Source organism: Macrosteles quadrilineatus, unplaced genomic scaffold, assembly GCF_028750875.1.
Source record: "Macrosteles quadrilineatus isolate MER2022 unplaced genomic scaffold, UCM_ALF_1.0 Scaffold_4__1_contigs__length_99947679, whole genome shotgun sequence".
Classification (NCBI taxonomy): domain Eukaryota; kingdom Metazoa; phylum Arthropoda; class Insecta; order Hemiptera; family Cicadellidae; genus Macrosteles; species Macrosteles quadrilineatus.
This window is the reverse complement of record NW_026542597.1, coordinates 41542406-41758091: the sequence shown is the minus strand read 5'-3', so window position 1 is coordinate 41758091 and position 215686 is coordinate 41542406. Positions and strand designations below refer to the sequence as shown.

General features: G+C 34.9%; 8 protein-coding genes across 16 annotated transcripts; 4 read left to right on the top strand and 4 right to left on the bottom strand.

Annotated features, from left to right (window-relative positions):
* The first annotated feature begins 4372 nt into the window (after positions 1-4372).
* Positions 4373-13593, top strand: LOC128992120 (Golgi SNAP receptor complex member 2). 4 transcript variants are annotated; one of them, XM_054415541.1, is made up of 5 exons: positions 4373-4439; positions 6490-6631; positions 9075-9180; positions 12052-12201; positions 12793-13593. In XM_054415541.1, the coding sequence occupies exons 2-5, from the start codon at positions 6507-6509 to the stop codon at positions 13036-13038; spliced, it is 627 nt and encodes a 208-aa protein (XP_054271516.1). In that variant the 5' UTR covers positions 4373-4439; positions 6490-6506; the 3' UTR covers positions 13039-13593. The 4 variants fall into 4 exon arrangements, with proteins under 4 accessions (XP_054271516.1, XP_054271518.1, XP_054271517.1 ...); XM_054415543.1 differs by having other exon boundaries at positions 4374-4394; XM_054415542.1 differs by lacking the exon at positions 4373-4439 and adding an exon at positions 4566-4589.
* A 2335-nt stretch (positions 13594-15928) lies between these two features.
* LOC128992871 (uncharacterized protein K02A2.6-like) lies at positions 15929-20276 on the top strand. The gene is made up of 5 exons (XM_054416614.1): positions 15929-15946; positions 16673-16862; positions 17328-19638; positions 19733-19995; positions 20236-20276. The coding sequence occupies exons 1-5, from the start codon at positions 15929-15931 to the stop codon at positions 20274-20276; spliced, it is 2823 nt and encodes a 940-aa protein (XP_054272589.1).
* Positions 20277-25509: 5233 nt separating this feature from the next.
* LOC128993460 (transcriptional regulator ATRX-like) lies at positions 25510-116067 on the bottom strand. 5 transcript variants are annotated; one of them, XM_054417367.1, is made up of 38 exons: positions 115852-116067; positions 104402-104508; positions 103973-104094; positions 102256-102384; positions 98986-99128; positions 97701-97809; positions 93523-96330; positions 92634-92818; positions 87683-87900; positions 86087-86266; positions 84798-84857; positions 83641-84038; positions 83128-83279; positions 82459-82497; positions 76652-76891; positions 76248-76338; positions 75344-75487; positions 74644-74772; positions 72388-72504; positions 71314-71477; positions 70431-70594; positions 69473-69610; positions 69094-69269; positions 64427-64507; positions 58383-58544; positions 54404-54508; positions 52278-52500; positions 51869-51997; positions 49554-49863; positions 47911-48126; positions 47042-47219; positions 44614-44838; positions 44111-44240; positions 43514-43581; positions 33207-33302; positions 31155-32172; positions 27892-27985; positions 25510-26515 (listed from the first exon to the last, which is right to left on the bottom strand). In XM_054417367.1, the coding sequence occupies exons 2-37, from the start codon at positions 104505-104507 to the stop codon at positions 27897-27899; spliced, it is 9042 nt and encodes a 3013-aa protein (XP_054273342.1). In that variant the 5' UTR covers position 104508; positions 115852-116067; the 3' UTR covers positions 25510-26515; positions 27892-27896. The 5 variants fall into 5 exon arrangements, with proteins under 5 accessions (XP_054273342.1, XP_054273344.1, XP_054273343.1 ...); XM_054417369.1 differs by lacking the exon at positions 54404-54508; XM_054417368.1 differs by lacking the exon at positions 82459-82497.
* LOC128992870 (uncharacterized) lies at positions 108830-109468 on the top strand. The gene has a single exon (XM_054416613.1). It carries the CDS (start codon positions 108830-108832, stop codon positions 109466-109468), a length of 639 nt encoding a protein of 212 aa, XP_054272588.1.
* A 4768-nt stretch (positions 116068-120835) lies between the features above and the next one.
* LOC128993589 (IQ and ubiquitin-like domain-containing protein) lies at positions 120836-123534 on the top strand. The gene has a single exon (XM_054417577.1). It carries the CDS (start codon positions 121239-121241, stop codon positions 123483-123485), a length of 2247 nt encoding a protein of 748 aa, XP_054273552.1. The 5' UTR covers positions 120836-121238; the 3' UTR covers positions 123486-123534.
* Positions 123535-124963: 1429 nt separating this feature from the next.
* LOC128992031 (activator of 90 kDa heat shock protein ATPase homolog 2) lies at positions 124964-165689 on the bottom strand. Its single transcript, XM_054415379.1, has 9 exons — positions 165441-165689; positions 163433-163579; positions 153533-153812; positions 152584-152704; positions 150837-150928; positions 148950-149078; positions 143798-143899; positions 127268-127404; positions 124964-125840 (listed from the first exon to the last, which is right to left on the bottom strand). Exons 2-9 carry the CDS (start codon positions 163510-163512, stop codon positions 125756-125758), a joined length of 1026 nt encoding a protein of 341 aa, XP_054271354.1. The 5' UTR covers positions 163513-163579; positions 165441-165689; the 3' UTR covers positions 124964-125755.
* A 5353-nt stretch (positions 165690-171042) lies between these two features.
* Positions 171043-172762, bottom strand: LOC128992373 (dynein regulatory complex subunit 3-like). Its single transcript, XM_054415924.1, has one exon. It carries the CDS (start codon positions 172729-172731, stop codon positions 171085-171087), a length of 1647 nt encoding a protein of 548 aa, XP_054271899.1. The 5' UTR covers positions 172732-172762; the 3' UTR covers positions 171043-171084.
* Positions 172763-173216: 454 nt separating this feature from the next.
* LOC128992472 (monocarboxylate transporter 13) lies at positions 173217-214297 on the bottom strand. 2 transcript variants are annotated; one of them, XM_054416059.1, is made up of 11 exons: positions 214182-214283; positions 202841-202896; positions 182239-182515; positions 181313-181456; positions 180586-180771; positions 179481-180129; positions 179018-179174; positions 178278-178500; positions 177043-177282; positions 175302-175427; positions 173217-174443 (listed from the first exon to the last, which is right to left on the bottom strand). In XM_054416059.1, the coding sequence occupies exons 2-11, from the start codon at positions 202877-202879 to the stop codon at positions 174271-174273; spliced, it is 2214 nt and encodes a 737-aa protein (XP_054272034.1). In that variant the 5' UTR covers positions 202880-202896; positions 214182-214283; the 3' UTR covers positions 173217-174270. The 2 variants fall into 2 exon arrangements, with proteins under 2 accessions (XP_054272034.1, XP_054272035.1); XM_054416060.1 differs by lacking the exon at positions 202841-202896 and having other exon boundaries at positions 214182-214297.
* Positions 214298-215686: the final 1389 nt, after the last annotated feature.

The window sequence follows — 215686 nt, the reverse complement described above, 5'->3', positions numbered from 1 at the left end:
GTAGGAAGACATGACAGCGATTACTGAACCGACGGATTCTTGGAACAGAATTGACGCGACTCGATCGTTTTTCACCTTATAAGACTTAAATATTCATTTTGCGATATTTAATCTCGAACGTGGAATCATCCTGAAATATCGTAGTCTTATTTGAATAAATCGGAATTGTTGAAAACTGTGATATTGCGAAGGGGAATTGTTTTAGTGTCCGAGCAAAAGCTATACTTTATTACGTTTTAAATACAGTACAAATTAAAAACCGCTTAGGTGAAAACATCGATTAAAGAATACACAGAAAGTATTACAGGACATTTGGAAACTATCATACACAGTATCATTTTTATTTCACTTAAATTACAGCTAAAACAATTATTTTAAACAGGGTTTTTAACTTAATGGCAAACTGTCAAAACGTTTATCTAAAGCAACGATGAGGCTCGTTTTTCCCGTTAGCTGACAATTCTATGTTTGAAGTTCATTGCTATTGATGGTGAGTTAATGTTGTTCAAAGGTTTATTGCGGACATTTTCCATCACAATGGTAAAAAATAATACACAATAATAAAATAATAAAAAATAATTTCGGGATATGGAATCTAATCCAAGGCCCCAATGTTTTTCTATATAGTGGGGCCTTGTCTGACCCCGTCCTCAAGTGAAAAAGACTTAACTACCTACTTAACACATAACAACTAACAATACACAAAAACCCAACCTAAGTTGGAATACAATACAGAGAGTAGCAGTCAAATATATGCACTGTATAGCAGTCAAGTCATGATACAATAATATGAAGAAAAAAATACCCCCGCTGCAGCAAACCTGGAGACTAAGCGAATTTCCACTTGTCTGATTACAATTTTACTAAAATATTTCTATAAATAAGAAATATTTATTCCTAATTTAAATAGCATTAGATTTAACGAGTGCTTAGGTTTGCTGCTACGGGGAAAGTAAAAAAGTGTTTTTTGACCAAACGTCAATAGTATAGTATGAAATAAATAAATTTGCCAAATTTTATCAACATATATCCATAAACAAGTAAACTACAAAAAGTTTCATATTCTCCATAAAAATAACATACGAATTTTAAATTTACACTTTTTTGAACTTTTCCCGTGACCGTTACGCATACAAAAGCGCTTCAATATACTAAATTATTTCTTTTTTTAAGCTCTACAAGATGGTTTAGAAATAAATTGTGAAATTTTGTGTTTTTAGGGTCAAAAATGGGAAAACCCTATTTTTACCCCATAAGACCCCCCCCCCCCATAAACCCCTGTTCCCGTGGTCCGATCATGCTGGTTCGCGAGCTCGTTCGAATGAATGTAGGTTTACACGTTTATACCAAATTTCATCAAAATCGGATCATTTTTGTTCGAGTTATCGTGCTAACGGACATATAGATATATGCATTTGAACGGATGTTGTTTTTAGCCTCTAGGATAGGGACCTCAAAATGAAAAAGTAAATAAGTCCCGGGTCCAGGTCTTACTATGAGACCTTCGGTAATAGCTTATTCCCTATATGGGAAATTCGCTAAAAAGACTGCGCTGATTTCCACAATATCATTGCTATTATGAAATTATCGAAGTGGTGTCTGCCTGTCTGTCTGGGCAGCTGTCACGACTAAATACTGATACAGTACAGCCAAAATTAAGCACAAAGATGGTCCACATATCTAAACTTATTCACTTACCTGAGTTCCTCTTGGGCTACGCCCCTAGGATGTCCAAAGTTTTGAAGTGAGGTTTTAAACAGTAAATATTAATTAGTTTTCTTGGAAGCATGAGAAAATTCATAATGTTTACCTTTGCGTTGACATTTCAATGTAAACCTCAGAAATAGAAACACCAAATGCTTATTTCACAATTTCACACAGCTGATCCAAACAAATTAAATATAATATTTTACACAAAACTTTGTCATGGATTATTTATTCTATAACTATGTCATTTGATTATGGAAATGAAAAAAAAAATATAACCAACCGTTTATGTGTCAACCCAGGCACTGCTTTCGTTTTTTAAAGTGTCTAAGTTATGAAAATAATGTTGTTGATATAGTTTCATGTAAACAGTAAATTACAATGTAGGTTATACTTTGTGTATAAATTCGGTGGCTTTTTTTATAAATTTGAACTACTTAAAAAGTGTTTGGATTAGGCGGTATAATAGACATTTTCCCGTTGCGAAGCACCTATATAGCAAATAACAAATAAATAAAATATTGATCTGTGTGAATGGGAAATAACAAATTACACGTAATCTGACACATACTTTCAAAAGTAAATCAACCTTTATCATTAAGGTGGGAGTAAGCTTTATAGGGCAAATCACAAAAGTTTCAATAACTGGAGAAACGTACTTGTTACAGTAACGGGGGCTGTACCATTAGGATTAGGCCCCGTTTATGCACCAAGAGCGGGAGCGGGGCGATGGCGGGCCCGCTCCCGCTGTAAAAGTTTTGTCAAAATTGTGCAAGCGATAGCGATAGCGGTTGGTCAACGGAGAATGGAAGGGGGACACAGTCTTGCCAGCTCAAACTCTGCCAAATAATCAACACAACTATTTATCCTAAGTGCACGTGCGCGTGGGTCAGGTTGGCGACCCTGGCTGCAGCCGCTCCCGCTCCCGCCGTGCATAAACAGTCCCATTTGACTCAATGTAGTTGAAAACCGCTCTATTCCAAGCAACCGCTGCGATTTCTAACTACACAGCGGGCGAATTAGAAATCGCAGCGGGAGGTCAACCGCTACCGCTATCGCTCTTCGTGCATAAACCGCCCCATTTAACTGAATGATGTTAGAAATCGCTCCCGCTGTCGCTACCGCTCCCGCTCTTGGTGCATAAACGGGGCCTTATGTTTAGAATCATAAGGACCAAAACATTTTAAATATAAATATAAATTTATTGTTTGAAGAATCGTTTGTTCTAAAATCTGAGTTTTCCGTTATTTTATGTTTTTTAAATGGCGAAATCACAAAAATTACAATAACTTTTGAACGTCAATTTTTTAAAGCAATGGGGTTACCTATACCATGTTAATTGTTTCGAGTTAAAAGGACGATAACTTTCTACATTTTAATCCAAACTGTTCGAGCCATTCCTTTTTTCCGTTATTCTATGGAAAAAATCACCATAAAAAATAAAAATTGTAAAAACATTAAAAAAACTCCTATAAATAGCAATTAATTATAAACACGCGGTTTTATTATTGACTTTAAACAGTGCAATTAACTTCTTATCCTGTTGTGAATGTATCGTGTTGGCAACATCTGAGTGCGCTGGTGTTTTATAGTTTAGTGTACTAGTTTGAGAGTTAGTCTGTGCAGGTGTTACTTGCACCTGTTAGTATAGTTTTGAGTTTCTCAGAAGTTTGTGGCAATAATTTATGAACCTTAAGCTAAGTTTTAAAAAAAATAATTGATTGTTTCGGTGATGTAGAGGGATGGTAGGATGAGGATTTCATTGGCTTTGGCTATGAAGAAAGGTTTGCAATGTTCGGTATTGAATCTGTTCTATTGTTCACGACCCTCTTCTGGATTGTGTGTACTGTACTGTAGTTTTTGTATGAGATGGTCTGTAACCGAGTCCATGCTATGATGACGAATCTGGATTTCAATTAAAGCGAAATATGTTATTTTTGTGGCTTTCATTGTCTGTAATAAACATTTTGTGTTTATAGAGATAAAACCCCTACAAATAAAACAGAAATATTGTAGTGTTACTCAAGTGCAACAATTTAAATTACGAGGTTGTAAAAATTGTGTACTTTATAAATTTCACCATATCACTTTTACTGAGTTCACGAACTCTTTAAAAGGTTGTCTTGCAAACTCCAAGTAATCATCATCATGGCACAAGTCACAATGCAGCAGGATTGATGTTGCTACATAAAGTAGTACCAAAAAAGTTTGATGTTGGTCTTTAAAAAAAAAACCCCTTTTAAAACAACCGGGCCTAGGTACATGAGAAAGGTTCTTAGTTCAATGGCCTTCCATTGTTTGACTAACTGTATTTTTCTGTGCTTTCTGAGAAAGTCTTTAGTCATAAATGGTTTCTTAAATAATAAATTGTTACAAGTTAGTTATCTGCAAATTTAATACTTTATTGATTAATACTTCTGTCTTATTGACAAAAGCAAGTGCATAAAAATACTTATTGTTTTGAGTATTTTCTCTCTTGTTACATGTATACAATATTAACAGTATTGAAATTAGTTGTGTTGTGTTGGTATACTTATGACGCGTGGTTAAAGGTGGTTCTGGTTCAGCTGTTTTTGACACGTCTTGGCTAGTGGCTTTCTTTGGAGGGGAAGGGGAAGGGGAGGTGCTAGCTAACACTTAGCTAAGCATAAGGAAGCCAATTATTTTATTTTGTTTTGGTGTTTGAGGTTAGCACAGTTTGTAGGTTAAGATTTTGCTATTTATTTATATTAGTAAGTAATTAAATAAACCATGCCGGCCAGTTTATTAAGCATATTGTTGAAAAAATTGTATTTCGTCTATAGGCGTTTTTTATAATTTATCGACTATTAATAATTTCGTTGCAGAAAATTGCCAAACTTACATTCCATATTCTCTTACAGGTTAAACTTAATACTTAACTAGGCCTAAGGAAGTAGATTATGTCTAGAACTTTATGATAAAAAGGAGTCCATGTGTAAATATGATGAAACAATTGTAAATATTTAAGCTCATGCTGTATTACAAGTGATAATACATGAACATATGCTGGTACTACATAACTTAGCCTAACCCAACTGATTGGCACCTCTTTATCTTTGAAACATGAAAATAGGCTAAAAGGCTATTAATACGGTCCATTTAAAGTATACTATAAGAGATCAAAATCATTCAACCATTCGCTAGTCATTAGGTTGTACAGTAGTAAGTTAAGCTTCCAACATTGACTCTCAAACGTAATACCTATTTACTTACACAATTATAATTTGTCTACGTTTGTTTGAGACAGCTAAATATAGGCTACAGTACAGATAATTTTTTATACATACCAATGGCTTAGCCAATACATAGATAAAAAAAGCCGAACAATAAAATTTAATTTGATACGGTACTTAATGGAATCATAGATTAAGGACACTCCCTTAGGGTATGCTAAATCTATGATAGGGGCCTAACTTAGAATACAGTAAGTAATAAAACAATGAATTAAGTTTACAAAGAATATAAATATAACAATGAACTAATATAACAATAAATAAATTTAACAAAGAATAATATAACAATAACTTAGATAGTTTACTAGGCTAGTCGAACATCTCCACCAAGGTTGCTTCTTCGGTTGTCCTCCTTATGGAGGGGTAAACTTAGCTGTCGGCAAAGAAGTCAAGATCACAGGTAACTCTGTTGCCCAGCCAGAGAATTCTTGCCAGAGCACTGTGAAAGTCACGCGGTGCCTCTGAAACGACGGCCGAAAAGGTCCCTGGATCTTGTTATGGAAGGGATTCTAATGTTTAGGCCTACTTCTGATAGAGCAGCTCTGGACAGCATATATAACCCCTTAGCAGATTTTATAAGAAACCAAAATCGGCCATGCTACGCCTCATGCACAATGGTTGGATTTTCAGCTCCCCAGCCAGAATATCTGTTGGCATCTCTTGATTGCGGAACATCTGAATAAGGCTGTTTCGAAGTATTGAGTTTCTATGTACCATTACCGGTAGCTTGGGGCGTTAAAACTATTGCCTAGGATTTCTTGAATTGGAAATGTAGAAATATTATTACGATTGCTAAAATGTATCACTATGTTTATGTTGCTGCGCGATGTTTACGTAAAAAGTTAACTTATAGGCTAAAACTCAATTTTGTTAGTTCTGGGATTTTTTTACAGTAAAGTAGGCCCAAATAATTGAGCTCAAGTTCAAAATCTAAATTTTGTTCACAGTAGATTAACTTTATTATAGCCTAGGTATTCAATTTTGTAAGAAATAGATTCTTTACTCAAAACTTGACTTTTTATGACAATCCTATATATAAAATAATAGATTTGTCTATCCTTTCTTCTTCTCATTTAAACAACTCTTTTTGATGCCCGCTTGCACACACTGGCTTTCCAACGCACTAGGCCCTTTTCTTGTCTTAAAAATTTTCTTTTGAACATTATGAACCATAAACCATTTTGAATATGTTATATGAAACTACACTTCAACTCAACTCTTCTCTGGGCTGTGAGTCCTAATACCTTACTGGTAGGTAGGATGAAACTATTTTAAATGATCCAATTTTATACTTGGCTCTCATGCAAATATTAGTGGAATAAATTACGATAAATTTTGCTCTTTGCTGTATATTTCTTCTTTCAAAAACTACAATATTATATTATATAGGCTAAGTTATCTGACATCATAATTGCATTATAAGTACTATGGGTACAAGTGGTTTAATGCTCACAGATAAATTAAGTATTATTCCTTTCGATGTCACTTTATGAAACTAGAACTTATGATGTAAATGTTTTCCTTGCAGATCATCAATTATTTAAGATGGAAGCTCTATATCATCAAACAAACAGATTGTTACAAGAAACACAACAATGCTTCCAGGATTTATCGTTTAATAGGCCTGAAGTTGAAAAAGAAATACAAGCAAGAATAGATCAAATAACAAGGTAATTAAATCAATGATCAAGGAATATAGAACCCCAACAAAACACAAATAGCCTAATCATGGACAGAAAACCCTCTATTAGCGTTACTATTGAGATCTCAAGTCTCTGACATTTAACTAGATTTGACGGATAGCTGAAATTCCTTTAGATGATCATGGTTTGGAAAATCAAAATGATTTTTGAAAGAGATAACACAGAATAACTTACTAACTGTGATTTATATATAATTATTTAATTTACAGTATGCTATTAATACATACTGTACTGTATATATATTTTAATCCAGTCTTCAAAAACATACATTAACTATAGTAGAATACAAATTTTTGAGATGACGGGTAATAGAAAATTACAATAGAAAGAGTGGCAGTTAATCGAGATTCTACTGCACCAGAAATTTGGAATGTATTATGCCTACCATTGTCATGCCTAACTATGTCATCTTTTCAACATAGTAAAATCAATCATAACTTAGTGGTGACTACTACGAATTGGATATAGGACTGGATTTGGTATGTAATGTAGGTACTCTCAATTTCATACTCAATCAACAATATTATAACATTTGACAAAAAAATGAGATTGATTTGAATAACCTTACCAACTGTGGCCTGCTTTTTTACATTCTAATACCTTGAGGTTTTAAAAGATTCTGAATTCTAAAGCCCCCCATACACGGGCAAGCATGTTCGCAAGCATGTTGGCGAATATGCTCGCGAACATGCTCGGCGTTGTCAACAGACAGACGAGCATGCTTGCGAACATGCTTGGTGTTTCCAACAGACGGACGAGCATGCTCGCAAACATGCTCGTCGCTCGGTAGCGGTTCCTAGGCCTATTCTTGCTTCTCTTGTGCGCTGTGACTGTCAAGCTGTGTGTATTTATTTATTCAATATTTAATTACTTTCGATCGCCTGTGTGCGCGCTTCCATTCTAATATAGCCTATACTTTAAAATGTAGGCTACTATGTATGATAATGCTCATATAAATATTATGCTAGGGGGCCATTGTTATGCTAGAAACACCATAACAATATAAACAATATAAAAACCTGTTATTGATAGTTGATATATGATGCACAGATCGGCCGATGAAATAATCACCTCAAAATAATCGCTCTTGTTCGCCTAGCCTAAAGCTGTCAACAAACATTCTATATTAATTAAAGAACCTTTTACTGACATCACGTAATCAAGTGTACAGTTTCAAAAACAGTCCATTTAAAAGTCTCTGACTTACTATCAGATGGACCCAATATATACAATGTTTTTTTATATAAATAGAAGAGCACAAACACAGGTTAATTCAACAAAGTACATTTTAAGATAGCTCCATAGCGCACACAGAAAAAATATTTTTGACTAAAAAATCGCCACGTGTGCGCCTGCTTTTTTGCTGCAATTTAGTTTTTTTTGCAACATACGCATTATTTCTTTAATCATAAATCAGGGGCGATTTATTTTTGTCCGATTTTGTAATCGGCCGATCTAAAAATCGACCGTGTGTGCCAGGCCTTAAGATTAAACCAGATTAAATTCATCCGCTATGGTTTGAAAATAATGTTGGTTAAAATTCCATCGTTGTGCAAAAACATATCTCGTAGTTTTGCTTATTCTAGCATTTCTTAGAATTATTATTTAACTGTGACAAATTACTACAGAATTGATTGTACACTTCTGTGTAATAATATACAAATTTTAATTGATGAACCCTCTATTTTGGAAACTAATTTAAATTTGTATTTATTGTGTTACAAACACAAATAAATATTTATTTAGCTTCTGTAAACATTGAATCTAAATCTATTACTGTAATTGGAATACATCAGAGTATCAACACCATGATGATTGCAAGTGCAATCTGTCTATTGCGGCTACTTTGTAAATATCGTATAATCATCGTGTATAATATAGTGTATAATGACGTAATCGTTTGGAATCGGAACGGTTACTGGTAATGAGTCCACGAGTGTAACTGGAATCATAGTAGCAGCTACATCGATGGAATCATTTAGCCTATCTCTACCCACTGTGGGTGAGTTGCTTCGGCGAACATGCTCTCGAACATATTGGTCGTCCCCACAGACGGGCGAGCATGTTCGTGTTCGGGCTCGCCAGGTCCGACGAGCCGAGCGCCGAGCCCAACATGCTCGCCGCAACGGATACCACACACGGGCGACCAACATCGTCACGAGCATGCTCGGGAACATGCTCGCCCGTGTATGGGGGCTTAATAATGTCCCACAAAGTCTTTATCACTAACCTAGTTTTATAAAGTACCAGTGGTATCCACGAGAAAGAATAATAACCATCATCAAACTTGATGACTAGTAAAGTTAAGTATTTTCCCATTTTTTAAATTGGTAACCACATATTCTTTTCATTAGGCTAGTTGGTATGGCGTCTAATTTTTAAACAAAAGCTAACATAATCTTTGTTCTAGCAACTGTGAAAAATTAGACATAATGGTGCATAAAGAGCCAATATCAAGAAGGCAGAATGCTAAAATAAGAGTTGACCAATTGAAGTATGATAACCAGCATCTTCAGGTTGGTACCTTGATGCATGACTCAAGTATCAAAAGTGCTATGAAAAAAAAGCATTAAGTAGAGATTTCTAGAAAGATAAATATTTAAATTTCATGATGGGTTAGCCTCTGGATCAAGATAATGCAAATATAAAAGGTTTAATTTACCTGTTGCGTCGATTGATCCTTAAGTTATGAAATAACTATGGCCGTTTCATGCTGCTAAGCGAGCACATCCTCAGGTTGTATGAACGTTAAAATACGGTCTTCTCATCCGTGGATGGAGTCGTTGGCACATTTAGGACACATAACACAAAACACATACGAAACATTTAAATATTTACAATAAAAAACTTGACCAATTAGTCCGAACACGGGTTGTGTAACCGGTAGCGGTAGATGATGAGTCATGAGTCATTATGTGTCCTAAATATGCCGATGACTTCATCCACGGATGAGAAGACTGTATTTTAACGTTCATGCAACCTGAGGTTGTGCTCGCTTAGCAGATCGAAACATATAACTTATGGATCAATCGACGCAACGGGTAAATTAAACCTTTCATATTTAGATATTAAAGATAGCCATTAACCCTCCGAGTGTCCATAGTTTAGGCCTTAATGTCCGCCTATTTTTGGCGCATTTGCAAGGTTTTATTAAAACGGATCTGAGAAGCTTAAAACAATGTTAATTCTACTGTTCTATATACCATTTTTTTGGAAAATCACGGGCTTCAATATTATACATAAAACATAAGAAACATTTGTTTAAAAAAAATTTTTTAGGTAAAAAAAAATATTTTGAAAAATTTTCAAAAAAAAAAATAAGTTCGCGCTCAATGAAATTGTATAAATTATAGGCCTATAAATATTTGAAAATAGCCACTTTGTGCTAAATTTTATGAGGATTACAAATATATAATAATATAAGGAAGTAGATTTGCAAATAAATAAGTTATGGGCAAAAAACAGATTTCAGTACATAGCGTTTAGCTAAGAATGCATAGCCTAACCATAGCTAGGAATCTGGCTGATAATTTACATCAATATCACTACCTACTTCTTCAGGATCATCAACCAGCCCTTCAAAATCACTTAAATCTTCTTATAATGCACCACGTATATCACTACTTTTGATTTTTAACACTAAAACAATGATAAACGTAATAAAACACATCAGTCATCGGTCCGAGGTTAAGCAAGCTGTTTACAAATACGCACGTCAGCTGTCTGCTACAATATTTTCGGAACTAAAATGAATAGCGCTTAGAGACAGACCTCCGGAGAAAGCTCTGAATCTAACAAAAAGAACGATACCTAACTCGATCCAGTTCAATCCGATTTCGTCAGTCATAGAGCCTTCGCCGTAAACGATGTTCGTGTGTCGAAAAATCGACAAGTGACACTACACAAAGTGTGTCGTGAGTCGATTTTTTGACAAGTGAAGCTTGGAGGGTTAATAATAGCCTCCTCTAATACAAGGCCACGGCGACATAAAAGTGGCAACAACGCTGTCTAGGCAAACCGAAACAGCTGTTGCAATAATTTATAATGGATCGTGTTGGCAATGTTTATGTTTACACTTTTGTTATTATTTCTTATTGTTTTTGTTATAACCATGGCAATAAGAATGTCGTTGCGACGTTGACACACCAATGCCTCAGCCTTGTATTAGAGGAGGCTATGCATCAATAGATAATTAGGGAAGATTGGGACTGTTAATATATATGAGGATTAGGACAGGTAATATCTATCCTACCACTCGTGGTGATTAAAAAAATTATATGCGTTTAAGTGACAAAACAAGTTTGTAAATTAAATTACATGGTTGTAGCTAATTATGAAAACAATCTATAAAATTTAAGCCTAATCATATGCTATCAATAAAAACCAAATTGCTTGTGTACGGTATCTCAGTGGTTGGTTATAGTGCTTGGCTATATGCAAAGAACTACAAAGAAACTACAACAAATTTATTATATTTATATTTAAAAAATATATATAACAAATGGGACAGAGTTAAGAGTGTGGTACTGTACCACTAACACATAGCTGTTTTGAGAATGGAAAGATCCCTTTGAAATCAAATCCGAATGAAATTACCTTTACAATCGGTGTTTACCTCCGGCGTCTAAAACGACGCGAGAAAATGAAGAAGCGCAGAAAACAAGGAGACAGCAATGAAGGCATTCTGCAAGAATCGTTTGTAATTGGCAAGCCATCGCCGTAACGTGCCTGTTAAGAGTCCTTGGAGCCTAGACGTTCTAACTCGTAAAACAATTAAAAGACTACAAAGAAAATGTATAATCTCACAGTTTACTAGATATTTAAATTACAACCACTATGGTGTTTGAAAAAATATTTTGAGAGGGTAAATAACTCTTTAGCGGCTGTTTAAAATTAACAAAATTAACATTGCACTTAAGGCGGGCAAATTGAAGATGGCCGTTATCTTTCATGGACTCCATTGGAGAACAATTCAAAACTACAAAGTACATTTCTAATCCCACAGTTTAGTAGATATTTAAGTTCTAATCACAGTGGTGTATGACAAAATATTTTTGGATGATAAATAACTCTTAATACCTATGGTTGCTGTCAATTTGATCCAGTCGTATCAAATCAATTCTGGACCCAAATACCATTTGTTGGGTTAACTTATCAATTACTGATGGTGCTAACATAGGTACAAAACCAGGTTTCTACCGCTTCATTACGTATATGAAAAAATGCCAACGACAATGCAACATAAAAAAATCAATTTTTATACTTAATTTTGAAATTTACCAGCATCATTCAATTGCTTCAAAAACTCCTTTTTTTACTCTTAGAAGGGGTTATTAGTTATATCTGAAGTAAATGTTACACTAGTATCTTATTATTTCCATCCATAGGCAGCTCTAAGGTCACATCAACATGAGGTCTACCGTCGACAACAAGAGGAGAGAGAGAGGGAAGAGCTGTTGAGTCGACGATTCACACACACTGATCACGACACTTCCATCATCATCGACCACTCGCTACAACATAACACAGCTTTACAGGTCAGTAACACTATGATTGATTGTATTGACAAGTGGAACCTCACCTCCATAAAACATTGCAATCAAGTCTGGAACCAAGACTGATGACGTTTTACTGAGTTTTCATATTTTAAGTTGCCCACTTTTACACTTGAAGATGGAAATCAACATTAAAAATGTAGATAGGTATATATTAATCATCTTAAAAGTGTTTTCATTTATCAGTAAAAGTTGATGAAAATTCCATAATTGGTATGAATTATACTAGCAAAAACTCAATAAAATTGATCAAAGTTTTTGGTTTGGTTTTCTCATAAATTGAACCGAAAGCGATTTTCTGGCAGTTTGCTCCATTATTCCTGTTTTCCGCTTTGCTTCACTTCAAACATGAAACTCACTCTCATATTCGCCTTGCATGTGAAATTTGGTGTTCGGCTTTGCCTCCATAATTAAACATATGTTTTTGGCAAATAAACTTTTCAGTATACATTTCTTCAGCAAAACTCAAACAACACACTGAGGATCTTTAACAACATCCATATAGGAGAATGTCAAAATATTAAAACCTATTGCCTGTTGATTTTGGTTAAAATATTCCTTATGTTGTTGCAGAACTCCAACCGAGGAGTAGACGACATGTTACGGACAGGCAGTGGAATCCTCGAGAGTCTCAGGGACCAGAGGAACACTTTGAAAGGTGCACAGCGTCGGATCATGGATATTGCCAACACTCTAGGACTGTCAAACACAACCATGCGACTCATCGAGCGTAGAGCGCACGAAGACAAATATATCCTGTTTGGAGGAATGGTCATCACATTGTTAATCATAGTTCTGGTCATCATATACCTGACGTGATAGGTTTATTGGTTATTGCTGTGTGAAAACTGTTTTGGTTTGCCAACTTGAAAACAAAACTTCCTAGGAGAGGGTGCCAGAAAATGAAGGTCTGCATTTTACCCTCAGTCCAGTTGTATGTTGAAACAAAAAAATCTGCTACCTACATTGAAGTTGTGAAAAGTGTTCCTTGGATACAGAATAGTATTTAAAAAAAAATTACAATCTTGGGATTTCTTTGATGAGATTTTATTAGAAGTTACTTGAGAAGTTATCTTACTAATATAAAAAATGCTTAGTGAAAGGATAAAGACTTACATTTAATTGAACGTGTTAAGACAAAATAAAATAAACAACATACTGCACAAAGACCATTCCAAGATGTTCACCTCAGTCAAGGCCACCCTCAGTTCAGAATTTATATTGGCATAAACACCATTGGTCTATATTCTGGACTTAAGATAATTCATCAGAAGTTGTTAAAGTTGTTAGCCGGTTTGTACATTCCTAATGTATAAATGTTTGTTGTCTGAATATAAATTATTATTCTGATTTTATTAAATACTTTATTATAAACATGTTATTTTCTTCTCCAGTCCCATTTTTTAAAGACTAGCTGCTATACCTGTGCTTCGCAGAGGGGAGAAAAATCAGTTTCATAATCATTGAAATAGATTTAGAATAAATAATCTAAACTATTATAAAATATTGAAATAGATTGACATTGACAATAAATAATATATCATAAAGTTTTAGAATAAAGAATCCATGAAGCCTATGGATTACACATAGTTGTCTAATAGCTATTTACCTTACAAGAGTAGTAAGAGCGTTTTTACATCACGCAGCTGAATGTTGTGCAACAAGCGGAAGCGAGTTGCATAATTCACCTAAGTGATGTAAACACGCTCTTGCGTAATGTGTAACGTACAAGATTTTACCTGACCCGACAATATACGGGGCGTTACGTACAATATTTTGCATTTTCCATTTCACTCATCTTCTAACAGTAACATTCTTATACAAACAAAAGCTAGGTTAGGAAAATTCTTTAAAGCATAACAATAAAATTCAAGAGCACAGCTGATTTCTAGCACTGAACGTCCTTGGCTCCATAGAGGTAATTTTTTTTAAGTTGAACACTCAATGTTATTTAAATGGGTTTCATTACTTCACTAGTGAGTTTTTGAAACTTTACTTCACTCGTGAAGTAAAGAAGTTGTTTACATCAAAGGAAAATCCAAAAATGTTAATTTTTATACCCATGATTATGTAAACTGAACAGGTGACTCAAGCAGTTTAAAAATAATGATTGTTCTGTGGCACTTTTGATTGTTTCAAGCAGTTTTGCTTATCAAAAAACTTCAAGTAATTAATATATAACAAATTATACAGTCACTAAAAATCATGAAATAATTTATTTTTGTAAAAAAATACGACCGACTTCAAAATGCTCTAAAAAGAATGAAATAATTTCAATAAAGTAAACTTTTGTATTAGGCAAGCTCACGTATTTTAAGTCGGCGCGGCTCTATGATGATTTTTGATACAAAATTGAAAGAGTGTGTCCATATTGCAGGTGACTATCTATAACTAAAGGTGTTAATCTGCATGTCTTTTTCATAGTTATGCGTTAAGTGTTATTTTATTACCCTCATCAGAGATCGGCATTATAGTGGTATTAACGAGTATCTTTAAAAAGATTATAACGCATTTAAATGTTTCTAACTTGGAAAAGTAACGTTTTAATACTAAACTAGCTTCTTTTCCCTATAATAATATCAAACTAAATTATTTTTCTATTCATATAGAACATTTGTGTGTGTTATTTTCATAATGCATTTATTCTGAAGTAAACATAAAATACAAGAAAATATTTCCTTTAAAATATAAACAAAACAGTTCAGTATGTTTTTTATATGTTATCCAGCTACAATTTATTGATTTTCAAAATACACACACAATATTTAATTTCAATCATATTTGCAGTTTGAGCCGCGCCGACTTGAAATACGTGAGCTTGCCTAATACAAAAGTTTACTTTATTGAAATTATTTCATTCTTTTTAGAGCATTTTGAAGTCGGTCGTATTTTTTTACAAAAATAAATTATGTAAGACTTTTTGTTTGCCTTTTAATTCCATTACCTGTTGTTGAACTGTAACTGTATTGTTTTCACTAATCAGGCTAATTTGGAATAATAAGACAATAACAAATATATAACAAAGTAAAGTCTTGGTATTTGCAGTATACATAAAAAAAACTGTCTTTTCGTTATACATTTCCAAGTTTTCTTATATAAATTGTAATGTATTTTTTAACATTATTTGAAACAAAAATCTCATAAAATCGAAAGACGTAATATGTTGAGGTTAAATTCAATATTACGTTGTAAACTTTACAACGTAATATTGAAATTAACCTTGATTTAGATTTCAAGGTTATTATAATATAACCTTTTTAGGAGAAAACCCTGTTTGTAAGTTAAGCCACAGTAACACCATTTATGCTCACTGTTGTGGTTCAGCTTAAAATATCCTCTAAATAGTCCGAGACTAACTAGGGCTGCTACCTAGTAACGCATTGAACAACTAGGTTGTAGCGCCGTCAGGTGCGCTATCTGTTAGCAATTGTTGATGTCAGCTTAAATACCAGTTTTTACTCCATAATCTCCAAGCACAGATAGCCGAAAAGGCTGGGGCATGAGTCACTTGGCCGGTGGCATTCGTTTGCTTGGGTTCTGTTAACATATGTTTTATTTACATTTTATTTCTAACATGTGTTCAAATTATTCTTTTGTTTACTTGTTGAATTGTTTATGTTTACTTACAGATTGTGATTTAATAAAAACTTACTTTATATTTTCTTATACAAAATGTTAACTTTTAGTAGTAAAATTAGTGGAATCAACAATGGCGACGAGTAAAATGGTAAGTAGAAAAGAATTGGATTTGTATCTCAAGAAAAGGAAATTGCTTGAACTACGCTTGAACAAACTCAAGGATGATTTACATACATGTGAACATTCTCAAGATACATGCACTTACTATACCGATAAGCTTTCAGCAATATGGACTGACCTCGAAGCTACACAGTCAAATATTGAACTTCACACGAATTCAGTAGAAAGTGAATTAGAAATTCGATGGCAGTTAGAAGAAATACATAGAGAGATACGAACATTCCTTGAAGCAGAAAAGAAAAAGTACAGTACACAAACTGCTATGTCTGCATCTACAATATCTCAACATGTATCTAATATTCCTTTCCAGCCATATACACAAGAGGAAAGTTTTCAAAACTTCACTCGGCGCTTTGAAAACTACACAAAATTACGGGGAAACTTAAGTCCAAAGGTCAAAGTGGATTTATTTTTACAATCAATCACCCCACAAATACACGAACAGCTCTACGATCTTTGCATACCAGATGATCCACATAACAAGCCATATGAGGAATTGATTCATCTGTTAATGGCACAACTAGAACCAAAACCCAGTATTTGGGCACGTCAGCACAAATTCACAACACGTACTCAACTCTGTAATGAATCTGTACAAGCTTACGCAAATGCTCTTCGAAAGCTCAGTGTTGAATGCCAGTTTACTTGTACACATTGTAATGAATCCGTATCTGAAATTCTACTTCGAATGCAGTTTGTCAGGGGACTAAGAGACTCTGATATACGTCTTCATCTTCTTCAAGATAAACTATTGCAACCGTTTAAAGAAGTAGTCGAGAAGGCAGCTACATTGGAACTAGCGAAAAGTGAGAGCAGAATAGTTAAGACAAATGAAAATCGAGAGGAAGTACACCAAGTATCGAGCAAGAACAAACACCTGGATAGTAAGTCAAGTAAATCTAATCATATACAACTCTCTGATTATCAATCTCGTTTTGAGAAACTGAAGAACAAGTGCTATAGATGTGGTGATGATTCACATAGAGCTCATCAATGTAAGTTCAAAAATGCTGAATGCAACTCGTGTAAACGTTTTGGTCACTTAGCAAGAGTGTGCTTAAGGAAACCAAACAAGGAAGTAAAACAATCAGATGAAACCGTAGAAAATACAAGTGATGACACTCATGAAATTTACCAACTTCATTCAAAATCAAATGACAAGTTTATGCTCGAGGTAAAAGTGGAAGGACGACTCATGACAATGGAATTAGATACAGGAGCGGCTCTCAGCATTGTATCATATGATACATTTAAACTTTTAAATTCTCCAAAAAGGATTTTCAAAACAAATGTTCAACTCAGGACATACATTGGAGAAATAATCAATCCAAGAGGAGTTGTTTTTGTAGATGTTCAGTACAAAGATCAAAATTTTGTTGGAAAACTGTACATTGTAAACAAGTGTGTAGACTCTATATTCGGAAGAGAATGGATAAGAGAGATTCAGCTTGATGCAGCTGACATACATTCATTAGATTCAAGTGAAACAAATGAAAACATTCAAGAACTAGATAAACTGATGATTCAATACGAAGACATTTTCAAAGAAGGCATTGGGAAAATACCAAACGAAAAGGGCCATTTTAATGTAAAAGACGAAACCCAGCCAATTTACATCAAACCAAGACACATGCCATATGCATTACAAGAAAAAGTAGAGAAAGAACTTGAACGACTGGAAACTTTGGGTATAATCACACAAGTCGAATCATCTGATTGGGGCACACCAATTGTTCCGGTCGTCAAACCAAATGGTTCAGTCAGAATATGCGCTGATTATAAGGTGACATTGAACAAAGTCATCAAAGACGAACACTACCCTATACCTCGGATCGATGATATCATGTCAAAGATGCATTGTGGAAAGATATTTTGTACTCTTGATATCAGTAATGCATACTTGCACCTGGAGATGGACGAAAACAGTGCCATAATGCAAACAATCAGTACTCATAAAGGGCTGTTTAAGGTGAACCGATTAATGTTTGGAGTAAAAGTGGCACCCTTGTTATGGCAGAGATTCATGGACAAAACATTACATGGCTTAGAAGGTGTACAATGTTTCTTCGATGATGTCATTATCCAAGGATCTAACCGGGAACAGCTTCTTCGCCGACTGAAACAGGTGTTCGAACGACTGAAGACAAACGATTTGAGGCTAAATAGAGACAAATGCAAGTTTTTCCAGACGAAAATTGAGTATTTAGGTCATGTGATCGATAGCAAAGGGCTACATAAGTCAGATACCAAGATACAGAGCATTCTGAAATGTAAAAGGCCAGAAAACGTTTCTGAACTCCGAACTTTCCTGGGCCTAGCAAATTATTACAACAAATTCATAAAGAATTTGGCAACACTACTACATCCGATGAACTTACTGCTACGAAAAGGAAATCCTTTCAATTGGAATTCATCTTGTGAAAAGAGTTTTCAGAAGATTAAGGAAATTATCACAAGTGACGACGTTTTGGTTCACTTTGATCCTAGCTTACCTCTGGTCTTAGCTACTGATGCTTCACCGGTAGGTGTGGGAGCTGTTCTGTCTCACCGCTATAGCAATGGAACGGACAGACCAATTGCCTTCGCCTCTCGATCTTTAACAAAATCAGAGCAAAAATACTCTCAAATCGACAAGGAAGCCTTGGGAATATATTGGGGCCTGAAAAAGTTTTTCCCATTTTGTTATGGCCGCAAGTTTACTTTGATTACAGACCACAAACCGCTAGTCTCAATTTTTAATCCAGCAAAGACCTTACCAACAATCTCGGCAACACGGATATTCAACTATGCTCACTTTCTCTCCGGGTTCAACTATGACATAGAGTACAGGCAAACTGCTCATCATAGCAATGCAGATTATCTCTCACGTTTCCCTACCGAAGTTGTACAAGAAAATGCTATAGATGACCTCTCTAAGTACCACATAAACCAACTAGAAACACTTAATGTCAACAGTACCGTGGTGGCTAAGGAAACTATCAACGATTCTGTGTTGGGTCCAGTCCTACAGGCCTTAAAATCAGGACAATCTGTCGAACAATATGGATTTCACGATAACGAACTGTCCATTCAAGATGATTGTGTACTGAAGGGCTGGAGAGTCATGATACCTCAATCCCTCAAACCTCACGTGCTTCGAGAATTACACGTAGCTCATTTAGGAGAAATAAAAATGAAGGCTTTAGCTCGCAGTTTTTGCTGGTGGAAAAGTATAGACAAGGATATTGAACAGATGGTAGCTGAATGTCGACAATGCATTGAACAATGCAACAACCCGAGAAAAACTATCCATCCATGGGAACAACCTACTAATCCATGGGAGAGAGTGCACATTGATTTCTTAGGACCAACAGATGGCCAACAGTACCTCATATTAGTGGATGCTTTTAGTAAGTGGGTGGAGGTGATACAGACAAGAACAACTACAAGTACATGGACAGTCCAAGAATTACGGAAAATCTTTTCAACTTTTGGGTTTCCTCAAATCTTAGTTTCAGATAATGGAAGACAGTTTGTTTCCCAAGAGTTCAAAAACTTCATGAATGAATGTGGGATTGTTCACAGAACAACGGCACCATATCACCCAAACTCAAACGGCCAGGCTGAAAGATACGTGCAGACTGTCAAGAAGGCGTTAAAAAACCATGGAGGGAGAAAAGGGTACACTGCCAAATAAAATCCAAAGGCTTGTAATGCAACTCAGGCAATCCCCGAATTCAACTGGTACATCAGCATACCACTTAATGTTTGGAAGGAGTGTACGAACAAACCTCGCAATAATTGTTCCAACATTAGAACCGAACAAATTTCAGAACAAGGGACTCCAAGTCGGTATAAAAAGGAATTTCAAAGTTGGAGATAAGGTTCAAGCGCGGGTATATGTCAATGGATCATCCAAGTGGTACTCGGGCTATATAACTGAAAAGCAAGGACATATGTACGTAGTTCAGCTGGAAGATGGGCGAATAACTAGAAGACATGTTGATCAGCTGATTCTTCGCAGAGTGCCTCAGCACAGTAAATAGAGGAGGAGGTGTTAACATATGTTTTATTTACATTTTATTTCTAACATGTGTTCAAATTATTCTTTTGTTTACTTGTTGAATTGTTTATGTTTACTTACAGATTGTGATTTAATAAAAACTTACTTTATATTTTCTTATACAAAATATGAACTTTTAGTAGTAAAATTAGTGGAATCAACAGGTTCGATTCCCGTCCTGTGTGGCAAATAATTGGTGACCTGTGTGTTTTTAGGGACATACTACAACAACTGGGGCATAGTGAGGTGTTCATAATCCTTGGTTTAGACATACATCTCGAATCATCGGATTGGGCGAATATTTTAGCGAAGTGGTTGTTAGTGTATCCTTTGAACATGCAGATGGTCACCAATGGCCGTTTTGCTACTTTTAGTTAAAAGAGACGTAGGAATTGGCTAACTCAGGAACTCGCTAACTCTGTCATGTGTCGGAGCTGGCTAACTCTGGAACTGGCTAACCATCTCAGACAGGAATTGGCTAACTCCGGAACCCGCTAACTCGATATTGTCCCGCGGTGGAATTCGCTAACTCTGGAAGTCGCTAACCCGGTCATGCCCACTGCACGGAGCGTTGCCAACCTTGTACGACAAAATGATTGTACACTGCCGTATTTCAAAATGTCAGTGTCAGATACAGTAAATGTTATTGTTATTTGTTATCAATTTCACTTTTAACAGCTACCTAGCCCAAAGTAATTAAAAAATCATTAAAAGTGATTTTTTATTTAACTGTACAACGGCCAATTAAATGTTTATGATTTCGATCTTAAATACAAATGCCAGTATGAAATAATTGTTCATCCAGTAGTACCAATTAAACCTCTATGAAACTAAGCTAAAATACACGCAAGCTCAAACACGGAAAACAAATTTCATAGTGATGTCGTAATAAATAAAACCACTTTCATAAATAATACATAGATTTACAATTAAAGGTTTGTCGTTGAATCGTCTAACTTACGTGTAAAAATATGACATAGGCTACGTTTCATTACAATTTATAGAATAGCTGTAATCTCAAAATAGTTTTAGCACAGGGTATGATGAAGTTCCTGGACCAATAATTAAAAAAGCAAAAGAAGTATTGATTAAACCCATTACATTTTTGATCAATTCATCATTGATAACTGGAATTTTTCCACAAATATTAAAAATGACAAAAATTAAACCACTTTAAAAAAAAGGGAAGTCATCAGAAGTGGATAATTTTAGACCAATTGCCCTAATTACTATATTTTAAAAAACACAGAGGATACGCGTCCGGTAACCAGACGTGGATTAGGCGTCCGGTAACCAGACGTGGATTAGGCGTCCGGTAGGGGGTCCCGGAACGCCATTACCACAATGATACTATGTTCAACCATCAGTGTTCGTGGTGTAGTGGATAGAGTGCTCGACTGATATGCGAGTGGTCCCCGGTTCGAAACCCATCGGTGACTTTAACTTTTTGTCACAGATTTTGCTTTGAATGTAATTTCTTCTTAACTGTACATCTTTTGTTAGAATTTTTGGCATTTATAATTTTATGTTATGAAGAGAATTGAACCTTCATTTGATTTTTTTCACTATCAGCAAGTTTGGTTGGTTAGGTTAGGTTATGACAGTAACTGCCGGACGCCTAATCCACGTCCGGTTACCGGACGCGTATCCTCTGCGTTTAAAAAAATTTTGAAAGAGTTGTTGCGAACCAGCTGATTGAGTACCTTGAAACTAACAAGTTGTTTGATTGTTGCCAGGATGGTTATCGTAAAGGAAGGTCAGTGGTAACTGCAGCAACAGAGTTTATTGAATCTGTGATCGACTCAGTTGATAAAGGCAAGAAAGTTGTAGGCATATTTATGGACTTGAGTAAAGCCTTTGATAGCATTAACCCATTGGGGAAGGAATTAATGCGCTACCTGCAGCACCCTCTGGCGGCAATTAATTTTACCGAATTTGTAGACTTTTACTCTAACTGTTATAGAAAAAAAACCTTAGGTAATAAATTAATTATTCTTTCACCATTTTGTTCACAGTAAAATTGTCTACAGAAAAGTGGTAATTGGATAGTCAAAGTTCTAAACTAAAAAATATATATATATATATAGATTATAAAAATAAAAATTTTAAAAACAATATTTTGAAAGTAAACTTGTTATACAAATTCTAAGATTAATCCAGACACCAAATAACACTACTATTATAAAGATCAATCGATTCCCTACGTAGAAAAATCAAAAGTTGTGTACTTTTATAAGTAATAACATTTTTTTTTAATGTTTGTTTACCTTACCGCAGCTGATTTTTGGTGATATGTGGTTTCCATGGCAACACAAAATTGTTTGTTATTCGCTAAAATAAATGAGTAAAAACGCAAATCAAGAAGCAAGATATGTATCAACATTATATTAGTAAGAAGAAACAAAAAGGGCGAAAAATAATAATAACTAAATAACTAATGGCGCTGCCTAGCGGTGACACGAGCGGCACTCGTAAGACGGCCGCCGGGCCTGCAGCGGCCGTACGAGTAACGCTCGTAAGTCGGCGCCAATGGGTTAATCATGGGACTTTATTACATAAATTGAAATTGTTTGGGATTGAATATTTGAGAAAGAATATAATTGGCTTAGTAGCCTACATATTTATGTAACCGACAACAGTTTGTAGAAATTTTAAATTTAAAAAACAATAGATTGCTCAAATACAAATCCACTCTTAAACAGGTAATATGAGGTGTTCCTCAAGGGTCCATATTGGGACCTTTGTTATTCACATGCTACATAAAAGACATGCCAAAATTACATAATAATTATAGCTTATGTCTTTATGCTGATGACGCTAATCTTCAAATAAATGGACACTCTATTGAGGAGGTTGAGTTGTCATCATTTTCAAACCTGGCTCTTTTAGATCAGTTTTTTTCCAAAATAATAGTTTAGTACTTAACTCTGCTAAAACAAATTTCATTGGATTCAAAACTTATCAAAATAATAAAAATATGCTGTCACCTACCATCATTCTAAATGAAACTGAATTGAGAAGGTGTATGATTAAGGATGATTTTAGGATTAACTATAGACAGCAACTTGTCTTGGAACAGCCATGTCAATAATCTAGTTTCTAAATTAAACTCTGTGGTATTTGCACTAATGAGGCTCTCAAAGATTTGTTCAACAGAGACTCTGAAAATAGTGTATTTCGCCTATATTCATTCAAATATCGCCTTTGGTCTTTCATTATTTGGGGCAACTTCCATTCAAAATTTGAACAAAATGCTAAAAATTCAGGAACAATCTATTCAGGTTATATTAAAATTAAATTATAATGAATCGGTAAAACTCTTTTTTTCTAAAATTGGTATCATGACTGTATATGCAATGTACATTTATGAAACTACTACTGTAGCCCGCGGGCTTTGCCCCGTTTAACTTCTTAATTTTCAATATTATCTCGTTCGCATGGCTCAATCACGTCCTGGTTGAAGTTTGTTCGCTACGCTCACTCACCTTTAGGTTGGAGCTCGTTCGCTGCGCTCACTTGCCTTCAGGTTAGCTCGTTCGCTACACTAACTCGCCTCCAGGTTGAAGTTCGTTCGCTACGCTCACTCACCCTTTGGTTGCAAATTAGCTGTTGTCATAAATGTAAAAGAAATAATAGTGCTGCACCCTGTTGGTAATCCTTGTAACTTTAATGCTATTGAAAATCATAGAACAGAACCAACTTGTTTAATTGAAACAGCTGTTAAGATTCAATAATTCCATTTCTCATAAGTTTAACATGGGAAACTCCAGAGCCACTGGGGCGGAGCCTGAAAGGATTTTTGAAATAAGAATATGCCTATATGTTAATCGGGAATGTGAGCTATCATCATGCCAAATTTCAGCCCAATCCGACCAGTATTTTTCGCGTTCACTTGTCACAAACATCCAAACTTTCTCATTTATAATATTAGTAGGATAATTTCTGTGAAAAACCATCAGGACCAACTTCATTTTGTTGGAGATACTCATAATTATAATACAAGATTCAGGAATAGAATTGGCATTGACAAACATATACTTGGATTTTATGAAAAAAGCCAATGTATATGGGGTCAAAATTTTATAATATGTTTTCAAAAGCCATAAAATCTGAGAAAAATATTAATAAATTCAAAAATCAACTAAAAAAATATCTTATTGATTTAACATTATATTCTTTCTCCGAATTCCCATTAAAAATGATGTGTAAAGAAAGTTTTTAGTTTCTGTTTTCTTTTAATGCATATAACTATATCTTTTGTTTTGACAGCCTTAGTATTAATCAATCTTAGTTATAATGTATCTTAGTATTAATTAATATTGACACCATTCTATGTACAGAGTACTAATATTGAATAACTAATATTGAATAAATTATTAAGGAAATTGACAGGAAAGCAGGCTTACCTTTAAATAAGTCCATAGAGACACATAAAACATCACAAAATTAAAAGTAGAAATTTTCGTGGTCACTGACCACTTTTTCAACCACTGGAGATTGGAGAAAGAAACACTAGATGTTTTCTCCAATCTCCAGTGGTTGAAAAAGTGGTCAGTGACCACGAAAATTTCTACTTTTAATTTTGTGATGTTTTATGTGTCTCTATGGACTTATTTAAAGGTAAGCCTGCTTTCCTGTCAATTTCCTTAATAATTCCTGGCAAATGCCCTATCTTTTTATAAGATAATATTGAACAAAGATTTTTTTGATTGATTGACACGATCAGTGTCACCGGACGTGAACGAGACACGAAAAACCAGCTTCAAAATTTACAATGGGATGTAATGTTTACTTGTGTTGGTTAGTCTATGGTAAGACTATAATGCATTTTCCACCCTAATAGTAGTCATAAGAATAATATTAAACATACTTCTGAATATATATGTATTTTATCGACTAAAATGCTCTTACTCCTAATTATTTGTAATCGTAGGATACAATATTATGGTACCAATACCGATGGTAGGTACTACACTTTCGGCAACACTGGCCAACAATCTTCGTGCTTAGCTCCTATTGGATGGCGCGCGGGGCTTTTGATTGGGAGTTAGCGAGTTCCGCCGAGGGTCCGAGTTAGCGACTTCCGTACGAGGACAGGTTCCGGAGTTAGCCAATTCCAAAACTGAACAAGTTAGCGAGTAACTCTCATCGACCAAATTTGAATTAACATGGGGTTAGCGAGTTCCAGAGTTAGCCAATTCCGCGGACCCGTTAATATTAATATTTACTTTTGAAAACCTCATCTCAAGACTTTGGACATCCTAGGAGCGTAGCCCAAGAGGAACTCACAGAAGAGAATAGACCTAGGACATTTCTAGATATGTGGACCATCTTTGTGCTCAATTTTGGCTGTACCGGTTTAGTATTATAGTCGTGACAGCTGCCCAGACAGACAGACACCACCTCAATTTTATAATAGAATATATAGATATTACTTTGAGAGGTGCGTACGGACTGGCATAGTTAGTTAGTAGTCAATAAATAACGAGTCAAAATAATGGTTTTTATTAATTCACAGAAATTTTGAATAACAATCATTGAACCAGCAAATAGCATTTAACAATTATTCTTGTATGTTCAAAAGTTGTTCACAGAAATGCACATGTAACTAAGTAACTAAGTCCATTTACAGATAATGGCTACTTATTCTGAAGACAACATTGAAAATGAATAACTTAAAATCAATTTCTTAAAGCCCAATTTTTCATATAAAATAATAACAAAACTTAACATGCAAGTTTTAGTCAAGTGTTTACCATGGAGTAACTAAAAGAAATGCAAGAACTTTCAACCTGTAGCAATACAAACAAATATTAATAAAAAATATTGCAATTAAACCTCAAAATATATAAACAATTTACAATTGGCATAGACAAATTTATAGCATTATACAAACATATTTACACGGATAGAATACATACATGCTTTACTTCCAAGAACAATGTAGGAATGAAAATATCTATTTATCTTAGCTAGATGCAAAAGAAAAACTACTATCAACAGGCTATAAAACATATATACACATACAGTTCCAACTTAAACTTTAAGGGTTTGTGCCAAATTTTTATCCAAGATAACATAATCTTGAGCAGTTTAATAATAATTATTTTGTGAACTTAAAGCTTAAAGAATATAACTGAACAGATTTGTTTGGTTATTAAAATGTAACTGTAAAAGAGTGTTAGGTTAAATGGTTAACAGTAAAAAAAAATAATTGACCGAACCAAATAACAAGTTGTCATTGGGGTTTTTTTACCTACAACAGTGGATTGATGTAGGTTATATTTAAGAAATAAAGTAGTAAAGCCTCAAATACTTATCTACTAAATCTAGTATTTTTTACTTAAGAGCAAATTAGGAGGACGGGTTTAGTCTAAACATTGGTCAAAATTAAACTAGAAACAGTCTTAGAATATAATACAGCTGTACACAGATCAGATGGTGGCAACTCTTCATCTTCAGCCAACTCAAGGGAAACTCACGTTAAGATGTCCTCTAAAAATAAACAAAATTAATTAAAGATCATTAAAGTATTTTGATGTAATGGTTAGTAGTACACATAAGCATAATGAAAACCAAAAATAATAAAACAATAAAAAAATACATGCAATTACAAATTAAAACATTTATCTCTCAGCTGCCCTACCAGCTCACAGCAATTTCTTAGACTTATCAAAAAATATATACCAAATAAAAAAACAAAATTAAGTTCAACCATGCTTTTGAAACTTCTGCTCCCGGAGGATGCAAGCCATTAACCTAGATTCCACACGGTGCCTCAGCCAAAGGGCGAGCTCGGAATATAAAAAACTACAACAGTGTGAACCCCCCACAAAAACAACAAGAACAATTTTAATTTCTCCAAAAACTGCCAGACCAGAACTACTTGAGAACACAATCCATCCACGGTCCTTCCAAAACAATTTAGAATGTGTCCAGTGATCGGATCTCTAAGTCTCGTAGTCGTGAAACTGTAAAGTCCACAACCAAGAGCTATGACCACAATGAACAACCACGCTCTGCTACCATATTAACCACGCCCTTGCACCTGCACCAAGCGAACGAATTGGAAGCAAGTTCCCATGGGCAGAGGCGAGGGGCGACTCAGAGCCCTACCTAACAGCAAGACAAAGAACAACACAGCCATTTGAGATTAACAAGCTGCAAACATTGAATATTTCAAAACAAATCAACCATCAACAATGATACATGTGATACTAAATTAAGTTATTAATCTCAGCTGTTGTACCAGCTCTCAGTCATTTCTTTTACCAAAGGTTCAGTTTAAAAGAAATATTTAAATTGAAATTAATTTTGTTATTTTTGTTAATTATTTTTTATAATGCATTTGCAAGCTCAATTTAAATTAATTGTTCTGTCCCTGGCATCATATCGGTTATGTTGCTTGCAGCATTTTAGTCACTTAGCTAGGATGGGGCCTTAAAATATTAGTTGGTACCACTAGTATAGATAGTTTTAAGTTTAGATTGATTATAGTCTTAACACTTTTGTTTGGATTGAAACCATACACAAACATTTACTTTTAAAAGTAGGAATCAAAAGTTGCACTACTGCATTGGCAGATCCAGTAGACAAGTTATTGTCTACCAACGGCTAATTTACAGAAGGAATATCGAGTTGATTATCACGTATGATCGAATGGACTATACTGTAGTTATCAAGTCATATTACCTCGTGTTCTCCCTTAATCACAAAAAAAAAAATGCTGTGTAATAATTTTATGATCCGGGTTCAGTGCCTACCATACAAGAAAACGTTCTTTGAAATATCCACTGAAGCATATAACTTAATCCTGCTATATCCAGCATTATATTATCAACACCTTGCACAAGAAAGCCGAGATAATTTACCTTAATTACGTGCCAGGCTCATCATCAATCTCCACAATACTGATTGGTTCTCTAGCAGCTCCACTCATTTGCTTCATTCTAGATGCAGTGTAACCTGCGGCAAAAAGGTAATTCATTAGTAGTCTTATCTAAAATTTTATAACAGCCTACTATAATTGGGTATTGACGATTCCAAACATAGAAAATAAACCTCTATTGCCATTGACTTTGGATATTTAGAGGTATGAGATATCCCATCAATATGAGCCAGCTGTAGCCAGGTTTTTTCTCAAATTTAGTGATGGAAATGAAGGCTACTTTTTGGTAACGTTACAAGTCGTTCCGTGACAGGCCGGTAATAGGTGACTTTTGTTCGTTTTTGGATACGGGTGAAATGAATAGCCAACAGTGACAGTGACAACTGCACCCGCACCCGCGTCACTCCAACAAATCTAGTCACTTCATTTATGTGACTACACGGTCGTCGGTCACCTTTTCAAAACGCTAGACGGCAGGAAACGCAGGCGAACAGCTAAACATCGACAGTGATAAGAGCTCCTGCGTCACTCTAATACATATTGTCACTCCATTTAAGTGAGCAGTTACACAGTTTTTCGTTCCGTGTGGGCACATGATTTGGTCTGCCAGTGAATGTGAGTAAAGAAACATTGGTGACTTAGTTACAAAAAAGTTACAGAAATAATAGGATATTTCAGGGTGCCTATTACCCAAAAAATGGTAACGTTTCAGTAATATGGTGACTTATCCTATTTATTACGTTAAATAACAACTATCACTATAACTTGTTGAGTCTTTCAGAGAGTGTGCTGCTATTGAGTTTATATTTTCTCTATCAGTTTTTCATACTCTGATAGTTAAAAAGGCCATCGGCATAGAAACACACAAAAACAACAAAGGCTATAGTTTCCGTTTAAAAATATGCATCTCTTTGTGATGAAAACACTGGTGCTCAAAGAAAGAAACAACATTTTGCAGAATCAAAGGTACCTAACTTGATTAAACTAAATTCCTTTTTATTAATAAAACTGGCTAAGATTTTATGCTGAGTGTCTCCTTTACGATTAAGTTTATCCATGGTAAAAGATGTCGGCAATAAATAGATTAACTGCTATTGTGAAAATAGTACAGCTTACTTTCGTTTGTGTATCCGCCTAATAGTTTTTAATTTTCAGTCCGGAACAACAATAACACCATAAACTAACTAACACAAGTTGACTTCTCATCCCATTGTAAAATTTAAAGCTCAATTTTGGTGTGTAGTTAATGTTGTTGACACTGATTGCTAGTGTGGAAAAAATTTTGTTTCTATTATTTTAGGGTTAATTTCATGGTTTGTTCTTTACTGTTTGGTTATACAACCAGAGGACGAGTTATTGTTTATGATTAGATTGTTTTATTTTAGGTTTTAAATGACTGAAATACCAAGAAACACCCCTACAGTGCACCGGACTAAACAAACAAAAAATTGTCTTCAGCTGATCCATAAGGATGAGAAATCTCCTGTATGTTTTATCTATGTTAACACTTCTTATTATGTTGATAGATAATTTACCTACGACCGTTTTTTAAAGTAGCCATTTCAGTACAGTTCTTAGAATTGAAAAGTTTCACTTAACAGCATAGTTTCATTTCATAACAGCATAGTTTTTCTCATAACAACACGGGTAACGGACCAATGAGGTTCAAGGATTGAGAGTAATGAAGTAAAATTGTAATACTTCGAATCAGCTGATTAGTTGACAATTTTAATTGTTGATCCGATTTGTTCCTGTTGATACTCACGTATTCTTAACCTAAGTGGGTGGAAGTTAAATAAAGGTAGATTAAACTGATTTAAAAATGTCAGTTAGTGAAAGTAAAGTTGACGAGATGGAAATGAGAGCACAAACTGTTTGTGCTAATATTTTGCCACCAAAATTGAAACCAAAAGGTATGCAATTACATACCAGCAATTCATTAAATGGACGAAACAAAATAAGGTTAAATTGATACATGAAAATGCTCTTAGGGTTTTTTTTTGAAAACCTCTTTACCACTTTTTCACCCAACCCGTTGTGGACCACATATTTCATGCTGAGATCTTACTGTAAATAAACTGTTTTACTATATTATTCAGTTTTCCAAAAAAATATGCAACGTTTCCCTAATTGTAATTGATACAGTATTTATGGTTAGAATGCTGTCAGTAGAGCCTATTTCCTGAAAAAAGTAACGTATTATTTAACAAAGTTTTACAAACTCGTAATTACATGAAATCAGCTGATTATATTATACAATAAAGTCGTTGTATCACTTTCAGTGGCAATGACAATAAACGAAAACATAACCTCTCTTAGAAGTTATGAGTAGTAATTGTTAGTAATAAAGAACCAGATTGTTAGTAATTAAAAAACGGTCGTAGGTAAAGTAGTGTACGCAACTCGCGTTAATAGTCTTTACGACACTCGTAGAAGTTATTACTACTAATTTTCTACTCGTGTTGTAAAGACTAACTTAACGCAATCGTTGCGTAAACTACTATTACTTACACCACACCATAAGCCTATATTATAGACAATAGACATACAATACTGTTAAAAGAAAAGATTCAGATATATTTGAGGAATAATCCATTCAATCAAGATCAGCAGCATAGTATGTTTTGCAAATTGAACATCATGAAATAATTTAGAAACAGTGAATGGAAAAATCAAAACACCTTGTATCAACTTTATCAGAGGAAACTTATGTATTGTATTGTGTACAGTGTAGATGTCTACTATCTTGATGGCATTCTATTCTACCTAATATTACAGCATGATATGCATTTTGTCCAGATTATACATGTAGAGTTTCTCGATTAATCCAGCTAATCCAAACAATCCATCAAATAGGTCTAGTCCCACTCAATTCAGTTCAGCAGGGCACTACTGCATTCTGAAGATCTTCATAATATACAGAGTCAACATTTTGGATGATATTGAGAACTACTAAGACTTTAATAAATTTAGTATTGTGGATATGAAGGTGAAAATTGTATACATCTAGATAGTAATTCAATTCAAGAATTCAAAGTACATCAACTGAATCTACTAGGAGCTAACCTCTCCTCTCCATCCTCCAAAATTACTTTAGTTCCCTCTCCCCCTCCATAACAAATTGGGTTTAGGTCAACAAAAATCAGTAACATGATATAAAGCATTAGTATGTGTTTTGAAATTTGTTTTAGTTAAATAACTAAAATATTCATTGTAAATAAAATCTCAAATTACGATTTTACTTACGTTTCTTCATCTCCTCTAGTTGCCTTTGCTGTACTGGGTCAAGCGAACCAGTTTTTTGCTTCGACTGTGTATCCTGCTGCTGAGTTCGCTGCTTCTGCTGCTGCATTTGCTTAACCCGTTGCTGCATCGCCTGCATCTGATAATTAATTTTCTGCTGCGGAGTTTTCAATTGAGTTTGTTGTGCATTTCTATTACCAGGTTGAGTAACACGACTAACTTGTGGCTGTTGTCGGCTACTGACTACTTTGATAGCATTGTCTTTTCGGTTTTGCATCTGCTGCAATCGGTTTGAGATCACCATTGGTGGGTTAACTCGGCTGGTTGCTGGCGCTCTCAACGACCAAGGGTTTTGTGTCTGCTGCCCTGGATTTAATTGTGGTTGTTGTCTGCTGTATGTCCTTTGCATTCCCCTGTTTTCTGGTTTTCTCATGACGTTTCTTTGCTGTATTGGTTGTGGGACTGGTGGCATTGCTAGTTTAATCCTTTGATTTGGCCCTTGCTGCATCCTTTGCTGTGACAGTTGCTGCGTCCTTTGCTGTGACAATTGACGCATCCTTTGCTGAGATAATTGCTGCACCCTTTGCTGTGACAATTGCTGCGCCCTTTGCTGTGACGATTGCTGCGTCCTTTGTTGTGACAATGGCTGCATTCTTAGCTGGGTTCCTTGCTGCATCCTTTGCTGCGTCCCTTGCTGCATTGCTTGCTGCTGAAACTTCCTCTGACTCTGGATCCGAGCCAAATTAGCCTCTTGTTGCCTCCTCATTTGATCCATGTATGTTTCCTGACTTGTCTTGTTAGTTTTTCTTATCTGACCGTTCCCGATCATTGCTTGATTCACTGGCCGGTTGACAATATTCTGCTGATTCATTTGGCTGGGATTTACTCTCGGTTGGTTTGCTGTTCTCGACTGGAACTGGGTCACGTTTTGAAGCATTTGGGAAAGTTGATCTGTATTAGAGTTGAGCATTGTTCTCAAGTTCGGGTTTTGATTGGAAGGTCCGGCCACAGGTTGTTGTACCTAAAACATATCAGAATCTCTGATTAGATTTTTAGTAGAGTTTGTATTCCTACATGAAATGTGTCATAGTATGAACTTGAAAATCTGTTTAGACCTACTGACTCTCAGCAAGAGCAAAATAATATAAATAAAAATACTTTTTAAAAAATTTCACGATTGTCTACTTTTTAGTGCGTTTAAAAACGTGGCAAATAAAAAAAATATTTTTATTTATAAATCTTACTAATATTATAAATGTGAAAGTTTGAGTGTTTGTTTGTTTGTTTGAAGTTCAATCACACATTAACTACTGGGCGGATTGGGCTGAAATTTGGCATGATGATAGCTCACATTCCCGATTAACATATAGGCATATTCTTATCTCAAAAATATTTTTATTTTAAGGATTTGCCATAACTCTGAAATAATACCATTTCAGAGTTCTGCTAGTTTTTGCCTAACTCTGTTCTGTAGAGTTTAAAGTAGCCTACACCTTATTGTCTACAAATTGGCTAAATAACTTAGGTACGGTACATTATAAAAGCTGACAGCCTTTTTACATTGACTTAAATTGCAAGCTTACCTTTTCCCGTCCGTGGGCAGTTTGATAGTTAAAAATTAACCCTTTAAAATAGAATAGGACTGTTATGTAAATTGTGAGTATTTCCATTAGTTAATTATCTTTTAGCCAACTCTTTTAAAATCATAGGAAATTATGGCTGTTATTAGTTTTTAAACAAGTTATTTGTTTATAAATAACTCCAGTACTTCTTTGCATGTACACTAGTTATTCTTAGTAGTCAAACTTCCAGCTGGTCTTCTTGGCAAGTTTAGTGTTGAGTGAAGCGTGGCGTGTAGGCCACATTCCAGTGCGCTTAATGCTGTCTTTTTGTATGTATTTATTAATGATCTTTTAGGTTATGATTCCGTGAGGGTTGGATAGAACATGAAATCTAAGAAGAGTATATTGTCGAAGAGTAGATCGAAAAACATTATTTTGGTCTTGAACATTCATAACATGTGTTTAGAACTAATATCTAAACCATAAAAATCACCTGTTGTTGTTGAGTCTGTTGTCGTGGAAAGCCGTTCACTTGGTATAACAGAGTTTTCAGCATGTTGTTTATCTCACTTTCAGAGGAGTTGGGGAACTGTGGAAGAGAGAAACACATTAGTTTTGCTAAAGCTTTTTCCTAATTTTCTTGCTTATACCTTGTGCTGAGACAAAGAGAACACAATAATATATTAAACTGAAAGATACTTGCAAGATGTATAAAAATGTTGTAAAAAAGGGCATTAAAACTATTGGCTAATCAGAGGTAAAAATAAATGATTAAGTGACAATTTTAATAAATCAATCACTAAACTTACTAACCATAATATTCCAGTATATTTCATCTTTGATTTATTTGATTGGTATGATTTGTTTGAATCCTGAATCTTTAAAATCCCAAAATTATCCTTTCCCCCCATTCCCGTTCTATGACTTGTGTTAAATAGTATGTTTAGGGCCTTCCTCTGGAAAATGTTTAAAAAATTATACCTGTAAACTTGTGTTTTTAGGCTATTTAGAGACATAACAATGGATTTTTTCATTGTAAAAATCACGTTTCCAGGTCAAGGGGGGTTAAAACCTCTAACCCCCTGGATACGCGCCACTTGTGTTGTCAGGTTAATTTTTTTTTTTTTTGATTTTGCTCCTGTAAATTTCTGCACATAATTTTCTTGATCATTACATTCAATAAATATAAATAGTTATGAAGAAACCTAGCTTGCTGGTCTTAGTTAATTAACAAAGCTTTATAATGAATCATACAGCTGTCTTTCTTCATCTCAGCGAATTTCCCATATAGGGAATAAGCTATTACCGTAGGCCTCATGGTAAGACCTGAACCCCGGAACGGTTTACTGTTTCGTTTTGAGGTCTCCAGAGGCCAAAAACACCATCCGTTCAGATTCAAATACATATATATATTTATATATATATTTTATTGCATGTTTAGGGCTACTAATTTAGTAAAAATTAAAAAGTAATACGTAATAATAGTAATAAGTAATAAAAAACTAATAGATTCTTTGTTAACTATGTTGTTAATTTTTAATATATAGATATAAAATATATCCATGTATAAATCCCAAAGTACCCATGAACTTTTGAGAAACTACAAGTCACACCCCCAAAAACCATATATAACTACCGTACCTAAAATGTTTGTCATGACGAGAAACCTTGCGCAAAACTATCCATTATTTCATAAATTCCCCTTTAAGGTCGTAATTCCTTTCTAAAGGGAACTTTCCATATACCTAATGTTAAAAATACCTCAGCTGTACAGTACTTATTTGTATGTCTTTCTTTTAATTTATTACCTTATTAAAATCAGGTCTGATTATTTGTTTGTATTACTGTATTCTGCTTTGTTTATTTCAGCTTAACTTAACCAATCAATAGTTTTATTGATACTTATGAAGTCAAACGGGGTGAAGCCCGTGGGTAACAGCTAGTATATATATTTGTGTCCGTTAGCACGATAACTCCGCAACAAAAATGATGCGATTTTGATGAAATTTAGTATAAACGTATAATCTTACATTTATTCTAACGAGTTAGCGAGCCAGTGGGATCTGACCATGGGAGTCTATGGGGGGGGGGGGGGGGGGTTTATGGGGTAAAAATGGGGTTTTCCCATTTTTGACAAAAAAAAACTGCACTAACAAAAAAATTGCAGTTTCTTTCTAAGCCATTTTGTAGAGCTTAAAAAAAGAAATCTTAAGTAGGCCTACCAGGGTAGGGTAGGGGGGTAGGGTAATGCCTACCAGTTACAGAGAAAATAAAAAAATGTTAATTTAAAATTTCCATGTTATTCTTTTGGAGAAAATGAAAACTGTTGTAGTTTACTTGATTATGGATATATGTTGATAACATTTTGCAAATATATTTATTTCATCCTATACTATCGACGTATGGTCAAAAAACACTTTTTACCTTCCCCGTAGCAGCAAACGTAAGCACTCGTTAAATCTAATGTAACTTAAATTGGGAATAAATATGTCTTATTTATGGAAATATTTTAGTAAAAATATAATCAGACAAGTTGAAATTCGCTTAGTCTGCAGGTTTGCTGCGGCGGGGGTATTTTTTACCTTTGTCTTGCCTCATTATGTGTGTTTTAGATAATGACTGGTGATTGAATATATTGTAAAAAATCCTTCAACCATTTGAGCTGCAGGATTATTTATTGAGTTGATTATACCTATGTTTATTATGCCCACTAGCTTCTAGGGGACATAAACGGTAAGGGTAGGTAGAGTAACAAAATGCCCATTATGTGGTGAAACTCACTAAGAACCTACCTAAGCTGTCCGCCTTTTAGCCAGGCCTCTTCCAGCACTGCCACAGTCAGTTGAACTAACAAGTTGTACATAATACCTGACCATGACAATATTCAATATCTCAGAGCGGTAACTTGGCCAGAAAGAAAATACTTTAGACTTGGCCACTTAGATTTGTCTACAGTACTGAAACTAGTAGCTCCCCCTTTAGTTTTAAGCTACTAAGTTGTGTTTTGGGTTATAAGTGAAGGTTTTGTTAATCATAACATCTAATAGAGCTTTTGGGGCTGTAAGGGACTAACTAACGTCTGAAGATTTCACTGCAGGTAAAATCAGAATCAGTTAAGACCAGTTATGGAATAAATTCTGTCTATTAACTGATCCACACCCTTCTTTAGTTGAGATCTCAGGGTGTCTACTACATTCTGGATAAAAAATGCATGGACAATTCCCGTACATTTAAGGACACTTTGCCGTAACCTTTGTCGGTGTCATTAGGCCTACCGAATAATTTTCCTGATTTGTCAAACTGTATTAATCTTGTTATTAACTGTAGTTGTACCAGAGAAAAAAGTAAATAATAATAGATAAGAGTAAAAAATTTCAAAATAGAAATTTATTGAAAGTAAACAAGCATAGGCTTGACTATACTTTAGGTAAAGCTTTTATAGTGTAACAGAGAAACACAATCATTGTCTCCTGCGATAGCGACAAATATCTCCATCGGTCACGTAAACTTCATAACATAGCTTATCCGATCCAGGCGGATTAATTTGGCATGATTCGCCCTGGCACAACGTTAGGCTCTCGACTACTTTTTGAAAAAAAAAATCTTTAATACACATTATTACTCAGTTCTTAGTACAAAATCAAGGTATGGTAAGCGGCTACCAATGAGCAATAAGCACAGAGTAAGATTATTGTATTTTCATTTGCAAAGTTAATATCGACACATAGCAATCATTAGTTGTTTATCTAGGCTCAATTACATTTTCTTAATATATTTTACAACTCTTCCAAGAATCAAAATACACAGGCCTAGACCTAATTATTTAGGAGGGCCTATACCTATAAACTGAGTAACAAACAATGAGGTTATAATAGCAGCAAAGTCACTATCATCATTCTAGTTCATAAGATTTAGATTGCTTAAAGCATACATCCTTTTACAACTCAATAAATAAATACGGGAAACAAAATACATTGAAACCTGAACAGCCAACAATATAAGACAAAGATACAGAAAATGCAATGACATAATTTCAAACCAAGCAGGCCTAAATAGTGATAAAACATTAATGCAAACAACAATGCTTGTGGTTTTGTCAATTGAAAGATAAAATATCCATAAAAAGGGGTTAACTTACAAAATAAGACTGTAGATTATTTACACATTTAATATGAAACCATAAACAGTTTTATGGCACTAGGCAATGGCCACGGCAAATTAAATTTTCTAGCCGAAAGTACAAGTAAGAAGTGAAATTTAACAGCCATTATAAAGCTATTATTTTTACGATAAAATAGGTTTGGGATCTCATAATAATTCCTCATAATATTATCTCATAATAAGCCCTAGTAATAAAAAAATAAGTTGTAAAGGAATAAAAGTGATACAACTTTTATGAGCTAGCTAGAATTGAGTCAACAGTTCTTGGAAGTACTTGACTTGACACTTGATTGTCGTGATAAAATATTAATGGGTTTGAGATTGCTAATGGGATTTTTATTGCATAATTAATCTAGTAATAAATTATGAAAATGTAAACAAACATCTGATAAACCTTTTATGTGCTCCTAACCAACTAGCGATCAATAAAATTATGGCCCATTAAAAATTTAAGGACATAGTCTGGCATTTAAGGACAATTCCCGTACATTTCATGGCCAGTAAAAAATTAAGTACAATTCCCGGTTTTCCCGGATTTCCCGGTTGGTAGACACCCTGGATCTACATAAAGATATTTGATAATTGATTTCCAAAATATTTAAAGTTCTTAACGCAGTAAATTGTTTATGTTTGTTTTGTTTCTAGAATATACTAATTATTTTGCTATACTACTAATGCATATTCATGGTATGTGGCAATTCCTTTATTTCATCACGTGCATTTTCAATGTCCCCCTCCCCAAAAAAACAAATGTACTAGTATGTTGCTTATAGCAGCATCTCTGTTGTTTAAAATAATGTTGTGTATACAAGTAAGTGTAAATTCCTGGATAGGCTTCCACAGTAACTTATTCTAGAATCGTGGTCTTCTGGTAAAGACCGTGTCAAAATCGACGAATCACTACTTTCACTCTCCCAACGTTTCGGGCTCAATGTAGAGCGACTTGACTCAGATGACTTGCACAGATGACAAATAAACTTGATGACAGATCAACAAATCAACAGATAACTTGATTTGTCATATGTGCGGTGTCAAGTCCTCCTTTAGGATGGCACCTACATCGAGGCGGAAACGTTGGATAGTGAGAGTAGTGATTTTGTGTTTTGTTGATTTTGACACGGTCGTTACCTGAAGACCACGGTTCTAGAATAAGTGTAAATTCGTTGTTTTGGACATTCTTGGATGGAAATTCAATACAGCAATAAATAAACTTTCTAAGAACAAAAGGCAAAAAACTAGTGAAACTGCTAGTTTTAGGATTGCTGTGACTTATAAATATTACCTCTAAATTCGTTTCAACTTAAAAGGTGGGTTCTTCCACACTATTGGAGACAAGGAAGAGTTGAAAGGATCAGAGGAGGAAGAGGAATCTGTTTCTTCAATTGTCTGTTGACAAATACTTAACAGTTAAAAACATACCCATAATGAGGAAAGTTGTTCAAATTTAAGATCATATAATGGCTTTATGCTGAAGGAGCTTGCCTCAAAGAACTATATTTTTGTTTCTTAGGTTGGTGAGGTTAGGTGAAGGTCAGGTGAAGTTAGGGGGACACAGAACCAACGGGTCACAATATTAACATAGCTAAAACTCATTGTTGGATGATGGCATCTGAACCGAGGCGTCCAGGAGAGAAGTTTCAAGCTCAAACAATCAAATCCAGCCACTTACGCTCAAAACGTAGTAGCAATGTTTGTGATTTTCTCCACAAATACCACACACTGTCACCTCCTCCAGTTACAAGCATAATTGTTTCAATTTTTTTGCTTATGAAAGTAGTAAGAAGTTCAAATTTAATGTCTAACATTAAATACAATAACATACAATACAATTGGCTAAAGTATATCTCGTTGTGCCGATACTGTTTATTTTAACCCATTGGAGACTTATCACGGATGTTTTATGTTTTTATTGTAATGTTTCTAAAGAGTTTTAGTTTAAATAACATATGATTATTTAAGAATAAACTAAAAGTAATAAGCAGAAAACAAGTAACAAAAAGTTTTCAAATTGAAAGTCATTGAAAGTTGTTACCACATTTATATGGAAGGTATTATGTAACAGTTGTTGTATTTTATTTGTTATAAGTCTACAATTTAACAATGGAATCGTTTTCTTATTCCCTCTGTAATATCAGACATTGACAAGGGATATTGTTATATGGTTGTTTACGTTCTTGATGTTCAGACGTTTGTGTTCGTACTTTCAGTGGTAATAAGTCATTACAACTGGTAATAAGTCATTACAACTAAGTAACAGATTTATTATTATGTTTTATAAATTGGAGGAGTACAAACTAATTTGATTGCATATTCTCGAGTGAGAATGACAGACTTCTGTGGGAAAATGACAGTGAAAGTGACGGCGAATCGGACAGTGCTGGCGTAGGCCTAGGCCTATAGGACAACGGCAGTGGTGATAATACAGTGTTTTACATAAATAGCTGTAAAACATACACTATTGCAGATATAATTATAAATTAACAATTTTTTATATAGGGAATTGAATAAAGTAAGGGAATACAAAAAGAAATAGTAAAAAAAAATATTAATACTACATTTTTTGACATTACTTAAAAAAAAGTATTAAAAATTTCTTTTGCAAGATTTTTTGAAAATTATTAGTATTTTTTTTTTACTTTAAACATGTTTATTACAATACGAAATTGAATTTAGATTAATTAACACACAACTTTTAAGTATCTATAATATTAAAACGTAACAGGGTTTTTTTATTTCACGATTCTGAATCAACCACTCGACCGATTTTCATGATTTTTGTGTTGAAAGAAAGATAATTTTGAGAACTATGGAATGCCGAAGCCATAATTTTAGTTTAGGGTCACAGTTATTTAGAAATTAACTTTTAATTTTTGAAAAGTCTAGCAGCCGACGCCAAGATTCTAAACTAGCGTTTGGCATAGTATAATTTGCTTCATAACAGCTGTAAACATTCAGCGTTTGTAACACAAATTCAGCATTTGGATAAGTTTAAAAGACATACTAAGGGTTGACTTATTTGTACTATGTGTAATGCTAATCATTGATACGTTCAATCCTTCAATAAGAGGATGACAAATTATTTAAATATACATAGTAAAATACTAGGATGTTCAAATAGTTTTTTAAAGTAATCTTTGTAATCTTCGGTTTGTTTTGGTGCAATATAATTTGTTTTAACTAACAGCTGGTTAAATATAAAAATGCTCTATAGAACTAATCAGGTTATTTTATTTACTCTGATTTTGTCATTGATTATAGGAAATAGGCTAAGTAAGATTACTAGACCACCGAGATAAGTAACACCATCGATGTATACTAGTCGAGGCTCTGTACACGAGTCTTAAAAAAAGGATATGCAAATTATTTTACTGCTCAACATTTTTAAGGAACGGGTAGGAAAATCCATTTTTAACATGTTTTAATTCATCTTGGTAGCTTTTTGTTTACAATCAATGTTTTGAATGTTTAAGGCTTTGTTTGGATTAGGCCCGGAAATATTGATGTCATAAAGAAGGAGATCAAGAATCCTCAAGAATACGATTTTAAATTACCACCGCAACCTCAGACGTGTTTTATCCAAAGATATACAGATGAATGACATAGATTGAACACAACCTTATCATTGACCTAGGATACTGCAATTAGACTAACCATCCTTTTATGAAATCTAAAAAGTTGTTTGGCGTGTGTTTAGTTGTGGTTACGTTTGGAGGCGCTGAATATTTTATAGTTTAAAAAATATTAACTCAGCTGTTTACAAAACAAACTATATGTTGTTGTTTTTACTTTTCTTTGTTTTCATTTATTTATCAATTGATGCAGTGAAATTGATATAAAGGATATGTGTGTATGATTCGTTTAATGTCAGGACCCCAACGTTATAATTATGTGTACTGTGAATTTTATTGGATGTTTTCATTTTATTTTAGGGAGTTTGTATTCAGACCTACTGGAAATTGTGTATAGTGTGAGTAATTGTATTATGGTGATATTGATTATGAAAGAGGCAGGTATGCGATGGAATTGGAAGGTGATATCATTGACTAGGCCTATACACTTCTCAATTGCTCAATTATCAATTACTCTTTCTACTGTAGGCTGCCATAAAATTTGTCTTTATACGTGTAAGCTAGCTGTTCTGAATTATACACAGTCTTAACTGACTACTCCCGTACGTGGGACAGGCTAACACCTCTTTTAAGTTAAAAGCCAAATTTTTACTGAAACAATTCAAATTAGCAATTTTGTATTATATTCTAAAGGCTATGCTATTGAACTAAATACCAAAGTCTCCAATGGGTTAGATAGTGTTAGGTGTAGCAATTATATGAAAAGAAAAACTACTATTAATTCATTAAGTAACAGTGGTTGATGAAATCCTATCTCAAACTTCAAATCTTATCATCCAAGCTTTAACTTTGGTTTAAAATTATTACAAAATTTTATTGTAATATATAGACATTTATCTAATAGCCTATAAAAAATTATCTTATGTAAATGTTTTATAATAAGATAGGGCTATTAAAAGTAACATAGTCAATAGTCATAGTCATAGTCAAATTAAGACTAATCATTAAAACAAGAACATTAAGACTAAAATATATATGGTAAATAATAACACTACCAATAAAAAAAAATTGTATTTACAGTATTAAAAAACAGTCAAACAATATAAAGAGTCATTAACAACATTATCACAGCAAAGTTGTTGCATTAAAAATTTCAAACAAAATCATTCTTGTCAAATGAAATAATTCATTATTGTTTTACATTTCATCTACCAATAAAAATAATACTGTTCAGTCAGTGAAGCAATTAAATGCTTCAGTTGAGAAATCAAAATACTTGCCTTTTAAACAACACACTTTTAAGGTTAAAATAAAATAATAAAAAACCCTGCACGAATTAATTAAAAAAACATGTTACATACGTTGTTTGCATTTAAATGATGGACACACTGATTGTTTTCACTTCTTAACATTCTAATAGGAACACATTGCACAGAGTTGAATGCTATTGTATAAAGTTCCCTCCTATTCACAATCTGTTCAGATCTTCTGTTGAATTAATCACCACCTTTGATTCACCGATACCTTTTCTTACCATTATTTTATTATTGTGTACCCATATAAATTTGTAATTCAACGCTTTGACTACTTCTAATGTCTCCAAATATAATAGTTTGTCTTCCTCCGCTAAACTTTCAAAGGTATTGATATTTCTATTTCTGTTTAAGATTTGTTGTTTTTCAGTTTTCTTGTTAGAGGCAGCAGGTTCACTGGTCATATTTTCAAACTCAGTTTGAGAGATTGAGGGGCTAGATTTTGAATTTTCAGGAGAATTTACTTCAAGAACATTAGGTGGTGTTACGAAAAGATATTCAAGTTCTTCTAACGGAAATTCTATATTTCCACTGTTGGATAGTTTGTTCTGATGCTCAACGAGAATTTGATGCTTCATAAAGTTTAGCCTATTTTCACCTAATTTCTCAGAAATACACTGCCTTTCAGAAAATATGTTTTTAAGTTGATTGTAAAATGCCTTTGGTGACAAATTAGCTAGGGAGGGTGAAACACTATTATAAAGCCTATTTTCAGTATCTTGCTGGGTTTTAAGCCTTTCCTCACGTTCACAATTTTCTTTTGATGACTTGCGCTTGCTGAACCGGGAATGCCTCTTCTGGAAGAGAAGAGGACAAATGAGAGGTTGCTAGGATCACTAGGTCAGGAAAGATTTCAAGCACTAACTTACAAGGACAACTCATTGATGTTAAAAGTTGTGAAGCCACTTGTTGTGTCCAAAGATAATTTGTATCAAAGCAAATTCTCATTAGCAGTGGTCTAATAAATATCTTGGAATTGATCAATGGGTTATTGGCATTCAGTTTACGCTTCAATTATACTAACTCAACTTAGCATTTTGCCAAAAAATCCTAGTTTTGTTTTAATGCTTGCTTCATGGTGATAACAACGTTTATACATTTAAAGATTCACACTTCTCATAGTAAAATAAGAAGGGTGTATTTTTTAACAAAATAAATAGAAAAATGTTGTTTGTATCTCCTTCAAGTATGTTGTACCTCCTTCAAGCAAGATTCTCTTATTTCAAGCCAACGTATCCAATACAAATGTTTGGGTAGTAAGAATATTTTTACTCGTCCCTTTGTGTTCTATCTATCACGTATATAAACAATCCATCTCTATAAACCTAAACCTAATACTATTTAAATTGTAGAAAAACGAGGATAGCAGCTGATTACTTTGAAGAAGTTTAGGTATGCCAAATAGAACATACATTGTCTCTTCTCTATGTTCTATTTGGCCTACCTAATACTTCTTCAGGGTTAGCTGGTATCCTTTCTTTCTACTTGTAATTCAAAATCCTGGCCTAGAGCCTTTCCTTGCGCTAAACTAATACAGGTATTATACAGGTAGTTTTAAAAGTCATACAATTCTTGATTACATCCTAATAGTTAAAAATAGAACTGAGTACAGAACTTTTTTGTTCTTCGTGATGGAGAACACACTGGCTAAGTTAATATTTTTTTCACTACATTGAATAAAAGGTATAAGAACACAAACTAAAAGGTCAAATTAAAAAAATAAGGCTTGTTTTTATACACAAAAAATTCAAATTTACCTTGAGTTTCAGTGACCTGCGGAATTGCTCGATTTGCATCATATTCATTGATGAGAAGTTGACAGAACCTGAAATGAAAAACACATGTATGTTTGTATCTGTCATAGAAAGTACATACTCAATTGGAAAGAATGTGATTTGGTGAGGGACCATAACTATTATTTTTGAGACTTCTAAGAAGAAAATTAAATTTTTGTCCAATTTATACATTAATTTAAGTGGGTTCTTTCCTTTAGTCTGATAACTCAAGTGACAATTATTTTATCTTGATGGTATTTGGTATGTGTGGAAACTACATTTTATTCCAATGAGTTTGCAAACCAGCCTGACCATACCAGTTTTTATTTTTTTTGGTCCAGATTTTAAGGAAACTCCAAAACCTTTTCAGTGTACATGTCGGAATTGACAAATAAATTAGTAAATTTAACATGTGTTGTTCCCTTATTGGATACTGTCATATTAAAAATGCTGAACACAATAATTTGAACAATGAAAAATAACCAACGATAAATTGTTTTTGTTGCCAAAATTAAAATTTTAAACCAGTATAATCTTGGGAGTGTGAAATATTACCTGTAAAAATAGCATTAGACTCACCAGCGCCTGGAGTTTGAGGCATAAATTCTCTCTTCTTCTCATTCTCATAATCCTCCCAGGCCAACTTGCGTTCTTCCTCATTCAGCTCCTCCTCAGCAATGTTCTCCAGGAGAGAGTCGTGCTCGTGGTACTGCAAACACAACAATCGCTACAAATCTGAACAGCAGACCACTTCTGATTTTGTCCAGGGAAGTTATAGAAGAGAACTCTAAAAGGAGCATTCCAACGTTCAAAATCTTACCCCTCTCCACCTACATTGTGGGGGAATTTCTCTCTTCCTTGCGCTCCCAAAAACCTCCAGCGTCTCTGGGCCCGGGCGCATTTATAAGAACATATGTGCAATGGTTGTTTGTTATTTGTCATGATAACCAAACCTTACAGCAGCCCGTTTAGATCAGATAATCGAGAATACTGAACATCATTGTACTTTTATCCAAAACTTCCCATTATTTCATCCAGTGGCACAGAGGTAAGACAGATAGACACCTCAGTTAGTATATTACCTTCTCAATCCAGTCGCTGTACTGTGTGAGCAGTTCAGCCATAAGTCTATCCTTAGGCAGCACAGGTGTGGGTTTGTCAGCCTTGTCTTGCGGAGGTGTGAATGTGTACAGCTCATTGAGATCGCTCATGGAAAAGTGACGTTGCACTTGTTGCTCGTCCACCACTCGGCTGGACAAAAGCTGCTTGGCCACTTGCCGTTCATACACCTTCTCTTCCATTGTGCCCTAGAGTGACATGTATATTGTAATAGCTTGCCAGCAATATATTCCCATTTCTTATACAAAATAACTAAAATGTATCATAGATATAACATAGTTGAACAGGGACACTTAAAATAGTACAAATGTTATGTTGACTACTATAGTTGTTGATGGCTGTTGCTAACTTCTCTTGTCCTCCAGTCTTCCCCCAACCACATAACTTGGAAACAGGTGTCATTACTGCCTTGGGCAAGACAACACTTGTCTTGGATAGTTAATAAAACACCTCATATAAAAGTTTATTGTTTCTTTAAGTTTACACCTAAACAGCCTTGAGTATGTAGTAAGTCTAGCAAGAGAGATGGTATGCATCCTTAGCATATCCCCAAACTTTATGGGTCTCGACTCACTAAAAAAAGTTTGAAATTAACTTATACTGAATGCCACTGGCGTGTACTATTATTTATAGTAACGGTACTAGACTCATAAGGATCGTTAAGGCTCAAAATAATAAATTTATAAATGCGTGCGACATTCTAAGGTGAATAATAATAACTTAAATTAATTACTGCGCTGAACCACATCCATATCACAGCCATTTTGATGACCTAATATTTCTAATACATCTCATTAAATATAATAAAGCTAAGAACAAGTAAAACTTCCACTTGCACCTTAAGGGTAAGAGTGTGCTGAAAAGTATAATTTACATACTAAGCAAATATAGTTCCCCAAACCCCTAAATCCCCCTTTCTGTCAAAAATAAGAACATAATTTTAAATAATTAAATTTAACGATAAATTATCTAATTCGAAGACGACGTCCAGCGTGGAACCTCACGGGTAGACTCCAGCACACAACTCCTAGTCTCACGGCCTTTCCTATCCCCTCCCCAAGTTCTCCAGCTATCAGCTGATGTACGGTATGATGCTGTGACGCAAGTGTCACAACACTAACATGAAAAAAATAGTGATGGGCGGATCCAAGAAAATGTCAATACTGGATCCGTATCTTGAAAAAATCGGATTCGGATCCAAATACAGATACGTTTTTTTCTTTTTTTCAAGGGTGGGGTTTTTAAGTAAAATAATTCATATGGCTAGGCAATGTCAAAGACTAACTGTGTCCATATAAAAACACTTAATATGTGTCGTTATTGAAAACAAAGTTATCACAATTCTACGTTGCGCAATGATTATCTGATTATCGATCGTAATTTTGAGGAGATACGAAGACAAACTACCACCTATCGCCCTATCGCGTTGTCTTTCTAACACAGCTATTCGTATCGTAATCTACAACGCAGTGCGAGTGCGTGATTGGCTAGTCGCTATGACGACACACGGTTGCCGTGACAACCTACAGTGCGCACTGAGTACTGCGCCTTGTGTGGGAGGGAAGATTATACCAACAAACTATTTCAGGAATTCCATTTTGGGATGGATGAAAGATAAGTAAGTAAGAAGAAGTGTATAACTGAACTTTGTTACTCATCTTTCTCTAATTATATTTTTGATTATTCAAATCTCCTACTACCCTTCCCTTCCCCCCCCCCCCCCCAACCCCCTACTCAATGTTGCTATTCCGCTCATTTCGGGGTCATTGCTCAACTCCTCCCTCCCTTCTATTGTTTTGTCTTTATAGTGTTTCTATTCTGACTTTTATAAACATAAATTTATTGCTTACAACAGATCAGTAGTGGAATTTTCTATTGTGAAACAGTAGGCGTACTTTAAAACAAAATCACTACCGATCATGTCATTCTATTCTGTGTCAAGTCAGTATACCATTGCCAGTCAGTCGCCGGCGACTGCTTTGAGTTGACCTATTCTGTCGTGACAGCTATAAAAATAGGTTAGGACAACTACCTCTTGCTTATTTCTATATTTGTATTACTGTAGAATCTACAGTAATACAAATTATTCATCATTTTATCCAAACACAAGTTACATTACAACAAATATTGATTATTTACAATTTCAAACCAAACTGGCGAGTTCAAAGATAAGCTCGAATTTCAAGGCCGTACTCTACTCGAACTCGAAATCTCAAATACTCGCCCGTTTTGTGTTAATAGTATAAAAAAAATCGGATCCATTAAAACCGGATCCAGCCCAAGATCCGATTTTTTGTGAATCCGATCGGGCGTCGGTTCTAGATCAGATCCGGTGGATCCGGTAGTCCGATATCCGGATCCGACCAAAATCAAACTAGAATGGAAACATACGTGGGCCACGAATCTGTAGACATAGCAAGGTTTCTTTTGTCCAAACCGGTAGATCCTGAAGATACTCTGTATGTCGTGGGAAGGGTTCCAGGATGCGTCGAAGATAACAACCCTGTTTGCTCCGGTCAAGTTGATGCCGAGACCTCCAGCTCTCGTGGAGATAAGAAACAATCGAGCCCTGAAACACAGCAACATAAATTACAGTCAGGAGTGGAAGGTTAGTATAACTATCAGAATCACATGATTTGTATTGGGTATTGGTGTTAGTAACACCATTGACTTTTTAGATACTCAAGTCGACATCCCGTCTATATGGGCCAGCTGTAGCCTAATTTTAATTTATAAAGAACATAGTTGAACAGAGTGTGCTACAGTCTATAATTATATTAAGATTTTATTACTGAGAGAGTTTAAGTGACATAAAGTATGCTACAATTAACAAAACGTCCTCTCAGTTAAAAGGTCTGCATATTTAACAAAAAATCAGTAGGTTACATGAGCTAGTGGTGGCACGAATTTCATCATAAAGCAGGCTACAACTATACCATGGGAATGGAGTGTCTAGTTCTCTCCCTTGTCAAAGGTTCCATAAAGAAATCTAGGTAGAAAAAATAGTCAATAGTGTTTTAAGGTAAAATTGCTAGGCCTAATAGTTAGGCCTACACCCAAAGCTAGTATCAAGTGTTTAAAACCAATAACTTTCATCTTTTTAGATTGAAAAAGTGCAATTTCTATGTCTAATGTGTAAACGATAATTGCAATGTAAGATTCTGCAATGACAACCCAGTGATTAAACATTCATGTTGGTATCAAAAAAATTCTTAAATATTGCAACAAAAGCATTCCCAAAGCATCAATGTGACACTTACCTAGGATTGTCCTCCCTGTTGAAGCTCTTGCACCAAGCACTGCGGTTCTCCGAGGATGATGACCCGTCCAGTCGGAAGTAGTCAAGACCTTTCTGCCAGCAGCCTGCGTGGTTACCTAGACTCTCGTCTAGTCTGTTCTCCTCAGTTGCTTGGTCCACTTTCTCTAGGAAGTACTCAATCAGATCCAGAGAGAACAGCGACTGACTAAACACCAGCCTGAACAGAAACATTTAAGGTTAGTGGTCCACTCATAAGTTATACGTCAGATGGAGGATTGGAGACTTGTTAAAAGTTTGTACAGCCAGTAACAAAGCGTTCATAGAAATGAGATGAGTAAAAGCAGAGTCTGCTTCACCCTTGCAGAAAATCTGTTTCATTCCAAACTAATTCAGCAATAACTTAAAAAAACTTATACAACGGTTATTGAAGATTAACAAAACCTTTTAAGAGTTAATACTGGAAATCCAACTTTAGAGAGCCACAGGCTCCAAACAAGGAAAACCAAGGTACAAGTAAATCTTTTACTCTAGACAGCCATTAGCTCACTATCCTGAGAAACTGTTCACCACATTACTTTGAGCCTGGTCAAGAATTATAATTACGCTCTATTTATTATTTACTCCAAGCTCTGTTTTTATCCATCAGGAATACAAAGATGAAAATTTTATAACCTGAAGAGGGATTAATGCATTTTTATCTAAAACATTTTATTTTTACAAAACAGAATTTAGAGACTCAATTAAACTAAAAAAACAAATATTCTTAGATAATTAAGTTTCATTCTGTTTTAGCGAATTTCCCTACAGGAAAGTAGCTATTACCTTAGGTCTCATGGTAAGACCTAGGCCCGGGACTGATTTACTTTTTCATTTTGATGTCCCCAGAGGCCAAAAACAACATTCGTTCAAATTTTTATATATCTATATATAGAGAGATATATATACTTGAGTAATTTTTGTCCAATTTTGATAAAATTTGGTTTGAAGGTGTAAGGCGGGATAAACTTGAATGAGTTCGGGAACCAGCATGATCGGACTATGGGAACGGGTGTTTATGGGGTAAAAATAGGTTTTTCTCATTTTTGACCCTAAAAACACAAAATTTCACAATTTATTTCTAAACCATTTTGTAGAGCTTAAAAGAACAAATAATTTAGTATATTGAAGCGTTATTATGCGCCTAATTGTTACGGATAAAATTCAAAAAGATTTTAATTTTAAAATTCCCATGTTATTCTTATGGAGAATAAGTCAACTGTTGTAGTTTGCTTGTTTATGAACATATTTTGATAACATTTGGAAAATACATCAATTTCTTACTAAACTGCAGTACCTTTTAACATTTTACATTTAAACAACTTTTTTACCCTCCCTGTTGCAGCAAGCCTAAGTACTCCTTAAATTAATTCTGTTTAAATATGGAACAAATGTGATATTTTTAAGGAGACATTTGAGTGTAAATCCAATCAGGCAAATGGAAATTCGCTAAGTTTGGAGGTTTGCTGCAGCGTGGGTATTTTTTATTCACAAAATTTGAAAAACTGCTTCAATCAACCAATTGTTGAATGTGTTTTATCCCGTAAAGTAAGATAAAAGGGTAAGGTGATAATTTAATGATTTTAAATAAGACAAGAGAATACTTACACTTTGTCTTCAATCATCTCACACTCTCGTAAAATTGCAAACAGCAGAATAAGCTTAGAACTCGCATTTATATCCTCAAGATGTTGAGGTTCAATGATATCTTTCCACCAGCGTCCTCGTCTATCCAGCTGTGGCCCTTCAAACTTTTTCTCCTTTTCACTTTTCTCCTCCTCATTTTCTCCCCTTTTCTCCTCTTCATTTTCCACCTCTTTAGTTTCCTCCTCTCCGTCTTTGCTCTCTTTATTGGCTTCTGTGTCACTTTCAGTGGGTTTTTCCTCGGCATTTGGATCGTCATTTTTCCCATCTTGATCTAGGGAAGAACAACCACTTTAGTGGTTATCAAGGATCCATAGATAGTTATACTTACAACAAACAAGTCACAACAATATTTCATTACTAGGAAGATGACGGGAATAATGGAGCAAGTGCCAGAAAATAACTTGTACGAGTTATGAACGATACTTTTCATCACGACACAAAAATACACATACACGGAATACCTCAGTAACTTTAAAATAGTTTTGGACCACTCTTTATCATTGAAAATCTACTTAACAACATATATAGTTTCATGATTATAGATCTATTTTAATAAATATATTAATGAATACTTTGTCACATACTTTATTTGGTTTAACAAAGTGTAATTTGTATCAGTTCGTAAACTTACTGTATTCCTCTTCATATCTTTCCCGTAATTTCTCTGGTGGTTTAGTTATCTTTCAAGCTTTTTACATCAAATAATCAGGAATGTTAGACATATTTTAGTTTTTTAAATTGTATTTATACGTTCATTTCAAAAATAATTTGTAAAACTTTTTTATTGTAACATTTTTCTGTATAAAATAAAAATTATCTTGAAGTAAAATCTGGAAATCTTATTTTGAGCAATTTCAAGGGCCTGCTATGTTAGAGACACAGCAATACAAACTAATGCCTGTTTCTGTATACCTTTAGATTGTGCATTAATGAACCAAGGCCCGACTAGAAAAAACAGGCCATGTTGCAGGATCCATGACGTCACACTAGTGGATGGATTTCATTGATAAATTCATTGCCATCACCATTCACATATGTTTTAGGTAAATAAACAAGTTGGCTGTTTGTAAGATTTTAATGGTAAGAGTTTAGTACAACTATCCACCACTGTGACGTAGTGTTGCGCTACCCGTGCTGCAGCATGGCCTGTTTTTTCTAGTGGGGCCTTGAATGAACACAGCTGATTTTAATCATTAAAATAAAGTGCAACAAAACACTAGCGTGCGTAGTGGTAGAGAGGGAAAGTAGATTTTTTAGAGAGGGTAAATCAGCTGATCGTTTTTTTCTAGCTCTAAATTGGAGAAACAACTACTTTCTCTGATATCAGCTCTTATTGAAAATACAGTAGACCCCCTCTTAACCGACCCTAATGGGACCGGACCTAGGTCGGATAACTCAAAAGGTCGGATAAAACGGGCAATCCCTAAAATCGTAACATAATGAAGTGCTATTTGGAATTATATAATCATTATTTTGAAGTCATACTTGCATTATTTATAAAATAAACTACTCTTATCTCCTTTTTCATATTGATAGAAAAGTCACAAATAAACACAAAACACAGTTAAGTCAAATAGGCCTACTTTCAGTGGAATATATTATTATAGTACTAGGCAAGAGTCAATAAAATTCCTATTTTAATAACTTTAATACTGTAATGTATTAATTGATGCTTTCCAAATACATCGTAATACAGTACAGAACCTTTTGTCGAAATTAAAGATACAAGCGACCATTTTGTTTTTAAACAGGACGTTTATTTATAGCCTCTCACTGGAGGGTCGAGGCACAAAAACTATCTTGACCTTGGAGTTGTTAACCCCCTTTCCCTGCCTTCCTTACAAGTTGTGTTGTTTGTTTACTCCGGCGATAAGATAATCAGTTCTCAAAATCGTAACGCACTTTATGATGTTATAAATTTGCCGCACAGATAACAAATCAGATCAGATGTGCTCGAGCTACGAACGATGATGACAAACTGACAATAGGCTATGCTATATTTTTTGTGCTCAACACAAAATAGCTTATTGTTAGTCATATCCTGTGGAGATAAGCGTATGGTTCAGTTCTCATCGCCCAGCGTGGGAGCGGAAATGCCGAGATTCCTAGAAAGCGGCGGTTAAACCGAGCTGCTCTCAAATCAAGGTCGGTTAAAACAAACTGTATTATTTTACGATCGAAGGCGGATAATCTGATTATCGGTTAATACAAGGTCGGTTAAGAGGGGGTCTACTGTAGCTACTTTTGCTACGAGTGATGAAAAAAAGTTTACTAACCATCAATCCCACTATCATCTTTGTTTTCATCCTCATTGTTTTCTTCAATATTAATATTTGCTTCCACTTCCGTGATATTTTCCTTTTCATTACCAACATCTTCTTCTTCCGATGAAATCAAGTTGATCTCTGAAAACATTAGTAGACAGAACTAATTACCAGGTAAATCTTGAAATCTAGAATTCAAATGTTAAGGGTATTCAATGTTTAACTATTCAACAATTTAACAATTTGCATATATATGGCACATATAAAATTTCATATGAAAACAGGACCAAGACTTTTAATGTCTAATATGTGGTGCAAAACGTAAAAACCAGAAAGTAAAGTACAATTTATTAGTAAGAAAATCATTTCTGACTGATATTAAAGAAAAGTTTAATAAAACTCAAACAATTAATTTGATTACCATCCACAGGTTGAATAGCCAGGGGATCTTTTACAGGAACTTCTTCTTTCTTCTCTGTTTCTTTTTTGTCTTTTTTACTTTTCTTGTCTTTTTTAGACGTTTTGTCCTTTGTCCTCCCATTTTCATCATCTGATGATAATGATGAAGACAAGCTCAAAGAAGAAGATGACGATTTGTCATTGATAAAATTCTTTACGGATCCTTCATCTTCGGATTCTTGTTTCTGAAAACAAACAGATTATTTTTTAGGAAAGTAGTTGGTAATTTTTATTCTAAATACTTTTTACTGAATCATCTTCTTTTGCAGCCATGGCTGATATAAATAAATTCTATAATTTCTTTGTAAAGACCCTTGACTGGCCATCACTATGGATCTGCTGTCAATGTCCATGCTGTGGTCTAAGAGTGATGAACACGGTGACAAGACATTGCAGACCAACTGGTCTCAAACCAGCAATGTTAGGGTTATCTAAAATTGGGGATGGACAAGTCCCGAAATTTCGGAAAATTTTCAGGACGGAATTTGATCCAATTCGCAGCGATTTTGCCGATTCGCAAGTAAAGATGACACCGCTATTGCGTGAGATGTTCAGGATAGTTTCGCGAACGCAGGAGACGGAGTCACTTCGACGATCGCGCCATGACCGCGGAGTGTCATAATGACAATCGCACCGTGACTGCGAGTCATTTCAAACGCAAGTCTCTATACCAGTAAAGTTTTACCCATTTTTTGGTTTTTATAGATAAGCGTCACAAATGGTAAAAATTGATTTTGTTTGTCTTTTTTGGTAACTGCAATGCTCAAGACTTTCTTTTTATGCACAGGAAAAAATCCTGTCCCGAAAATCGGGAAGGTTGGCGCGATTTGAACACGGGACCTCAGGGATCGAAGTCCTTCACTCATATCAGTATACAGTATGCATATTCAAAACCATTCTCAACTGTCAGACGTTAATATAGGTTGGGTTCTCAAAAGATATAGTTATACACCATATTTGTTTTTATTCTAGTAAATTAATCTCTTGAAAGATGTCTGTTTCCACAAGTTTGATAACATTGTGGGGAATTATTAAAGGCTGTATAAGGACAGTTGTAAAGACGTCAATACTCATACCTGTTATTATTACATGCATGAAACATTACTGTCAAAAATCTGCCTGTTTGACCCTCAAGAGATATGAATGAGACTCCATAAGCTATGGATCAATTACATAAATTATTGATTTTTAAAATCAATTCTCAATTCCATTATGTAAAAAACATTTCCCACGGTCGAGTAGACATCATCATTGTCACCCGCAGTCACCGCAAAACCCTAAATATTCCCAGCGGTAATTGAAAAATCATTCTCTTCCACGATCAAGGCAAAATTTCAACCATTTCCTGCGGTCATGTAGACATTGTCTTTGTCTCCCACGGCCACGGCGAAACCCTGAATACCCCCGCGGTAACAGAAACACCGTCTTCCACAATCGCAGCAAAATTTTGTTCATTTCCCACGGACGTGTGGACGTAGACATCGTCATTGTCTCCCACGGTTACGGCAAAACCCTGAATATCCCCCCCGGTAACATAAACATCATCATCGTCTTCTACGATCAGGGCAAAATCCTATGAACATCTCCCACAGTTGTGTAGACATTATTGTCCTCTTCTGCGGTCACGGAAAAGTTCTCGATCGCCTTGTGCAATCGTGGCTTTAGCGGTAATTTTCTGATCGCGCAGATCTTAGCGGACGAGGCAGGTATCAGTATCTGAATCATCTTTGAGCGGTTGATTCTTGATTCTGATTCCTAAGACGAGAATCGGTGGAATCGAAAATCAAATTTTGGAATCGACCCATCCTTAGATGAGAGATAGAAGGATAAAATGTGTTTACTGTTTAAGAAGCAGCTTCGGTTTTAGGGCCCTATCCATCATCAGAAACTGTCAATGTAAACAAATATGTAAACAGGACAGTGTGTTTAGGGAATTATAGGCTATAATATTTAAAAGCCAATTGCTACAGAGCTATGAAACGTCTACACGTTATGCTTATCGCACGTTAAGTCAATTTTAACTACCTACGTCTACTTACTTATCCCCAACACCAAATGTCCTACAAAATAAAAAATAATCAAACGTACTGATAACTCTGAAGATGAAGAACCTTGTGTTTTCTTAAAAAAATCTGTGATTGGTTTTTGAGACCGCAACTTCTTCTTCTGTTCGTCCTCACTTTCTGGCAATTCCTTGTGTATAACAACAGAAAAATTGTAAATAAGAATAAAAGTAAATTAATAAAATCAAATTATAAATAACAACAGTGGAATTTTGCACAGACAAATTTTGCTTGTCAGATTGGACTTATGTTAATAACCGAAGTGAATTTTTTTGCATATTGGTATATTTTTTGCCCTTCTATCAAAATTATTGTTTGTGTATTATCCTACTATTCTTCTATTTTAGTGTTAGTTAAGCGGTTTTTATTTTTTGCCATAATAAACTGAAATGAGCTTAAATAAAGAATAACATTATTTTGTTTTGAGGTTAAGAGTGTAACATAGAACACTAAAGGGCCTAGGTTTTTAGGATTTTTTTGAGAGGATAGCGGGTTTACCTGAATGGGAAAGAGCCCAAACTGGCACAGGAAACACAAAAGTTTACACTATACAAAAAAAAGAATATTTCACTATCACTGACAGCATTTTCAACTAAGAGAGAGTTTTCTACATGTACAAAATGGTGGCCAGTGAGTTGTTGAGTCAGTGTTGCCAATAGTATGAATTTAAAAGATACAGTTTCAGTTTATCTTATCGACACTCTATATACTGTATATATAAATACACAGGGTGAGTTTTAATTGTCCCCCCCCCAACTTTTTCTGCACTTTTTCAAATATCAATCCCAGACCACTTTCAAACATTGTTGGGTAGTAAGTACTTCATTTTGACAAGGTGGTTATTTCCGGCCGCCATCTTGGATTAGCCATATTGAATGCAAAATATTTTTTTCAAATGTAAAGGTGGGGTTGTGACATATTATTTCGAACTAGATTTTTACCCTGATTGCAATGCCATAAACTGTTTAAAAAAATTTTGATCCATTCCAAAGTTATGAGAGCTTTTTATAACTTTATTTTTAGCCCATTTTAACACTGTGCATTTACAAACTAAGGCCATAATCTCAAAATAGCGCTAGATAAAGATAAGTATACCTACACTATCAGTCATTATAGACCTATTTACATTTGGTTATGTTGGCTAAATACACCTATTGGCTCAATGTTAAAACGGGCTTAAAATCTAATATATAAAATTCTCGTGTCACAGTGTTTGTCTGCAAACTCCTCCGGAACGACTTCACCGATCGTTATGAAATTTGGTGTGTAAATTCTGTAGGTATGCGAATCGGACGTAAACTATTTCCCGTTTCGAAATTCTTAAAAGGGCTCCGCCCCAGTGGCTCTGGAGTTTCCCATGTTAACCTTATGAGAAATGGAATTAATGAATCTTAACAGCTGTTTCAATTAAACAAGTTGGTTCTGTTCTATGATGTTCAATAGCATTAAAGTTACAAGGATTACCAACAGGGTGCAGCACTATTATTTCTTTTACATTTATGACAACAGCTAATTTGCAACCAAAAGGTGAGTGAGCGTAGCGAACGAACTTCAACCTGGAGGCGAGTGAGCGTAGCGAACGAGCTAACCTGAAGGCAAGTGAGCGCAGCGAACGAGCTCCAACCTAAAGGTGAGTGAGAGTAGCGAACGAGCTCCAACCCAAAGGTGAGTGAGCGTAGCGAACGAACTTCAACCAGGACGTGATTGAGCGATGCGAACGAGATCATCTTGAAAATTAAACGTAACGGTACTTTCTTTCCATCGGTCTGTCTTAGGGGAAACCTATAACTTAGGCGATACGAAGTTCGCCGGGTCAGCTAGTAAAGTTATAAAAAGCCCTCATATTTTTTTAATGGATCAAGATTTTTTAAACGGTTTGTGGCAATCAGGGTGAAAATATGGTTCGTCACAACTCCACCTTTACATTTGGACAAAATATTTTGCATCCAATATGGCGAATCCAAGATGGCGACCGGAAATGACTACATTGTCAACATGACGTACTTACTACCCAACAATGTTTAGAAGTGGTCTGGGATTGATATTTGAAAAAAATGTAGAAAAAAGTTGGGGGGGGGGGCAATTTAAACTCACCCTGTATAAATGAGTATGTAAGCCTGCTTGTTGAGTTGGATGTTAAAGTGGAGTGGGTTTGGTGAAAGGTGTTATCTTAGGTTCAGATTTGGGGGTTGCCTAGACTTTGTAAAGATTATTTTGTTTTGTTTGGGTATCGGGGTTGGTAACATTCACAGGAAGAATGATTGGAAAACTGATCACACCGACTACCATATCTACATTCATCTGACAAACAAATCTATGCTTTGTTTGTGTTGGAAATATCGTCTAAAATAACAAGTCGTCTTGTGGATCAAAAATTAAGTTAATTTAATAGTAAAACTGATAGAATGAAAAACTTAGATTTGTGTATATATCTTACTTCATCAAAATATAACAAACAACTAAACTCTGTTGCCAAGGAAACATCATATGTTCTTTTCTAACATAACTATTATGGACATTATAATATGAATATATTATATCTTCAACACACCCCCGTAATGTCCATAAAACATTTTAGAAAAGTAAGTTTTTGGTTAAGAGGTCACCATCCCAATGAAAGTTTTCATTTTAACATGTTTCAATGATGATAGGCCCTTTGTTAAAATATCAGCGGTTTGTTCTTCTGTTGGAATGTATCTGACAGTGATCTGTTTCCCAGAGACCAACTGTCGAACATAATGGTATCTCGTCTCAATATGTTTAGAGCGATCGTGGAACATTGGATTGTTCATAAGTTTGATTACACTTTGATTGTCCACATGTAGTATAGGAATAGACTTTTCTTCAATTGCGCCAATCTCTTTCACAAGACGAAGGGATTTACAGGTCTCGCTAGCGGCAACATATTCTGCTTCCATTGAAGATTGGGAAACACACCGTTGAAGCTTACTCTTCAAAATAGTCTCATCAAGATTGCCATTCAAAAATGCTGTTTTAACATCAAACTGTTTGATAGCAAGATTGTACTGAACTGAATAGCCTAACATAGTTCGCATCGTCTTAAACCGAGCTACAGGGCTGAAAGTGTCACCATAATCAATACCAGGACGCTGAGTAAATCCTTTTGCGACCAAACGCGCCTTGTAACGAATGATCTCGTTCTCAGAATTTGTTTTCAGTGCAAATACCCAGCGATTATCGATGACTTTTCTTCCTTTTGGTTGATCAACCAAATCATAAGTTTTATTTTTTATTAATGAATTTATTTCTTCATCCATAGCGGATTTCCAATCGACGACATGCTCAGATCTAATTGCTTCATCATAATTTTCCGGTACTTCGTTTGTAAGTATTGCAGAAACTAAAAGCTCATTTTTATCTCTGTCACTGACACACATGACAGAATAATCTCTATATCTCATAGGTATTTTTATTCCATCACGTTTTCTCAGGTTATAAGTCTCCTCTCGTAATATATCACCTGGAATAGCGTTATCATCACTAGGACACAATATGTCTTGCTCATCAGTATCATTGGTTCCTGGATACACAATATCTTGCTCTTCTTCATGGAATATATTGTCCTGATTACTGTCAACAAGCTGATTTGTTATTTTAGTCCCACCAGAGGTCCGTGGATCGAAACCACGCTCTGCTACCATGTTGGAAATATCGTCTAAAATAACAAGTCGTCTTGTGGATCAAAAATTAAGTTAATTTAATAGTAAAACTGATAGAATGAAAAACTTAGATTTGTGTATATATCTTACTTCATCAAAATATAACAAACAACTAAACTCTGTTGCCAAGGAAACATCATATGTTCTTTTCTAACATAACTATTATGGACATTATAATATGAATATATTATATCTTCAACAGTTTGCTTTTAGGCTGAATTTGGCTTTCTTTCACGCGACTTGTAATTATAATGAAAACAAGAGAGATTTGTTTAAAGAAAAATGCCAAGTTGGTTGGGTGACAGCACTGCACACTGCACACACCTGTCTCTCCTTCTCAGCTTTCTCTGTGCTGCTCTTGACCACGCGAGGATGTGTCCAGATACGACCCAGCACTTGCCAGTCCTGGAACAGCTGAGCGGACGTGCGCTTGTCACCGCTGTTCTTGTGACAGAAGTAGTCTATGTAGAACTGATACAGCTTCACCTGTAAACCAGAACAGACTTTTAACTAATCCAAAAGGTAGGGGTGTGCAATGCATCGAATCGCGATTCGATTCAGTGGTGGTCAAAAAACGATTCGATTCATGAGGGAGTCAGTATCCATATATGAAAAACGCCTGCAGAAAGTCAACGCAATACCCGCAATACAGGACGCGTTGCTGTTGCGTTTCCTTTACGAAGGCGTTCTTATTTAATAAATTCTTTGCATGTAAGTATTGCTTTAATTGTTTTATAATTTTTTGTTTTGACATTGCAAATGATGAGAGGTTTTGTTTTTTGTCTTGATGTAAGCAGTGTGGGACATGTTTTACTACTGTAAACCTAGCCAAAACAAGATAGGCTACTCCAAAATCATTCTTACAACAGTACAAAGAAAACAAAGTAAAAAAAGACTATTTATCGAGAGGTACCAGTTTAATTATTTAGTGTTTATTTCATACCTAGTTAAAAACATATTTTAGTATTTTACATAAGAAATTATAAACAAAAGAAATATCTGATCTAGTGTATGGATCTGTATCTTGTTCTTTTATTTTATTATTGTCCTTTTTGTCATTCAGTAACAACACTAGTGATCGTCTGGTTCGGCATCAGCAAATAAGTCAACAAAGAGGTTAGGCCTAAATGTTTTATAATTTTATGAAAGTTATCATCAGTAAAATGATTTTTTTCTTAAGTTAGATGGGGTTTCAAAAAAGATATTTCTAAGATCCAGTACAATATTTACAACACACAAATTACAATGAATTAATTTCTTTGAAAATGATCTGTAACAGTTATCAGTTTTGTGTTTTTGAATAAAGAAATATATTTTTTGTCTCTACTTTCTTGTTTTGTCACTTGCATTTTGTCAGCAATTGTATTGAAGCAACCGGGTGGTGTAAGTGAGGATGGGGGGAGGGGAGGGTCATTCATTGTTTTTTTGTTAAGATACTACTACCCTTCCTTCCGAGAAAAAGACCCTGCTGTTCCAAAAACATTGAGAGTACTTTGTTTGAAGTTCATTGTTGGTGATGGTGAGTTAATGTTGTTCAAAGGTTTATTGCGGACATTTTCCATCACGAATGTCCATTACATTCGTGATGGAAAATGTCCGCAATAAACCTTTGAACAACATTGAGACTGAGAGTAGTTTAAAAACATTGACCTGTGTTGCTAAGGGTACTAGAAGTTAGCATTTAACTTTCTTATCTTTTGATTTAATATTATTTTTATCTTCTATATATTATTTAACACGTTCGCTGCGGGCCATCAAACAGCAGGCGTAGCCCCAGTGCGGCGCAGCCCGCAGCGTCGAACAAACCCGATTGCCGGGTGATTGGCTCTCATATTTCGGTATGACGAATAGCAAATAACGTGCGGTGATGTCCTGTTTTATAACAAGAGTCGACGTAGTTCGCTAAACACTCACATATAGCAGCACTGCTTGGAACGTAGCCGGTCCCATCGTATTAACAATTGGAGGGAGAAAGACGGGACAAAAAGTTGATTTTTAAGTTTGCCAGACGGGGATTTTATGGGGAAATTTTACTACCAACCTACAACACAACAAAAAGCAAGTCACCCACTACACGCTAACGTGGAAACATTCTGCAAAGGGTCGTAAACAAACGCACGTGGCGCGCTCGCCCACCCCCATCCCGCCCCCCCTACTGATAACGCGACAAAAATAGAAACCAAGGTCACCACGGTCATTCAACTGTGTCAACGCAGGTGGCTACAAAGTATTAGTTCGAAATATCAAACGGCTGAGCCACAGGAAAATATTGAAGTTCAGGAGGACCCAAGTATCCATATGGATACCGCCGCCTCTACGTGATGGACTCCAGGTATCCATATGGATACCGCCGCACCCAATGTGTTAAGAGTTTCTTTTTGGGTATCTTATTAATTGTGATATTGTTTGACTTTATTTTATGGATTTGTAATTCTTTTCATTCATTAGCTATCAAAATCAAATCAGTTGTTTTATGATTTTAATCTCTTGCAGTAGGTCTATACTTACTTACTACCACAGAAAACATACTACAGTAGTATGTTTTCTGTGTGATACTACTGTATGACATGATTTTTTTGAGCGAAGCTCTTATACTACACTCCTGCTTTTGTTTTACAAATACTCCTCCTGAACGGCTGAAGCGATCTGCACGAAATTTAACACAGTCATAGTACCCAACCATGGGAAGGTATAAATCTGAAATGGTAATAATCGGACAACACTTTTCCCTACGTGAATTTAAACTTTAGAAATTTAACATAGGCCTTATAGGTTAGTTGGTTGCCATGGCATTATTTTCGAGATAACAATAAAAAATTAAAAAGGTAAACAAGAGTCGAAACTTATGTTAGTCAACGAATCGTCTGAAATAGCTGACTACAAACCGTACAAAGGAAAAGGGAAGAACAATCGGATTAATAGCATTGAGCATAATTTACTAAAAAATGAATAACCAATAATAAGGGTTGCCGGAATTAGGCTGATGCACCATATTGCGTTTGAATACTGTAAATAACTTTTACAGTATTTTATGTGAGCAAGACGTGCCATTAATGTAGACTTTGAATATGTACTGCAATTCCTATTTGCAGTCTACAAATAGAAATTCCATTAATGTGAACCAAATATAACACTCATAGTTTTGATACTGCAATTAGACAATCCGTCTACGTGAACCAGACAAACCATTGACTTTAGAATCTGTAAATAGGCATTCCATTTATGCGAACCAAATATATTATTGACATTGAATTAATATGCTGGCTCCGCTCAATATTGCAAGTAGATAACTGCATTGTACACCTAGTACAGTCCTTACTAATTAATTAGGCCTATACCATAAACATTGTGTGTGTGTTATTTACTGTTTTTGAGTTTTATAGTAAATTAGTTTACACAATATTTTTTCTTCAATGAGTTCTCCACTTGACATGTTGCTTAGCCTATTACTATTTTAGGCCCTATAAAAAATAATGCCTATGTAAAGCTGTAGGCCTACTGATGCCAATAAAAGATAGTTCTTTATTTATGATGATGTAACAAATAATGTAAGTGTGAGGTTATTATAGGAAGGGGGTTATGAGGCAGGGAATGAATGATACATATTGCATGGTGGAAACATATTATTTTTATTTTCTTCTTGCTTGCAGTCCTGAAGCCGGTCCACAGGCCCTAAACTTGTGATATATTAATTGATTTGTTTATGGTCTTTTTATATTAAGTTCCATTCAAATTTGTTGTAATTTAGCTACCTATTTAGTTATTTCAACAGTTATTAAAATGAGAATAAATGTCTTGATAAAAAAAATTATTTTCTTTTTTCTTGCAGTTGAGCCAATTTCAAGTAAAAATCATGAAATAGGCAAGTAAAGCAGCTCACTAACATTTCCAGCAATACAGGTTATTTTAATAATTGATTGAAAATAAATATTTTTCACCTAAAATTCATATGTTAAGTATGAATAGGCCTAATACCACATCAACAAAAAATTGCATTACACTAATGTGGTAAAATTTAATTATTGTTAATCCGCTAAATTGACAATTATGAATAGAAAAATACTGTATTGCTTCGAATCGAGTTGCATCGAATATAATCGAAAATCTTTTGAATCAAATCGTTGCTTCGAATCGAAAAATTTTTGCTGCTTCGCACACCCCTACCAAAAGGCTTTGTTTTAAATTACAAAATCTAACATGACAGACAGAAGTTGATTTTGAACCACCATTTCATTGAACTTATACAATGTGAAAGGGGCATAGCTTTATATGATATTTTGACTTACAGATAAAATTGTCTGCCATTGGCCATGGCTCCTTGTAGAGGATGAGCTCGGTTTCAGCTTCTCTTAAACCACTATCATATCCGGCAGCGGGCTTAAAAAGTCCATATTGCATGGTTCTCAAATGATTCTTGCAAGAAAAGCGCATAATACAACACAATCCACAAAAAAAACAACAAAAAAACTAGGGCTGGATTTCAAACTTGAAATTTTAAAGTAAAAAGCCTCAAAACATAATTGGAGATTAACTATTTCCTTTGGCTAACAAACTTGTTCTAGGCTATTTCATTGTCCCAACAGATTTTAATCAACCAGATAAAAATAGTATTGCTATTGTAAAAAATCTTCATCGATGCTCTCAAAATGTTCCAAAACCAAATTTTGGAATCCTGGTGTGATTTTTAAAAAATTACCGGAACCTCGTTCTTATTTGGTAAAATTATAAAGTAATCTATATAATTAATACGCTACATGAAACTTTGTCGGTTGAACTCCTCCGCCATTTCTAAACCGATTTTATCCATTGAAGTCTCATTGGAAAGAGCGAGTCGCGTAGATTTGCAAACTGGCCTTACATTTTTTTAAAAGTCCGTTGGGCTCTGCCCCAGTGGCTTTGAAAGTTCCCATGTTATCCTTATGAAGAACATAATTGTTTACATTTTGATCAGCTGTATAATTTTATTGCTGTTATTTATTTTTCAATTCAATGAAACGCATTGAGTACATTTATTTACTATTTGAGTTTGTGTAAACATAACCCCAAAGACGGATCGTGTTAGTATGGTTGTATCTTAAATTTGTGTATTTATCGCTGTTTTGTGTCGCTATGAAGGATCGTGTTAGCATGATTGTAACTTAAATTTGTGCATTTATCGTTGTTTTGTGTAGCTATAATTTGTTTATTTGTTGTTTTTTCTTTTAAATGCCTCCGACGCTACTACAACGAAATATGTACAGGAGGCGTAATCGTGATAACGACCGCAGCTACAGAACAGTGACACATAATAGGCTCAACTATTAGGTTAAAAATGCGCCCTAACACTACCCCAAAACAAAACAACTTTTCGTTCTCAATTGGCCCTCTATCAATGACCTGTGTTGCCTGTACAGCGAGGCATTTTGAGAAGGAGACGAAAACAGGCCGGAATGCCTGGTTTATGGTGCTAGGTTTATCAATAACGAAGATAAACATGGTCTGAGTTACACACCGGTAATCTTTGAGTTGACTCTTTTAAATTCATTGTAAATATGGCTGTTATTCGTTTTGAAATAACTCCTGTAATACTTTGCAATTGCTCGAATTCGAGCAACATGTACACTAGTATTGTTTTAAGAAGAAACACACACCATATAAGAAAAATTAAATCTATGTTAAAAAAGAAGGACAGTCAAGATTGCTTAAAAAGGGGGGGATGCGGAATACTATCCCCCGGAAAACTACCCCCCCCCAGGTGAAACGTGACGTCACAAAATCTGCTAACTAACCAATATGGAAGCCGTGTCCGCGACTGGAATACTACCCCCCCTAGACAAATCATGCTATGTAATTTTAATTTTAATTCGAGTAATTCCGTTGGATAATAGAAAATGCGTATGGTGAATATAAAACAGATTTTTGAAATGTTACAGCAAGTTTGGTTGGTTAGGTTAGGTTAGATTAGAACTGTTTGACAACTAAATTTGAGTGTCCGTGGCTGGAAAACTACCCCCCCCGGTCTCTGACGTCAATATGACGTAGGAACCTGCTTGGGGGGGTAGTTTTCCGGGGGGCAGTCTTCCGGCGACCCAAAAAGGGAGATGTTTGTATATTACTTACTTACATATTAACTTACAAGTCTTTGTTTAAAATAATTTGTTTAACAGATGTTGTCAATAATAATTAAGCAATGATATTGAATTGTAAACAGTAATGGAATAAAGAGAAACAACTTGAATGTAAAAAAAAATACTTTTTACTTTTTATAAAATTAAACATATGCACTTCTATGATAGTTTCTGCTTTAAGAACCGCTGTGCGAGTTAAACCAACTGCTCATCCTTGCATAAAAATAGGTTAATACAAAAGGGACGAAAAGTAAAAATTACCTGTATATCGGAGAGCTTTACGGAGATGACATACTCCTGTTTTGGAGGCAAAAAAGGAGTCAGTACACTGTAGTCACACCTCTGTAAAGAAAATAAGGTCCATTTAACAAAATATTTCAATAGTTAATTATAAAACAAATAAGATCAAACACAAAGTTACAAAGGTGAGTGACAAATGTTGCAGATGATGAAGGAAATAGTTATTTGTGCTAGTCAGCAAAGTGAGCAATTGACTCACTTGAGAGAAATACTTACTCACGAGCCGTAGGCAAGTTAATATGACATTTAATGATACAACAGTAAAACAGCTGACCAGCTGATTTACAGCCAGTGCTGCCAACGTATTTTGCGTGCATACGACCTTGTCTGCATGTTACGCGCTCACTATTTTGTGCCTTCACGTTGCAAATCTGGAGTGAGACAAAGTAATTAGAGTGAGACAATGTTAACATTGTCTCATTGATGAGCGAATTGGCCACTTTACTTTCTCAAACCAGTGAGAGAACATGTACATTGTTAGGTAACTGTATCAAGAAATATCAAGAATATAAAATTTTGTTCACCTCTCTCACAAAACGTACACTTTTGAAGTGAACTACAGTGGAGTCCCGATAATCCAAACTTGGGTAATCCGAAAATCCGCTTAATCCGAAACCAAAAATATATTTTTTACATTTTCTTATAAAAAAAATTAAAATTTTTAGAAATGTTTTTTATTACACTTTTAACACAGTTAGCTGTACCTCGTCAAAGTATTCTGTAGCAGCCGGGCGAGATAGACTTTTTTGTAGAGTATTTTAGTAAATATTTCACCATTTTTGTTACTAACATTTTTCATTTTCGTCCGCCAAATCACAAATGGATTTTACTAAGTGATAATGCTGCAGCCACTAGGTCTAGCCTTAACCCTTCCCGGACGGGTGACGGATATATCCGCATAAGTCATTAGCGATTAAGGACGGGTGACGGATATATCAGCCTATGGTTTTTTATGTTCCGGACGGGAAGCGGTTATATCCGCCTTCTTTTCAGACAGACTGGCAGGTACTTAAACAGTAACCAGATGTTTCGCGGTACCAAGGCGCCACTTTCCTGCTCTATCCATGGCTGCGCTCTCTCTCGCACTCCCCCTCTCTCAGGCGCTGCCCCTCTCTCCCGCGCTGCCCCTCTCTCCCGCGCCGCCCCTTTCTCCCTCACACCAACCACCTCTCCTACACCACCCACGACGTTTCGCGCTCAACACCACGTTGTCTGTGTGTTGGCGCCAAACGTTACAGTTGTCTGTCTAGCAGAATGAGATAGTGATGCACGATGGCTTATAACGTAAATAGTACTAGTTTTTCTGGTGATATTATTGAGTTATTGAACAAGAGTTTTTCGGAGGGTGATGTTGCTGTTGATGGAATGGAATTGGACGAAGATGACAACATATCTGTGCGTAGTTGTGATGTAAATAATGCAAATATCGATGGAAATGATATTGATATAGTAAATGGTTTTGTATCCGAAAATGACAAAGACGCTGATGTTCCTCAAGATGAATGTAATGTGGTTCAAGTGGAAAGTATTAGTGATGAACAAGTTAGTGAGGACGACATTGGGAATGCCTCATGTTTTATTGACTCGGAAAAAGAAAGCCTTCATAGTTCAACCAATGAATCTACAATGGCGTCCAAAAAGTCATTTGCAAAGAACTCTAAAAAGCCATCTAAAAAGAGGTCTACAGAGGCACAACAACCAAATCTAACTAAAGCTAAACTCCTTCGTATGAAGTGGGATAAGGAGTATGCTTTTGTGACCGACAGTGACAGTGGACCTGTAAGTACTATTCCTATTTATAACTGCAATAACGGCCGTAATCTGCCTACAGAATTTGATCTCACTTCAAAACCAATTGATTTCTTTTCACTTTACTTTCATAGTAATCTAATACAATTGATTTGTGATGAAACCAACCTATATGCTCAAAGTTTGCCTATTCAAAACCAAAGGAAACAAAAGGTTTGGGCCGATACAACAACCACAGAGATCCGAGCTCTTCTCGGGGTTGTACTGAATATGGGACTTCACCCGTTGCCTGATATAAAGGACTACTTTTCATTGTCCTGGGTAAACAAGATGCCCTTTTTTTCCGATGTTTTTACTCGAGATGGGTTTTTGATGCTGTTTTGGAGATTACACTTTAGTCATGAACAGGGAAGCGCACGTGACCTCAAAATAAGAAATATTGTGAACACAATTCAAGAGCAATGTAAACTATTCTATACGCCAAGCTCGTATGTGTCAGTGGATGAGAGCACTATTTCATTCAAGGGCAAGATTTTATTCAGAGTTTACAACCCCGACAAGCCTGTAAAATTTGGGCTAAAAGTGTTTGTTCTTTCTGATGCTCTGAATATTTACAGTTTTAGCCCATATTACGGTAAAAGTGATGGTAACGAGGATGAGCTTTTGAAAACAACAAATACTGTTCTACAACTCTGCGATTCTTTAGTAAAAGATCCCCTGGACCCTCCATCTGGTCACCATGTATACGTCGACCGTTACTACAATAGCCCTGAACTGGCTAAAGAGTTGCTGAAGAAAAATATGTTTGTTACGGGAACGGTTATGAATAATAGAAAGGAAATGCCAACACTAAGCAAACCGCTCAATTGTGGTGATGTAGAAGCACGAAGAAACAAAGACTTGGGTGTTATTTATTGGAAGGACAAAAGAGTGGTAACTATGCTTACAACCAAACACAAAATAAGCCGGAATGAGATGACAGAGAAGCCCAGCAAGTGGCCAAATAAACCTCCTGTTCTAAAGCCTGATGTTGTCTTAGATTACACTAAACACATGGGTGGAGTTGATCGTGCTGACCACGTGATATCTAGTTATCAGTTTATGAGGCGTACTAAAAAATGGTATTGCAAACTTTTCTTTTGGCTCCTTGAAGTGTCTACTATAAACTCTTATATTCTATATCAATCCTTGCAAGAAGACAACAACAGAGTAGCAATGTCTCACAAACAGTTTAGACTTAGCCTTGTGGAAGATTTAGTAAGAGACTATGTTCAGGAGACCTGCAATTTTGCAAGAAGACGACCAGGACGACCGAAAAATGATATTCAACGGCTGAACGGAAAACTCCATGTTATGGGCAAATCACCGAAGGGGTCCTTCAGATGTCATGTTTGTGCAAAGAAAAAAGTTCGTAAGGAAACTGTGTACTTTTGTAAAACATGTGACGAAAAACCGTACTTACATCCAGACACATGTTTTGAGGTGTACCACACCCAAAAAGACTATTTTTAGGGTCTGACTTAGGGGAGGTACAAATGAGGCATTTAGTTCAAAATTCCTCCGTGAACAGCGCTGTAGTAGAGAGCACTTTGGCAATGAAGGTTTACTAATCGCAAAAATAGTTCTGTTCATAAAATAAAATTATAAATGCCTAAAATTCAATTTTATTAATTTTTAATTACAAAATTAAACTATCATAACCTAACCGAACTAACCAAACTTGCTGATAAAGAAATAATATAACAAAAGTTTATAGTACAGTAATCGGAAAAATAATTCTGTTTATAAAATAAAACTAGAAATTGCTCAATTAAAATTTTATAATGACTTAATAATGAAATTAAACTGTAATAACCAAACCAAACCAACCAAACTTGCTGAAAATAAAAAAATCTTGGACAAAAAGTTAATGCCACCGGCGGGATTCGAACCCGGGACCTGCAGTATATCAACCCAGCACGCTAACCATTAAACCACCGAAGCAGATGGCTATCGACTGTTTTGTTACGGTAATGGCGTTCCCTCAGCTAATAAGAAGCACTCAGCTGTCATCGTAGCCTCTTCTATACCTCCCCTGAGTAAATACCCTATTTTTAGAAGAATGGACTATTTACAGGCACCTTGTAAACTCCGTAAAATGATTTTGTAACCTTTTGAAAACTGAAATTATTGTTATTTTTTCTTGTTTTAAAAGAATGGACTATTTACAGGCACCTTGTAAACCCCGTAAAATGATTTTGTAACTTTTTGAAAACTGAAATTGTAGTTCAACTTTTTCTTGAAGTGTTATTTTCTTGAAACAGTTTTATATAATAAACAACGCAACAACATATTGTTTTTTATTTATTACCTAACGTTGTCATAGTCATATCTTCAAAGACGGGTGGCGGATATATCCGCAGCTTTTCTACTCATCTGCGGACGGGGAGCGGATATATCCGCATAATTTTTTTTCAAATAAAAACGAGTAAAAAATTATTTGGACAGTATGAAGTGTTCCATTGTGTTTATTTTATGTATATTCGTATAATAAAACACAAAAAAGGAAAATTAATTTTTATTTTTTCCTATGATTTTTGCCCGTCCTATGTCACGATTTCGCCCGTCCGGGAAGGGTTAAGTAATGTGAAAAACAATCCCGGGCTTGTGCCTGCGTCCTAAGACAAAAATTTTTTTTTTAGTAAAAAAAAAAATTAAAAAAACAAAAAAAGTTTAATCCGAAATATTTAGTAATCTGAAATGGGCCCGGTCCCAACCATTTCGGACTAACGGGACTCTACTGTAGTTTTAAGGTCAATCTAGTTTTTTTCTCATTAACTTATTTCACAAAACTCTTTGACCCCTTTATTTGATTATTGACAAAAGTGCTTGTGATTTACCTGAACTAATCCCTCCAACATCTTATGTAGCACGTGTGACCTGCGTTTCATCACCTTCACATCAGCCTCCGTTGAGTCTACAAACTGTCCGTTGGTGATCGGGTTGACAAACTGGTTGAGGAACTCTTTCCTTGTACCAAGAAGGTTAGGCTTCACAAACTGCACCATACAGTGATCTGTCCAGACATGAAGAAATCATAATATGTCTGACCACCGAAACAGTTTTCAGAAGTCTAATTGTAAGAAACAATGTGTGGTCTGGAATATCATTTTCATTCCATCATCTTTTAGGAGAATTTCAATATTTCCATTTTTAAGATCACTTGTTTTTTTATATGTGTATTTATAGCCTATACTCTAGTCTATGCACAATACTTACATTCTTTGAGATTGTTCTGCATTGGTGTGCCAGTGAGAACAATTCTCCGCAATGTTCGGATGCGGCTCATTGCTTTGGATAGCAATGTGGACTCATTCTTCAACATATGTCCTTCGTCACACACCACCAAGTCCGCACCTTGCAACAGATCCGTGAAAATTTGGTATGTGAAAAATACTTGGGTTATTAAATATTGGCAATATTCATCCCCTATATTCCCACAACTAAGGGATGAACAAGTTCCAAAGTTTCAGGAAAAATATATTCCTCATCATTGGGACAGGATTAAATTTATTCAAAGGGAAAGGATTTGTTCCAACCAATAGCGATTTTGCTGTGTCCTGATTTATGATGATGATGTCTCCACGATGGTGGGAGATGTTCACAATGGTTTTGCGCACCCAGGAGACAATGGTAATTTCTCCATAATCAGGGAAGATTTTTATGTTGGGGCTAAGATCTCAGGACATATAAATGATTGCACCGTGTTTGCAATGGATGTTCACAATGGTGTGGAGATCGTGGGAGATGTTTACAGTTGTACCGTGAACGCAGGAAATGGTAATCATATCAGGCCTTAAAAGTGTACAATGTTTTAAAAATGCAGTTATAGTTGGTTTAAGTGTATCTTTTTGTTTAGTTAGTGGTCATTTTTTCAACAGATAAATAGCACCAAATATGTAATTTTTTTGTTGTTGTTGTTGTTGTAAACAGTTTTTGTTACTTATGGCACTTTTACTCATTATTGTTGTTTATAGATCAGTGCCATAAAGACTGCAAATTTATGTTGTTCATTAACCCCATCTGCAAGAGTGTTCACTTGAGATTTTTTACACAAACCCTTCTAGCTCGGGGACAAAAATCCATGCCAAGATTTATAAGGGAAATAAAAATCCCGTATTTCATTTCAAATTTAAACATTTAAATTGAGCACACAAGAAAACACCACTGACATTACCTGGGTCGATCAGAGTACTCTGGAACACCTCTGTATGCATCAGTCGAAACTTTTTGCTATTTGGATTGGCTAGTATCCTGAACATCTCATATCCTAGGATCATCACTCCACCATTCCGATGCCATATGGATAGCTGCTTGGATCTTTCATAGGCCTTCTTGAACCTGACACAATCAAATATTTACTTCAAGATACTGATGCAGAGGTAATTAAGGAGTCAACTCTCGATTAATAATTATTTATTTTTAGTCAACGTTTACAGACACTGTCACCGTAGAAGTTTATTTAATTACAAGTTATCATACTTCAAAATTCTCACAGGAACTACTTCTAGTCAATTGAACGTTCACCATGCATTACACACTTCATGGTAGATAATTGTGATATCAACATTAGTAAAAACATCATGACAATTGCCCTGGTTTGTATCAATTTCCTCAGGACACTCGTGATTGCACTTAGGCGTTTGACTTATTTCTATACCCTTAGAGATGCTTTTTTTATTAAAATAGATTGGTAGAAGTAATTGCAATGTATTTTGACTAGTAGTAAAAAGAATAAGAAAATGTAATAAGTAAAAGAGAGTTTCGAATGTTCTGATGTTTTAAGGACGGCTAGTACTACAGAAACAACCATTTTAAATACACCGCATGGTGAACTTTAGTCAGTGAATTGTTCAATTGTTTTCGTAAAAACAGATTTATTTGTTTCAAGTCTTAGATTTAACCACTGACAAATGTCCTGTTATCATGATGAACTGACAGTAAATAAAATGAATGTAAAATGTAGTAGGCCTAGGTAAACAAACGTAACATCTGACAGTTAGTACCTGTAATAAAAAAATACTGATGGAACTAATATGAAAAAAATCCTTAATACTTACTTAGTAAGGTGATATATCTTGATGTTACGTCCGCCCGCAACATCTTCCAGCCACTTGTCAAACTCATTGTACCAGTTAAGCACCGTGGACAGCGGACAGACTACCAGCACAGTGCGGACATTGGTGTCTTTGTGAGTCAAGATAGTATGCACCAAGGAGACCACCTGATATATCAGAAAGCCATATCAGTCTGCTGGCATTGCCTGATGATTTAACCCTATTTACCAGGTATATTTGGTTAGTTAAATTGTGCACGTTATGTTTTATTTATTCAAAACAATAACATTATTAGATAGTAAGATAATTCGTATAGTGAAAATAATTTTACTCAAAAAATAATAATTTTTATTTAACTTAAAAATTTAATCTTTTAATCAAAATGATAACACAACATACAATTTATATGGTTGAAACGATTTTCATACACAAAAGTTTCTCCACGATTATATCATGAAGTCAGACAACAGTATACAATGTGACCCAGCAGCAAAGTTAAGAGAAGTCCTGAAATTAATTTCAGTGACACACTCTTGCACGCTCATATCTTGATCAGGTCCACTTTACTTAATGGGCCCGGGCCCAGAAGCACAAGAAGTTAAAAGGTTAGTTCGGGACGCATAGAAGAGAAAAACCCCCTGAAATGAAGAGTGGAGGATGGCATATAATCCAATGAAGAGGACAAGTATATTTCTTTTTAAGAGGTTGGCGGCTTCTTGTAACCTTGCATTTGGCACATAGACTACAGATCTGTGCGTGGAACATATCGAACAGAGCAAGGGGTGAGCCGGTACAGTACGAAGGTGAACTGTACTGATAGAATGTTTACGGCAGTGACCAGGATCCGAACCCACGACATCGCTGCCCTGGGCCCGAAGTCTGTGACGCTACCAACTGAGCCACCGACTCACCTAAAGATTTCGGGGCCATATAGCATTTACATTCAAACTGCGGGCCTGAGCTTGATGATGATATACCTACTTGGTATTAAAGCTGAAAAATAAGTTTCAGTTTCATTCTGGAAAACCAAGAGACAGTGTATGATTGCGAATTACTGATATATTGGTGGCATTGTACCTGGAAGGTTTTCCCAAGACCCATACAATGGGCCAAGATGCATCCAGAACCTTTCTTGCTCTTCATCTGGTTGAGTGACTCAAAACACGAATCCCACATGAACTTGACTCCTTTAGCCTGTAAATGCAAAAACAAAGGTTGTAGGAAATAATTTTGTAATGTCTATTTGTAAAACTTTCTAGCTAAGACTTGAAATTCAAAGATAAAAATCGTTAAATAATTATTTGAAAACACAAAAAATATGTCAAATACACTTATAACTTATAACACTTGTAACAATATATTTACACTTATACTGTTTACTCACAAGACGCTAAATACATATAAAAGATGGTAAGCAATCATCATCACGCCACGCCTATTGGGTCTGATAATAATTGGAGTGTCCAATCGAAATCGATCACTACTTCCCATCTTTTATATGTATTTACCGTCTTGTTATTAAACAGTATAAGTGTAAATATATTATTACAAGTGTTATTTGACATTTTTTTTGTGCTCTCAGGTAATTTAATAACACGTACGATGCTGACAAAGAAGTTATTTAGAAATAATTATTTAAAAAAAAAATAGACGAAACCAGTATAGTGATATAATAAGTAAAAAGATTCAAAACAGTGAATACTTCTATTACATTGTAGTTAGCTATGTATCTGAATTACTATGATTGTTAAAGCTAATTAAGTAGTGATGTGGGCCGGGTAAATACCCAGTGGGTAGGTAAATATAAATCCGGGTAAATACCCAAAAACTGGGTATTTATAATTTTTATTAAAGTTAGCGAAGATTTAGATGTTTTTTTGCAATTATTACCTTGTAAGGATAGTAAAATGATGATAAAATGTGTTAAACAAAATTTCATATGGTCACTACTGGCATTTTACTTCTGGGTATAATCGCCATAAATATCCAGGTCTGCGCATAAAGCATAATCGGCATAAATACCCTGGTCGCATGGTTGCACTGGTCCTGACTACTTATGATTTTTTAATTTCTATGATAGATAGATGAATTTATTTTATTGAAAGTAAAAAAAAAAAATTTGCAAAGTAATAATTATTATTTGGAAAGACAGGACAATTTAACCTAGTAGTGACCTATGTGTAAACAACTTAAGAAAATAATTTTAAAATTCAATCTGTAGGATGGCAGGATTTAATAATATTTTTGTTCTAGATCTTTTGTTGGTATCAATGGTATAAAAAAAAAAAAAAAAACTAATTTCATAATCTTGTGATACAAAACATTTGAATCTATAGCACAATAAATCTTTCAAAATTATATTAAGTTATACCAAAAAACAGGAGATACATTTTTTTAGTAAGTTTATCCAAATATATTATTGTTTCCAACTAAGCGGTAACACAGAAAAGTTTAATTACTTTAAAGTATTCTATCATTCTGCCTATGTCAATCAGGCCTTAGATCTGTCAAGCCTTCCAAACCATTTATACAATAAAAATTTTGCATCATAAATACCCAATAATTCCTGGATATATATAAATTAAAATATTTTGTTTATGTTATTTAATTGGTTATAAATTTATAAAATTATAAAAATTGAAATCACCACAGCCTTTTTTAATAGAAAATTTTTTAGTGACTTAAATCATTGACTATTGAGTCAAAGGTTAAATTTAACTAATGTTACTCGATTTAAGACACGAAACCCCATGCTCATTTAGAAACTTTATGTATTATTAAAAAAAGTGCTAAATCATTAAACGAGCAAAGTTTCAAGTTACTGTAAAAGGTGTTATAGACTATCCTAATTTATCATGTAATGATAACAATAACATATTTAGGGGTAAATATAAATGAATTTCAATTGATTTCATAAATACCCAAAATACCCGGGTATTTATGGATTTTGGGTATTTACCCGGGTAAATACCCAGGGTATTTACCTCGAGTTTTAAATACCTGGGTATTTTACATCACTATAATTAAGTAATATAACCTTGTGTACTTTTTAGTCGCCAATGATTCGCGATAATGTTAAGTTCCATTAATTTATTTTGAAGAGCATATCCTGAATTTACAAACCAGAGGTTTAGTTTTTAGACAACCTCTTAGTTAACAATTTGAAATTTGTAACATCTTTTAAAAGGAAATAGACTTGCATGCGTAAGTTATGAATATATCAGAGAAGCTTGTAAATATTTGTTGAGGAAAATTAGTCTTGGCAGTACATAATATTTAAAAGTTATTAATTTGTTAATGGTTGAAAATTGCAATAAAATGCATGAAAAATACCTGGTGAGGTTTCATTTTGGTGACTAGATCCTTGTCTACGGATATCAGTTCAGTCTTAGTGTCAGGATCAAAGTCCAGAACGAGTTTCTCCAAAATTTCAGCTTCCTTGATCTCAAACATTTCATTAAACTGTGAAGAAAAGACAGTATGAACAAATTAAATAAGCATATTATGAAAGAAATAAATAAAAATTGTTATTCAGTACTTACTTAAGTATTTCAAATTAAGATTACAACACTAAACTCCAATCATCCACATTGAAATGAGAAATTAATTCTGTTTGATTCAAGAAATATCTCTCTGTCCAGTTGAATATATTTTTTTTTGTTTTTTTTTCATTGGACATCAAATGGAACACTGTTTCAACTTAATTTTCACAATTAAATATTTTTCTGTTCACCAATCCTAACACTCGGTGCTCGATTTGCGGTTGCGGTACCTCTCTTTCAGAAAGATAATTTAATAGATTAATTGAAAATCAATCCAGGCAAATGGGTATTTGCTTAGTCGCCAGGTTAGCTGCAGCGGGGGTATTTATCATTTCCAATGAACATATATCTTCTATGTACAAACACTAACTATTCAAAATGTTCTAGTACCATAAATATCAAATGTACAATTCAAATTCACAGACTTTATCGAGTCATCAAAATTACACATAACTCCCAGTTATTCCAATCAGCTGATAGAAGTATCATACCAGTTTCTGGCGAGCCGCAATCCTTTTCTTACGCTCCTCCTCCTCCTTGGCCGCAGCCTTGGTGGCCGCAGCCAGCTCGTGTTTGGTCAACACCTTGCGGATGTTCTTGCGCCCACCCTTGCCTGGGGACTCGCCTTGCGAGCTCTGTAACAAGCATCTCTCATTGGATATCTGGGCATTTGTGGACTAATGACTAAAATATATGTGCTGGAAAATAAGGTATCATATGTTTGTAGAAAGAGAGAGAGAAATATAAAAATAACCTATAATAGTAAGGAATGCTAAAGCCATATCAATTTTTCAAAGATAGTGTATGTCATTCTATGTTTTAAGTGTGTCAGTCACAATCAATTCTGTTTAATAGAAGCCACCACCTTGAGCTCTGGGGAAGCGAGCTGGTCTAGTGGTTAGAGAGTGGGACTTCGGTCCCTGAGGTCCCGGGTTAAAATCCCGCCAAATTACCAATGAATTTTAAATCTAAGTGATAATGCCACAACCCCTAGGTCTAGCCTGAAGTAATGTGAAAAATAATCCCGGGCTTGTGCCTAGTGTCCTAGGACAAAAAAAAACCCACATTGCACAGTCAGCTATGATAGATCCTTCCACTTTTGTTAATTTAACTTTAGTTATAACATATTTAGTAGTCATTTTTTGCATTTGTAACCAGGTTCTACTACAAACTTCTCACTATACGGTTTGTTTTTTCATCCACAGTAGAGTTTGGGGGTTTTAATTTGTTATGTTCTAAATAGTGTTTCATCAGAGAAAGATAAGATTCTAGATACTTAATCATTATAATTTTAATTCCAATCATCGAAATGATAAATCTCCAGTGATTTTTTGAATGACAAATAGGTTATTGAGTATGACAGGAAAAAAATCATATACAATGTTCATAACATACCTTTTGAGTGATGTCGATAACATCATTATCACTGTCTCCTGACTCATCTGAAGAATCTCCGCTAAGATTACCTTTCTTTTTCTTCTTTTTTCTGAAAAAATTACGATTACAGATTTAAATTTGAAACATTCAGTAATGGCCACAGACGCTTTGACTTTACAAGAGAGCGTAACAATTCTATTCCTAACAAAACAACACATTTCTTCAAGACAGACCACACAATGTAATGTTGGCCACTGAAGTCCAATGTTGAAAACTAGGAAATTGTGATTAAATATACAGTTTTTCAGTGTTTTGACAGAGCTTTTAATAACGTAATAAAAACATGAGTACCAAAATATGTGAGAAAGAGTAAGGAGAACCTTTCTTAAGCTTGTTCCAGTAGGCTACAATTGAAAACTTACTTCTTTTTCTCTGAGTCAGAAAGAATCATTACATCACTGTCACTAGATTCATTCTTCTTCTTCTTTTTCTTCTTAAATATATCTGAACCTGAAGAATCGGTTGAGCTTATTTCCAAAGTTGAAGAACCACTGGCTCCGTCGTCTGTTTCTTTCTCTCTACGCTTATCCCTTTTCGACTTCTTGTTTTCCTTATCGGAACCATTTTCTTTCTTTTCCTTTTTCTCTCTAGATTTATTTTTGCTGAAAGAAAAAATTAAATTCTATTAGTAAATGATTTTTTTAAATCATATATTTACTATGACGAGGCATTTCTCATGACAAGCGACAGGGCATGCATATAAAGAGATGATAATTCTGAAGAAACTAATCTTTGTTGAGCGGAGCAAAGAGAAGCTCTTTGGGATCGGCTTCAAAGCAAACTTTACCTACATTATCACTCAATAACGGCTGAACTAGCCAAGTTTACCAAGGTTGTTTCGACAAATGATGGGAAAGCTTGAGAAGTTTAAGAGTTTAAACAATTTAAATCAGCTATTTTTTACTAATAAGCAAGCGTATAGTGAAATTCAGGTTTAGCTAAATTGGCTATTACAGTCAAACCTGGTTAGTACAAATCTTGGTAAAACAAATTCCTAGATAAGACGATTTTTTAAATTCCCCTTGAACCTTCCATAAAGGTTAATGCTAAAAACACCTCTATACAATGTAGTAATTAGGTTAAAACCCTCCAAAAGACGAATTTGTTTGTGGCATGGGCTGGGACTGATTAATCTCTATACAACAAATATTCTTAGCACAAAACCTATACAAGACAAATGCGACCTCTTTAAGACAAATTTTTCACGTGCCTCTTATAAGAGAGAAACCTATATAAGACGAATAATGGCAGTATTAAACCTTGATAATACAAATTTTTCCCCTAACTCTTGGAATTTGTCTTAAAGAGGTTTGACTGCAACAAAAAAACACAATTTACCACTTGAGTTTAAACAACATGTTCTATACTTCCCATCATATTGAAAATTGGAATTCTATTTTATGAGAGTATCGTCGGCAATACACTTGTCAGTTAAATATCCGTTGAGTAAAACTGCCCAAGTAAGTAAATGTTTTCTCAAAAGCTTCTTGATATTTTTAGAAAACGAAGACAAACAATAAACCCACGAACAAGTACTTTTGGCATTAGACAATTTAAATGTAGAACACACGCAATGCTTTTCATATGTTAGATGTACGAAATGTAAGAAAACAGAACTTAAAAGGTGTAAAGACAAATATTTTTGCAGTTCTTTCAAAGCTAAAACCAAAGGAATAAGGAACAATAAAGTCTTTAAAAATATTATATCTGCTTATTATATGGATCCAGACAGGCTTAGTTCTGCCTTAATTGCCAAATCTGGCCAAAATTAAGACAATATTTATATGGTCGCGTTCAACCTGAACTGTGGGTTCACCAGCTAACATTAGCAAGGAAACATAGAAAAATACCGATACAAATATGTACGAAATGTCCACATCTTTACTTATACCACTTGTAAGTACAGTGGAGTCCTGATAATCCGAACTTTTGTAATCTGAAAGTCCGCTTAATCCGAAACCAAAAAGTAATTATTTTTAAAATTATTTAAACAAATTTTTAATTTAATTTTTTTTTACCAGTATGTGCTGTTGTTACTTAGCGGGGAAAGTCGAAACTACTAGCACCGTAGCGTGACGACATTATTGCAGTTTATTTTAGATACAAATAAACGGTATCAGCATTCTGACACATACTTTCTCCCATAAGTTTGTCAACAACCTTTATCATGTGTAAGCGGTGAGAGTAAATATACGGAAATGGGATTTATACAATTTTCTTCAGAATTTAAAGGACTATAACATACTAAATTTTTATCAAAATCGTTCGAGCCAATTTTGGGAAAATCTGATTTTCTGTTATTTTATGGGGTTTTTATGGGAAAATAACATAATTTACAATAACTTTTGAACCGTAATTTTCACAGAGATGGGATTTGTACCATTTTGATCAGAATATAAAGGACTATAACATACTAAATTTTTATCAAAATCGTTCGGGCCATTTTTGGGAAAATCCTATTTTTCCGTTATTTTATGGGGTTTTATTGGAAAATCCCCATTAGAAATAGAAATTTCTAAAAAATGAAAAAAACTATAAAAATTGTAAGGACCATAACATACTATGTTAAATCAAAACCATATTTTTGTCTAAAATCCTATTTTTTGTTATTTTATGGGGTTTTTATGGGAAAATAACATAATTTACCATAACTTTTGAACCGTAATTTTTACAGAAATGGGATTTGCACCATTTTGTTCACAATTTAAAGGGCTACAACATATTAAATTTTTATCAAAATCGTTTGGGCCATTTTTGAGAAAATCCGATTTTTCCGGTTTTTTATGGGTTTTTATGGGAAAATCCCCATTAAAAATCAAAATTTCAAAAAAATGAAAAAACGCCTGGAGATACCATGGATTACTATGGTATAGGGGGAGAAAGTAAAAGTGATGACCCAGTACTTGCTGTCACCCATTGGGAAAATCTGAAACTGCGTGTAACGACAGTTAGCTGTACCTCGTCGAAGTATTCTGTAGCGGCCGGGCGAGATAGACTTGTTGTATAGAGTATTTCAGTAAATATTTCACAATTTTTTTAGTTAACGTTAACATTTTTAATTTTCGTCCCAGATTCCAATCCTGCCAAATCACCAATGGATTTTATTTAAATGGTAATGCCACAAACCCGAGGTCTAGCCTATAGTAATGTGAACAGTCCCGGGCTCGTGCCTAGCGTCCTAGGACAAAAAAATTAAAATATTTTTACAAATAAAAAAATACAAAATACAAACAAAATTTTAATCTGAAATATTTGGTAATCCAAAATGGGTCCAGTCCGGTCCCAACCATTTCGGACTATCGGGACTCTACTGTATAAATGTTAATAGTTCTTAGATAAACTAAAAATTTAAATTCATGAATTAGTTTGATTTCATCTATAAATGTTGTTTTAATTGATTACTTAATAAAAAACAATTAAAAGTGTTCCTCTCAACTGGCATTCATTGCTCTGTTGAGTTGTTCATTCTATTTTATCGGTTACAAATTGGTTTCTCAGTTTCTTTACATTTGATGGATCAGAAAACTTAAGAAGGCTTGGGATGGGCACTTGTAACTAAGGATGGGTCCATTCAGATTCAATGATTTCTACCTTCATGAACCTTCATTACAAACAATTTCAATTTCAAATAATCTTTATATGTAAGTAGCATATAACATACATAAATATAAACACCATCTTGGGTGTCGATGTCGAAGAATATTCGATTCACAATACTCTGGATTCAAAACCAATTCCAGAGTCTCCTTGCAACCGTGAAAAAACTGTGATTGTCTACCATGATTGCATTAATTTTTTATTGTGCTAACTTTGGTTTCAAATCAGAATGCCATCTAGAATAATTTTTGTATCGAAATACAGAAATTTTGAATCAGCCTATCACTTCTTATAAAAAATAGTTCCACAATATATTTTGAGTAAAAACAATAAAATATGTATACAGTAATATAAAATTTTACCTAGCCTAAAATGTCTCTTGTTATTTATTAATTCAATAAGTAATATGATGATGATTATATGAGATTAGGGATGGACAGGTCCCGAAATTTCAGGAATTTTCGGGGATTAAATAATATTCCCAATTTTCGGGACGGGATTTGATCCGATCGTCGGCGATTTCACCGATTAGCGAGTACCGATAACGCCGCTATCGCGAGAGATGTTCACGATAGTTCCGCGAACGCAGGAGGCGAAGACATTTCGACGATCGCGCCGTGACCTCAGAGTCATCCCGACGATCCTGCCGAAACTGCGACTCATACCGATGATCACGCCGTGACCGCGGAGCCATACCGACGATCGGGAAGTAACCGCAAGTAATACTGACGATCATTCCTTGACTGCCAAGTCATACCGACGTTGGTGAAGTAACCGCAGAGTTATACCGACGATCCTGCCGTGACCGCGAGTCATACCGATGATCACACCGTGACCGCAGAGTCATACCGACGATCACTAAGTAACCGCGAGTCATACCGACAATCACGCCGTGACGGCGGAGTCATACCGACGATCACCCCGTGACCGCGGAGTCATACCGATGATCGCGGAATTTACTGTGGAGTCATACCGACGATCACGCCGTGACCGCGAGTAATACCGATGATCACGCTGTGACCGCAGAGTCATACCGACGATCGCTAAGTAACCGCGAGTCATACCGACAATCACGCCATGACCGCAGAGTCATACCAACAACCACCCCGTGACCGCGGAGTCATACCGATGATCGCGAAGTTACCGTGGAGTTATACGGACGATCCCGCCGTGACCGCAAGTCATACCGATGATCACGCCGTGACTGCGGAGTCATACCGACAATCCTGTCGTGACCGTGAGTCATTTTGACGATCGCACCGTGACTGCAAGTCATTTCGCCCGCGAGTCACAAGTTTCTATACCTGTAAATTTTTACCCATTTTTTTGTAGTTATAGATTAGTGCCACAAATGGTGAAAATTGATTTTGTTTGTCTTCATTGGTAACTGAAATACTCAATACTTTCTTTTTATGCACAGGAAAAAATCCCGTCCCGTCCCGTCCCGAAAATTGGGAAGGAAATAAAAATCCCTTCCTGTCCCGAACAAAAAATTCAATCCCGTCCATCCCTATATGAGATCCTTAACTACATGATGATTCAAAAGAGATGCAATTTCTAATATTTTTGAAATAACTGGTATGATATATGTTATGTAGTAATGAATTGATAATACTTTATTGAGTTCTCACAATGGCTATTTAAACAAAACATTGTGCAACCAAATTTTTATTCATTCAGATCACAAGATGCTAATGAAATATATAATGATTCTCAAAAAGAATATAATCAAACAAACACAAAAATAACTTCATTAATTAAAAAAATCTTTAACAGATGAGCCCAAAAAGCATGATGCATGCAATTATTGAAATAGTGGGGCTGAGCGGACACAATTGTAGTTTCTGTAAGACTAGTAATGTTTTGTTTTCATTCCTAGGCTCAAGCGGCCGGTGTGATCACTAAATTCTCGGTTTCCCGGTGAGAGCCCCGACAAATTGGTATTTAATAGGTATACAGTAGAGAGTCAAAATCCCGAACCGCTTCTGAGGATTTTTAAAATATTGTATTACAATAGCATCGAGAGAACTGATGTTTTACAGTGCAATGACGAAGATCCAGCAGACGCTGGATTCTGGTCAGTGTTTTGTTCGTTTCCAATGTATGAACTTTACGTCATATTTTTTTAAGAAACCAACTAAAGTAATGTACTGAATTTACGTAAGTACAAAACAAAACCATTGTTTTTATTTCATTTACTGTATCCGAGAACTGTATTTTTAATATTGTAGACCTAATTATATGTCTATTAGGCATTTATAGGTTATGTTTAAAACCCAAACAAATCAGTAATCTGAACTAGCTACGGTCCCAATTGGTTTGGATTTATGACACTCTACTGTGTTTAGAGAATCAGCCGTTTTGCAAAACCATGATGTGGCAAAGCTGAGATAGTCTTCGACCGGATTTTTTAATGACATTGCCTGATTTTTTATGAAGAAGTAATTATTTTAAATATGTATTTAAAAAAAAAATAGGTATCATTGTAAAAGAAGAAGTATTCAATGACAAAGTCAAGTGTTAAAGTCAGCTCAACCCAACTGCCAACATTTGCTCATTCAGTTGGCTTTACCTGAGTGTGTGGGTGAACTCATCGAATTCACTGCTTTCACTGCAAGCAATAAACCTTAGTTACACACTTCAAGGTTACAAATAGTTACAAATAGTTAACTTAAAACTTCCCTTTTCACAGATACACTATAGTAAACTCTGGATGTTACAGATCGTCCTAATGCTATGTAAATCACAGATCGTCTACAAACCATCACTCTTAGATAAAAGATAAAAAAGTGTTAACAACATTTTGAACTGGGTACTGAACTAGTGTTCTGAACTAGTACTGATCCTTATTCACGTGCAAAAATAAATGTTCTTTTTCAGCCCAAAATAAAAACCACAATAAAAAATGATGGTAATAAAAATATGTATTTAATATCCTGCATTTATAGAACTGAAACAAGTAGCCTATGTAAATAAAACATTTAAAAACAGGTTTTTTACTTTTTTTCTGAATTATTTTTTTATTGACCTACTTAAAACAATGTAACACTTTATTAACCTTGCACTTATTTTAAAGAAAAGTATATTTTTGCATAACATTTCTGTTTTTTTCACTTAAGTAGGTTATAGAAAGAGTCCCTGATCAACACCGTTTACACATTTTTAAAATCAAAGTGATAAGTAGTGTCCCATGGTAAAAAACACTTTTTCAAAACTTGGTCCATTAAAATCATCATCTCACCTGTCACCCTCCTCTTTCTTCTTCTTCTTTCTTTCAATCCGCCGCTTCCACCAGCGCTCCTCATCGCTTGTGTCTGTGCCAGAAAGTTTCATCCGAAGCAGCTTATGTTGTCGCCAAATCTTTTTTTTATCTGACTTTTTTTTTGTTAAGTCCTGTGAACAAATTGGTATTTGTCTTGCAAGTTCATGACACTGATACAAAATTACTGTACAGATATAAAATTGTTTGTTATCTGGGCACATATATGCTAATGGTAAAATTTTTAATCACTATCTTGCCTCTATCACTGAATGTTCATTTAAGTGGATTTTGTTAGCCTACCATCGCAACAGAGTGCTTAGTTCACCTCAAAATATTCAATAGCTACATGATTTGTAGACTAAAAATTGTAATTTATGCATGTCATTCTTGAAAGTAGGTTTTTACTTAATAGATTATTAGCTATGATATATAATCATTTACTTAATCATACCCTAAAGGATGAATACCAAATAATAATTACTTTCAACTTACCAAAAATAAATCTGCTGAAGAATCACTCTTTGATGAACCATCGTCATCACTGTCTTTCGGCTCATTCTTCACTTCAGTGTCCATTTCACTTAGCAGTTCCTCCTTAATATCAATCTCTTCTTTGTCTCTGTCTTCGTCTGAGGATGATCCAAGCCCGACAAATGTTGTTTTTGTTTTAGTCAAGCCCTCCAGAAACTGTTCATAATTTGGGTCAAGCTCTGATCCTTCTTCCTTAACTTTAATTTCATCTTTGTCGTTGTCACCATTCTCCTTTTCATCTTCGTCCTTATTGTCGTTATCGTTGTCATCTTTCTCTACATCGTCTTTCTCCAAGTCTTCTTTTTCTTCTTTTGCCTCATCTACAGCTTTATTTATTTTATCTTCTTTGGCTTTCTTACCTGAAATTATAATTTTTTTAATTTGATAATGGTAAACCGGTATTTGTTTTTACAGTTTCTAAACCGTAATTGTTACAGCAATGTTGCACTATTTTGTTTAGAATTATAAGGACCATAACACATTAATTTTAATCAAAACCTGTTTTTTTTTTTAAATCAGATTTTTGGTTATTTATGGGATTTTTATGGGGAAAACCCATAATACAATAACTTTTGAACCGTAATTTTTACTGAAATGGGAGTTATACCATTTTGTTCAGAATTTAAAGGACTACAACATACTAAATTTTTATCAAAATCGGTCAGGCCATTTTTGAAAAAATTCGATTTTTCCATTATTTTATGAGTTTTTATAGGAAAATCGCCATTAAAATCAAACTAAAATTTTTTTTTTAAATCACCTGGAGATAGGCTACCATGGATTAGTACCTACATGCCAAATTTCATCAAAATCGGACCACAGGTGTAGTCGGTAGCTCTGTACACATCCACACATACATTCAAACACACGCATAACACACACACACATAACTTCGAAAATTGCAAAGGGCTTCAAGGACGAAATTCGCTAAAAAATGAACAGTAAATAGCTTAATTTGTCTACTTAAGCAGCTGTGCACCTAGTTTTGTAGTATAAATATGACAAAAAGGATTTTTTTCTGTAGAAATATGACAATAAGGTTTTATAATTACAATATTTTGCTGGGAATTTTTTTTTATAAAATAGTTTTGGATAAGGGTATTAAGGCAGACGTTTACCTTTTTTCTTCTTCTCGTCTTCATCTGACTCCAAAACTAAATCATCTCCATCAACAGAACCTAAAAAATTAGCACATGTTAAAGAAATTGTAAAAAAATATAGGTATAAAAAAGTTAAAACTGAGCGGATATTTGGTAGCTTTTATATTTCTGGACATCGCATGAAGTAAAACCCCCTTTAAAAAAAAAACTTGTGTTAACCATAATGTCCAAAATCCTCATTAAACAATTCAAATCAACTAGAAAATGAGCAAGACAACAAGACTACACATCGTGGTGTGAGTAATTGGTTTGGCTAGACCAACGGAATGAAATAAGTCACCAAAATGAACTCATACAGATCATATATAAATGAAGTTTTAAAAACAACCATAAAACCAACGGGATGAAATAAGGCATACAACAAAATGAGCTCATGCAGATCATATAACTAAAGTTTAAAAACAACTTTCAATTATTTTAGAAATAGATTTTGTGCATTAAGTTGTAGGATTTAAAATGACAGCAATTCAAATAACAAAAAAAAACTACTGTTGTAGATCTCCCTTTTAAAAGACATAGCATATAAATTCCTACCACAGATTAACTGGAAAAAATGCCAAAGTATAACCAAAATGTAAAGATTATCCAAAGCAGCTTTGTCTGCTTTCTTACGGTTGGTCGGGGTTTTACTGTATCATGTTTAGTGATGGGCAGATTCAAGAAAATGTCGGTACTGGATCTGGATCTTGAAAAATTCTGATTCGGATCCGAATAGATACATATTGCCTATTGTCATAAGAACGGGTTAAAAAAAAAAACTTATTATTTAAAGAAATCCAATTTAAATCATACTGTTAAAAATTTTAAGGATGATGTAAAAAGATATGAATATTATAGCTTATGTGGGTAGGCAATGTCACAGAATATGTCAACGTCTATAAATTTTATGGCTAGGCAATGACACAGCTATGTCAACGTCATAACTCATATGCTAGGCGATGTCACAGTAAGTCGACGTCAATAACATATATGGATACGGATAATCATGGATACAGAATTCCAACTTCCTGCTAAGTTTGCACAACCACCAAAAGGGTACCTATCTCTATATGTTTACTTTTGGTAGTCCGATATCCGGATCCAACCATCACTAATCATGTTTTTAAAATATGGAACATCCCCAAATCCTATCAGGATTGGAGGACAATATTCACAGAAATGTTGAACAGTTTCTAGAATTTCTTTTTTCGGAATTAGAGGAATCTATTCTTGAAATTAAGAACTGTTCCCATGATTTCCTTGATTACCTTGGTCACTCTCCGAGGCCAGCAGCAACTGCAAGTTCAGCTGATCTTGCTGTTTCTCCAGTTCTCGCCACCTCTCATTCATCTTACGACTGAATGTCTCCATACTCATGGACTCGCTGCTACCAGAAGCATACTGGTCTTCTATTTGGTCCAAGTCATTCTTGGTTATGTCAACTTCATCTATAACAGAAATGAAATATTAAAAGGTTCTCAGAGATTTCTATTTCACAAATGAGCATTTTACTGAGGGGGTTCAAGACCATATGGTTACTAAAGAGCACAACAAGTTGATGGTATATAAAAAAATGCTAAGCTTTTAAGTATAAATCTTCAACTAAACTCAGTAATCGTAACAAGTGAACTGTCCCGGGACATAAATTATATTTACTGTCAAGAAAGATTCCATCCAAAAAAACTGATTAACAGATGAAATGAATGAGTGATGAGAGGACACTGAACAGTAAAAAAATATCTCTTGTAGTGATAAAAATATCCCTGACATGCAAGTATACCTATAAACAATCTTTTTAACGAGCCAAGGGTAAAAAAAAAAAAAAAACACATTTTGAGTAAAGCTTGTGACATCTAAGCTGGCACTTGGCCGATCGCTACTAGTACCTAGCTCAAAAACATTATGTCCCGTCATGCGGGTTGCATCAGCTGTCCTCGCGACCCATGAGAAGGCGCTCAAGTCCATTATACAAGGGGAGTCAACCCCGTGAGGCAGCGGAAATGTTTGCAATCCGGTCTTTTACCTACCTACACCCTCCTCACGCCTACACTGCCCGTGCTTGGCCACGTGCCAGCTTAGATGTCACGAGCTGTACCAACCAAGATATTAAAAATATATATATATTGGTTCAATAACTATTAAGAACAGTATATTTCATTACTAGGGCATAAACTGGCCATTTTCGACCCAAGTTCAAATTTAACAATCGAGGCGAATCCGAGGTTGGAAAATGTGCGAGGTTGAAAAGAAACTTTTTGCCTGTGTGATGAAAGATGTTTATCGTCATATTTATTTAAAGATAATCTCTCAAAACTACTTCTTACTTGTTTTCAATTTAACACGTTAACTGCCACGACAATTTATACCTATGGCACCAAATTTTTACTAACCTGGTTCTTGCGATTACAATGAACTATTGATTATAAATGTGTTAATTTGCTATTAGTAAGCATTCACGATGCATATAGTATCACTAAAGTGGAGGAAAAAACGTCAGAGCAGTAGGCCCGACAGCTATATTTTTTCCTTGATGCTAAAGTGATCTATCAGGCCGATCGGTTATCAGTACTATGCGTCATAAGGGTAGGTTACAGTTACAGTTATAGCACGTCAATTCATAATTATCAAGCACTATGTTAAGCTTACTTTATTGAATAGATTTTATAATGTTTGCCAGTTTTAAGCAGAATGAACTTAAACAATGGAGTTAAGTAGGCATGAAACCTATGAATAACATATTTTAGGCCTACCTATTAATCATATTCAGTCCGATACACTACAACAATGAAGTCAAAATATAAAAGAACAATTTTACACTTTGCAAATTCTTTATACAGTACCGGTAATAGACTTTTAAGATTTACCTTCTGCACTGGAGTCTCCTTCTAAAAATCCGAATAGCTCATTCCTCTCCTGCTCCCTCTTTTTCTTTACCTCAGTATTGTATTTCTTACGCTTTTTTCTTTCTTCACCGTGACTCCCGTTGCTTCCTGAAGCTTCAGATGAACTCTCATCACCATTCACTTCTTCCTCTACTCTCCTTACTACTGTCCTCTTCTTTAACTTTGATAGGTCAGTCAGCCTGTTTGGAGAAAATGGTGAATTGAGAATAATGATGAGACATTTCATACATTAAGGGAGAACAAATTAATCACAATGGTAATATGTCATCTACATGTGTTGATCAACACATCACTTGACCTTGAACGGGACACTACAATATCAGTCACTACCAAGCCAACCAAACAACACACACTGCGACGTTGCTCTTATTAATGTAAAGTCTTTTGTTAAATGTGTCCTATCAACGTGTGTTTTGTGTTCCAATTTTAAAGTATGACAAACTGTAGAATGAACCTGATGGTGTGGCAGTCGCCACGAAACATGTAGTTTTCGCCAACACCCACGGATATTGTAAGGTAATAGAATACTTTTATTAATATAATCAATACCGGTATCCAAAAGAACAAATTTATTACAATAAATTCTGAAAGAAGTAACACAATGTTTAAATATTTAATTGTTATTGACTACTTTGACAGTCACATGTTTGGTAGGAAGCAGTGGCGTAAACAAATATGACATGCAACTTTGCAAAAATTCAGGCCTAAAATGTAAAATCATAAAAAAATATGAAAATAAATTTGATTGAACTGAAATGAAGGAAACATTTTAAGTAACCCAAGATCCAAAAACCCCCAGGATCCAATTTGAAAGGGATTTAACAGGTTTTAGGTCCTTTGGATGACTGGGCCCGGTCGTCAGTGATAATAGTCACTCTTTGACACAGCATAGAAAGATAAACATCCTGCAACACTTTATCACTTTATTTTTTATAATATAATTATGCATGTAACTCTCAATGGAATGTTAGGACACTCATAGAACTGTGTTGATTGCTGATTGAACTCAACTTTATATATTAATTAACTAAAAATGTTTTTCATAATATGTTGGTGCAGACAAGCCTTGTATGGTTTTTGCACCTATTGTATAATATGCATGTATTCATTATAGTTCAATAAATAAATTGATTGATTGATTGATCACAGTTGTTTTTACACCCAACAACTGCTTGTTACAAACTTTATACAGTAAATTTTACTGAAGGTAAAGGACAGAGCTACAACAGGTACAAATTGTGACAGTTTTTTATATTTTTTATTGTTCATAAAAGTTACTACCAAACGTTATTACTTTTCTCAACTAATATAGTTAACACCAAATATTTCAATGTTGCACAATTTTCCTTTTTTCATCTTCTGTGTATAGAGAAAACCTAATCCTGAACGAGATGAGGTTATTTTCCCGTTAAAATAAATTAAAGTCATTTACCACAGCACATATTTTATAAAATGTACTAGCTGTATGCCCGTTCTACGCACAGGGGATCTTATCGTAGTCAGTTGAAACCTAGTTGGTTTGCATATTTTCAGATATGCTAGCAAAAATATTATATATAAACATTCGCAAATACAGTATCTGACAGTTTCAAGCCAAAACAAATGCTTCGCAATTAAATGTTACCCGGATCGTGTTGGTCCATATGTTAAATCCAATGATTAAACTAAAAAATGCTTTATAGATCTATGAGGCATAGCCCTAAGTTAGGCCTGCAATTGAAAGTTACTTTCCACAATGGTTTAAAGTATTTAAGGTACTACCTCAACCTCACAATGTAACACTTTATTTGGTTTGACATTTTCATTATCAAGGTGCTCTTGTCCTTTCCGTGAAATACTGAGAAATAAGGACATTAATGCTTTACCAACAGGCATACACACATAAATACGTAACTTAATAAGGGAATTTGCTACGCTTTAAGCATAACAAAGTACATATAAAATTAGTACCTATTTTAAATCTTTGTTATTGTCATCAAATTTTATCATAAGAATTTATATTTGCTTGGACCGAAAATTACCCAAAATGCTATCAAAATGACGGCTTACTAAATTAAATGAAGTACTATAGACGATTAAGATTGGTAATTTATAATAAAAAATACCAAAATAGGCCATGAACTATTGATACATAAACAACGTAAAGCTTTTAAACAATTCATGATGGTTTGCTGAATAAATGTTTTAGGCCTACTAAAATGCGTTATCGTTTTCTTAGCATAAACTAACATTTTGGAATCCAGACAGAAAGAGCAAAACTTATACAGTTAAATTGAATACGCCTGTAATAAATAAGGCGCAACACCAACGATAACTAATAATTTGTAAATTACAGTGATGTGTTGGTACGTAAAAATGATTCTTGCTGCTACCAACGGTTCTAAGGAAAAGAACCAGAACCAAAAACCAACGTTTACAGTAAAGAACTATAGTACATCCGACCATTATATGCGTTAATCAAGGTATTGATCTCTTAGTTTTGGATTTTCTCGTTATCGCAATCAAAGTTATTTCCCATTAATTGGGAAAAGTACCGGTATCAAGGATCGTCGTCGAAAAGGTTGTTATGAATAATTGGGTAGGCGTACGTACCCAAGAGATGGGCTATGCAGGGCCGGATCTAGGAACCGCGAAACCCCGCAAGCCCTTAGGGGGCCCAAAGAGCTTTATAATTTAAAATTACTGTAATGCATATAAACATAATTGAATAGGACGGTAAGTTCAGTTTTGACAGACAAATATTGTATATATCAAAGCTAAAGTTACAATTATTGAGTAAATTTGGACCTATTGATTTCACTCGTCAACAACTCAGGACCTCGCCGTAGACAGTTTAATCTGTGGTTTACTGTCACTTTCAGTCAGTCCAGTCTGTATGCTCAGCTCAGTCCAGTCAGCTCGTCAGCTGCAGTGCACGCTTCACAGATCCACTACAGTCCGATCGACGTGGACGTAGTGTCAACTTAGTCAACTATCAGTTGAGCTGAGCAATAAGTCTGTATACAGGCGGGACTTATAAATAACCTCTGTAGCGTTATCTAACGACCTCAGGGCCGGCGAGAGCCGTCACGGGCCTCTGAGCTAAGCGATCCCCGGCCCCCTATTTTCCCGATTTAGTGTCTAGCCGCCTCCATGCCGTTTTGTTAAACATTTATCTAAAACGCATGATAGTTTGATTAATTCTCTTGCTCATAGTTGCAACAACTATATTCCACTCAAAAATTAATATGTGAACTAAAAAACCATGCTAAAATCTTTGATTTTAGCAGATTACATGTGCAGAAGATTTCACATTTGACCAGGCCGGCCCGGGGCACCGGGGCTTTGGCCCCTCTGTCCCTCTCGCGGTTCCTAGATCCGGCCCTGCATAGCCCATCTCTTGGGTACGTACGCCTACCCTATTATTCATAACAACCTTTTCGACGACAATACTTGATACCGGTACTTTTCCCAATTAATGGGAAATAACTTTGATTGTGATAACGAGAAAATCCAAAACTAAGAGATCACCCTCTGGAACCATGATTTGTATGTAGGCCTATCTATCTTGAAAGTATAGTAAAAAAGAAACTAAGTTTAAATTGAGTCGTTTTTTTATTATTTTACATTATTATTTATGCTTGAAATTCTTTATGTAAAACCTTTTACTTTTTTTGTACAATATGCATTTTTTAATTTGTAAACTTATTTGAAAGACTAAGAAATCCTATTGACATAAGAATAAAAAAGCTTTATTTGAAGTTTGCTGTTTTTTTTAGTTCATAAATATACAAAATTACGCATTTTAACGAAAATGTTTTTTTACAAACTGGATCAATATTTTATTTTTAAAATAGCGTTAAAATTTATTTTCAACTACTTATATTTTAAACATTTCACCCCCTTCCGCAAATAAGGCCTCCCTGCTATTGATGCGCTCAAGGGGCCCTTGGAGGATTTTTGCAGGGGGCCCATATTTTGTAGATCCGGCCCTGGGGCTATGGGCCTATTGGCTGTATGGTCCAGTGATTGCATCACACGGTGAGTAGGAACTATCGACTATATAGGCTACATAGTCAATGGTAGGAACAGAAAGTGACACATTGGAAAAGCAAGTTCAGCATCATCCGTAAACCTCTGTTACAATCACCCACTGCAGTTGTGATTTTTTACTTTACACTTTACACAACCGCCATTGAAGTGCCGTAAATGAGTGGAAACCTTGTTTCTAAGCTATTGGCGACGATCATTAATAAATTTAAGTTTCCTAGCCGAATACATCACTGATTTAAGGTCTTCTTTCTGGTTATCAAAACTCAAGAACAATTTTATACACAAAGAATCTCTGGTTCATGACCTGGATGATGCCTAGTTATTTAATTTAATTTACGGTTACACTATATTAAATCCGCTATGTAAGAAAAACGTTTTTAATCTCACTTGGTTGGGATTTGCTTTCAAAACGTGATCGAAAATGGTTGCGGTATTTGTAAACAGCATTTGTAAACATATCAGTGACAGCTAGAAAAAATAATCTTGATCCGAACAGCGGTTCGTTATTTCATAGATGATTATGTGATAAAAATTGGACGAAAACTTGACAAAAAACGCACAAAACTGCATTTTTGAACGTCCGTAATTTTATTTACTAAGTAGTGAGGCCATATTTTAATGGCTAAAGACACTCTCGCCAATCCAGTGAATACATTAAAATGACCTGGATCTTGATAGGTACTCTCGTTTTCCTGGAGAAGATAGCGTAAAATGCCATCTTGAGTGTTACAGACAGACAGATAGAAATAGAGATAAGACTCGTTTCTGCTTCTTTAATGTATAAAACGTAAAAATATGTAATTCTGAGCAATGTACGGACAAAACTCTAATTTTATTTATATAGATTTCAGCCTATTATTTTGTTAAGAAAATATCTCACATGTCAATTTCTGCTTCACTGTCTATAGGTTCTTCCACTTTTTTTTCTTGAGGATTTTCTTCAACATTTTCTTTTTCTTTTTCAATTTCTTCACCATCTTCACTTTCTAATTTTTCATGTAATTTGGCTTTTGTTCCTTTGGATCCTTTCTTTTTAGAGGATTTTTTTGTGATGACTTTCCTTGGCTATTGGGACAAAAATGCAAAATACATAGCAATACCAATTCTGAACAAACAAAGTCAACAGTTAGGCTATATCATTTCAATATTTTGTCAAAGAATGACATCCAACAAGTGCTTTTACATTTACCAAACTACTATTAACTAACTAAAATCACTAGGCCTATGTCTTGGTCTCAGTGTGAGCTTGTAGCTTATCACCAAATTTGTCTTGTGGTAGAATGATTTATTTTTCTACAGGAAAAAATGTTCTCCCAAATTGATTATGAAGTCTTGAGTAGGTCTACAAGTAGACAGAAACTAGACTTAAACATAAAAAAGTTTTAAAAATCCTATACACTTTTTTATGTAGAAAACAAATATTAACACTAATGTACAGGTTTTGTTTAAACCCTGCACTTGGCTTAATGCAATTTAATTGTTTGAATATCGATAACAATATTTAATTTAAATACGAGTAGGGCCTAAGATGTAAATATGAATACTCATAAATTCATTGAAATCATTTGTTATTTTAGTATGCAATATTTGAGTGTAAATATAAAATAGATTACTGTAACCGCATACATTCAAACAGTTATAAACTTCCATCAAAAACAGTGGTACTACATTATTAATGTGGAAGGTTGCTGGTTAAGAGTAACAAATAAATTAGCAATTCCCAATATAGACACAGAGTTTTAAAAGGCTGAATAGCTCTAGAATATTACCTTAAGAATGTTTTCCAGGTCAGAGTCATCTAGTTGTATGTCTGACGAATCGTCTGAATCATTCTCAGAACTACCAATATCTGGATCTGTGCTGGAGTACAATAGTTCTTGTAGAGCTTCAAAATTTGCAGCTTCTTTTTCATCAACTGGCTCTTTTTCAATATTACCAGACTGTACTTTATCTAAGTGCAACTCTTGCGATTCTTGCACCTCTTGCGATTCTTCAACAGTTGATTTTTCAACATCACTTTGATTATGAGAAATTTCATCATTTAAATATGATTCTTCGTCAGATGACAATAAACCTTTCCAAATCAGATTTGAGCAGCTTCTCCGGAACTTTGATTTTAAATTATTTGATATGTTTTCTTCCTTTTCTGATTTGTGACTGAGTAAAGATTGGTTTGATTCTTCTAATTTTTCGCTGTTAATTAATGGTTCAAGCTCTCCTTCCGTTAGAATGAGTGAAGATTGATTCACTTCAACAGCCTCTTCTAATGTTTCACCTTTTCCTAATGGTTCACACCCTCCTTCTTCCGTAAGATTTCCCTTTTCTACAATATCCAAAACTTCTTCTTTAATTGAACAATTGTGTATGACATTATTTTCTTCAACGTCATTTGACAAGGGCTTACCAGTATGGTCTTTATTCAATGCAAGCAAGGCTGTTTCAACTACAAGACCTACTTCACTTTCAATTTCAGAGCATATTTCAGTTTTGATTTCAGAGCTCATTTCAGTTTCAATTTCAGAACACATATCAGTTTTAACCTCGGAAAACATTCCAGTTTCAACTTTGATTTCTGCGATATGATGGTCTTTATCTGGTAGTTTTACCTCATCCACTTCATTGTTAATGCCAGGTTCTGTTTCACAACTATTATTTGTTTCTGTAACTGGTTGCACTTTACCATCGTCAAAGTCTTGATCATCTATTTTGTTTATGCCAGGTTCGGTTTCACAACCATTACTTTTTTCTGTAACTGGTTGCATTTTACCATCATCAGGGTCTTGATCATCTAGTGTGTTTATGCCAGGTTCGGTTTCACAACCATTACTTTTTTCTGTAACTGGTTGCACTTTACCATCATCAGGGTCTTGATCATCCACTGTGTTTATGCCAGGTTCGGTTTCACAACCATTATTTGTTTCTGTAACTGGTTGCATTTGACCATCATCAAAGTCTTGATCATCAACTTCACTGTTTATGCCAGGTTCGGTTTCTTCACAACCATTATTTGTTTCCGTAGCTGCTTGCACTTCACCATCATCAAAGTCTTGATCATATAAATCAGATGTTTCTAAGCCAGCCAATATCTTCCAAGATTTAAATTTGTCTTCTAAACCGTCTTCAACTTGTTTATAATTACAATGAATATTTAGAAAAAGTTGCTTAAGTTTTTCTGAAGTTGATAGCACATCTTCATATGAATGTATTTTTTCTAAATTTACTTTGGTTTTACCAAATGTTTGTGAACGACTGGCAATTAAACTCCCAAGTTCTGCTATGTCACTTGATACACCAACAAGCCATTCGATTGCCAGGTCAATTTTCACCTTTATTTCTTCTTCTTGACTCAGAGGCATTTGATTATCAGAATGTGAACTTGACCCGTGATATGATAACGTATATTCGTCTTCATTATGTAATGAATTTTCTTGAGCTAATGATTTGATATTTGGTTCAGTTGTGTTTTGGCAAGTAGTCAGTTTTTCATTCCCTTGGATATTGATTTCACTGTTCTGTTTTTCAACAGTTATTGAATTGTTACAAACTTCCGCATCCAATTTTTTCAGGGATGAATATTCCCTATCTTCCAAAGGCGTATTTCCTGTAATACTCATTTTTAACTGTTGATCTATTGTTTCCACAGTTTTTGAGGAGAGACTGGCCGTGGAGTCCAGTTTTGTCTCATCAGCCTCCATTTTATCATAATCTTTTCTCATAGAATCAGCTTGTGGACTGTTATTTACTAACTTTTTGATATTGTCTTTTAATACAGTTTCTTGATGTTTATTTACATTAATATCATCTTCAGATGATGAATCATTTGATGAATTTTGTTTGTGAGATCTCTTTCTCTTTTTTAATAACTTTTCTTTCGCCTCATTGCTAGACAAATCCGATGAACTTTTTTCTTTCTTTCTTTTTGTCAGTTTATTTTTCATTTTAGTTTTATAATATTTCATATGTTTCTTTTTTGTAGACCTAGATTTGTTTGCAACTGCATCACTATCAGATGATTCATCTGAACATGTTTTAGTTACTTTTCTTGATTTCTTCTTATACAGTTTTTTTGTTAAAGAGCTTGGTTCGCTATCTTCTTCAGAGCTGGATGATTCGGGTTTCTTTTTCTTTTTTGAATTTCTTTTTGTGACTTTTGAACTACCTAAATCATCAGTTTCTGAGCTGGACAAATCACTATTTTTAGTATTTTTGTGACTTTTGGTTCTCCTTTTTCCTTTTGTTGAGCTGTGAGTATGATCGGATTCAGAGGAAGAAGATTTAGGTTTATGTTTTCTTTTTGCTATTCTTTTACTTACTTTAGAGCTATAGGTAACATCACTTTCAGATCTAGAAGACTCACGTCCATTTTGCCTTTTTGTATAACTTTTTCCCACTTTTAAGCCAAAGTTATTATCAGATGATTCACTCTCTGAAGACATAGCTTTCCTTCTATGTTTTTTAACACTCCCATTTAAGCTTTTGGCAGTTTTCGTATCTTTTTTCATTTTTTTAGAAGGAATGAAAACTGTAGATCCATCGCTGTCTTCACTGTCAAGTGCACGCTTTTTGGTTTTGCGATCCTAAAAAGTACAAAGAAATATAAGAGCATGATTTTCGGATTTTAGCAAATACCCTATGAAAACTTTGTTGCACCTAAGCTATCGTCGAGTGTTAGTTTTCATAAACTCGTAATCTGAAAACTTGTAATATGGATTAGAATTACAGTCTGTGGGTTATAGTGATAAAAGATGGAAATGGAATCCTTCTATATACAGATAACACTTACTTTCAATAACCAAAAGACACATGGCATGCAAGATCTAAAACCTAAAGCAACATGAAACCGGCAATAAGAATAAACAGTAGGAGAACTTAAATTAGTGAGAATGGTTAATTATCTTCATTCAGTTTTAATTTAACTGTACATTTTATTATTAAGTAGCCTAGCTTAATTTATTTGTAACATCAAATAATCGAACAGGTTTTTAATTTTAATTTCGAGATTCGAGTATCAGGATTCGATCTTTGAAGCTAACTGTTGGTTATTTCATTTCATTTCATTTCATATAACTTTATTCATTAAAGTACAATACATAGATACAGGAATGGCGTCAAGAGTAATTTAATAAAACTAACTAACTAAAATACTCATCATTATCATGCATGGCATAACAACATACCATCAATATTAATAGCTTTTCAGGTCAAATAAATTAAAACAAGCAGTGCAATATAAAAGTTTATACATGAAAATATCAAAATTAAAAATATAGATAAAATATAGGTTAATATGACGTATAAAAACAAACATCAGAATGGTAAATGATTCGAGGATTTCTTTAACGGTTTATTATACAACCGTGGTAAACAATGTTTTTTGTTTGTATTGTAACAATAACAAAATAAGCCTTATTGTTTCTTTACAAAGAAATGTTCACTCAATTATCATTCAAATAAGCTATTTACTTTATTTTACAAACTTATTAACCAACAGTTGGCACCAAACGCAAATCCCGAACATCAAAATTAAACAGCGAATTCTGTTTACTAAGAAGAGATTACAAAATAAATAAATAAAGATCTTACAAATAAATTAAGATAGGCTACCAGTACTTAATAATAAAATTTTTACAATAAAAAAAAACAGAAATAGGAATATCAATCATTCTTAATAATTTAAATATCCGGCCAGGGGGTAAAATTCCAGGGGGATAAAATTCCAGGGGGATAAAATTCCGGTGACCCATATATTAAAGACAGACAAACAGACATAGCTTGTATTGTAGTATAGGATATCAAACTACTTTCTCAGTATAGGTTACTTCCATGGACAATCTTCATAGCCTATATGAAAAACACATCCTTTACTAATATATTAGATACAATTTCTACAGAATAGAAAATAGATAATATCAAGTATTTATAATCTTTAAATGAAAGAAAAACTCACTCCCTCCAAGGCTGTGCTTTTGAAGTCTTGTTCAATTTCGTGCATTTTCTTTTCAGCATTCTGTTTTAATTTCTCTTCCTCAAGTCTATGTTTCAACCGTTCATTTTTTCTGAAAACAAAGAAAACACTTTTCAAATACTATAAAACATGCAGACAAACAGTTTTGAAACCGGTGAATCGATTACATCAATAACTAGTTGTCAATGTATGTGTCTACTGGAATAAACCTTGATTCTGATTCTGTTGCATTGCAACTTTTATATCATGGAACTACTTGCTATTTGCGTATTAAGAGCGCAAAGTATGTCATTGCTGCTTGAGAACTGTAGATGGCCGCGGCAATATATTTTGAGAGCAGCAATAATTGTTTGTGCTCGTAGTACTGATAAGATTTTTCCTACCACCACGATTAACTTATCATAACACAAAGATAAACGTTTTAGTTGTATATATCATTTAGATTATGTTTGCTTTTTTTAGGTTTTGTTATTTGCTTACAGGTTGTTAGTGTTTTATAGAAACACCAACTGTGAAATCAGCTGATTTAACGAGCGGCAATTGTTATTCCCGCACTAGAGTGAACATGAGCTATTTTGCTATTTTTATTTTGTTGTTATTTTATGAACAGGTGTGGCAGTGTGATCATTTTCATGCAGTGGTGGGAAAACAATTGATTGCAGTATAACCTATTTAAATCAGCCAAGCCAGGACTGTGCCCGAGCAACATAACAAAAGTCCATGATACCCAAAGAAAGAGCAGAAAAAAGAAAATATTCTTTAAAACATTTGCAAGTTAAAGTCATTATTAAATTATTTTAGATAGGCCTACCAAAAGGATCTCGGATAAAGCTAAAAAAAACTATTTTGTCAGAATTCATTCACGTTCCTTGTGGCAAATGGAATCCTGTAAAATTAAGAGCTTAGTAATGCTTGGTAATGATTGGCAAAAAATCAAAAACATTAGTGAGTTACAAATATAGACTGATATTTCCTGCTGATATCGATCAGTAGCCTGAAGGACAGCTATGCCGCACCTGTTATTGCCTTGAACAGGTGGCAAGGGGGGGGGGCACTACAATTGAGAATAGCTTTTTCAGCTACGGTATCGGTATCAAGAATGGATCAATTTTAGAATCAACACATCTCTAACAAAAAACTTGATAAACTTAAACTTGGTGGTTTGGCGTTACTTCTAGCAGGATGGAGTATGAGAAACGTCAGTAACGTCACATAATTTAAGTGCTGCTTACAACAACTACATACAGGATAACAGCTGGAATCCTACCTGACATCACTATTCAGCTCTTGCGAGGCCCAACAAACAGCTCTAGAACCAAATATAGGTCTAGGAACACAGATTAAACAATTCCAGTCATCCTTTTCTATCTCTGCCAAAGCAGAGTTTTTCATGTTCTTCTGCATACATTTCTGAAAACAATTTTATTTATATAAAACTCAATAAATTAGTCTGGGTTCATGAACTGGGGTGTTTTACTAGCCAAGTGGTTAGCCTATCGTACTTCGGTGTGAGAGGGACCGATTCAATTCACAGCACACAAAACTTAATGGGTTTGGACCGCTTTCCCAAAAAAACTTATGTACACCTCTGATTTCTACCCCTTTGAAAATACCACTAGCCCAGACAGTTGGCTAAGAAAAATAAATAGGTAGAGTTTAATGTGCTTACGATTTCAACGTTTGAATATAATATTCAACACTTTTACAAACGTCTTCATACTTCCCATGTTATCCAAATCAGAACTTGACGCGGTTGGTTTAGTTTGCATAATTTAGACTCTACTCATTATATTTAAACTTTGATTTATTGTGAGACTTATGTAGATGTTAATTAAAAGGGGCCGGAAAAATTTTTTTGAAATGATTGATTAATGCCTTAACTAAGGACAATACCCCCGCCGCAGCAAACCTGCCGACTAAGCGAATTTCCATTTGTCTGAATTGATTTTCAGTTAAATATATTTTAATAACATTAGGTTTAACGAGTACCTAGGTTTGCTGCTACAAGGAAACTAATAAAGTGTGTTTTTGAGTAAAATATTGATAGCTTAGTACAAAATAAATAAATTTGCCAAGTTTGATCAAAATATATCCATAAACAAGCAAACTACAACATTTGACAATATTCTCCATAAGAATAACATGGGAATTTTAAATTTACAATTTTTTAAATTTTCTCCGTTACTAATAATCGAACAAAAATTCTTTTATATACTAAAATGTTTGTTTTTTTAGGCTCTTTAAAAAGGTCTAAAGAGAAAACGGGAAATTTTGTGTTTTGAGGGTCAAAAGTGAGAAAAACCATATTTTACCCCATAAAACCCCCCGTAAAGCCCCGTTCCCATGGTCCGATCGCGCTGGTTCGCAAACTCATTCAAGTTTATCCCGCTTTACACCTTTAAGCCAAATTTCATCAAAATCGGACAAAAGTTACTCAAGTTATCGCGTTCACGGACGTATATATATCTATATTCTATTCTATTCTATATTCTATACTATTATAAAGAAGAGGTGGTGTCTGTGTGTGTGTTTGTATGAGCTAATCTCAAAATCTACTGGTCGGATCGGGCTGAAATTTGGCATGATGATAGCTCACATTCCCGATTAACATATAGGCATATTTTTATCCCAAAAATCCTTCGGGGCTCCGCCCCAGTGGCTCTGGAGTTTCCCATGTTAACCTTATGAGAAATGGAATTAATGAATCTTAACAGCTGTTTCAATTAAACAAGTTGGTTCTGTTCTATGATGTTCAATAGCATTAAAAGTTACAAGGATTACCAACAGGGTGCAGCACTAGCACTATTATTTCTTTTACATTTATGACAACAGCAAAAGGTGAGTGAGCGTAGCGAACGAACTTCAACCTGGAGGCGAGTGAGCGTAGCGAACGAGCTAACCTGAAGGCAAGTGAGCGTAGCGAACGAGCTAACCTGAAGGAAAGTGAGCGCAGCGAACGAGCTCCAACCTAAAGGTGAGTGAGCGTAGCGAACGAACTTCAAAAAGAACCGAAATTTCTTAAACCATGTCCTCACTCATAACTGCTATAAGCATTTGATACTTATATGCCAACCCCGTACGAAGGACGGGTACTCTGCTAGTATATATATATATATATATAAGTCTATATATATATACATATATAAAAATTTGAACGAATGGTGTTTTTGGCCTCTGGGGACATCAAAATGAAAAAGTAAATCGGTCCCGGGTCTAGGTCTTACCGTGCCACCTACGGTAATAGCTACTTCCCTATAGGGAAATTCGCTAAAAATGTTAACACAGTACAGTAGACCTCCAACTTTCCAAAATCTAATCATACTAATCATTGGCCAGAAAAATTAGATCCACTCGTTTACATAATGGTTTGTACGTCCATACACTTGTTTCTTTTGCAATAGGCATGCTTCAATGACACTTAACAAGATTGTTTTCAGGTTTATTTAGGCTAAACAGTCCTACACGAACAACTCTTTTTGGAGTTGTGTGATTTTAACACTAGGCCTACCTATTTTACATCAAAGGAGAAAAATATAAAAATTGGACTGATGTGACGTAAAGAAAATTGCACACAACATGAGATGGACATTCCAGATGCAGGCCTGACTGACTAACTACCAGAGAAACCAATTGATGTTTAGTAATGTCTGTAAAAGATCGTTTTGGGACAGATAAATAGTTATTTGTGTAACTAGGGTGCGAAGTGGCACTTTGCTGCACATGAGAGAAAGGTTTACGCACGAGCCGCAGCGAGTGTGGAAAGTTTCTCAAGAGCAGCAAAGGCACTTTGCACTCACGTTACACATTATATTTTTCCTACAGTTACTATAAAGCAACAAACATTAATGCTATAATTAATTATATATTAATAATTAGTCTTTCAATTACTATACAACACGTTTTTAGGTTAGATTAAATCCAAGGTTGAACGAAATGGGAAACGCTGCACCAGCTGATCGTAGTCGTAGGATCTTGAAGTGTTGTCAACTTATTTTCAAGCGTACACATATTAAGTGCCTAATAAAAGCACACTGTTTTGTGTTGTTTGGTTGGAATACTGGAGTGCGGCAAAAAAAAAGAGTGAGGCAAAAGAAAAATGAGTGCAGAAAAATTAGTAAGTTAAACAATTAGTTACTTGGTGTACTATAATCGGTGCAAGGAAGACCACTTTGTCAGGTCTGAACTTAACTGAAGGAAAAAAATTTGTTGTCTACTTACACAAAAGGTAGAATTTGCATACGGTAGTAAATTAATGCATTTTCTCATATGAATTCATTCATTGAATGCATTTAATCTGAATCATTCCAAACAGAACATTTCAAAAATGAAATTCATTGAGAACAAAAATTTGAAAATTGGAACATCTCACAATTGTTCAGTGGATTTTATCTGTCGGCTAAATTATCTTTAGGCTAAATTACTTTTTCTTGAAAATCCAAACATTCAGATTCTTTACCATACTGTCCCAATTCATACGGATAATTGGGAGTTCTACTGTAATTGTTACAATAAAATTGAATGTAAAATTATAATGTACCTTGCAGAAACCACAGTTGCACTTTGAGCAGAGGTAGAGCGTACCACCCTGTCCACACCAACGGCAGTACTTGTCTTCCCCATCCTCGTCTGTGGAGAAAATGCCGTCTCCGTAGAAATTATGGCATTTCTGTGAAAGTTAAACTAGTTTACTATCACAGTTATAAATTCTAAACATTACAATAGTATTTCAGAATTTGGTAGTGGACATAGTTTGATAGGCCACAAATCAAGTTAAAAATGTTGGGAGAAACTATAGCTTTAACACTGGTTATACATATAATAATTTTTGGAAGTTGTAGGCCTACCTAATATATGTAATAATTAAGAATTGAATTAAAAAATATATGATTACAATTAGTTAAAAATAAAATGATACGAGGACAAATGAGAACAAACCACGTTATTAAAAAATAAGGTTTCCTCATAAATGTTTTTAAAACAAATATATTAATTTTATTACCCCCGCCGCAGCAAACCTGCCGACTAAGTGAATTTCCATTTAACTTATCTGAATTGATTTTAAATTAAATCTATTCAAATAACATTAGGTTTAACGAGTACCTAGGTTTTGCTACTGCAAGCAAACTAATAAAGTGTGTTTTTTAGTAAAATATTAATAGCTTAGTACCAATACAATAACTAAATTTGCCAAGTTATATCAAAATATATCCATAAACAAGCAAACTAAAACATTTTAAAATATTCTCCATAAGAATAACTTGGGAATTTTAAATTTACTGTTTTTTTTAATTTTGCTTTATTACCAATAACTGTACAAAAACACTTTGATATACTAAGACATTTGTTTTTTTAAGCTCTTTAAAAAATTCTATAGAGAAATTGGGAAATTTTGTGTTTTGAGGGGCAAAAATGAGAAAAACCATTTTTCACCCTAAAACCCCCGATGATAATGCTGGTTCGCGAACTCATTCAAGTTCATCAGGCCTTACGCCTTTAAAACAAATTTTATCAAAATCAGACAAAAATTACTTAATTAAGTTATCACGTTCACCGACGTATATAGTACATATATATGCTAGCTGTTATCCATGGGCTTCACCCCGTTTGACTTCAAAGTATTAATAAAACTATTGATTGGTTAAGTTAAGCAGAAATAAACAAAACAGAATACAGTAATACAAACAAATAAAAACACATCTGATTTTAATAAGGTAATAAATTGAAAGCATAACATACAAATACACAGTACTGCTGAGGTACTTTTAACATTAGGTATATGGAACAATCCCTTTAGAATAGAATTAGGCAATTTATGAAATAATGGATAGTTTTGTGCAAGGTTTCTCGTCATGACCAACATTTTGAGTATATGGTTTATTGGGGTGTGACTTGTAGTTTTCTCATAAGTGCATGGGTACTATGGGATTTATATATGGATATATAGGCCTACATATATATAAATTTGAAAGAATTGTGTTTTTTGCCTCTGGGGACATCAAAATACAAAGTAAATCGGTCCCGGGCCTATGTCTTCAGTGCCACCTACGGTAATAGCTACTTCCCTATAGGGAAATAAGCTAAAATGATTTTTTTTTAATATGTTAAATTCTTTTTATTCCTACAGGAAGTATCTTTGAAAGGTAAAAGATATTGCATTATTAGTTTTGCCTTGGAAACAAATTTTGAATCTTAATTAAATGTGCAATTTGCGCACAACCCCCTCGTAATCTATATTTGTTATAAAATTATCGTACCTTGCATAAAAGAACACCCAGTATTGAATGGATGTAGATCTCCTTCCCCTTGCGAACTCTAGGCGCTAGATTGGTGGAACACACGGTGCAGACGATCTTGTCATTTGATAACCGTTTGGGATCTGAAATGTGAATTGGTTAGTGATCCAAATGGTAATGGAATGGGTACTTTCGTGTTAAAGGGAACATTCATTATTATCGATGTTATTTTAGGCCTATCAATATTTTATTTTTCATTTCAATATATCCATATTAACGAATTGAAAAATTGCTGACAAGTACGATAAATAAATAAATATTGTTCAGTATCAATAAACAACTTAATAATTTCACTAGACTAACAAAATGTTAGAATTGACCGTCAAACCAAAATAGTGCAATTGAATTTTTTAGACGTTCTTTGAACTTTAAATTAACTGCTTTACTCACCAGGCAGATACTTATTCCTGTATTTGAGTTCATCATTTGAGACAAATATCACAAGTGATTCCAGGGAGGTTCGACAAATCTTGCTCTTTTCTTCACTGTTTTCCATTCTAAAACAACGAATAGCCCAAGAGTAAACCTTTGCATGAAAAAAAAACTATCATACAATAATTGTAACAATATGTTTGGCAGGCCAGATTTAAGAATTTATTAATTAGGAGAGGACATAGATAAGTCATATCGAGTGTTGCAGGCATATTGACCCGTAATATCGCCCTCAATAGATTTTAGCTCGAGCGCTCCGTCACTTTTCTTGCCCTATTAAGACGCTCGTCCGTTCCTGAGATACTACTTTGATAAGTTACTGTGCTATGCGTGAACATGTCCTCTATCACGTGAATAACCAGTTGTTAGACGATGTAGGCTTGTTCATGATGGTTGGCCACTGGATCGTTAAAATTAGCACTAATAAGGTTTATGTTACCTGGCTTTTGCTTGTCAGGAGCAAAGGTGGATGAGAGGCCATAAAGCCTGTACTTATTGCCAAGTACAATGCTCACATGGGAGGGGTTGATACCAAGGATAAGACCATGTATCACTACTCTTGGGACAGGCCAACTAGACGCTACTGGAAAAGTGTTCACAAATTTTCTAGATATGGCGCTTCACAATGCGTACATTTCATACAAAGCCAACACCGACCGAGAACACATGAAAAATCACAGGGACTTTCTAATGAACATCATAGAGGATTTGTCCACTGACCAAGCCCAGCCTGAAAATGTACCAGGTCCAGGTGGTGATGTCCTTGGACCTCGACATGAGTTGACCAAACTACCTGGAGAGGACAATCGCCTGTGTGTAGAGTGTCTGGACAAAAATATGAAAAGGAAAACCACCTTTGGTGTCCTGGCTGTAATGGGAGAATTCACCAGAATTGTTATCACCTTCTACACCACTATTACAGGCCTACAAAAAATGGCAGGAAGAGAAGGCAATCTAGTGATTCGGAGTGAAGAGAGTCATGAGTGAAGTAACCGATACGTGTACATATGTAAATAAACTCATGCAAATAGTGTATATACGAAATTAAAAAAAAAACAGTGGCTGTTCTACAGGCAACCATTCCTGGGATTATCTAGGTAGGCTATGTAATATAACTTGAGAACTTGAGTATTTTATAAATTATTTCTTGTGTGAAGTTGGACCTGAATGTTTTGCTTCAAGTATTTGTGTAGGTTGTACAACAAATATGTATATATAGTAATAAAAACCATTATGTATTTTTTTTAGGAACAAGGTACATGTATTATATATCAATCATTTCCTCATGAAATTGTGAACAATTTGTATAGGTATTTTGAACAATTATTTTTGGTTTGAGTTAAAGTAGGCTACGCAATATACAGGGTGATTGGTACTCAGTGTGACAAAAATTTGTTGGTGTAAGTACAAGGTAAATGCAGTGTGAGGATGCATATAAAAGGTTCCAAGTCTAAAAATTAGCTCCCCAAAGAATTATTTTATGTTTTTCAAAAAAACTTAATACAGCTTTTTCTCAATTACCTGTAAATGGATTTGAGTAGGTTATGTCATTTTTGTGTTCTACATTAAATTTTCAGTAAAAATAATAGAAAATGACGGAGGATCAGTTGTAAAAACTCCATAGTAAATAGATTCTCAAAGAAAAAAATTAAGATGTTTGATAACAATTTCAAAAACATTGGTCTATTGCATTTGTTCACACCCTGTATACAAGAATGTCTGAACATATGTCTGCATATGTACGGTACGCTTTAGTGGTTTGAAGACTACAAAACATGGTGTCTTTAGCATTTGAAACATAGAAAGTCGGCAAAATTGAGCAAAATTTGTATTTTTGTTTCAGCTTGAACAGTAAAAACAGTACAAAAGTTCCCTGTTTTCTGGTATTCAAACCACTAAAACAAACAAAAGAATGTCTAAACCTCAATAGTGTAGCATATGGTTGGAAAGCTTATGAAATGGTGCAGTTTTTAACATATTCGGACACTTTCTTGTATACAGGGTGTGAACAAATGCAATAGACCAATGTTTTTGAAATTTTTATCAAACATCTTAATTTTTAACTTTGAATCTATTTACAATGGAGTTTTTACTACTCATCCTCCGTTATTTTCTATTATTCTTATTCAAAATTTAACGTAGAACACGAAAACGACATGATCTACTCAAATCCATATAGGCCTAACAGGTAAATGAGAAATTGCTGTATTAAGTTTAAAAACATACCGTAGTTATTTTTGAAAAACATAAAATAATTTATTGGGAAGCTAATAAAGGCCTTGGACGGGTCGCAGCGCACAATAGGTGTGCTGTGTGACCTGTCCAAGGCTTTTGACTGTGTTGATCATGATATATTGCTAGAAAAATTAAGCAGACATGGAATAAAAAATGTGGAATTAAAATGGTTCATTTCATATTTAAAAAGTCGTAAACAAAGAATTATTTTACAGAAATGCCAAACTAAATATAAGTCAGAATGGGGTTATACACCCTACGGAGTTCCTCAAGGTTCCATTCTTGGACCTTGTTTATTTTTAATCTATGTAAATGATTTGTGTAATGTTACAAATATGCATACTTTTCAATATGCAGATGATACTGCTTTAATATGCACTGAACAAAAAACATTGGATTTTAAACAAGACTTAATTACTAATGAGTTTCAACTCCTCGGGGACTGGTTCACAGCAAATGGTCTATCTATGAATGTGTCAAAGACACAACTAATTCACTTTTCAGTTGCTAATGAGAATCGAGACATTGCTGTAAATTTGAACCAAACATCAATTTATTCTCAAAACTCGGTCAATTACCTGAGAATTGATATAGATTGGCAACTTAATTGGCAAACAAACATTAAGAATCTATCAAAGAGACTCAGATCAGCTATACTTGTTCTTCGGGTAATTCGACATACTACAAATTTAGACACACAATTACCAATATATCACGCTTATTTTTCTTCCATCATGAATTACGGTTTAACAGTATGGGGTTCTTCTAGTCATGCCGAACAAATTTTTATCCTCCAGAAAAGAGCAGTTAGAGTCTTAGCCAAAGTGTCTTGAATTACTCACAGTAAAGAGTTTTTCATTCAGTTTAAAATTCTTATTTTATATAGTTCTTATATCTTTAAACTGGCTTTGATGGTTAAAAGTGATTTTGACACATTCATGGAAGATCAACATGAACATCCTCATAACACTAGATTTAAAAACAATATAAAACCAGTTCAACACAGACTTAAAGTACCTATTCCATTTATCTCCTCAGTACATGGGTCCAAAAATATATAACAAATTACCTTCTTCAATTAGGGACACTGATTCATTCCCTAAATTCAAAAAGAAGTTAAAAGACTTTCTTTTGGAGAAGGCCTTCTTCTCATTGGAGGAATATATGGAAGCTGTGTACAGACAGTGTCATTAGTCTGTGCGCGCGGATCTGATGCTACTAGCCATTCTATAAAACTTGGGCTCACTCACTCCATTATGGTCTCACTCACACCAATAGTCGTCTATAAGATTTCTAGCTGGAATAATCGAATTTCTAATTGAATCACTTGATTGAAAAAAGTAAATATTTATATTCTTTTCTAAATATTATTATAGCAGAGTGTGTTTAACGGAAAGATTCGTTTAGTTTAACTGTGTTTTTTGTTTAATACTGTGTTTTAACGTATTCGGCATACATAGAATTATGTGTGACAGAGTGAAAAGTAAGTTGAAGGGTAGGACGCTGAACGGACAGAGTCGGGAAATAGTAAGCAATGTTTACCAGTTTATGAAAAAAGAGGCTGACGATAAAGCTGTAAGCATTCCCTTGGCAAAAGCTCGCGCCCAAACAGCAGTGGCAACAGGGGTCTCGGAGCGAGTCATAACGAAGATTAATGGCGAACTTAAAGCACTACTAATACATGATGACGATGATAGCGACAAAAGTTTTTGTACTCCTAATAAGTTGAAAGAAAGCAGAAAAAGGCCCGTCACTGGAGTGGATGATTTTGATAAGTCTTTGATAAGACGCTTGGTGTATGAGTTCCACATTCAACATAAAATACTACCAACAGTTTCTTTACTACACGAGGAACTAAAAAAACAGATAGATTTCAAAGGATCAAAATCAAGCCTTAGGAGAATTCTGAAGGAGCTTGGTTTCAGATGGAGGAAAACGCAGAACAACCGCAAAATGTTGATTGAGACAAACGAAATCCGGGAAAAGAGAATTTCTTATTTGAGAGCAGTCAAACGTTTCAGAAATGAGGGTCGTACTATTATTTTCATGGACGAATCATAAATTTTAACAAGCCATGTTTCAAGTCCATCGTAGTCTGACAACTCAACCAAGGGAATGTGTGTACCCATTTCTAAAGGACAACGCCTAATAATGATTCATGCAGGAAGTGAAGCTGGATTTGTCCCTAACGCATTGACGATGTGGAAGGCTTCGAGCACCACGGGTGATTATCACGACAATGTCAGGAAGGAAACCATGATCAAGTGGATGAAAGAGAAACTTCTGCCGAACATACCACCGAAGTCCGTGATAGTTGTAGATAACGCACCTTATCACAATGCGCAATTAGACAAAGCACCCACATCAAATAGTAGGAAACAAGAAATGAAGGACTGGCTAACCAAACATGGAATACAATATTCAAACGAAATGCTGGTTCCCGAGTTGTATAAGCTTGTACTGCTGAACAAACCAAGATTCATTCGATATGAAATTGATGAACTACTCACTGGTACTGACCATGTTATTCTTCGTCTCCCCCCCTCCTACCCAGATCTAAACCCAATAGAACTTATTTGGGCTGAAGTAAAAGGTTACGTAGCTAGCAGAAACGTAAATTGTAGCTTCGAGATCATCCGTTCATTGGCACAGGAAAAATTTGATATCATTGGTGCAACAGAGTGGAAAAACAAGTGCGACCATGTAAAAACTATTGAAAATAATTACGCTTCAGCTGAGCCACCTCGTGGAATCAATGGTCATATCAGATGGAAACAGCAACAGCAGTGACAAAGAAGACGGCGATATGAGTGACATTGAAGACCTCGTTTAAAATATATACAGGCCTAACCTTGTAAATAGTTAATAAATTAAAATTTCTTAATCAACTTTTATCATTCAACTATTTAGGCCTACATTTGCTTTTACTGGTGTTTTATATTTATTTTCAGTTTGCTATTATATGCTTATGATAATACAGCAACGGTTAGATAAAAATCAGTCATAAGCTTAAAGAAGTCTTTTAGTAGTCGTCAATTTTACAAGATCTGTCAAAGTGGTTTATATTTTTGAAATCTGAATAAAAAATAATCCTTCAGTTACATTTGGATATAGGTAAATGAATTAATAAAGCATCCAGTTAATAAGATGATTATAGACTTTAATTAAGTATACAAACATATTTATACTAAGACCTTGTGAAAATAACCAAACAACAAAGGTTATAAATTTAGCAACAATCAGTAAATTAGGAAAGTCCACTCATTTTACAACCGTCCTCGTCAATGAGTAACCCATAAGCGATAGAACTCCACATTTCAACGAGACAGTAGGCCTATGAATGGTTGTGGTTAATAAATAAATCATTCTCGTGTTCTTATTTTCTCCTCTAATCCAAGATCCCGATCTTCTTATCACTTTACTTCAGCAAATGAGCGATGAGCATGAAGTGATCCAACTCACATATTCTCATTCTTTCACATTTCTCATATTTCAGTATTTTAACGTCAAATACTAATTTAGGCCCTTTAGTCATACCTTTTTGTGGTGTAGTTTAGAATTGAAGTGAAATCTTTGTCTTTTTCAACAATTTTATGGGTATTTTGTTTGTTTTCACACGTTTTCCCTCGGTGGGAGCAGTCACATTCTTCTAATCCCTAAGAAGGATAGTCACCTTGATTAACTTGGCCTTCCAATTGCGACATGAGGTTTTGATTTTTTGTTTAAATTGTGTTGTTGTTATGCTATGTTATTATGTTCATCTTGTAACATAATTAGAAAGATTCTCAAATTGTACACCTAATAATGATAATGAAAGGCACAAAATTAGAAAAATGTGTGTGTATATTAAATTAAGAAAAAAACGAAACGTGAAAAAAGGTTAAGAATATCACAAACAAAACATTGAACTGTTTACAAGTAAAAAGGTAAACAAACAAATAAACACTGACAGCGATTTTATGTGACAGCAAAACTGACTAATGTTTTTAGAAAAGAGCCCCCTCACCTCCCCGCATCCACACGACAGCTGTTACAACCACGAGCACAGACTAATGGTACCATCAGTAGATGTTAAGGTTCAGCATATGAAATTTATTTTAGTAATAGTTTTATTATAGAGACTATAAATTATTACAACAATGACGAATCACCTGTCTGAATATGATGTTATGTGATTATTGGAAAATAAATAAATTGTTAGATTTGGAACCTTTTATATACCATCATCACACTTCATTTACTTTGTACTTACACCAAAAAACTGTTGTCACACTAAGTACCAATCACCCTGTACACGCATATAAATATAAAAAAATCCGCTAAGTAAATATTTTTTGTTTTTTTTTTTTTAACAAGTATTTATTTACAATCTATTCTTACTAGAATAATAAATATAAAAAAATTTTAATTAAAATTTCATAAACTTATCTAAAATTTATATATACAGTAATATTATTCCTTTTTTTATGCTGAAAAAAATATATATATTATGATATATTTACAAACTTATTTTCTGTTTAAAAATGTGTTATACAAAATGTTGCGCGAACCATAAAAAAACCCTTGCAACCACAGCATAAAAAGACCACCAGCTCGAGGGTTAAGCTGAAACTTCTCTTATCAGTTGATTGATAAGCTGTGGTTACACTTGCCCCCTGGTTCCACCATCGATGTATAACTCCCTGGATTGCGCGCTCAGGTTGGAGTAGGGCTCTGAAAACGGTCCGTCGCTATCTCGCTCTGTCCGCTAGGAGTGGGGATAAAGGCATGACTCACCCTAGTGCCGAGCGTCGCGCCCGCTCTCGCCGCGTATTGCTATGTTAGTTTTGTGGAAATATTACGAGTAAAATTGATTATAACGAACTTAAGGAGGTTTATAAGCAGATATAATTAATCTAAGTACTTGCTCACACTTTTAAGACAATGCATCTAAAGTAAATCTCGGAAGAAATTTAGTGATGTTATGAAAGAGTTAGATATAGGCCTATTTATATTTGAACATTAGCCAGAAAAAAATATCACAATAATTATTTGATCACATAAGCAAGTCATCATTTGCTGCTGTGAGCCCCAATTATTATTGAGAGTTAGCAACCTGTAAGAATACATTTTGTTTATACTACAGTATGTTCCTTTGTCATAGCCTACACGTTTGTAAAATCTATTATGTGTTGTTAAATAAAAGGAGTGTACCCTATAATATTTAATTCCAATATCTCCGATTCATTAATTATTCTCAGTGAAGTAAAATAATTAAAAAATATTTTCTCATGTTATTAATTATATTATTAATACTGTAACATAGCCTATTATACGGTAACATGTTATAATCTATATATATAATTCTGTAAGACCAAATTTTTACCAGAAAATTGTGGACGTCTGGTGAGTCGCAGAAAAGTGGGAGAGGTCTTAAATTAAAGGTCTTTACCCCAGGGACTCGGGAAAAATAGCAGATTTCCCATAAAGTTGCCAGTAAATGCGATAAAACGTAAAATATCCACCATAAGAAATGCATGGGGACTGAAAACGGCTGCATTCTATCAGCTGTTACTTATTTATTTGCAATGTTTACATTTATTCCGAAAGTCAATGTTGGTAAATAATGTTTCGAAATGAATTGTGTTTAATTTTTTTGTTTTCCGTTTTTGTAATGACTAATGAGTGAAGTAGACAGGGTAGGGGAAGACTTGCAAGACGTGGAAGAGTGTCCAGGAATTCAACAGAGAAATGCCAAAGAGAACGTAATGTAGGGCCTAACTGTGAAAGAAATCCAGAAGCTGTTTTACAACCTGTCTTTAGAAGAACGCTGGAAAATGAGTTGAGTGTTGTTTCTCACAATCTATGTCCTCTTAAAGCACATGCATGCATTGTGGCGCATTTGACTTCGCAGAGGAGGCCACAATGGACCTTTCAACGCATTTTGCCACGATGGACATGCCACAACCACAAGTAAATGACGAACTAAAATAACTGTTTTTACATGATTCGAAATTCATAAAAAAACATAAGGCAATACAACAGACAGTACAATGGCTTTTGAGTCGCTTTGCGCTACACAAAAAGAGATTCCGGGAAATGAGCCTTACTGTCTTAAAATTCAGGGACAAATTCATAGATATATTTCTGACTTACTACCGCGAAATGGGGAGTTGCCTTCATAATAATTGATAATAATTTTAACCTTTACATTTCGTTCTCAAAATGGAAACTATAACAGAATTCGTAAGATTACAAAACAAATCTTCAATTTCAAACTAAAAAAGATGTGCAATGTTCGGCTGTATGATTTCAGCTCTGATTCGTTGTTCTCCGGGCTCAGGCCAAACCGTGTGCACGTTTCCATTTGTTAATACAGTATGTTGTGTTATTGATTTAATCATTATTTTACAATTGTATTTCATTCACACATCAGTAGCAACTAATATACGACTCCAACGAAAGGAAAATCAAGATATAGAACAAGAAACACTGTTAATTTTAAGTAACATAAAATTGATAATTTTAAAAACATAGGCCTATTTCGAATATTTGTCATTTTATATATGGTTTTTTTTATTGTAGTCTAAATTAGGGGCTATGGCCCCTATAGGCCACTAGTAATAACATATATTATTACAGTAGAGTCCCGCAAACTCGGCGTAATGAGGACTGAAAGGGTGCCGAGTTTGTGAAATGCCGGGTTATCGGGAACTAGGCTTAACAATACAGTTTTGAAGCTTTTCAACCGCTTTTTTTATTTATATTTATATTACAAGTCAGTATTAAGTCATTAGATATAGTGAAACAAGTCCTTGGTGCCTGAGGAAATAAAAAAATGTATACTGTAACTTACATACATATTTAACTAAAAAATCACAAATTTTCTGAGCCAGGTGATGGCCGAGTTATCCAGACTGCCGGGTTATCGAGTGCCGAGTTTGCGGGACTCTACTGTATAATATATTATTAATTATATATATTATATAAAATTCTACTGTGAATCCAAAATTTATTCTTTGATTCAACGAATTTTTTTAAACTATAGTGACTACAGTAAGCAATAAAATGCATAGCCTAAATATTCGCTTGTAAATTTAGTTACCCATCCTTCGTAATGTAATGACATAATTTAATGTGTATAATGATAATTAAATGCCAGAAACTCAGTATCTAAATCCCGTAAACTGATGCCTAGCCGGCCGAGCTCCTAGCACCAATGCCGCACCAAGCGATTTTATGCCTATTTTTAATCGCTTAAAAATGATACAAGCCAACTCCGTATCAAAAAAAGCTTCTACTAAAAAATAAAATTCATACTTTAATTTAAAACTTTGCCACAGGATGTTTTTTCCTGATCAAAAAATAAAAAAGTTCCTCGCTTACTACATTTTTCATGTTTTTAGTGGTGTTAAAAAACGATCATCAGTTTTAATTTGCCTAAATAAATTATAAAAATGTGTTAAGGTTAAAATTAACTACATAGTAGGCCTAATAAGCACTGGTTTTTCCAGAAAAATGACATAGCATATCAATTTGAAATTTGTATGATAGGCTAACAAATAAGTGGAGCAGAGCAGGTTGAGTGAATGTATATTTGTGCAAAACAGAGAGGTACATTCGGCCCGTCCGCCTCAGTATCCCACCAATTCGACTGGTGGGCACGGACCGTTTTTCCACCACAAAGCGCGCTATCCAGTTGAGTATTATACATCAATGGGTTCCACTTACCTTACTTCACCCTAGCTTATTTGGTCTGGGAATTTGTTTCTTTGTAGGCTGATTCCACTGGTCTACACCAAAAGCTTCACATATTTTACAACCGGTCTGCTATGGACACCATTGTGTAACACATACGTGACAGTTGGTAGCGAACGTGTTAAATTTGGCTAACCAAGTTAGCTTAGTATCAACTAAGTTATTCGAAGCTCATTAAATAAGAGACAGGAATTTAACATCATTCATGTCACAATGTAAGTTAGTAACCTCTGGATCACTACATTTTGGTTTAGGTCTATGTTTTAACTTATCTTACCTTGCCTAGTTGGTAATACAAATTTGCACAAAACATAAGCATAGGCATAATAGGCCTAAACCATAGCATAATATGGGTAGGTAGCCTATTAGGGAGCAAGGTAACATAAACCATTTAAGTAAATTAATCATGTGGGTATTAAGGCAGTGAGTAGCCCAACAATTCATTCCACTTTAGGCCCTTAACACACCTAGTATAGGCTACCTATAGGATGAGCTAGGCATATCCTTGTTGGGATAGGATTCTTTCCAATGAAAAATGCTTTAAGAACAGTCCAACTGTTTTTTTCGTGTTCTAACTTACGGTAATGTAACTTAGAGAGAACAACTCAAGAAATTAGGGATGGGTCGATACACTAGGAACTAGTCCAAAGTAACTAGTTCCGAAATGTACCGATGTTCCTGGATCGGTACATTTCAGTACCGATCGGTACTAGGTCCAACTGGTCTAAGGAAATGTAACGGTAAGAGGTCTCGCACGCAGCACCTAATACGGACGCTCTCTCTCTCTTTCCTTTGTTATACTTGCTGGTATTCCGTCAATCCGTCCCATCCCTTAACCCTTGAACCCTTACCCTTTGTCTTTGTTATCAGTCAGTGTCTAGGTGTCCACTTCAGTTCCATGTCCATGTACCTGTACCTATATCGGTCGTCGGTTCATCGGTACTTGACCGTGTGTACTACGTAGGCCTACCGTACGTGTTGGACATTATGGACAATGGGAAAAAGTCTACCTAGCCTATTTGATTACCGGTATAAATTATTTGTCTTAAATTAAAACTAGCCTATGAACGAGACCGTTTTTAAATGCAGCGCTCTTGTTTCAAAATAGATTTAAAAGAATAGTAATTTTTCTATTGTGTACCGATTCAGCGTTGCAAAAATGTCGTGTCCGGGCGCTGGCAGTCACTGCCTCAGGTCCTGTACCGATAAGTACAAGTAACTAGTCAATGTAGGCTACCTAGTTACTCTCATGGACCTGGACCGACTGGAACTAGTTTGTCAAAGTAGGCCTATTACCTATGAAGCCCATCCCTACCAAGAAATTAATAATTAGTGTTTTGATTTCAGGCCTTTTGGGTACGAGCGAGGGGCTTAGGATATGATTCCATAGGCTACTAATTATGAATGTAATGAATAACAATTTGAAGCATACTTACATTATTTAAGTTATGTTGTTAAAAGCTGGCACACCACTACAACACAGTGCACTGCACATGAATACAGCGGTACACAAAACAAAAGACACATAACCTGCAATTACAGTGTAAAATAAATATCTAGCCTATATTGTTTATACCTATAATAATAAACTTTCTTTCCATGAAAAAATTAGTCGAATTGAGTAATGAGGAAACCGCGATCCATTCATTCCATATCCCACAATAACAAGAAAGAAGAAATTTTCCGCTAAGTTAGAAGAAGAAGAAGAAGCATACTGTATGATTTTTTTCCCCTGACATAAGAAAACTGCTGCTGCCAAAGTGCCAACTACTTGCTACAAAGCTGCTTTATTCTCTGTGAAGTGGTGAAGTGCAGCATTTTTTTTTTATTGTTTCCTTCCTAAAGTACTGTAGCACGGCCGTCTTTGCTTTAACTCCAGGCCGCGGCCTTCGAAGTGGCAAAGTCACAAGTAGGGTTGTAACAGCTGTTTTGTTTGGAAGCAGCTAATGGTATTTGTGTTTTTACGAAAGATTGGTTACTGAACTATAAAAATACTAGCAGAGTACCCGTCCTTCGTATGAAGTTGGCGTTGGCATATACGTATAAAATGCTTATTACAGTTATGGGATAGGACACGGTTTAAGAAAATTTGTTACAGTATTTTAATTTACAAGGTATCCTATAGTGTAGCACACATCTACCAACCATAGCCCTAATGTTCTACCACTGCACTTAAACCTTGGAAAAAATAATGTTCTCATTGTGTACCTACCACAAATTTTTGGCCCGACAAACGTCGTCCTGTCCTAATGTGGTTTTATGTCAAATGCTCGTTCATTTTCAAGATGTGCTCGTTCGCATCGCTCAATCACGTCCTGGTTGAAGTTCGTTTGCTACGCTTTACCATGCTTTAAATTAAGGTTGGAGCTCGTTCGCTGCGCTCACTTGCCTTTTGGTTGCAAATTAGCTGTTGTCATAAATTAAAAGAAAAATAATAGTGCTGCACCCTGTTGGTAAACCTATACTCACAAACTTTCAGATTTATATTAGTAAGATTGACTCCCACCACTTTTAAATGTACAGATTTAAATTTTCAATTCATATTGTGTTGTTTTTCAATTCTGTATGTTTTATTTTCAATATTTTCATAAATTTATGTTCATAAATTTAAATCAACAAAGTGCAAATTAATAAGCTTATATTATTATATTATATTATATTATATTATTATGTCATCTGTCTGCCATGTTATCTTACGGACGTCTGTCACTCAACAACACCACTTGCGACGTTGCCAATTCTACCAGGCCGCGGCCTGAAGTTAAAGGTAGCCGTGACTGTAGTGATATCTTAGACTAACCAACACAAAGCCAACACGCATGTTTTATCTATGGCAGTGACAATTAATTGATCATCTTTCCTTTGTTTCCGACAAAACATTACTATATGAACCGTCTCACAGTTTGTAATAGCTATTTACCTTACAAGTGTAGTAAGAGCGTTTTTACATCACGCAGGTGAATGTTGTGCAACGAGCGGAAGCGAGTTGCATAATTTACCGAAGTGATGTAAACACGCTCTTGCGTAACGTGTAACGTACAAGATTTTACCTGACCCGACAATATACAGGAGGTTACGAACAATATTTTTCATTACCCATTTCACTCATATAATGTTAGAGAATCCTGTCTAACAGTAACGTTCATTTACAAACAAAAGCTAGGTTAGGAAAATTCTTCAAAACATAACAATAAAATTCAAGCGCACAGCTGATTTCTAGCGTTGAACGTCGTTGGCTCCATAGAGGTATATTTTTTAAGTTAAGCACTCAATGTTATTTAAATGGGTTTCATTACATCACCGAGTGAGTTTTTTTAAACTTTACATCACTCGAGAAGTAACGAAGTTATATAAATCACGCTTGGGATAGGGAAGTTTAACATGGCGGGTTAGGTAAAAAATATTACGGGTGTCGAGCAGATAATACATTCAGTACATTTAGGGGAGTAGGTATGTTTAATCCAATGAGATTGGTTATCGCTAAGGGTAACACTGAACCTAAAAGGAAGAGGTTCATGATTCCTAAATTCATCCTAAAGCAGATCTAAAATTCAATATTAAAACGTGAATAGTCCTATTGTGAACCTATGCAATAATATATAATTATTTTTTATACTTTTAGCCTAACTGAAATGGTGACCATGGACCATACGAAAGTACCTAGGTATTTTAAGCCAAGTATGTATGGAGATGAGGGTAATATAGATAACCAGGAGGTCTACCTACAAATTAATGTAAATTAATTACGTTACTACAGTAGTCTGGAAGATGCACATTTATTAAGTTTCGTCTTACCTTAACGCCTTAACTAACCATAGATAAAACGTTGGTTAGTCTATGCCACTAAAAACAGAGTTTTTTAGATCCATTTGCACTTTTTATTGTAATAAAATAATTCCTTAGTACCAGTGTAGGAAGAATAATGTATTCGTCATTCGTTTGAATCTATTGTAATGCGACATGTTTAAACCTCTCAGCTGTTACTTTTAATATTGGACTCAGTCATAAGTATGCCTTTATTTAACCAGTACCGTGTCTAGCGAGCTATTTATTGATTATATTTAATTTATGTACTGTATGAAATTTTAGAACACCGAGAGACGGATCTCTAAGGGAGTTCAAGACAAGAGTGGGAGTATACAAAAACCTTCCCTGTCGGTGTATACAGGGTGAGTTTTAATTGTCCCCCCCCCAACTTTTTTCTACATTTTTTCAAATATCAATCCCAGACCACTTCCAAACATTGTTGGGTAGTAAGTACTTCATTTTGACAAGGTGGTCATTTCCGGCCGCCATCTTGGATCCGCCATATTGGATGTAAATTTTTTTTTTCTAATGTAAAGGTGGGGTTGTGACCCATTATTTCGAACTACATTTTTACCGTAATTACAATGCCGCAAACCGTTTTTAAAAATCTTGATCCATTTTAAAGTTATGAGGGATTTTAAAAACTTTATTTTTAGCCCATTTTAACATTGTGCATTTACAAACTAAGTCCATAACCTCAAAATAGTGCTAGATAAAGATAAGTATACACTACCAGTAATTGTCGACCTATTTTCACTTGGTTATGACTGATGTATTTTTTCGACCGCCATCTTGGATCCGCCATTTTGAAATGTGATAAATTATTTTAAATATGAAGGGGGTATTGTGACCCATCATTTCGAATTACTTTTTTAAGCTGAACTTAATTCCATGATCCGTTTTTCATTTTAATTTTTAGATTTTGAAATATTGACATTTTTAACAAAAAAATTGCAATATTACATAAATAAAACTTGATAACAAAAAATGGATTGCGGCATTGCGTTTAACTTAAAAAATTAGTTCAAAATGATGGGTCACAACACCCCCTTCATGTTTAAAATAATTTATCACATTTCAAAATGGCGGATCCAAGATGGCGGTCGAAAAAAATACATCAGTCATAACCAAGTGAAAATAGGTCGACAATTACTGGTAGTGTATACTTATCTTTATCTAGCACTATTTTGAGGTTATGGACTTAGTTTGTAAATGCACAATGTTAAAATGGGCTAAAAATAAAGTTTTAAAAAGCCCTCATAACTTTAAGATGAATCAAGATTTTTAAAAACGGTTTGCGGCGTTGTAATCAGGGTAAAAATTTAGTTCGAAATAATGGGTCACAACCCCAACTTTATATTTGAAAAAAAAATTTTACATCCAATATGGCGGATCCAAGATGGCGGCCGGAAATGACCACCTTGTCAAAATGAAGTACTTACTACCCTACAATGTTTGGAAGTGGTCTGGGATTGATATTTGAAAAAAATGTAGAAAAAAGTTGGGGGGGGGGACAATTAAAACTCACCCTGTATAGAACAACCTAACATAACCTACCAAAGTTTTGTGGAAATGGGATGGACACAGGACAGTTTTAGTATAGTAACATTGTTGCATAAAGGCACAGGCCTACTATAGACCATAATTGGTTCCAGATAGTCTGTGATAAAGAGCAAACCAATGGGGTACAATTTCGGGTTGTACATCTTCTCCTATAGTTCCAATTCCGAGGGGGTACAATTCTGGTCCTAAAAGGAAGACTAAACCTTCAGGGGGTACAATTTCAGGATGTACGCTGACCAAAGCATTAGTACCTTTGAGTATCCAATAGTCAATGGTAGCTGAGTTAGTGGGAAGAAACAAAGTTTTAAGAAGAGGTTAAAATTACCGTCCACTTTTACTTTCATCCCCTATATTATAGTATATAATACTACTTCTATATTACTACATTTACTATTACTATTATTACTATATTACTACTAGTATTAGCCTACTATATTTTAGTATACTATAATATAGGGGATGAAAGTGAAAGTTTTACTTTTACTTTATAGGGGATGATGGAGAAAGTATTGTTATCGTCAGCATTTTCGAGTTTGAGCGGGTATATCTTTTTTGGGTCCCCTGGTACCCAAAAAGGTGGTTTTCGAAGTGATGTCTGTATGTGTGGATGTGTACAGAGCTACAGACCACACCTAGCTGTGGTCTGGTTTTGATGAAATTTGGTAATTAGGTACTAATAATCCATGGTATCTCCAGGCGTTTGTTTCCTTTTTTGAAATTTTTTTTTTAAATCGCGGCGGGATTCCCCTTAAAAATCCATAAAATAATGGTAAAACCGGATTTTTTTTAAAACTGGCTTTGTAGTACTGTGAGTACTGTAGTACCTGATGGTGAGGGAGGAGAGCAGAGGAAGGGGACAAAGAATTGAATTTGCTTCCACCACTTACCATAGAATGTTTCCTCTGTTTCATACTTCTCTGTGTTTGGGATGGTTTGGGCAACCAAAAGTTGTTAAACTTTTAGATCAGCTGTTTAGATATTTTAGAAAATTATTCAAACTTTATGTTTAACTACTTATGGTAGTGTGTTGTTTTAAGGTTATGATAAAAATATTGTATGGATATTATGAATCTTTAACATTTAAATTTATTAATAATAACATAATTTAAATTTAGTGGGTGTGTATGAAAAAGCAATGAGCAAACAAATAGTGAAAACGTCAATAAAACTATTGTACTGAAGATGAGTCATGATTAAGAAGTATTTCACTGTTGCACTAATACAATCCTATGAGATCTTGATACAAAAGAGCTTTATACTTTGTATTCTTCAATATTAATGATCTTAGATTGCAGCATCATGCGAGAAAAGATGTTATTTTTAACCATACTTTACATCATATAATGACAGGGTAATTTAGATGGAATTCATTAACTACGTATTTCAAATTGAGGAAGTGAAATAATAGTACTGCACCAAGAAAATGTTTTAGATTAGACACAATTTGTTTGGCATGGATAATGAACAAATAATTTCAACTAACTCCAGTTCCAACAAAATGATTTATTCTCAACCTCATTCCATAGATATAAATTTTGTTAAAAACATTCCAAAACAAACTAGTTTATCAACAGCTAGTACTGCACAAAACATTGAAGACACAATGTTGACACATTGCGAACAAATTGCTAAAAGTGTTCCATCATCAGTCAATGTCAATCCAAAATTAGTTACTGTTAAGTTTGAATGTGGTGGTATTAGTATTGCAACAGCTTATGATTTAGAAATGACGGTTGGGGAAGTTAAGAGGAGGTTATCCCATGTTTTAGATTTAAATGAGGAATTTGTTATATTCTACAACAATGATATTGAAGTACAAGATTCTCAGGCTTTAGCTGAATTTAGTGACAAACCCTATGGCAAAGTCTTACTCGAATTGGTTTACACAAAAGGAGAAGCAATAGTGAAAACAAAAATCAAGGAAAATATTCCAACAGTTGATGTAGTTACATCACATGTAAATGAAGGACTCTTTTATAAGGACGTGGTAGTGGGAATAGAAAATGAAAGTGTTCAAAAACAATGGTTGGGAGGTTATTCTAATAAACTGTCAGGCGCTGAGTATCACAATGCTGAAACACAAACTATGCCCAAGAAAAAAGTATATGAAATTAATGAATCTAAAAGCTATGATGTTCCAAAATATTTTGAAAGAGATGTACAAACTCCTTTCCCCCTTGTTCACAAAAAAGTCAACACAGTTGTCGATAAAGCAACACAAATGTGTAGATCTGATCATTTTATGTCTTCAAAAAATGACAAAATAATAACTTGTGGTACTTACATGAACAACTCCATGTCACTCCCCACAGATCAAAGCCATGTTAACTCCGCTACAATCATTCAGAGATCAGTAAGAAAGTGGATAATGCGAAGGAAATTTAGAGCCTTAATCACAGTGCAATTAGAGCATTTACGAAAATTTAAAGAAGATCGCCAAAGGATTGTTCAAGATCAAGAAGATAAAGACCGTGCAGTTATTACTGGTGCTGTATATCCAGTGAAACGTGATGACTTTTATGCTCTATTTTTGAGAGTTGAGAAATGGTGGAAAAATGAATGGAAGACAATTTGTGAATCTAAGAAATCAGAAGCAAAGAATGCTGCATCTGTGTTGCTGGTGGTAAAAGAAAAAGAGTTACTGGAAGCTATTGAAAAACATAAAACTGCCAGCAAAGCAGAATCTTTGAAAAAGGAAGAAATGCGTTTTCTGGAGCAAACATCAAGACCAGTGTTGTTTCGAACTTCCAAAGGACATTTGGCAACTATTGATTACTTAGAGACTCAAAAGGCAAGGGAATTTAAAGAAATATATAGTGCCTTAGCTCGAAAAGATGTATCGCCGAAAGAAAGAGTAGAACTGGTGATAAATTTAAAACGCTTGTTTGAATCACAATATATGAATTATGAATATGCTCGAGACATAATTTCCCTCATTAACAGAGAAATAGAAATGATAAATAGTGGGTTTAAATTTACTGACTTAAAAGGATTGCAAAAACGAATCGAGCAGCTTTATCTGGATTTCTTGCGCCAACCAGAGTTTAATCCGGCAGCAAAGAAATATAAAAAGCCTAACTTGCCAAAAACATTGCATCAAACATTCAGGTGTTCTCGATGTTTGAAACTTTTACCCGCTTCGAAATACCCAGTGCATGTGAGAATGAGAGCGCTTGATCAGTGCAAGTCCTGCACATGGATGCAAAACATTGCTCACAAGCGAGCTGACATGAGCCCCTATCTGAAACTGTTGCATCAAGTCCAGAATTCAGAGATGCAAAAGTGCTGTTATTCGGCAATATGTTTTATCTTACAGCCAATCGGGATGGGACATCTGACCAATATTATTTGGCACGGTCGTTCTGCTGTAAGTGAATGTTCAGACATATCAAAGTTACAGCATGTAAGATGGCTTCGAGAAGTTGAATGGGCTCCGTGGAACACCATATTACTGACTGAACAGGAGGCGAGGCTTCATGAGAATGTACCTGACATCTTCACTTTTTACGATGAACAATTTGTCGAGAAAGTTCGGCAAAAACATATTCTTGCACGGAAAAGATTCATACCTCTATTGATGATGGACCATGACATTCGCTCTTCAGGACAGTGGTCCAACATTACAGACTCAGGAGTATTCCTACATCCGAGTCATGCTGAGAGAATGGCCAGTGAGAACTCTGAGTATGATCTATTGTAATTTTTAAGATTGGTTTGGATATTTAAAAAAATAAATTATTTTTGATTATTAAGAACTTTTTAGCAAATTTCCCATATAGAAAATAATACCTCCGCAGCAGCAAACCTACAGACTAAGCAAATTTCTATTTGCCTACATAAATTTGAAATAGCCTAAAATTTAAAATTCTGAAAATATTGGTGAAGTTTTTATTTTAAATTTATATTCATTCCCCAATATTACCAGTTCTTCTTGCAGATCCTTTTTCCTGATTTGATTTTCACTTACTATTCAAATAATATTACGTTAAGCGAGTACCTAGGTTTGCTGCTACAGCGAGTAAAGTATTAATAGGCTAGCTTGTTATAAAATAAATAAAATTTTTGTCATAGGTACTGAAAAAAAAACAGCCGTTCTTAATAGACGCGTTGCAGGGCTAAAGTAACATTTTTACTCCCTAGGGAGTAATGATAATCGTAAAATGACAAAATGTTTGAATCACTTACTTTACAGCTGGTTAATATTAGCAGAATTGAAAACAAGCTAGATTCGTTTTGAGAGGTTATCATTACATGAAACATATTTTCTTTCGTTTTCTAGCTTTGTTAATTCATGATGAAACATGACAAAAAAATAATTCATCACACTTAAATCTTGCCATCCAGAAAGTGGTGGATATAGAATTTTTTTTTGGGGGGGGGGGAGGCGAGACTATTTTTTTAAGGTTAGGTTAAGTAATTTCAAGTAGACACGCCGTGATAGGTACTTTATCTCAGTTTTGCTGCGGTAATTTGCGCTAAATGTTACCTTAACTTTACAAAGATCACACTGTATCATTATATTATTCCATTAAATCAAATAATGTATCTATTCAAGCCAAATTAAGAAAATATATCAATTACTATATCAAAAAACATTGGTCAAGATTTAACAGTGTGTCATCCCATCTGTAAACACTTATCCAAACCACTATTGTGATTATCATATTCAGAGGGATTCTAACTACTGTTTTGTATAAGTATTCTTTCGTCCGAAATGCAAATCTTTAATATTTCAGTACAACATAGTCTAACAGATGTAAATAACAAACAATAACAATGGCTACACTACCACTGAACTGACTGAACTCTTCATTACTCCCCTCCCCTGACGATGATAGATATGCTGGTTTCTAGCAATGCAAGCTGGTTTCTAGCAACTGATGCAAGCGCAGATAGCCGGACAGCGAGCGGGAGCTCGATTCAGACTAAATCAACCTGAACTCGCACAAACTATCACTGTCTGCAACGGTGATAACTTTGCGCATGATTCATGATAAAAAATTCATATTATGGTACCTATTTTCCTTCATATCCATTATTTCGGGCCCCTCCCTTATATTTGCCCCTGCATCCAGAAATAAACATAAAAGAGAAAATTTAAATCCAGTTTTATAAAGTAATAAACAATTTTTATTTGAAATACAATAATTTTTCAGTGAAAATAGTTAACAAATAAAATTTCAACTTTCTCCACTTTAAGTAGACAGCACAGCATAAGGTAAAAGCTAAAACATTTATTTCTTTTTAATTTGAAAACATCAAGCTTTGAATTTTAAAATTTAAAAACTCACAATATTACTTAAAATTTTTTTCTGATTGATTGGTATTAAAATATTAAGTGCGAGAAAATAGGTAATTGTTTTTATGAACTAAATCAAACTTTTCAGATCCTTGTTTAAACTGTTTAAAAAAATTGGTTGTCTACAACATAAGATAAAGATCACAAAATAGTCAAAAATCTTATAAAAGATTTATAAGATTTTGCACAGCGGTTAAAAAAACAGGGAGGCCTGTTAAAACTTGATTGATATATGACATATTTTTCATACATGCTTTAATCGAATTTCCCTTATTTGTAAGAAGCCCTAAAAAGATCCAAGTTTCACAATAATGATATACCGATAAAATAATCCTTTCTAAAAGACAAATTCGTTGACACAAAAAATCATTTTAGAATATTTTGTTCTAAGGAATACGTTTGTTTCATGATGTTTAACTTTCAAACAATCAACATAAGAACGGGTATAAATAATTAAAAAGTTAATAATAGACAAAAATTGAACGTAATGTATACAGAATCAATCTGTATAAAAAATGAAAACAATCTAAAATAGTTAAAAATAAATAATTAATCTTTGATGCCTTACAATATATTACAATAAAATTGTATTATGTTTGATGAACGTGTCACACTTTGCCGATTGTAAACCATACATCTAGTAGTCACATCTAGTTTTGATGGTCAGGCTGTCACAGAAAAGAGCCGAAGCTGAACGTTCGCTTTATTGGGTCCCAATAGTAGCGGCTCCAGTTCTCCTTGGTGGCTTCAGCGTCACTGTTAAAAAATATGTTAGGTTATTTGCTATTGCAACCTATCCAAGCTTCACTGTCAACAAAAATTAAAAAAATAACCTTTATCATTGTACAGACCACAGGTATTTATGTAATTTTGTTATTAAAAGTACACCCATGGTGGGTTGGCACCATTGAAAAATAAAATAGTGATCATCGTGGACTGCTTATCCAAAGTAACTTCATGCGGCCAAAACCGATTTCACTTTTAGGTGTTGTAAAATTTAGCTAATTTAAAACTTTAAACTCTTTTCTTTCTTTTAATTTATTATTATATTCTGGCTTGAAATAGTCTTTTAGGAAAGGTTTCAATGGTAAAATTCACTTATTGAGCGTATTTAACCCGCTCACCAAAGGAAAAAAGCCAGTTTTTAAAGACATTGACAGCCTACATCTAGAATCATTAAGATCAGTGATAGGGATATAGTTAAATAAGTATTTACAGGACTTTACATTTTGATACGGAACGTTGCAGTTAGATTGGCAAGCAGGATGCATATGCCGGCTAGAATCCTTCACCTGTGTAATTTTGAAAAGTCATCTCATAAATTAATTACCGTTTGATTAATTCAATACCACCAGCGTCTCAGTGTTGTAGGGAGCCTTTCTCTCAGCCCCTCTTACAAGCCATCTTAATTTACACATCTTCAATCATGAACATTTGGCACTGATACAGTTTTAAGGTCCATTTGCACATATTAGTTCCGGCACAGTTCCATCACAGTTCAGTCTCAGTTGCATCCGCAATTTCTCAGTCAAACTTCTGTCACTTTATTTACAGTGATGTTGCAGAAAAAAACACAACATTCTATCAAATTTCCATAGTCCATCTAGTTGATTGTTACAAACAGTTCTTTAAAATATAAACACGATCATTTAAATCAAAAGAACACTATTGTCACAACTATTGTCTAACCTCAAAAACGTATGTCAGGCGTCAGAACAATCCAAAAATATCGGTGAGGAGAAATCTGAAATTGACTGATGGACGCTGGCAGAGTGACTAACAGACCTGCGCCGGATGGGTGTAGATAGTGCAATAGAAAATCCATCAAAGAATATTTTTGGTTGACTGTGACGTGACTGATGTGTCTGACCTGTGACGTGCCGTAATATGTGTGAATCGACCTTTACATGTAAAAGTTGATGCAAGGTAGAATCTGGAATTCTTGAAAGAAATTGCTTGTGTCATCCACCTTTGAACTAGCTTCTTAAGCTGTTGTAATTGGAGTTGATTGGATACTTCAATTAGACAACCAATCAGTAAAAAAAATTTCAATAAATCTCTCGTGTTGAAAACATACATTTTCAGCAATACCTATCAATATAAAGTTTACTAAAACCATAGGAAGTGAATGTTCATTTATCGAGTATACAAAGATAAGGCTCCAAAAGGATAACTGCCTCTACCTTTTAGGCACAGACGTCTGAGTGAGTGTGAGCTCCGTGTGATCTTGCTTCTGGCTGATATCCATCGTGACAGTGGAGTAATGCTCGTCTGGCCACCGCTTGGACCTCCATCTCTGTACAATCTTCTTGTCCTCTTCCTGTAAAAAAACAACAACAAACACACCGATAGTCATGATGTACAAATTATTGATACTATTGATGATAGAAAATGTCTCCGAGATTTCCTTGCATTTAATCATTATACGTTGTATCGTAAGTTTTTAAAGATACGTAGGCTACACTCATTAATGTTTTGAAAACACAATAGACAATAGACAATAGACAAATTCTTTATTCCTTCAACAATATACACATATTGTAATAGACATCGTCAAACTTAACAAGCAATAACAAAATATCAAGGCAACAAATATTTGTTCTGTCAAAAGATACATATAATACATAAATAAATGTCACAAAAATACAATATCTAATCTGTCTACAATAAGGTCATCTTAACTATGCAACAAAAACTCATATTTCATAAATTCATCTATGTCATAAAAAGGATTTTCTACTAGCCAGGAATACAATACTTTTGCAAATTTTCTTTCTGATAAATTCAGCCAGGCTTTTGGTAACTTGTTAAAGAACTTAAGACCTAAATAACTATGGTAACTCTTTGTTTTGGTTAATCTACATTTTGGTAACTGTAGGAGATGTCTATCTCTTGTTTCATAGTCATGGAATATGGCTCTTTTAGGCAACGATGGATAGTTTTTCTTTACCAACATCAGAACATCATATATATAAAGATTAACAAAGGTTAAAACATTAGCTTCTACAAATAATGGTCGACAATGTTCTGACGGTTTAGCATTCATTATTATTCTAATTGCTTTTTTTTGTAAGATTAAAATTCTCTCCATGCCTATACCATTTCCCCAAACTGTCAGACCATATCTTAAAATACTTTCAAAAAAGGAAAAATAAGACATCCTTAAACACACCTTAGTTACTTGTCTTTTTAAATTAATCAGTAAATATATTGTTGGGGGCGTAATGGGTGAAAATGAAAATAATTAATAACTCGAAGGACCAGAACTAATTAATAGTTCAAGAGAAAAATAATTAAATTAGAGAAAATGGCGAATCTGCAATTTGAAGGGCACTGAGGTCCCGAGATGGAATAAAATGTCTTGTGAGGGGCAAATGAGATTAGTTTTAGAGTCTAATTAAAACACACACAAAACTTTAAGGTTGTACCTTGAGTCCAATTGTCCAAAGGTGGAGAGTATGGCAGCGGCGTCGTCTATGGTGGAGCGATGGCGGATGGCGGAGTCCTTAGACCGAATGCTTCTGTTTTGTAGAATTTTGGAGTACGCAACGCACCCAAGTTCATAATCACAAAGAGCTCACTAATACGCGGAAGTCACGGTGAAAACGTACGGAAAGTCTAGAAGTAATACACGGACGCGCACACACTGTCTTGAGGTTTGAAGAGTCTGAAAGCACTAGATCACAATTTAAGTAATTTAATCACAAACAAAAGGGGGAAATTAAAATGTATATATAGTTAAATGTACTATAGAGGAGAGGGAGGCCAGATATAATTAATCTATAGCCTAAAAATACGTTTAAGAGAGGTAAAATGGGCAATTAATGTCCCGAGATACGAGAAACGGAATACACCGTGAGTTATGGACGCCGACCGTGGACAGACAGACGCCGATCACCGATTTCACTTTTAAAAATGCAATTGCGGTTTAGAGGGGTCTAGGAATTCGATGGCCAATAGGAAATGCGATTGAAGCAAACCCGGCGTCAGGTGATTCATGGGTATGTAGTACAGGAAAATAGGCCTTACTGTGGCGGGAAATTCGAGCAGGCTTAGCAATCTCATTTGAATATTGAAAGCGGGAGTCTATTTACAATAAATTGTTACTGAGACTAAATAATATTACAATAAATGTGGTGATTTATATACACATTAGCATGATTAATTAACCAGTGACTTAATTAACATAATGATTAATTTCTAAATACTCTAAAAATATGAATACCGAACATTCCGGCCCCCTTGAAGCATTACAGCTTCAACAGACAATTAATTAAAAAACACAAGAGCAAACGTAAACCACACTTAAATCTAATATGTACATAGAGTAGGTTTCTTGGACTTAGTCTTCATTGCATGGCAGAGGGAAGACCTTGTGAACAGGCCGTGTGAAAGTCCCAGAAGCTGTCTTCACTGTGACGACTCGAACTGTTCCATCAGCGCCAGGGTGAGTGGAGACGATGCGTCCAAGAGGCCAGGTGAGTGGAGGTGAATTGGAGTGAATGAGCACCAAGTCTCCGGTCTTCAAATTCTCATGAGGGGTGGTCCACTTGGATCGCTGCTGGAGGGAGTGGAGATATTCAAGCTGCCAACGCCTCCAGATACGCTGGTGAAAAGCCTGGACAAGCTGCCACTGACGAAGACGATTGAAGGGCACTTCAGACAGTTGAGGTTCCGGCAGGGCAACTAATGGAGCTCCGATGAGGAAATGTCCAGGGGTCAGCACAGAAATTTCGGAAGGGTCTGAACTAAGAGCTGTAAGAGGGCGCGAGTTTAGCATTGCCTCTACTTGAATGGACAAAGTTTGAAATTGGGTTAAAGTTAAAATGGTTTCACCAATTACCCGTTTCAGATGGTATTTTGCACTTTTAACGGCACTTTCCCATAAGCCACCTTGATGAGGTGCAGAGGGGGGGTTGAAATGGAAGTTAATTCCTTTGGGGGTGGTGAAATGAACAATTTTGTCCTGCGAATCAGGTGTAAGGATGGTTTCACGGATTACCTTGCGTAATTCCGAGTTTGCACCAACAAAGTTGGTTCCGCAGTCAGAATACAGATCGGAACAGAGTCCGCGTCGGGACACAAAACGTGTGAGAGCGGCAATGAAGCCTGAGGTGGTAAGATCGGTGACTACCTCTATATGAATAGCTTTGGTAGCCATGCAGATAAAAATACACAAATAGACCTTAATCTGTCTAAGAGCTTTGAGACTGCAAACGCGAACACTAAATGGTCCGGCGTAATCTACGCCTGTAGATGAGAATGGACGAGTAGGATTGACCCGATGAGCAGGTAAATCACCCATTAGAGGGATTTTGTTTCGTGGTTTATTTTTAAAGCACACAAGACACTTAAATATGCGCGAGCGGATAACGCTCCTGGCCGATAGAATCCACACTTTTCGGGCGAGTAGTGATTGAGTTAGTTGCGGACCTGAGTGCAAGTGTACCTGGTGGTAAAAGTCTATAAGCAAATTCACTACAGTATGAGACTTGGGTAGAACAATAGGGTGACGTATGTCATGAGCAAGCGAACAATGTGACAATCGGCCACCGACGCGTATGAGACCATTAGGGTCGAGGAAGGGGGTGAGTTTCTGTAATTGTGCAGAACATATTGAGCCTTTGTTCAATAATTTAATATCCGCACTGAAATGGAGTTTTTGCACTAGTTTAAAAATTGTCACTTCCGCTAGATTTAATTCACTGAGTTTTAAGTGTCCAGAGAGTTTGTTTTTAGACCTGGAATAGTTTATGAATCGTAGTACATAAGCTAGCACACGGGTTAGTTTCAACCAAGATGAATATTTAGACAATAAGTCCCATTCCGAAGGGGCGACTGTTGCACTAAGTACACTAAGAGGAGTTTCTTTAATTTCGTCCGTGGGAGTGAGTTCAGACGGCGAAAAACATGAGGGGGGCCAGTTGGCCGCAGGGAGCTGTAACCATGGTGGGCCAGTCCACCATAAGGGATGGTCAATGAGAGATGAGGCTAGAATTCCTCGTGAGGCACAATCAGCGGGGTTTTCCGTCCCTTTTATGTGCCGCCACTGATAACTGGGAATGATTTCTTGCACTTGGGCTACACGATTAGCCACAAAGGTCTTTAGTCTGTATGGAGGGGTTTGTAGCCAAGTAAGAACTACAGATGAGTCACTCCACAATACAGTGGTATTCGTAGTAAGAGAGTTAAATTGTTTTTCACAATAATGCACTAGTTTTGATAAGAGGTGAGCTGCACACAATTCCAAGCGGGGTAAAGTTACCTTTTTTAACGGGGCAACACGAGTCTTAGACAATATTTGTTTCACAATGACTGTTTTGTCACTAGATTCACACCGGAAATACACTACCGCGGCATAACCGCATTCCGATGCATCACAGAAACCGTGAAGCTCGATATCAGAGGAGTGAGCGAGCGGAAATGCTCGGGGGATCTTAATTTGACCGAGGTGGTCTTTAGTGTTACTAGTGAACACATGCCACTTATGTGCTAGATCAGAAGGGAGAGGGTCGTCCCAATCAAGACCTTGAGTCCATAGTAATTGCATGAAGCATTTTGCTACCATGATTAATGGGGACAAAAATCCACAGGGGTCATATAGTTTGGCAATAAAGCTGAGCACGGAGCGCTTAGTCAGCTTTTCAGACGGGGGGTTGAAAGCGTAACAGAAACAGTCTTCTTCAGGAGACCAATGGAGACCTAGGATGGAGTACTGGGGAAGCTGAGCGTCTTGCAGGAAACTTGGAGTCTCTAGATGTTCCGAAGGAAATTTTTCTAGAAGAGCAGAGGAGTTGGAGGCCCACTTGCGAAGTTCAAAGCCACCACGATGTAGAAGTTGGATAAGTTGGTCCTGTAGTTCAAGAGCAGCCTCAACGGAGTCAGCACCCGTGATAATGTCGTCCACGTAGGTGTGATGACGTAGAGAGTGAGAAGCCTGAGGGAAGGCATCACCTTCGTCTTCCGCTAACTGCATTAAAGTTTTAATAGCAAGGTAGGGGGAGCTGTTCATGCCGTAGGTGACGGTAGTAAGTTGAAACGTAGAGATTTCCTTTGAAGGGTCGTCACGCCACATAATCAGTTGAAACTTTTGATCGTCAGGGTGCACTTGTATTTGGCGGTACATTTGCCGAATGTCACATGAAAACACAATTTTATGAGAGCGGAAGTTCAAAATTACGTCACAAATGTCAGTTTGTAATTTACGTCCTGTCAAAAGAATATCGTTTAAGGAGTGACCGGAACTGGTTTTGCTACTGGCGTCAAACACTGTCCTTAAATTGGTCGTGCTAGAGTCCTTCAGTACCCCATGATGAGGTAGGAAGTAGTGTGGGTGTATGTCTTCAACAAAATCTAGTTTTGTCATATGGCCGAGAGTTTGATATTCAGACATGAACGTCTTATACAAGTGTGAAAAATGGGGTTGAGCTTTAAATTTCTGCTCAATAGACAACAAGCGCTTTTCAGCAATGGGCCTAGATTGGCCTAGAATGGAGGGGTCCGTCTTGAACGGTAGTCGCACAACATAACGACCTGATTGATCACGAGAGTGTGATTTTTTATAGTATTCATCACAAAGAAGCTCTTCCTGTGACTTAACCTGGAAGTGAGGGGGTTCCTCCTGTTGCCAAAAACGTTGCAGGGAAGAGTGTAGTGAATTATCACTAACAGAGAGAAGAGAGATCGCAAAACCTGACACGGGTTCCGAGTTAGTTGCACAGGGAGCTTTACCCATCAGAATAAAGCCAAGATGAGTACCTATCACATGAGGCATGTGCGTGCCGAGGGAGTAACTTTCATGAGTCCAGAGGAGGGGTAGCAGAGAACTACCTATAAGCACGTCAATGCCACCAGGCAAGTGAAAAGTAGGATCAGCTAGAACATAGGGCTTGATTTTTGTTAGCACTTCCGGTGATATAGGGGAGCGAGGTAAGTCGACGGAAATCTTATCAAGAATATGGAATTGATGGTCAGTGGCTATTACTCGACCTGAGAGAGTTTCAAGATTCAAGTAAGTTGACCCTTTAGTACAGGAAGCCATTTGAGAAAGACCAGATATTTTGAGTTGAGAAGACTGGCGTTTTATATTCAGGAGATTCGCAGCGCGTTCTGAGAGCAGATCACACATACTGCCAGTATCTAGTAGAGCACGAAACACATGAGAGATACCCTGAGGGGAAGTCAACTTGACCAAGGCGGTGCCGAGTAATACAGTATAATTACCCGAAGTCGTACGTGAGTTATTTTGGGCAGAATAATTGCTTACATCCGCGACAGTGGCGGAGATAGAGGCTTGTGAATTAACATCACCAGTCTGAGTGTGAGATGGACCTGAAGTGGTCGGGGAAGTTCTTTGACCTTGAGGTCGAAAAGACATCTGAGAGGTTTGATTATTATCACCAAGGTGTAAGAGAGAGTGGTGTCGCTGTTTACATGTGCGACAAGTGAACTGAGAGCGGCATTCTTTGGAGCTATGTTCACCCAAGCAAGAAAAACAACGATTATGTTTTTTAACAATGGCGTGTCGCTCTCGAGGAGATTTATTTTGAAATACGTCACAAGTGTAAACTTTGTGATCATTTTTGTTACAAACAAAACATTTGTTATAGACAGGACTATTTTTAGTCTGAGAGCTATGAGAGGGGGGAGCATTAGATCTCGAAGTAGCTACCATGGCTAGGCCTACGTCAGACCGGAAATGCACCTTTTTTGGTATGGTTTTGTGAGGTGAAGGTGATTGAACGCTTCTGTGGGCCGATGACATGTTATGTATGTTAGCATCTTCTGTCTGCGAACATTCTTGGTTAAGAAATTTTATTATTTCACCAATTTCTGGTAATGAATGAGTAACTGGATCTTCGGTTTGACTGGAACGGAACGATTCAAGTTTTTTACGTAGTTCCTGGTCCATTTTACGCAAAAGGAGTGCGGACAATAGGGGGTTGTTGTCACTAACGTCACAATTTAATGCCTTAAGAGCTTGTGTGTGTTCCGTAAACAGGTTTACAAATTGGCGCAAACCTTTGAGTGAAGTTGCCGTAATGTTTGGCAGGTCCAACAATTGGTTAAGATGCAATGATTGCAATCTTCGATTGTTGTGATATCTGTCACGTAACAATTCATAGGCGACTAGATAATTAGGAGCGGTGAGATTTAAACTCCTTATTAAATTGAGAGGCTCTCCATTTAAGACAGAGAGTAAGTACTGGAATTTCATAACAGAGGATAATGAAGCATTACGGTGGATTGCAGTGTCAAAAAGATTGATAAAACTTGTCCACGTTAATGGATCGCCAGAGAATTTTTGTAAGTCCAGTTTAGGTAATCGTACTTGTGAGCTTGGATGAGTTTCTGAAACAGAAAACGATTCACTGAACGCGGAAGGGGTTTTTGGTGGTTCTGAGGGAACCAGGGTTTCAATCGTAGCTTGAATGTGAGAGAACATGTCTTCAATAGCATCTTGATCATTGGAAAGAGTCTTATCATCGATCCCTTCATCTTCCAGAACGAAGGCACGTTGAAGGTTATTTTCAAATTCACTGCGTTTCTTTTTTATTTCCAACGCGTAAGCGGATAATTTCTTAAGTTGTAATGGTGTTAGAGGGTCGATTTGAGTTGATAATTCATCTACTGTAGCCTTAAGTTTTTCAAAACGTGATTTAATCAGCGCCGTAGAACGGGTGTAGATTGCGGACTTAAAATCAGATGCTTTAGGAGGCATTGTGAAGTGTTCACTTGAGTATTCACACGAAAATGGAAGTTGTGGGTACACAAAAGGCTTGTAGCTAGGCCTATGAATGGTATTAGCTTAACAATGTAGTAATTAATTGTCCGCTGAATAATATAGAGATAAAATATTATAAATATCTAAAACATATATCCACCTACTTTGTAGCTTAATTGAGGCAAATAGTGAAAAACACTAAGTTATCAACACGTTAAATAGCAATAAAATATTTTTAAATGAGTGTGGCAGGTTTAATTCGATTTTCAAACTATAAATCAACAATTGAGCTTAGTTGAAAGTATTCAAGTACGGTAATAATAATGCACAATAAAACAAGAGATATGATAGAACAAATGAATGAGTCACATGAAAGTTCACCGTTATTTACAAAAATAATAAATGGATCTAAATAAGTTTAATGAGAGTAGGCCTCATTAATGAAACAGTGTAGAATAATCCTTAGTAAACAAGAATTGCAATATAAAGAGTAAGTTATTACCCTAATAAATGAGAAAGGAACATAAAATTATAACCATCAATGAAATATGAATCACAATACAAATACGCTAGCTAACAGTTTTGTTTATATGTACAACACTAGTAATAAGAACCAGTAAAAACGGTTATTTTGAACTATTTATTAAAATGTTAATTGACAAGATAAAATTACCTTAAATATAATATCGCACGTTTGTCAACCAAAATTACAGAGATGAACTAATTTAACTTTACTTAATTTAAAATCAAAATTCAGAAAGCATAAACAATGTTAAATACCAATGACAAATTATTGTTTATTTAGTACGATATTCAAAAGAGCAATATTGATTCAAAGAATAATAGTAAATACCTAATAGTAACCTAATAGTTGGTTATTAATAATATCAATCAACCTTATTACACAATACACCTTAAATGAGAAAATGTAAACAACAACAAACGCTGTACAGAGTGACAGTTGAGATATGCGTCTGCTACTAGTGTCTGCCGTCTGCACGCGACTAAATCCCGCAACTAAAACTAAATCCCGTTTTCGGGATAAAAAAGCCAAGTAGAGAAAAATTGTCTACTACTAGAGAGAACAGCAAATTGTACATGATTGTGACCTGCGCAGACGCGCGAGTGGAGAGAGATTGCTAAACCACGCCCACGAACGGAACGAACGCGAGCCGATATTTTGCCAATATGGCGAAAATTGAAAATTGCAGATCGCTAAAAATATGGTTGATGATGAAAATTGGCTGAAATTAATTACCACAGGACTTTAGACAATGAATCCGGCTCGAAGGACCAAATGTTGGGGGCGTAATGGGTGAAAATGAAAATAATTAATAACTCGAAGGACCAGAACTAATTAATAGTTCAAGAGAAAAATAATTAAATTAGAGAAAATGGCGAATCTGCAATTTGAAGGGCACTGAGGTCCCGAGATGGAATAAAATGTCTTGTGAGGGGCAAATGAGATTAGTTTTAGAGTCTAATTAAAACACACACAAAACTTTAAGGTTGTACCTTGAGTCCAATTGTCCAAAGGTGGAGAGTATGGCAGCGGCGTCGTCTATGGTGGAGCGATGGCGGATGGCGGAGTCCTTAGACCGAATGCTTCTGTTTTGTAGAATTTTGGAGTACGCAACGCACCCAAGTTCATAATCACAAAGAGCTCACTAATACGCGGAAGTCACGGTGAAAACGTACGGAAAGTCTAGAAGTAATACACGGACGCGCACACACTGTCTTGAGGTTTGAAGAGTCTGAAAGCACTAGATCACAATTTAAGTAATTTAATCACAAACAAAAGGGGGAAATTAAAATGTATATATAGTTAAATGTACTATAGAGGAGAGGGAGGCCAGATATAATTAATCTATAGCCTAAAAATACGTTTAAGAGAGGTAAAATGGGCAATTAATGTCCCGAGATACGAGAAACGGAATACACCGTGAGTTATGGACGCCGACCGTGGACAGACAGACGCCGATCACCGATTTCACTTTTAAAAATGCAATTGCGGTTTAGAGGGGTCTAGGAATTCGATGGCCAATAGGAAATGCGATTGAAGCAAACCCGGCGTCAGGTGATTCATGGGTATGTAGTACAGGAAAATAGGCCTTACTGTGGCGGGAAATTCGAGCAGGCTTAGCAATCTCATTTGAATATTGAAAGCGGGAGTCTATTTACAATAAATTGTTACTGAGACTAAATAATATTACAATAAATGTGGTGATTTATATACACATTAGCATGATTAATTAACCAGTGACTTAATTAACATAATGATTAATTTCTAAATACTCTAAAAATATGAATACCGAACATATATTATTCTACATAACCTTTTACAAACAATATCAATCTGATTTTTCCATGAAAGACTAGCATCAATACTTATACCTAACAATGTTACAGCCTTATTTACATCATATAAATTACCTTTTTTTAAAGAAACTATCAAATTTTGTGTTTTTCCTTCATTTAAAAACAAACCATTAGCTTCAAACCAACTCTTTGCATCCAGAAGGGCTTCTTCTGACAAATATTCCAGGTGCTCTATACAATTACTTACATTCAGAAGGGAAGTATCGTCTGCATATATTGTAGTAAAACTAAAATTGTTAAAACTAAAATCATTTATCAAAATTATAAAAAGTATTGGCCTCAATACAGATCCCTGTGGTACACCTGATAAAACATCTAAGATCTGGGAACAAACACCTCCTACATCTACGATCTGCTTTCTATGTCTCAAATATGACTCCAACAATTTCAACTCTTTACCATCAAAACCATAGTATTTTAACTTAGCAAGTAATATGTCATGATTTACCGTGTCAAATGCCTTCGTTAAATCACACAGTGTAATCTGAGCAGAACGGCATTCTTCTAAGGCTATAAGTAACTCATTAACCAAGACATCTATAGCTTGAATGGTGGATCTGCCAGAGCGGTAGCCATATTGAGAATCACTAAACAAATTTGAGGATTCAAAAAGTTACAAATTTGGTCTTTTACTATTTTTTCATAGATCTTTGCAAATATAGGAATGCATGATATGGGTCTGTAACTCTGAGGCAAATCAGGGTTACCCTTTTTATAGATGGGTACCACTCTGGAGAATTTCAAACATTCAGGAAAAACTCCATCCAAAATACACTTATTGAGACAAAATGTTAGCGGCTCCAGTATCTCTAATGCAACTTCTTTTAATATCTCACTGGACATACCATAAACATCTTTTGAGGGAGAGGTTTTAATTGACTGAATAATATGTAACACTTGATGAGGCATCACAGAAGAAAAAACACAGGAAACTGGTTGAGACACGTTGACATTTTTCACATATTCCAATGCTACTCTAGAAGACGAGTCAACACCTTCACAGATTTCTTTTACGGAAGAAAAGAAGAACTTATTGAAGTCATCCGGTCGTATGTTTGGATTGGTCACAGCTCTAGATCCTCTTCCTGCTGCCTTGTTGATGATGGCCCATGCTGATTTACATTTATTAGAAGAGTTCATAATTATTTGGTCGTTGTTTTGTCTCTTAGCTTCTCTCAAGGCATGCCTGTAATTGGCTCTCAACTTCCTCAATGTCAATAGCAGATCTTCAGTTTTATTTGTTGTATACATGTCTTTACAGATAAGAATAAACTGTTTCATCTGTTTAAGCTGAGGTGTGTACCAACTATATATAGGATTTATATGTCTTTTTTTATGTTTCTTCATGTTTTTTTCAACGGCAGACTTAACAGGAAAGCAATAATCAAATAAATGCAGGAATCGATTAAAGAAATTCTGGAAACAAGTACTTGCAGATAAATTAATTGTAAAAAGATTTGTCCAGTCTTCCATTGCTAACAATGTTTTAAACTTAAAAATTTTGTTTTGTGTTACTGGCCTAGTTTTAAACTCCATTGTCCTGTTAGAAGTATTAATTGATGGTGAACTGTCTTTACCGGTATGTATTTCAAAATGCAAACCATCATGATCAGAAAAATCCACACTTTTAACTTCACACTTATAGTCTTGTGTGTATAAATTAGTCATTACATTATCCAAGCAGGATTTACCTCTTGTTGGTTTATCGTTGGCACAATAAATACTGAATTGTCCAAGAGTATTCAAGAATTTTCCAACTGTTTGTTTTTGAGTTGTCACATCAAATTCTGCATTAACATCCCCGCATATGATTATTTTACTATTAAGTGTAATCAAATATTTTAAGACACTCTCTAAAGATTGCAAAAATACTTCAGGGCAGCCATTATGTGACCTATACAGGGAAACAATAATCAATTTAAAGTCAATGAGCTCAATACCCGTGACCTCGAAATCCACCTCAATAGAAAACTTATTCAATTCAATTTTCCTGAACTTTAACTGATCATCAAGAAAAATACACACACCACCGTGAATATGCTGCCCACGACAAAAGCTGTTTCCTAGTGCAAGTCCATTGGGCACGCAAAAGTCAATTTCTTCAGACTTTAACCAGTGTTCAGCAACACAAATGATTGAATAATTTATTGTATGTTGTAAGATTTCTACTTCTTCTATTTTATTTTGTAAACCCTGGATATTAATAAAAAAGAGTTTTAAATGTTCCTTGTTGATGTGGACCTTCTTAAGTGAGCCTATGGTGGTAAAACTGGATGTACAGCAGAGAGGTTTTCCGATAATGTATCATCTTCATCTCTCCTCAGTTGTGGACTCGGCCTTACCATAGACGTTGTTTCAGCATTACCCTCATAAAGTGACTCCCGATGTTGTAATTCACTGTGACACTCCTTTGAAGCCAAAGATAGTTGTGAAGCTGAAGCTAACATCAAGCTGTTATCAAGACTAACAGACAAACTGGGCACTTCCGTATCAGTTTTTCTTTCAAGAGCATCACAGATATTTTTGGCCAGCCACTGCTTCCCCTTTTTATTTAAATGCATCCCATGGCGAGTGTGCAGATGTCTTTCAGCTACGCTAATATTGACCAAAGACACATTTGGAAAACTCTGACTTAAGTCTTTTAGTGTCTTATTAGATTTTCTTATTTCTTTATTTACACATGACCATTCTTTTAAGTCATGCCTATGTGGAAAATCAACTAAAACTATTGTGGAGCTCTCATATTTATGCAGGGTGTCTTTTACAAGGGTGGTCATTCTTTCCGCTTCATTCCGAGCAATATCATTCGAGCCACAAGCAATTACCAAAACATCTTCAGGGCCCAATTTCTCTCCCTCAATGTTTTTCCTATTTAGGATAGATTCTGCTTGACCTCCCGGTCTTATAAATCCAACAGCCTCGTAAGATTTTGAAAAACGATTTATATGATAAGATAGGCCCCGTCCGTGACTATCTGCACATATAAGCATTTTGTGTTTTTTAGTACACGTATCTTGGTTGTTTTTATGTCCAACACGTGCTGTCTTCAATTTATTTTTTGATTTTACACTACCATTCCCTTTTAGACCCTTATTATTTTTTGTTGTTAGGCATTCTTCTTCATCCTGAGATTTTTCCGTTTCAACATCTTGTAAAACTTCAAAACTATTTGTAGATGTAATATTTGTTGCATTGACCTTTATACTATTAGTTTTACCTCTACTAGTAGTTGGTACGGTGTGCCATTCATTAGAGACAAGCTTTTGCTGATCAGATGTTCTTCCAAGAGGGGGGAAACAATTAAGACATATAGATTTACCAGTTTCATCTTCATTAGTTTCCATGTTTCGTGGTTGCTTTTTTTCTCTTTCTAATATTTGTATGACTGTCTCTAGTGTCCTTATAGTCTCCGCCATTTTTTTTGTTTCTTGTTTGTAGACATCACACCTGTTACATTTATTGTGTGCTTCTGAGTCTTTCATACAAGTGTTGGCTCTAATGTCCTCTTCATAATGTAAAACTAGCATACCCTTAGCCTCTTTTTCTTTTTTGAGTTGATGCTCCAACTGTCTTACCCTATCTAAAAGTTCATTTTCATTATCTTCAACCTGTTTTTTAAGGGATTTAATAACCTCTTCATTTTCTTTAACTTTATCTTCCAACTCCAGAACATAAAAAGAGCTTTTATTTTTTGCTTCATACAGTTCTTTCTTCAGTTCTTCATTTTCATTAAGAATAGATGTGTTAATTTCTTCTGCTATTGAGGAACAATTCAGCTCACTAGTGCTTTCATTAACGTCAATCACACTGCCAGATATTGCAGTTTTATTATTATAATCTTTTGTTTCCTCACCTTCTCTGCAAACTGAACATTTCCACACCCCTATACTGTTATTCCTTTCCATATCTTTTACTTCTAAAACACTTAAATTTTGACATCTAAAATGAAACCATTTTTTGCAATTTCCAGTACATAAAATGGCAGAAAATTTCAGATTTACTCCACAAATACCACAAGGGTATTTAGCCATAGCAAAAAGGTTAGTTAGATCTAAATATTATTTTTTTTTTTTATGTTTGTAATTTGAAGATAAAAAGTTTAGTCCTGTACCAGGTTTCGAACCAGGGTCCTTCAGTTTACCAGTCTGTTACTCAACCAAGTGAGCCACCGCTCCTCACCCTAGAGGGGTTGTCAGTTACAACAATACTTATTCAGATTATGTAGTTGGTCATTGTTAGAACAAGTCTTCTTGCAAGCTTTGTTGAGACCTAGTCTGTGATTTATAAAAAATTGTTATATGTAGAGTTTGTTCAAAAATTAACCACTCTGTGCTTCATAACTGAAATTTTATAAGTAAAGAAAACTTTGGCAAGACTGGAGAATTATTTTAATAGCAAAAAATGAAAATCTAACAGATGCTCTTTATAGGTTAAAACATTGTTAAAGCATCTGTATGTTGAAAAATGGGCACAGAATTAAAGAGTATATCCACTGCTTGAAACACCAACATAACCTCCCCAAAGTTGACACATTTCTGATAAATATTGAATTTAGCTTTTTTATCTCAAAAGAAAGTGAGTTATTGAGTTGGACCAAAGGGAAACCATAACCCATGATAGGTCTTGTTAATAATGTGAAATAAACACATTATTTATTATGACAGATCTAATCCTCAACAGACACAATCATGGACAATCTTAGTTGTTATTGTTTTATGCAACTTTCACAAAAACAGTAGGTAAAAAAAAGGAACTGCCATCTTATCATGCATACTTAATGGTTGCCAATATGACAGAGTGAAGCCCATGTATCAATTTATGTTTTGTCTTTCATTCCAATTCCGAACATTAGTTTAGTTATCTTTGCCATGTGAGGCATTGTTTTCGAAGTATAATTTTAACTAGCCCACATTAAAAACCTCAAAACACATCAAACAAACGATGAGTGGCATAGTTCCAATCTTAACTGGTAGCAGTAGTGCTCGATTTGCAGTAGAACACAGTGGAATGGCGTTCCGGTACTTCTCTTTTGGAAAGATAAAAAGTCAAGCACTGGGTAGCAGCAAAAGATACTACGGCAGTTTTGTATGACATGTTTATTCCACTTGTGTTTACACTACTCAAGTTAAATAGTTAAATACATTGGCATCGTCGGCATAAAAAGATTGAGGGGGACAAATGTAGGAAGGGGGGTCCACTGAGGGGCTTGGGGGGTGCTCCACACCCCCCAATAGGGCCGGGGGTCCACCCCCGGAAAAATTTGTAATTTTCTAAGCAGTTTGGTGACTTTCTAAAGCCATTTTTACACCAAAAACCGTGCCCAATTGTCCATGAACTCCCATTTCACCTGTTGTCTGTCATGAGCAAATAGACAATTTAAAATTTAAACTATGACGATTGCATTAATGAATTTAAAAACACGCTGTACACTACGGCGATATCCTCCTAAAAACCGTTTGGTGACTTTATACAGCCAGTTTTAACGTCTAGAACTGTGTGCAAAAACCGCTCATTTCCCCCTTTATTTGTCATGAATAAGTAGACATTTTTAAAACTAACTATGACGATCGCATTCATTCATAAATCTCAAAAAATATTGTAGGCTACGGCCGTATCCTCACAAAAAGCTGTTTACTGACTTTCTAAAGCCATTATTAATGTTTATATCTGTGTCCAACTGTCCAACAATCTCCCGTTTCACCTGTTATTTGTCTTTGTCATGAGCAAGTAGACATTTAAAAAATCAAACTATGACGAACTTGCATTCATGAATTTCAAAACATAGGCCTACGGTAGACTACGAAGCCATATCTCCCAAAAGCCGTATGGTGACTTTATAAAGCCATTTCTAACGGCTAGAACTGTGCCCAATTGTCCTAAAACCTTCCATTTCACCTGTTATATGCCATGCAAGCAAGTAAATATGTTTTTTTAACTTAACGTTTTTCTCCATTTCTTAGATCTGTCACAATATGTATAGCATCAAATTCAATGACGTTTGAACACTAATATTTAAACCCACAATCTTACATTTTTACAAGCAGGTTTATATAAACAATTTGTTTTTGGCCTTCTGCTCGCTTCATTTAACAATAAACTGTTCAAGGTTCAAGTATCAACTCTTACAAAAAGTATCAACTAACCTAAAAGAACTTAACCGATACTACCGACAGATACAGCACACGAGGAGAAAAAGGTTAACGTAGGCCTACATCTAAATGTAGTATCAACCACTGCCGACTGACGGTGACGGAACGGACTGAAAGTCTGACTGAAACACGAGAAGACATTCAAAACAAGCGTCTAGGCATCCAGTGCAACTCGAGGATCGTGGATCGGAACACCCCTCCACCACCGCACCACGCCGCACGCTTCCGAATCACACAGCGAAGCGAGCACCTTGCTTGCTGGCAGCGATAGATCGGGTAAACACACATTCTATATGATTTTTAAAATTCCTTTAAAAATTTGGGATGGGGGACAAAACTGACTTTTCAAATATTGGGGGGGGGGGGGGGACGCGTCCCCCAAGTCCCCTATAGCGGCGACGCCCGTGGTTAAATAGGACCTAAGCATTTTAACATCAAAATTGGAAATTAAAAACACTCACCAGTTCAACAAACTCTCCATGGATGTTGCCACCAAATAGCTCAAACTTTCCAAGCTTTTTTGTTTCTAACTTAACAGGACCACTTGTAAATGCCATCACCATCTAAAACAAAGACTGATAATTAATGTGGAAACCTTAAAATAAGTTGCAAACAACATTTTGGGCTTGTTATTTTTTCTTAAAAAACTATCAAATAACACACAAATCTGATAAAAGCAAAGATTTTGATTAAAATTTAGTTTTTTAAAGTAATTTTTGTAGTGTTATCGCAAGTTAAATTAAAATATAGTTTTAATAAGACAAATACTTTATTAGCTAGCTTTTTACAATAAACCAGATTCAGAATGTTTATCAACAAAAACTAAACAAATAATATTCTAACACCATATGTTTTCAAACACATATGAATAACAACACATCTCCCCTTTAAAGATCGAACCTCCGGGTAGGTTTGAATTGTCTTGTTGATCTTCTTAGATTCGCTAAAGGATTTGTCTGCGATGGTTCTGATCTTCTCAGGTTTTCTGAGGGACTGGTCTGCAGTGCTGGTTGATCAGAAGGCATAGTAGTGCTAAATCTTTGCAGTGATCTTCTGTTCCTCCGCAAACAACCATCTTGCGTTTGAATTATATAGGATCGAGGTGCAGGATGTTTGTTTAATATAGTTCCTTCTTGATTCCTGTCCTTTATATGGACTTGAGCTCCATAAGGTAGAGTAGGCAATTCTGTGGCTCTATGTCTTTTGTCAAAATAAATCTTTTGACGATCAATTCTTGCTTCTTCCTTTTCCCTTAACTTTTCAGTGTCTACCAGATAGGGTATTAGTTGATCAGACATTATCGGAACATAAGTGCGGATCCTTCTCCCGAAAAGTAATTCCGCTGGACTTTTCCCATTTTCCAGAGGGGTTGCTCTTAACATAAGTAGCATTTTGTAGGGATCATCACTTTTTTCTAAGTGGTACTTAAAGTTTTTTACTTGCGCTTCTATGAAGCCGTTGCTTTGTGGAAATTTTGGACTTGATGTAATCAATTTAAATCCATAATCACGACCAAGTTGTTTGAATTGACAGCAGTCAAATTGAGAACCACAGTCTGCTCTCACTGTCTCAGGTACACCATGACGTGCGAAGATGGACTTTGTATATGTCACAATAGTGCCCATTTTTAAGTCATTTAGTCTAGCAATCTCCATAAACCTGGAATAATAGTCTGAGATTAAGAGATACCAGTGACCTTTGCACTTCAACAAATCGGCACCCACTATTTGCCAAGGTCTATCCGGATAAGGGGTTGGTATCAGCGGCTCTGCTCTCGTAGCGCGATTTTCTGCACATGTCTTGCAATTTTCTACTAGTTCTTTGATTTGTTGAGAAAGACGAGGCCACCACACAGTCAATTTTGCAAAAGATCTACATTTTGTCATGCCTTGATGTCCTTCATGAATACTTCTTAGTACATTAGCTCTTAGAGAATTTGGTATTATAATACGACTTCCAAAGAGAAGTATACCATTTTGCTCACTTATATCTTCTCTATGATACCAGTAGGGCAATACATCTTCTGGAATCTTAGATTTTTCTGGCCAACCTTTCGCACAATACTGTGACACATGTTTTAGAGTTTCATCTTTCATAGTTTCTTGATTTATTTCTCGCAACCTTTCATCCGAAACTGATGGTAGAGTAGTGTCAATGTTTTGTATATAAGCAAGGATTTCCTCTGTAAGTTCCCATTCCTCTTCAGAGTTCTCTGTGTCTCGAGACAGTGCATCAGCCAAAATCAACTGTTTACCGGGCGTGTAGGTAATGTCATACGTATATCTCATCAGTCGGAGTCGTATTCTCTGAAGCCTGGGAGTAATATTGTCCAAGTCTTTTATCTTGAATATGAAGAGCAAGGGCTTATGGTCTGTCTCAATATGCAAATGCAACCCTAAAATGAGGTGTTCACAAACCGTTCACACCCCCAAGCAATGGCTAGAGCTTCTTTTTCTATTTGAGCCCAATTACGTTCGGCTGATGACAAACTTCTCGAAGCATAGGCCACCGGACGTTTAGTTCCATCTTCTTGAAGCTGAATTAGTGCAACTCCAATACCGTATGACGAGGAATCCGCTGAGAGGAAGGTTTCTTTAGAAATGCTGTATAAAGCGAGACACGGTTCGGACATCAATGACAGTTTAATCTTTTCCAAAGCTTGGTCTTGATCAGGCCCCCAAACAAATTCTGTATTTCTTTGCAGTAAAGCATGTAGTGGATGAACTATGGTCAACAAATTACGAATAAACTTGGCTACGTAATTGACAACACCTAGAATTCTCCTTAGTTCTTTAACATTAGTTGGCGTCTTGAGTTTTTGGATAGCCTCAACACGAGAGGGATCTGGCTTAATACCATTTTTAGTTACAAGGTGGCCTAGTAAACTGATAGTGTCATGCCGGAACACACATTTTGATCTATTAAGTGTCCAGCCCTTTTCCTGGAGCCTACACAAAACACGATGTAAATTTTTGTCATGTTCTTCCATATCTTTCCCGTATATAGTTATGTCATCGAAATGGCAAACAACACCTTGAAGGCCTTCAAGTGATTCAGACATTTGACGCTGGAATACTTCTGAACCAGTGGAAATCCCGAAAGGAAGTCGTAAAAATCTGAACCTTCCAAAAGGTGTGATGAAAGTAGTCAAATATGAAGCTTCTTCTGTTATGGGTATTTGCCAATAACCCGAGTTAGCATCTAGTTTCGAGAACACCTTAGCACCATCTAATTGTCCCAGAGTGTAGTCTACAGAGGGCACAGGATATAGTTCTCGTTTAACACTCTCATTAAGTTTAGTAAAATCTACGCAAAGTCTTATTGAATTGTCCTTTTTAGGGACAATGACAAGAGGTGAACACCAGTCAGTCGGAGTGTCTACTCTCACGATAACACCTTTATCCAACATTGCATCTAGTTCTTTTTTTACAGCATCTTTATAGGGTAGGGGAACACGCCTTGGAACTTTGAGAGAGTACGGTTCAGTGTTTGGCTTTAATTTTATATTATAATGAGCTTGTGTATCACCAAGACCGCTGAAAAGTTTAGGGTATGATGTAAAAGGATCAAATGAGCCAGTTGAGTTGACTCGAAACATCCTTTTAACTAGACCCAATTTTTCACTAACTTCATTGCTCAAAAGGGTTCTATCAGCACCAGATATTACATAAAACTGAGACTTACAATATTGATTCTTGTACTGGATTGTACCCTCGAATACGCCTAAGATATTAAGGACAGATCCGTCAGGCCCAATTAAAGTTTTGTTACTTGAATTTAGTGGGTACATAAATAATTTCAACTTATAGAGTGATTGGGGCAAGACACAAACGTCAGCTCCAGTGTCTATCTTAGCTTGAATACATACTCCATTTAGTTTAACTTCAGCAGACCATTTTGCTTTAGGATTCTTTTGAGGATTAACAGACCCCACAAATTTGTCACTCTTAATAACTTCATCTTGAAGAGGGTTTGAATTTATTTCCTTGACATTTTTGAACTGGCAACATTTAGCAAAATGGCCCTTCCTGTTACAGTTTCGACAGAAAATATTCCGGGCAGGACATTTTGGTCGTTCATGTTGAGCGTTACCACACCACTGGCATTGATTATAGTAATTGGTACTGGACGCTTTGGAATCAACTGGAGGTTTCTGAGCAAATTTAGTGCCCCAAGTCCTTGAAGTGACTTTATCTGCAGTTAGTGCATGTTCAGAAGACCCGGACCTCATCAATGATTGTTGCATTTTAACCGATTCGGCTTGCTTAACATTTGAGACAGCAGAATTAAGGGTTAGATCTGCATTCATTTGTAGTTTTTCAGATAAATTTTTGTCTCTAATCGCTACAACAAGTTGATCTCGTATAGCCTCATCTTTATAAGAAGCAGGAAAATCGCATCTAGAAGCCATCTCATGAAGATCATGAATCAAACTCTCAACACGCTCTTCCTCATGTTGAACCCTAGTATGAAACATGTACCTCTCATAGATTACATTCTTAGAAGGAGCGAAATATGTATCAAATTTTTTTTAAACAGTTTTGAAACTTTTACATTCCTCAGATGTCAAATTAAATGATTCAAATATGCTTTCGGCCTTTTCGCCCATCATATATAGTAAGGTGTTTACCTGATATGGTTCGTCTTCATTGGTGAGCCCAGATACCGCATGAAAGCGCAAGAAACGGGTTTTCCATTTAGACCAGTTTTCTCCTTTAAAATCAAAATGTTCTGGGGTAGGAACACTAAAACTTTTCATCTTCATGTACTGTATATTGCTAAAACAATAAGAAGCCCGCTGCCACCATGTAGTGTTATCGCAAGTTAAATTAAAATATAGTTTTAATAAGACAAATACTTTATTAGGTAGCTTTTTACAATAAACCAGATTCAGAATGTTTATCAACAAAAACTAAACAAATAATATTCTAACACCATATGTTTTCAAACACATATGAATAACAACACAATTTTAACTCTAAACAATACAGAACAGTGCTCAATGCGGCAAAAACTTCAGTTCAAAAGTTATTGCAAATTACGGCATTTCCTCATAAAATAACAAAAAAAATCACATCAAGACCGCTTGACCAATTTTGATTAAAATTTAGCATGTCATATCCTTTTATTTTAGAAACAAAATAGTTCAACACTCAATGTTTTTTTAAGAATTACGGCTAGTGATTTCCCCCAAATAAAATATCATAGTTACTCTCACAGCTTACCTCATAAAGGTTGTTGTCAAGCTAATGGGAGAAAGTATGTGTCAGATTGATGATACCATTAATTTAATACTAGCTGTTGCCTTAATTGATGACAATGTACATTCAAAAGTATTTATCTGTTCAAATGTAAACAAATCTTTTCTCCATAAGGGTAACATGGGAACTTTAAAGACCACTGGGGCAGAGCCCTGAGGAGTTTTCCAAAATTTTATTTCACACAAATCTTCTTTGGGTTGTATGTAATAAGTTGCCAAAGTTTCATCACGATCGGATGGCCGGTTTGGTATTGCATAAAGGACAAATGAACAAGAAACATTACATTGGATTTGATACATTTGACAATTTGATCACCACACATAATCGACAATTATCAAAACTTAACACTCACCTCAGGAACTGTCAGCGCTCTGTATAATTCTGTTCCAGTACATTGAAACATCACCGTCATTTTCACTGTGCTAGTTTCTATTTTGACACCCTTAGAACCACTTGTGTTGTTACTTTGATTAACCTGCACCTGTAAACAGTTTTAATTAGTGACTAGTAACCTGTGTCACTTTGTGACTTCAAAATCTGTGATATAACTGATATATAGTTGATAAGGGTGAAAACTATTATTTGTCATCATATCCCAATTATTTGCATTGCGAGCCCTACTATTTTCATGGTGGCACGATCTATTTGAGGTACCTTAGAAGAATATCAATTACTAATAAATCATACTATGAAAACACAAAATCTAACGTAAGTAATTTTCTTCTTTACATTTTATACAAATAACATTACAACATTTGAGTTGAATTCACTGAAACATCACCAACTGTGATTTACCAACTAAAGATAACACCATTGTCGTATGGATGTAAACAAAATTGTATCATGGCCATCTGCTTTGATGTAAACAAATGTAAACTTGAAAAAATTCAGATTTCAGAGATTGTAAATTTCAGAATTCAGCACAAACTATGAAACTTAAAAAGCCTTTGGACAAAGGACTTTCACGGTTATATTATTCAAACCCGCAAAAGGCACATAGAGGATAAGAGCTTTAAATTGATACCCAATATCCCTATAAAAATGAATATATAAGGGTCGATTTGCTGTACACAAAAATACAACAAATCCTTTAAATAATATAGGTAATCAGTTGGCCATATTCTTCAATGCATTATGGCAATCAATAAAGAAGGATTAGCAAGTCATTAAAATTTCCAAGCAAGATAATGTATGAGATAAAATATAGTTATCTTGGTAAAGCTGTGTGAATGTTTTGTGCAAGCAAATAAAATTAAAGTCTCAATAAATTCAGTTACTTAGATGCATGGATGTGTCTGTCTCCGTAAAGTGCCACAAGCTATATTTAAGATTATAGAACATTCCAACATTCTATAATTCATCTTAATCAATCAAGGCATTAAAAATATGTCCAAAATGTCATACTCATTTGTATATTTATTGATATTTCTTTTCTTGAAAAACAATGTTCACATGAAAGTAAATTTTGAGATTTAGTTTTGTAAAAAGCCTACGGTACTTTATAATTTGTGCATTTTCTTTAATACAGTCTAATACAGATGAAAAGCCACAAAATTATAATTTATTGGTCATTTTGAATTTTGGTAATCAATCAAATCTTATAATACCGTATCAGTATTAACAATTATTTTTTTGGTGATGAACCTTGCAATTGTTAATACAGCTTTGTTTGCTTATACTGTACCTGCTTGTTGCTTGAAATGTACCCGTAATTCTGTTAGTTGTCAAAGTCCTTGTACATTTACAGTAAGATAAATCGGGTATTATTTATTTTTATAAAACACTTGGTTTGGACATGATCCCACTACCTACTGATTGTTCTCTTCAAGAAATCAAAAGTGTAAAGTGCTTTATCAGGTGTAATATAAGGAAATGACTAATATTTCCAAACAGATTGTTTATTTAATTTAAATATTTACACTAGTGATGAAAAATTAATGGTTACGGTATTTGACTAATTTCAACACTACATCATTCGCACAACATGCCATAGAGCACAAACAACTAAACAAAAATAATCTTTGTTTTGGAAAGTTAACAATTATACTGAAATTGAGAATAAGATAGACCACTACTTTCTCTGCTTATTTTAAAACTTAGAATCAATACTGATTGCCTTTCTGTTGCATATTTTACTTTCAACCAACATCAAAATTTGCTTTCTGGTGCTTAGTTTACTTTCAATCAAAAATTGATTGTGTCCCTATTACTTGGCTTCCTTTCAATCCACATTTATTACCTTTTTGTTAAAACCACTTGATAGATTTGAGATCTGTTTATCTTGAGAACTTTGATCTTCCTTCTTGGGCAGGATCATTCCTTTGGAGAATTCTAAAAAAGACAAAGAAGAAATCACAAAATGTATCCAATAACATAAAATCACAATAATCAATAGGTAGTAAATGTTTTAAAACTAATTTCAATACCCTATCAATGAAATTTAACATTATAAACACAGGTAATACTGAGTTACTGTATGCTATTATAAAATTATTGTTGTCATTAACCTCAGATACTGGAGCTTTATACATGTAATATTGGCATGATAAAAACAGTTAGTTGAATAGAGTAGTTCACAGTAGTGTATCTAATGACAAAGATATAGTGTTTAATTGATTGTAATTGACTGGTCCAATTGTCTTGTTATTTGAGGTTGACTGTTTCTTTTATTTGCATTTGTTAGTCCACATGGGCCACAGAGGCGTACAGGATGAACTATACTGATAAAAAGTAGTGGCAGGTCAGATACCAGAATCTGAACCCAAGACATTGCTACCTTGGGCCCTGAGTCCTTGGCCCCAACTGAGCCACTGACTCAACAAACATATATTTTTTCATCAACATAAATTATTGACATGCCTTTATAATTACACTAGTAATGAAATATCTCTAAATAATAGGCCTATCTAAGACATTTTGGGCCTAACATAATTAAGAGGTTTGAAAACAAAAACAAAATTAAAATTTGACAAAAAAATTTTGTTTGAAATTATTGATTTTTATAAATGAAAATACGACGCCCAAAAACTGTACTAAACATTCTGAAACTATATTAATTTCATAGGCTTCTTTGAACATATGAGAGTAAGCTGATTTATTTGGAATTAATGAAGTCATTTTGTATAAACATGCAAGTAAACAGTGTTTACAAAAGACGTTTCAAATTTGGTTTTGACATCCAACATTTCTAGTTTTCATCAATACAAGAAAGCCTACAACAATTTTGAATAATGACAAAATACGAGGGTTGTTTTTTTTTCAACCTCCGATAGGCTATGAACAAAAGACAAGTTCATATAAAACATTAAATTTATTACCAAAAGTTTGGTCCATTTATGGTTACTTTTTGACATAATCACCAAAGAGATTGAGACATTTGCTATATCTGTGCACCAGCTTTTTAATACCCTCTTCAAGAAAAGTGGCCGCCAGTACATTCCAAAAAACAAAAAAAATTCAAAAAACAAAAAAATGTCAAAAAAATAAAAAAATCAAGAAAAAATAAAAAAGGACTTTAAAATGTCTAGAAATTCAGTAAACAAATCAATAATGGTGAATCTGTGATTTATTTAACCATTCTCCAACTTGTTCAACCAGCTCATTACTGTCGTTTCAGATGACTTGGTTCAACAGTTTGACAGGATGATTAAATAAACCACATAGTCACCATTATTGCTTTGTTTACTGAATTTCTAGAAATTTTAAAGTCCTTTTTTATTTTTTTGTTGATTTTTTTATTTTTTTGACATTTTTTTGTTTTTTTGAACTTTTTTGTTTTTTGAATGTACTGGCGGCCACTTTTCTTGAAGAGGGTATTAAAAAGCTGGTGCACAGATATAGCAAATGTCTCAATCTCTTTGGTGATTATGTCAAAAAGTAACCATAAATGGACTAAACTTTTGGTAATAAATTTAATGTTTTATATGAACTTGTCTTTTGTTCATAGCCTATCGGAGGTTGAAAAAAAAACAACCCTCGTATCTTACCTTTCTTAAGAGAAACTACGTATTCTTCAAGTTTTTCTCGGATCCTTTCTTTCCCTTGATGGTAAAGGAACTCTTTAATTATATCTCCTTCACTGGTTGATTCTTTTAATGATACAGTAATCTGTAAAAAGGGGGGAAAGGAAAATTACTACAAATTCATAGCGACCAAATCCAACTGTGACAGTCTAATGGAAGATTTCATGTAAACAATAATTTCACAACCCAAGCTTTTGTACACTTGTGCTTACTTTTCAACGAACGATTAATGATTGATGAACATTTGTTTAGTTGCACAGTCTAATAAAGTGAAATAGTCAAAAAAACCTTTTCAAAAACTGGCAGTGATACTTTGATAAACAAGTCATCAACTGGTTTACCAAAATAAAAGAGCCAGTAAGTCACACAGGAGATTTCAACTCAGTGCCTCCATTCACCATTGAATAAGAAATGGCAGTACCTATTTGATTTCTGATAATTTTTTATGCTGTACAGTACCTAGTCAACTAGTCTAACTCATTTTTACAGTAAATCTATGATCTGCACAATATACAACAAATTCAAAATATAAACTTTAATTTCAGAAAACAACTACATAGGCGTGACAACTATTCGTCCTTTAAAATATCTGCTAAAAGCGGATTGGTAAAATCCTATTATTAAAGCCCTCGCCCTAGTCAAGCGTGCTCAATATTTCCATTGAGAATATATAAGATATTACAAAACCTCTGCTGTAATTGATGCTCTAAAGCTAAAATAAATTCATGATTCCAACTGATCAATTTTTAACTTAGAATCTGATTTTATGGCGTCAAACACAATTCAAGCTTTAGTATAGGAGTGATTGTAGAGTAATCCCTCATTAAAAACTCACTGTTTTTTTTCTAATTTTTAATAAAAAAAACCAATACCAAACTAAAAAAAATGTTTTACTTAAAGAGATAATACATACATCTACTTCAGAGACATCATTCTCTTCACTAAGGTTAGGAATATTTATTTTCCCTTCGACTTCTTTAAAATCTGCACCATTTAATCTTCCTTTCCATGTTATTGTCATGTCCCATTCATAGAAAAAGATTAATTTTCCCTTTCTGTTGTTGGCGACTGCTTCTCCTTCGATCTTTTCCATTTCGGTAAGCCAAACTTCTGCCAGATCACTTTTAATGCGCAGGCCAAGCAAAAGATCTTTCAGTTTCTCTTGAGACCACGCACAGGCATTTTTCTCTGTCCTATGGAAATACATCAAATAAAAAAACAGTAAAAGATATTAACAACATCACATGATAACAACCAAGTAGGCTAGAGACTAAAAAAGAATTTAAGTGAGGCTTTTATAATGAACAAAGTTATTCTGGTGGTTTTCAAACCACTGTGATGCGGTAAAATTAAATATCATCAACATAGGCAGTAAATATTAAATATTTACTGCCCATGGCTAATTTTGGGATTTTTTTAAGACATTAAGTTCAGCGTTCTATCAATTTAATATAACCTCCAGATACTTTATGCAAGTTTATATAGTAAAATATAGCGTCTGATTTTAATTCTAAAATTATCTAACCGAAACACATGACAGGAAGTTGTAAAAAGTATCTTCATTACCTCCACCCATCTCTTCCCCCCCTCTCATTAAACTCACTGAACCTTCTAGTGTTTGCAGATGTGAGATGATGTGGTCATTGTAGCCGAAAATAAATATGACCTTCGAGCAATAGGCCTAACAGAAATAATAATAAAAGATAAAAAAAAGTGGGCTTACAAATAAATGAGAGTAAAAAAAACAGCTAATTGAAAATAAGTAGGCAAGATGATGAAGAAGACCACTTAGAAGTATTAGACCTACAGGTTCCACAAAGCAAACACGAGGCATCCTCACCCCTGAAAAACACGTACAAACATACGTTGTCTTTTCCCCCATTTCGGACGCCAATTTTTAAGTTAGAACTTTGGTATACGTCTTAACTTGTTCACAAAGAGTATCTGCTTTCATGTATAACCTTAAATTAAGAATTTTTTACATAGATTTTTTTTAAACAATGTGAAAGTAGGTCAATTTTTCTAAAGTTTGGTAACGATTTCGACCGTAATAAAGTTTAAATGTTGTAATTTGCTTTTAATAGAAAGAAAATTCAGCCCTTTCTGTAAACAATGGTAAACATTTCATGTAAAATGGGTGAAAAATAGCGTCCAAAACAGGAGAATAGGAACGCATGTTTTGTAGCCTGAGCGTCACTTGAATTTACCGGTAAACTCGCTACTAGCCATCCTATAAAACTCGATCTGCTTCTCTGACCTACGCAAGGTCGCTCTGCTGACTTGTTGTGCTGAATTGTTTTTAGAGTCTCACTGTGGTAGTAGAACTTACTGTCGAAGTACAATCTATTACTATCATCATTACCACAACACTTACGTATATTGTTTATTTGTTAATTTTCCCACAAGAATTACTGAAACAACAAAAAGCACCATAGATAATATTTTTACTAATATAAATAATGCCTATTTCGATGTAATTGGTTTCAATACTCAGCTGTCAGACCATGATGGTCAACTCTTTGTAATAAATAGTAAAAATGATAGTCCTGATAATGCTGTATATCTTGAATACTCTAGGAACTTTAGCACTGCAAATATAGATCACTTTATTGAAGTTCTTAGCCTTGAAACTTGGTTTAATGTATTTTTTGCTCCAGTTGAGTCAAAGTATGATGTATTTCACCAAACTTTTATGTATTATTTTGAGTTGTGTTTTCCTAAGAAATTATGTAGAAAATATAGACATAGAAGCAGGTGGTTTACTGAAGAGCTAAAGATTGAAAAACAATCAATTATTGAGTTTGCTAACAATGCTAGAATGTTAAAAAGCAAAACCATGTACAAACAACTAAGACAGAAGAATAAAATGTTTAGAAATAAGGTTACAGCTGCAAAAAAACTATATTATCAAAATAAAATAAACAAATCAAGTAACATGAACAAAACCAGCTGGCAAATTATTAACTCTGAAGTCGGTAAGGCAAAAGCAGATAACCACATTACTAGTGTTCATATTAACAATCAATGTTGTTCAGACCCTTATGTTATATGTAATTCTTTTAACAATTATTTTACTGATTTGGTTGACACAAACATTGTTCCTAATTTGGATTCACTTGTTAGGGATGTAAAAGACAGTGTAAAAGTAGTTGAGTCAGATTATATAATTCCGGGTTTTCATTGTACACCTGTTGATGAGAAAGAGATAGACGAAATAATAAGTCATCTTAAAAACTCATTTAGCACCGGCTATGATGAGGTCCCTGTGGTGATCATCAAAAAAGCAAAATTACCCCTCAGAAAACCTATAGCTCATTTAGTAAATTCTTCCTTTGTATCAGGCATTTTTCCTAATAAACTAAAAATTTCTAAATTAATTCCATTATTCAAAAAAGGAGATAGATATGAATTATCAAACTACCGTCCAATTGCTCTGCTTCCGGCCATGTCCAAAATATTTGAGAAAGCCATGTACAACCGTTTATATAGCTTCCTGGAAAGTAATCACCTTTTTGAGGACTGTCAACATGGATTTCGAAGTGGTAGATCAGTTGTGACAGCTGCTACAGAGTTTTTAGAGTCAGTTATTGATTGTTTAGATGCAAAACAAAAGGCTCTTGGTATTTTTATGGATTTAACCAAGGCATTTGACTCTATAAACCACAATCTACTTTTAAATAAATTGTCAAGCATCGGAGTAAAAAATAAATCTCTTCAATGGCTAGAATCATACATTTGTAATAGAAAACAATTTGTAGAAACTATCCAATTCAATAATCAAATGAAAATTACTCACAAGTCAAAAATTAGAACTATTAAACATGGTGTACCACAGGGATCCATCTTGGGTCCCCTTCTATTCATTTGCTATGTTACAAACCTACCAGGGCTGACTAAATCTAGCAAACTTTACCTTTATGCAGACGATGTAAATCTTACAGTTACCGCTAATTCTGAAGAGGAAATTGAAAAGACAGCTAATGCTTATCTAGATATACTTTCAAATTTTTTCCAAAACAATCAGTTACTTTTGAATCCAGATAAAACAAAGTTCATAAATTTTGAGACCCGTCAGACAAGACTTTCAATTAATCCTTCACTAGAAATTAATCAGAAACCTATTGAAGAATTAGAAAATATTAGATTCTTAGGATTTGAAATTGACAAAAATTTAACTTGGAATTCTCACGCAAACAAAGTAATAAAAAAAACTGTATCTGGTCTATTTGCATTAACTAGATTAAAAAATCTTCTTGATCAAGTAACATTAAAATCAATATACTTTTCGTACATACATTCTGTTATTTCTTTTGGAATATCTCTGTATGGCGCTACATCTATCAATAACTTAGAAACAATCCTAAAATTACAAAAACGAGCTATAAGAATTATTTTGGACCTTGACTCGAGAACTTCAAAAGAGCATTTTAGATCATTAAAAATAATGACAGTATATGGATTGTACATCTATGAAACAGTTCTATATGTTAAAAACAGATTTTCTCAATTGGCGTTAACTGGTGAACACCACCACTACAATACCAGAAACAAAACCAACATTGCTCTAAACCGCCACAGATTAGAACTTTACAGTAAAAAACCAAGTTATACCGGCTCCAAATTTTACAACAAAATTCCAAATGAAATTAAATCGGCAAAAAGCATGGTCGAATTTAAGAGGGGTCTTAAAACATTTCTCATCAACAAGGTATTATATTCCCTTGATGAACTTTAAAATTTTTAGAAGGAGTGTTAATTTGTAATTTGTATAAACTTATGTTAGATTTTAAGAACTTTGTATCCATAGAATATAACATTGTAATATAAAAACATTTAAGAGAATGACACTATTCATGTACTTTGTGCTTCAATGAATAAAGAAATATTGAATTGAATTGAATTGAATTGAATATTGAGTCTATTTACTGTGTCATTACGGAAGATAGTAACTACAATCTTAACATGAAAATTAGTGGTTCATATTAATTTTACTGTTTCATTCTCTATTTTGTCCCTTGAAAATATGTTTAAAATGGGAAATCGAAACAAAACAAATGTAGAAAGGTACTGAGAAAAATTTAATAAAACTGTTGTCTGTATATTCGTTATCATTTTATTTTATTTTTGTGTTTGATATGATTGTTTGAAATAACGCTAAAACCAAAACCAACCTTGAAAAAACCATTAATATTGAATGTTTATCCGTCCGTTACGTTTTTGATTATTTTAGTTTCATTACAACTCAAAATTGTCGACTCAGCATAAATCAGCATATCCTAGTCAAATCAAAGTAGTAATGGATAACAATTTAAATAATAGGGTTAATTATAATTTTTTAACAAGTCTAAACTTACTTAGCAAAGCACAAGTACACGGCTAGTGCAACTAAAAATGAAAATTTGAGAATTACTATGGTTTTTACGTAAATAGTGTTTATTTAGCCCCAAGCAGGGGTCATTTTTAAGTGAATTTTCCAAATAGGGAAGCTATTGTCTTAGGTTTCGTGGTAAGACCTCGACCCGAGACCGATTTACTTTTTTGAGGTCCCCAGAGGGCTCCTATTTTAGTGAAAATCCAATCAGGAAAATATAAATTCACTTAGTCTACAGGTTTACTGAGGCGGGATAGGCCTATTTATGTTTAAAAACCTTGTTCAACAAGATATGTCCTTTTCATTCAGCGTATGCCTAAGGTCTAGCGTTCAATGGATATCGTGGACACGCGAGGGTCGTGATGGTGATGTGAGGTGACATGGATCATATAGAGTCTTTAGTGTTTTGCGTGCATTTTTGTCAAATTATGGGAACAGCGTGGATAGGCCTACGCCCTACAGTGAGTCATCACTGCCGCTGCAGTCATTGGCCGTCGGCTACGGTCGGCTACACCTGCACATCACCTGATCTAGTGATCTAGAGCTAGTAGTCCTGAGAACGGCTTTGATTACTGCATCGTGCGATCCTACTAGTCCGGTGGCTTAGGGCTTTAGTTTACGAATACTGTTACCTGGTGGATAAAAGTACCAAATTTGGCATGAGGATACCTAAGGGTATACTAATAAATTTTAGCCTAGGAGCCCTTTTGAATTCCTAACAATTTCCATGCACGGCACCAAAATCAAAAATTGCCGACAAAACGTTCAAAAACCACGTTGGAATATATATTTATGAGGGACCACTACTACAAATAACATACAGACAGATAGGCAGAAACGTTTCGAGATAGGACACAAGTTATACAGGGTGGAACGAAGTTAGTGTTAAAAAATTTTATGTGTTAAACTACTAAGTATTGGTGACAAAGTGGCACCAATTTAAGTTTCCATACCCTCACAGGTAGGGAATAACAGACAATTTAAGATTTTTTCAAAATATTTGTACTTACTTACATAAAATGGCCATAAGTGCATTAAACATTGTTTTTATTCCAAATTCATTGTCATTTTCAAAATCCTCGTTAGATTTCCAATAATAATAGTACAAATTCATTGAGAGTAAACATCTGCATAACCACTTATTTGGCCATGAAAGTTTGAGTTTGTGATTTTTTATAAAAAAGTAATAACTTTTTCCAAAGTCTTTCTATACTACACTGGACTGTAGAGAGTGTCAAATATTACTAAAAACTTCTGCAGTTAATAACCTTTAAAATGATGTATAAACATCCACTGTTCCTTTGATTTGTAGTTCTCAAATTTAAGAGTTTCTCATGAAAAACACGGAACGGCTAATGTTTAATTTCCTTTAAAAAAACATGTATTGGCTTTAATGATATGGCAACAGCTGCTTTAAAAATCATGTTTAAATGGGTATTATTGCAATTTTCAGAATCCTTGTAAAATTCCTAATAAGAATATTGAGGAATTGTTAGGATTGACACTTTATGAACCTATGGTTTGTGATGAATTTTCATTTAGGGGGGTTTCTTCTTATTTATTGGAATAAATTAAATATCGTTTACTGTGTTAGTTCTATGGCACATTCAACCGATGTGCGAGATTGACAATTTGCAAAATACACAATTTGAATGATAAGAATGATAATGATGGGTCATATGGTGTGGTTTGCTGGCATTCCAGGTCGCCAGACCTAAGTCCACTGGACTTGCTTTGTGTGTTATGTGGAGTACTTGGTCTACTCATCTTTAGTGGAAGATAATCAGGAAATTAACTACTGGATAATGAATGCAGATGTGCTAGTCAGGGGAACGTTGTATTTTAATGTTACTATTGGTGCCACGTGCAAAAAAGCTTGGCTGTGTATCTGGGAAAATGGAGGAGATTTTGACAAAAAAAACTCAAGTAGTTGGCATCAAATAGAAGGCAACTATTAAAACGTCAAGAGTAAGGAACAGTTATTTAAGTTTCGAATATTGTGTGTTTTAGAATTAACTTTTAGTTTTTGTATAAATAACTAAAACTAAGTATTTTTGAGGTGTTAACAACTATTTTAGTTAAGAAATATATCACTTGACTGAGTTATTTCCATTAGCATGTGTCTTTGCACTACAATCAATTAATTGGTATACTATTCATAGGTTAATTTTCGGTTTTTGGTGAACATATTGACAACATTGTAAAGTGTAGTATCTACATAATTTTATAGGCTACTCCATTGGAAGTATTTGCTTATGCTTAAAAAAAAATTCTTAAGTTAAATGTACCATGTGTAACTTTAAACAATATTCAATGTATTAAAAAAAATACAAATAAAACTAATTTAACAAGTTTTTACGAAACATACGTTTATATGCATGTTAATCCTAATAGATCTTTAATATTCTTACAATAAATCTCACAAGGATTCCAAAACATACAATAGACCCTATTGAAATATAACTGTTATTGCAGCTATTGCCATATTATTTAAGCAAATACATGTTATTTTAAAGGAAATTAAACATTAGCCGTTCCGTGTTTTTCGTGTGAAACTCTTAAATTTGAGAACGACAAATCAAAGGAACAGTAGATGTTTATACATCATTTTAAAGGTTATTAACTGCAAAAGTTTTTAGTAATATTTGACACTCTCTACAGTCCAGTGTAGTGTAGAAAAACTTTGGAAAAAGTTATTACTTTTTTATAAAAAATCACAAATTCAAACTTCCATGGCCAAAAAAGGGTTTATGCAGATGTTTAATCTCAATGAATTTGTACTATTACTATTGGAAATTTAACGAGGATTCTGAAAATGACAATAAATTTGGAATAAAAACAATGTTTGATGCACTTATGGCCATTTTATGTAAGTAAGTACAAATATTTTGAAAAATCTTAAATTGTCTGTTATTCCCTACCTGTGAGGGTATGGGAACTTAAATTGGTGCCATTTTGTCACCAATACTTAGTAGTTTAACACATAAAATTGTTTAACACTAACTTCGTTCCACCCTGTATATTAAATTTGTTGCTTGTTTTGGACTTCCGAATACTATAACCTGGTAAAATGTGTCATAGTGGAAACTGGACACCCTGTATATTGGGTGTTTTCATGGAAAGCAACGTTTTAAATCTTGGTTTTCTTAGTTTATTTTCACTAGCATTTAACAAACACAGACTGTTCTATACATAGATTTCAAGTAAGTTATTTACTAACACTAAACAGTGGGTTATTTATATGTATTAAATAAATAAAATGTGAAACCAGTCTTTCGACTTTTAATCTCACTAAAGAGAGCAGATAAAAATATGATACCAAATTCATATTAGTTTTGAAGTGACTTGTGACAATGATTCTTTGCTTTTTCGATACTACTTCTACCCCCCAGATGAATTATTTTACTTCAGGGATTGAGTTTTGGTGTGATGGCTAAGTAAAATAATCAGTATTTGATCGGAATTAATTTTCCGTATATCGAGTAATCTTCAGTGTAATCTTTGCTCAATAGTTACAACCGATGTTTTTTCCTTCTTACTGTATTTTGTAATTTGCTAGTATACTGTGTATGGCTTGTTATATACACATGTTTAATCTATGTATACACTTATGTGAGTAGTGACAAATGAGTTATGTAGCAAAATACAAATTTTCCTGAGGTAGTGGGTGTCACCAATCACGTTTTCAGGACTATATGTCCATAGTTAAAACATTTAGTCAAAATCCTTTCACTGGATTTTAAAATTTAATTACGGACAGACATACATAGCTGGTATTAAAGAATAGGATAATATATCAAGCTTTTTCTTAATCAGATTCCAAAATGTAAAACTAACTAATAGGTATACAATAGAAAAAATATAACTGCAAACATCCTTCGTAATAAAAAAAATTCCCATGTCAAGGGTGTAGTGTTTATCATAGACTAAATTACTCGATTTTTTTGTGGATCCCTGTCACCCCAGGTCCATGGAAATAATAAACCCAGTATATATACAAGCTGCCATCAAACAACAGAAGCAAAAAGGAGACCAGAAAAATAAATTGCATTCAACAACTTAGAGACGTCCTAAATAAACGTGCCAAAAATTACTTTTTACATTGAATTTTGAAAATAATTTAGTGATTAATTTAGTTTTGAAACCTTCATTACTGTGATTTGGACAGATATTGTATAATTTATTCATTACGATTTGATTTTTATATTAATGTATTAACTGTTGGTCGTATGTTTAATTTTGTAACTATAATTAGGTAATCGTTAATCTGTATATATACATCATGGTATTCATACAAGCTTACCGTAAAATGTGTTAGGATTCAATAATATGTGAAATGCTGTTGTACTGATTTTTTCTTAGAATATATTTCAATACCTGTACATAAATTAATTTACTTGCCATTTTTAACTTTTATATTATTATTATTTGCTGTATTGTACTTTTCTACCTTGACAAAGGTATTATTATAATTATTGTCATGACAAAGAGAGTTTTTGTATTACATATATATAGCATATAAAACATTGAAATATTTTTTGTTATCATCGTTGTGTGTGTGTTGTAACTGTGCAAAAAATTAACAGAAATATCTTCAGTAACGAAATGGTGGCTATATGGTTAACTCCTTAAAATATCCTGGTGTGGTACTGTACTGTATTTTGTTCCATTGGAATAAATTTGTTTACTATTTCCTTTTATTTTAGAAGAATAAAAGAACAGAGAATATAATCTTTTATTAAATGGAATCATATCAATGAAATGAGTAATGCATTTAAAAATAAATTATCACTGCCATTTATAATATATAAACTCTCTTCGTGTTTAAGCCATTTAAAGAGGCCGCCACAATATATATCTTGAACATGTACAATAGAGTATTCTAAGACCGACGCTAGGCAGGGCAGGGCGATGGTACTGCACTGCGCGGACTCGTGGCAGTGCGCGTGCGGTGACGGCTAAAATAACGATGTTTTTAGAACGGCATGAATACTGACCCCGCACCACTTCCCGCTACCCCTCATCTATCACCAAGTCATCCCCCCCAAATCGCAAACAGAGCAAAGGTGATGATGCCTCTTAAGTATCTGGGATTAATCACAAACAATAACAGAGATGATATTGAAATTCAAAACAGACCTGCGGAGGGCAGGAGACCATTGGGACCATTGAGAAGACCAAGGATGAGATGGATTGACGAAGTTCCAAAGGACCTAAGGAGTATGGGAGCAAACCTGGAGCTGGCAGAGGACAGAGGATCCTGGAGGCACATGGTTGGCGAGGCTAAAGACCACCTTGGTTTTCAATGGCCACACAGGAGTAAGAGTGAGTATCAGGTGGGGGGTACATTTTTAGCACTTTTGTAAAGCATTATGTATTAAACATGGATATTATATTATTTTGAAATGGTTTTAACCGTTGAGAGAGAAATAAATGACTTACCAGTGCCAGTTGTTCACATTAGTGGCATCTGGGCGTTCTTCTACAATCCATCGAGGGTCTCCTTCTCCCCACTTGGCCATCTTGGTTTTACCCAAACTGAGATATTACTAAGTTAAGAGATTTTGATGAGAACTTCAACAGCGAGTTCTGTGAAGAAGACATAAGTTAACATAAGAAAAATGTTTACAAGAACTGTGTGTTGGGACTAGGATAGCTTGTTTCTAACTAAAAATCATAATTAGAGGTAAACTTAGATGGTGGATTAAAAAGAAAAATATCTCTAAGTCCCATAGGATTTTGGGAAGAATAAGTAGCTACACATTGATACCTTCATTGATATGATACAACAACATGGGGACAACAGAATAAGTTACTTAATAATTAATACGCTAAGTTATTTGTAGGTATAGATTTACTATCAATAATTTAAGTCAATGTTGTTTTAGCAATGATAGGTCTAACACCAGTGAATCCATGTTACATTTATTATCCCTAGCTAAACTTATATATCTATACAAGGTAATTTTCTTAAGTTTAATTTTATCAAACCGAATGAAGTTTATAGCATCAGCAGATTGTGTACAATCAATTGTATTGTACAATATAGCCTACAATCAATTGTATATTGTATCATTGACTAATTGTATACAACCAATTGTAGCCTATATTGTAGACAATCAATATTATATTGTATCAATCAACGTTGTAACTTTAAGTGAAAACAGCTCAGGTCAGCTCTAGCTTGAATGCATAATGAAATTGAATGGAACAACGTAACCATCTGGTGGATATAGCCTAACGAAATCTATCTGAAATTGATCTGAACTACCAGGGGTAGGCTAGTTCAGATCAGGGGTAGTTGATCAACACCGCCACAGGGGTGTTGTTCAGGGGTAGTTTACCGTTTTTATTTTAAGAGACTCCTAGACGGGTCTTTCATTCAACAACTTATTCAGCTCTTGGTTAATCTTTTTGCCTGTCATTTCCCTCTAATGCGATCTGGTCTACAGTTATTTTACGGATGTCGTGGGACGGTATATTTCCCAAAGGGTGGTTCCGAAACCGGAAGACGAGCTTTGACCCAGATGAGAAGTGTTATAGATACGTAGGTTGTGGTTTTTTGGATGGCTTAACTTAGTGCATCTAGGCTAGATGCTTAATAAACCACGAGCATTTATGTAGTAGGATTTCAGTTTAAGAATTTATATTCCTGCTTCGATCAATTACGGTAACTTACTTAAGCATAAGCTTAGGTCTATTATGGGAAAGAAGAAAGACCCCAAAAAAAACTTTCTGCAAGCTGGTTCAGGTGAACTCAATGGTTGCTTCTGAATAAGTTATTCCTTATAAAAATTAACTGAAACAATTGTACCATGAAAGGTGCAGTAACATAAGATAATAGCAATAAGTTACTGTAATGGTATAACTTACGGGGTAACTTGAACATTGGTTCAACTGAACAATAGCCTACAACTTAAGGCTTGGGTTCCAACTTTTAACCAATCCGGGATTAAGAGTCTTCGCCAGTTAAATTGGGTACACTTCCGTATCTGTTGTCAAAAACAACCGAATGGAAAATTATTCGATATATTGATTAGCCTATTTCATTTGGTTAGGTAAGGTTAACCTATCCAACCATATGATATATTGAATGAAATAATCTATATATGGGTCGATATTTTCATTCGATTGTTTTTGGAAAGTCTACCCAAATTAGCCTAGGCCTATAGGGATTAGGTCTAGAACTGGGCTAAACTAACTTATATTTTATAAGTTTAAAGACCACCATTATTTACCTGTACAGTTATGGTCTGGTATGTAGACTATTATGATACAGTTATGGTTGATAAGAATAACAAATAAAACACTTCTACTTTTAAGTTAAAAAGGCTTAGGCCTATACCTAGCCTACCTAATTTAACCTAGGGAAATGTGCCATGTAGTTTCCTACCGTCAACCTATAACTAGAGCGTGAGCTAAATAACTAAGAGGATGAATGAATGAATACCTTTAAATGCGTTGCTTCGAGGGAACGAAGAATAAATACTTGGTTTATTGACAATGAGTTTTCCTAGTATTCGTGTGTTCGACCGGCAGATAATTCCTAACCAGAAACCAAACCACCTCAATCGGAATCCAAACCAAAGATGAAAATCTAAAGCGAAGCGACAGCTAACCAAAAACCAAACACCTGGTCTGGGACTGGGAAGCTAGTAGAACATATGGCTTTTTGGCTTTTGGGCCTTTGGGGCTACGCACGATTGTTGGTTAAGGTTGGTGTTTAGTCTGCTTTTCTGAAGTTCTGCTGAGTTCGAGTTCAGTAGTTCGAGTTCTGCTAGCTAGAAAAGAAAAAGAACAGGCAGAGACCATGATAGAAGACATGTGAAGAAGATTCTAGAACAGAGGTGACAAGACCATTAGGAACATTCGATAAAATACTATAAGGAATGTGTTTAATTTATAGCATAGATGAAATGTAATTGTATTTATTTAAATCATGTTCGTTTGTACATATATTTTACCATAGATCAATCAAACAAGTATGTTTTATTTGTGGTGTCATCTTTTTTTACGTCATATTAAATTAAATATCTTGCATTGATAAGTTGACTATAAATAGCCAAGCCATGAATAAAACATAAGTTCCTTATTAGTCTATTTAATAGCATAAAGAAGTAAGTTATAGAGGAATCATTCAATGGTACATCCCGCTGGTGTCTCGGGCAAAGTCCAACACTGCCCCCTCGTGCTCATAGTTCAGCTAAAACTTCTGGTCACGCGGGAGGTTCGCTACTAGCCTCACTGCACTAAAAATACATCAGGTGCCGGTTAGTGGCAGTGCTGTGGGTGGGAGTTGGGCGAATGAGTGACACCGAGTAACAAGTCACTGATTCTTTCACTAAAATTACGCCACCAAGACTCACCAGTTTTGGTCGAGCCACAGAAATTTTGGCCGAACTGTACACAGCGCTCATGGTGGATGAAGTCATGAAGACCATATGAGCTCTGTGCGATAGGAATTCCTCCTGCACGGGGCTTTTTCCATGCTCGTCACAAGTATATTTTTAGCACCACATACTAGAGCCCACGGTCGCCCCCAAGCAAGTTTCCTCTGTACTTAAGTTACTTCTCTTTGACTAGAGTAACAGAACAGTGTACTTAATCATCAACCTCCAGTCCTCCAAAAGCGGATGGTTATGTAGGTTCAATGAGTTATATGGGACTACTATATTCTTGTTTGACAATTCCATTTAAATATATTTAAAAACCAGCAGTGATACCATTTGTTTATGTTCATGATCCATACCTTTTATATTCTAGTATGTGTAACAGCATCTGACAGGACATGACATTCACTTATGAATTGCCAGAGACAGTGGTTACAAGATGCACAATTATTATGGAAGCTCATCGAGTTTAAAAAAATATCAATATCCTTGCCAAACATGACAACCTGATACCTACCAATGTTTACCTACACCCATTTGTGTTAATTATTATGTTAATTTTGTTTTATAACAATAATGGTCATTCATTTTAGAGACTCCTATTATGGGCCTGGGCAAGGCCACACTATATATTACAGGCCGGAATGCTTGAGCTGTGACGTCGCGGAAGAAGCCGGGTCGCTGCCTCCCTTAACAACAGGCTCTTGCGGCGATTCATTGTCATTGCACCCTGAGTCACTGGTTGTGATTTATCTGTACAAACGATATATATTTTATTATTTTGCATTAATCAGCGAACAAGATGATGCAAGAATGTCTTTGAAGAATATTTAACTATGTAGTTTTTATAATAATGAAAGCAAACATTTGCTCCCACATAACATAATAGAACAACTCTATAAAATTTAACACTCTTGTACATAAATAATTAGGAAAAATAAATATACCATTTATTTAACATATAATCATGTATTTTCTTTTAAAGTCAAATCATTAGGTTGATTTTAAATACTCCTGTATTTTGGAATAATTTCAACTTCTCAAGTGGTGATGTTGGTGATTTTGTTTTGGATCAGAGTCAGGATGGAAATTAAATGATTAAATTAAAATTAAATGATGGTTTATACTAGATTTCTTTATTATAAACAAATAAAGTATTAAATCAATCAACTTCAATCAGTATTGCATTTTGATGTAGGCCTAGGCAAAATATAACTTTTATTTCAACTAAATTTCTTACATTTTAAATAAACGAATATGGGAAATTACGATTTACATGGATTGAGGGTGGGTAGTTGTCGGAATGGTAAGGTATGGATAACAAAAAGAGACAAATTACCACTAGCTTATCTAAGCTTGTTATTCCTAGGCCAGAACTGATAAAAGAGCTAGAGGTCATACCCTGTTTCAGAAATAAAACTGTTCAATCACCTTCCATGAGAAATCTAGAAAGAAAGAACTTCCAAACCTCAATATTAGACTAGCTGGTTGAAAATTTTTTTTCAAATTTAGAGTTTTTTTTTTGACAATGTAAGTTAGTTAAGTAAGTTTTCCTCTGAACAGCTTCCTGTTTTTGCATAGTGCATTTTGCATGAACTGCATATATGGTTTGCTTTGTATTATTTTGTACATGGTTTTTAAATTTTTTTGCACATGGTTTGTTTTGATAGATTTTTGCTTGGTTTGATTTTTAAATTTTGATATTTATTTTATGCTTGTAAACTGTTTGACATAGCCTGTAACAATATTGTTGATTTGCCGAATAAAATCATTGTATCATTATACCTGAGTGAAAATTTAAAAACGTACGTTTTCAGGAAAAGCACTTTGCAAATTGTTTTCCCCTTTTTTCAAAACTTTTATTATTTTTTTTATTTAATTAACATTTGAAGTTTCATAAAATGTCCATGGTAACGCAATATCTTTGGTAGTTTTTTTTAAAAAGAGCATCTTTAGTGGAAAAACACAAAATCCTGTCACGACCATAACAGACGTTTAAATGAATATTAAAAATAGTTAATATTATTTTTATAACTATGTTTTGCTATAAACTAATTTACTTTTATGACCATTATACAATAAAAAGGTCACTGAGCTTTTGGTATATTTGGTCTTTCTAGAAAAAAATAAAAAACTCAAAAAATTGAAAAAAAGCCAATAAAATCTTTTTAAGTTTGTATAACTCCGAACAAACTTACCTGAGACCCGAAAAATCGTTATGTTTGTATAAAGGTGTGCTTATTTTGTGTATAAAACATTGAAATATGACGATATTTTAATTTTTGAAATTTTTATGATAGAAATCGTAAACGTGATGGTCAGGGACAAGCGGTTCGGTCGTGAATTTTCTGAAATAATCTAAATCTTTCTAAACAATCCTTCAATTATACTGTTAGTTATAATAGAAATATGTGTTTCAATTGAACTAAACTGTTCAATTTACAATTATATTAAAGTTATTGTCACGACCAAACACACTATAATCCATAAGGCTGCAATGGTCGTGAAAAAACCCGCGATGGTCGTGAAACTTTGGTCGTGAAATTACGTGTTATTTGGCTCTGTTCTGGCGGTAGCCCTGCACCTCATGTTCGAGGATACAAAGTGGACTTCTAGGTTAATCTAGCAATTGAAATATCTTATAAACAAAAATTAACACCATGTCTACTTCATTGAATGACTACGTACGGTCATGGACACACCAAAATTACAAAAAACACAATCATTCCTTTATTAATCTTGTAATTCCTCCTTTCAACTCGAAAGACCGGCACTACAATCCTGACGTACACCCCGAACTAGTCTCTAAAACCAACTGACTCCATCGACGTCAGGCTTGCCACTGTCGTGCTCCAAAGTTGAAAATTATTCCCAAATGGTCGTGACGCCAAATCGAGGGACAGACTTATTTTGTCATGGTAGTCAGTTTGCAATGACAATAAAATTATAATATGCTCCTTTTTTGTAAGTTTAATAACCATTGATGACATAAAAATATGGCTTTATATATTTCGGCATGAATAATTAGTCTAAAAACAGCGTGAAAGTTGGAAAATGTACCCTAGGGACACGTCATGGTCGTGAATTTTGAGACTTTAAAAATACAAAAAAAATACCTAGAACCTATTTAAAACCAAATAAATGTGTGTAACATGTTGCCCCCGTCCCAAAAAATATTAAAACACATAATAATAGACTACAAATCCAGTATCAACGAAGTAAAAGGCCAGGGACATGAAAACGTACGTTTTTAAATTTTCACTCACCTACCAACGTGTTTACTTTTTTAAATTCCTTCTACAGGTGACAGTTTCTTTTTTCAAATAAATGTTATTTTAACCAAACAGCTGTTATTGTAAACACACTATTTGTTATTGTTTTAAATTTTCTTAGTTTACTTATTTATTTGGCAATTGATGCAGTGACAAGCTAAAAGAAGGATTTGAAAGTTTGAGAAAACGGTAACTAAGCATACCGCACTTGAGTGAAAGGTCATCTTCATGTGGAACTTTCCCCGTAAAATATAAGTTTTTTCGATAAACACTCTCCTAAGGGCAGGAACCAAAGTGCTTTATTTAATAACATTTTAAATATTGTAGATACATCAGCTGTTACTTGAATTTTTTGGTTTTATAGTTTGTTTACTTTACCTACCTTGAGTTAATCTTTTGATTCTACCATTGATTACTTTATTGCATCATGAGAAGTGGCAGTATGTTTTTCAATGTTCGATGGTGTTCAATCCTTTGAATTCTGTTTAAATTACTTATTATTTCAATTTTGTATATTTAAATAAAACACATTAATTGATGTGAATTAATTAAGTGTTACAAGAACCATAGAGTTTGGAGGAGCCCTTATGTGATCCAACTGGGAAAAACACATCTGTAGAGCATTTTTCATCATACGATCAAATTAATGTACATAAAGAACAAGCGTTAAATCATCCAGGAGTTTGCATTGGACAAGACGGTGAAGAATCACCATATCTTCCCTGTGTTCTCTTCCTGTGGCAAGGCACGGGCAGAACAACTAGTTATTATCAATTGTCATCTTAAATTACAAATAATTAAAGGGTAATAAGCTAAATGAGAAGTTGTTACTACAAAACTGCATTAATATTGCACTTAGTTGACCACTAAAAGATAGCTTAACTCAGCAAGGGTGGCAATCGACAGGTAATAGCCTACCGCTGGCGTTGACCAAGTCTGGGCTTTTAGCATTCTGTGATGTAGAAGCCCGAGTGGAGGGGGGCACTCCGGCCTGTAGCATAGTGTGGCCTTGGCCTGGGCGTTTGGTGTACCATGTCAAAATTGATCATCCGCTTTAAGTTTTTCAAGTCTACTTTGCGTGTTAAACGGATCATTTAAAACTATATATTTTGAGATTAATTGTTGTGCTTGTGATGGTTGAAATGACAAAGTTAAATCAGTAAATGCCTAGATAGGTGGAGATGCAATTGTGATTGATTACGTCCAGTCTCACCTGTTGTCATCAAGTCAAGACAAAATTGGAGCAGGAGCTCCTTGGAATTGATCATTGTTGTAGCATCTTCAATTTATATTTACCAAATATAAATGCTTAAAGTATATGTGTATATTTTTTATTGACAAGTGTTGGAAGATAGGAATTTTATTTGGAAGCATTCTTTAAAACCAAAAGAAAAATTAATCACTTTATTAATGAAATTCATCATAAAACATATCATTCTTGACTCATCTCTTGCACCAACAGATCTTCATCAATTGGTAGATTAAACTGTTGGAAGTCTGCAGCTTGGATCTCCAAGAAGGTGATTATTTCATACACTCTGCCACGGAACCTCTCTTCTTCTTGGTTCTCATAGTCCTGGCATATTTTGGTGTACCATCCTCTAGCTCTAGACATCAGCTGATCCTCTCGGCTGTCTATGATCTGTAGGTGTACATCATGAGAGGTTGCTACAGCTGTGTTAATTGTCTCCTTGTCCGCCATGATGGGACGCAGAGTCGGAGGAAGATTGTTAATGTCTTCGTTTCTAATGGTCATCTGTGTTTGATACCTGGACACATAGTCACCCATCTGTTCACTGAACAATGTTTCGTATTCCCTCATGTTTGTAAAATGCCCTTGAGCAGATTCAATTAAAAAGCTCACCATGTCTCCAAGACTCCTCTCAAATGTTGAGAAAACTTCCTTCAATTGTTCAGATAACATTTGTTCTAAGTTGAGCAACTCTTTTTTTACAGTGGCAACAGCTACCATCGCTCTGTCTACACTCTCCTCCATTGACTTTCTTATGTCTTCATCACTCCCGTTTTGTGGCAGTATGTTTAACAAGTTTGAAATGTCTACAAACATGTTTGTCTTGGTTTCTATGAACTTTTCTAATATGTCTTTTTGTTTGTTACGACTCTGTGTGATTGCTTGCTCAGTTCCTTTTTTATACTCTTCGATTTCTTTTTTTCTCATATCAAACTGTTCTACACCCAAATTAAAGATTTCTGTTGTTGCCAATCCTATGTCGATTTTAAATTTTGAATATACTTCTTGAATTTCTTCTCCTAATAATATCATCTCTTGTCCATTCGGATCATTTTCAAACATGGCGTCAAACAGTTGATCTTTGTCCAATCCCTCAACAAATGCTTCATAGTACAATGCTTCTTTCTCAGCTTGAACCCGCTCTTCCCTGATTGTTTCTGCAGCTTCAGATTCTTCTCTCTCAAGGTTCTCCAGATCAGTTGACCAGTCTGCTCTGCCATTTGTTCGTTCTTCTTCCGAAATTACCTTATACTCATAATACCTCAGTTTGGGAAGGTAAGCTGCAATGAAATTCCTAAATCCACTTTCAGCAGAACATGGATTTCCTTCCATATTTAATGAAAACAAATTTAAATTTCTCAAGTGAAGAATACACTGTTTATCACTGATTTTGTTATTTCCAATTGTGAATATTTTCAAATTCTCCAGGTGATCTAAATTCTCAATCACGGTAATTAAATTTGAAAACAAAGACAAGTGCCGTAAGTTTTTTAACATAGAAAGATTTTCTATTTTGACAATTTTGTTGAAAGAGAGGTTTAAATCTACCAAATTAACCAGCATATCAATATTTTCAATTTTTTCAATCAAGTTTCCGGTAAGTTTTAAAACTGTGAGAGCTGGCATAACCCATAGGTGGTCAATGCGGGTAATGTCTAAATGTTCTAAATAGATTTGTTCAATTTCTTTGTAGTCAAAGTCATCTTCTTCATCAAGTTTCATCCCGGAAATGTCATCTTTAATCATTTTTGTAACAACACCTTTTATCATTTCTGAATTGATTACTCCTGGGCGAGGTCGCCACGCATCTTCATTTTGTAGCTCCATTCGGAAATTAGTTTTTGGCACTAAACCTTGAGCTATGTTTGTATAATGTTGTAAGGTTAAGGAGTTCAATTTGTATACCACTTACCAGCTGATAGACACACTGAATTAAAAATTATCAATTTACCTGTACCTCAACTGGCTTTAGTAAATTACAAAACTAAAAAACATAAATATTTAAATAAAGTAAAAATATTGACTTTGGATACTTCATAGTGATGTCTACATGGTTATAGGTTTGAATCTTGAGCCAACAATTGACTAAAACAATTGAGCCAAAAATAAAATAAAACCCTTTTATAAACTTTCATGCGTACAAAAATCTGTGGGATCAAAAAATAATAATATTTATTTATTCAAAACTCTTCAGATAGTATTTAGGACCCTAGGAAATATTTGGTCTAATTTATGTCAGAGGACGATTGTGATTGGTACAAACGATAAATGGACATTTAAAAAGTAAGAACACTGAAACAAAGTAGTTTTTCTTAAACGCAATTTTATTAGAAATTATTACAACAATATCCTTCTTACTTTTAAAAATGTACCGTATTAATATGTATATTTATACAAAAATACAAAACTATATTTATATATATATATATATATAAGTATTTACATGGAATGGCTATAACAACATAGCCGTATTCTCAGGCTTCCCAATTAAGTACTTTACTGTACAACTTAAACCCCTGAATGATTACCGTTGTATTAAGTCCCCATTCTCTATATCCCTACTAAAGTTCACGATGTGCTGTTTCATAAAATTGACATGTCGCTGCTACTACAGGCTTAAAAAATTACACAAATTAGGTTTTTACATAAGAGGACATGGTAAAAAAGCATTATAAGTTATGGTTTTTTTATGTAAAAAATAACTATTATATGCCATAAAAACGTAATATTTTAGTGAATGAGACACAACTTTCCTCAAAAATCCTTGCAGAAGACATAAAAAATGTCTTTTCTTAGCAATAATTATTTTATAAACAAGGTTTTCTAAAATAAGATATATAAGTTAATATATCTTTCAAAATTGTAACATGTAAGCAAACAAGAGCCTAAAATGAATCTTAAAGCTTTACCTTTTCAAACCAATTAGGATATCATATTATCTGTACCCCAACCTTCATTCATGTAGATTTAGACTGGATGAGAAATTATTGAACTTTTCAAGAGGCTAAACATTCTGAAAGCCTAGAAGAATGTCTGGCCTGCAGTAGGGATGAGAATAGATAGGTCATTCATCGACGTCAACCATCGACGTACCGATAACATCGTTGCAAAAACATCAATGTTTTTCATCTGCTTTTTCTACTCTCCAGTAATGGAAAACATGGATATCTCAATACTTGGTCAAAAACATCGATGTTTGACAAAATTATCGATGAAACAAAAACATCGGTCACAGCTACCATTGATGTAAAAAACATCAAACATCGATGTTTCAAAAACATCGACTATCGATGCTCATCCCTAGTCTGCAGGCATGGTTTTACATGAATGGTGACCACAAATTTGTCTCAAGTTAAAATCCACGTCTCATACAACTTGATCCTTCACTGTTTCATCTCCTGCTTCTCGTTTGGCATTCCGTTCATTCTCCCACTTGTTTACCATGTTGAGAGGATAGCAGATGACACCTGACAAGAGAATTAAACTTCCAGAGAGGATAAATGTTATGTTGTGGTTTCCAGTCACCTCCATGCAATAACCTGTCAAAAAATTTTTATTTAAAATAAAGGAACAACACAATTGTACTTTCATGTAAGAATTAAAATCAATATTCCAAATTATTACTGTTGCACCCATATAGGTGAACAATTTATAACTAGTTTTTAAGTGTTATGGCACCTAGCCTATATACTTTTAATACTTGTTGTAGTACTTTTAATTGAATGGTGACTATACAAAGGTAGGCATTTTAAGTCAAATATGAATGGAGGTGAGTGTAGGATGAATGGCGCGATCTTGTAGTCTTGTTAGTGACTAAGGCCGACATGTTCCTTAGACACAGCTGTTAATTGATAGCCCATACAGAGACAATGGTAACTAAAGGACCTAAAGTTTATAGTGGAATACGAACCACTTTTGCCTTATAGAATTAACAAATTGGGTTAGTTATCAAGATTTCTTTTACATGTTTAATCCAAGTTTCGTGGCCATCAGTCCAGCGGTGTCTATGAGTTTATCACTGCCAAATATATACATACAAATATACACAGTACTCGATTTTGCGGAGGAACACGGGGGAACAGAGTTCTGCTACCTCTCTTTCAGGAAGATAAAAGTATTGGCATTAATAGGTACATAAATCACTTAAATAGGTGACAGTTCCGACACCTAATTTTTCACAAATCGAGCACTGAATATACAAATTAACATCCTCTTTTACACAAGAACAAAACTTTGTTTAGACTGTTGCCTCACATAAAAAAAATGCCATAGGTATAGATATACACAATATAATGGTGGTAAAGCAATTAAAAACGTTTTTTTTTAGTAATAGTTAACTAAATAGTTGTTCAGCATAAATTAATGTTTTGTTTTATAAGAGTATCATTTATGAATACCTGCGATAGGAGAACCTATAGCAGCTGCGACCCCTTGGAAAAGCAGAAGCAGTCCGAAACCATTTGTCAGCTTTTCAAGTCCAATAAGTTCAACAATCAGGATTGAACGTAATGATGCAAAACAAGCTGTAATACAAAACAGTAAACTTAATGCCTTTTTTAAACAATGAAACAAGTTCTTCACTATTTTCAGAAGTACCAGTAACATTAAATTAATAAAAATTCTATTAAATCAACATACTATTATTTTTGCAGCCAAGCTATATTAATCAGTTCACTTGGGCAAAGAATGATTCCAGCTATGGCAGAAGCCAAATAAACGATTTTCATATGAATACTTTTGTAGGTCAGCCTTTTCTGCAATTGTTTGAACTTGAAGAATTGAATAGCTTAGAAATATTCTAGTTTTTAATAGAATGCTGGCTCGGCTCTAACTCCAGGAATAGGTTAGCTTCTCTCAGAGTTAACCCTACTGTCTTTTGTAGGCTTGGTAGCTGCGTGTAGTGCTCCCCTGGTAAATATAGAGTTGTCAGTTCAATCCTGAGAAACGTCACAAGCTTTTGGATAATTCAAAAGAGGCTCATTAATCATTGGGCTTTCAGTTCATGGTGCTGGAACTAACTGATCTTACCAGTTCAATCCTATTCCTGAGAAACGTCAGAAGCTTTTGGAAAATTTGAAACAGGAAGATCTTATAGATATAGAACATTGTCCTGACTAAAGAACCAGGTGAGCTTAATCAGTAAGAAATCTGTCACCTCTTTCAACACACATCTTCAAATTAAATCAAATCAAAATCTGTTTTATCCCAAAAAATGTTTGTTTACAATATATAGATACAAAATACAAATACCCCCGCCGCAGCAAACCTGCAGACTTAGCGAATTTCCATCTGCCTGATTGGATTTAAACTAAAATGTCTCCTTAAAAATATCACATTTATTCCCTATTTAAATTAATGAGTACTTAGGTTTGCTGCAACAGGGAGGGTAAAAAAGTTGTTTTTTTATGTAAAATATTAAAAGGTACTGTGGTTTAGTAAGAAATTTATGTATTTTCCAAATTTGATCAAAATATGTTCATAAACAAGCAAACTACAACAGTTGACTTATTCTCCATAAGAATAACATGAGAATTTTAAAATTACAATTTTTTTGAATTTTCTCCGTAACAATTAGGCCCATAATAACGCTTCAATATACTAAATTATTAGTTTTTTTAAGCTCTACAAAATGGTTTAAAAAGAAATCGTTAAATTTTGAGTTTTTAGGGTCAAAAATAAGGAAAACCTATTTTTACCCCATAAAACCCCCCATAAACCCCCGTTCCCATAGTCCGATCACGCTGGTTCGCGAACTCATTCAAGTTTATCCCGCCTTACACCTTCAAACCAAATTTTATCAAAATCGGACAAAAATTACTCAAGTTATCGTGCGGATGGACACATATATATATATGTATATATATATATATATATATCTCTATATATAGATATATAAAAATTTGAACGAATGGTGTTTTTGGCCTCTGGGGACATCAAAATGAAAAAGTAAATCGGTCCCGGGCTTAGGTCTTACCATGAGACCTACGGTAATAGCTACTTCCCTATAGGGAAATTCGCTAAAAATAGTCCCGCATAGGCCATAACCACAAAAACACCTTCATCTTAAAACACACACCCTGGTGCGTCGGATTGTATGAATCTAAAGTAGAATGAATTAACAATCTATTCTTTACTCACATATCGCAAGTCCAAACAATGCAGCGTAACCAAACTGGAAGGAGTCAGACATGGAGATTCCGCTGAAGATAGTTGCGATGCCGCCTACTGACAGCGCAATGTTGGTGATGGCCAGCGCGCTCACCTTGGGTAGACTGGTGACAATGCCGCAGAAGATACGACCCAGGGTGTTAGTGATGCCGATGGTCGACAACAACCACTGTGCCAGGTCAGGGTCCATCCCGGCAGTCTTCGCTCTATCTTTGAGCAACCCAACAAGTGGTTAGTTTTTACTTCCATTACGTTTGTGATCGAAAATAGCCTACCATATATAATTTAATGAAAGGATGATGGACAATCTTGTTTTGTAATAAAAATCTATATAGTATCCGACAGAGTGTGATATTGTTGATTGATAATTTCTGATGTGTAGGCCTACACCTACTTTTTAACCAGGCCAATCTGACACGACAACTTAAACTGTAAACTATGACATTGTACATCCAATTGCATCGATAACTGAAAGAGGTAGTATCATTTTGAGTACACACACTGCGAGTGGCTATTACGGTAAAGTAAAAATTGGCTAGAGCTGGTCCATGTAGATAGGATGTCTACTACTGGTATACATTGTTTGATGCCAGATTTAAAGCTTAGAGAAAAAAAAACTTAAGACACCTCTTTAATTAGTTACAGTCAAACCTCATTAATACGAACCTCGGTAAAACAAATTCCTCGATAAGACAATTTTTTTTAATGCCCCTTGAAACTTTCATAAAGGTCAATGCTAAAAACAACTCTGTACAACGTAGTAATTAGGTTACAAATCTCCATAAGACAAATTTGTTTGTGTCATGAGCTAGGACTGATTAACCTCTATACAACAAATATTCTTTGCACAAAATCTCTACAAGACGAATTCGACCTCTATAAGACAAATTTCTCTTGATATTAATCTCTATAGTACGTAGCTTTCAAAACAAAAAGAAGCCTGTCTCAACACGAGACCCCCACCCATTCCTCTTCCTTCCTCAGTCATGTCTTAGAGCGAGGAGAAGCCTCTAAAAGACAAATAACAGCAGTATTAAACCTTGATAATAAGAACCTCTTTATTAAGAATATTTGGATAATACAAATTTTTCCCCGACCCCTCGAAATTTTTCTTATAGAGGTTCGAATGTAAAAGTTTAAGTGTATACAGAACTTCTGATGAATCTAGTCTGCACATCAGCCTTTATTACAGCATACCCACTTACCAGTGAGGAACATGAAGGGTATGTAGAAGCCCATCATGGTTATGAAGCCGCTGATGCAGAGCAGAAGGAAGGTGGGGGAGGTGAGTAGATTGATGTCCAACATGGTAGCCAGGGTGCGCTGTACAGCCTCTGGACACAACGTACAAGTATTTGTCTCTTCCTCCAGCACATCATTGAATGTTGGTAGCCTTGTAACCTGCATTGTGTATTCCAGCCCACTACCCTGTCAACACAGTAGAGATTTGCTTAATGCTAGGACTTATACTCGCCAGTACTGATTACTTTGGTTTGCTATCAAGTATTTGTAGTCGGGTAGTACTCTGAGTACTGTCTGTAATCAAGTAAATGAACATGGTACTATGACTCTTCTACTCACATTGGTCACTTAGTAACCAGGTGTTTCTGAATCTCTTGGTATTCCTGTACTTTTTTGTGTGTGGAAGGACCACATCAATTGTAGAATTGTGCACTTCTACTGGCCCAAATGAAGGTACTTTTTCAAGGAGTACATTTGGAGTGCACATGTTATACTGTGCAACGAAGTAACTACACCGATCATGAACCTGAGTATTAGGTTACCGGTACTGAAAGAGCTAATAAATACTCACACTTAATATTTTCTAAATCACGTATCCAACCTTTGTTGTCAATCCATAGTGTAGTAATAACGAAATATTTATTACAACATTACCAAAATATCTAGCCTGAAGAAATTTATAAGGCGTTTTGAATCCACTTACTGTTGAAGCATACTGTGGTAATCTGCTTGGGCTCGCTTGGAAGAAGATATCGTCTCGATAGAATGGTCGAACACCAGAGGAAACTGTCGCTCTTCTGCTGCGAGGCTGACCCCCGCTGCTGGCGTCCGAATAGGTTCTACCTCGCACTGTGTGATACCTGCCATCACAAAGTAAATGTTGAAAATGTCTGATTCTTACTAACTTTTGCTTTTTGTAAAAAATGTGTGTTTACTTTTTTAGACTTTGAAATATTTTTGGAGTTGGCTTCCCAGTAGCTTATGTGGCTTATAGGTACAACCCTTTCTTGGAAGCCAGAACTTCCGATTATAAGCTCAGTCAGCTATAAGATAGAATGTCAATTCATCACTCTATTCCTTTCTCCTCTAATTTGAGCCTATATGTTTGCTTATTCACAAGTTGCAACTATAAATTAAAATGTTGTTCAACAACTATGTATACACACCTGAGGCTGATGCTGTTGCGCCGGACATCAGAAGCCTCAAGTATGGCACAGGCTGCGGCCAAGCGGTGTGCGGCAGCTGAGGTGCGTCTTTGATAGTGATCACTATTAAGGTGCTTCGCTAGTAAAGCATCATCAGGGAAGTCCGTGATTGATCCATTTGACAATTTAGACTTGTTACTAGTATTAGACTTACTACTGTTCCACATCTGTCCGTTAATTTTCTTGTCTTTGTAAGTGATCACATCGAATCTTCCTTTATTTTTCACCACATTTTCAGTCTTAGGAAGAGCATTGTTGGACGGGAATATGTTCTGTATTGTTTCTCGGCTTTCGTGAAGTACTTCAGCCACTGTGGCATACTTCATGTTGTGTCCGGCCTTCAAAAACCTCCGGATATCTTTTGGAGGCTGTGCTGTGATGCTGACTTCGTTGTCAAAGCTCAATTTAGAGTCGGCTCTCTTAAGCTCCTCTCGTGCGTGTTTGATCTTCATCAGTAGCGGGAGTTTGTTGGACTTGACAGTTTCCGTGTGGTCCACTTCTCCTTCATCTTCGTTGGTTTCTTCTTCTTCCTCACTGCAAGGAACTGTTACTTGAACTGGGAGAAGTGGCCGGAACAATGCTCCGAAAATTGCACAGCAGAAAACCATTCCTGGAAAAAAAGGCAGTCATCTATATAGCATTGAGTTTAATGAGTGTTCATGTTGCACTTCCCTTTAGATTGAGGATTTTTGAAATAGGAGTAATTAAATTTTAATTAGAAATTCATGGAGTTTAAAAGGTTTTTTATATAGATATACTATATTGTTATAGTATGCATACACTATAGGCACTATAATGCCTGGTCTATTACTTTGCTCTTAGAATCATTTGAAAACTATTCTCACCTTGGAGACAAAAAGTTGTAAATTTTGCTTTCCCTGAGATTGGAAATTATGTTAAACTCAAAACATGATTTAAGTGGGGAAAATATGTATCATCTTTGGCCACTCAGCTGGATGATGATTAATGCACCACATATTATCAGCAGTACAGTAGACGCCCACTGACGTATCTCTCTTAAAAAACTGTTTATCGACAAACAACACAAATAAGTTATAATTTTTACCAGCCTGTATCTGTATTGCTCCTCTCCAGCCATACTCTCTGATGAGGTAGGCTGTGATGGGGGCTAACAGGAAAGTTCCAATGCCTGAGCCACACACGGCGATGCCAGTTGCCATCGCCCTCCATCGCTCAAAGTAGAAACCTGTCGTTATCACTGCCGGAACATAGATCAAGCCAAACCCAATACCTAATCAACAAAAGTGAAACTTTATTTTAATAGTAGGATGAGTCAATAACGTTCACTTTTAGAAATAAAATAGCGATCAAATATCCTAATTTTTTAAATTTAATAAAAAAAGTTCTTCCTCTTCAGGTATCTTTTTTTCTTTTCCCCACCATTACCATTCAATATTTATGCCAAGTAGCTGAGTCGTTAAGTTGCACCCCTTGTAATCAGAAGGTCTCTGGTTCGATCCTTAAAATATCAGAATGTTTTGGTTTGAAACCGTTACCAGCTGCCCTTGATCATCGGGCTTTTACCAAATGGCCCTGGCTAAAGAGTTAGATTGTCTTAGCAAGGAACAAAACTATCATTTAATCTATTCCACACTCGTTCTGCTTTCTCGTGAAATACTACTAGATAACCATAACCCGTTGCTTGTAATTGAGCAAAATTTCAACTTTTAATAAAAGAATAATTGTACTTCTGAACACTGTTACAGTTTGGTGACTGATGCGCCACTACTCAATCAATCAATCGTTTTAGTTCGAAGATCGTTGAAGCTTACCTCCCAAGACTCCGTACGTGAGACACAAGTACTCGATACTGTTTCCGAAGCTTGCGGCCAAAAAACTGAGACAAGCCACAACACTGCCAAGAATAGCGACAATCCTGAATCCATACCTGTTAGCCAATGCGCTTACAAATGGTCCTGAAACAATAATCCTATACAAATTCTTTTCTGAAAAATAGTCTTTGGACAGAATATTGATATAAAAAACTCTAAAAGCCCGACAACACAGGCAAGTTTACAAGCTGTTAGTTAGAAAGCACGATTGTTAGTGGTTATGGCTTACAACTTCCGCTATTAACACATTCCTTCAACATTACCAAGACTAATCCAACAATCTTTGTAGAGAAAGCGGCTAAAGTAGCTTCTAAACTCTTCCTGTGAATATAATTGATACTTCATCAAATAATAGCCACTAAAGCATATAAGCAAAAAATTATTTACAAACAAGCCCTCATCTGTTTGAACGTGTTAGCTTTTTTAGTATAGCTTATTATAGCTTCTTCAAATATCTATTTACTTGCTCTCAAACATCATAATCTTGTATAAACTTGTGGCATCCCATCCAAATACAAAAAAGTATGATTTCCTGTATGTAGTTTATCTTTACTCTATTTTCAAGTATATATTCAAGTTTTTTACTGCATTTAAATTTAGTTTCAACACCATTTCAGTTTCATGTTTTAATGTTGTGATTAATTTAAACGATTGTTGGTGGGCTACTCATATAGCTCTTGCTTGCCAACTGCTGGAATAAATATCTAAATAATACTTGATAGTAACAGCTGTCTCTAAGTTTGTTTTGGAGTTAAGTTAGTGAGGTTGAGGATAAGGCTGTAACTGAAATAAAAATATTTCTCTGATACAACAGTACGGTAATGCTGAAAATATTTTCTAACAACTTACAAAATCTCAAAAATCACCTGCCATCAAGTAGAACCCGGAGAGTAGGGAGCCCATGAGAGTCACGCTGGCTTTAGAGATGTTGAGGGACTCTGATATATCTCCCAGGAAGACACCAGACGAGTAAACGATCCCGTCTACAAAGAAATTACACCAGAACGAGGCAAAGACGATGACCCAACCCCAACCTCCATCTGGGGGAACTGTCACATATGTGACGACAGTCTGCTCTCCGAGCATCGGCAACGACGCCTTCCTATCCCTCTGTTCTTCTTCTGTCTCTCCTTTTGAATTCATCTGTAAAAAGAAAAATTTAGGTTTGAATCTGCGTTAGCAAATGTTAAATTAAGGATGAAATTGTTGGTTGAAAACAACAGTTTTAATTAAGTGAGCTATTTTTCAAAAGGTAAGGTTTTCAAATCACAATTGAAATGTGTAAATAGTTTCAAATTAAAATGGTATTGAGAAAATATTGATTCAAAAGAACCAGGGAACTAATGATTTATTATGTGTTTTTTAACGAATTTCCCTATAGGGAAGTAGCTATTACCGTAGGTAAGACCTGGACCCGGGGCAGATATACTTTTTTCATTTTGATGTCCCTATTGGCCAAAAACTCTATTCGTTCAAATTTTTATCTCGCAATCTATTAAAAATGAGAATTTCCGATGATCGCACAGGCCAAACCATAGCACCTAGAAGCATGATATTTTGTATACATATTCCTCTCATAGCGTAGGCAAACAATAAGAATCGATTTTACAAAATTCCCAGGGGGCCCTGCCCCACAGAAGGTCAAATTTAGCATGGAGGAATCATACTAATATTATAAATGTGAAAGTTTGTGTGTTTGTTTGTTTATTTGTTTGTTTGTTTGTTTGTTTGAAGTTCAATCACACATTAACTACTGGTCAGATTGGGCTGAAATTTGGTATGATGATAGCCCACATTCCCGATTAACATATAGACATATTCTTATCTCGAAAATCCTCCCGGGCTCCCCCCCAGTGGCTCTGGAGTATCCCATGTTAACCTTATGAGTATTCATATTTAAAATAAATCATAGCATTTTGTCAGCTGTTTCAATTAAACAAGTTGGTTCTATGAAATTCAATATCATTAAATAGTTGTAAGGTTTACCAACAAGGTACAGCTCTAATTTTTTGCATTTATGATAACTGCTAATTTGAACCAAGCAACAACAAAAGGCTGCGATACATAACTTAATGAAAACTGAAAGTACGGTAGGATTGTTTACAGTTAAGTTTATGTTTTTAATTTATAAATAGTTTTTGGATATTGTGCAAATATTCAAAAATTTACTTTTTTATTGTTTATAGATGTAGTGGTAGAACATTATGGCTATGGTAGGTATGGTATACTATGGCATCCCGTAAATTAAAAGAACTAAATTTTCTACAACCGTGTCATCTCCGATTGCAAACACAAAGCACGATTATAACTGAAATAAGCATTTTATACATATACGCGAACCCCGTACGAAGGACGGGTATTCTGCTAGTAATTAATAAATTAGGAATAATATAGGAAGAATGATTTGTTTTGGGTTTTTGTTTACATTTGTCTGAAATTTATTTAATCATCAGCTGTTAGGTTAAAAATGAAGTTTACTAAGGTTATTTCGGACCTTATAAACATCTTAGTTGTGTGTCAGTGAAATTAACCTAATTTATTGTAGAATTTTACTTTTATCAACTTCTAATATGTGTGATTATTGTTGATCAAAGTAGAATTGAACTTGTTTAAACCGTTTCATAGTATGGACACTGAGGTTTTAAATGTTAATAGTGAGTTTGTTCCACACAATATCATTCACATCAGAGGAGATGGTGTGTGTTTATTTACTTCACTCTCATTTATAATTCACCTTACACACTCTAATTGTGCGGAAGCGATTGTTGAACATGTTGAGAGGAACTGAGACTACTTCTCAATCTTATCCCACGACAGTGGCGGGAATAACCTTATTCCGGGGAATACTTCTATGAAATGTCCAAGCCTTAAGTCCGTTGTGTGAGCTGGTTGCGGCTTCACAACATTTCACATTTGTTTACGAGGTTTATCGGAATGGTGAGTTATATATTAAATAATATGTTAAGTTTGGTGATGGACGTAATCCCGTGAAAAGACTCAGATTTACACAATCCCTGTCTATCGGGCACTTTGTCATTTTAGAGCCACAAAAATGTAATTGAGGCCATAGTGATCACCGGGTGCTCGAGAGGAATCAGTTTTTATACCACGACTTCCCCTGGGTCCTACGGACTAAGCGTTTGATTTTAAAAGGTTGCAATTCCCTTTGAAAATGTGCTTTGCCCTCAGCATCAACAAAGTGCAGGGACAGTCACTTAAAATCGCAAGACTAGACTTAAGAGAGGATTGTTTTTCTCATGGACAATTTTAGGTTGCATGTTCAGGGGTCAGCTCAGCCACAAGTATGGTGATGCTAGTACCTTCTGGTAAAACAAAAAATGTTGTATTTACAAATAAATTGAGTACCTAGCCTAAAATAATCAAAAATAGTATGAATAACGAACACACTTTTAACTGCAGTTTTAATCATTATTGTAAAATGGAATATAAAAATTAAAATAATTTTATGTTTATTTAATGTGTGATTATTTTATGATAATCTGGCACTTAAACACAAATTTCTTAAAAGTTTCAACCAATTTGAAAGTTTTCGTAGCGAAGCACGGGTATTCCGACAGTATATGTAGGCTATATATATGTCCGTGAAGCGATAACTTGATTAATTTTTGTCTGTTTTTTTATAAAATTTGCCTAAAAATATTTTTATAAAATGAGTTTGCGAACCAGCATGATCCGTCTATGTCAATTGGGCGCTGTCAGGTAAAAATCAGTTTTTATAATTTTTGATCTTTAAAACAAACAGTTTCCTAATTTCTCTTTAAACCTTTTTAAAGAGTAAACAAAATTTGTATATTGAAGTTCTTTTGTGGTTACCTACCGGTATTGGTTACAGAGGAAATCAAATAAATTGTAAATTTAATTCTCATGTCATTCTTATGGAGAACATGTAAACTGTCATAGTGTATTAGTGTGCTTGTTTATGAATATATCTTGATCAAACTTTTCAAATTTACTTTTTCCATACTAAGCTATTCATATCTATATATATAAAATCCAATGTATGTTTGTATGTTTGTCCTTTATGGACTCCAAAACCACTCGACAGATTGTAATGAAACTTTCAGGCATTATTAAGCATTATTCAAGGATGGTTTGTGTGAAGTTTGGTGCAGATCCGTCAATAGGGCTCCACCCCAGTGGCTCTGGAGTTTCCCATGTTAACCTTATGAGTACTCATATTTAAATGGAATTAAAGAATCTTAACAGCTGGTTCAACTAAACTATTTCATTCTGTGATGTTCAATAGCATAAATAGTTAATAGATTTACCAACAGGGTGCAGCACTACTGTATTATTTTTTTAATTTATGACAACAGCTAATTTGAAACCAAAAGATGAGTGAGCATAGCGAACGGATTTCAACCTGGATGCGAGTTTGCGTAACGAACGAGCTCACCTGAAGGCAAGTGAGCGCAGCGAACGAGCTCCAACCTAAAGGTGAGTGAGTGTAGCAAACGAACTTTAACCAGGACGTGATTGAGCCATGCGAACGAGCTCATCTTGAAAATGAACGAGCATTTGACATAAAACCACATTAGGACAGGACGACTGTCGGGCCATCTAGTTTTACTATAAAACACACTTGATTGTACACTCCCTGTAACAGCAAACCAAGGTACTTGTTAAACCTAATGTTATTTAAATAGATTTAATTGAAAATCCAATCAGGTAAACAGAAATTTGATTAGTTTGTAGATTTGCTGCGACGGGGTATATCTTTTTAATAGAATGATTTCATGCACCTTGGCATACTGCTGCCATGAACCCTATCTGAATGTAAACATCTGTGTAAACTCAAAACAGTGGGAATTGCACAAGACAGACGCCATGTTGCACTATGGGAGACTAAATTAATGTTTTAGATCAACCAAGATGCTTTACAATTGCAGAGATTTCTTACAAAAATACACATTTTTTCTAAAAACTGTATTTTTATATACCTATTACAAAAATGTTATCAATCAAAAATTGCATCAAGAAACAAAAAAGTCACATGTGTAACTTCTTGATGTTGTTTATTATTTGCAGTATTTGTGTTCTAACGCAACAAGATTACTTATAGTTCTCTCTTCAAACTTAATGAATTGTTCAAATTTAATGAATTATTCAGTGAGCTAATTGATTTTTACCTAGTTTTTCCTTCATGTTAGAAAAACATTTTATTATTTTTAAAAGATTTTTTATTGGACTCACACACACAGCTAGATAAGCCAATAGTAGAAAAAATCCTAGTTGAGGTGAAGCTAAAAAGGAATCCACCCTATATCTGAATGTTTTGAAATATATATTATTCAATTTAAAACCTAAGTTGTCACATTATAGGTGGTTCAATCAGTAGTATTTAAATTACTTTATAAGCAAAACGTCTTTAAATGTATTGTATAGTTGTGGGATCACAAAAATGGCTTTTGTGAGCCAAATCTTCCAGATTTGAATCAACTGTTAAATAAATCTAGGGATTGGAGCAGATTATACCTAAATCTATAATTTTCTTAGTGTATTACAACTGATTATGAACTATTAAATTAAATTCTGATTACACCCTAAATATAAAATACAAAGGAATTTCATCAATGATGTCAAATTTTATTTTGAGATAGGTAACTGGCAGTAAAATGGCATCGTTATTCTTCTAAAGCATATCCTCGTCTTTCTAAATTGTTGAAAACCTCAACATCTGTTTTGTGCCATAAACTTCAATACAAACAAATTGAGACAATGCCTTATGTGTGACCGAAAATTACCAAACTAAACTAATAGTTGTTGGTCACTCTTGTAGCATATTTGTAAAAATCCCCCATACAATTTTGTAAATCAAAATGAGTAGTGACTATAGTATTTATAGTAGTGACTACTATAAATAAATTAATACTAAAATCTCTTAGAAAAACTGTAAAATTAGATAAAACGCACGCATCGCGTTAGAAGCCGATCTGCTATCACACCGTAGCCAACCGCAAAGATATGTGTTCAATGACCTTGAACCACCAACTCTACCACATGCTTATCAGCTGAGCAGCTGCTAATGGAAGATAGCTGTTGTATCGTATAGTTTCAGGTTTTCAGGACAGTGCTGTTGCTGTTGATTGGCTCCGGTGGGAAAGTTCGCAGCCTTTCAGATATCACACTATCAGCACAGAAACATTCTAGTATGTTTTCTGTGCTATCAGTCGATAACATAACATTTACATAGTATATCGATACTTTTGTAATCGAGATATCGAAGTAATCTGAAAATATACTGATTAGCGATTGCCTGTTATGTTGAGATACGGTTTGACAAATTAATCGTTAAAGGCAACGATCTAACGGGCCGGGGAATTCTATTAATTGTTTTCATTGTATTGAAAAGGATTTAGGTTTAATTCTGTTAGTTTTAGTCAGAGAAATTTCCAAAAAAATGTAAATAAAGTGAACATAAAGTGTTTAAAAGGTGTCAGCTACAGTTGTAGAACATAATGAAAATATCGAGATTGAGGTGAATCCAGCTTTTAATACCTATACGTGATGTTAGAAAATAAAATCTATAATATTAAAACGAAACAGTGTTTTTTTTATTTCACGATTCTGAATCAACCACTCGACGGATTTTCATGATTGTTGTGTTGAAAGAAAGATAATTTTAAGAACTAGGGAATGTCGAAGCCATAATTTTAGTTTAGGGTCCCAGTTTTTTAGAAATTAAGTTTTAATTTTTAAAAAGTCTAGCAGCCGACGCTAAGATTCTAAACTAGCTTTTGGCATAAAATAATTTGCTTAACATAACAGCTGTAAACATTCAGCTTTCGTGTCACAAATTCAGCATTTGGATAAAAATGTAAAGACATACTTATGGTTGACTTATTTATACTATGTGTAATGCTAATCATTGATACGTCCAATTCTTCTGTAAGAGGATGACAGATTAATTAAATATACATAGTAAAATACTAGGATGTTCAAATTATTTTTTTAAAGCAATCTTTGTAATCTTCGATTTGTTTTAGAGCAATATAATTTGTTTTAACTAACAGCTGGTTAAATATAAACTATGGAACTATGAGGTTATTTTATTTACTCTTATTTTGTCATTGATTATTGGAAATAAGTAAGATTAGTACAGATAATTAGACCACAGTTTAAAATAGTTTAGACCAAAATTAATTAAACCACAGTACAAATCGAGGCTCTGTACACGAGTCTTAATAAAAAAGGATAAATGCAAATTATTTTACTGCTCCACTTTTCAAGGAAAGATTAGAAAAATAACAATGTTTATCGTACATGTTTTAATTCTTCATGGTAGCTTTTTGTTTACAATATTGATGTCATAAAAAGAAGATCATGAATAATCAGGAATCACGATTTTAAATTACCACCACAACCTCAGCCGGGTTTTATACAAAGATAAACAGATGGATGACATATATTGAACACAACGTCAACATTGACCTAGGATACTGCAATTAGACAAACCATCCTTTTATGAAATCGTGTTCAGTTGTGGTTACGTTTGGGGGTGCCTATATCATCAGCGCCCCCAAACGTGAAAATATCACTTTTATTTCAACTATGAATATATTGTAGTTTAAATGAACTAATATGGACATTACGATGTACATTTATTCAATGAGGGTGGGTAATTATCAAGGATAGAACTGATAACGGTATGGATCATGGTATGGATAATAAACATTGACAATTACGTCATTAGCTTTACTAGCGTGTTAACTTTTTATATTCCTGCTACATTTGACCAGTTCTTTTTTTTTTCAAATGAATGTCATTTGAACCAAACAGCTGTTTCAAAACAAACTGTTAATTGTTTTTAATTTTCTTTGTTAACATTATTTATTTAGCAATTAATGCAGTGAAATTGATATAAAAAGAATAGGTGTGACGATTAGTTTTGATGTTAGGACACCAAAGTTAAAATTATGTGTACTGTGAATTTTATTGGATATTATCGTTTTATTTTAGGTCGTTTCTATTCAGACCTACTGGAAATTGTGTATAGTAGTTGTATTGTGGTGATAATAATTATGGAAGAGGCAGGTATGCTATGGAAGGTGGTATCGTTGACTAGGTCTATACACTTCTCAATTGACTATTACTCTCTCTACTGTAGGCTACTTATAATCAGTGTGCGACTGTGCGAATCGGATGCAAATCTCACTTCAACGCTTTTCACATCGTAAAAATTGCAGAATTGCTATTTTATTGTAAAATTATCGGATTTAAAATGCATATCGTATTGGCCTATGATGGAATAAAAACATATTTGGTCACACAATATTTGATTTTTCACATTAAAACTGCAAGAAACTTTGTCTTTATAAGTGTAAACTAGCTGATCTGAATTGTACACGGTTTTAACTGACTACTGAATTCCCAGTACGTAGGACGGGCTAACACCTCGTATATATTAATTTGAGCGGAGGATATTTTTGGCCTCTGGGGACCTCAAAACTAAATAGTAAATGGGTCCCAGGTCTAGCTAGTTTTTCGTGTCTAGTTCATGTCCGGTGACAATGACCTGACCGCTATAGTGTCGATGAAATTTTGTTTATATTATTAATTTAATTTAATGATTTATGCTTTACTGTATGGTTAAAACACAAGAGCATGAGTTATTGTTTATGATTAGATAGTTTTATTTGATAAACAGTAGTTTTTATTACTAGTCCCTAAGGATTTTTTGGGAAAGCCGGAAATTCGATTAAGTCACAAAAAAGCATTTTAGGACAAGTTACGAACAATATTTTTCATTACATTGTCATATATTAAAGCAGAAAACTGTTGAAGCATTTTAAAGGATCAGAACAGCTGATTTGTTTTTTAGATAAGCTTTGACATAACATAACCATGTAATTCGAGCCCGTAAAATTTTACTGAGTCCGCAAAAAGCTATTTTTAGGGACTCAAAACGATCCGTAAGACAGCTGTTTTTGAGACAGTGTAATTAAAAAATATTTTTTTAATTGCTGAAATAACAAGAGAAAAAAAATTGTAAAAAAACATGACCTCTACAGTGCACCACACAGAACTAACAATAACATTTCTCTTCAAATGTTTTATAAGAATGAGAAATCTACTAAGGGAGTATGTTTTGTAATACTACTTACTTTCTTTTAATACTTATTACTTTGGTAGCCTCTGATTAGGTCACTAAACCAACGAATATTTATAACTCAATTATCCTTCAATAACTACTTCAAACCCCTTTGACGTTACCTTGCCAATCAAAATAAACATCCTTTCCATTCAATATTAGGATATAATTAAAACATGCTGCTAACCTGTATAAGATCACATACAAGAGTTACGCAGTAGGTCTACGTTTCATTATGGTTTAACACTAACGCATCATTTTCTACGCAATAACCTGTGTTAGGAATGTAAGTTAGCATCAGCCCAGCTGACTTTGCATTGACAGTGTACTGCGGTACTGCGAACATAGCCTTCCACTAGGCAGTTGTAATATGAGGTGGAAATGAACTTGCATTTCGATTCAACATTATCGTCAACAACATGCTTATTAGAGCGGCGAATCAACGTACTCATCTGCCTCAAACCTTGGCAAACGATGTGATTGGTTTGTTTAACATTGAATGCAAACGTTTATGTATACATGTCAAATGTTTAGGTTATACAGGGTGATTGATATAAGTGTGCCAGCCGTTTTATTCGAAAACTATAAGAGATATCAAAAAAAGTTAAATGGTAAGTGCCTTGGATTTTTTATTTAAAAAATTGTAGTCAAGTCAAAAAAATTATTTTAGCCGCCATTTTTCCAATATGGCCGCAAACTTTGATTTTCTTATGGAACATTCTGTATTTTATGATGTATTCTGGTAGAAAATGTGATTCTAAGACGATTTTATTCTAGTGATTTTTTTCATAAACTTAACCGTTTCAAAGATAATAATGGTTAAAGTTTTGAAATTTTTGCATGAGAAAGAGTTTCGATACAGGCCTAAGCAAGCATGCCAGCTGTTTTATTCGAAAACCATTCAAAATTTCACAACTGAAACCATTATTATCTTTGAAACGGTTAGGTTTATGAAAAAAATCACTAGAATAAAATCGTCTTAAAATTACATTTTCTACCAGAATACATCATAAAATACAGGGTGTTCCGTAAGAAAAATCAAAGTGGGCGGCCATATTGGAAAAATGGTGGCTAAAATAATTCTTTCGACTTTACTACAATTTTTTTAATAAAAAGTCCAAGGCACTTACCATTAACCATTTTTTGATATCTCTTATGGTTTTCGAATAAAACGGCTGGCACACTTATATCAATCACCCTGTATAATAATTTACGTGTCGAAACAAAGTTTAGTTATAGTTTATGGAGGTAGAACTAGTAGTAGTTCTCAAATCACAAATGGAGAGTGATAATAGCCCTATTATATAGTCCTAGTATTAGTAACAATGACAATGAAATTGGTCTTTTCTTAATGAATTTCGTTTGTTATTTTCCTATTTTGAAAAGTGCAGTTATTCTAATTTTCTTCAATTCTATGGATAATTTAATTTATGATTGCTTGGATGTTATTGTGATGATTATTCATACATCTTAGTGGTAGTTTAACCATCCAGGTTAAAACCAACCTGGTTTGTTTAAAACCAGGCTATGTATACTTTTCCTTCTTATTCTTCCTTTTCATTTCTTAAATATTTAAATTTTATTAGTTCTAAATTGACAAGTAAAATGTTTTGATCTAGGTTCGATTTGAAAGACTTTTTGTATGTTTGTATGTTGATAACTGTGAGAAATTTGAGCTCGTCTAGGCAAATGTAAGATTAAAATATTCCATTCACACATGACCTTCTGGCGGCAGATAACAACCCTATTTATGAATTAGGGTTATCTTCATCTGACACTTAAGAGTAGTTCTATGGTTGTGTCGTCACTGGAGACCAAAGAACTTAGAGATTTTATTTTTAAGAGATCAAAACAAATCAAATAGAAATAGCATTTATTCCGCCAAAATATTTACAAATTACATCATATTTGTCCCATACAAAAATGTTTACTATATTGTTAATTTTTAAATAATATAAACAATTTAATATAAACATAAAAATATAAACAATCTTTTTAAATTAGCGAAATGGTTTCCAACTTTTCATGAAGAACGAATAATGAATATCTTGAAGCTTTGCTTGGAGTGATTTTGATTTTGATCCATCGCACGTTTGAACCACGGGTCAAATACAATATTATAAAAATGTTATCTTGCACTTTTGTGGAATAGTGACAAAGATCATGGGTAAAATTATACAATATGATATGAATGTGGGTTTTTAATATCACCCAGAGAAAGTTAGATCAATCAATGCTGAAATATGACCAAAGAATTACCAACTAGCTTACAATTCTATTTCGACTAACCAAAATCAAGAATAAGCACAGTTAGCGATAAAAAATCAACGAATAAAATATATTAATATCATCCGGACCCCATGGGCCTCATTGGCGTCGTGTTGTGATAATGTTGACATTTTGACCTTAAATGATAAATTGAGCTGTAGTGCAATTTGACATTGCGAAAAATCTGTGGCAAACGTAAACTGAAATATACACTTGCTTTTCCTTATTTCCCTAGAAACAGATATTGAAATTATTTTTGATATTAATTTTTAGTAGTATTTTTTTTCTTGCAGAAGTCTTGTTCTCTTCTCCGATATATTTAGTCGTTAAAAGAGGCGTCCTCATAGAGTGTGTTTTATTCACACTAGATACATTGTTTATTTTATATACATTCCGGTACTTTACACACTAAGTTTTTGCAAAAGCCTTGCGAAAGCGAGCACGAATGTATATGTAGTGTTAATAGAATAACATGCCACTCTCCCAGTTTCACACTCCGGAGCGAATTATATCGGAGACTAAAATTTAAAGTTCTGCAAGAGAGAATACTATTAAAAAGGGTATCGTACAGGTAACTAAAAACTAACTACGTATTTTACACTAAATACTTTGTGTAAAGAATATGATATACATAGAAGATCATGCCGTACTCATTCGCGAAACGTCGGAAACTAAGATAAGAATGTCTTGAAGAATAATGGCTACTACTAAAAAAGTAAAAGAATATTTCAAGCCCTCGACGATTGGAAAATTAAGGAAAAAAGTGTATCATCTCATCCAGTCAACATTTGTCTACATAATATATTGCCTTGCACTATGATCCATCAATTTCGAAGTCTAGTGTTATGTTCTGATCCACTACAGAACTAGTCTACCTGACGAAAAATGAAAGGGACATAGCCAATAGTTACGCCATGACGTATGATTTGGAGATAAGATTCGACCTCAGATCTGAGGTTTGGCCGAGGTCTTAGCCTACTTAGCCCACATTCTAGCCGGAATCGCCCACTAAAGACATGGTTCAAGCCTCCAGGCTAGGAATACAGCCTTCCTACGTGCCCAGAGGATAATACAGTAAACGGTGCCCGTTTGATTGACAGCTGTATTAGTACGAACACATTTAGGCGGACAACTTGTCATTTCGCGTTTTCAATTTAGTTTTCAGATTTGGTTAAATAGGTGTAAAACACACATTGCAATGTTTGAGTCATTTGGAGCAAGGTCTTTATGTGGCACTGGGTTTGACAGATCAAGTTGAATTATTAAGCATGTATTGAATCTTTCACTTAGCCATCCAATTCCCATGCAAAAGCTGCGGCCTGTTTTAGAATAAGAATTGGACGAAGTAGAATTGAGCTGTCGACACAGTGCAGTGACAACAATGCCTGATTTCCTTCAAATACGCAAACTTATCAAAAAGCCAAATTGTATGGGGTCGAATTATTACAAACCAGAGCATCTTTACTAGTAGGTACCAAAAACTAAAAGAGGAAGACAAATGCTAACAGCAGCGCTCGCTATGAGTGGCTTATTCAACTATAGCAATTGGCACGAATATTGGAACAGCAAGCGGTATGAATTATAAACACATTGGTTACCATTGGTCCATATACTGTAGTTGTCTACTTTAGAATCCAAAACTCAATGGTTCAATGTAAAAATGGTTACTGTATTATAAATTCAGTTATCTTAAGAACATGTCTGATTGATTAGAACTGACGAAAGTGGTTTGTAATCGGTAAGATAGAGTGCGATTGTGCTGAAAAATTAATTTGCAATTCGATTTTGGTTTGAAGAGACAATAATTGAAAACAGACCTTGTTTGGTTTCACAATCCACATCGACTACTCATCCTTCGACACTGAAGGCTATGTACCCCTTTTCATCTGCATTTTGATTATAACGAACTAACGAATTATGGGAAATCTTCACCTTGTTAGTGAGGTATTTAACACCAGTCGTTAAAATTTCTCCAACTAGAATACGCCAATAAAGTCATAGTGAGAGCGGCCCTATATGGCTGGAATAGCTGACAAGACCATTCCTGGTGTGTAGGTTAATTGTGGAGGTACATAGGCATGAATCAGTCTACGTCAGTGTCAGGGCTTTATGTTACTGTTAATGTCTTCAATTAAGTTGTGATGTAAAACTGAAATGTGCATAAACAGTAAAACAGTTCAGTAATTAGAAAAATTAAAGCAGTACCGACCTAGAAGAATTGGATAGGGCGAGGGGTTTGGATTGCATACAAATGAAGGAATAGAATAGTATCAAGTAATAAAGGCCAGAAGGTTTCATTTTGTAGACGTTCAAAAGCTGCAAGCTCTATAAAAATGCAATTATGCTGTGTTTTGTGTATTTATTTGTATTTTTGCATAGATTCATTGGATCCATGGACAACATGTTGCGGATATAAGTGGGAAACATTTGTAGAAAACTCCAAAAAACCAAGATCAGAAAAATGATAAAATATGTACAAGAAATGTTGATTATATCGAACTGGTATACATAGTGAGTATTTCCATTATTTACATAATCTTTGAGTTGACACTTCTCATCGGAAATTATGACTGTTATTCGTTTTTAACTCCTGTAATACGTTGCAATTGCTCGAATTCGAGCAACATGTACACTAGTTATTATTTTGAATGGATCTGACACAACGTTGCTATGTCATGACAAGTATTACATGATTATTGATTAGAATTTCAGTCATTCTTGGCAGGAATCAGAATGATTTCAACTCAGACATACTACAGTACAGTTTTACCAATCTGCGCTCTCATCCTCCAGCCCCAAACCACTATAACATCTTTTGAGCCACGAGCGGTGCACTTCCTATGATAAGTCACAATGTAAACGCCATATGTAATTAGACTATCGATTAATTCTGCTATCTAACACACTTTGGCCGTGTTTTATGGTAGCAACGTCAGTTTAGGAAGTTCCCTTAAAAAAAAAAAAAACGCGAATCTGACATTGGCGTTAACAGACACAAAGTAAAACAACTAGTGAAACAAAAACAACTTTGTTTTTCCTAGGAATAACCACAAATAAATAAGGATTTGTTAATTTTGCGTTCGTCATTGGTCATCTCATTTCACAGTAGCATCAAGAATCACCATATTGCAACTTGCATCAGTTACAACACTATATTTACGCTTACGCCGACTCGTCCGTTCAGGATAGGTCTGCAGTGTCACTCTAGCAGAAGTGGAGCACTGCATTGTCAAAGGTGTAAAGATAGTGTGATAAATATAGACCGGCGCTACCATACAGGCCTGACACGACGACGTGAGTTCAATAATTAATCTTGGTGACTCAACCATGTGATAATGTTTACCAGCTGATCTGCAGATAAACGGAGCAAACCAACCGTGAAGTAGGTTGGGGTTTGTTTTGGTATCGGGTTGCTGGACGGTGAAAGGTTGCGATGTATCGGTTTACTCTAGTGGTGAAATTTGTGACCGCAAAATTTGTAAACATGCCACATAGTTGGGCATCAAAGATAGGTCAAATTCAACTAGAATGGTGCTATTGAAAAGTAATACGTAGATTGGGAGTTAGAACAGTTTAGATCCCTGCTGGCTATTGTTATCGGTGGTGGTAATTATTGTGTAGAGTAACCAACTACGGGAGTATAGTTTATCTATGGTATAAGGTTTCGAATTATTTCAGTAGGGACGGATATGATTAGATTAAACAATAAACATACAGTAATGAATTGTAGATTTTTTGGAAAGCTATTTTTTAAATTTAATAATTTATTTTATTTTATTTTTATCAATTCTTTCAGAGGTTCAATGACGAAGGCCAGTGAATATCGACATATGAATATTTTCACACTGGATGGTGGTCTTTTTACATGAATCAAATGAACACGGTTGATGTAGGCCTATGCTTGTTTCTGTCATGTTTAAAGTGCGAGTGCAGGGCCGAGTGCCAATTGCGTAAACACGTTGACGAGGGTAATTTTACAGCCTAGGCTTGGCGGTGCGAGTACCGTGCTAGCCGCCAGCCAGGGGCCGATTCTACGGTGATGGAGGTGGGAAGATCGACCAGGGTGGGCAAGATGAGTCAAACCTGTTTGAGGGATGAAATGAAACTGTGATAACCTAACCTAACCTAACCAAACTTGCTGATAATGAAAATATTGAATGAAGGTTTAGTAATGGAATCGATATTAGGTTAAGAAACTGTAGCCGGTCTCCGTTACAGTGCCCAATACCTTCCACTAATACACCTCCCCTGAATCACTCCTACGCTCTGGGGAGTCAAACGGCACTCGGGCCTACCTGACGGGTTTGACAGTTTCGAAACCCCACGGCAAAGAATAGAACGGCACTCGCTCCGTTTCCCAAAGTGCCCTTGATGTTTAATGTTTATTTCTCCGTTTAACCAAAAGTTGTGTGTCAAGGTAGTATAACCGAAGAGGCACACGTTGTGCAATTCACCTCCAAGTAATTAACACGTTTAACACACCTGAACATTGAACACACTTTAAAAATGTTTTAGGAGTCTAAATGGTATAATGTGTCTATTTTTAACATCCTAAGTCAAAGGTCTCCAAACATAAAATAGTTCCTGCCTTTTCCATAGATCTACGAACATCGCTTCCCTCCATTGTGTGTAAATGCTGTTGGCGCCGCCAAAGACACGTAAACTCACTTTCACAACTCACACATGGTTGACAGTAATTGTGCCTTTTGGTTCAGAGCCATCAGTGTCTACCAACGATATAAAGAACTCAGTAGTTCTTGACATCGTTGGTATCGTTGGTTACATAACCCAAACTAAAATTCGGGAATTTAAAATTAACTAAAAAATATGTTTCGGTGGTTATTTAAATATATTCGCGCTTGTTAGCCTGACGATGGCGGATATATTTGAATAACCGCCGAAACATGTTAAGCACATTTGATACTACATGTCAAGGATTGTCTGACGAGGTACGTTTAACCATTATTTTGTCATCCCAAACTGCTTAAAGCTCGCTTGAGAAATGGGTCAACAGTTAATTGGTGCTATCAAAAAATACATTCTCATTAGAATGTGATCACCTTTTTTACTTTGGTGTACTAGGATATTGAGCTGTGCTGTATTCACATAATTTTGTATTCACATATTATTCTATTATAATAATTGGATACAGAGAAATTGTTTCTCTAGCTCGTGTTCAACATTATCAGTTGCTCAACGTACGGCCGAATGAACGACGGAAAAATTGCCTAGTTAGAATTCAATTCACAAACGCATGGTTTTATCCCAACAAATAACTTTACTTTAGAATAGAAACTAAAAATACAAAATTAACTTGCGCTAAGCAATAATGTATTTGTAATCATTACCTACCATAGTGTAATGACAATACTCTATTGCATCATATTAGTTTCTAGTTTACGTAAGTTAAATTCAGATAATGTTTCACAGATAGATTACGTTTTTAATTTACTTGTTTTATTTCGTATTCATATACATACAAAGTTATTTAAGTTTTCCAAACAGTTAATGATTCAATAAAAACGTTTCAATATCTTTTAAGTTGCCACCTCATTAGTCTAAAGATTAGTTGACGTGATCACGTGATTGACAATCTGCTGCTGATTTTGATAGAGCAATTAACTATTCTTCTTCAGCGTGATCAAACTCTGAGGCAATCCAGCATCAGCATCCTGTGACTACTTCATGATATGGCAGTTCTGATGTAATTGATTGTTCAACGGCTTTCTACGTTTGCTGCATTTCACTGAACACCAACCGCAGAGGTTATTGAAGTAGACTGTACTCGAACGCACTTAAACCGTGCATAAGCTGCCAATAATCCTAATAAAAAAGTCATCAAGATCTGTTGATCATCTATGAGATTACCTGATTCTAGCACATTTCGTCCATGACCTCTAATGGACCCAGCTTTATAACACAAGGTCTGATGATTTTAAATTGCCCGCCTCAACCTGAAGTACCCCACAGTGCTTGCACCTCAGAGATACTACGGCAATTCTTCCAACTCTACTCCACTTACCACTTAAGACTCAAAATCACCCCTTAGTATTCAAATACCCCCGCCACAGCAAACCTGCCGTCTAAGCGAATTTCCATTTGTCCGAATTGATTTTCAATTGATCTATTTAAATAACATTGGGTTAAACGAGTACCTAGGTTTGCTGCTACAAGGAAACTAATAAAGTAGTGTGTTTTTAGTAAAATATTGATAGCTTACTATAAAATAAATAAATTTGCCAAGTTTGATCAAAATATATCCATAAAGAAGCAAACTACAACATTTTACAATATTCTCCATAAGAATAACATGGGAATTTTAAATTTACCATTTTTTTAGTTTTCTCCGTAACCAATAACCGTACAAAAACACTTTGAATAACCGTACACTTTGATATACTGAATTGTTTGTTTTTTTAAGCTCTTTAAGAAGGTTTAGAGAAAAATTGGGAAATTTCGTGTTTTGAGGGTAAGAAGTGAGAAAAACCAATTTTTACCCCATAAAACCCCCCATAAAACCCTGTTCCCATGGTCCGATCATGCTGGATCGCGAACTCATTCAAGTTTATCCCGCCTTACACCTTCAAACCAAATTTCATCAAAATCGGATAAAAACTACTCAAGTTATCGTGTTCACGGACACACATATATATATATATATATAAATCTATATATATATATACCTATATATATATATACATATATACAAATTTGAATGAATGGTGTTTTTGGCCTCTGGGGACATTAAAATGAAAAAGTAAATCGGTCCCGGGCCTAAGTCTTACCATGAGACCTACGGTAATAGCTACTTCCCTATAGGGAAATTCGCTAAAACCTGCCAAATCAACCCAAAACATAAGCATCCACTAAATCAACCACCATAACCACTCTCGCTAAGCCCACCTACAACCCCCATAACCAAACAACCTCACCCGCAACAGATGTGCCAGGTCGCTTATTTTGTAGTACAGTACACTCTGTCTGTCAAATCTTTGACCCAAGGCTGAATAGGAAAAGTCTTAGAACAGTGGGCTTGTCATTCACTGAAACATCGAGATGAAGTAAACGTAAAGGTTTAATTTAGAATTTTACACGTAAGTAAGCCCATCCCACACCTACTGCTCTGTCCTTGATGTCTGTTGCAACCTAGGAGTGATGATGTTTGAAATACGTTCAGCAAATTTGAGACACGATATTTGCTAATCCTACGAAACCTCCAACCTCCTCTTCCTTTATCCTACACTGTCAGATGAAACGAGGCATTGCCAGATTGCCCAGATTATAAAGTCCTCTCCTGAGCCATGTTTCTGATGACTGTTTATGTTTCTGATGACTCTTTATGTTTCTGATGACTCAGTGCAGTCTGCTACATCATGGCCCGTTAGCAGACACTGTCCATTGTCCTTGTGTCGAGTCATCGAAGGTGAACGCTCGCCAGGTTGACCTTGAGACAGTCTGCATCCGAAACAGAATCTCATTCTGCATGCACCGTTCTTGCACTACACACTAGTTTCAGCTAACCATTTGGGACTCCAGACTGGTCCATGGAATCTCTGCAATTATTGCACGATTGTTGCAAATAGAAACGAAATTATGGCTGTTATGACTGTTGCAATGGTTTTAAAATGCAAAATAAAACACTTTCCTAAAAAGAGTAAAATAGGAAGTGGCGAAGGAAGTAGTAAAGGCTGGCATCGCAGAGAGGGGAAACCGTTTGTGGCAGTTAGATTAATGTATCTGTAATACTTAAATGCTATGAGAAGGGAAGGAAACAGTTCCATGACGTAGGAAATGGCGAAGGAGGCTATGAAGGAAATGATAGTAAGGCTAGCAGTGCAGAGTGTGGGAACTGTCTCTGGCAATAACATTAATGTATCTGCAATCCTAAAATGCTATGGGAAGGAAGGGAGACAGGTCCACGGCGTAGGGAGTAGTGAAGGAAGTAGTAAAGGCGAGCAGTGTGGCGTTTGGGAATGGATTAATGTATCTGCAAAACTAAGACTGCTTTCAGAGTAAACTAATGATTTTCCCCGAGCAAAGCTCGGTCCCCAGTTACTAAATAATAATCATGGTAGGCTTAATAGAAATGGAATTCTTCCAACAAATTTTCTATCTTTTAAATGGTGTCAAATTCAAAGAATAAAATGGGCTATCTAACAAACTGAATCAATAACAAGAGCTAAGCTATTAAGTAAGGTGGTGGTTGATGTTCGCAGGGGGTAATCAGGAACAATTTATTTGTCGTTCGTTCTCCAATTTCTGGCAGCATGAAGAAGACAAACTCTTAAGGAAGTTTAGGATAAACTACGAAGATCTCAACTGTTATTTAAGGCATTAAAGTGTATTTATAGTAGTAAAAAAATAGCTTTGATTATTTGATGAAACATGTATGGCTATTTTTTCGGTTTAAATAAGTCGGGTACGTTGCGGGACTTGCCCGGTATAATTAAACCCCATAGTTGTTTTACATGTTTGACTAAATTGGATTCATACTGGTTAAAGCTAAGGTTACAGGTGAAACTTTATGTTTTCCGTTTAAAATATATGTGGTTATAATGTTTACCTGATGATCAAAAGATCGCCAGTTTGGTCCTTAGAAAAGTCCACACAGCAGCTCTAATCTTTGGTCATTTAACGGTCTTGACTAAAAACAGCTGATCTTCAACCGTACTCCGTAGCACAGCAACAATTGTCATAATACATTCTACACATCCACCTTATAATCATAGCTTATATAAATTACGCACCTTGGTGTGTGTCACTCTCTCAAAGTAATGATGATAAAACAACGTAAATGACAAAGTTAGTTGAGTACGCCAAATGAATGATTTCATTGTACAATGGACTTCACCAAAGCTAAAAGGTACAACAACATCATGTGCTGACTTATCTAGAACCAACCGTGCTTATTTCCACGAAGCCTTACAACTGAATTCAAACAGTTGATTTTGCTTGACCATGCACGAAACCTTCCGCCTCATAGTCACACCTCGCCTCGTGAGGCTGAGGCAGGGCCGTGACTAGATGTTAGCACCCGAGGCTACCTAAACTGGTAACTGGTACCATCTGGTAACTTCCACAATCAGTTGATTGTTTGGTGGAATGTGACTGCAGACGACGTAGTTGCGTTAAAGAAGGTTCTTTATCTGAAAATCCAAGTCAACATAGAGCTGCATATTTGCATAGGAATTGCGACTTGTTTGTTTTGCTACTACAGGTTCTATAGAGGCTTTGGAATGTTAGCTACTGCATTAGCTTATACAATAGAAGAATAGAACATTTAAACAATTTTGAAATTTATTATTTTTAACCACTTATTTTTTCAATTAATAGGCTGGGCAACCAAAAATGTCTCGTTTTGGCGTAAAGAATTGTACGGGGGTATCGATTCAAGATGGGATGGACTTAGTAAATGAAACTTCAAATAACAACAATTAATTGAAAATGTATGGATTCAATAGATCAATGACAGAAGCACCTTAAGTCAACCATTTCTAATTACAGACAAAGAAGTATTATAGAAGCTAAGTCATTCATGGGTAAAAGATACTCCAGGGGTATTCAACTTAATATTATACACTTTAGAGTAAAATATCAATGTGTCTAAAAAAACTGTGTAATATAAAAACAAAAATAATAAAAATGTTTTAGAAATAAAATTTAACTCTAATATTCTTTGCTGTCCTTACGGCAGGTTCAAATTATATATATGTAGCAAGGCAGGAAACCGGTTGGTGTATATTTGCGTAAAAGTCATGTCAATAAAACTTTAAAATTTTTATAAAAATTTATCAATGTATATCACAAGGACCGTGTATCCTAATCGAACCTCGTAGTTTTTTTAATATTATCTGTGTTGATTTGCCATTAATTTGGTGAAAAAATAGCCATGCGTAAATTATTGTCCGTGAATAAAAGACAAAAACATAGCCTAAACCGTTCTCAAATAAAATCTATATTTTTAATACGCTACATGAAACTTTGTGAACAATAAGGCTTTTTTGTTTTAAGATTTACCTCCACATATTATATCCCAAAATGTTCGTTTGTGAAAACTGGCTTTAGATTTTCGAGATATTATAGTCTACCTTTTTAAGGGTGTGGAGTGTCCTCAAAGTTCCTTCCATAAGGATAACATTGTGATCTGAAACAGGTGTCAATACATTTGACTTCCATTAAAAAATTAATCCCAGCTGTTTTGTTTGGTTTTGACATGTAAAAGTTTGCATGTTTTTAAAAATACTTAGAAAGCCGACAAAGGAATTTTGCCTATAATATAGGACACGGCGGGTCTTAAAGTCTAAGAGTCTCTCTAAAGTCTTACATTTTATTTTCGTTTAAACATGCCAAGGATAAAGACATATTGCCAGTCGGACATGGCGAGACACGGCAAGCAATGCAAAAAGGAGTACAGACGAGGAGTTGGAACAGTTAGTGGCAACGTGCACTACTTACAAAATTGCACTGACAAATACAAGAATTAAGCAGCATTCACTTGGCGAGATGGCATTAAAACGTCAGAAATGTGGTGCACTACATTTTAAATAAGAACAAATGGGACGAGGCGAAGGATTTTCATCCTGCTGCCAGAAAGGAAAAGTGAATCTACCACCATACCGAGAAAGCCATTATATCCATTATGTTTGTTTGTATAACTTTTGTTTGTATAGTTGCATATTTGATTTTATATCTATTTGTATTGTCTCATTATATTAGTAGCATGTAACTTGATGATTGGAACTTATTATTGTCTCATGAATTTGTTGAGTCTGCATTTAATGTATTTATTAAGAGCATTTTCATAATCTTTCGGCATCATTGTACTTGCATGTTAACGGATTATTAAGCTGCAAAATCTTTATTGTAAATAGATTATAGTTGTAATTTTGTTATTAATTGATTGTATATTATTGTTTGTTATTTATTTAAAATCTAGCTGTGATTGTTATCATTACTTACATTGTAAAAAATGGTGGAACCGTTGATAATGATAATAAATAAATAAATACATCCAGAGCATACTTAATGGAGCAAATCACGGGAGCAGAAACTACAAAAGAGAAAATCAGATCGTAAGATTCACAAACAGAAACTGACAAACAGTTTGTTGACTGTGAAAGTTCCATCCATACTTTTGTAAACTGTGCATTTATCTTTAATTAGGCTATTTAGAACATGTTTTTAAATGTGCTTCATTTTTCTGTCGATGATTAGTATTAATTCTAAATACATTTCATTCAAAATATCCTAATTTATCATTCGTGCGAATTCGCATTGGTTCACCTAGTCCTTGTTAAAATATTTCATACAACAAACACAAGTTTTTTTATGGTTAGCAACATCAGTCGTGTTAAATTCACCACACCTTAGATCAAAGTTTTATATGCTTACTTGAAAATAACGTGAATACCAATATTTAAATACTGTACAACTTTCCGTAGGATCACCTTAGTCTGACGTATTTCACCCCGGCATCAGCATACCCATGCATTTAAACTGATCGGTGGAGTTAGATCTTACATAGTGAAAGAGAAAGCTACGCTGATAGATTTACAACAGTTACATTGTATGTATTATTGTTAAGTTCTTACAATAATTTATTAAGCACTGACAATAATGTTCAACACAGCTATAAAGTCAGCTGTTGGAGAACGCGTATTGCAACCATCGATCTCTATTATGACTTGCAACCTAAACAATGTTATAGACAAGATATTACTCTGGATAGGTTTTAGATTGGAAAATAGTCTAATGTAGGATTAAGCCTTCATTTTGTGTAGAATCGCGAAATGTCCAGCTACAAAACAACGTAACAGGTTACGAGAAGTGTACATTTTTTTAACAAACATGTGACGTAAGAAGGTCCTACTGTCAAATCTCTGTTCTCCTTGACAGTTTTTGTATCAAGGCCAACTTTGTGATGGCAATGAAATCCAAACGTTTATTTGCACGCGAGAAATAGTAGTGAATTTTGTACTTTCTAAGTCCAAACGTTAAAACCAACTGAGCTACTAAAATTTTCTATGCATTTTTAACGTTCAACAGAACATTCGAAGTGACTTTTCTTACAACGACTTGTGGGTAACATGAACTACGAACATAATAACAGTCCTCAAAACGTGTGCGAATCGCATTGATGTCATAAATCCAAACATATAGATCCTGGCTCCTGGGAGACCTAATTGTGAAACCATGCTTCATGCACTAGGACTTTGCAAAAAGAGACTGTTTGTAGTGGAAATGCAGGACTTGATTTGACATGAAACTAAGCACATTATTGACGGGCCCGCCTCGCTAGATCAGCTGATTTATTTGTGTTCTACGATGACTGAAGACAGACACAGACAAGTTCCAGACTGGAGGCTCCATTCGTGTGTCATACAGCATGCTCCACGAGGAAACGTTCTCCAGTTTATTTATAGTCCTCTGGAACTTGGCGCAACACCCGTCTTTGATGTCTTTGTATCGTCTCGTACTCTTCAGTGTATCTTGTCTTAGCCTTTTTTTCTATTCGTGCCCCCTTTTTATGTGACGGGACAAAACGTTAGTCGATATCTGAGTGGTAAGGTGTCCGCCTAAAAAACAGAAGTTACAGGCGTTTCGGGTCTTTTTCAGAAGGCAGCCACTATTTAAAGTGTGGATAACCTACAGTTTATGTTAGGTTAGATTAGATAAGCTTTACTCGCACGTTTTTTTTTTACCGAACAGAAATAATCACAAACTTTAAAAAATCGCCAAATAACCTAACCTAAACTGTGGCTTTTCCACAGTTTATATAGTTACCTTACTTAGGAATTAGCATTAATGTTAGCTAATACTTCAACTAGATAAAACCAGTATAGATGATTAAGCATAATTAATTTGGAACACCTGGATGCAATATATGAACAAATCCACGAAGTTGAAGGTTATAGACTTGTGTTTTAGGTTAGACAACCTCATCGAATGGTGTAGACAATCAAACATCTAGAGAACAGCCATGGTTACACATTTGCGTCGAAATCTTCAGTGGCAATAATTACATTACAATTGTACACTGTTCAATAATGTAATAATAATTGAGATTTGATTTTAACTTTCCAAATATTAGATAAAATTGTAATCACATACTAAATATTTAATGTGTAAAATTAAAAAATCAACTTATTATATTAAAAACGAGTTTAAAATATCCTGAAAGGGAACTATCGCGTTGTTTAGTTGACAAATTAATACTCACGGAACGACGACAAAATAGCCGATTAATTGGTGGTATCAACATCCAGATTTCACAACCTCCCTGTATAACCGCTGTATAACCGGTGATGGCAAACCGCATTTTACCTGCTTTGACTGGGATTCACTAGCCAATTTACAGATCAATTACACAAACAACTTGAGCCCAAATAATGGGAGCTACAAAAGCCCACGTAAAAATGAGCAAGCTAACAAAAATATATGTTTTAAACCCAGTTTCCACAGTATGAATTATTTTGTACGCTAAACCCGAACACATATCAGGTTTATAAAATACCCACCGGTTTCGCGCATTGCATCGTGGAAAAACAAACGTCAGAAATAACGTAAAATTTTGAAAACACTCAGGAAACTCTAGTGACAACTAATAACGGAATAGGCTATTTTTACAGAAGTACTTTTTAAGTTTTGCCTATATATAAATTTTCTAGGTCGGATTTTGGATTGTTGAACTTGTTGTGCTGGAGGTTAACTTGTCCCAAACGATATCTTAAAAAATTGTGATTTCATATACCTGAAGTCAAGTAGTCAAGTCAACGTTTTATACCTGAAAATGTTTATTGTCACGAAACAAGAATAAAATATGAAATAATCACTCGAAGAGTCAGACCAGAACATCCAGATTTGAAGGCTCACCCCAAAGAAACAAGGCTTTTAACCGCACTAGGCCTACTGAGCCAAATCGGAACATTTTTTAAACTTAAGCATCTTTTATGTCACACAAAAAATATTAAAGGAGATATTTAAAATAGTAGCACAATCGTGTCGTGGAGCTGCTCATTCCTATTCCAACAAACGAAAGACTACTATCTATATATTAATTTGGAACTGTTTTTCTTTGTGACAGCTATTTTGAGAGAACGGCTGGGCGTAGAAACTCGGTAGAGGTGTCTAAAGAAAGGTCCTGGTCTGTAGATGAGCCATCAAAAGAGAAACATGGAGAATTCCCTCGGGGCTCTGCCCCAGTGGCCTTTAAATTCCCATCCCATGTTATTCTTATGGAGGAAAACGAGGTTTTTGTCACAGCTAATTTGAGAGAACGGCTGGGCGTAGAAACTTGGTAGGGGTGTCTAAAGAAAGGTATTGGTCTGTAGGTGAGCCCTCAAAAGAGAAACGATGTAAATTTCCTTGGGGCTCTGCCCCAGAGGCCTTTAAAGTTCACTCTGCAATTTTGTTTACATTTCGACCATATGGATAATTTTACACTACTTTTAATGAACCAGCTGTTAATATTAAAATTGTATTCAAAGGTTAACTGAAACTGTCAAAATTAAATGTTTACATTATTATTTATGATTTTAAATGGATTCTCCACTGCATGGCAAGTTTTTTATAGTTTCAACAAAATTATGAATTTATGAGTAGGTCTCTGAAAATTTCTTCTGCTTTTTCTTTATATTCAGGTTTTACTATCAATACACTTTTCTTGGGTTCTGGGTAATACCCCCATTTTGACCCTTCAACACGTAAAGCGTTAAACCATTCTCTATTTCACCGAAACATGCAGAATCATCAGCGTACCAGTTTTGCTTCCAATTTAGGCTTTTTAGTTTTTTTACCAAAGGTAATATGCCAATTGCATACATTAGCATGCCTAAAGGGTCTCCCTGAGTGGTTCCTTCTTGACTAAGGATGATTTTATTGCTTCCTCTAAACATAATGGTTGCATAGCCTTGGTATGTATTGAATAGGAAACGAGCGCAACGAGGCCAAAGCACCCTAGCATTCCACAGAGTTAAAGGCCTGCTCAAGGCGTTGAACGCATTTGAAGCATCTACAAGTAAAATACAATTTTGGTTCTTTTCATTGAATAGGTCCGTCATAGCATGTATAGCACCTCCTATTCCAGCTTTCGTTCCGGCGCAGAGTTGGTCAGATCCACATATCTCTTGAACATCGTCACCTGTTACAAAAGCCATGGTTTTTGCACATAGTCTCTGCAAAACTTCTCCAACTCCTATTGGGCGGATACCAGGGTATTTGTTCAGTGCTAATCCTTAAAAAAGGAGGATTGATCAAACATGGGCATGATCAACATCGAGACCACTGTGCTGCGATAGCAAATATGGCCTGGAAAGGGGTTGAAGTCGAGCCTATTATGAGAGAAGCTGACCCTGCAAACAATGTGCCTGCTTTAAAAGCTGATTTTAAAGTTAATGGTATTTGGGAGGCTGAGAGAGTAGCGTTTTTTGATAATCGCATTGTTAATGCTGACGCTCCCTCTTACGCCAACCAAGAATGGGGAACAATATCTCGAAACCATGCCGTTCAGAAACACAATAAATATGACAAAGCAGCCGAAGACATCAGAGGAAGCTTCACACCATTAATATGTTCCACGGAAGGAGTCCCCCACAAAGAATATGAAGCGTTTCAGAGGAGAACAAGCGAAGCCCTGGCTGTAAAATGGAGAAAACCATACTCCCAAATTATCGGATGGTTGAGGATCCAAAGCCAGCTTTCCATCATTCGAGCAGTTTCGCTAAGGCTACGGGGAACTAGACGAAAAATTCGAAGCATTCAATTTGAAGATGGTGCTGCAATTCCCCCATTGCTCTATTGAGCTTTCATTTTATTTTTTTAAACATTTATATTTGATTGAAAATCATAGTCATATGTTGAATTGTTTGAAATCTATATAAATAAAATTAGAGTTTTGTCTGTACATTGCTCAGAATCATACATTTTTAGGTTATTTTTACGTTTTATACATTAAAGAAGCCGAAACAAGTCTCATCTAAATTTCTGTCTGTCTGTCTGTCTGTCTGACACACTCAAGATGGCATTTTACGCAATCTTCTCCAGGAAAACGAGAGTACCTATCAAGACCCAAGTCATTTTAATGTATTCACTGGATTGGCGAGAGTGTCTTTAGCCATTAAAATATGGTCTCACTACTTTGTAATTAAAATTACGACCGTTCAAAAATGCAGTTTTGTGCGATTTTTGTCAAGTTTTCTTCCAATTTGTATCACATAATCATCTATGAAACAACGAACAGCTGTTCGGATCAAGATTATTTTTTCTAGCTGTCACTGAAATGTTTACAAATGTTGTTTACAAACACCACAACCATTTCCGATCACGTTTTGAAGGCAAATCCCATCCAAGTGAGATTAAAAACGTTTTTATTACATAAAGGATTTAATTAATCGCAAGTGGAATAATATAGTGTAACCGTAAATTAAATAACTAGGCATCATCCAGGTCAGGAACCAGAAATATGTGTATAAAATTGTTTTGGAGTTTTGATAACCAGAAAGAAGACATTGAATCAAGATTGAATCAGTGTTGTATACGGCTGGGAAACTTAAATTTACTAATGACCGTCGCCAATAGCTTAGAAACAATGTTCCACTCATTGACGGTTCTTCAATGGCGGTTGTGTAAAGTGTAAAGCAAAAAATTACAACTGCAGTGGGTGATTGTAACAGAGGTTTACGGATGATGCTGAACTCGATTTTCCAATGTGTCACTTTCTGTTCCTACCATTGACTATATAAAGTCAATAGTTCCTACTCACCGTGTGATGCAATCGCTGGACCATACAGCCAATAGGCCCATAGCCCTTCTCTTGGGTACGTGTGGTACGTATGCTTACCCAATTATTTATAACAACCCTTTCGGCAACGATCCTTGATACCGGTACTTTTCCATAGAATACACGGCCTACCTAGGTACTTAAGAAATAAAATTATAAACGTCCAAAAACCCAACGTTGTGTGATTTTTGTCACATTTCCTTATAATGTTAATATATATACCAGCAACCATTGTTTAGAGAATACGCAATCTATTAAATAACAGAAAGTTATGTTGTATAAGGTTTTTTTTCAAACTGACACCGATAAGTTTACATTAAGAGTTGTGTAAAAGTAAAGCAATTAATGGGAAATAACTTTGATTGCCGATAACTTTTTACGAGAAAATCCAAAACCAAGAGATCAATAACCTTGATTAACGCATATAATTGGTCGGCTGTACTACAGTTCTTAACTGTAAACGTTGGTTTTTGGTACGGTACTGGTTCTTTTCCTTTTAACCTTTAGTAGCAGCAAGAATCATTTTTACGTACCAACACATCACAGTAATTTACAAATTAGTTATCGTCGGTGTTGCACCTTATTTATTACAGGCGTAGGCCTATTCAATTTAATTGATGTCTTAACTGTATAATTTTTGCTTTTTCTGTCTGGATTCCAAAATGTTATGCTAAGAAAACTATAACGCATTTTAGTAAAACATTTATTCAGCAAACCATCATGAATTGTTCAAACACTTTGAACGTTGTTTATGTATCAATAGTTCGTGGCCTATTTTGGTAATTTTTATTACAAATTACCAATCTAAATCGTCTATAGTAGGCCTACTGTACTTCATTTCATATAGCAAACCGATTCAGATAGCATTTCAACAGAATTTCGAGTCATCTCCGGTCCAAGCAAATACCTATAAATTGTTATGATCAAATTTTATGGCATTAACAAAGAATTCAAGTACTAATTTTATATGTACCTTTTTATGCTTAAAGCGTAGCAGATTCACTAATTAAGTTCGGTATTTTTGTGTGTATGTATGATGGTAACGCATTAATGTCCTTGTTTCTCAATGTTTCACGGAAAGGACAAGAGCGCCTTGATAATGAAAATGTCAACCCGAATAAAGTGTTAAATTAAGAGGTTGAGGTAGTACCTTAAATACTTTTAACCATTATATTATAGTCCTTTAAATTCTGAACAAAATTGTACAAATCCCATTTCCGTATATTTACTCTCACCGCTTACACATGATAAAGGTTGTTGACAAACTTATGGGAGAAAGTATGTGTCAGAATGCTGATACCGTTTATTTAGTCATTGGATATAACATATGGACCAACAAGATCCGGGTGACATTTAATTGCGAAGCATTAGTTTTGGCTTGAAACTGTCAGATACTGTATTTGCGAAGGAATAGTTTTGTCAGCATATCTGAAAGTATGCAAACCAACTGCTGTGCTTTATATAAGAAGGTTTTAACTGACTATGATAAGATCCCCGTGCGTAGAACGGGCACACAGCTAGTGTATAAATAAAGTTTTATTGTTTTTATCCTGTAAAAATCTATGCTTTATTGCTCTTAGAAAATTTTAAATTATGAAATAAGTGTGACTTATCAATTTCAAAGGAACATATAACTATTCCTTATCGGGTTAGCTTATACATATTGTAAGGTTGGCACTTGCCTTTTTTCCTACTTTCAATCACCATTTATTTTTAAATTCAAGAAAGAACACACCTGAGATTCAATTATTGGTATAACAGTTTTTGATAATCGGGTTAAAAATTGTGTCATAGATGAGTACGTTGAGGATGAGAGCTGTGTTCAAGTTTTGGAATAGACTAACTACGGAGTCTATGGTTTTGGTAAAGTAGGTGAACTAATGTCAATTCAGGTATTTAAAAAAATGTGTACACAGTTTTTACTTTGATGTACACATGTAGCATGTGTGATGTTGTGTTGAACAACGCATCTAAACCTCACTACATACAAAACATTCGGAAACACAACAGTGTCATCACATCTCATCGCATTTGCATAATTTGTTACAAATGCTGGACTAGGTTATGGATTTGGTTCCGCAAATGTTCAAGATTTGTGATAAAATTTCCTACAATTATGGTTCATTCCAATCCACGAAATACATGCACAGCTTTATGTGATCTATATGGCCAAGGCAAAACTACCCCATAAGTTAATGAATTATCAAGTAAGAACAGGATGATTACATACATGGGTCGATGTGGCAAGAGAAGGATTTAAAATTGCTGAGATCGAAGTAAGAATGTTAGTGCTTTCTGGAGAATCAGATATTTTTATCAAAAAAAAGATGAAGATTTACATCTTATAAGATAAATCCGGATACAATCTGAATGATTTTCCTAAAGCAGATGGAATTAGTGGTTAGTAATAAATATTGACTCTTTCCGTAACATGATAGACTAATTATATGAACTCATTCTCCCATATAGTGAAAGTGGCTTTGGTATGAAACAAACTCATGAACAAACAATTATAAGACTCCTAAAAAACCTTTTGGGCAACCTAAAGCCGATAAAAAGAAAGGTAGGAAATATTGTGTTAAACGAATTCATCAATTACGTTTTTTAGGGAACACAATCGTCATAGGCCTACTTATTATTGCTTATCCTCCCTTCATATAACTAAGATTTTAATGACTTCACTCTATCCAACGCAGTTAGCTGAATTTACATAAAACCTCAAGATTAGCCGTCGATTTCGACGGGGTTCCACTAGTAGTCCATAAATTGAATGTATACTTCAGTATCCAAAAAATGATATCGACTTCCTTCCCAGCTGATAAGTTTCTAGAAGAACATCATTTTTGATCACGCTGGCTGGACTTTGTAAACATATTCTTCTTTATTTACACTGTATTTTATATACATCATCTTAGAGTATTGCAACTTTTCCGATTTTGGAAAGCTCGATGTACCATTATCATCGCCATCCTCTGTTCCTCAGCGATGTCTGATCTAACTACTGTTTTATAACTTTTATAACAACTACTGTTTATAACGGCCCGTGGATTTAACAAACAGTTAAGTTTGTGTTGTTTGATTGTTGTTCAATAAATATCCATAAATAATTGTGTTAAAAATAAGTGTTGAAATAGCCAAGTCATCGAGATAAAAATCGTTAGTTTTAATAAACAATAAATCACAATTCTACAATTTGTACTTTAATATTTGCTTTTATATTTTTATTATTACCACATAAACCGGATAGAACTAACCATTAAATTGTCTTTAGATTATTCATATGATACATCAATAAGGGACTTTTAAGAATAATACATCTACGATAGAAGTCTACTTGCAGTACCAAACGACGATGCAACAACTTCCACTTTTTATTGAGTGTTTACTTTAATCATAGAGTAGTTATCGTACCTAACGTCAACGTTTAGTCAATAGTTATAGTTAAACACATACTAATTGAATGGAAATTATGCATTACATCTGATTCAATATCTAACACCAATGTTTGAGTTCACATAAAACCTCTAACTCCCAGTCTAAATACTATCTGTATTAATAGTCAAAGATAGGTACTATTGTAGGTAGAGTATGTTTATAGTAAAATTGTTACTCCTTACCATTTTCTATCTTTTATGTATTTCATTAACTAGTCATTAATAGTAAAAGAGACAAAATTAGTACCTATGTTACATAAGCAATTCATCGACAATAACAAATTATTCTTTTTTATTCGTTTTACGTGTAAATTCGTTTGATGTGTGACATAAGGAAGCTTAAAATCTAGAAACCATTGTTCATATACAGAAGCTATAACCATGGAAACTCTTACGATTGTACAAGCAAGCGACCCGGACCCTCACAATGAGAGACTGTGCGAGTGTTCGGGGAGAAAAAACAGGAATCTGCCCAAAATGAACTGGAGCAAAAAAGGGTCTGGACGTGAATTATTACAACTGGAATTCCTTAGATCCCTTTCCTCCAAAATGGGTCTATTTTGTAAATGGACTGTGAGCGAATTAAAACCTTTTCAATAGGAAGTTAGAGGTATTCTTATAATATGCTGCACCAAGTATCTTGGGAGGGTAACCAAAATGAGCTTATGTGTTAGTTATTTTGATAAAGAGTTGTAATATATTGATATATATTTTTTAAGTTCGGTATTTTACAATAGTCAAATGCAAATGCATTTTGATGCGTGGTTGAATGTTGGAAATGCATTGATTCAATAGCGGCTTTGTATTGAACAGCACATTTAATTGATTTAAATGTAAACATGAGTACAGTAATTAATACAGTGAGTGATAAAAAGTGAAAATTATTGAAACAAACTGCAACACAATAATCAACAAAAACAGATTCGTAGACTAATACACATTTGTTAGTTGCAAACTAAAAATATACATGAAATGATATTTGGCATTTAGCGTCATTAAAGGTTGTTATCACAACAAAAACAAGCATAAAGTTCAACGTAACCACAGTAATACGTAATACAAACAAACAAAAAACAGGCAACAAAAACTAAACAACGTGGAACTCGCGTGCGTTCCTTGTTCCACGTGGAAGCTAAAAATACGCTGGTAAAAATAAAACGTAAAATATTTTGTCCGACAATCGGAGGGAACTAGAAACACGTTTTACTAATTACTTACAGTAACTATCTTAGGGTTCGATATCCGAAGATCGAAGATCACTCAGAAGGCAGTGGATGGCCACAAGACACCGCTAACGCGATCTACGACCCACGGCCACTGACTGAGTGTTCCCGCCAAGGTGTGATATTGGCGGGAGGTTCGAGAAGCAACCGCTTGGAGGCAGCACACTAGTGATAACAGTGTTGTGTAGACACAGACACATAAACATAAATAACATCGGCGGGGCGGCTGTTGTGATCGGGACATTCTTCAGATCGTGATCGTGGTAGAACCACTGACTTTTGGTTACTGTACCAAAGTAGACATCACACCTATATGGACCCACATTAGCAATTATTTAAAAAAAAGAACTCATGCTAGTTCAATGAGCTAATCAAAGAGTGTACTACAGTTTAAAATTATGTACTAGGTTGGCTACAATACGTCTGAGCGGCGAGCGGCGGTAAGCGGCACCGCTCATGGTTCCAAGTCAAAACCGATTATCGCGAAAACGCCGCTCGCCGCTCAGGTGAGTAATGCTTCAGTTTTTTTGGAGTTAAGGTTTTTTTTTAAAGGCAAACAATTGTCAGATAGCAACAATAGTTGCAATACGTCTTGCAGGTAAGCATATAGTTCACAATTTTCGACTAAACTGACTCATAAAGCCGGGGAAATTTGATGAGCGTTATAAATGTGCCGCTTGTATCTTACAGCCACCACCGCCGCTTAAAGTGCCGCTCGCCGCTTGCCACTCACCGCTCATATCTGTTGCATATAATAACTATTGGACTATGTTTATTATATTTAGTACTCTTTGACTTCCTTATGAGAATTCAAATGTTTTTGTTTTACATATGGTTTTCTGTTGTTCATTAATTATTCTGTAAATAAGTTTGACCAATTTAGTACATCATAAAAGTTTCTTCCAGTAAAGTATTCTTTTCATTTCATTCTATTTAACTTGTAACAATAGTATTTTATAACAGGTTATGGGCCCAGACAACCTTATATTGTGTGTTACAGGTTTTAAATAGAATAATTTATTGCTTGAGATAAAATCTTTAGTATGGAGTTCGTTATGCAGAAAATGGAATTGCTGCATGGAAAGGACAACTGGGATGATTGGAAATATCTCATGCAAATTAGGCTTAAAGGAATCCCAGATGCATACGAAGCCATTTCTGGTAAAATGGAATTGCCAGAGAAACCTAAAGATGAAACACAAGCTGCAGAAATGAAAGAATACAAAATGAAGATGGATAAGTATAACAAAACACAGTCAGAAGTAATGTTTATGTTAGCATCTTCATTAAGTAAGGAAGTAAGAGCTCAGGTAAGAAACCTAGAAAAACCAGATGAGGTTTGGAAGGAGCTGCATAATCTATTTGCGGAAATAGAGGAAAATAAAGCCTATGATATATGCTCTCTGTTCTTCACTTACAAATGGGATCAACACTTGGATATGGCTGGGAACCTATCTGCAATCAAGTCGTTATGGGTAAAGCTTCAAGAAGAAATTAAGA

Coding starts and splice junctions, on each gene's coding strand:
- LOC128992120 (XM_054415541.1), top strand. CDS start 6,507: ATGGAAGCTCTATATCATCAAACAAACAGATTGTTACAAGAAACACAA. Junction 9,181..12,051: donor ATGATAACCAGCATCTTCAG/GTTGGTACCTTG, acceptor TTCCATCCATAG/GCAGCTCTAAGGTCACATCA. Junction 12,202..12,792: donor AACATAACACAGCTTTACAG/GTCAGTAACACT, acceptor ATGTTGTTGCAG/AACTCCAACCGAGGAGTAGA.
- LOC128992871 (XM_054416614.1), top strand. Junction 16,863..17,327: donor CAAGAACAAACACCTGGATA/GTAAGTCAAGTA, acceptor TTGTTTTTGTAG/ATGTTCAGTACAAAGATCAA. Junction 19,996..20,235: donor TCGCAGAGTGCCTCAGCACA/GTAAATAGAGGA, acceptor GTGTGTTTTTAG/GGACATACTACAACAACTGG.
- LOC128993460 (XM_054417367.1), bottom strand. CDS start 104,507: ATGGAAAACAGTGAAGAAAAGAGCAAGATTTGTCGAACCTCCCTGGAA. Junction 87,901..92,633: donor AGTGAAGCAGAAATTGACAT/GTGAGATATTTT, acceptor TTCTCCAAACAG/GCTGACTGACCTATCAAAGT. Junction 82,498..83,127: donor AAGAAAGAGGAGGGTGACAG/GTGAGATGATGA, acceptor TATTGCTTGCAG/TGAAAGCAGTGAATTCGATG.
- LOC128992870 (XM_054416613.1), top strand. CDS start 108,830: ATGATTCATGCAGGAAGTGAAGCTGGATTTGTCCCTAACGCATTGACG.
- LOC128993589 (XM_054417577.1), top strand. CDS start 121,239: ATGGATAATGAACAAATAATTTCAACTAACTCCAGTTCCAACAAAATG.
- LOC128992031 (XM_054415379.1), bottom strand. CDS start 163,512: ATGGCCAAGTGGGGAGAAGGAGACCCTCGATGGATTGTAGAAGAACGC. Junction 153,813..163,432: donor AATGTGAACAACTGGCACTG/GTAAGTCATTTA, acceptor GTATTTCCATAG/GACAGAGAAAAATGCCTGTG. Junction 125,841..127,267: donor CAGACGTCTGTGCCTAAAAG/GTAGAGGCAGTT, acceptor ATTTTTTAACAG/TGACGCTGAAGCCACCAAGG.
- LOC128992373 (XM_054415924.1), bottom strand. CDS start 172,731: ATGGAGCTACAAAATGAAGATGCGTGGCGACCTCGCCCAGGAGTAATC.
- LOC128992472 (XM_054416059.1), bottom strand. CDS start 202,879: ATGGAAGGAACTTTGAGGACACTCCACACCCTTAAAAAG. Junction 177,283..178,277: donor ACCCTTCATGTTCCTCACTG/GTAAGTGGGTAT, acceptor GGTTGCTCAAAG/ATAGAGCGAAGACTGCCGGG. Junction 175,428..177,042: donor ATTGTTTGGACTTGCGATAT/GTGAGTAAAGAA, acceptor TTTGTATTACAG/CTTGTTTTGCATCATTACGT.